Raw genomic sequence first — 288,358 nt, forward strand, 5'->3', positions numbered from 1 at the left:
AGGAAAGAATATTTGTGATTGCACATACCAATGACTAGAGTTTGGGAAGTGATGTATGCATTTGCAATAGTGGAAATAAGGGTATAGATGAAGAAGAGATGATGGTGGAGGTAACAGAGAAGCAAAATAAGCTCTGGTAGGTATTTTCAGGGAGTTAAAGGTTTGGAGTGCAGCTATCATCCAAGGTATTTTCTGCATTATTTCCCAAGATGCTCTTGGGCTGCACATTAATAGAAAATATTAAAGTCTTAAGCAGCACAATGAATTTATTATTTTATAAGTCAAGAAACCCTGAGAGAGGATGGCTCCCAGATTCATGGTCAGTGATTCATTAGTATCACCAACCTCTCAGCTTCCAATAGCTTTCCAGATACAGCATAGCGAACAGGCTTTCTCTTCATGGATTCCAGCTTCCTGATGTGAATTGAGAAATTCCATCATGGGACACAGTATTTCTAGTGTGACAAGAAGCATAAAAGATGAAGAAATGCTTCCCCAGAGGTGTTAGCACAGAAAGGGTTTCCTTCAGGATTAATTGGTGACACGTATGCCCTGTATTCATTTACAAACCAGTTAATGCAATGGGAAATACCATTATCCCAGACAAATCTATATTAATTGGGACTTATTCTGTGAGCCAGAGATAGATCCTGTGTCTGAAGAATGGAATTCTCAGAAGAATAGGGGCTCCATTGACAGATATGGCTAAACACCTACTGATCTTTTACAATTACTGTGGAGCGCTGCAGTTTTTCATCTACAACTTGGGCTTTCAACAGTCTTCAATTCATCTCTGCACATAGCTGAGGAGTTCTTGAGGCTCATGATTCTCCATTTGTAGAAATCTTACTTAGCTCTTCTCTCCATGTGCTGAGTTAAGGCGGAGCGAAACACTTCAAATGCAAAGTCCACTTCCAGCTTAGTGATGCACATCGGAGGCGCGATGCGGAACGTCTGAGGAGACAGAGGGAAACGGAGCTCAGATCATCAGAGTCAAATGGGGCTTCCAGAAATGGACTAAATGAAGAATCCAAAACCTTATTTATTTATTTATATCCTATTTCTGACATTTCTCTCACTAGGTTGACTTACTCCTCTTCCCTCCTGGTCTCTTTCACCTTCAAGTCTTTACACAAATCCTTATATCTTCTTGCTTTGAGTTTTATCTTCTTGCCATTTGTGTACCTGCTTGTCCTTCTACTGCCTTCCCTGAGATCTTGGCCACCTCCCCCATGCTCACTTGCTGCCGCCACAAAACATGTTTTCCCAATTCATCTCCACTGTTCTGTATCTACTCATTGTTCAAGGTCAATGGCTGAATAAGCCAATTGTGGATTCCCATCGTGCCCACCATTTTCATAAGAGTTTGGGGCTCCTCATTCCTTCATTGTTTTCTGACCCATCACTCCACTCAGGTCTCTTCCTTCTGTTGTCTCACAGTTGGCAGAACAAAGGCAACCAAACTACCCTCTCTCTCTCTTGCCCCTCATTTTGCACACATTTCCAGGCTGACATTGCTTTGCTCATGTGGCCAAGTCTCAGTGCTGATTAATTCTGTAAATGAACTGCTTTGTTCCTATGTATATGGCTGAGAAATATATGAATATCACACAGGGGACCTGAGTGACACTACCAGATATTTGCAGTCTCCAAATTCTGCTGGTTCCTGAGAATATTCTCTTCCTCTACCGGCTTCCTTTCACTTCTTTTTAAACCCGTAGTTTTCTTCTGAGCTTCTTTTTACCAACTTCTATGCGTTCCACTCTTATTTCATAAGCAATCAAGTTCCTATTTCTTTGAAGGAAATTGAACTTCCCAGACAAAGTCTTTCTCTCCCAGGCAAAGTCTTTCTTTAAACTAGTTTGTTCCCACATGCATTCTTTTATCTTTCCCAAAGACTCAGGGAATGGTGTGTCTTTACTCTTCAGTTCTAAATGGTCCACCTCAGCTCTGGACCCTGGATCATTCTGGGAAACATCCCCGTGTTCTCTCAAATCTTTGACTTCCCTTCAACTTGTGTTCAGCCAGTATCAGTAAGATGCTTAAATCGTTCATAATCCAATTCAGACCACACTGAGCAAATATCTGAGTTGACATGCAGTGTAATAACCACACTTTCTTCCTGCTTTTACTCAATCTTTTTTGTTTGTTTGTTTTTCAAGACAAGGTTTCTCTTTATTAGAGCCTTGACTGTGCTGAAACTCACTTTGTAGACCATGCTGGCCTTGAACTCATAGAAATTTGCCGGCCTCTGCCTCCTGAGCTCTGTGATTAAAGGCATGGGCCACCATGTCCAGCTACTTTTACTCTTATTTAAAAGACTTGCTGATACTCTTCACTCCATTTTTTTTCCCAACACACTGCAGCATGGTTTCTGTCCTATTAGTTTTCCGATACTACTGTAAAGGTTACTTGCAAGGCATGAGATCCACTGGGCATTTCCCAACCATGCCCTTCCTGATTATCTCTCTTGTGCGTCATATTTGGGCATCCCTTTCCCTGATTCATCTTGTCTTCTTCTTCTATAATCCACACTCCTGTAAACTCTGGGCACACCATTGACCCCATCCTGTCTCCATTTTCCTCCCCTTCCCTTCTGTCTACTGAAGGGAGTTCTCCCCTAAGTTTCTGTCCCAACCTCATCAAGCTTCTCACTGGGACACTATACTTCCCCAGTTTTCTCCATCTTACCATTAGTGTGCTGATGACCCCAAACTATAATCTTTACCTCAATGTTTTCCACTTAACCACATGCTCAATTACCAAACCAGGTGCCCACAAATGCCTTAAATGAAGCATGTTCAAGGAGGAATGCATTCATGCCCACTAAGCCAAATCGAACATGAGGCTTTCATTTTTCTCTCTTGCTTATTTTTCAGACCCAAACCATGTGCAGTTCACTCCCCGAATACCATCAGAATGTACCTTTTATTTCTTCAGCCACTGCTGAAGCATCCTCAGTTTCTGCCAGACTCCCTGCCTCCAAACTTGTCTCAGAGACCCAGACTCAAAAATGCACTTTACTACTTACACGATCTGGGCAACTGGCTTAACTTCTAAGTACCTCTAAAGTAAGGGTGATCATAGGACTGATTTCTTTGGTTTGTTGAGAGAGCATTATATGAGTCAGCACGTACAACATGTGAAGAAGAGTGGCTGACAAGGTAACAGGACTTCTAGCTGTCCCCCGTCATCACATTAAGCTGATGCTCCAGCCACACTAGTGTGTGGACAGTTCTTTGAACTCTGCTATTCTTTTCCTTATGCTTTGGTTTTTTGTATAGTGAGTTAAGGCTCCGCTAGTCCAGAAGAGCTGGCCTCAGCATCTATTCTCTCTCCTTCCACAGCATCACATCTTATATCTGCAGAAGAGATTAATATATTGTATGGCAGTTTTGTGTTGGTATGGTTTTTTTCTCCCATAAGCTCAATGAAGATTGTAATCAGAACACATTTATCATTGTAGCTTTGGTTCCCAGCATATCACTGGCTGCTTAACATGAATTTGAAGGAAAAACTAAACAAGTAGACAATTACTTCATATCTTTATAACTGAAGATTTAGATAATTAAGCCACACTATTTGATATAAACAGAAAATCATTCCTAGTGTTTATTTAGGCATCTTGTCTGATAGTTTCAATGTCCTCTGTCAAGCATGAGGCAAGAAGATGTTTCAGTATCCATTGTGTTAGCCAGGAAAGGGGTAGGACAATGGGACAAATGAGGAGTCTTTAAAGTAGGTAGAAATATTAAACTGCATTTAGAAGAAAGAAGTCTGGTGATCTTCTGCATGCTGGACTGACTAAAGGTAGCAACAATGCACTGTATATTTCTAAAGTCCCTGGGGTGGTTTGAATAGCTAAGGCTCCCATAGACTCATGTGTTTGAATGCTTGGCCCATAGGGAGTGGGACTAGTAGAAGGTGTGGTCTTGTCAGAGTAGGTGTGGCCTTGCTAGAGGAAGTGTGTCTCAGTCTGCTGCCTGTGGATCAGGATGTAGAATTCTCAGCTCCTTCTCCAGCAACATGTCTGCCTGCATGCCACCTGCCATGATGAAATAGACTAAACCTCTGAACTGTAAGCCAGCCCCAATAAAATGTTTTTTTTTTATATGAGTTGCCATGGTCACAGTGTCTCTTCACAGCAATAAAACCTCAACTAAGAAGGTCAAGAAGAAAGAATTTTGAATATTTTCATCACAAAGAAATGATATGTGAGAAGACAGATAAGCATTACCTCTTGACCATTGTAACATTATTCATAAATCCAAACATCATGATGTACTCCCTAAATATGGGCAATGATCATGTTTCATGAAAGAAAATGTTTTGAAATGGGCAAAATTAAAGAGGGAAAAAAGAATATTCATGGGAACAGAAGTCACTCTCATTCTTGAATCTCTACCATGGGAGCCCATCCTGGTAAGGGACCTGATGCTGTAGGGATTTAGAGCATATTGTGCATCATCATAATCATCATCATCATCATCATCATCATCACCATCATCACCATCTCATTCTTGTAGCACAGGGTCAGACCAGGGTTTAACTTCCAGGAAGGGGGTTGGGTGAGTCTGTCTTGGAATAGTTCAGCTGAAGGTGAAGGATGCTGAATGGCTGTTCTTGAGTTCTGCATCAGGGATCAAGTTTAGGATGGCCTCTAATCTCTCTTTCTGGGATCATAGATGGCCACTAAAGCTGAGCAGATTCACAAAGTCAGACTTCAGGGTGGAGTTAAGAATGACTATGATTGTTTTCTCAGGGGTTAGAACTAACTAATACACAATACAATGCATATGTATATGTAAGTTGCATGAGTGTTATGATTCTATTATCACCCATGCTGTGAATTGTCTGGTTTGTGTGGCCTTTCTAATGTCTCTCCTTTGCCTACAAAAAAATGGATAACTGAATCCCTTTACCACATCACCCTCTAGTGGCAGAAGCTGTCTCTTGTCCATGTCTTCTGATTATACCTGAGAATTATCCTAACACGGAGGAAGTACAGCTGGGTGCCCTAGCACAGTGACACCCCAGGGAGCCCCTACCTGACAGGCAGCCCTTCTCTTACCTGAGAAAAAATGCCACCTCTGCCCAATAGGAGCCCCATGTCTTTGCAGTCCTCATGGATTTGATTTACTTCTGTTTTGGGAAGAGGCTGGCGGCTCATCTGTGAATACATTTAAAAAAAAAGGGGGGGGGTTTCTATTTGGTGTTTGAATGGTTAGAAAAATTATTTCGCCAGGTATGGGGCCCAAGAAAAACCACAACAAAACAAAACTCAAGCAATTAATGTCTCCCTAATTAAATAAAGCTGTTAATTACTGAACCAGAGTTGGTTTTGGGGGTGGGTGGGTATTAAAAGTATTGGCTTTTACTCTACTTTATCCAAAAAATTCCCAAAGACAAAGTGAAATTCCACGTAGGCAGTAAACGAATCCTGGCTCTCCTAAAGGATACCCTGGGGGTTTGGTCCTTTAATAGCTGATTTGGGATCTGTTTTGTTTGTGTTGAAATCATCTTCGACTCATTAGGGTGCTCTGCCTAGCTAAAGACTTCATTCCACAGTCCAGGAAGTGGCTTAGAAGTTGCATAAGGGCACATGCAGCTAAATGTTTCCCAGGCCACGGCATGGCCATGAAGCTGGTGTGGAGCTAAGTGTTTTCCACGTTTCCCCAAGACTCCAACTGTTAGGGTTAGGGAAAGCAAGTACTTAGGAGCCAAGAGGCCATGGCAGATCTCTAGGCACTGAAGTTGGTTTCTTACCACGCTACTTCAACTTTGGTGACATTGGGCTGGAGTTTGCATCATTTCTGTGTGTTCCTGCATCCTCAGTCTTTGAACACAAATACTTCCCCCTAGTTTATCTATCTCAAGCCTAAGTGCACCTGCATTCCCTGGGGCCTTTCACACTACAAATATACGGGCCTTGTGGTAGGACAAATTGGTATATCTGGAAAGGCTTAGCATCTGTATTTCTAACATGATCCTTAGATAGCTGTCTTGGGAACCCTTCCAGTCCTCCTTGATAAGTCTTGGGTGCCTTTGCTGCCCAGTTTTCTCCCATTTCCTTCACAGATCAGTCATGGGGATCATCATCACTATGTCTAGCTTCCAAGATTTAGATGTGTAAGCCACGATCCTGCTCATGAGTCAGCCTCTAAGGTAGAGGAGGGTTCCCTTTAGTGCACTCAGCTTGCTGTTCCCTCAGGGCTTCCTACCCACCTTTCCCATGGGCCTTGATGGTGTATTACATATAGTAACCAACAGCTTCATAGTTTGAGTAATATGTATGCATTTGGCCCTATTAGCTTCCACAATTACCTGCTGCTGGCCCCAGACAGCCACCTAAACAGCTGCAGATCATTACCTTGTCTTGAACCATCTCTATCCCTATCATGAGACCTTTGCCTCGGACATCCCCAACAATGTCGAATTCATCCCACAGCTCAGCAAACTTCAGTAACATGTAGGTACCCACTTCTTGACTGTTTTCCTGTAGATTGTCTTCTTTGATGACCTGTTGAGAGACATCCCTAAATAATCTTCAGGGCAAAGGTTGGAGGATTGCCTGAGAAGCACAGAAAGGTAAGTGACCAGGGTCCTCCTTACAGCAACAAACAAGACCTGGAACAGAGCCAGATGTGGACAGACCATGGACCACATGAAAATCTGCTGTAAGAAATGAAACAATCTTGGTAAAGGGGGTTTTCCTGAACCCGCCCACCTGTAGAGGCAAGCAAGAATTTAAAAAATGTTAGGGTTATATATTTCATAATGTGGAGTTCATTTTTCCAGGTTTTGCTGAGCACTGGCACACAGTGGTGAAAGCAATAAATGAATGAACTGGGGAAAGAAACCGCACAGGTGCTTGTCTCATGGGACACAGTGACCTCCCTAGGCCAGACAGGTTTTCTTAGTCCAAACACGCCAGTGTGGGGTGCTGCTTCCCTTAGCTGAGCCTCCTGTGCATCTGCAGCTAAGGAACCTGAGGTATCGAACATTTTTTCGGCTAACTTCCACTTACAGTGGCCATCTGTGATGGGTTTAAAAAATTTTAATTGTGTTTTTCTTTGTTCTGTGTTAAGTGCATTGGGGCACATGTGGAGGGTAGAGGAGAGCTGTCGGGAGTCAGTTCTCTCTTTCCACAGTGTGGCCACTGGGGACCCAACTGAGCTGGTCAGGTCTGAGAGCTGACGTCTTTGCTTGGTGAACCATCGCACTCAGCCTACAGCAGCTATGATTCTTGACGAGACACACGAACACTACCTCTGTACTTAGCTAAGAATAATTGCACGATTTCAGGCTGATCTTGATGTTTTGAAGATCAATTGGTTCACCCGAACCCTCTTTCTCGCCTGGGTTGGTTGGGATGGCATAACATTGGGAAAAGAGGTTGGACTCTGGCCAGAGAAGCAGGCTCCTTTCGCCCCTCCAAATGCAATCCCCCAGTCTCATCCCCAGATCTGTAGCAGACCACTCGAGGCAGCCTCCTCTCCCTCCCTGCTTGATCACACAGATCTTCCCCTCCAACCTCCCTTCCCCCCAACTTACTGCTTCATCCCAGCCCCCAACTCCAGCCAGCATTCCCTGGGAACCCCATAGCCAAGCCTGCCAGGGAAACAGGTAGGCCCATGAAGTAGGTAGGCTAACTGTAAATCTTCACTCACCCCCCACTCCTCCAAATCCAACATCCTGGTCTCATTTCCAGCTCTGTAGCAGAATACCTACCATGGCCTCTCCTCACTCTAGCCCATTCCCAGTGGACTAAGCAAATCCTAGTAGGAAGTCTTGCTTTCATCTCTCCTGTGGAGCCCCCATTTCCTGTCCTAGCCCAGCCCCATCCCTAAAGTGGTTAAATACATCCAAGAAAACACAAGGACTAAATAATCCCAGACCAGGACACACACACACACACACACACACACACACACACACACACACACCACACCACACCAACAAAATATCAGGAATCAACCAATACTGCTCACTGATATCTCCCAACATCAATCATCAATGGTCTCAATTCCCTAATAAAAAGACACAGACTAACAGAATGAATACAAAAACAGGATCCATCCTTCTACTGCATCTAAAAACACATCTTATCATCAAGGATAGAGACATCACCTCAGGGTAAAAGAATGGAAAAAGATATCCCAAGCAAATGGACTTTAAAAACCAAGCTGGTATGGCCATTTTAATATCTAATAAAATAGGTTTCAAACCGAAACTAATCAGAAGAGGTAGGGAAAGACACTACATACTTATCAAAGGAAAATCCAACAAGAGGACACTGGAGTTCTTAACATCTATGCACCCAACACAAGGGCACCCACATTCATAAAAGAAATCCTAATACAGGTTAAATCACATGTTGGCCCTCACACACTGATAGTGGTAGATGTCAATACCCAAATCTCACCAAAAACAGGTCATCCAGACAAAAACTAAACAGAGAAATGTTCGAGTTAACTGACATTGTAAATCAAATTGACTTAACAGATATTTACAGAGCAGTTCACCCAAACATAAAAGAATATATCTTCTTTTCAGAATCTCATAGAACTGTGGTGATGTATTATGTCCCCTAATATACTGTGTCCCCCAGTAAAATTTATCTGAGGATCAGAGGAAAAAGCCAGCCACTCTAAGTAAGCATGGAAGTCAGGCAATGGTAGCACACACCTTTAATTCTATCTCTTGAATGGCAGGGATCTGTCTGGATCTCTGTGAGTTCAAGGTCACACTGGGGAACAGAGCCAAACATGGTGACACATGCCTTTAATCACAACACTAACCATAGAGGTCTGGAGGTCTGTATAAACAGACAGGAAGTGAAAGATCTGGGAAGGAAGAGGAAGTGATGTAGCTGGGCTGAGAGAGCAAATGAGGGAGCAGAACAGAAAGGCATATAGGCGTGGGTATATAGGAAGTAAGGCCCTCTCTTTGGAGACTGAAGTGTTGGTGAGATGAAGTTAGCTTGTGGATTTTCCTATTTCCCTGCTCTCTCAGGTTTTCACCCCTATATCTGGCTCCATGTTTTTTTATTTAATAAGACCAAGTATCAGTTCGACTACATGGAACATTCTCCAAAATTGACCACATACTCGTTCATAAAATGAATCTCAACAGATATATGAAAACTGAAATAACACCCTGTATCTTATTTGACCCTCATAGATTAAAAGAAAACAACAGAAACAACAGAAAGTTTACAAACTCATGGAATTGAACCACTCTTTACTGAATGAAAAATGGGTCAAGATAGAAATAAAGAAAGAAATGAAAGACTTTCTAGAATTCAATGAAAATGAATACACAGCATACCCCAACTTACAGGGGACAATGAAGGTTCATAGCACTAAGATCCTACATAAAAAAAAATTGAAGCCAGGCAGTGGTGGCACATGCCTTTAATCCCAGCACTTGGGAGGCAGAGCCAGGCGGATCTCTGTGAGTTCGAGGCCAGCCTGGGCTACCAAGTGAGTTTCAGGAAAGGCGCAAAGCTACACAGAGAAACCCTGTCTCGAAAAACAAACAAACAAAGAAACAAACAAACAAAACAAAAAAAATTGAAGCGATCTCATACTGGTAACTTAACAGCACACTTAAAACTCTACAATAAAAGGAAGAAATTACACTCAAAAGGAGTAGACAGCAAAACATAATCAATGGCCACAAATAATATAAAATACCTTGGGGTAACTCTAACTAAACAAGTCAAAGACTTGTATGATAAAAACTTACAGTCTTTGAAGAAAGAAATTGGAGAAGATATTAGAAGATGGAAAGATCCCCCAGGCTCATGATCAATAGGATTAACATAGTAAAGATGGCCGTCCTACCAAAAGCAATTTATGGATTCAATGCAATCTCCATCAAAATTCTAACACAATTCTTTACAGACCTTGAAAGGACAATTCTCAGACTCTTATGGAAACAACACACACACACACACACACACACACACACACACACACACACACCCAGTATAGTCAAAACAATCCTGAACAATAAAATACGATCTCACTTGAGTTAGGCAGCATGCACAGGGCGTGCATGGGTCTGCACCAGACGGGGGTCTTAGAGCTGAAAGGAGAAGTGGACACATGCCCCATGCCTAACCAAGGCACAATCTCCAACTGGTAACCACTCTCGTAAATGAAAATTTAGTTTTCTCCAAGGGAGGCTCACTGGGGAAACAGACTACTCTTAAGGGTGGGCTCCATGCCCAGCAGTAGATGGCTAACAGAAAATGAACTCAAGGGCATCTTTGGAGGTTCTCTGTCTCATGTTGTGTCAGGCAGGGTTTTCTTTCCTTCCTTCCTCTTTTTAGGCTTATTTTATTATACATGCACATATATATATGTACATGCATAAACATATATGTATATATATGTATATACACACATATATTTATGTAAAATTTATATATATATATATTTTACATTACTGGTCCTTCATATATATATATTATGGCTTTTAGTTTAATGTTTTTTTGGGATTCCTGAATGTGCAAATGAGTGGGTCTCTGTGTCTATATCTATTCCTCGTGCCTTTTCTTGGGCTCTCTTCCTTCTGTTTGTTTTGTCTTATTCTGATATGTTAATTTTTATTTTATCATATTACATTTTATTTTTAGTATTATCCCTTAGAAGCCTTTGTGTGTGTGTGTTTTTTAATGAGAGCCAGAAATGGGGTGGAATGAGCTGGGACGGGAGATAGGGAGGAAGCAGGAGGAGTAGAGGTTGGAGAAACTGTAATCAGGATGTATTATGTGAGAAAAGATATTTTCAATAAAAGGGAAAAAGTTGCCAATGCCAACAAAGAGAAATGAATGTCACATTTCTACCCACTCGTTCACATCTCAGGACTTCATCATTTCTTAAAGTATTTAATTAGCAATAATAGCTTTACTTCTATCTGAAGCACTTTTACATTTCTTGAGTAGGTGAGTCATATTCGTAGTTCAAAATAAGAAACATGAAAGTGAAAATAGCAGAATGATTTGTACTGACCTCTGACCCTAGCCAAGTTTCACTTCATATAAACTGAATTAAAAAAACAAACCGAAACAAAACCAAAATCAAATTCTTTGGATGTTCTTTCAGAAACACGTTGTACTTATTTAAGCAAAAGACATTATACATTTGGTAAGGACGTTTTTTTCAACAAAATAATAGGATAATAAAAATAAGAATGTGGGACACTTTATTACTAAGTCAATTTAGCAAAATAATAGTCACTAGTTCTCTCTTAGGAACCACGAAAGATTGTCTCCTCACTCTCACCAGAGAAACATCTTTTTGTTGTGTATGGCAATCATTACCTACCATTGGTCAACACATCGAGAATAAGAGGCTGTGGAGTGCTCGGTTCTCAATGGGACATGTGTATCACATTCATTTCCTTGAAGGTTCAGGGATCATTGTGGAACTGGGGGTGAAAAGACTGTAAGGGCCAGAGGGCACACACGTCGGCAGTGGAACAGTATTTGCTTGCCACGGCAGCACAAGTGCACACAGGGACTCACACTGACTGAGACTGGATGCAGGAGACTTGCACATGGTGAAGCCAGTGAACATCCAGAATGGATGGAGGAGGAGCTCAAGAAATCCCACTCCTATTGGAGGCTGCTTGGGGAGGGAGAGTCAGTTTTCTTCAGAAAAGTGGGCCCTGAGAGGCTACCCATGGTCCAGTACACAGTCCCGTAAGCAAGTACATAGGGGCATCACTAAATAGATTCAGTGAGTTAAAAAAAAATGGCACATGAAGTTAGGAGGAAAAAGTGGTGGGTGGCTATAGGGAAGTAATTTAAAGGGAGAGAAAAGGGGGTGGATTTGATTAAAACACATTATATGTGTCTATAAAATTCTCAAACAGTAATATTATTATAAAACTGGCTAATATTAAGCTAGATGAATGTGATAGGAGTTTTTTCCCAGAGTAGCTGAATTACCCTGATATAGTCAGCTAAAACCTATAGTTTCTCTATAGTTCTTTCATTTATCACAACAAAAAGGATGAAAACATCCATAGTATATGGCAAAAGTCACGTTAAAAGGGTGACTAGCTGTTAAAACCTACACAACAAATACTACCTAGTAAACAAGCAAAATTCAGGGTTATCGCCTGGATAGGGCAATTCCTAGATTTCCCATGCATGTGAAGTTGATTATGTATTATTATTCAACTCCCTAATCTTCAGACAACAGTTGGCAAGCCAATCCCACAAGGTAAACTCTGTACAAAACAGAGAGGCGACACAGAGAATAGTCTCGAGACAAAATAATGCAGACAAAATTTAAATTGGTGAATTATTGATTACATTTCTCTTTTACCATTGAAATGTGTCAGAGTCCCTCTAGAGGGTTGGTTTAAAAATAGTTATTTAGTGCATGCCATCAAGGGAGTCGGTGTGAGGGACAGTACAGACCTCAAGCACGGCAGATCCAATGGCACAGGCCAGGGGGCTTCCTCCAAATGTGTTGAAGTGATGTAAGCAATTAGCCAAAGATTTAGCAATTTCTAAGGGTTGGAAAACAGAAGAGGTTAGAGCGACACATTCTCACCCATTATGTCTCGTCGTGACATTGGGGTCACATTCACTTCCATCTTGTAAAGGACATCCATTTGTTTCCTCCTCTACTCATCTGACAGTGATGGAATGAACTGTGTCCCCTTAAAACTCTAGGTTAAAAAGATAGGACCACATATGACCATATTTGGAGGTGGAGTCTTTAAATCGGTCATTAGGATTAATTTGGATCGCAAAGCTGGGGCCCAAATCCCACGGGACGATGTCTTTATAACAATGAGAGCTTCTAGAGTGCTCATCATCTCTCTTCTGTGGGCGTAGATAAGGTCATTTAGAGAAATGATGAGGAGGTGGCCATCTGCAAGGCTAGAAGAGAATCTAGGCAACTCAGCCCTGCTGCACTTTGGTCTTAACAGACTTCTCTTCTGTGGGAAGATAAATTTCTGTTGTTCCAGCCACTTGATCCATGGTGTCTTGGTTAGTCAGCCTGAGCTGACTAATATGTAGATAAGCAAAACAGCTTATTTACTTAACGAGATGACAGCACAATCTTTAATGTGTCACACAAATTAGAAAGCATCTTAAAACTTGACATTGCAGGACTTTGTATAAACTCTTCAGTCAACCAAATCTTTTATTTCTACTCTTGAGACTAAGAAGGAAGTATTGAGAAAATGATCTTATATGATGAATTCAGCAGCATAATTCTGTCAAGGGTAGTTCATTACATTTCGCTTTCTGCGATCATACATTTTTGGTCTTAAATTAATGTAATGATTATACAAAGTAATGGATTTATCCATTCTTACATTTCCATGTATAACTATGTTTCTTTTACTTTTGCTTAGTCTATGAAAACAGATTCTATAAGATTTTAGTTATTTAATGGCCCAGAAATGTGCTGACTATTGGGAAGAAATATATATATATATATAGTATTTTTTTGACAATCAATGGTTAACAAGAAACAATATCTGTCAAAGTCTCACTACAATAGAAAATCAAATTTTAACCTTTATTTCATAGAGCAGTGTCTTGACCTTCCTAATGCTGTGACCCTTTAATAGAGTTCATGTTGTGGTGGCCCCAACCATAAAATTATTTCATTGCTATTTCATAACTGTAATTTGCTACTGCTATGAAACTAATGTAAATATCTGACATACAGGATATCTGATGTATGACCCCAAAAGGGTTGCGACCCAAAGGTTGAGAACCACTGTCATAGCATGTTCTGGATAAATGAGATTTTATTGTATTTGGCTGATAGGACAGTGACAGAGAAATCTGGACTTTGAATGGGAAGACCAAGGGACCATGGAAAGAGTCTCTTTCAAGAAAAGATTCTTTTGGAAGCTTCAGTGTTTTGTTTTGTAACCTGATTTCCTAACCCTCTTCAGTATGGTAGAATCCTGACTTTAACCACTGTGATGTGGAGAGAGAGAGAGAGGTTGTCTTCTCTCCAGCAAGGGAGAAATGGCTGGCTCTCTTCCAACTGCCCGATGGCCTGGCACCTTTCTCTTTCATTTGCTTGGACAACATATCATGTGGTTCCCTCCCATCACCGCCTCTAGCCTCCACATGTTGCAACCCAGGCTTTATACTATTGCCAGGGCAGGAGGCCCAGGAGCAAGCATGGACATGCTGGACACTGTACCTGGAGTGGTCACAACTGCAGCCATTGGGAAGCCATTCCCAATTCCTTTGGCCATGGTGACAATGTCAGGCAGTACATCGTGGGTTTGGAAGCCCCAGAAATGAGAGCCCAGCCTTCCAAATCCTGTCTGCACCTGGAAATAGATTAAAAACCATCAGAAACCTTTCGGGCTTTGTTCTATCTATTCCCTTCCCTTTACCTCCTTCTTGTCTCTCCTTAGCCTTTCTCTATCCTTGCAGTCTTTTTTTTTTTAAGTTTACATTTATTTAATTAGTGGCAGGCAGGATGCCATGACTACATGTGGATGTCTGAAGGCAACTTATTCTTGCAGTCTTATGGACAAAGCCCTCCATCCATGTCTGAGGTCGGGGGTACAAAAAGCCATTTCCTAGCTTGGAAATTCCTTGGCAATATTCTTTATGTCTTTTGAATCTGTTACTTAACAAGGAGAAATAATCAGCACAGCACAGCACAGGGCTGCTTGAGAGTTATATGAATAACACATGCAAAAGGCGTCAGGATGATTAACCGTCCTTAATAAGTCTCTCCTGTGCACAAGACAACCAGAGAGAGAAAAGTGGAGAAACCGGCTGCCCTGGAGGAAGCAAGAGTAACTGTCTATCCAGAAGGGCTGGATGCTTACCACCCAATGAGAGTCTGCTGTCTTCCCATCTTCCTGCATTATGAGGAGAACTCAGCTGAGCCCATGAGTTCAAAGTATAACTGCTTTAATCTAGAGCCAGCCATACACTGAACGTTGACCACAGCTTTTGTTCACACTGTCCCTACTCTCAATGACTTATGTTTCAAAATCCGCCTTCACCATCCTAAATCCCAGTAGGCTCTATTCAAAGCATTCTGGGCATGTGACCACCAGAATCTCTTCAATGGATTCTTATTACCATTGCATGCATCATGAGAGCCCTGCCTGAGTTAGATTCCTAGTGTTTGTAGAAGGAAAGACATCATGACAGAAAGATGTCATGAACATCGCCAGATCAGAGCCTTTCTTGATCTCTTGTCTCTTTTCTCCTGTTTCTCTTTCCACATGCATGCTTGGCAAGGTGGGATGGACACCCAGTCTCAAATGCATCAAAGACCAAGGTTTTTTCCTCCCCAAAGCCTTCCTTCCTTCTCATTTACCCTTATTATAGGTTGCTGCAGCTAGATTCTTGGTTATTCTTAGGTGGCAGTGACCAGTATAGGAGAGGAGCTGATTCCAAGAGTTATTCTTCAGTGACATTGACCAATACAGGAGAAGATCTGAGATGTGGGAGTCTGACTGACCTGGCCTTGAATGCCAAGTTTTCACTTCCTAGCAACAGGCCACAGGACAAGCTGATTAAGTGGCCCAAATAATCATGTAGGATTTCCATGGAGTTTGTCTTTTGGCCTATGTTCCTTCTTGTCTCCATCTATCTTAAGCACCATAAAAATGGCACAAATGGCGAAGAAACAGATGATGGTTTGGAAAACACATAAACCATGCACAATATGGCATGGCCAGTCACTTGAGATGAAGAGTTTCACAGGGCAGGATGATCATTTTTACGTGCACAAATCCTAGTGTCTCCAGGGATGGGTCATCCACAGTAGGGAGTAGGAGACCTGAGGCTGTGGAGGTAGGGGGCTGGGACAGTGTATTCTTGCCCCTTCTCTGTTATTATCCTGTTACTAGTTAACATCCCAGTCTCTCTGAAATTTGCCTCATGTTATGTTCTTGAAAGTCATGAAATGTGGGGGGCGGCGGCGCGGTGGGAGAAAAACAAGAGAACATCATGAAACCACATCTCTTGGAAATTCTGAAGTTCCAGTTTTCTTTGAATCCGGCCTACCTTCCTTCTAATTAGTGTGATTGTAAAAGCTTTGCTCTGTGCGGATTCTAAGGCCAACGTTTATCCTCTTCCTGAGACAGCTAATTTCAAGCTGATTGAATGTGATTTCCTTTTTTTTCCCCCTGTTAATAACCAGTTACCTCCCTTTCAATGGGACCTTGATGAGTCCACTAGTACAAGAAGGGAGGGGGAACAGAGCAGGAAGACCTTGCTGAAGCTGCTACTGTACAGCGCTGGCTTTGGTTCACTCTGAGCTTGACAGGGACCCGACCACACAAGTGGTGCTGACAATTGCAAGATTTCTGTCAAGGGGGCAGCCCAGCATGAACTGTGAGGAAATTTTAGCCGAGGAAAACAATCGGTAAAGGCAAGTGAGATCTGTACACATAGGAGACACACACGTTTCCCATGTGTCCTTGGTGGGTCAAGCCACCTGTTTGTGCAATTATGCTGGGCTCCAGCGGTGAAGTGGGAGGACCTCTGTGGCCTGGGTGCCATCCTCTGGTCTTAAGAAAAAAAATCTCTAGAGCTATCCTAAGCAGATAAAATGCTGCCTTATCTGATATACTGCAATCTAAGGTATAATTCTAAGTATATGAACTGGAGCCCACAATGCTGGTGAGTATTTGTTCCTTCAAAATATCTCCCCCGGGGCTACCATGTACTTATTTCAGCTGGGCTGCCTCCACTCTGACACTTTACAAGTTGTGCGATCTAAGTCTGAATGTCTGAAGGTGGTAGCAACCTTCTAATTTAGAGGCTGAATTATCGCTTATTCTTTAAAAATAATCTAGCTGATACCACCTTGGCATAAATTAAGATGAACACTAGACTACGAGATTAAATGTCTTTTACAGACATTTGTCATAGGTCTGGCAACAGTTCTTAGAGCAAGGAATAATAATAACGGCAGGAATAAAAGCACATTGTGTAACGGTAGCATCACCCGTGCCCACAGGCAACTTTTAAAATAGAAACCAGTTCGGATGCTTAAGTTCCGTTATATTTATTACTCTAATTAACTTTCTAAGAAACCGGCAGAGGCTTCTTTAGTTTATGGCCACACTTCAGAGTTCATGCACTTGCTTCTTTTTGCCTGAGATGTCAAAGAGGTTTTGAAGAGGTCTCTTTCTACATCTGGCTTGTTCCTACTGCACCAAGTCATTCCCTGACGTGGCTACTCACTTCATCCGCAATGCACACACCTCCCCTCTCTCGAACCAATGCAAAGGCTTCCTTCAGAAACTCCTTCGGGTACTGGACAATACCATTCACACCCTGCAAAAGATTAAATCAGGAAGACTTGAGTGTCAGCAGGGGCCCTCACTCAGCACCAGCCATGAGGATAGATCGTTTATCCTCATCACCATGACATAATGCCATCAGCTGAATGAGCAGCGTGTAGGACTGTTCCAAGCGGAACTTTCATACCGTGACTTCAGGAGAAATGATGTGACTCTGTTCTTTCCTGAGGTTAGAAACAAGGAGGCTGGATGAGTTAAAGATAGGTGAACAGTGTGTGTTACGTAGTTAAAGATAGGTTCCCCTAGAACAGTGTGTGTTACACAGTTAAAGGTAGGCTCCTGAACAGTGTGTGTTAATAGTTAAACATCAAAGGGGTTTTCTTTTCCTGAGGACTTTAGGGTTTCAATGGCTTCAACTATTTATCTGTCCGTCTGTTCTGTGTGGGAATGAAGATGTTGTATTCTTTTGGAGGTCTACTGAAAACTAGTTTGTTTGTTTGTTTTGCCCTGTGTTCTTAAAAGGGGACCAAAAGAATGAATTGCACTTGGGGAAGAACACAGAAACAGGTACTTAGTTAATCTGGAGTCAAAACTGTGATAATGGAAAATTCAGAGAGAGACTAGGTTTGTATACCCACTTGAATTGGCTCTGCAAAAAATCCAGCGATTGACTTGGCCACAGAAGTGTTCAGGGTTTCTTTGAATTGTTCGATGTACTGTTCTTTAGCTTGGCAGCAGTCTGCAGCAAACACACACACACAAATACATAGCATGTGATGTGAGAATGGCATCCAGAAAACACAAAGAAGCATAAACAGTCAACTAACTGGAGGTCCCTAGACTGTGGAGAGCTGGGGTCCACAGGTATTTATCTCTCAAAGGGAGGGGGCATTCTGCAGGAATGACTTTATGAAGACAATCATAAAGGCATGAACAGATCACTTCAATAATTTTAGTTGTGGAAGGAATACACCAAAGTATCAAGTCCAGTATGGACAGCCATTTCATATAATGAGCATCCTTTTTAAATGGGTAGATCTGACTCAAGTGTTATTGGGGTGACTTAATTTGTTTACATGCAACTCTACTGTTGATTGTCACTTATTCTGATCCACGCTTTTAAACTGCAAAGTGCTTTTGCATTCAGTCAGTAAATATGCTTATATAACCATCAGAATTCAGTTTAAAGAAGGATGTGTTAGAGCCATAGAAGTTTTCTCCATGGTAGGTCCTGACTCTAGGTTCTGTGTTTCTTATTTATAGGTCTTTCTTCGTCAACGGAGGGCACATTCATTTTTGGAATCTGTAAATATGTCAAGTGTCTGATATACCATAGATGCTCATCAAGTTTCTAAAGAATCAGAGGGAAATAAATAGTGGAAATTGTGATAGGTTTATGATATACTGAGCAATTTTACTTGAAATTCTTCTCTGGATAGGTCAACTGTTGTCTAGGGAATGCCTTTAGTATATTAACCCCTCGTTGTCCAGGTTGAACTGATAATAAACCCACTCCCTCAGTTTTAAATGTCAATGACTATTTATTAATAGAAGACATACTTGTTTCTAAAAACTCCTTTGTTGTTTTGTAGAGTTTCTTAAGTACTAGACATATTTCCAAATTTGTACTCACCTTTTAATTTTCTTTAAATTTAATGAACATGTACATTCCATTTTCTGATAATTCCATTACCTGGAGTTTTGTGGTCTTTTTCTAGAATGTGGAGTTTTGTTTCCTTGTGTATTAGTTTTGGCCATGGATGGCTTATTTTCCTTAGTATTTGTGAATGTTCTTTGAAGCCTAGAATGAGGTAGGCTCATCAGAGTACCTCTCCATTTGCAGCTTCCAGGAGCACAGGGCATTCCTGCCTCCAAATCAGCCAGGGGTAGTAGAATTCAGAATACAAAGCCTCAGGGTGGGCAGCCTGTAGTTGAGATTTTTCAGTTATGATTCCTACTGAGTCTCCTCTACTTCCATTCAGTGGAAGAATCCTTGCAGAGCTTGGCGCCTTGATACACTGCTGGTACCTTGATTTCCAGTAGACCCTTGGATGTTGTGTGTCCTCTTACCAGCTCTGTGACTGGGGAGGCTTTCATGTTGGGTCTCCTCTTGTGGATGTGCCCTATCTTGTCATTTCTCCCCTGCCCTCTGTGGAACCTTAAAACTGAAGCTCAAGTTGCCCCTGTTTTCCAAGAACCCTCAGGACAAAGCTTACTATTTTTATTTCTAAGAAAGCCCGCCCTATTTTTCATTTTTAAGGAAGCCATAATTTAAACATTTAAAACATCTGTAAAGATTTTAGAAGTTGTGGTATTGGTAAGAAAAACTGAAATCTGTCATTTCAATTTAGTAGTTCAATGTGTACAGGAGAAGCAGATTAGGATTTTGTACACCTCCTATCTATTTCTCTATCTCTATCTGTCTATCTATCTATCTATCTATCTATCTATCTATCTATCTATCTATCATCTATCTATCCATTGGTTTTTTGAGACAGGATTTCTCTATATAATAGCCCTGGCTGTCCTGAAACTTGCTTTATAGATCATGCTGGCCTCGAACTCATAGAGAATCACCTGCCTCTGCCTCCCAAGTGCTAGGATTAAAGGCGTGTAACACCATGTCCAACTAGAAGTAATTTTTTTTAAGATTTATTTTATTATGTATACAGTGTTCTGCCTACATGTATGCCTGCGGGTCAGAAGAGGGCGCCAGATCTCATTACAGATGGTTGTGAGCCACCATGTGGTTGCTGGGAATTGAACTCAGGACCTCTGGAAGAACAACCAGTGTTCTTAACCTTTGACCATCTCTCCAGCCCGTAATTTTTTACTATTTTTAAATAGTTTATTATTTATACAAGTGTTTTGCCTGCATGTATGTGCACCACATTGGCAACTGGTAACCACAGAGGTCAGACGATGGCATCAGATGGAAATTACAGATAGTTGTAAGCCACCATGTGGGAGCTGGAAGTTGAACCCAAGTCCTCTGGAAGAGCAGCTCTTAACCCCTGAGCAATCTTCCCATCCCCTAAAATCCCCTTTTAAAAAATGTATCTTAAAGCAAATTGTGACTTGTAGGGTACTTTTGCCTAATAGTATGTATGGAAAGTGTTATTCAAGTGGCAACATTTATTCTTTATGATTTATGTTTCACTAATTTTCTTGGTTAAAAATTTTCATAGAGAAGATAAACAAGGTCTCTGAACATAGAGTTTTCCTTTCTGCACATAGAATTTGAACTTGGTATCCATGTGTTCTGGGTTTCTTTCTTTGCCAAAAATGTAGGAAGGAATAATTTGAGTTTCCTATGTTTCTTAGTCACACTTTCTATTAGTTTAATTCTAGGTGTACCTTGGTTAGTAGAACATTCTTTCTGGGTTCATGTTTAGAAACATTTAAAAGTGACATTCTTGAGTTTAATAGTATGACATTTAATTTTTCTACAAACACAAACTTTGACTATTGTAGTTAAGTTTGGAAAAGTATTTGAAAACTTTTACCAGTATTAATCAACTATTACAAGACTTTCAGGGTTTCTTATTCTCTTGTATTGCTATTTGTTCAATAAGGGTGTGTTTCACATTTTATGCATGAGTTTTAGTTATTTTCAGATGGAAGTAACCTGGTCTATCTGTTTTGTTAAGCCTGACAGCAGTTGTCCATCCATTCCAGATGTCTCAGAAGTTACAGATTTGTATTCTCATCCTGCTTCAAGATGTTGAAAATATCCCTGGTGGTGGTTATAGATGCATCCCTAGATGTAAGCCTTAATACACAGAGAAGCAAGCATAAACTCTTATGAGTAGGAGAGAACACAAAGAGACAGAACATCGATCAGCAAGTTTACTGAAGCTCCAGGAGCCACCATCTATGTGTTCCACCTTTGGATATGGAAAATGCTCCAGGAGGAAGGTCAGCAAGATGAGCAGTATCTACACATGACTGAACTTTAAGAATGTTTATCTACATTCATGCTTTAGTTCTCAACAGTACCATAGCATCTCTGAACGTAAACCGCAAATCTATGCCCACAGAAGGGATTGAGGGGAAGATGTGGATGGGGTGGGAGGCCTCAGCACTTCTCATTATAAAAGAAAACTAAACCCAAATGTATTTATATTCCAGCTCCACTAAAGAGTAAAAAAAAATCATGTTCCAAGAATGCATATGACATTTAGGAAAGCTTTATTGACAAAGCTTTATTGATACCTTTGTAGTCAAATTGTCTATTTTTATTAGGAAAAGAAGAGACAAGAAACTTAGATGACTCTAGCAGATATATCAAACACACACACACAAAAAGACCTGGCTTCTGGGTTTAGCAGGCTCTTTTATAACTAAGAAAATCAGAACAGAGTAAATCAGCCTTAATGCTTAAGTCAGGGTAAAATCATATCAAAAATATTTTGCTTGAGTTTATCCTACACATTTCATATTTTGCCAGCACCTATCAATGTGTTTGGTGAGAAGTAAGACCATCTATTGTGTTTTCTCCATTTAGGGTGTGTTGCATTGGCCCATTCCTGTAACTTCAGGTCAGGCTTCCTATGGAGAGAGATAGGGTGCATTGATGTCTCCATGGCAACACCAGGAGACTGTGGATGCTCTGTTGGATATCATAACAGAGCTATTACTTTAGAGTCTGTTTCAGTTGGCATTACAGAAAGAGGTAAGCAGAGTGAGACACCAAGGGAGAACGATATTGTTAAGGAAAAGGAAGAGTTCCTTTCAAAAAGGAAAGAATGGCACAATCAGTGCCAGTTTGGGACACTGTAAGGGCAGTGGTTAACAAGAGGTAAATTCCATCATGGGGTATGCCTGGAAATCTGGGCTTAGATTTGAATGAACCTCTGGAGAATAAACAATCCAGGAGGTAGATAGATGATTATGACATCTACCATATAAAAATAATAAACTGGCCTCTATTTAAGATGGGATCTGATGATATAATTATGAAATGAAAATATCCATACTATGGTTGTATGCATCCAGTGAGAAAACTCTAGAAGCAACCGAAAACTTGAACCATCTACATTAAAATTACTTGACATGGTGACTGAGTACAACAATGGAACAGAAAGACACCACTGGAGTCTGCAGTCCGCAGTCCACTTTTGTGTCTTATTTAAAAATGTGGTGTCCCAGATCTCAGTGGGTGGTCTCCATCAAATCCCTCCCTTCAGAGTTCAGGGAACCCCTCAGAAGAGGAGGCACAAAGAGTGTAAGAGCCAAAAGGGATGGAGGACACCAGGAGAACAAGGCCCCCTAAATCAACTGACCTAACCTCGTATGAATTCACAGAGACTGAAGCAGGAAGCACAGGGCCTGCATGAGGCTGCACCAGATCCTCTGGACACACACACACACACACACACAACACACACACACACACACACACACACTAGCTTTCAGTTCAGTATTTTTACAGGGCTCTTGAGTGTGTGAACGAGTGGGTCTCTGAATCATGTGCCCTCTCTTGGGCTTGTTTCCTTGTGTTGGTGTGCCCTGTCCAACTTCGATGTGATGGTTTTTGTTTTATCTTATATTTTATTTTGCCATGTTTTGTTGCCATCTCTCAGAAACCTGCTCTTTTCTAATGAGAGACAGAGGAGGGTGGATCTGGATGGGAGGGGAGGTGGGGAGGGACTGGGAAGAGTAGAGGGAGGGGAAACTGTAACCAGGATATGTTATATGAGAAAAGAATCTATTTTTCAATAAAAGGGGAAGATAAAAATGTGGTATCATCTTGTATCTATAAGGTAACAGTCAAGAAAACAGGAGCTTAGATACACAAAGGGCAGCGTGTATCTTCCACAACCATGTATCCTCTAGATGACACTTAAGAGAGATGATCATGCTATTCTTATGTTTTTGAGATGGTCTAGGGTGGTGGTTCTCAGCCTTCCTCATGCTGCGACCCTATAGTACAGTTCCTCATGTTGAAGTGACTCCTAACCATAAACTTACTTTGTTGCTACTTTGTAACTGTAATTTTGCTACTGTTATGAATTGCAATATAAATAAATGATATGCAGGATATCTAATATGTAACCCCCAAAGGGGTTTCGACCCACAGGTTGAGAACCACTGGTCCAGAGGAAGGCCTCTAAGAGAAAGAATACAGAAAAGATGGACAGAGGGAAGGATTCAGAATAAGGAGGGAAGGAAGTGAGCAGCATTGAAGTGCTCCAATCTTCTAGACTTTGCTGGTGGCTCTGTGGAGGGCCTGAGAACTCTGAGATGTACCTGGCTGACTTTAGTTCTTGGTGTCATACATATGTGCTATACATATATATTCCCAAGGAAATGGAAACTATTATTAAATGCTTTCCTCTAAAAAGGTTTGTGTGTTCCTGATCTCATGATGTGACGTGATGGGAACGAGGCACAGTCTTTGCTACCCCTAGGTATTATTATTATTATTAATTTTTATAAATGAGAAAGCTGAAGCCCAAGATGGAGTAGAGTCTAGATCTCCTGACTCCACACATGTCCTCAATCATGGAAAAGAAGAAGGAAAGGAATTATTTTTCAGCTTGGGTTCACCTTGCTGGCATACATGTCTGAATGAGGGTGGTCACAGGGATTGAGAACTCTAGATTTCTGAAGCCAGGGTCTGAAGACGTGAGGTCAATCCTAGTTTTCCTACTTCCTGAATGTAAACTTCAGCTTCTCTTCCTTAAGACTGAGTTTGAGTTGTAGCCAGACCCTTCAGTGTGGTTTTAGATTCTGTGACCATGACATTTGTCTGTTCCAATGCTCAGCCTTTCGTTCTCCATTTTGTTATTATCTTGTATGAATTTTAAGGTGACTGATTTATTTTCTATTAAAAGCTGAGTTTTTGAGGTTTCCGTCTTTCATTCTTCCTCTCAACCTAGTGACTCATCCTACTCCATTAAACATCTTTTGGCTGGGGCACTTGTTCCTTCCTCTAGAACTGGCGAGGAGCAGCTGTTCAAATAGTTCTGTACTATGATGACAGATCTGACTAGAAAAGAGCCGGCCATGTTTCCATTCCCCTTCTCTTTCATGTCATGAATTCAAATAAAAAAATGTGATTGATAAATAGAACTTCTCCTGGCAAGAAGGACCAACTCTTGTGCAAGAGACATCAGTGTCAATGGCATCCACACACAGCCCCGTGGCCGACAGATGTTGTTTGGATGGCATTAAGGGTCCCTAGGGGAATTTCTTGACTGGTGTTTTGAGATTTGTAGATGTATCCTTTTCCCTCGTCTCCTCTCCCATTGGGAATTGATGAATGATCGCACTCATTTCATAGACCTACTTAATCGTCAGCTGACATGCTGCTTATAGGCTTAAGTTCGAGAGCATGGGAAGCTTTCCCCACATGGCCAGATGGCAGCTGAGACAGTTAAACAAGAGTGGGTATGTGAAGCATTGAGTCCATGAGGGCTCACTTAGCATTTTCTCATTATTTTGGGGGGAGGGCTTTTCCCTTCCCCAACTTCCCAAATTTGATTGTTTTACCCTTCTCCAAATTCATCACCCCACCCAATCTTCCCCTCTACCCTTCTTCCCTGCCCATTTGGACCTGGAGCACAGCTGCATTTCCTAACTGTTTGTACTGGAGAATCTCGACAGTAGCTTCCTCCCCAGGGGCCACGGAAAACATCTGGGCACATTGTCTGCAAATGAAAAAAGAATTTTGGCAGAACACTGATACAAAATAGCAAAATTGGGGATGCATGTGGGGACAACTGCGGGAAGTGGGCTTCTCAATTTGATACTGAGACTCCTTCATTCCTTTTTCATTAATGGTAAAAATGTAGTCTTTTTTGAAGAGATATTTTTCTAAGAAATTACTTATGTGACCACTCTTCAAAGAAAATTAATTTTGATGTTAGCCCAGAAGCAACTTTCTCAAAGATTTATCAGATGAGGGCATCATAAAGAATAAGGATAATTAGGTATCTGGTTCTGATGCTGAAAAAGATGAGCACAGCCTGTGAGAACAGAAAGTGAGGACAGGGATGACTTGATAGAAACTTTGTGTATTCAAGTTTCTAAGATCCTTGAGTCTCTTAGATTGTATGTATGGGCAAAATAAAATTTAGAACTCTATCATTAACTATATTAACTCAGACTCTATGGGTATTTCTAAGAAACATTTTCTTCAACTGGTCTTCGGTTTTTTAAGTCAAATTGAGGTCTTGGCTAATGGCATGCTTTATATTAATTTCCAATTCCAATATCAGAAAATTTGATTAATTATCCTGTAATTCCAGCAGACTGTATTGAAACAAGATGAAAGTCTCAGAACTCACTGATCGGCAGCCCATCCCGCTGGGGAGTTTCACCTTGAAGGTCCCTACATTTGTCAAGCCAAGTGTATAAGGACTGCATCCATGATAGGCTCCTCTGTGGGGAAAAAACATGGGAGGATGAGGTCAAGTTTATTTCTCTTTGATAGTTCACTTGCTTCAGTAAAAAAAAAAAAAAAAAAAAAAAAAAAAAAAAAAAAAAAAAAAAGACACAGGATGGATAGAACAACATAAACATTCAAATCTGACATCTTTTAAGAATCCATCTAAACTTATGTTATGTGAATGTATTCACTGATATTTTCCACTGGTCTTATAAATCTGAAACTGTGAAAATAATTTTGAAGACTGGTTGACCAAGGACTCTTAATTTTGAACCTGTCACTCTAAAATTATGAGACTGATTTTTTTTTTTAGCAGCATTCCAGAGATCACATGGTCAACCCATGCTAATCTTCAAAGCAGTCATCTTAGGAAGACAAATATTTGTTCCTGTGATGAAACTGTTGCTCAATGTCACTGGAGAGTACTGTTCTCTTCTTGTGACTGATGTGACTTTATTTAGCATATAAGAAACAGTTTTGATTTCCTTTGAACCTGAAACAGTCATTCTTAGTATAAATCATCCTAATCAATTCAGAAAATTTCTAAATCAAAATCATCCTTCAATGAGCTCCAAATTTTATTTTCAAAAATGATTATGAAAAAAGGAGACAGAGTATACACATCAAATTCTGCTTCAAACAGATCAATATTTGTTTTGGAATGTGTGTTCTAAAAGATTATTTTGGTAAAACACAATCACAATGTGTTATTGCCATATTTATTTGTTAGCAAATAGTTTTTAGGCTTATAAAAATACATGTGTGCTTCATATGGAATCTGTAGTGTTGTGCTATGACACAAATCTTTGAATTTAGACAGAAATCATCCTGAGATGGATTTAACACAGGACTAACTTCACTCCATCATTTTTTTTTAAACTTTGTTACTCGTGTCTTTTATGTAAATCTTATAAGACTATGTAAATGTGCTTAGGCTGCAAACCAAAACATACTTTTCTGTTATTTTAAATGCTAATGCATTCATCTAGAATTTATAAGGCCAATTTAGATGGGGTTATCTAGTCATCAGATTCACTGGCTTGATCCTGCCCTCAAGCTGGACTTTGGAAAAATACTGAGAAAACAGTCTTTTTCTGTGCTATTATTTAAAGATGCATATTTAGTGTTGAGATAAGTCAATGTTGCTAAGCTGAATGTTATAAAATGTGGTTACCTGAAAGAAATGATGTCTGTGTGATTTGAGTATGCTCTGGCCATCATCATGGCCAGGTCATTGGCTTCTGATCCACTGTTCACCAAGAAAATGACCTGATGGGGCAAGAAAGACACATGACTTAATACTTTTAGATCCCTATTCTCAGTTCATGAAATATTGCTAAATGCTATGTATTCCAGCTTCTACTAAAGAGAATTCCCTTCAGGTCAGCTTCTGCTTCTGATCACTTCTCCCTTTTAACTACTAAATAAATTCTGTATCCCTCCCTTGAACAGCTGTTGAGTGCTAACAAAACTGACTAAGAGGTTGACTCATTTGCAAAAATCTGAGCTTTTAGTAGACTTAATTGATGAGCTACAAAATGTGAAGACAGGAAGACTTTCTGAGAGGTTCACAGTGGTCAGTAGCAGAGAATATCATGAATGAGGTCTTTTGGTTCCCACACCTAATCCATTCCACTTAATTCTGAAGGCATGGAATGAGGCAGGGCCCCAGCCTAGCAACCTCAAGGGGTTATCCCGGTTGGATGTTGCTGTACAACTGTGGAAACAAAATGCATCTCAGTCTGAACAAAACAAAGAGAAGAACTGAAGAGGTCCAACTCCTCCAGGCAGGAACAAGGAGGCATGCATTAATGGTTTAGTCCAATTACTCCATTTCTACTCTGCCATGAGATCTGGATCTGAACACAGAGATGGCCATTCCAAATTTCTTTTTTTTAAAATTCTGTATAACATAGTAAATGGAATATTGAGATGATAGAGTAAAATAATAACTAAAACCACATATTGAGCACTAATCTGGGACACACACACACTTATATACTCATTTAATGCCTGCATCTAAATCTTGGCAAACATCTTTAGATGTCAGTTCAGTGGGATGTCAGTTCAGTGTTAACTTTAATTCATTTCAGATGCAGAAAATATCTCAATCAGTTAAAACATCTAAGCGCATTTTAGACAAATGTTATTTATAAGGAAAGGCCTCACTCTTTATAAGAGAAGAAATGAAAATAACTTTTCAGAAACAATGTTGAACAAAGAGAAGGAAATTTCTTGAAAATGCCAAGGAGCATCTGTAGGACTGGGATTCCTAAGAGAGATTTCTGTAAAGATATAAAGAGGTGACCAAGGAGAGGGGACTCAGCAGGGACACTTGTGAACATTGGATTGTTTAATCAGCAGCTTAGAGATTCTTTTCTTCAGCTTGAGCACTTTTAGGTATCGCTATCTGCTCATCACGGCAGACTACCAATGTCCAGACCAAATACCTTGAGCCCACAGGTCACTGTCCTTGTGAGCTGGGAGCACTGAGCACTCTACCTTAAGAGGCTCAGGAAGAAGAGCTGAAAGTTTCTCTGCGTATTCGTGCATTTGAGGGTGGAAGAAGACAGAGCTTGTATGCCACAGGCGGTCCATCTGTGTTTGTGCCACAGCAGTTACCTTCCTGGAGAAACACAAAATTAGTCAAGCGCACACCATCAGCAGGTATGTTCTCTCCCCTGGGTCACTGAAACTGGACCTTTGTCTACTTCTTCAACAGTGTCAGGAGGCAGGTTTCATATGTGGACTCCACTACTCTCATTGGAGCAGTGATCAGTGGTGATGAATATTTTGTAACACTGAAGTGTCATTCTTTAAGAATCAGTTTAACCTTTCAGATGAGAAGGCGCATAATGAAGGCAGGTGGCAACTAAAGGCAGTTAAACATGTGGGGCCCAAATAGGAAGGTCTTGAGAAGATGGAGAAAGGTGATTGAACTTGATCTATAAATGGCAGCAGTGCCTTAAGTTTGATTCACACCAATTCTGCTTGCTATTAATATCAAATACATCTAAAAATTAGTTCAATGGTTGAATAATTTTGAAATTTATCAGGCTAAACAAATTTTTCTATGTGGGACTTGCTAGTGCCTTTGCTTGGCATACTGCTGCTCTCTAAGAAGGCGGGAGGAGCAGTTCATAGTGTGTCATATTCTTATCTTTTCCTGGAACTCTTTCCATGGAACAACTCCTGTGGTTATCACTTCCACAAAGCTTACTTAAGAAAATTGTAAAATGTCATTGACTTTTTGAAGAGACAAGATCCTTGACAGCATTGCTGATAGAAGTAAATCTAAGAGCCACATGACATGTAGAATGGAGGGGGCATGGATTACTGGTAATGTGGTGGCCAGCTAGGTGGGCAAGGTTGTCTTCCTCTGGAGAGCAGAAGAGCTCTGAAAACACTTGTGTAAATGAGAATTGTGGGAAGAGTTGCCCTGAGGACGAGGGAGTTTTGGTGGAGGCCTTAGATCTATGGCATCAGGTTGGCTGTAGGAAATGAAAAGGAGGAAAACCTCAAAGACAACTTTGACTTTCTTGCCTTGAATGCTGGGCAAATTCCAGGAATAACTGAGGGACAGTCAGGTTTCCAGCAGATGGATCACATGTGTGTGTGTTTCTTGAATAAGTGATTATGTGAATAAAATAGTTTTGTGGAGAAGATGGATTTAGTCTTAGAATATGTTGGGATGGGAGATATCCTGCATGGTATTGAGGAATGTGGGACATCATGATGCCCTCTCTGAGTATATGCAACTTAGTATTGAGTCTTGGTGAGGGGCCAAGGCTGAAGATACCAAATTGGATAAAGCTGTTGAAAATGTAACTAAATAAACAGGTCAGGAGGGTGGCAGTAAAGGAATGTGGTGCAATGGTGAGAGGAAAAAAGCAGAAAGAAGAAGAAGAGAGAAGAGATGAAGATAGAACTAGAATCCTCAGAGTCAGGGTCATTAGATGCTGTACAAAGGTCAAGAGAGTGAGTAAGAACTGTCTACTGCTAGGAACATAGTCAGTGCCTGGAGGATTCTGCTCATGATGCTTTCTGCTGTCAGGAACATTTGTACTTCACTTTAAGGGGCTTCTGAAATTTAGCTTGGATGCTCATTAGGACTTGCACCTCCCAAAAACAGAAGGGGAAAGAATAGGAAGTAGAAAAGGAGAAGGCTGAGTGTGGGTGCCTGAGTCATATCTCTTCTCCTTTTAGCAGGTGCAGGAGAGTTCTCTCGGCCCTTGCTTTGAAAGGAAGGCCTCAGACCATTCAAATTATTTTGTCTATCCTGCTTTCCACACTATTCTATATATGAAATATATATATAAAATTATATATACATATATAAATGTTAAGTTCATCTCCACATTCTTTTTAAAAAATTTTTATTTAAAATTTATTGTCATGGGGTCCATCACCAAATTCTTAAGGGCCAGAGAGAACAGACCATCGACAGTTCAGGAAGCGCTACAAAAGAAGAGGCAGAAAGATAGTAAGAGTCAGAAATCCAGAAGTCAGCTGTGAAACAGCCTATCCTAGAAATGGCTGCAAAATCACGGGCAGAACAATGGCAACATCACTGACCTTGTTAACATGGATGGGGGAAATTTCCCTGGGTCCCACCCCTAGAAAAAGGACTACAGGCAGCCTGGGAGCTGCTGGGAGAAGGAGAATTAGCCTCTACCAGGGATGAGCCCCCTTACTGGTTGCCCAATGCTGAGTGATCAGCTCTGAAACTGTATACACGTAAACAACACAATGAAATAAGCAGATTGTGTTCATATACATGTGTGCACATCCATTTCTACCTAACAAATATAATAATAATAAAAAAGAGGCTATCAACTTGAGAGTGGGCAGAGTGTGGGAAAGGTCTGAAGAGAGGGTGGTTGGGAGGGGTTGGGGTGGAAAGGGAAGGGAAAGTGATGTAGTCCTCTTTCAGTTAAGAACACTTGAAAAAGCATCATATCTATTAATAAAATAGCATATTATATAATAAAAGTTAAAAAAAAATGTAATGGCCACATAGAAACCCAGAGGATTAGGGAGGAATGTACTGAAAGCGTGTATGTGTGGGAGAGCTGGTCAAGGCTTTAGACAGTCTCAACTTTATTTCACACATTTCTAACTAGGGTTGCATCTCTCTGTTGCAAGTGCATTCCTCATCCACCTCTCAGAGTCCGCAAACATGATCCATCATGGATTTAGCAGTTACTTCTCATGGCTCATACTTCATGCCCTGCACCTCTCTCTGTGTTTGCCTGACAGCCGTCTGCCGCCCGTTCCTTTCCTCAGTGTGTGGATCACTGTCTTGGCAAAGTTTTTTCCATCACGAAACACACAGAGAGACACTGAATCACGTGGTGCCTGCCATGCTGTGTGTGCGCAAGAGGAATGATCAAAGCTCCCATCAGCAAGGAAAAAAGGACAGAATCAAGTTTTTTTTTTTTTTTTAAGTTTTTTTTTTTCCTTACAGAGGAAGGCACGTAGGTCCACGTCAGCACAGACTGTAGCATACATAATTTAAAGTCAGAATATATAAATCAAGGATTCTAAGTGACACGAATAATCATTTTCCTTGTTCTTCTGGAGTGCAACCGCCCCCCTTCCTCCCGTGGATTTTAAGGTTACTCACGGGTGGCAGTGACCAACACTAACAGTTACAATCCCAGAGAAGAAGTCCAGGTATCTGTTTCCCTCTGAGTCAAAGAGCCACTCCATGTGTCCCTGATGGAGCAGCAAAGGCTTCTGGAAATACGCTGTTTCCACAGGAGAAAGGTGCTTCTTATGAATCTCCAGGGCACGGCTGTAGGGAAGGGACTACAGATAGACAGATTAAAATTTGCTTTCTTATTTCTGGTCCTACAGGATGAAGAGCAGACCAGTATACCAGGGCTTCACCCCTTAGGGGCCCAAACACATGACTGACTGCTGGGCAGGCTTACAAATAGGCACATTACCCAATGTGTTCTGAAAAATTGAAGTCCTTTCTGTTTAGCAGGTAACATTTCTTATTATGTTCCATTTTATTTATGATTTTTTCCCTAGCATGTTCTTGAAGAAAGGGGTTGGAATTCCCATCTCTCCATGGAGAAAACTTAGAAATAAGTGGTTAAATTAATGCCATTTTTGCCCCTATAGGTTTATGAAAATAAAAAAAAAAAAAACCAAACGTAAATAAATGGCTGGCCGTGGCGGTACACACTTCTAATTCTAGCACTTGGGGCCAGAGGCAGGTGGGTCTCTGTGAGTTCCAGGACAGCCAGGGCTACATAGAGAGAGCCTGCCTCAAATAAAAACAAAATAAACAAAAACTAAATCAATGAAGTGAGTATGATGTTGGCCATTGAATTCAGGGCTTTGTGCATGCTAGGTCAGGGCTTGACCACTGAGCTTCAGACCAAAGTTTTCTTTCTCTGAATATATTTATCTCTCTCTCTCTCTCTCTCTCTCTCTCTCTCTCTCTCTCTCTCTCTCTCTCTGTGTCCAGATGCACAGGCATGTGCAGTGTGTGCACAGGTTGTGTATGTGCGTGGAGGCCAATGGTCAATGTTGAGTATCTTCTTCAATTGTTCTTCACCTTCATTTCTGGAGACAGGACCTCCCACTGAACCTGGATCTCACTGATTCTGCTAAGAGGGCTAGCTGGCAGGCCCTAGCAGTCCCCAGTCTCTGTTTTCCCAGTGCCACTGGGATTACAAACATCTGCTGCCGTGCCCAGAATTTTATGTGGTGGCTGGGGATCTGAATTCAGGCCCTATACTTCCTAGTCAAAACTTGATTCACTGAGCTGAATAACCCACCATGGTTTAGATAATAAAACTGCTCCCAACATCTTCAAGTTTTTTTTCCCATTGCTGTAATAAAAAAATGGCAAACGTGTCATAAGACTGGGCATGAGGAGTTCACAGCTTTAATCCTAGCACTTAGAAGGCAGAGATAGGAGGATCTCTGTGAGTCTAAGTTCAGCCTGGTCCACAAAGGGAGTTCCAGGATAGCCAGGACTACATAAAGAGACACTATCTCAAAAACCAAAACCCAGAAAAACAAAAACAAAAGAGCACAAACAAAAGCAACGTAAAGAGAGTTTCTTTTGGGTCACAGTTCAGGTTCAGTCTGTCATGCTGGAAAGCTGTAGTGGTAGAAAATTGACAGAGCTGGTCACGTGGTACCCGCAACCATGAAACAGAACAACGAGTGCATATGCTCAGTCAGCTTTCTACTCTTTATTCAGTCCAGTACCCCAAGCTCAGGGAATGTTCCCACTCACAATTAAGATGGGAATTTTTCCACAACAGTTAATGGTATCAAGATAATTCCCCATGGGCATGCAAGAGGGCTGTTTTGCAGGTGATTTTAGATTCTACCAAGGTGACAACACTAACCATCACACCTATGTCTTCCTTTTGTAGAGAGCTCCTGATTATTGACTTTAATATATGGGTCCAACAATTACGATATAGAACAAAAGGATTGTTGTGTGTGTGAGAGAGGAGGAGGAAAAGAGACATAAAGAGGAGAAATCATTATTAATCTAACAACAGGAAAGTATGCTTTTTGATGGGGAGAACTAAGGAAGATCATGTGATGCTTTGATATTTATAAATTAAGATAACAACATTTTAAAAAAGAAAATAAGTGATTTCACACTCTTGACCTGAGTGACCCGAGTGTATCCCTGCCATGCGCGCGCGCGTGTGTGTGTGTGTGTGTGTGTGTGTGTGTGTGTGTGTGTGTGTGTGTGATCTTGTAGTAGTCCTTTCTTGTGCTTTCTGTCTCTCAGTCTCCCATATGCTTAACAGTTGATATGTAACTAGTAAATAGTGTAAGAAGGCTTCACATACTCCCTAACACCTAAAGAATAGGATATCTAGGACAAAACTGTTGACTTACAAAGCAGGGTTATTTGTGGGTCCTTTTAGGGGAACAACTTTGGAAGTCTTGAGGTCTCCCAAGGGAGACCTTTTTTCTTTTCTGAAAGCCCGAGTCTTACCTGGTATTTCTCAGGTGAGAAGTCACATGATGGCATGCTGGGCTTTGTATGAAGAGTGAGCCTGGATACAGATATCCAGGAAGCACCTACTGAAATGAAGTGAGTTAGGATCTTCAACTAAAGACGACTTAGATCTCGTTGTGTCAATCACTTATAGTTACCTGAATCAATTAGGCAATTTTGTTTCTTAGTTTAATAAAATCACATTAGTTTGATTTTAACACTGGGATATCTCAATAATGCATTTTCTGGAGGAAAGATGCTTGAATCTAGTACAAAAAGATAAGGAGGGTAAGGAAGTAGCAATCTTTCCCCCACACAGCCCCTCTCACAAGCTTAGAGACTTCAGTTCAAGCTAACCCTACTTTTCTTTTTCTTTTCTTCAGAGCTGAGGACTGAACCCAGGGCCTTGTGCTTGCTAGGCAAGCGCTCTACCATTGAGCAGAATCCCCAACCCCCAACCCCACTTTTCATTGACTAAATATTTATCATCAGAAGGCAATGCAGCCTGCAGTGGATGTCCATCCACTTTGTTAATAAATGTGTTTTCTAAGCTCTGAGTTGCTTAGTTACTGAACTCCATTGTGTGGTCCAGTGCCTGATACCTGGGTGACTCTCCATACATGAAATTCATTGCCATTGGCTGTTCTAGTAGGGAACAAGTAGAAATGGGTGTTAGGTGATGGGCTGTATTAATACCTGCAAACAGGTCTGTAGGGTACCACCCTCTCCTTAGGAAAGGGCCACCAAGCTAAGACTGCTGACAAGGGAGAAAGATTGGGAAGGAAGAATCATTAAATTCTTAAGAGTTAGCAGAGACTTTTAGGCTGGGAAGTGGTATTGAAATTCTTATGTGTAAGCCAAAGGTGTTATAGTCACCCTGGTGTTCAAGTTCACCATGCTTGTTAGAAGAACAAGAATGAAACTGCAAGCTGTTGACTCCCAGCCTCGGATTCTTTTTCTGCTCACCTTTTCTTGACAGCATAGACTTTGACCTCTCCTATAAGTGGGAAGGTACAATGCAGTTAGAGACTATCAGAGCAGGTATCTAGAGTCTTTATGAGTACTCGTGGAAGAGAATGCTTCCAATTTTGAAGATTTGAAGTCAATTTTAAGGTAATTTCATAGTTGGAAAGAACTGAGGAAGTGATACCTCTGAAACAGCATGAAGCTTTGATGGTATGAAGGACAGCTGATGTTGTGTGACTGTGAAGTCACAGTCTCGAGAAACTCAATGAGCAATGTGTTTCTAAATGAATCACAGATGTAATAACTGTGCATGTATTTTCTTTCAAAATCCCATTCATTTTCTTTTTCTGCTCCAAATAATCACTGATGTCATGAATTTGCTCTTACTTTAAAAGTAAGTGGCTTTTGGTTATCTATGCACAAGAATGACAGGAAAAAAAGATAGCTTAAGTTTTCTGAGAATTTCATCTTCTGAAAGCTTTTTATTGTGTACCTCTGTGCTAGTCACTCTCCCGAAATGGAGAAAAAAGGGTGTTTCTGAGAATTCAAAATCCCTTTATTCTGCCAGTCTTATGTTCTTATCTGTAAAATTGGAGTTGCCCAATGAAGAGGTTGTAAGTTCATTGATTATATGGCTGTAAGAGTTAAGGAAAGAGAAAAAGGGAAGAGAGTTGGTGGAAAAGACTTGGCAAAGAAAAGCTGCAATTTTAAATAGTCAAGGCAGACTCACTCACTCACTCACTCATTCAACAAAGGATGAAGCAAGGGTTCTAAGTGAAATCCATAAATGCATTAAAGAGAAAAGGAAAAATGGATAAAAGGAAGATAAGAAGTAAAGAAGGAAGAAAGAGGAATAAGCAAATAAAAAGAAAAAAAGAAGTATTCCATAAGTAAATTGCATCTATATAATACTTGGAAAATCTTTCTTGACATACTTCCCTTCTCAATAAACAAACTTTACAAGTCATAATGAAAATCAATAAATAAAAATAAATTAAAACCCTTATTTGTTAGAAAAATGAAAATCAACATGTCTCCAGAAGTAATTGCATTTGTTGGGTAAAACAGCCTGTGTTTTGAGTATGCTGTGACAGTTGGGCATTGATAAAGTTTCTCATTGGTTCTAGTATATGTGCACATATATATAAACATGTAGGTGTGCACAAGGAGTGTGTGGGGGAGGGGGTTGGGTTAAAGATGCTAAATTACAAGTCCTCTGTGAACTGGTGTTTTTATGAATATGTACTTTTATGTATCTGTTTTGTTGTGTTTACTTATCTGAAATCGTCTTTTTAGACTGAACACAGATGGTAGCGCTGATTTTCACCACTTCATCTCACACAGACAACTCCAGACATTACCATGGAATTGAATTTGGAGAACAATACCAATCATATAATAAATACCAAGTAGGCAATTGGATTTAACTCCCCAGCTTTCTCATTTTTAGAGTTCCACAGCTTAAACTTTGTTTTCTTTCCTCAAAATCACAGTATTAAAAAGGGAAAATCTAGAGGGCAAGGTAGTAAGAGAACTAAATCTTTTACAGGCATTTGGGAATTCTCAGGGAATCCTTTTTTCCTGAAGTGATTTTTCAGCTAAGGAGGAATATTTATCTATAGTCTTTACCCTTGACATTAAAAAAAGTGTTACAAGAGCTTGGCAACACACAATGCACTCCATGTGGTGTGACATCTCCAAGTATGATTTATGGCTTATTTCTGCAGGGCATCTTTTGGGTAACTTTAAATACACACATCCTATTTTCTACCTGATCTGATAGTTAGGATAGACAATGAGTTGGGAAATCATCTATCCGCTGTCACTGAGGCAGTGAAAGACTGACATGCTGTCTGCCAAGGAAGCCTGCTGATGCTACATCGGGATATGGAGGTGCAAGGGACAAGTCTCTCTCTCTCTCTCTCTCTCTCTCTCTCTCTCTCTCTCTCTCTCTCTCTCTCTCTCATTTGCTCTCTCTGCACTGGGGTGCTGGTTATCAGACTGAAGAGTGGTCTCCTTGTCCTGCCACTGTTCTGCAGCAGGAAGACAATGTTGTTGCTTGTTCTCTACTACCCACTCCTCCGCGAGACCACCACACCTGTTTCTCTGCCCTATGCTGAGTGAAAGGATAACCAAGCTAGATGTGCACCTCTCACCAGCAAAGCCACTGTGAGAAGGTTCCTTCTAGAATTCATGGCTCCTCCTGGCTCACCTTCTTTGACTTCTGTTCATGCTCAATTCTGTGTATTACCTTTATTGTTTCAGACCCCCTTCCTTCCTCCGTGGCCTTTTAAGCCTTTTGCTGGAGTAAAACAGAAGCAGTTGCTGTTGGTTGTGCACATGCAAAAACTCTAGCTGATTTGGCAGCTGGGAGGTGTTCCTTACAGTCCTTTTGGGATCAGCTTTCTCTGAGATCAGCCTAGGATGTTAGTGAGGGGCCTGATAATCAGGATAACTCTATTTACTTGTTTTCTTTGAGAAGTTTTTCCAGAAGTTGTGTGTTGGGGGAGTTCGTCAGTGGGTAATGGACATCATCCATGTAGTCTCCTGTGTGCCCTTCCTTTGGGTGAGAGGAAAGGTGTCAAAACAGCACATTGGAGCATAATCTCCACCTCCCTGAAAATGCTATGAAGTCTGGAACTTTAGCTAGTAGAAAAGATGCAGCTTTAAGGTGTTTTCTGCTCTTGCTGTGGTGACCGGCCTGAGATAAAGCCAGTCAAACTTCCAGCACAATTGAGGGAGGAGCTCCAAAGCTCTGCCTCAGTCGGAGGAGATATTGGCAGTTGATGGCTGTTGAGGAAGAGAGAATCACTCTTGGGTTCAGTCTTTGATTTGTGGCCTTTGAGGAAATGGACTCTAGTAAGGTTCTCATGACCCAGTGGATGGCCACATTCCTATGTACGTATGGATAGTACTAACTGGATTCAATATTATTAAAAACAACAAAAAATAAAAAAAATGGCTATGGGAGGAGATGATGTTGGGGGGGGCACTTGGGGGAGTGGGATGTAAGTAATGGTGGATGAATGTGATTAATATACATTGAATAAATGGAGGGAAATTTCAAAGAACAAAAATATTTAAAAATGTATTTCCACTCTGTGTTGAAAATGAATTATTTCCATAACTATATATGCATCTTTAGACCAGAATGACTATATGAATCAAGGCAGGTAAGGCTAAATAATTTACATGTTCCAATACCACACAGTAAATACACAGGCTTCAGAGGAGGATTGTGACTTACTTTATGGTTTTACACATCAAAACGCTTAAAGCATATGACCTCTTTATTTACCCTAGATGCCTCACTTTACTTTTCTATCTCCCTTTCCTTCATTTCTTCCTTTTATATTTGACTTGTTTTTTCTGTTCATTCTTGTCTCACCTGTGGAATATGCAAGAATGGACTTTGCTTGCTCATTGTGACTATGTCTGTAATACTAAGACACACTTAGTAGATGCCTAAGTATTTTGAATATTTTGCACATACCATGCATACATGAAGAGTGTTCAATGTGTGTGCTTGGATGAACAAACATAAGCATACACATATATGTACAAGGTAAGCAAGTAGGCATAGGGCTTTCAAGAGTCTTTGGAGGGCTAGGGAAAGAACAGGGATTAAAATCTATGTGGCATGAGTGTGTAAGATTATCTTCATAGGGGGCTGGAGACACGGCTCAGCAGTTAAGAGCACCGACTGCTCTTCCAGAGGACCCGGGTTCAATTCCCAGCACCCACATGGCAGCTCACAACTGTTTATGACTCCAAAATCTGACACCCTCACACAGACATATATGCAGGCAAAACCACCAATGCACATCAAATAAAAATAAATAAATTGTTTAAAAAAGATTGTCTTAGCTGGGCGGAGGTGGCACACACCTTTAATCCCAGCACTTGGGAGGCAGAGCCAGGCGGATCTCTGTCAGTTTGAGGCCAGCCTGGTCTACAGAGTGAGTTCTAGGACAGGCTCCAAAGCTACACAGAGAAACACTGTCTCAAAAAACAAAAACAAAACAAAAAATAAACAAACAAACAAACAAAAAAAGATTGTCTTCATAGTTTTCTTGATAGAATGTAGGGTCTCCAATAAATTGATTACGACTTCCAAAAAGCAACTGGAGACGACTATAAAGTATCACCTCTCTTAAGTCAGAATGGCTTATATCAAAAAGGCAAGCTAAGCAAAACAACAAACAAATATTGTTGAGGCTGTAGAGAAAGGACATTCTTACGTGCCATTATTTGGAATGTAAATTAGGATAGCTGTTATAGGAAACAGCATGGAGATTTCTCAAAAACTTAAAGATGGATCTAACACCTGATTCAGCTGTCTCATTTCTTGTTTTATACCCAAAGGAAAAGAAACCAATATATTCCATGCTTATGTTTATTGTGGCACTATTCACTATAGATAAGATATGGAATCAAAGAAGTGCCTATCTGGATGAAGAAATAGAAAGATTGAGCAAAGATAATGTGGTGAATATGCATAATAACATATTATTCAGCCATGAAAAGAATCAAGTCCTGTCATTTGCAGAAAAATGATTGGACCTGGGGGACATTATGTTAAGCAAAACATGTTAATCAAAGCAAAAAGAAGGACTTCATGTTCTTTATATATGAAAGCTAAAATAGTTTATGTCAAAGAAGAAGAGTGTAGAAGAGTGATTACTAGAGTCTGGAAGGATATAAGGAGCAATAACTAAATGAGTCATGTAACATTCTAGTGTTTGAGTCACATAACATCCTAGGACTGATTCTAGTGTTCTGTGGCACAGTAGATTTTTGGGTTACAGTAACATGTTGTATGTGTTACAAAAAACTAGAAGAGAGGAGGTGTCTTAGCTACTATTCTATTGCTACAAAGAAACACCATGACCAAGATAATCCTTTAAAAAAAGCATTTAATTGGGGGCTTGCTTTCAGTTTCAGAGGGTTAGCCCATGATCAATCATGGCAGGAAGCAGACAGGCATGGTGCTGGGGTAATAGCTGAGAGCTTTATATTCTGATCCACAGGAGCAGGCAGAGAGAATGACACTGGGCCTAGCATGTGCTTTTAAAACCTTTCAAAGCCCACTCCCAGTGATGCAACTTCTCCAATAAGGTCACACCTCCTAGTCCTTCCTAAACAATTCCACTCCCTGGTGACTAAGTATTCAAATATATGAGCCAATGGGGGCCATCCTCATTCAAACCACCACAGGAGGCCAGAAGCTCCAAACACAAAAACTCGTCAGGAGATGGGAATGCTAATCATCCTGACTTGATCATGACACATTAGTTACATGTATCACATTACCACAATATACTCAATAAGCATGCACAATTACTGTGTCAAATAAAAACAGAAAGATTAGAAGTTAAAAAAGGGAAGCCGGGCGGTGGTGGCGCACGCCTTTAATCCCAGCACTCGGGAGGCAGAGCCAGGGGGATCTCTGTGAGTTCGAGGCCAGCCTGGGCTACCAAGTGAGCTCCAGGAAAGGCGCAAAGCTACACAGAGAAACCCTGTCTCGAAAAAACAAAAAAACAAAACAAAACAAAAGTTAAAAAAGGGAACCAATAGAGCAAAAGCTTTGTAGGCACCATGCCTCATCTGCTACCACCATTAAGCCAGCTCCACCATCCTAGAGTTTCAGTTGCAGAAAAGGGAACTTGAAGGCATTTTCTCTCACTTTGTCTGTAGCTAGTAATTCCAGTGTAGTTTGCCCCATACTTACTTCATGTACAATTTATCTCTGTCTGAGAAATGGAGTTAACAGATTGGAAAGGGCGACAGAGTATGGTGTATCTTCTGAGTTTGGAGTTGGACACATCTTTAAATGAAGTTGGCTTTGATATGTTTGTGCCTTTGATCATATTTCTTTTTCATTTTATTATAATATTTAGGATTGCTAATTTTATGTGTATTTTTTTCTACACGTATGCATGTGCCCCGTGTGCATGCCTGGTACAGAGATCACCAGAAATGATTGAATCTTTTGGAACCTGAGTTACAGATGGTTGTGAGCAGCCATGTGGATGCTGGGAACTGAACCCTGGTCTTTTACAAAAAAAAAAAAAAAGATCAAGTGCTCCTATCTACTGAGCAATCTCTTCCACCCCTGACTACATTTCTTAATTATTATTTTTTTTTTTTTTGTCATTTGTCTTCTCATGTGTGGGACAATATAATAGGACTCAGTTGCAGGTTGAACTGAAGATGAAAGAAAATACTGTTTGAAGCATTAGGCTTGGATCAGGCTGGGGAGATATCAAAGTGGAGATAGCCAGTTTTAAAATCTAGTTTGTGTATTACCAGATTTTGTTATTCATTCGTTTCAGGGCAAATGGGGGTCATTATAAAATATTGACTTAAATGGAAACACTGCACCAGAAAGGCTCAGAACTATTGGCTGTTGCAAGTTTATCTCTAAAATCCCGAGTCCTCACCCAGCTCTAATAATCTCAATCCTAGGCAACAGGCTCCAGAGTTCAGGCTTCCTCCCCTCTGTGGACCTTCTGCTCGCCCATGTCCCCTGGTTTCCACTCACGGCTTGAGGATGGACACATCTGGGGGATTCTGAGAGAGGTCTCCAGGGAGAAAGCTTTCTGCAGATTTCTCCAGGCTAGCGCCATCTCTTTCCAGAAAGGAAGCAAACTCCACAATCCTGTGGAAGCAGCGGGTCAGCGGGAGGAAGGGCTGCAAACGCTCACTGACCGGCTGGACTTTGATGTTAGAAGAGGGAGGAGGCTTTAGAAAGGGAGCTGCAGACTGCCGACTCCAAGTGCACTTAGGCAAACGCCCAGAGCCTGACACTGTTAGGAGCGGTGCCTTAAATCGTGAGAAAAATGAAGGGGAGAGGCAGAGAAAGGAAGGGTGGCAAAGGAAATTGGGAGTGAAGGGACGGGGAAGGAGGATAAAGGAGAGAGGGCGATTGAAAAAGAAGACAAACTAAGTTCTCCTGGGCTCATTTTGTAAGCCTGTATTCCACCCCAGGTTCACCAGAGTGAACTGCTCTGTAGAAGGGCACTCACAGAGTTAGTCTGGATATAGAGTGTTTATATCCAAAATTGGATTGAATAGAAAATGATCCTCACGTGTCCATGCGTCTGAACACTTGACCCCAGTCCCTGGTGGCACTGCTATGGGAAGTTATGGGACCTCTGGGACATGCAAGGTAGTTAGCAGACATTGGACCACTGGAGCAGAGCTTGTGAGTATTTGGCAGACTATCCTTCCTGGTCAGTGACATGTAAGAAACACCTATGCCCCTTGTTACCACTGCCACGGACCAAGCTGGTCCAGCCTCCATGCCATCCATATCCCCATCACGATGGACTGTCCTCTCTCACACCATGAGTCCAAGGAAGTCCTTCCTGCCTTAACTTGCTTTTGTCATGTTTTCAGTCAGAGTGACAAGAGAAGCGACTCGTAGAGAAGTGGGGGAGGATGGTCACTGCTGTAATCAGCTTGACCATGTGGTCTGTAGGCCTTTAGAGTTGCATTGTGGGAGGAATGTGGAAGAGTTTGGAGTTGTGAACTGGAGCAGCCTGAGAATGGGCCGTTATGGCAGGAGTTCAGAATGGGAATAGGAATGTGGGCAGTAAAGACTACTCATGAAATTTTGGAGGAAAACAAGGATGAAATTGGAAATTGGGACAGAGTTTGTTTATGCTATGCTTTCGCAAATAATCTGGCTTTGTTCTACTCATGTCTGGAGATCTGAACGATGCTGAATTAAAAGTTACTGGAATGATTTTTTGGGAGAGACAAAAATTGTGGGAGAGCATAGTACTCAGGCTGTGGTACAGTTATTGCTGACTATTTTAGCCAGATTTGCAGTGATGAATTTGAGAAGAAAGTGGGAACAGAAAGATGTGGAAGATGTGCAGGTTGGAGATGAAAGAAATATAACTATAACTCTATAGTTGTAGAAAAAATGGCTGTGGACAGAGTGATGTTAAAGAGCTTAGTGCAATGAAAGAGAATCTGCCTGAGGTAGCAGAAGTGGTAGCTGTAAGTTAAGACCTCACTCTAGGGCATCCTGCTCTAACATGACTGGGTAGGTAAATGTTCTTACTGATATAGGGAAGCAAGCACCCTGAGACCACAGCAGTCAAGCTCCAGGGGCGAATAGACTGCATATAAATCTGGCTGCAGAGTGTACTGCCGTTTATGTGGTGTGCATGTAAAATGAGTGACAGGGTCATGGAAGCTCGTGAGACAGTTCCAGAGGAAACGCTAATGAGGTGTGGAAATGTGCGGCCTCTCATCTTCCCTGCCAGGAAGGAGGCCATGTTAGGCCATTGCATGAAGTTGTGAAGGTGAAACACAAGATGCTGTGGAGATGCCAGGATGTTCAAGGTATCAGGAACACATGGACACCAAGGAAACATGCAGGCACTCTAGTGAAGCTAGCACAGAGAGAGCTCACATTTGCCCCAGGTGGCATGGGTCTAGCCAAGTCAATTGTAATCCAGATGCTAGACATGGAACTTTAGGATTTGGTGTTTTCCTTGCTGGATTTCTGGGTTGCTTTGGTCTAGTCTTTTCTTGCTATGTCTCAATATTTCCCCTTTGGAACAGGAATGGGTTACTATATGCCACTGCATATTAGAAGTCTAACTTTTTTTCTTTTGCATCAAAAGTGTGTATTGTTAAGAGATTGCCCCACAGAAGAAATTGGTGGCTTTTGAATAGTGTTAGAAGTGGGGACTTTTGAAGTTTGACTAGATTGATTTTGCACTATGAAACAGCTATGGCAAAAAGGGACCAAAGGTGGCAGGTTATGATTTCAATGTGAAACACCTCCCTAACAGGCTCAGGACTTTGAATGCTTGGTCCCTAGCTGGTGGCACTGTTTTGGGAGATTGTAGAACTTTTATTGGTGGAGCCTATATTGTAGACTTACGACCAAGATGGTGAAGGTTCATTCTGCTTCCCACCCAAACTCTCTTGTTCCCTGGTTTGTGGCACTTAATAACCAGTCATCATCCCATACTCTGGTACAGACAAAGCTGGTCCAACCTCCATGCATGCTTTCCCCACCACAATGGACTGTACTCTCTTAGACCACGAGTCTAAACAAATCCTTTCCATGTTAAGTGACTTTCTGTCAGGTATTCTATCATAATGTTGAGAAAGTAACAAAGTATGGAGGAAGAACCAGGAAGCGGCCAAGGGTTGAGAAACTAGGGGTGTCCATAAGAAAGAAAGGAGGAGGATCAGCATAAAGAAGTGGAGAAATTGTTTTAGCTGGGTGTAATGTTCATACCTGTAATCCTACCAGCCTGGGAGGTTAAATTGGCTGTATAGTGAGTTCAGGGCTAGTTTGGCAACTTGGTGAGGTCTTGTTTCATTAAAAAAATAATAAAAGAGGGTGGGGATGTAGCTAGATGGTAGAGTGCTTGTCTGGCATATTCATGGACCTGGATCAATCCCAACATTACAAAAAAAATGGAGTGGTAGAGAAAAGATATGAACAGTAGGGAGAGAGACATTCATTGTGAAGAAGTGGGTATTGAATAGCTACATAAAGCTGTGGGTATGCTTAGATCCTTTCAGTTGCTTAAATGGAGCAAAGAGTTGACAGTTGTGGAGTTAGTGTGATTTATTTTATTAAATAAATTAATTATTAAAATTAATATTTTTAATTTCTTCAATTCTTATTCATCAGTTCTACTACCTCTAACTCTAATCCCCACAGACAACTATTTAATATATTTATAGATTTTTTTTGTGGGCATGTACACTATTTGAGATGAATGCATTTTCATGTGATATATATTTTTAATAGTAATAACATTATTGTTGCTATTTGTTGAACGGAGGGTCAAACTCAGGGCCTTGGAGCAGGCTATACAAAAGCCCTACCACTGAGCTATGGCAGTTCAGCCCAAATGCATTTTTGATTTATGTACATGTATGAAATTGCAATATTTGTCTTTATTTTATTCCCATGCAGAACTATATTTTTATGATGCAACCAGCTGGTTATGAGACTATCTCTTCCAGGTTTATGCCATTTAAAAGTGTGTATCAATGAGGTTTTTATAGCAGTACCTACAGGAGAGAGAGAGGGTGACAATTAAATTAAATTAGAGAGGGCAAAGAGGTAGGTGGATGGAATTGGTGTTGCAGAAAGTGCTGTGGCAAGTTTCCTCTGTTAGTGTACTCTTGGTGAGCATTCAGGGAGAAATACGTACACAGAGAAAGCACACTGTGGTCAGCAAGCACATCTTTATTAAAAGAGAAGGTGTCCTCACCAAAGCATGAGAGGACCAGCCTGGAAGAGAGAAGGGACTAGCCAAGTGCTTTATCTGCCTTAACCTTTCTACTTCATGTCACCTCTCCTCTAATTGGCAGGTTTAGAATGGTTTCTATTCTCCAAATGTTTTCTCAGAATTGGTTTGAACTAGACATTATTGATTCCACCTTGAGTTTTCTTCAAGTTCTTGTCTGTTATATCACCCTACAAGCCCAAGGTAAAGACATCCTACTATTTTGGAGGGTATGTTCATTTTTCTTTTGAAAATGTTGGTTATCTTTATTTTTGATAAAATACATGTTTGAGAGAGTGCCAAGCATGTGAAAGTTCCTGTGGAGGTCAGAAGAGGGTGCTGGATCCCTTGAAGCTGGAATTATGGGCAATTGTAAGTTGTCTTATGTGGGTGCTGAGAACTGAACTCTGGTCTTCTGGAAGAACAGGAAACATTTTTAATCCCTGAGGGTATCTTATCATGGGAGATTGTGCCAGAGTCTCTTATCAAGATGCAGAGGCAGGCCAACTGCCATCTGTGAGAACTGTCTTGTATATCTCTCCTTGACCTCTTCCCTCAGCTTCCACACCTTCCCCTCAGCTCTATTTCTTTTGTCTAACTTGCTCCCAACAAAAAAGGCAATTGATTTAGACATACCTTTCAATAACACCCAAGAAATGACCTTTTACCCCAAATGCCTGCTGGAAGCAATGGTACAAGGTAAGGACAGAATTGCTATGAGTTCAATATAAATTGTGATCTCTTGCTGGGATCCCATCCTCCAGCCCATGTGTTCTGAGGGCTGTAGGGAGCAGCTGTGTGGTGTGGCTGATGGAGTGTGGCAGGATGATACATCAGTGAGGGCAGTGGACACACAGCCTTTTCCTTGGGCTCAGACTCTGTCGCACTGTTGGACTGTGGGTATTAGGTGTTGATTTCCCCAAAGTCTGCCTTATGCTCTTCAGTTCTTCTGCACTGTCGGTTTTACCTTTGGGAACACTATAAGCTACGGTTTTCATGACTGGAATTTTATTTTTTTTTGTGGGGGAGGTGTTATATGATTTGAAGTTTTGGTGAGGTACCTAAGATGAGGAGCTTTCAGAGTGGGAAGCAAAATAATACATTTTGAATAACTCTTGGAGAAGTGAGTGATTGACTTTTTTTTTATTTAAAGGAATGATTATTCTGATAATCATAAAATGTGTTTTCTTAAGCAGACAGAGACTCAAAGATACACTCAAGCCCAGAAAATCATGAAGGGAGTGGGAGGGAGATAATCTCCCACTAGTAACCCCCAGTGATTGCTTGCATCTCTGGGGCATAGAGCAGGATGGCTGACAGCATTTACCAGGTACTCTTTGAGATGACTGACAGCAGGAAAGCAGTGGTGTTTCAGTAGCGACCAAAGAGAAGGTTAAAAGAGAAAATTTCTAGGCAGAAAAGATAGGGAGAAAGACAGCCTCCGTGGGTGGGACACTTGAGCCGCTGCAGAGATGCTCCAGAGAGCAGAGGCTGAGGACAGAGACAGCCGAAGCTTTGGAAAACATAAAGTATAGTTACAGTTGTGAGCAGGCAGAGCCCTATAAGAGGAAAATAACCCAGGTGTGTGTGTGTGTGTGTGTGTGTGTGTGTGTGTGTGTGAGAGAGAGAGAGAGAGAGAGAGAGAGAGAGAGAGAGAGAGAGAGAGAGAGAGAGAGAGAGAGAGAGACACGGAGGGGCAGAGATATCACCATGCAAAACTGGGAGAAGCAGGATGTAGAAGGCAGAGACTGAGCTAAAAGAAAGCAAACGAGCTGCTCAGAAAACACAATTAACACTGATCTCGTCACTGAACAAATTTGTAGTCTAGCCAGGCAGGGGTCCTGGAGACCGTACAGATAGATTATCGGCACTGGGAAAATTCTGTCTTGTTCTCAGCATTTAGTCCGATGGTGGTAGAACCCATTTTGAGAGGCTCCCACTTGAGTCTGCAGCTTCAGGAGTCAAGTGTCCCTGCATTGTCCAGTTTATGGAATCGTCCAGGAAGGGCCAGGCGCTGATCCACCTTGTGTTTGCTTGGAGAGCCAGTCTAATTATAGGAGAGAGACCAAGTCAGAACCATAGGGGGCTCCTTTCAGTGGGAAGTCAGTAGGAGTCACAGGGCAGACTGTTTTTCATTGGGTGCCATCAATTGGTGATGTTAACTACCATAGCTCCACAAAGGGGAATGAATGACAGTAAATGATTATCTATGGGAGCTGAGTTAACCAAAAGTCAGAGACCCAAAGATGGAATATGGTCACGTTCTGTTGGCATTGGTTACTGTATCTGTACTATGGCTTCCCTGCCCCAAGAGCAGATAGATGTGATGGAAACTAGGAATAATTGGCTGGAAGCTTGTAGTTCACCCCATCTTGTTCTGTGAAACTGAATATCAGAGTAACTGTAGCTGCTTCTGCCTCCACAAACCACATCTAGATATACAAATTTCAATGCAGAAATACAAGAAATATGAAAAACAAGGCAATATGACTCCTTGAAAGAGTGAAAAATTCATTCCACAATAACTAATTTTAATGATAGCAAAGTGGGCAAAATTTGAGCCCAAATGGAAAAGAATGATGATAAGAACCATCAACAAATCCAAAGAAGATACAAATTAACCCCCAAATGAATTAAGAGAATATGAGTAAACTGCTGAGTAAAATAAGGAGGACAATCATGCACATGAAATAATTCAGTGAAGAGCTAGAAAGTAAAAACAGACAAATGTACATTTCAAAAGTGAAAAAAAACCCAAAAAAACCTCAGTTGAATCTTCACCAGTGGAAGGTGAAGTGGATCAACGGGAAGGTAGAATGTCAGAGCTTGAAGACAGACAAATACAAATATTCAGATGATAATAAAGAAAATTAAGAAAGTAAAAACAGATACTGCAAGACTTCTGAGCCACCATTAAAAGGCCAAATTAAGAGAAAGAGAAGAAGGAGAAGAGGAGAGTAGGTACAAACTAAAAAAACAGAAAACATTTTAAGTAAAATAATAGAAAAGAGTTCCCCAAATCTTGGAAAAAAGCTGCACATCTAGATACAAGAGGATACAAGAACCTTAGACACATGGATTTATATGTAACAGGGTGCTTTCTCGAAGCTTTCCATAGTCTTTCCTCTTCCTGTGTGTTGAGTGTTTTAACAATAATACAACATGGCTCTTCTCCCTTTCCTGCCCATATTACTTGTGCTTCTCAATGTCTTTTACAACCATGAGAATATGGGAAAGACAGAATCTCATTAGAAGAGTAGATAAGCCAAGCAAGATAGGAAAGAGTCAAATATCACACAAAAAAAATCAGCAAATGGAAAGTATTAGTACATATCTTCCAGTTATAACTCTGGTGTTAATGCTATCAAATATCCAATAAAAGACCAGACTAAGCTGGGCAGTGGTGGCGCACGCCTTTAATCCTAGCACGTGGGAGGCAGGGGCAGGCAGAGCTTTGTGAGCTCAAGGCCATCCTGGGCTACAGAGTGACCTTTGGGAAAGGTGCCAAAGCTACACAGAGAAAACCTGTCTTGAAAAAACAAAACAAAACAACAACAACAACAAATGAACAAACAAAAAGACTCAGATTAGTGTATCTAAGACCTACCCCCAAACACAACCAACAAAATGACTTGATTGTTGCTTTTTAGATGTGTACCTAATTGGTCAAGAAAATACAGCCTAAAAGTAAAAATATAGAAAAGATATCCCAGTCAATAGAATCCAAAAGAAAGCAGGAGAATCTATACTCACTTATATCTAACAATATAGACTTTAAAATAGTATTAGTGAGAAGTGATAAGGAAGGTCACATAATTTACGTGGATAATGGAACAAATCTATCAAGGGTATATAATGATTATAAACATGTACACACCAATATTCAGCACACCTAGTTTTATGAAACAGTGCTATTAGTTTATAAAAGTACTATCAGACAATTTAAAATAAGCATAGTTGACACATTAGTAATTGCGTGACTTAACACCTTATTCTCATCAGCAGATCTGTCATCCAGAGGAAAAAAAATGAATAGAGAAACATCAGAGTAAATGAAATTGTAGATCATGTAGAATTAACAGCTAGCTAGAGAATATGACACCCAAAGATTCTTTTTCTGCATCCTACAGAAATTTATCCAAAACAGGTATTTTAGGGCATAGAGAGAATTTTCTTAAACACAGGATTACATATTTGTGTTCACACTCGTGCAATTTCGTAAACTACCCACAACACAGTTTTTTCACACAAAAGGAAGATCTGAGCCTTTTTTTCAGACTCTTTAATAATATTCCATTATGTGTTTTATTTGATTCTGGAAAGTTCTTTGCACTGCCTTAGCCCATGTAGGCTGAGGTGAAAGAGACTAAGTAATTTATGGAACAGAAATATATTTCTCACTGTTCTGGAGACTATGGAGTCCAAGAGATGGTGTCGTCAGGCTTTTGTACACATTAAGGTCACGGTCCTCATGTGGTTGTTTTCATGTATCCTTACACAGAAGCAGAGCAAACAGGCTCCTTAGGATGTCTCCCCTAAAGGCACTAATCTCAGGAGAACGCCATTCTCATAATGTAATCACCTCGCCAGTCATCCACAGACTATCACTTAGGGAATGAAGATTTCAATATACAAATTTCAAGGGAGATAAGACAACTCAGACCATGGCAGCCTCCATTATTTCAGATACTCTTCTCTGTTCCGTCCGCACCTACTGATATTTTAATCACAGTGTGTTACACCTTTTAAAATAGTTGCATGGTTCTTTGAAGATTTTATGTTCTTCCCCTCTTTTTTTCTACTTGCATTTTAGTTTGGGGAATTTCTATGTGCTTGCGTGCACTAATTCCTTCCTCAGTTGAATGCCGTCTTCCAGAGACTGTTAAAGGCACTGCTCATTTCTATCATGGTATTTTTGACTTTTAGCACTTCTTTCATACTCTTTTAGAGTTTCTTTCTCTCATTACAGTACTCTTATAACATTATATGTATCTTTTCTTTATTAGAGTCTTTAACATATTAGGCGTCATTATTGAAAATTGTCTGATAATGATAATAATTATTCTGGTTCTTATGTTTGCTTTGTCTCCTCAGATATTACTTTTCATCTTAACACTTTAGCATCTTTTGTGATTTTTTTTTTAAAATGAAACATGCTGTGCGATGTAGAATAAGATGATTTATGGTAAGATCTGAGGTAAAGAGACTTTTAGTATGAGATTTCATGTTAGCCTAGTTAGATGTGGGCTCTATTTAATGTTTTCCATAGTGTAAGAACTGGACAATAATATTTCTTAGGTATGCTTTGATTTGATTTGTCTTTGAAGGTGACCTTAAATTCAGGATCCTTTTTCCCCAGCTTCCCCTGATGGACAATATATTTTCCTTTGTATTCCCTGATGTCATTGACTTACCCTCAGAATCTTTTTTTTTTTTTTAAACTAGAATTAGGGGTAGTAGGTATTTTTTATTATCATTTGTTATCTATTTTGTGTGTGTGTGTGTGTGTGTGTGTGTATGTGTGTGTGTGTGTGTATGTGGTCATATGCATATATGCATATTCTTCATGTGGAGACCAGAGGACAACTTTCAGGAGTCAGATCTCTTCCTTTCAGGGGATCAAACTCAGGCCGTCAGGCTTGGTGGCAAGTGCCCCCGTTGAGCCATCCCTACAGTCTGGCAGCTCATTTAACTGTAGAGCTATAGATGCACATTGCTGTCCTAGAATCCTAAGAGTAGACTTCAGTCTTCCGTGCGTGCATGGCTCTGGAGTGGGACTTCACAGTTCCTTCTCTGACAGAGTAACTTAAGAAACGAAAACAAAGCAATACAGGCAAAGCACCGCTGCCTGTTCCTTTGCCAGATTCAGCCTAGTTTTTGAAGCTCTTTTTTTGTTACTGTTTTTTTTTTTGTTGTTGTTATTTTATCCCTAATTGTGACAGAAAAGTATGGGGTGCTAGAGAGTATCCTTCCCCATATAGGGCTTTGGCAAAGTCATTCTCCCTGAGGAACAGATTCCTGGTAAACGGAAGGAAGGTGCTAAGTGTATTTCTGCCTTTTTTTTTTTTTTTTTTTTTTTTTTTTTTTTTTTTTTTTTTTTTTAACAGCCACAGGAATAAGGTGATCTAAATCTCGGCATGTTCTTATAAACAAAACAAATAAAGGTTGAGGAATCATCCTAGTGATGGCTGCCAGAGGCTTTCTCTTTTCATGTTAGTGAATACCTAAGTTCTACTAGTTTGCCAACATCACTATTTAAATGTTCCTGATAGTTATAGAACCAGTGGTGTCAGCTCCAGGTAAGAGCTCGTTTGCACCTGTTAGGATTCACCTGTCTCTAAGTTTCAGAATGACAATTCACTTTGCAACTTTACTTCTCTACCAGATTCAAGGAAGAGAATTAATTTCAGTCTGTTCAGCTTCTTCCTGCAGGGATAAGAGCGACAGCTCCCGAGCTTGACTACAAGACACAGCTTGTTTAATATCTCCTTCTTCACCATTTTTTTGTGCACAGAATTGTGTGTACTTAATTTTCCCCCCTTTGAACAAATTCTTTGAAGAAGGTTCCCAGTTTAACACATAGGTACATCTTAAGCATATACCAATAAGAGAGCATCGATTTATAGTTTAACTAATGTTTCATAAAGCCATTTTTTTCAAGATGTTTTTCATTTGACTTCTGTAAAGTTAATATCCAACTGAGTCTGAAAACTGGGAGGGTGAGGAGAGAGATTCCATCTAGAAAAACTTCTCCTTCACCCTAAGAGTTCTTTGGAATATCCATCCAAATCTTGCCCAAGGTTCCTTCCAGGATACCAGTTCAATAGATGTTGCCTCTGAGTTACAAGAAATTTAGGAGAGACCATTTTTAATTGCTCTCTTTTCACTCCTTTTTGGGCAGATGAGGCATACTCTTCCTAATTATACACCAGAATCAGAAACTTCTCTGTCAAGACAGCTAGTAAACGGGGTGTGTGTGTGTGTGGGGGGGGGGGAGATAGAAGATCTGAGTTTCACCTCCACCTGAAGCTATTTCCAAGATAATGAATTCCCCCAAATGAAGAGTGTATTTTAGCAGATTGGGAAATATGAGAATTTCTCCTTGAACATGAAAGCTGGCAGACTTCATCGGTATAAGGGGAGATGGCAATCAGGTTTACCACTTAATGATTAGTTAAGTTCTGAGTGCAAATGAACTTTGCCTTTGCCTCCAAGGCCTTTTGCCAATATCAGATCAAGGTCCAGTAACAGTTGTGAAGGGTAAATGCCAACATTCCCAAAGCTATCCTCTACATCTCCAGCTCTCAGGGCCTGTGGAACAGAAGGAGAATGCTTTTTGGGAAAGTTTTTGGTGGGGTAAAAGTCATATAAAACTTCATGTTGCAGGTGTTCCATTTCAGGATTAATGGACTGTGAAGAATGGTGTGTACGGGATGGCTAGACCACACATAGAAAGCACAAGGAACAGCACCTAAGTGGAGGTGTGGTTCAGAACCAGGTTCACGCAATACTGATGCTCTTGAAAAGTGGCACCAAGTACAGACACATTCAGGCATGTCCTAGCAGAATGACTGGACTCACTCCTTCTTAAAAGGCCACGTTCTGCAGAGACCTGGGACATAGATTGCCTTGGTTTGTCTACTGAACCCCAATAGCCAAGAGCCCGCAGAGTGCACCCATATTGCTTAGCCGTGCTAGCATAGTGTCTGACACACAATGCTCATTCAAGAAATTCCTTCTCATCATTATTTTTAGTTGTTACAAAGAATGATAGGCTTCATTCTGACATATATATCACTGTACTTTGCTCATGTTTGTTCGTTTGCATCCTCTCTTCCTCCCCACTTCTGCTTTCCCGTCTAGATTCCTATGGGAGAGAAACCACACACTCCTTGTTAAAGTGTTACTCATTAATGGATGTGGCAGAGTGAATGATGGACAATCCTCCTGAAGAAGGTTTGCATTTACAAGGACATCTTATTTCTTTTTTGGTAAACTGCATGGTAGGAACTTTTTGTAGAATCGACCCTTCTCTTAGCAGGATTAGTTTTCGAGTTGCTCTTTCTTTTGAACTTCCCAATCAAGGCAAATTATACCTTTCAATCACAGCAGAATGAGGTTTCTAAGAATTTACCCACTCATTCCTGTTGTTCCTGTGTGTGTGTGTGGAACTGTCTTTAAGCTTGGAGGCGTCATATATAGTGAGCCCTCTGTCAAGGACCTTCAATTAATACCTGTTCCTTTAATGATTATTACAGAATTAGACTGATTCATATAATTCAGATGCAAAAAACAAAGGAAAAAGTGCTTTAAATGAAGAAAAGAAAACTGATCTTATAAAAGGCAAACACACACACACACACACACACACACACACACACACACACACACACACACCACCCAAGAATCTCCACTGGGAATGGTAAATGGTAGCTGCACATTTCAGAAGACACACCTGAAATAAGGTGACAGAACAATTTAAAGTGATGGCAAGAGCTTCACTACCCAAAAGAGAATAAGAACATGAGTGTCAGAAAAAAAAATAGATGTCATGATAAAGGAATCACTGGAGATCAAAGAGATAAAAATTAACATCGAAAGGGCTAAACTTACCAGAACAGCAGTTCTCAACCCATGGGTCACGACCCCCACGTGGTCAGATAGCAGATAGACTGCATTTCAGATATTTACATTACAATTCATAACAGTTACAAAATTATAGTTATTAAGTAGCAATGAAATGATTTTATGGTGGGGGGTCACCACAACAGGAGGAACTGTATTAAAGGGTTGCAGCATTAGGAAGGTTGAGAACCACTGTACTAGAAGGGTTGAAAATTTAAGCCAATATACACCTAATAATATAGCTTACAGCTATGTAAAGTAAAAGTAATAGAAGTACAACAAGAAGAAACTTTTAAACCATGATTTTAACTTATCTTTGATTACTTCAGAAAATTCTGTCTGAAGCAGCAAAATGATGAGTCTCAGTGTAAAAGCCTTAATGTTTAAAAGCAAATTAGAACTAATGAAATTGATAAAAACCATGAAAAGTGATGTTTTCTTAACAATTCAATGGCAAATTAGCCCAAAGATGTTTCTCCAAACAATTTTACTATAATAATTTATTCATTAACTAATGGAGAAAAGTCACATGCTCATACTAATTACCAAAGGAGGGACATAAAGGGATTTTTTTTTTAGCATAACTAAGGGTATATATAAATGCTACATGGTGTAGTACACCTAAGGGCAAACGTTTAGTCACACGCTTTTTGAAAGTCAGGAGGCATGAAGAAGGCCTTCTCCATCTGCTTACATTTACCACAAATTGGAAACTCTATGCCAAGTAATAGATTGTGAAAGAGAAATGAGGAGTGTAAGTATCGGAAAGAACTGAAGTTATTTTCTGAGGATATAATTTAAAAAATAGAAAATCTGCAAAAATCTAAGAACCAATAGAATTCACTTAAGTTGCAACATACAAGATAAATATGAAAAAGAGAGTGCATTTTTTTTGTTTTTGAAAAGGCAATAGCAACAAAACATACCAGCTGCATAGAAATGAGTGTCATAGAACAAGCACAAATGCTATGAAGAATAATATAAATCTTTGCTGAAGGCAAAGCAATGGGTCATCCTCACAAGCAAGGAATGATGTTTAAACTTGCAACTTCTCTTGAAACTAATATGCAACTTTAATACATAACTGTCTACTTCCCAGGACAAGAGTTTAGGAGATATGATAGGATCATCTCAAAATTTAGATGATGAATAAACTGAATGAACAGAATGTTTTGTGGAAGGGGTATATTGATGTAGGAATTGATTTGCTGGACAGTCAGATTTTTGTATGAGACATAGGGATAATATTAGAGTACCAGGGTAGTAGACAGAAGCACAAGATGTATTAAGTGCAAGATATGGCAAAAGAAATATATAAAATAAGCAGATAACGAATGAGTTGTTCAGATATAAGATGGATTTACCGGAGAAAAGAACATTAAAGTAATAACAATATTTCATTTTGTACTTATCAATTTGCCAAAAAAGAAAATATATATGACAATACTATGTAGTTGTTTTTTTTTTTTTTTTTTACTCTTTGGGGGCCCACCACCCAGCTCCCAAATAAACACAGAGAGACTTATCCTTACTTATAATGCCCAGTACTATCTTGGATTGTTTCTAGCCAGCTTAGCTTTTCTAACTTAAATTATACCATTTTTCTTTAACTACATTTTGCCTCTGGGCTTTCTACCTTTCTTTATTCTATATATTTTTCTTTCCTTTTTACTCTGTGGTTGGCTGTGTGTCTGAGTGGCTGCCCCCTGGCATCCTCCTCTCCTCCTTTTCTCACTTCCTGCTCTTCTCTCTAGCCTAGATTTCTCCTATTTATTCTCTCTGCCTGGCAGCCTCGCCTATTTCTCTCCTGTCTAGTTATTGATCATTCAGCTCTGTATTAGACCAATCAGATATTTTAGGTGGGCAAAGTAACACAGCTTTAGAGTTAAACAAGTACAACATAGAAGAATGAAACACATCTTTGCATCATTAAACAAATATTCCACAGCATAAACAGTTGTAACACATCTTAAACTATATTCTACAGCAATACTAGGTGATTATAAAAATGGACTGGAATGGAGGCTCCTACATGGATGGGACAGGTATATTGGTGCAACTGCCTTGGAGTGAGGAGTTTGTCAGTATCTAGGGAATGCAAAAGGCATGCTTTTTATATCACTCCCCCAATATTTATATCATGGAGAAACACTTCACACCCTTTACAGTTGCATCCAGCAGATAGAACCAGTAGGTGGAAGCTACTTACACCTTAAAAATCTCAATGATAAACAAAAAAATCAAAGTACATAGTGATATATGCTTATAGCCACCTCAGAAAATTCTATTTTAAGTGGCAAGGAGATGAACCTTATAAATATAAAAATCCATAAAATTTGAATGATTGCACACATCACTTGCTGAAATGTGGATATGAGGCAAATTTAGTTTGTTAAAAGAAAAGAAGTATATATAACAACTGCAAGACTTTGGATAAAGAATTTAGTTTTGAATAATATGTATGATAGCATCTATGATGTTTCATTGGTTAAAAAAATATGAAACATGTAAGGGGAAATGTTGATACTGAGGAAATTTGATGTTCATAAATAGGTGTTTGTTTTTTTTTTCTATGTAATTTCTAGGCACTTATGAAGTACTTTATTCAATAAAATACAATCAAATCATAACTGAAAATTTAAGTGAAGAGGTACGATAATTCTAGGTTGGAAGAAGTTAACACGAGAAAATGTCAATCCTGTCACTAAGACTTTGTAGTTTCACAATCTGATTGCATCTCAGATTTGGAAATTCTCCTAATGATTGTTCTTGGTGGTTGTCAGGAGAAGATCCAAGGAACTTCTGGGAGCTTCCAGTCATGTTTGCGTTTTCAAAACTTGAATTTGGCAAATGAGAAAAGACAAGGAACACGAGGGCAGCAGAAGGAAACAGAACTCAGCCTATTGGGAAGCATGACACAGATTTGATTTAGAATTAGAAGGAAAATAAGAGAAGGTGTTGAAAGCTGAGAACAAATTTTTTTCTTTGGAAAAACATGCTGTAGATGAGTGAACTACGATAAAAGATTTTTTCATGTGCCTCAATATTTTTGTTCCAGAGAGGCTACAGAATACCATTTTCCTCTTTCTTCAAACCAAAGCAAACCAAAACCAAATCAAACCAAGTCAAATTAAAAAAAAAAAGTTCTAATAAAGATTGTTAAAGAAAGAGTTACTTCAAGTTCCATTTTTCATATAATATGTGGTATAAGTATATACCAAGAAACAACTTATTAAGATGAATTTAAATTAAACACTGTTACCATTGCAAAAACATTGACTCTGAAAAAGGACTGAAAAATGTACCATGAATTTATTCAATTCAGCAATACTACCAGTATTGCTCATGTAAAATAAAACTACTAGACATATCACTTAAGATGACCTCCTAAGTTTTATAAGAAGCAAACACTACTCTAAATATGCCCTGGTGGCATTTGCAACCTTTTCTAAACACATTTTAAAAATTCCCATTTTTTTCTTCCACCCCTGTTCAAGAACCAACATCCAACTGGTGTTTGGGTTATCTTCTATACTTAAAGATATTTTATAAAACTCATAAAACGATATGAGCTTTAAGTCAGGTTGTAAAGAATACACTTTAGTATGAATCTACCTGGTCATAAAGAAAGAAGAATGTTTAATGTTTCCAGGGATGGCTGGATTTGTATAGCATGGTGTGGGAGGAGTTTACCATAAAAGAATCAAAATTTTAGATGTTAAGAATTCTGAATTTCACAATAGCAGAAATTGGTTGAATTTCTCCCACACATTTGAGAGGGGCTATCAAATCCAGTAGGAGATTTTCTTCCTGTATTCTGTAATGTCATGGGGGGGAGGGTTGTTTAATGACCTTATTTCCTGTCTCCTACACACCAACATGTAAGTTACATCTTCCAGCCTCTAAATAGCAGGATGAGGATTTAGACTACATAGTTGGAAGAAGACTAAATGGGTTGAGATTTTAGACCTGATTCTAGCAAGTTGTGGCAATGTGAGTTCCTGATTTCTCTCAGAAAAGCACACACAATACATTCAGAAAACATGTTACCTAGTTTATATCCTCAGGTCACCATTTATTGTATGGTACTTATTTTTGGTGACAGACACTCTAAAGGTTGCAAAATTAAGAATACACACGAGCCTTAGAATGAAAGGCAGATGGTTCCAATAGAAACAGAGACAAGTCAGTACTGCTTTGCCCAAAACCAAGCTTTAGAGACTGATAGTCACCAGGAGAAAGAGAATGTCCATTCTCTAATAAGGCAGAGTACTAGAGGATTAACAGGGGCAGAAAAGAGGTCTTAAACCATCCTAAGCACACCTTGCACAATTCTGTAACATAGCACGAGCAGTGGGATGATTCTAGATCAGAATTTCTTGAATGGTAAAGATTATCCATTCATGCTCAGTCAAATGGATTTGTCAGAAGAAAATGTTAATAATAGTTAGTGATGAATCACACTGTTCATAGGGATTCCATATACCTTTGATGGGCTGGTCTTTCCTTTATTTTACAACATTTAAATGAGTTCCCCTGATTTGATCCCCATAAACCCAACTTTATCTTACTTTATTTCTATCAGCTTCTCAAATGACACACAGGAGACCAAGGAGAGGGATTTTTGCCTTGTTATTGGGATGGGTAAACATGCAAGGGAAAATCTGTTTTGTTCAATTTTATGAACAATTTCTTGATTATAGATCATTAAGTGGTTTAAAAGTCTTCAACAAAATTGCTTTAGCCATATGCATGATATTCTGCTCATTCTCCCCCACCCCCAATTTTTCCAAATTAAAAAAATAGCAGAAGGACAAGCAAGGGAAACAAATATTTATTGAGCCAGGCACTGGGCTGGGTATTTTCAATAATGACACAAATAGAAATATAATGACCATATTATTCTGGGATCTCTAAGATTCTGTTTGGCAAGCATTATTTTCGGCATGCAGTAAAAGTGATGTGAGAAATTGGCATGATTTTCATATTATTGACAAGATTTAACTGTCCACGTTCTCCCTACAAAGTGGATGGAGACAAATGGATCAGTCCGTGAAAATCAGGAAGCTTAATGTGCAATAACCCAAGATTCACAGAGTGAAAAATGTAAGAGGACAAATCATATGAACTTAGCATTGTATAATCCTTTAATACTAAAAGAAAAAAAAGTAGACATCACAATAGGGATACATAGAAATGAGTCTCTAAGATCAAAACAAGATTATTTCTGATAAATGGCTGACTCTTCCCACGCCATAATATATTTGATGGCTAAAATCAAATCAAGAGGGTATTTATTTTTTGGGAGTTTGGGGAAATTAAATTATAAATTCATGATTACAGATCTTCTAGCAGCAAAAATTCTTCAAGAAAATCACTTTATCTACATCCATGTAATTCTGTTCATTTGCATTTCAAACAACAACAACAACAAACAAGGAGAACTAGGGGAGGCAAAGGAAATAATCGTATGAGCCAGGCACTGAGTTGGGTATTTCAAATATAATAACTTAAGTTCTAATGGCTTTAGCCAACCACCTTGAGGTGACTCACTGATGGGGAAAATACCTGAAATCTATGATTTTTTTTTAAAAAAAACCTGATGACTTACAGTATAGTCTTTCTGCACTTTACTCATCAGCCAATGTCTACAAAATATCAAAATGTAGAAATGGTTATCTATAAAACCTAGCATCTGCAAAGTAGTGAGTTAGAAGGTTTGTTATCAGGTTAAAAATGACAACATTAGCAATCACTTCTAATTTCCCACTTAAAGGTTGAATTTTGCTTGGCATTTTATAGGGAAAGAGCAGGAGAGAGGTAGTGGCAGCTTTGGAAATAGGGAGCCTTATGCTATAGCGGAGTCTTTGCTTCAATATGGCTTTACACAGGACATGATCACTCAATGGGCTGCATTGCTTTGGTTTATACAAGAGACTCTTACATTGTTTACAATTAATTAATGATAGAGCATAGAAGCAAGTCTCAAGGTGCGAAGAACATTCAGCGATCACATGAAGCAAAGCCAAAGGGTTGACATTTCAATAATTGGTGGATTGTACTTTACATACATTAAAACCCCAGGTCAGCTATACAATGACATACAATATCTTGTAGACAAAGATTAAGGAAAAAATCAGTACATTCACAGTTTCAACAGAAATACATGATTACATATATGATTACATATTTTTAATTTTGCTTTACAGACATAGACATAACTATATTGAAATTAGATATGATTAGATCATAAGTCATTAAATAATGATTTTCATTTGTATTACATGATAAATTTACAACATGAGGATTATATAGTTCAATATGGCATATACCAGTTTTGAACCACAAAAAGCAATATAGAGTAAAATAACAGATACTTTAGAGTTAGGAGTGTCACATGAGAAATATATCAAATATTCCATCAACACCAGTCCAAACATAAATGTGGTATTTTTCATTTCTAACTATAAGCAGCTTTGAAGGAAGGTCATTAGGATGTGGAAGGGAGGTAGTTTTAAAAATTCAAAATATTTTTCTCAGGAACTATTTTCAGAAGTATTTTTCCCATATAGTTTTTTTTTCCATTTTAGATAATGTGGTAAAAAGACTGTCTCCCCAATTTTCAAAATGTGTACAGACAAACTAAGCCTGTATTTTGAAGGTTTCCAGGGGTCATAATTTGACCATAACTTTTAAAGTTTGTGTTTGATAGTACTGCTTCACTCACAAAGGCTTTTAGAATTTTTTTCTTCTCTGTTTAAATGGCAAGTAGGTAAATATTAATGAATATACCAAAATGATCTGTGAGCCCCTTTACTCATTGACTAGACCATACAGATGGATGTCTTCTGCTCTGAGTGTCTCAAGGCTTTCTAATTTGAAATGAATGGAATTGGTTTGAACAGAACAGCTGTTAGCTCATGAGTTACATATGCTTCTTAGCAATTAACTCATAACTGCATGTAGATTTACCATTTTCAGTTAGACTTGATTTAATGAATACTCTCCATTTTATGGGGTTCTGATACATCTCATACTTTGGAACATCTCATTTTCTACCCTTTCCCACCATTGGAAACTGATACCATGCAGAGCTCAAACCCAAAGTTACCTTTTAGGAAAATAAAAGACTGAGGAGAAGATTCCCATGTGATTCATGGATGACATGACCATTAACCATAGGAAAGGATTGTAATTATAAGAAGATTATAAGTAGATTTTCTCATTAGATCATAAACTCTGAAGCAAATAGTCAATATTTTAAAGTTTCTCCTTAAGACGGTCAATAACTATTGATCAAGATAGCTTAGATTTGTTAGATAATGAGTTACCAGCTTGAATCTTTAAGCAAGTACATATCTAAATGGAGTCTTACTTATGACCTCAATTTGGGTTTGTGTCTGTGAGGAGATTCAACAAATTGGTCCATCTTATACAGAGCCAAAATCATTGTTTGTAGGTAATTTTGTTCCTGTAGAACTCAAGTTTACTACTCCACATAATTAATCTTTAGGGAGAACAACAGGTCCTGGGAAGAGGGGCTGAAAAAGCTCTCAGTATACAGAACTGGAAGGAAGCAGAGACACAAGGGTTCTGGTCTACCTAACTTGGAAAAGTGGATCTCAGTTTTCTGTTAAGTATACACAGTCTCAGACATTTACTGCCTAGGTCAATGGCATGTCAGCAGTGGAGTCTGGGCTTTTCACCTGCAGTCTTAGATTTTATTTAACTCATGAGAATTAATTCAAAGACAGACCTATAAGAAGTCTTAGAAACATTTTTTGAGGGCACAAATCTACTTATTTAAAGAGAGGAAACCCATGGCCTGAATTAAAAGAGATGACCAGGATCATACAGCCTATTTAGTAACAGTGATGTGATCTAGAACTGGACATGGAGGGCTCAGTGACTCTCCTAGGAGCATCAATATTGTGCTTGAGCCAAAGAGTCAGAAAAGAAATCTTGTTCAATGAAGTATACATGAGGTTGTCATCCATAGCAAGTCGGGAGTGGGGGCAGGGGGATAGAATTCAAGGTCATTACTACTTTTTCATCTGTGCGCAGACCTTCAAAGTGTACATATTGTCCTCTTCAGGGCCTGGCATACAATTCAATGTCACTCAAGAATGCATCAGCATTTTGTTTCAGAATGGAAAGTCTTGAGTCATGGGCTGGCGGGTTTATCTCCAGTCACACTCAGACTCAGGCAAAGAAATTGATGCTATTCATTTCAGTTCTGTGAGGATTCAATTAAACTATACACAAAAATCTCTGCATATTTTGCTGGTTAGTCTTTAGTTCATTTTGTCATCCCCTTTCGGGCTTCTTTTTTGTTCATATCTCCATTTTTTAAAAAGAATTCCATTTAAGGTAAAATTTACTTTCCAATCAATGCACTTTTCTTCCAAACTGAACCCTTTTTTTTTAAAAGTAAGGAAAGGCACTTTGTTAAATGTATACATCTGTTTCTTTCTTGTCTATACTAGACTGAAGTTCCTAACGGCAAGCCGAGCTTTTTTTTTTTTTTTTTTTTTTTCTTCTTCAAATTATGGACAGCAGAAGGAAGCTGAATAAAAAAAAAATTAAAAAGAAAAGGAGCTAGGTTTCTGTTTGGACAATCTTTACCCTGGAGCTCAGGTCCTTTGCTTGTTCATTAACTGAAGATTCACCAGTTCTCTCAGATTATGCCAAGTAAAGAGTCTCCTCCCAGCTTTGATTTTACACATGCAACAGAAGCTTGGCTGCTTCTCACCAAACTAGTTTACAGTGAATCATTAGCCTATAACTAATTACCAGAATTGGTCTCAGGCACTTAGGAGAATGTATCATCTATTAAAAGTCAGTGACAGAGCTGATGGTAAGTTGTGCTCATATTAAAGTTTCTTCTATGCATCTGTTAAACCTATCAGAGAATGCTTTGCCATTTGTGCCCTAAAGTTTCATCCATCCACCAGATATATTCAGTTTCCATGTACTTCAGAACCTGAATTCTTAGTTGCTTACAAAGTATACATTTTTGTGATTCAGAGCAAAAGGTTCTTTAATTTACATATGCAATGGTTATTCGTGAACTATGATGATAGGAAAACAGTCAACAACCAAATATAAGAAGAGAGACTTGAGGCTGTTGGCTCCACACAGGAATAAGCATGGCTTGATGCATCAAAGAAAGTTTTTCTAAAGACCAGTGTCTCATTTCCTGTGTCTTTCTTAGCTGTACGTCCTATCTCTGCACACATATTTGCCCATGATCTTAGAGTCTGAATTAAAGTCTCAACATCCTGTTTGTCTTCATATGTGCAGACTAATGGTATGTTGAGCCTTTAAGAAGTGAAGTAGAGATGAGTACATTGGTGAAGGTGACTCTGCATTTCTACAACTGTTTGGCAACTTAAGATGTCAGGAATTGGTTCAAGTTACTCAGTGAGTCATAGAATCAAGGATACCAAATTTCAATAGGGCTTTCAGATTATCCATCCAACATAGTCAGAGAAAACTGAAATCCAAAGTAGGTAATTGGCCTTTCCAAGGCAAAGCAGGACTAGAACCCAGATATCTTGACTCCTAATATTCATTCTTTCACTCAAACAGCTGTCTTTCAACAGAAAATATTTGACCATAAGAATTCTAATAAACAAATTGAACTATGGATTTTATTTTATTTTATTTTTTAATTTCATGAATGTTAACTGATTTTTGTGGGATGTACCTTGCCTTTAGACAGCCATATTTTTCACATCTGTGAAACTATATATCAGATGCAGATTTTTAAGTTTCAAACTATGAGTACTATATGTACTATCAATTCTATAGTGGTCATGATTTGTAAATAAATGCATATATTTATCTCCTGGAGAAGAATAGAATATGTGGGAAAGGTTTAGTTTACACTGGCTTTGATATTTATTTTGTCAGTAGTTTTCAAGGTAAACGAGATTCATTGGCTCTCTTGGAAGATGTGTGTATTTTGCATGTCATTCTCTCATGTGACTTCATATAAACTTCATCATTATGTGAATCTTAAATCACTAATAGTTTTGTTTTTGCTTTTTCTTTACATACAGTGTTGCTTATTTCAAGTTTAATAGACTTGCTCCATACTTTCCAAGAGAGGGAAAAAATAACCTTTTGTGGAAATGGTCATAGAAAACAATGCTTCTCCAGCTTGAGTGTACATGTGAGTTATCTGGGCATTTAGTAAAATGCGGACTCCAATTCTGTATGTCTTCGATGAGGCTTGAGATGCTGCAAACAGAATTTCCAAGTAGCACCCATGTGATGCAATGCAGTTGGTCCTCAGGCATTTAGTATGGAGGATCCAGGGCATTGAATGATCCTGGACAACTTTCCCAAATGCTTCTGTTGTTCACAAGATGTTTATGTACTGGGAAATATGCTTCAGGTGTTTGCACTTGCAGTTCTGAAAATGTTGGCTCTATGTCTACTTTTGGTCTTCAAGGAATCTCTGAATCCAGCATCTACCAACATGTGCTTGTTGGGTGACATATTTAACTCACAAGAGGTGAGTTCAGAGTCTCTATATCCAGTTAATGAATGGACAGACAACTGATTTGCCTATAGGTGATATGAAGAGCAGAGGGAAGCAGAGTGCAGAACATGAGTCATGGATACTCCTATTAATATGGGGACACAAGGCTTTGAGCCTCCTCAGGAAGCCTACCCTTGAAGCTGTCTTACAGATTCTCCCATCCCCTTATCTTTGAAGCTGTTCTCATCACTGGACAGTTGCTTGCTTTCCTAGAACTTTTATCTGGATATTCTTGATGTGAGCACAGCTTCTGCCAAGAGTTTGCAAATACATTTATTCCAAAGAGACACTGACTTTTAGTTTTGCTTAAAATTCTTTTGTGTTCGGGATTGCTCAGAAAAAAATTAAATAACACAAAGCCAATTTTCTGTTTTGGAAACTCTGCTAGCAGTCACTACTCTCCACTTTCATGATGGTTCATAAGATACACCCATAGGTGAGCAGAGCCCTAAGTTCATGGGAGAAATATTTTAGGTCTAGAGAGTCCTAAAACCTTAAGTCAATGATGGCTGGCTATATTCCAGATATTTAAAGTATCTGGAAGAAAAAATAATCAGATAGACTATACTCTATTCTACTTAATTGAATTTTTCGTCTGCTTCACATTCCTCAGTGGGCAATGGGTTGGCCTGGCACTTCACTCTTACAGGTTCTGCATATACTATATATGCACATATATACTACATATACTATGTACTTTGAATACTCATTATAACCTTGCAGCAGAAATTACTGTCCCCATTTGAAGACGTAAACAGCAGTACTGGGAAGTTAGAAAATAGTCTTTACTTTACCTAAGCAATAGAAAAATAGTCTTCAAAAATACAGTGCTAAACTTACGGGTTTGTATTAAATCAGAATTGTATATACAGTAAGGCAACACTTCTATTAGCATCCTGCAATGATTACCGTTTAGATTAAAATTAGTCTTTGGGAATTTTTTTTCCCAATAAGAAAATACTAGGGTCTATAACAAATCATCTGTCTTGCTGAAATGAAGCAAGGAACACATTTGAAAATGGTTCACCACGTGGAATTCATTGATCTTATTTTGTAAGAAAAATTTATCCTGCCAAACTATACACTCTAGGGGCCTTAGAAAGAAATAAAGCTTAGGCAGAATAACCCATGCTTAACATACTCAAACTACTTTAAGAAAAAATTGGGGCATGATTTCATTTGCATACAGGCAAAGGATCAGTAAGGTATAGGGACTGTTGTAAACAATTTGGCTGGTGTCCCGGAATGTATTCCTTCAAAAAAGTGCTATGCTTGGACCATCCTAATAGAATGAAAGAGGAGTGTAAAGGCTTAGCAATCAGTTTTAAAAGCAGTTTTCATGGCATTTTCAGCATATCTGTCATCTTCTTCTGCTAAGTCCTTTTGAGTGTTTCATATCTTCTATCACATGCCAAATCTATTGCAGTGGCTATACCTGCTGGCACCATCCCTCAAGAATGGTAAGCAATGTGCTTTTATTTCATTGAACACATATAATATATATATATATGTATATATATATATGCATATATACACACATATATAGAGAGTAATAGCAAAGAGAAAGTCTACAAATCACAGGAAACAAGATCGATTTGTTCTGGACATCAGCTGTTGAAAAGAGGCAAGTGCTGAACACGACATGAAAAGGAGTGAAGTAGTGTTATTTTACCCACATCCTGTAACATTCGCTAGCAGACCATATTATTCCATGACTCTGTAGTGTTACCTGAAGAAAGAAAATCACATTTTAGCCGATCGTTCCATAAGTCTAGCTATCAGTGAAAGGAGTGCATGAAGCATGTAGGATCCAGATAATCCAGCCTGCCCAGTTGGAGTCTGCAGTTGCTTGAGGTTGCAGCAAAGCTGGCCAGATCTTTCTCAGGTTGATTCTGTTCAAGTGATGGTAGAGCCTTCTTGGCTGGTTCCCCAAACAAAACTGTGTTCTGAGCTCGTGAATCTGGCACTAACACCAAGAGGTTGTCATCCACAACCCCAGACACCTTGGCATACTCCTTACTGGCTTCAGGAACCCCGGGCTTCTCCGCCTGGTTGTTTTCTTTCTGTTTGGGGAACAAGGATAGTACTCCATCTTTGTTGACTTTGTGAATCTCCACATAATCTGGGGGTTTAGCATAGACAATGGGAGCTTTCTCCTGGAGCAGGGGCCATGATGTGTTCTGTTTAGTCTCAGAATGGAAGCTTTTCATCTCCTCTTGCTCAGCCACCTCTTTTTCCTCTCCAGTCTTGAGGGTTTTAGAAAATTTTAGAAGATTTTTTCCTGCTTTGTCTAGGAAAGAGGCAAGTGTATCTACAGGACCTCCAGCTAGCTTGCACACATCCACAATGCTGTGATAAGGAGATCTGGTCATGTGTTGGCCAGGCAGTAAAGGCCATGTTGAAGATTTGGACACCTCTGCATGAAAATAGGGGACGCTGCTTTGGGGGTCCTGGGTGGGAGGAGCATTTGCTTCATGATTCTCTGGCTTCTCAATGATCTCAGGAATGTGGAAAGCAGGGGGGTAGGCCTGGGGCTCCTCATACTTTTCAGACAAAAGAGAATGGCTGTCATAGCTTCCATGGCCCGAGTCATTGTCAGGATCTAGGTGTGTGGGTTTCACACCTTGACCTGGGTACTCTTTGGAATGGGATGGCATTAGCTGCACGTCCTCACTGTCATTCACTTCTAAAAACTCCACCAGCAAGTCCTCAGAGTCAGAAGTGGGGGGGAAGTCTTGGCATCCTAAGGCACTCAGGAGTTCTTCAGACTTGCCCTTCTATTGAAACACAGACACAAGGAGAGATGGCTGTTAGCTCCAGCACGTGCCACTCTTGGCATCACAGCTGAGTGGGGTGTCTGAGAAGAGCAAAGGGGCCTTGTTTCTGGGGCAGCAGCCATGCTGTATCTTGCTTAGTCTTGGAATGGAAGCTTTCCACCTCCTCCTGCTCAGCAGAAGGCTTCTGTGAGCACTCTCACAGTATCCAACCACTGCTCCTCCCCACCCCACCCCACCCCGCCCCCAGACTGCAGACTGTGTGTATCAGGCCATCTATAAGCATCTTTTGAGTATTATTCACCAAATACTTTTCTTTATGTCTTTCATAATGTTTCTTTGTCTCTAATAGTGGTTTTGAACTTCATGGGCAAGTCCTGCACTACTCAATGTATGATAAACATGTCACTATGGAATGAAAATGTCTTGTGAAACTTTTGAAGTCGTCATGTTTGTGTAGACACCTGACACTGGTTGTCGCTGCTGAGTAGCTCCGAGATGTAATGGCTGGCTGCCTGTCCTCTTGCACCGCTTTCTGGGATGTGGTGACAGTGGAGTGAGTGTCCTTGTCTCTGGCTTCTCCTACCACCCCTCCTTCTCATATTCCTCCCTTTACTAATTTCCACTCCTCCTTTCCTTTCCCTTCTGTCCTCTTTTTCTACTCTTTCTCTATGTCTTTCATCTCCTTCCTCCTTCTCTCTCTTCCTCCTATTCCACATTATCTCTCTCTACTCCTATTCCTCTCTTTCCTCTTCTGGTCTCTTTTCTCTTCCCCTCTTCTCCCCAGTCCTCTGACTTAGGTCATATGGCTAAGTCTTGGCTTTTACCCCTTATCAGGTAGATATGACTTGGGATAGGTTGCTCTCCTTTCTGGACGATAGCTTCTCCAATTTTATAATGGGAGTAATGCCATTTATCTGCAAGGGTTCTTTTGAAGATTAGAGATAATTTAAGAAAAGAATATAAAAAAGTGTAACCCTAAAGTAGCCATTTATCATTAGGTCTCTGTGGCTAGTAGGTTGAGCTATGAGGCAGATACTAGGTAATTTGCTTAGCTGAGACATTCCTGTTGGTTTTAAAAAGGTCGATACTAGCCTGAATAGTGGGTAAGACCACTGGCACAGAAGTCCAAACTCCTCAGCTCAGTCCTTGCTGTAATAGTTACAATCAAAATGATTTTGAGAGACAAATCAAATTTACTTCTTACATTCTGATAAGCTTAAATTTGTGGCACTTGCATTGACTGGCATTTACTTTTATATACAGGTGATGGCTTTTTTATACACCATTGTTAAGGTAGGTTAAACTATACATTTCAACCCAGAGAGAAATGTTTTAACTCTGTCTCAAATCAATCTAGTGTGCTTGGAAAATACCAGCCCATAGAGTACTGATCTACTGACTACTCAAATGGAGCATGGGAACAATGGAAAATTCTGTCACAGTGGCTTCTATAAAGAACACTCAAGTCGAAGCTTGGACTCATGTATAAGGGAGATGGTGGTAATGAGCTAGTTAAAAATATCTGCTCTCTTTCTAAACTCATTGTTTGAACAAAATGGTCATCTCCACTTTTTGGGAGCAGCCCAAAATGGGCAATGTAACAAGCCTCACCATGAGTTTGAGTGTTTCTTGGCTTTCTCTCTTTGATCTCTGACTTTTAGCATGTGATGATTAACACACACACATCCCAAACACTTTCTTCTGTTAGCCTATGTGCTGACGAGGAGAGGCAACTGGAAAGAGATGACCAAGAGGGCCAGGATGGATTGATGAGGATTGAGTGTGCATGTATAAACTTAATTATCACCAAGCGGTGAGTCACATCACATTCTCTGCTTCTGTCACTTACCTCCAGCAGATGAGTATCAAATCCTTTTATTTTTGGCCCGGGAACTGGTGGAAAGATGCAGGTCATCATGCTATAAAATAATTTGTGAGAGTGGATAAATGACTCATATTTTCTTTATAAATTTGAAAGAGATACCCCCACCCCAATTCCCAAATAGCTGATGCATGGGCTATAAGAGGTTGAATTCTATGACTGTATTAAAGTAGGAGTAAAAGAGAGAGGTAATTGTAGAGACATACACTATACCTTCACTGGCTAATTTTTGAATGCTAATTTCAAGCTACTGGATTATTTGTTCCATTTGGTTTTTTCAATGTTAGCTGCTTGAGCCAAATTTCCACAATTTTATAGCTCTAAGTCCCTATTTTATGGAAAGAGCACTGGATTCAATAAGCACATTTTAATACTTAAACAAACCACTGATAAAAGATTTCTTTTTTTTTGTATGAGAAAAAGTACTGGCACTAATGGATAAATAATATGCTTAGGCTGCCTGTTGGTTTCCATCATCTTTATATCAGTGTTTGGTTCTTTTGTCATTATTCCCAATAACAATGACTGAAAGAAGAAAGAGACAGTATAGTACCTATAGCCCTTCAAAGCTACTGCCCAGACCATAATCAAACAGATGACAGCAGAGAGAATGGCCACAATGATCCATACGGTTGTATCTTTCAAGGTGAAATCTAAAAAAAAAAAAACAACCAGAGAGCTTTGATCATACACAATATCATCATTAAAAACCAATTACCAAATATAACACATGAAACTCTTGGACTCAAGATTTTTTCTTTCTACTTATATTTCTTGACTTGAAAAGCAACCCATCAATAGTAGGTAGGCGTAAGACAAATAGGGAGGTCAGAATGAATGACCAACGAGTCCTTGGAGGACATTCTAGACTTATTCCTGTAACCTTACTCTAGAAACTGGTGTGTTTACCAACTATAATTCAGGCAAGAATACAACTTTTCCAAATGTCTTTTTGTTAGATTAAGAGTTGATAATCATATCTCTGCCTACTTTTCTAAATAAGGCTAAAAATAGTTTCTATATTAATAGCTATTACATGAAATTTTATTGCTAATAATACTTATAAATATAGGGAAAAACACAGTCAAAACACTCACCATTGGGTATTTCAATGGAATTCTCTTGGCCCCATCTACTCCAGTATCCATGGTCTGGCTTGCAGCGAGTCTGGACAAAGTATTTTTGTCCTGGATATAAGTCAAAAACCTTAAAATGTGTTTGCTGCCCCGTAAAATGGGTCTAAGGAACAACAAGAAAAATGGAAGTCACCTCTGACTCTTGTTATGAGGAATGATATTTTTCTTTTATATCTTAAGTTATTAGGGAGTTATGTAGACATGACTGTGCTTAGAGGATGCCCTGTTTTCCTTACCCTATTCCATCCTTTTCTTCCTCTTAAAAATGTCTCACAATGGGGAGAGTGGAGGGATTGGAGGAGAGAAAAGTGGGATCTTTGATTGGTATGTAAAATGAATAAAATTTTTTTCTTAAAAAATTGTCTCACAAAAGTTTAAAAGGTTTTCTATGTCTTCATTTGGAACTCTATTTCAGAAAGACAATTCCACCCCCTTCCCACTTTACTTAGTGAAAGACAGGATTCTTGTTAACAAGTTAGCACATACACATAAGAGACAATAAAATTATTAGTTTACAAATTCCAATAAATTGATTGACTTAAAGGATTACTAGTTGATGTAAAAAGTACTAGGTAGAAGAAAACCAAGTCTTCATGTATGTTGAAGTGATTGTACACAAATAAAATATTATTTAGCAAAGGAGATATCAGGTTTCTACCTCCCGAACCTAGACCTCAAATTTAGTATCATTTATATTAGGTCAACCAGATGGCTCATGCCTCCTGATGATGATGATAATGATATTGTTGTTGTTGTTGATGATGAATATAGTATGAAGTTCATACTAATTACTTATAGAGTATGTTGAGTTACATGTGATTCAACCTGAATCTAATCAAGTCCTCAAATCTAAAGTCTGGTTGCAGACAGTACAGGGGCATAGATATTAGCTAAGTGATTGCACAAAGAACTAATAAAAAGGGAAGATTGTGGGACATCCTTATAAACAAGTAGCCTCTTCTTACTACATTAAAACTGTCTTGAAGTAGACTTTGGTTTGGACAAACCAACTGTTAAAGGTATTTTCGAAGAAACTGAGCCAGGGAGGATTAAAATATAGACTAACCACTATATTTTATTTGGATATTTTAGTTACCTTTTAAAATGTGTGATCATATTATTTTGACTATGTTTGCAAATGTCCCATTTCCAAAAGAGACAGAGGGTAAAATACCATAATGCCTATAATAGTGGCACTATCATTTTACACTGAAGTATTACAAAGCATTTCTTTAAAAACATTGACCACGGACATATTAAACTGACTCTCTTGCCTCCAGCCTCAGTATAGTTTATGTTCTTCCAGTATATGTTGTCTGTGATATACTTAGGAAGGTAAACTGGGAACCTAAGGGAGAACCTGTCCGGTACAAGCAACTGTCTTTGTGAGATTTGTGAATATGAACATCCTTCAATCTCAGTAGAAGGGAGATGGCATTTCTTCATCTAGCAGTGCTATGTCTGCAAGGGGATGCCCACATGGTGGGCAAGTAATTGGGGAAATTATCTACTCAGTTGTGAGATGTTTATCCTTACCAAAAGGACATGGCTTCTCCAATACACGTCTGTTTGACTCACCTCCCACTCATCTGCTTCTTCAGACTTTAATCGAATTTCGTATTCCATCGTAAACCAACCAGTTTTCACATCAGTTATGGTGGGTGGGGACCATTTTACCCATAGGTACGGTTTTTTGTCTTTTAGCTGTCTCACTTCTAAAGTCAGGTTCCGAGGAGGCTCTGGCTCAACTGTAGATACAAAAGAAATTTTAGTTTCTCTCATAGCTTGGATCTTTTTTTGACCCTACTGTTTCCTACCATGGCTTGCATTTTCTATCAACCCACTTTCCCCACTGGATTATAAGCTCCTAGAGAACATGATAAATACCTTCTTACTCTTAATATGTGATCAATCATGTTTGTACTTGAAGATGGGGTTTGAATAGTAACAAAAATAAGTGACTGAGATTTTGCTTTGGCTGTCTGCTCCACTTTCTACCAGTCAGGTTCATATACATATTCGAATTTTTTCCCTTAATGGCAATGACCATGTGCTAATAACTGGGATGGGAGTTTCAAGTCAAAGTTGGTATAGGAGATTATTGGAAAAGGAATTGGAAATAGTTTCTTTTCCTTAGTTGGGAGTGACCATCTCCTTGAAAGTCTGCATATCTTTTTGAGCATCACTCATTCATTTTTATAACTTTGCAGGTAACAAGTTTACATATTTTTGCCTTTAGTTCATCAGCTATATTCTACACTCAAAATATACATCACTCCTGTGGAAAACAGTGTAGATGTAACAGTCTTATTAAATAAGAAACACAGAGCCAAATGCAGAGTTAAAAGCCTAAGAGGTCAGAGTAGTAGCTAAGAGTTGATACTAAAAACCCTCTCTTACCCTTCGATGCCACTGTCATCCTTCTCCTCTAAAAAGAGACCTACTTCCTGTGTATCATTCTTTTTATTGATTTTCTGTTCTGCCTTCTCATTGGTTGTAAACACAACCACATGATCTCCTCATCACTGCCTTTCTATACAGATCTCCATGTCTTTTATGGTTGGTATTGAGATTAAAGGCGTGTGTCTCCAGTCAACAAGACAAAGTGACAGCCTACAGAATGCAAAAGATCTTCACCAACCCCACATCTGACAGAGGGCTGATATCCAGAATATATAAAGAACGCAAGAAATTAGACATCAAAATGCCCAACAGTCCAATTAAGAAATGGGCTCTAGAGCTAAACAGAGAATTCTCAACAGAGGAAGCTCAAATGGCTGAAAGACATTTAAGGAATTGCTCAGCATCCCTTATCATCAGGGAAATGCAAATCAAAACAACTCTGAGATACCACCTTACACCTGTCAGAATGGCTAAGATCAAAAACACTGAAGACACCTTATGCTGGAAAGGATGTGGAACAAGGGGAATGCTCTCCACTGTTGGTGGGAATGCAAGCTTGTAAACCACTTTGGAAATCAATATGGAGCTTGAATCAATATGGGAATCAATTTTCCCCCAGATCCAGCTATACCACTCTTGGGCATATACCCAAGGAATGCTCAATAATACCACAAGGGTACTTGCTCAGCTATGTTCATAGCAGCATTGTTTGTAATAACCAAAACCTGGAAACAACCTAGATACCCTTCAACTGAAGAATGGATAAATAAAATGTGGTACATATACACAATGGAGTACTACTCAACAGAGAAAAATAATGACATCATGAGGTTTGCAGGCAAATGGATGGATCTAGAAAAAATCATCCTGAGTGAGGTAACCCAGACTCAGAAAGACAAACATGGTATGTACTCACTCATAGGAGGATACTAGATGTAAAACAAAGGATGACTAGACTGCTACTCACAACTCCAGGGAGGCTACCTAGAAAACAGGACCCAAAGAAAGACACAGGGATCACCCAATGACAGAGAAATGGATGAGATCTACATGAACAACATGGACATGAGTGGGGGTAATGAAGGGCAAGGGTTGAGGGAAAGAGAGCTTAGGGGAGCGGGAGATCTCAGATGGATCAAGAATAGAGAGGGAGAATAAGGAAAAAGAGACCATGATAAATGAAGACCCCATGGGAATAGGAAGAAGCAAAGTGCTAGAGAGGATTACCATTACCAAATGTTCATTGAATTCCCACTAGTAAAATCCTGACATTTCTTGAATGCACACCATATGCCCTGAATTAAATTAATATTCTAACAATGAATCACCATTTAACCCCTCCCCCAATGTCATGCACCTGTATTACTGTGCCCCTTTGGTAGAAGAGAAACCAAAAGAGGGACAGTTACTGGTCTAATGTCACACATTCCGTCATGATTGTTGTTTGAAACCCAGAAGCAGCTTTTATTTATTTATTTATTTATTTATTTATTTATTTATTATTTTATTTTACATACCAACCACAGTTTCCCCTCCCTCCTCTCCTCCAGTCCCTCCTCCACTTTCTTTCTACCCACCCCATCCACTCCTCAGAAAGGGTAAAGCCTCCCATGGGAGTCAATGATGCATGTCATATCAAGTTGAGACAGGACCAAGCCCCTTCCCCCTGCATCAAGGCTGAGCAAGGAGTCCCACCATAGGGAATGGGCTACAAAAAGCCAGCTCATGCACCAGGATTAGATCCTGGTCCCACTGCCAGGATCCCCTCAAACAGACCAAGCTACACAACTGTCTCCCATATGAAGAGGGCCTAGTCCAGTTCCATGCAGGTTCCACAGCTGTTGGTCTAGAGTTCATGAGTTCCCACAAGCTTGGTTCAGTTATCTCTGTATATTTCCCCATCATGATCTTGACCCCCCTTGCTCATATAATCACTCTTCCCTCTCTTCAACTGGACTCCCAGAGCTTACTTTTTCTGAGGAGGGAATGAGGGTTGGGTTGGGGGAGGAAGGAGAAGGCTGGGGGTGAGTGAGAGGAGGAATGAGAGAGGGATATGTGGTTGGTATGTAAAATGAACAAAAAAATTTTCTTTCTTTCTTTTCCCCCCGCCCCGAGACAGGGTTTCTCTGTGTAGCTTTGCTCCTTTCCTGGAACTCGCTTTGTAGACCAGGCTAGCTTCGAACTCACAGAGATCTGCCTGCCTCTGCCTCCCGAGTGCTGGGATTAAAGGCGTGTGCCACAACTGCCCGGCTAAAAAAATTTCTTAAAAAACAAAAACAAAAATGAGGACACGAAGTTGGGAGGGAGATATGTGATGACTGTAGGGCTCAGCCTGCTTTCTGTTGTTGGGTGGTCTTACTTAGATTGGGAAGGCTTGAGTAATTTCAAACCTTATTAGCTACTTCATAAATTATTATCTAAGATAAATAAGAACCTCATTCTCCTCATCCTACCTATTCTCCTAGGAGCCTATTTACTGTCTGGATTAACCATAAAGGTCGTTGCAGCTGTGTCCAATTGCCCTGCTACATAATGCTCATCATGCAAAGCGAGGAACTCTCAGATCTACTGCTCTGCTTTATGAATGCTTTTTTTTTTATAAACAATATATAAGTGACCGTAATGTTTGACCACTTACTACCTACTTCCTATTATTACTACTACTACTACTATTATTATTATATTTTGGGAATATTTGAACCTAGGGTTTTTTTTTAATTTATACTAGGCAGCATTAAACTATAGCCCCATTACCTCCACCAGTCTTTGTCTAATAATATCTCATAATGAAGTAGATATGATATTGTGGTGAGCTGAATTTCAGACAAGGTATTTGGAATGATTCCTGTGAATTCAGAACCTGAAGATGTTTTTAAAGACCTTCATTTCTGAAGAGTATCTCTGTCTTCCACAAGGAGAAAGACAAGACGTTTGGAGCTGTTGGTATAGCTCCGTGGGGGAATGCTTGCCTTCATGTCCATCTCTAGGTTTCATCTCCAGCACACCCCCACCAAAAAGAAAAGAAATTTGAGTTGCCTGGGAAAGAAGGCGACAGGGTTGCAGGGAGAGGGCTGAGGGAACTATTAATAAAGGAAGCATGCAGAACACATACACTGGATTTAAGACACTAAGATTAGAGTTGAGGGAAAACATGAGAACTCAAAGATCCCAAGGCCTAACCTTGCTTGTCAAGAATCAATGCTGTTGATTCAAAATGCTTGCCCAACAGAGATACTGTGAGTTCTCTCACCTTTCTTATCTAGGATCAATACATAAACCAGGAAGACCCAAACTGAGTTAGACTTTTGCTAACTATATATAACATAACAGTAACAAATTCCTCACCCACTTCCCTTCCCCTTACCTATGTAAGTCACATCCACATAAAGTGGATCCGATGCACTGCTTCCCATTTCGTTAGTGGCATTTACTGTGATGGTGTATATTTTCCATATGGAAGTGTACTGCTTGCTAAAGAAACAGGAGTTGGGGCCACTGGTTTTGTAGTCTGGACATTCATGGGTGTCTTTCTCTCTGCAACAAGTAACACATTAAGAGTGGATAAGAAAACAAGAGTCTCATTTTTGCTATTAATAGATTAATATTATTGGACTTGGGGGATAAGGTGTTCAAAGTACAAGAACAAAAGCAGAAAAATGGATCCCAGTGGCTCGGTGCTCTATCTATACCAGCTGGGAGCGAGGGAAATAATTGTGTTGGAAGAATGGGTGGAGAGATTAGTTTAGCATCTCAGTTCTCCGCTGCTCACTAACCCTTTTTTCTGAAGGTGTCTCTATGAACCTTGTGGTTTGTCCCGAGTTACCTGAGTTACCAGTGGCCAAGGCACACTCAGACCAATGGTATCACCATTGGATCACCTCAGGCAATTGGGACCTTTGTTAGCACACATTCATATTATGGGATCATCCATAATGCAGTGTTGGTCATGCAAACATGTTGACATACATTTAAACAAAAGGATTTAGGAGGAGACACACTGATGTCAGTACACTTCAGATGGTCAAGTGAGCAACAGAGTGAAGTGGCCTTGAAATGAGATATTTCAGCCCCATGTGGCTCATTAAGTTGCTCATATTTTAACAGCTTCAACTCCACTCACACCACACAGGTGTTAGAGGATGTTATAATTCTGGGTCCTTAAATATTTGTGTCATGCCTCTTTGGATCCCATATGGAAGGACAGCGTTGTATACAAGCAGTCCTTGGAAAGTGGCATGATTGTCTCTGTCAGTAATATATACTTTATTTTTAGGTCCAAGATATGGAAGGGTACTTTTTGCTTGACTAACATTCCTATAGCTCATTTAAGATTTCTAGGAGAGTCTCATTATGATTTTATCAAAATTATCATCTAGAGATGATCTTACTTTTGCCCTCTTGGCAATGTTACATTTAACTCTGGCCTTCAGGAGATCTTGATTTTATTTTCTTGTTGTGTTTGAAATAAGGGTTCTCTATGTAGCTCAGGCTGGCTTTGAACTTGTGATCTTCTTGCCTCTGCCTACAGAATGCTAGGATTACAGATGTGTTCTCCCATGACTTGTATCCTTCAGTTCAGCAATTTGCTTAAAAAAATCCTCAAGTTCTTTTCCTTAAATGTTATTTTTTTCCCTTGGGCATGAAACACATTCGAAAAACCTAATGTACCATGGCTGCCACAAATCACACAGTTTATATAATTGTTATGTTGTAAAAGTAGTGTATTAACTAAGAAAAAAACCCTACAAATGTCATGTGGTTATGGCTGAGCAGCTAAGATTAGGCAACCCATAGGAAATGGTGACTTGGGCTGTAATCTAAATTTGTGACAGACATTTGGAAAGTTGACTAGTTTTATAATGATACTGGTCAATGTGCATTTTTGAAGACTGAGTTTGTAAAATGCTTTTACAGAACAAGATGGGCTAGAGACATCAGATCCCTATCCTTGTGGTATGAGCCTTATTGATATATATCCAGGAAAGTGTGGAATTTATAATAAGAACTAATGTAACTTGGGCCTGGAGCATGTGAGCACTATGGTGGGGTTGGATAGGATGGAAGAGAGCTTTTTACCCTTCTTTGCTGTAAGTCAGTGAGTAATTGGTAGGAAGTCCTCCATCTGTCCCGGGATTCCACCAGCAGGTGAACGTTTCCTTGTCAGGAGAACGGCATTTGTGGATCTCAGGTTTTCCAGGTGGTGATTGTCCTAAAACAAAATAGCCATAAGCCATTAGAATTGATATTGAGGTCCATTCAAGTGCTTAACTGAGCTGCTGGTAACAGAGGCAGATGATTGGCACCCGGGCCAGTGACGAGGCCTTGGCCCATTGTTCAGAAAGGCCACTGCATCAGCATCCAACTACATTCCTCTGTGCTGTTCTCGAGCTAGCAGGGCACTTAGATGATGGTGGGTTGTGGTGTATGCTTGCATTTTGAGATGGAAATAACAAAAACTTTTATGAGTTACTGTAACAAAAATTTCAATGAAGAGTGAGTGCAAGGGGAGAGAGACGGATGCATATGGAGACTATGTAGCTAGCTCTTCTTCCCACAGAGTCTAGATAGCATTAGTGTTACCATCTGAAGCATTCTTCCCCATTGACAAGTGACCTGTGTATACAGTTAGTGCATTGCTTTGTGGCATGTCTCCTCTCTGATCATACTTTTCTGGCATTCCCACAGTATTAACTCTACCCCTGTCTTTATCTGCATCACTTATGGCCCTTTATCTGGGTATCCCCGGTCACTTCCTCCCTCCTTTGCCTTCTCCTTTTTTTTTTTTTTTTGCTTTCCTCTTTACCTTGACTCTGTACAGCCTTGGCCGAGTGATTCAGTTTTTAAAAAATATATTTTTATTAATTCTTTGGAACCTCTATGCATGCATACAATGTGTTTTGAATATATTCATTTCCCCACTTCCCTCCCTAACTCTTCCTAGATCTAACTGTGGCCTTTATCCTTACAAACTCTCTCTTTCTCTAACAGACATACACACACATACACACACACAGAGCAAGCAAGTGAGACACATACACACACACACACACACACACACACACACAGAGAGAGAGAGAGAGAGAGAGAGAGAGAGAGAGAGAGAGAGAGAGAAGAGAGAGAGAGAGTCTGATGTATTTTTATAAACCTCTAAGTGTAAGGCTAGTTATCCACTGGAGTCTTGTTGACACACAGGGGCTATACACTTAGATTGACGCTGAAGATCCCCTAGAAGTTGTCAGATGTCAATAGTACTTCAGTTAGGGATGGAGACTCAGGAGCCCTTCCATGTTGGACTGTTGACTGGCTTTATCTTGTGCCATCTGCACACAACCTCAGCTACTGTGAAATTATGAGTCTAGTGGTCCTGCCATGTGCAGAGGTCACTGTTTCATTCCAGTCTTCCTTGACTTCTGGCTTTCACAGTCCTTCCATCCCCTCTCCCAAAATGGCTCCTAAGTCGTGTGTGTGTGTGTGTGTGTGTGTGTGTGTGTGTGTGTGTTTGTGTGTGTAATATAGATGTCCTACCTGTGGCTGAGAACTCTACAGATTTATAGTCTAGTTTCACTATCCCCTAATTCTTCCTTTTGCTATTTTCTGAATCTTAGTTTTTAGTTTACTTTTGTATTTACTACCCATCCCCTTTTACTTTTTTCTTCCCCCTCCCTTTGGTTCTTTTTTTGAGTAGGTGACTCAAACCTTCCCTGTAGTTCTGTGGATCTTCACAAAGCAGGCAGTATGGTAAGAGGTAGGATGGGGGTAGTTTCACTCTGAGCTACCATGGTTAGATAAGGGATGTTCCCACTGTCAGCACAAAAAGTGAGAAAGTCTGCAGGAGGTGATGTGGCCAAGGGGATGAGATTTTTCACTAGCTTAATCTTCAAAGCTCTTGGTAAGCTGATTTCCAATTCTCTTGCTTGAAAGCGGAACATAATAACCTTGTGACTTTGTCATGATGCTGTTAGTTTGGGAGGCCAACCATAACTGACAGTATATCTCATTTTCCTATTTTTTTTTGGTCCCACTTGAGGATCCAATGCTAAATTCAGGAGTAGAAAGAGTTTTCTTTCAGAAATTGGTGTTAGCATCTCAGGGGGCTTTTTACATCTTTCCCCACATTTATTCAACCTTTTATGTTGGCTCTCAGGATGAAACTTTAGTCCAGGAGAACATGCCATGAAAAATCATGGCAAGGGATCATGGATTAGAAAAGGGGGTCGGTATACAATCTATCCAGGAAGAAGAATTTAATGGATGGTGCACCAAATGGGGCCATGGAAAGAAGGCTGGCCAGTCAGTGATAACAGAGTGTCACAGGAACTCACAGAAAAGAATCTGTGTGTACCTTGTGTGTATCTACCAATGTTTGGAGAATTGCTCATCCTCCAGGGAAGGTTTTGTCAGGATAGTGATGTTGCAAAAGACTCATTGCAAAAATACAAGGTTTCTTTTTTCTTGTTTGTTTCTGTTATGGGTGAGGAGAAACATGTGATGTAGAGAGAAACATTCGTTAAAAAACTTCCAAACTAGCAGGACATGGTGGCGCATGTCCTTAATCCCAGCACTAGGAATCAGAAGCAGGTGGATCTCTGAGTTTGAGGCCAGCCTGCTCTAGAGTGAGTTCTAGGATAGCCAGGGATACACAGAGAAATCCTGTCTTGATAAAAACCAACCAACCAACCAACCAACCAACCAACCATCCAACCAACCAAAGAGCAAGCAAGCAAACAAACAAACAAAACCTAAGATCCAAACCATTATTACTGCCAACTGTAGCTGAAGTTTTTCTGTGTCCCACCCGGTCCACAGCCACTCAGACTCAAGTAAACATACGGAGGCTTATATTAATTAAAACTGCTTGGCCTTTAGCTCAGGCCTACCACTGATTAGCTCTTGCACTTAAACTTAGCCCATTTCTGTTAATCTATATGTTGCCACCATGTGTTCTGTGGCTTTACCTGTGTGCCATTTCATGCTGCTCCCTGGATGCAGGCTTGTGTCTCCTCACTCAGCCTTCCTCTTCCCAGAATTCTCCTTGTCTGCTTATACTGCCTATACTTCCTGCTTGGCTACTGGCCAATCAGCATTTTATTTATCAACCAATCAGAGCAACACATATTCACAGCATACAGAACATCCTACAGCACCGCCCCTTTTCTGTCTAATCAAAAAGGAAGGTTTTAACTTTAGCATAGTAAAATTACATATAATAGAACAGTTATCAAGCAAGAATTATAATTATAATATCTAGTCTATTTGTATTTGGCAAAATTATAGAAAATATTCTATCTATCCTATATTTGTGAGTCTGAAGTTTCATATCTAATTTATCTTTTATCATAACCAAGGAAAATTGTAACTATCTAGTCTTCAACTACATCAAACACCTCAGAAGGATATAATATTACCTAAGTAAATAGGAAGAGCACTGTGAGCAACTTCCAAAAAACCCAAGCATATTGTTAAAAGGAAAATGCAAAAATCTCTGTATCATGTATGAAGAAAGAGCCATCTGATATGGGACAGAAGAAAATCAAAGAATTAAGGGACTATTCCATTGCCACTAATCTCAATTCTTTGGTTCTATTTTGATTCTTTAAACTTTTCTTAAGGTATGAATTTTATATCAAAATTTATAAGATTAATATATACGTATTTTAAACTTTCATTATTATATTAATGGTCATATAGAGTACTAATTAATTCTAGAAAATAGGCTTCATTTAGCTGCCTATACATGTTTTTTTGTGTGTGTTGGAGTCTCTATCAGTTTTTGGCAGGGAATCAAGACCAGGCCTGACAGCAAATTTGAAGTCTCCAGAAAGATGATGGGACCCCACAATGATGATTCCATGTGGACAATAGTAATTCCACTAAGCTGACAGACACCACCAAAAGATCAGCTTTGGACTACAAACTGCTCAGGACAATTTTGAAATGGCTAGCTGAGATGATCCAGCCTCATAGACTATTCGAGATGACTTGAGATAAGCCCTGCACTTTGACATTATGTAGAAGCTGGACAACAAATGATACAGCTACTACTCTGGAACTTGACAATTAACCCCAAATTTTTCTTTTCAGGATCTCCTAAAGATGCCTTCACTCCCAAACAGTAGGAAGTAATTTTAAGAACATGACGCCCATATTCCCAAGAGGTGGGGTGGGTGGTTTTTGGTCTTTCAGTGGGTTTTGGGTTTGGGATAATTGTCATTGTTTAGGATGGTTGGTTACAAGTTGTTGATGTTAATGGTCAAAGAAAGGGCTAAACAAAGGAGATTAGATTTAAGGTTCTTGTTTGAAGAAAAAAAAGAAAAGAAAAAAGAGGATATAGATAAGAGCTAGATTATTGAATCTACTCTGAAAGAAAAGATATATAGAAATGATAGAATAAAGGGTAGATTATTGAATCTACTTTGAAAAGAAAAAAGAGAGGATATAGATATGATATAGATAAAAAGGTAGATTTAAAAGACAACTGCTAGTTTTAAATACTTTACATTGAATTGGATTTTTACATATTATATATAAATTATATATACATATTGAGATTGATATTGTTAGAAAATGCTGTACATATATTTTTAATCTTGTTCAAAATATTGTACCTATACAGTTCATTTAACAATGTAATGCAATTTGCTAATCTTTGAATGTTATTATTACCAACTCTTAGGATATAAAGAAATGAAAGTTAGTAGTTAGACATTATAATCAAATTTGTAGTCATATTAGGTATGTTTTCAAGGTCAAGCAGAGATGTGCTTTAGATAGACAGGTCATCTTCAAACTCTTCAGAGATCTATAGAATATGGCATTTAAATGTTTTAATAACATAAGATTTTTTTTTTTAATGACTATGAGACATGTCGGCTCCTGGCAGCACCAATATACTTCAGAGAAGATAGAGGCTTTGATGAAAATGCATGTGGAGTTAACTTTGATTGTGGCAAAAGTTAGCCACTGGGCAACAAAGTGCCCTTGCATCAACTGCTGACAGCATGCTATCCAAAATGGACAGACAGGACACAAAACAAAGGACTACTGATCCTTGCTAAGGTAAATGTGGTTGCAGCTTTGGCAACAGGTGTCCTCTGAGGCTAGGACAATATGGCACCATCCCTGAAGTGACTCTGCAGTCTTGAAAAGGCACAGTGCCTCTTTCTTCAAAGGCAGCTGAACAGGCAGTGGACTGATGACTTCTAGTGTGCATTGAAACAGTAGCTGAAACAGTTATTCTTGAAGGAGTAGCTAACAGAGTCCAGCCTTTCAATGGTAGACTGGCAATTAATAAAGGAGATGAAGCCACCCACAAGCCAAGAAGAATGGGATGCTGAGATGAAGCCAACCACAAGCCAAGAAGAAAGGGTGGCTGAATTCCAAAAACACCAGAAATTTCTAGAATTTAAAATCCTGAATCATGACAGGACACTGGTGGAATTCAAGTTTATCTGGTACATGAAATATTCTCACTGGATGTGAAGTTGAGCTGTAGGCCTTGTGTACATCCTACTTCACAAATGAGTCTGTCAGATACATTAAGCCTATAGGCGGAAGATGATGCCCCAATGTGCAGAGAAAAGTCAGATGACTGTCCAGGCAGCTGACTGTTTCTGTCAACTCACATTTTTTTTTTTGGAGTTGCTTGTTTGCACTTCATGTTTTACTAGGTAATATTTCCTTCTTGGGTCTCTGAGGGAGTTGAAGAATAGATAGTTATAGTTACAGTTTTCCTTGTTAAGAAATTCAGAAAGGAAACTCACTAACAGGTGTTGTGTATAAGTTTGAAAGACATCATAAGATAGTTTTCTGTTGGTAATATAAGTTAGGATAGAAAGTGAATTAGGTACATTTTGACTCACCAAAATAGAATAGATAATTGAATAATTTCTTTGAATTTGTCAAATAGACTAGACATTGTTGATGTATTTATTGCTTGTATATATTATATATAGTTATTGTATTTATTGTATTTAGTTTTTCATATATTAGTTATAACTTTTTAAAATTTATTTTTAATTTTTATTAGACAAAAAAGGGAAAATGTGTTGATATTTAATTTGTGCTTTAATAAAGCTTGCCTGGAGATCAGGGAAAAGGCCAGCCACTTTAAGTAAATAAAAAGTCAGGCAGCACACGCCCTTAATCCGATCATCAGGCAGGGTCTCTGTGTGTTCAGGGCTATACTAGGGAACAGAGTCAAGCGTGGTGACACACACCTTTGATCCCAGTACCAACCATAGAGACCTGGAGATCTGTACAGACAGACAGTGACAAGGAAGTGAGGTAACTGGGCTAAGAAAGCCAATGAGAGGGCAGAACAGCAAGGCAATAAAGGCATGGGTAAGACAGGAAGAAGCTTGCATTTGGAAGCTGCAGAGTTGGTGAGGTAAGGTTGGCTGGTGGCTTTTCCTATTTCCCTGATCTAAGGCTTTCACCCCTATATTTGGCTCCATGTTTTTTATTTAAAAAGACCATTTAGAAATTTGTCTACAGCCAACCTTCAAACTCTGTAGCTCAATAGTGAGGCTACTTGAAGCTGGACAGGGCCGTTGTTGATTACGTGAGTACTTGAGAGTTTCTTTCATGGGTTATCATGATTTTTGTTTCTCTTCTCTTCTTTCTCCTTCTCCCTCTCTTTCCCCTCCCTCTGAACTTATCTCTTCTACATTTTTACTGGTTATTAATAGCACTTTTAGGAAACTCAAGGGAAAAAGGTCAGGTTGTGAGATTACAACCAGTCGAATGTTATTTTCATGCCTCTTGAGGAAACTAACTTTATGGACTGTCTCAGTGAACAGACACAAGGGATATTATACAGGTCCAAGAAATGCAGACACTTGCCTACACAGATTCCACATCAGAAGTAAGTAAATACATAATACATTACACTCATGTAAAATATATCCAGAGAGAAAATACACACAAAGGCATAATGATGGCAATATATAGTGCTACACATACACACAACAATATACACATATGTAAATACACAGAGGTTACTCATTGGTATCCACACACACATATACATATACAGACACAGAAACATTTACAATCAGGTACCATAAGCAGTTGGTGTGTACATGGCTGCATTCATAAGTACACACCCCCAGAAGTACATAGAAATAGATGTGGAAACCTATGTAGACAATCACATGCCTTTTAATTTAGCTGTGGCTTTGTTTCTCTTATTAGCACCCACACTGAAAGTGGTTACACCTGTTTTCCACCTTGTAATGGCAATCACTTACATTCCTTAATAGTTTTTCAAAGGTATGTTCACAAACATTATTTCATCTGAAGTTTGTGAGATATCACCATCCTCCCTTGGAGAAATTAAAAACAGTGAGATAGACAAGGGGTTCAAATCACACAGCTTGTGACTACAACCTGGATGGGAACTCAGGTCCTGGCATCCCCAGTGCCCTTTCAATCTACTCTCAAAACGGGGGCGGAAGAGAGGGAACACAGTGATAAGATTTGGCATTAATTTTAATGCAGAAATGTGGCAAATAATTTAGTAGCAGCAAATGACACGAACGTTTTCATTTCTCACAACTGCATTGCAACAGACTGAGATAGCCTCTACCCCCCAATAATCACCTGAGGCAAGGAGAGTAAGAAGAGGGTCTCTTACCATTCAGAAGACCGATGTTGAGAAAAAGTAGGATGAAAGCAAGGGCAGATGGCATGTTTTCCTTCATGTTGGCTCCTGTTTCTTGCTACAGGCAATGTATCAGAGGCTCCCTGGAAGAGAAAACACCAGGTAACATCTGCTCCGTTACAGCCGGCCAGGCACATGCACCACTTTATTCTGGATAAATAACCTGCTTGCAACTGATTCTTGTTCCTGCTTAACGTGACCAACAAAACAGCGGGGAAGAGAATGTAGGAAAATGTAGCATGGGATGGCTTGGTTTAGAAGCACTGATTCACACATGCTGGCAAAGATTTCACCACAAGAGGGCGTCAAACAACAACGTACGGACGCGAGAGTTCAAGGGAAGTCAAGGCGGTTGGCTTTTCACTTGTCTGGGGTTTGTTTTCTGCACTCACCAAAGTTGTTCTATTTCCACGGCATTGTTTAGGTGTCTAAGAGCACGGCACCCACTTATGTAACATAGAGTGTGAGCCCTGCAAGAGAACTATTCACGGAGGGCTCTGGCTCCAGCGTTCTGAGCCAGCTCAACTTACTGATAGGGCCAGACTGAGAGTGGAAGTTCAGGCTGAGACAGTTCTGGAAGTCTCCAGGGATATAGCCATGGCTATGAAGCAAACCTCATAACGAATTTTAGTGACCCTCCATGTGGCCTCTTTCTCTTTTCTGTAAAGCCCCATAACAAGAGACAATGAACTCCAGTAATAATTCAAATCTCTTGGGGTCAGAGTAATAAGTCAATTTTGAACCTGCAGGGCTAGAGAGTTTTGAGCAATTTATTATTAATATTATTATTTTTACTCTTGGAACAGCTTTCAAAGCCTTACATGTTCCTTAAAAAAAAAAAAAGATTTTAAAAAACTTTTTTAAAAAAATTCTCATTAGTCTTATTAGACTTCAAACATTGCCCAGAAAACAATAGATTTGATGAACTATGTGTAAATTTCCAGAAACACATGGTTTTAATCTCCCTTTAAATTTTATTTGTAAATCAAGGGAAAAATATCTAGGAGGCAAAGTTGCCCATCTTAGGCCACGTGAAGAGTTGCCTGATGAGCCCCTAAAGGACCAGAATTTGTCCATTCCTCCTGATCAGGGAACGCCTTCTATCTGTCAAACACATATTACTCAATGGACAATTTTTTAAAGGTGTGTTAAATCTGCCACTACTGTTTGTGAAATCACACAGAAATAGACATTTTAATGACATTGGAAGCTTGGGGTATGTATGTCGGCACCAATAAGCAGTGTCCTTGCATTGAGGATTCAGGTTCAGAACTTTGCTGACCCACTCACGGGCCCATCGAAGTGCTGGAGATCTTTCACTTGCTTTCCCTGGATTCCTTATTCCCACTCTCCCCCCCCCCCAGGTAGCATATTCTCAATCTAATCTACTTCTTTTAAACTCTCGAGGGGGGGGCATTTTCTTTCAACCAAGTGGTCAGAGACTTCAAATGGGTTTTAAATGATTCACTTATAGTCCAGGCCCTGGGCTGAGTCATCACTTGAATTTCATTCTATTCTTTCTGTGGTCCCAGTAGATACTGGTTACCACCACCCGCTCCATTGTACCAGGTATGGAAACTGAATGTAGAGAAACAGTTTAATAGGCTGTCAACCACATGCTAACGGGAGAGTGCAATCTGGCAAGTCCCAGAGCATCTGCGAAATCATGATATCTGTGGGATATCTGTGATATAGAAAAATTGTCTCCTTCTATAGGGGAGATACATGAGGCAAGGCCTGTGAGGAGAAGTCCGCCAAGACCTGGGTGAACTGGGGCCTGAAAGCTAGGACAGGTAGAGGTTATCTCAGCTGTCACTCTACTTGTGCTTAAGGGTCTCCAATAGTGTTGATCTGTCTAAGCTTCGTGTGCATCTTCATCCTGGCCATCTTTAAAGCTCAGCCTGGCTTGGAAGTGGGATTCTGCTCCCTGGCTGAAGATGTTCTATAATATCTCTTTATTGAGATTTCCTTACTCCTTTGTGCATCACAAAAACAACACCTGAGATCACCATGCTATAAATCACCCCTCCTGGGTGAGGTCAGAAAGCTCTGCCAGACAGGGCTGGGCCTGTTTGGCAAATGCAATACTAGGATAGGAATCAAGGTAAGCAGAGGCAGGAGTGGATTTAGTTATTTGTTTTTATTTTCTCTTCTGCTAGGGCAGGATCAAAGAAACTTCTCATTTAAGTTTCTCCTTTTAAAAATGCTATCAGAAACCGCTCTATGCATGTGTAAGACAACAACTTTCTCCTATGACTTCCTGAGACACACCCTGGAATCTGGTCACACCCAGGCATTTTCCAATGCCCCAGCCTCCTGTGCCAAGGAATTAGACATGTTCCTAATGTGTTTTTAACAATGGCTTCCCAACTCATTCCTCATCTTACACTCTCTGGCAAGGTAACCATGGTGTGGTAAGCAAACTTTCAGAGGGAAACAGAACAGCAACTGTTCTTCTTCAGTGGAGCTATGCTAAATGTTATCTCTGGTCAATGGGATGCTGTACCTTTGTCCTACCATTAAGCATACCTCTTGCTGATTCACAGACCAGTTTTTGTGGTAGCAGATGCTAGCCCAGGGATAGATTTGGGTTTTATGTCTCTGTCTGAATCAGTTCTCCACTGCAAGCAGATCCTGATCAAAAACAGGCATGGTCCCCCTTACTGGCCACTTCAGCTGGGGCTGGGATACCAAGGAAGGTCCACAACTTTGCATGATGTTGTAGTGCAAATATTTTAATATTTGGAATCCAGTTAGCAAAAAGTGACCCTTGCATACTCAGCCAAAGGGCAGTCATCTCAGGATCCACATATTACCAACTCTCTAAGTATGACTGTGTTTGAAAAGTGAAGTCTCTATCTATGAGCAGGTTTATGGTGAGCTCCCAACTTTCATCTCCTTTGACCAGAACTGCCTGATTTGGCTTCTTTACTTCTGAATCCTCAGACTTGCCCATCTCCATGCCCCTTTCCATGACCTTATTCAGACTCCTACCATGCTCCACTCTGCTGTGGCACAAATGCCAAGCGAACTCCTTAGCCCTCTTCTCCCCGAGGATGCTTTCTGTATCAGCAGTGGTCCTATTTAGACCTACTCTTTCCAAAAGCTCCTCTTCATTACCGTCTCCCTTTCAGCCAGCCCTCTTCCACAGAGGCCAACAGCTGAGGTTGCAGTCTGTGGTCTGGCAGCTCATTCTTTTGGGGAACTAGAGTGACTCTTCCCTAGATGGAAAACCAGTTGGGGGACCCATGGCCTTAGTTAGAGCCCCCCACCCCATTGTGGAGGCATACTATAGGGGAGGAGGCAGTATGCCCATCAAATGTTAGATAGGACAGACCTGAACTCTCAACAAATCACTGCCTGGTGTTAGCCCCTCGTCCTTTCTGCTGAGACTCTCTCTGTATGTTTCGGCCCACCTAGTCCTTGAGATAATCAATTACAAAAGCCTGAAGCCTCAGCTCTCCCATGGTATGGGATTTGCTTCCACCCACTGATACTAGGAGCTTCCTGTCGTCTCTGCTCCATCCTGCTTTTCTGTCACTGTGGTCTCAGTTTCCTTAACCAGAGAAATGGACCCAATAAGCAAGGAGATTGTGAGGATCTTCTTAGCTCTTAGAAGCCCAATCCTTGATGGACAAGCCAATTCAAGACTTAAAGAGTCAACCTTAAGCATTCCGCAATAAGTTATTACCAAGTGAATAGATCTATGCTACCATCCAAGTTGCAAAAGAATAAAAAAAAGTATACCAGAAATAGAACTGGTGGCTCCTCCTGATCTCTACCTATCCCAACAGTCCTTTCCTGACTTCTAGCACAAGATTCGTCTGCGTACTTTATATCATATGATCACACAACAAGCATTGTAGGAATCCGTGTCTGGCTTCTGCCATTCTACATTGTTGTATGATGCATTCTGGCTATTGTATGCAAATTTACAAAATTTATTTTCATTTCATTTCATTTATATTTCATTGAATGAAATACTATAATTTCTTCATTAATTCTAATATTTTAGATGTTTGGGTTGTTTCTGGTTTTCGGCAAACTTTAAAAAATTGTTTGAGAATTTCATACATGCATATAATACATTTTGATCAAATATGCCTCCCTTTGTCCCCCTCCAATTTATCATCTATCCCCAACACCACTATTCCCTTTGAACTCCATGTGCTTTTTTTTCTTTTAATCCACTGAATTCACTTAGCGCTGCCTGTATGTGCATGGTTGTAGGACAATCTGCAGGAGCACCATCAGTTTTTTTCAGGGGTCACATCCCTCCCCCAGCAGGCAAAACCTTTATTATAAGGAAGCCCTGCAGACATCACAATGCTCACCCACATTGGTTCTTTACTGTAAGTGGTCAGTATGCTACCTGCCATACCTTCTGCTCATTAACCTAATTACATTTCAAACCTCTTTCTTGTTCCCACCCCCCAAATGCAAGAACATCTTCATGTTTTGCACACTAATTTCAAGTGCATTCATTTACTGAGGTATTATGCAATGTTAGGTGCTTCCTTTGAGCTCCCCTGCTCACTGGATCACCTCACCTGCCCTAGGTACTAAATGGTCAGAGGCCAAAATAACTGGGAAAGAATCCCATGTATGCCCTTTGATTCTCAGTTTGACTTTTCTTTCCAATACAGAATGCTGCTAGCATTTAATTTGGAAAACAAAAGGCATAATCTGCTCAGGGTGGGGAGAAGAACAGAAAGGATTAGCCGGTTCACACCATGCTGAAGATTAAGATGGTTGTATGCTGGATTTCGGAGCAATAACTCCAGCTAGGAATAAGCACTCAGCATTTGTTTTATTAAAATGAATCCAGTGCAAAGACGCACACATCACAGTGTGGTAATTTATCTGCAATTAAATTTCCCAGATGACCTGTCTCCCTGTGTAATGCCAACCTGAGTTAGCTCCCATTTGGATAACTGTTTGGTAGTTTAGCTAGAGCCTCATGGTTGTGTGAAAGCTACTAGAAATGGATGTGGAGACATTCTAAAACACCCACTTCTGACTCCCTATATCCCACCTTTCCCCTGTTTCAAAAACCCAAGAGGGGCCTGAGAGGGTGGTGTGCTGTGTGCATGCATGTGTTATGCAAGCAGAGAGTTGCATTCTCTAAGAAGCATTCAGTTAGCAGAGAGCATGGTCCAAATGGGAGCTGGTTCAGGCTGGTACTGCATAAAGGGTAGTTTCATGGAAAGATCTACCTTCAAAGCTAGCTGTGGCAAATTACAGTTCAGTGCTGTATTCACCTCTGCCCTGGAGTCACTTTGACACACCAGGTGCTTACCCATAGCTGGAGGCATCGCTTCCAACTCCAATTACACCAACTCTCCAATTACACTCACTCACCATAGTCCCAGCAACATCTTTCCCCTGACAGAGGCTTGGTTTTTCTCAGCCTTTTTTTTTGGCTTAAAGGAAGGAGAGGAGCAGGGTGAGTGTCAATTCTCCCTGGCCAGGTCACAGTTTGGACAGATGTTGGAAAATCCATGTTGGCCTGGTTTTCAGAGGAACCAGCCTCTCATGGGATCATCTGTCAATAAGTAACTGCAAAAGCATCATGTACTGGATATGATGTTTTGCGGCTAGCTCACTAAGCCACTCCACAGACTCCAGTGGATTTCAAGCCAAGATTCACACTACCAGCATGGGAGAGCTCCCATTCCTACACTGTGTCCCTAGACATTCTGAAGGTGGTTGGGCACTCCTAGTCCACAGCTTCTGCATTTGTAGCCTCACCAAACTCAGACTGAAAGCATTTGGAGAACATTTGCATTGTTTTCGAATATGATATTTTGCCATTCCCTAAACAGGACAGAATAATTGAATGTACCATTTATACTATATCAGGTATTACAAGTAATCTAAGGATGATTTAAAATATATAGAAGGATGTGCATAGGTTACGTCTACATAGTATGACATTTTATACAAGAGATGTGAATATCCACTCATTGGTATCTGCAGGGGTCTGAACCCAGACAGATGATTCCACTGACAGATGATTCTCTTCCTCTTCCTCTTTTTTTCTTCTGCTCTTCCATTTCCTCTTCCCTTCTCATCCTCTTCTCGTCCTTCTCCCCCTCCTCCTGGTAGCAATTTTTAAACCTAAACCTAAGGCCTCACATATGCTAGGAAGAACTTCATCACTGAGGTGTAGCTCCTCTTCACTTCTCAATTTTGTTGCAGGGGGCGGGGGGGGAGGAACACAGTCTTCCTAAGTTGACTGTGTTGGCAGGCTGTGGGAACACAGTCTTCCTAAGTTGACTGTGTTGGCCTTGAACTCACTCTGTATCCAAGGCAAGCCTTGAACTTGTAATCTTTGTGCATTATAATGCTTCCTCAATAGCTAAGATTTAAGGGTTTTAGCATCAAGCCCATATCTCCCTGGATACCAATGGATGATGGATACTAATTGGTTTTGAGTTGGGCCTACTGGGATGCATGACCACAAAAGAAAAAAAAAAAAAGCTCTGTACATTATCGGAAGATGTAGAGAGAGCTAAGGACCACTGATGGGTCCTTAACACATGATGCTGCCTAATACATACAGATAAGCCTCCACTACTAGATCCCACTGAGAGAAGAGGAAACTGAGGTTGAGAGAGGTTACTGGTTGATCATCATTACATGGGCAGGCAGCACCACAGAAACAATGAATCTAGTCTTTGGACTCTGAGTCAACATCAAAGGTAAAATGCTCAGCCTTTTATTGCACTGTAGGCTGGCGTATATAGCACTCCCACATCATCATACCTTATTCTTACAATAGACCTCTGCAGAATCAGAGCAGCAATTACTATCATTTTTATTACTATGCCCAGCCTATCATTCTCATGCCAAAGATGAGGACACTGATATTCAAAAGGGTAAGGGGCGTACACAACAATGACCTTATCTCACAAATTCCAGGTTTCTCACAACTGTGGTGATGAAATATGAGAGCCTTGTATTGGATACACTGCACACCAGGAACTGCTTTGTCCATTTGCTTAGCTCTTATGACAGTCTTGAAGTATAGGTACTATTATTATTTGCATCTCACCAATGAAACCCAGAGATGTTCTGTAAATTGTCCAAAATCACACAGCTAGTGGGTAAAGAGGGTTGTATTTGAACTCCAGAGCCTGTGTTACTTATCACACACTTTCCACTTTAAGTATCTACAGAGGACCAGCTGTCCTACCTTTAGGGAGCCCCATCCCAGAAGCACAAAATGTCACCTGGGCATGAGAGCTGGGAACAGATAAGATGACCTTGGTACCATAGGCTCTAAATTCTCCAAGGCTGTTATCCATCTTTCTTGTTTGTTTGTTTGTTTTTGGCTTTTTTTGGTGGGGGGAGCGGGGGAAACAGGGTTTCTCTGTGTAACAGCCCTGGCTATCCTGGAGCTCACTTTGTAGAACAGTCTGGTTTTGAACTCATTGATATCCTCTTGCCTCTGCCTCCCCATGCTGGGATCAAAGGCATGTGCCACAACCACCCAGTTGTCGTCTCTTTTTTTGATAGGGGTCTCAGTACGCAAATGCACTATCCAAAGGTGGCTCCAAGGTTGGGTGCTGTGGAAGTTCTATAGTAGTAGATATTCGGAGAGTATTATCTTTAGAGACTGTTCTAGATACACTATCTTTTTTTTTTTTTTTAATGTAATATGTGTCCGGATGTGGCGCCCAGGAAGAGGCATTTCAAACATGCAGTTCTATGACTGTCATTCAAGCTGAAACTTGAGAGCTCCAATCAGAGGTAAAAGAAGGAAAAGGGAGATATTGTGAAGGAAGTAGAGGGGCTGTCTCTCTGTGAGAAATGCCACATTTGAGGCTTTGATGGAGGCCACGTGGTGGTGGGCTGATTTGATTATAGTCCCTAAATGTTTTCTTATTCCCAGTCATGGAGAGACATTTATCATTACAAGACATACTCAGGCATTATGTTAGAAAGGGACACACCCCAATGCCACTACTTTAGGTTCATCCATTTGGAAGGCAGTAGCTAATGAGATGTGAATAATTGTGACTACTTTGGCTGCATCTGTCCATCAAGAAACAGTTGTAGGATGTGGCTTAGATTTTCTTTGTCTAAGTTGCAGGGTTACAGTATTGTATCTGATAGTGACTACATCCTTACTCTGGGTTCCAACATAAGAAGGCAAATGGAATTCTACAGCACCCAGCAGAGCCCAGCCAATCCCAGAAGCACCATGGCCAGCCTGCTGCCTGTTGTCAAGTGAGTAAACAATGAATGTTGCTTCAAGTCACAGAAATCTCACTGCTGTTTATTACTATGACAAACCCAACTACCAAGGGCCATATAATAGTAGGAGGACATATGTTTTACCAGATTGTTTAAAAAAGGTTCTTCTTTATGGTATGTGTGTGTGCCTGTGTGTATGCATGCATGCTATTTAATTAAACACAAAACAAGTTTAGATTTCATTAAAAATCATCCCCCTGCACAAATAAATCATTGCTAGTAACAACCTTATCTATTTATATACGTTTCTTAATTTCTAGAAACAAGCTTGGAAGTGAAGGGGAAATTTAAAACAAAAATAAAAAGGTTAATTACTGTTTTCCTGCTTCTTTGGCTGCCTGCTTAAGATTTTTGGAGTTTTGAATCATGGCATTTTGGATCTGAAAGGAAATGCAAGACTTGAAAGGACCTGGTCCAGTTCCACCTCTGCACATGAGGAGAGGGAGGTCAAGTTCTCCCTCCTCAGAGTGACTATGTGGTCTTGAGTAACCCATGAAGCCCCATTGAGCCTCAGTGGCCTCATCTGTAAGATGCAATGATCATAGTACCTCTACCTCAGCCTTGCTGTGTGTGTGTGGGAAGCTGACTAATAAAGCAGGATCTGGCATGAAGTGTCAAGTGTCTCTTGGGAAAATGGCCAAGTGTCTGATGGGAAAATCTTCAGAGCATTGAGGATGGGTTGTATCCACATTTGAGAAAGCTGGTTAATCCCAATGAGAAATTCTCAAGAACGTGTCAAAAATCTTTCTTCTTTCTATATCCACATTTGAGAAAGCTGGTTAAGCCCAATGAGACATTCTCAAGAACGTGTCAAAAACTTTCTTCTTTCTAATTCCTGCTCTTCTTTACCACTTCAGTCAGCTTGCTGAGAGTACATCACAGACGAAGGAAAAAGGTCCAGCACTCATCACAACTGGGGTCTCCTTTCCTTTTGCTCTACAGTTTAGGTTCTCTTTATTACTCATCCTGTAGTTAGATGGGGTCAGAGGATTGTGGTCTCTGAAACTGGGGAGAAAGCTACACTTCTAGTCTAGTCTTAATCTTTAAAGCTTTCCCCATATATATTCTCCTCGGACCCCACCATCTCTGTCTCTGTGTTCCTTTCTCTTCCTGGCCTGCAGGAAATGAAGCTGAAGATTTTGTGGTGGTTCTAAGAGCTCATTCAGTAGATTGGAGGCTCTTGATTTCCACTCTAAACCCACTGAACTTCCCAGGGATGAGAAGTAATGATGTAGTTATCATTGAGCTTTGAAACTAGGGCCTGAGTATTGAAAATGCCTGGTTTTGCTTAGCCTAACTAAACTATGGGTAATCTAGAGATGGCTGTCATGGACAACTTTGGATGGTAACTATTTTATTTAATTGAACAGAAGAACTATGAGTAAATGAAAACCTCTGATGCCTGATCTGCTGATATAGAGCCATCTTGAACACTATTATCAAAGTCATTTTGTTCATCTTCTATATCATCCATCCTGTCATGTTGCACACATTCACACTTGCTGATTGAATGATTGATTGATTGCTTTTAATTTCTTTCTTCCTTAGTGGTGTTTTGGATTGAACCTAGAGTTTCAGGAATTTGAGGTGTGTGGTGATAATTCATCTGTGTCCCCCAATAAAATTTATCTGAGGATCAGAGGATAAAGGTCAGCCACTATTAGTAAAAACAGAAGTGCAATGTTAGCATACACCTTTAATCCTATCACTTAGCAGGCAGGGTCTCTGTGTGTTCAAGGCCACACTAGGGAACAGAGCCAAGCCTGGTGACACACGCCTTTATTCCCAGTACCAACCATAGAGACCTGGAGGTCTGCACAGACAGGCAATAGCAAGGAAGTGAGGTAGCTGGGCTAAGATAGCCAATGAGAGGGCAGAACAGCAAGACAATAAAGGTGCAGGGTAGACAGGGAGTAGCTCGCACTTTGGAAGCTGCCACGTGGTGAGGTAAGGTTAGCTAGTGGCTGTTCCAATTCCTCTGATCTCTGTCACATTTTCACCCCTATTTCCTGCTTCATGTTTTTTAATTTAATAAGACCACTTAGAAATTTGTCTACATTTGGGTTTGCTTTTATTAATAAGAACTTTTAAGATTCATGCTACAAAGGTGAGCAGTCCACCACTGAGTTACAAACTCAGCCTGACTCACTAACAAAAACCATATAAAACATAATATTTTCACACTTTGCTCACACTCTCAGATCCATAGGAAGGAAAATAACATGTGCCCTTGAACCAGGGACTTCTTTCTTCCTATCAAGATGCACTTCAAATTACTAAGGAATGTGTTCTGAGACCTTGGTGATTCCTCCAATACCATTTCATGTGCATTAACTTATACTCAGGGATAGATGTACTAAAATGTATAAGATTTGGCTACAAGGAAGTTGGCTAGTAGCCAAAATACATAAACATTTTAGTTATTGGAAATTGAGGAAATATGAAGGCTCTCAAAAATAGACAAAACTTTGATTGTATAATTTTCAAATAAAATAATGACCCTTATCCAAGTCCTTTCAAATTTTGTTCATTCTTTTTTTCAATGAAAACACATTCAAGGGTAGCACATATACCTAATTTTCTAAAACATGTCCCCCCAATAAAAATTTTATTTTAACCAATTGTATACACATATAAAAATTATTCACTTCTATAGCTTCTTAATTGAGGTCACTGGTGAACTTATCAGTTGTAGTGAGCTGCTGTGTATAGATACAGGATACTATATAGAAAATAAATATAGACCAAAGAAGTTTTGCTTAAATCAAATACCTGGGACTCAGTGCCTAGACATCTTCTTGTTAGCTTTCTTTTCTCCTTCTCCTCATCTTTCCATCCTTCACTGTTTTTGCTCCCTTAAAGCTTTAATTTAATGTGCAGTGGCTGTGTTTTTGCTACTTCACTCCCTCTAGCAAGTATGACAGCCCCTTCTACTCCAGCGTTGCCTGTGTCCTGTAAAGTCAGAAACCGAACATGAAAAATGCAAATCTGGAAAGTGGAAGCAACTTAAAGGATGGCAAGCAGCTGCGAGGGAGGACTGAAGGAATTTCCCACCAGTCCTGTAGATGAACAGGTTTGGTTACATCTATTGTGTCCAGATATCTATTCGGTTTTGCTTTCTGGATCCCACGTGCATTCCAGACAGTTGAGCTGCTTATCTGAGCTTTAAATAGTGGTACAAGGTAAAAGCAAGAAAACAGGCCCCATGCCCAGGAGGAGCCAGACAAGACAAGACAAACTGGACTCCTTGTTTTTCTTTTTGGGGGGGGGGGGAGTAGAGGAGAAATGGGTAGGGAGGTTGGGGGGATATCTGAGAGGAATTAGGAGAGGGGAATAAATATAAATAAATATCTTGATCAAGATATATGAAAATTTTCAAGAATAAATAAAATATTTTAAAAATAAAACATCAGTTTGAGAAATTGAGCATGCTAAAAGCTTAAAATTCAAGGGTGGCTTTCACTTATAGAAGGATACTTCTCTGCATCTTTGTGTTTCTTAAGTCCTCCATGACACTGCTGTTTATCAAGCCAACTGAAGCCCCAGCTTCCACTTTACTAGTAGTCGTCCCTGGCCTATGAAATACACCAGGTCTATGCAAACATTTGCACACTTTTCTATGACAACAATGACTAGGCAAATCCCAGCAAATCATTCTTACTCTTTGGTTTAAAAGAATAAAATGATTGCTTGTTTGCATAGCATTTAACCGATGCTGTGCCTTATGACCACTACTCTCTGAACCCAGGAAAGGGATAATAGTTTGGGAAGTCAATACTGAAGGGTCAGTCCAATTCTCCTTCTCTCTACAAACACTTCTTGGGCATTTATCCATGATGATTTCCATCTGTGACCTGGCAGGCACCTATTGTAGTGCCATACTTGTCAGCCCAGTTTTAGAAACAGAAATTGATTTTAATATTATGAAACCAATGGGATGTGGGGGAAATGGCTGCTTTGATGATATTCTTAGTTCTGTCAACAGCCAATTTATTTGAAAGCCAAAATATAATATCTTGGGATGCTTTTCCTAGGTGTAATTAAGTGGCAGGGCTTACTCATACCTGGGTGTTTGGAACAGACTGCTGAACGCCTTTTATGGTCTAAAGGATGACATTATAATCTCCACTTTTTATCTGAAACTGTAGGTTCATGTACCAGGCACATGGAACCTCAGGGGCCCAGCAAATAAATATGGGAAGAGAAGTAGGCTATGGTCACTCTGTATCCTGCACAACTCAGGTGAAGGATTTCCAGCCTTAGCACCACTGTTCTGAGTCTATGGTAGTGCTTAAATATGAAAAAATGAAGGATGAGTATTACTCCCCACCCATCTGGAGACTATACTCAGCCTTTTGTTATTCCAAGTATTAATAAGAGCAAAGATTTTGTGGTTTACCAGGCTGAGGGGTTCCCTAACCACTATATGTCAGCTACTTGGCCAAATTTCTTATTAAACATCTGTCTTTCTCCTCCAACATTTGCTATGTTTGTTCCCTTTATTTTCCCTCACACCTCCTTAAGTCCTTGCCTCCTGTTATGGTTCCAAACAGTTGCGCAATCAGCCTCTGCATTCATAGCGAATTCACCAAATAGCCACACTGATTTCTAGAGAAATGGTAGCCAGCACATACCACATACTATTTCTATCATGTAGTGTGTTAAAATAAACAAAGATGTTTCTTTTTCTACCCAGGACTCCAGCTACTAGAAAGCGTGACATCTCCATGATACTTTAGAAGCAGTGAAGGTGGGTTCATGGTCACCCAATAGAAAGACCAGGTATCTCCTCATTCCCTGTTTCAGTCCTCATTCAGGCAGACACTCTGGGTCTCATAAAGCTGGTGTACATAGTAATGCTAATGAATTTGACTTATCTTTCTGCAGTTCCCTATCCCTATAACCCTTCAGGCTAGACTAGAAACTCATTGATTCAGTGTGTGTGCGTGTGCGTGTGTGCGTGTGTGTGTGTGTGTGTGTGTGTGTGTGTGTGTGAGTCCTCATATTTAATTCAAAGCTGTATATATTGGTACTCAATAAATGGCTCAGAAGAAATGAACTGTTTTGAGTGTTTGCTGAATGTAGAGAGGGAAGATGGCAAGGATTTAGGGCTTTTAAAGAGCTACTAATATTACAATATTTGGCCAAGGAAGGTATATTCTATTTGGGTGGTTCAAAAATAGATAGTAATGGTATTGCTTGTTTTAATGGAATTACTAGTTTTCAACATTTTTCATATAAAATATTTTATTTCGTTGCTTTTTCCAACCCTTGGGGATTTCAGAATGTTATCACTGAGTGTATAAATGCATTTGGATTAGTACCTTGTCTTTTGATTGTAAATTGGTTTAACTTTTCTCATAATAGGTTAAAAGTCGCAAGAATATTACATACACAATGAGTCAGAAAATACCCTTCAGAAAGTTATCCTGAGTGAATCTAGATACACAAAACATTTCTTGAATAAAGAGATTGATTTTCCCCAGTGTTATTTATAAAAACAAATTGTTAGAAAACAATTTTAACATCAGACCCTAAAGGACTGCTTAACTAGATCATAGCATAGACAATGGTGGAATATTACTTAACCCTTGACATAATGTGATTAAAATTTCAGTGATTTCCTAAGGTGAAGTGTAGCAATAACTGGGCACATGAAATAGACATGCCTGATCTTAATTCTGACATATGCTTCTGCATAGGTGCATAGACACCAGCCATGAAACACACTCATGCCAACACAGTAGCAGTGATTCCCCCGGGGAGGGAGTGATTACTCTAAAATAGGTAACGATTACTTTTATAATGTAACAAAATGAGAAGTGACTGCTTTTGCAATGGAGGAGATGCATTTCAACAGCATCAATCACTTAACAACAAGAAAAGCCTCACTAATGAAAACCTGACATTTCGTGGTGTGAACAGAAGCTACCATATAGGAATGAGTCCTGTGTCTCCAGCAGTACATCCAGCAGTGGCTGGTAGCCAACCTTCACGCATCAGCTTTGTAGCTGAGCATGTGCCTGTCTCTTGGGCTATAGTGAAGATTTCAACAGCTCTCTCACCCACTGGCTGCTCAGTTGCTTTTAAGATTCACTCCCACTTTCCCTAATTCCTTTACTGTGTCTGAGTACATTTAAAACACCCAGGGGAAATCAGCTATTGTTTGCCATTCAGCTCTGACAAGTAGGTGAAAGGCAACTTCACAGAAAACATCTTCTTCAGGCCCCCGAGAAGGGCCAGGCCATCTTATACAAGGAAATCCAGTAAGTTCGGTGGGACTCTTGGTCTGAGATTCTGTGTGCAAATTTTTCTCCGACTCCTCAGCTTCTGTCAGTGATTGTAATGCAAAGCAACAGGGACTGGAAGTCTAAAGGACACTAAAAGGAAGAGCACAGACAAGGCCAAGAATGTAGAAAGTCTGCATGTTTCTCCCACCTCATAATGCTCAGGACCAGTCCCAAAGTCAACCCTCCTCCCTGTGCTCCCCTAAGGAGCACACCCTGTCTCTACCTCATTGAGTTACCCTTTGTCACTCATGAACAAGATGTTCCTTCAGACCTACTTCTGCACTCAAACATCTGGGCTACTCATCTGTCAGGATAATTGCCTATTTCTCTTGCTGGCTTTTCCCTTCTCCCCTTTCCATTTTATTCAGTTTCTTTTAGAAGCTCTCTCTTAGCAGAAAAGGTATCAACCCAACCAGAGAGTTAGCAGCCCAACCTGAGGCTAGCTCTAGGAGTAGAGCAAAAAACAAACAAACAAACAAAAAACAAAAAAACAAAAAACAAAGCAAAAAAAACTCTTCCATTTCAAAGTACTTCCAAGATAATTTTATTGAGTGGAATGGAAAGAAGTGAATAAAGATTCAGCTGTGTGTGTGGGTAGGCAGATTAGAGAACAGGTAGATTGACCCATTTTAGTGGTTGTAATGTCCAGCTATCCATCTATCCATTTATCCATCCATTCATCCATCCATCCACCCACCCACCCACCATCTATCTACCATTGATCCATCCATCTACCCACATACCATCCATCATCTATCTACCCACCTACCATCCATCCATCCATCCATCCATCCATCCATCCATCCATCCATCCATCTTTTTATCCAGGCACCTATACTTAGATGTAAGAACCAGATGCAGAAATACAATCTTGTGCAGAAAGAATTCTTCTAGTATATATGTACAGTCTCTCAAAGAGAGAGAATCCAGTAAAATACACACACACACAAATGACAGGAGAAGGAAGAACAAAGCTCTGCAGGTGCCATGACAATAGCAGGAAGATCTGACCTGGTCAAGGAGATAAGGTTGCTTCCCTGTGGAGGGTGCCGCTCAGCAGAGAACAAGCTTTCTCGTCTTGTCTATGACACAGCCCTGTCCACAAAATGAGTCCAGCAGATATTGCTGTTTTTTTTCTCTCTAGCACCCACTTCTCCCTTTGTTTTTATGCAGAGTCCAGTCAGGCATCAGGTGTCCAGCCCCAGGGGATGAGGAAGTAGCAAGACAAGCTAATCAAGGTCATTGTATTCATTTTTTTTTTTTTTTGTCCAAAGATTATATTAGGAATGGCCATCCCACTCAGTTCTGGTCATTGAGGCATAGCAGAAAATTTCCTCTCTGCTGAAAAAAAGAGAGGGGAGTGGAGTCCCCTCCCTAACCCTCACCCTGATTCTGGGTCCTTGGAGTTATCATGACCTGCTAAATCAAACCTAAAACTGATTTTCCCAGAGCTTCTTAGGAGAGTGCTACGTGCCCAGTGTTTAATCCACCTTTAGCCAGGCATGCTATGGCTTGCAGGACAAAGTATCCTCCCTGGGGCCATGGCACAAAAAGATGCGAAAGAGGCTTAGAGTCTGCACTCACTCAGCCCTAGGAGAGTGTGGATTGTCCGGAGCATGGCCCGCTTGCTTTGGGCATACAGCAAAACTTGGCATAGGCAGCTCAGTAGTCTCATCATTAAATGTTGTGGCTTAGATGTAGAGAAAGCTTCTTCCTGATAGAGAAACACTGGGGTTCTTCTGCAATGGAAGGAAAGGGGTGCATTGCTAGGTGTGGAGTGCCACAGAGGCGTTTAGTGAGTGTATAAAGAGTGGATGAAGTCCTGAGTGAATGTGTATTGTTTGACAGGGCCATGTCAAAGACCAATTCCTCAGATCCATAGGAATGGCAGATTCCACCCCTAGGATGAGGCTCCAAGGGATGCAAAAGTTTTCCTCTGGTCCGAATGCAAATGCTGCCAGTGCGTACAAGTAGGCCAGTTGATTAATGTGGACAAGAAACAGCAACATGACTCCCTCCTCCTGGATGTTTACATCCCGAGATTGCTTGCCTATAGAGACTTCTTACTAAGACTAGCTACATTCCTCCCTGTGCTGTACATATAAACAGGCTGAGGTTCCAGGTTCCTGTGTGGAGTTGGCGCCATTCTGTCAGTGTGCAGAGCCCAGCTGACCCCAGCGTTTCTGTATGTGTGTTATGCTTGTCCTCTTATCATTTTCTTGTTGCACCCCTATTCAAGTTCCCAGGCCAAAGCCATGATGGATGTGGAAGCTAGAGGCCTGACTTATTGGGAATGATCACATTTAAAGTGACCATTTTATTTTTGCCAGCGTCTTCAATATTACGTTATCTAAATAGCTTTAGAATTTCTTTCCTATTTAGTCTTGTGGTCAGTGGTGGATTTAGTGTTAGAGGTCATTAGACATAAAGGCCGTAGTTACTCTGTATATCTTTGTGTGCTAGAGGAAAATATAGAATCCAGTCTTCCATGTAGCCAATTATGCGAATGACTACTATGCATCATGAGTTATAGTGCATTCAAATGTGAGACTACGCTGTATTTGGCCACAGGATGTTGAAAGTCATGTGAATGGAAACACTCAAACTCAGTTTCCTAGAAAAATAAATCTGCCACGACTAAGGGTATCTCAAGGCAGACAGAAAAGCAGCGTTTCCCTCCTCTCTTTCACCAAGAAGACAGACAGTAGACCTAGTGTGCACACTGACAAACATTGGTTTCCTTCTGCAATTACTGAGTGTGAGTGTTCGCTTGCAAGAAGGGATCTTCTGGGAAGAGCAGCTCCAGCTTTAGTGGAGCTTCATGGCTTTTGTCTCCTCTTGCAGCAGTTTGAGTAAACAAGGCAGAGTCAGTGAGCTTTGGGAGACTCTATGCAGGGATGGAGCTAGATATGTAGGTTGAGTTTGCATCCATGGGGAGGTCCTAGGCTTGGGGATGACTTGACATAGGGAACTGAATGGATGCTAAGTGACATGTATCAACTGAGAGAGGGGTTATGGACTGCAGACAGGTTAGCTGGGTGTTTTCTATGGTTGGTCCTGATATTCACCAGCCATGCTAATTATGGCTTGTTCCTTTCTCTTCCTGGGCTTCCATTTTTTTTTTTTAAATAAAGTGCAGAGGGCCATATCTCCTCTACTTCCCTCAGTGAATGACTGAGGCTGAGACTGAGATGAGTGACTTTTGTGAAAGTACTCTACTTGTCTATAAAGTGTTATGTAAGGATGAACCACTGTTTCCATTAGTGGGCAATGACCACTCCTCCACTGCTATGACTAAGGGACAAAAATTGCCCTGGATACTGACTGTGTTCCTTGGACTCTCCCTAAAAGCATAAATCGCAATGGAGATGATTCTTTTTCCTTGCATTGCTTTTTTGATTTGAATAATCCCAGCTCTATGTGGACTCTTGAGTATGGTCTCAGGATCTGATGCCACCAGAGTGCTCATTTCTCTTTGTCTGGGAACTCACTGACTCCTAGGTGTGAGCACTGCTTAGGCTCCCACTTGCCTCAGTATTCAGAAGCCAGTCTCTTGTTTCACCATGAGTCCACAGAATCCATAGACAGCCAGGGAGAAAATGGGTCTCCAAGGCAGCCCTGGTCACTCCTTCATTTCCTGGAGCTTTGTGGTAGAGACTGAATGTTTCTTCATGGCTGGGCACAAGTTGACATAATGGCTGAGGTATTTGAAGCATTCTGATCTCCCTTTCGCTTTCTTTTAGGATCCTATTCTGTCACCCCTCCCTCGCTGCAGAGCCTGAACTGTCTCACTTTCCCAGAACTCCTCAGTGGGATGACCAGCTTGTTCCAGTATAAACCTCTGTGATGATGGAAGTATTCTAGATGTTCCCTGTCCAATAAAATGACCACTAAGCACATGTAGCTACTTAACATTTGAAACAGATTACATATAACTGATGAGCTGAATCTTTAATATTTAATTTCAATGGACTTACATGTAAATCGGCATATGTGGCTAGTGGCATGGGATTTGATGGCCTGTGTACTCAGTTTCTCTACTATGACCATAATTAGTCTCCTCTAGGTTCCAATCCCTAGCCTTCTCAGAGAAGCACAAGAAAGTCCATCTCATAAACCAAGTGCTAGGCAGAAATTAAGGTCCTAATCCTTGTAGGCAACTGTGTAGCTCTTTTTCCTTTCTCTTGTCTTGTGGATTGAACCCAGTGCCTCACACAGACTAAGCAAGAGCTCTACCAGTGAGCTACATGTCTATATGCCAAGACTAGCACACAGGTTTTGAACAACACCATGCTTTAGTCAAAGTAGAAGCCCAAGTGGCAAGAATTGGGGAAGGTAGCAGAAATTATGATATGTAAAGAGATGATGGGTAAAGAATTTTACATGCACATTAAAGCATGCCCAATAGATGGCATACCCCTTCCCCCCAGTGCTCTGGGATGCTTCTAAGCTCTTTTGTCTCTCACAAATCTGGCAAGATTTTAGGTCACAAGTATATGAGCAGGAGCTAGGAAAGAATTGGAATGGGCAGATCCTGGAGGATGCCAGAGTTCTTGCAAAAGGATGTAAGGTGCCAAGTAGGTTGGTGCTTTGTTCTGCCTTGCTATGGAATGATCACAACCATTGGGACATAACTGAAAAGCTGGAGATGAGAAAGTAGCTTACAGAGCTCACAATGGACCACGGTATTTTTGTTAGGATGTTGAACAAGAGTTGAAGCCCAGCTCTTAATCTGAGTCCCAGCCTTTCAGGGGAGTGTTCATGAATGTTGGTTCCTGGATGTTCTTTTCATATTGAAACTGGACTGTGTTGCTGTGTGTCTTGGCTTGTCTTAAAATTGCCTTCAAGTTCCTGCCTGTGTTTTCACTGGTACACACTGGCATCAGGATAATTTTGGCATGTCAATTCCAGGTTGGGTAAAGGGTGGAGAACATGGGGTTAGGATTGATGCTACAGAAGGTCAACCAAAAGTATAAAAGGGTCCTGGGGGACACTTGGAGATGAGAAAGCAGAGATCATATCAATGTTTGTGTTTTGGGATTTGCTCTTAGGGACTCAGTCTCCTGTTCTAACCATAGACACATCTGCTACCAACACCCCACCTGTTCTGTACTGTTTGGAGTGGAAAAGATGAATTTTAATTAAGCCACTGTTTAGACTCTATGTTTTCCTGCTTAAAAAATTTATAAAGTCAGTAAGAGACATTTTTTTTTTACACAATAAGTAAGTATACATAAAGTTAAAAAAGGAATTAGCAGAGAAATCTCTGTGTGTTTGCAGTACAGTTCAGATTCCAGTTTTCTGTACTTGTCTTCTTGGGGAAAGATTTTTACAGTGTTTAGTATAACCTTGTTGTCTCCCAATTTGTCTATCTTTTGAGTATTACAGACCATGTGAAATCAAGGGACAGAGCTCAGAATGGAGGAAGGAGTGCATAGAAGTTTAGCTGGATTGATCCATTAGTCCTTATGCCCATGGACCATCCAGGGAAGTACGTCCATGTCACAGGAATCTCTTGTACCCAAAGTGTCTGGATGACTTATGGTATCCTTTCTGTAGACATTTCCTAATGTCCACTCTGCACACTATGAATTTCAGTCCATTTAAATGAAAAGACAGAAGGTCCTGCCAGGGCTGAGGTAACTTAGAGAAGTTGTTTTTGATAAAAGGATTTTGTTCCACTTAGGAGACATCTGGCAATGTCTGAACACATTACTGTTACTACCCAGGGTGGGTGATTTTGTCCTTCCCAGGACTTTAAGCAATGTTTTGACACTGTCAAAGCAATGAAGCTGGGGTGGGAGTGGTGTTACACTCTGATGTTGCTAAGTTTACTACCGTACAGAGAGCTGTCTCTGTGGCAAACAATGTATTCTTTGACTCAGAAGGTCTTGACAATGTTTGAGAAACCTTGGTCCAAGAGACAGGCAAGACTTCACTGGAGTGAGGGATGGCTCACAAAGGGACACCACCATGTCACTGTTGGAAGAGTTGTAAACCCCGAGAGTTGGCTCAAAGAAATTTCAGAAACTTTTCACTTAGAACTTTTTTCAGGCGTTAACTTAGTCAATTTCCTATCCTAATGATATTTTTTGCTTTCCCTGGAAGAGAAGGAAAGAAAGGCGTCAGATTTACACAAGCAACCCTCTATTTTCTTAAGTAGTCTAGATCTTTGACTGTAGCATATGCAGAGGCAATCTGTGCAGATGATTTCTCCATGGCCTGTTTGCTGACAGGTCCTGGCTGCCAGGACTTCCTTGCTGTTAGTAGATGGAGAAGATTCAGAGATTGCCATGTATGAGTATTGTCATATAGGCTGGGATGGAGCAGGTCCAAGGAGTGACAATATGAAAGAGGCCAAGACAAGGCTCAGAAAGTGGTGATAGAATTTGTACTGAACCGGTTGGAAAAATAAAAGCAGAGGCAGTATTTCTCTTTCTGATTATAGAAGTAACACAGACATTGTAAAAAAAAAAATCTCCCAAGTACAGAAAATTGTAAAGAGGAAATAAAAATCTCCTAATTGCACTCCTAGGGGATATCAACCATGAAAAGCGTTTGAGAAAAACAAGGAAAAGAGATGAACATCAGGTTTTCTGAGACAATGAGCTAGGGAGATTGGAGATGTTTTTTGAGGATAGCAGAGTGCCCTGTATGAGTGAACATCAATGGGTTGAGATGATGTTCTTTGAGAATCAAGATAGCTGGGTCCCTGTCCTTGCCAGGATGAGATGGACAATGGAAGGCAATCAGCTGTGCACTAGATCAAGCCCTTCTTACCTTCAGGGCTCATGTGCAAAGCATCTGTGGTGCTCACCTTCACAGACAGAAGTGTCCTTTAGCTGAAAGAGAAGATGACTCATGTTAGTTCAAATGCGATGAAGCAGGATATTTGTCATTTCCAGCTTCCTGTGCCACATAGCATGGCTAAACACTCTCACTTATAATAGCTCTCATTTTCTGGACTTAGTTTTTTGGCAACTTCATTATGAAGTAATACCAATCTTAGACAAAAGTTGCAAAAATAAATTTCATCTATTGCACCCAGATATCCAAATTATTAATGTTATTCATCATCCTGTGTCTTTTATGTATAAAAATTACTTTTCCCCCAAATCTAAGACTGGAGAGCAAGTCATAGTAATGATGCCTCCTTTGTCCTAGTTATATTGAGTTATTGAGAATAGGACATTCTTTTTTTTTATAAACAATGTGATTAAGTCAGAAAATGACCATTGATTCAGTATTGCTATCTAATCTATAGCTCATAGTTCATCTAGCCCAATGGGGTTAAGTTATAAGGAGTTTGATACTGGAGGTCCTAGATGGTATTTACTGATGAATCCTGACATGGCCTTGGTCGAGTTAAATTTGTCCACTTTTACTTGAAGCTTAGGTTGGATTCTCCCTTGGAGAGTCAAAAATGTTTGGCAAGAGAAGGCTGCCAAATGGTAAGAAGTGGGTTGTTCACTGAAATGCAGGGTGAAGCCTTTCATCTCTTGCGATGCACCCTCTAGGAGTCACAGCCCCAACTTTATCCAGCTAGTCTTCCTGACTCTAGGCTTCTGTATGAAATCCTAGACTCTTTTTTTCTGATTGGCCAAGGTTTAAGGGACACAAGGTAGCTAACTGCTGGAAATGCAGATCTCAGATAGGAAGAAACTCGTTCAACATTTCAATACAAAACAGGTCTGTATATGACAGAAGGTACTTTTTCAACCTGGCTTTTAGGGCTGGGAAGATTGCTCAGCAGGAAAAGGACCTGCCATGTGATTATAAGACTGGATTTCAAACCTACAGCACTCACATACAGGCTGGGGAGGTATGGTGGTCTATCTATGATCCCAGCAAACATGGAAGGTGCAGACAGGATCCCTGTAGCAAGCCGCCTGCCTAGATCAGCCAAATCTAGTTAGATTAGGTTGATTCACTTGAATTCTGGGTTCAAGTGAATGACCCTGCCTTAATATATAAGGTGTAGAGAGCAGGAGGAAGACACTAGACATCAACCTCTGGTATCCACATGTGTATGTACTTGCATATATACAAGTATCCCCCCAAACACACACACACACACACACACACATACACACACACACACACACACACACACACACACACACACACACGGATCACATACACATGTAAAAAATAACCAACCCCCTCCCCCAAACTGATTTATATTTATGGACATAAATTCAAAATTATTGTCCAATTTAGTCTCACAATCTCATGGGAAAGCCAACTGGCTAGTGGAAACAGAAAAAAAAAAAGGCTTTCAAATAATTTCTAAGCATTCAAATGCCAGAATTCTAGGAATCATCCCTTGAGGAAGCTAGTGCTGAACATTCTTCATGCCTCTTCAACTAACAGAGGAGGAAGCAACCAGCAGGAGACCCACGGTGGCCACCAGTGTCTTCATAACTCTGAAACCCTTACTGCACAGTCAAGGCTTCGTCAACACTGCTGCTGTGATTAGGCAGCTGATTTGTGTTTGCAATCAAAGCCCGTGATATGATGAAAGCTATTTGAGCAAAAGACATTCATCCACAAGGCATTTGGTAACAAGGCGTCTGGTGAACCCACAGCTCATGACACAGATGCCAGGGGGCAGGTTTCCTAGAAGTAAGTCACCAAATTTTCTCCATAAGGTACAGCGACACCACATTTTCATTTCAAACACTCTTAAATATTCTAGAGTGCATTTTATGTTCTGGGAATTATTTTAGCTCTCTTCGATAATGTCCTAGCTCCGTTCAGAACAGCCCCTGCTCCTCTCTGTTCCCACCCAAATTAAATCTATACTCTATGTATAGTCTTGTTGGAAACCCCGAGGGGTTAGCTGAGCCTGGAGAAGGGCAAAGAGGCAGCAGGACACAGACCAGAGGCTGCATTCAGATGGACCAATTGAAATACTATGTAGTAGTAATGAGGGCTTTAGAGCACAAGGGCATCAAGGGAACTGTAGTTTCAGCAGCGTCCAAAAGTGTTTATTGAATGGTGGGTCTTGGGCTTTCATCATTTGCTCTTCTATTATTCATTAGCATGCATCAAATGACTGGCTGTCACTTAACTCTGGCCAGTCTCTGTCCTTGCTCCCACATTTATTCTAATCCTGTTCTGGGCTTGATGGTTCTGCCTGCTGGGCTCCCATGCCTTCATCTTCAGGGAGAGTTCAACTGCATCAGGCAGAGGATGGGAAATGGGCATGTCAGGATGCTCTTTCCTTCCACATCTACCTTTCCTGTGACTCAGTTGTAGTGGTGATGTGTCTCTCTAGCCACATTATTCAGTTGAGTAGCTTTTCTACTATGACCTTGTCTATCACTGAGCCCCACAAAATCATTCTTGCTCATTTCTTTGTGTGTAGAAGAGTGATGAGTTTTCCTTATTCTCTCAGCTTTACCCACAAGAACACTACATAGTCTCATTGCTCTCTCTTAAAAGCCTGGCTTATCTGTTACTGTATGACCCTGATAGAAATAAAGTTCAGAAAGTTCCCTTCCATTTCTATTTCATGGAATAATTTGAGGAGTATTGGTGTTGGTTCTTCGTTGAAGGCCTGGTAGAATTCTGCACTGAGTCCATCTGGCCTTGGGCTTTTTTTCAGTTGGGAGATTTTTAATTACTGTTTCTCTTCCACTAGGGATACGTATATAGGGAGGGTTAGTGTCTAGAATATATGAAGAACTAAAAATTTCAACATCAATAAAACAAATAACCCAATAAAAACATGGGATACAGAAATAAACAGAGAGTCCTCAAAAGATGAAATACAAAGGACTGAGAAACTACTTTGAAATTTCATCTTAGGCCAGTCAAGATGGCCAAGATAAATAAAACAAATGGCGTCAGATGCTGTATGGAGATAGGACAATACTTATTCATTGCTGGTAGGAATGGAAACTTGTACAGCCACTATGGGAATCAGCATGGAGGCTCCTCAAAAAGATGAAAATTGATCTACCTCAAGATCCAGCTATGCCACTCTTGGGCATAAACATAAAAGATTCTACATTTTACTAGAGATACTTGCTCATCTATGTTCATTGCTGCTCTATTCATAATAGCCAGAAATAGGAAACAGCCTAGAAGTCCACCAGCTGGTAGATAGACAATATAAACGTAGTACATTTATACAACGAAATATTATTCAGCTGTTAAGAAAAATGAAATTATGAAATTTGCAGGTAAATGGATGGACTAGAAACAATCATCCTGAGTGATGTAACTGAGACTCAGAAAGACAAATATTGCATGTTTTCTCTTATATGTGGATGTTAGCTTATAAGTTTCAGATATATGTGTTTCAATCAGAATAACCACCAAAGTTAAATAGCTAGCAAGGGACTAGGGTGGAGGATGAGGTAATCTTCCAAGTACCAAGGATAGGGGAAAATGCGTTGTTATAAAGTGATGAAGGGGAAATTAGAATAGGAAGATTAAATGGGGAGGGAGATAGGTGGGCAGGGTAGAGGAAGGAATATGGGAAGAGATAATTGACACTAAAAGTCATTTGAAAAGCCACACAAAACCTACTGCTGTGAAGCTCCCTAAAATATACACATATATAAATGGAATTTAAATGGAGTTACCATATAATGGGGGAGACAATGTCCCAAACAGACATCATATGCTACCAAATAAAACCCATAACCAGGAATCGGTTATATCTTTTTGAGTCATTGGCCAAAGCAGCCCCACAGACCACTCCCAAACATGATAAGCTATTGTCAGTGATATTGGTTACCCTCCCCAACCTGATTGTAATACAGTATTTCTAAAGACACGACATACTTACAGCATCAACCATGGAGAAATCAAGCTGGTGCGCAGCTAGAACTTTTACCTCTCTTGACTGACATTTGTAGAGCTGGAAGGTATTATAGATGCTACCAGAGGAGAAAAGAAACCATCAATCTCACCCAGCTCTGATCCCTGAGAGCCGTAACAGCAATCTGTCTGCAAGGTACACCCACTGGTACATCAGTAGCATGAATGTTGCTGGAGTAACCAACTACCTTTTCATAAGATGTAAGGCCTGCGTTATGAGATGGAACCCATGCCTGGCACTGTTAATGAGGTCAAGAACCTGAGACCAGATAGATCATAGGCCTAGGGGGAAGCCTAAATGAACATAGCAATAAAATGACTCCCAGTAGCATGTTATTATGTCCATAGATCAGTGCATCATGGAACCCTCGTCAGAGAACTCCTTTCATTAGATGGTAATTAAGTCAGAGACCCACAACTGGACAGTGTGTATAAAGTGAGAGACATCAAATCACTCAGCCCTGAATGGAATGTCTATAGAATACCACCCCTCTCAAGGATCAGGGTTGATGTGCAAGAGGAGGCAGAATTTAAATGCCATAGGTGGTGGATGAGTTCAAGGAAACAGCATTTTCCAGATATAACAAGATTGATGTACATGTGAACTCACAGAGGTCATGACAGTATGCACAAGACTGAACACATGCAAACAGAACAAAATCAAAGTATGGAGAAAGAAAAATGGTCACAAAGTCTCACCCCCAGCAAAAAGATATTTGTAATTGATAGTTATTGGGAAAGGGAAAATCACTTCTTTTCATGCAGTGACACTGGGCATATCCACCGCACTCTAGGGCATGCCTCATGCTCAGGAATAGTTGGACAACACTAAATAGGCTCCATGTTCTCTTTATTATTTTGTTGTGTGTGCTTTTGTTATTAAAGCAAGAGAAAGAAGATGAAGCAGAGTAGACAGAAAAGGGGAGTACAGGGAGGAGTTGGGGAAATAATATGACAAAAGTACACTGAATAAATTTTAAAAATCCAACCATCTGTTATCTCCAGGAAACAATGAATGCAGCACACACACTCTCTTCCTATCTCCGTTTGAGTACTATGTGTTGAAGACCAGTCTGGCCACAGCATTAGAAGTAGGGCACGAAGCAGAGAGAGGTGACAGTGTGAAGTTGGTAGTGCTTTCATTAGGTCTTGTGTTCAATCATTTTGCTTCTCAATATAAGAAGAGACACAGTGCCTGCAAAGGAGAGTCTGCCATGAAGCAAGCAAGTCAAGACTCACCATTTTGGTCTTTATGTAACCAACAGATGATGTTGTGCATGGAAATCTCCCACAAGTCAGAGGTTAAAAAGACATCAAGTATTTCTTGTCTACCCAGAGCTGCTGATGTCATTGTAGCTGATGAATCCACCAAAGCCGTGCCTTATCTATTGACATCAGCTCAAGTTAAGGCTTCAGTTGATAAATTTTCAACTATACTCAGAAAATAAGAGAGGCTTCAAGCATTCTGGCAACAGATCCAGTCACTCATACCAATCTGTAAACATAAGGTCTTGAGGGAAGAAAATGCAAGTCCATCCAAGAAATGATTTGGGGTCCACACTCTTAGTGAGTACCTGGGTCTGCGCTCCACAGACTGAAACAGAGGCAAGAGATGGGAAGGGAGAAGTGGGGCCGTCAGCCCCACACAGAATTAACACAGAGATAAAACAAGAAAATCCGATGCTTGGTGAAACTCCTTTTTTCTGTTCTTAAGATACATAATCATGAAGAGCGTCAGTTTTATCTCCCAGTTTTGAGTAATAAATCTCAATATTAATGACAACTACAGATCGAAAATTTTGACCCGTATGTGGCAGAGACAAACAAACAAACAAAAAACCTTGGTTAAGGGAATGGGCCTTGTTGGAACCAAAGAAAAATTCCAAAATCTTCACTGGGCTGATTGAGAGAGAGAGGGAGAAAGAGTCAAATAAGGTAAAGTTACTTCAGATGTCAGGTCCAACAGGCAACAGGCAAGTGCTGACTAGGAATGGAAGACTTGGCCCAAAGGTCAGGGGCTAACTAAACAGTCCAGAGGAGGAAGTAAAAGAATCCAGGATCTTGTTTGTGTTTTACTGATGCCAGTTCCAAGGGGTTGGTGCAGGTGTGGGTGGCCCAGTTAAAGGCACAGAGTGAGAACTGATTGCAACTCCAGACCTCTTTTCATTAGTGGATAACAAAATGATTTTCAGATTAGTGAGCCTGAGGGCATCAGCATAATCCTATTTTTTAAAAAATGACTAGAAAGCAGAAAGAAAATAATTAGTTAGCATTAATTGACTGCCAGACACTATTTCTAACCACTTGAAGCATGATTTTGTCTAATCTTCATAAGTACATTTGGAGAACCAAGCTTCTTTATAGAGAACTAATTTTAAAAAATGATTAAAACGTAAGTGACATTTTGGAGAGAACCTTTAAAAATTATTCTTGGAACATAAGCCATAGTCAGTTGTTCATTTGTTCAATACATATTTATTCAGCCAATACTTATTGATTATCTGAAAAATGTTGGGTAATATCTGAGGATCCTCAGATAAGAAAATTGTCTTCTCTGTTTACTGTCCTCTACTCAACGATCCAACTCTATACTGGCACATCTACAATATAACCTTTACACCTAAGGCTTAAATGTTGCAAAAGATAGGCTGGAAAGATTTTAGGAGCCAGAGGATCAGAATGCCTGTTGCTAGAGAGTATCTTCTAGACATGGAAGGAATGCTCCTCCTGTGAAATATCAACCGTGTGGTTGCCTAAAGAAGGCCTATGTAATGACAAGATCAGTCTACATGCCAATGTGGGAAGGAGAAATTTCACAAGGCTCCACTCTAGATGAAAAGCTTCATGGCAGCAGTCAATGGCTGTTTAGAGAAAATCAGACTTCTCTAGGGAGGTGCCCTTGATAGGTTATTCAATTGGTCAGCCCTAAATATATGTCCATAAAAGCAACACTAAACAAGCTCAGGATGGTGTGTACAAACACATATGCATATATGTGTAACAATAATTATAGAAGAAGAGGTCATGGACCTTAGAGGGGGTAGGGGTGTGGGAAGAATTGAAGAAGGAAAAGAGAGGAGGAAATGATATAAATACATTACTATTGTATGCATTTTTCAAATAATTTTTTAAATTAAAACATTATGTTTAGAAGAATTATATGAGCTGGATGCAATTTATCAGAGGAAAAGGATAGAAGACTAGAAGTAGCTTACGGTGGGAAGGTAATATGTTCTTCTCACGAATTTTGTGTGTTGTCCTGAGGTCATTCAAAATGGTTATCACCACTAGGAGAATATATTCAAAGGCATGAGAAGATAGAGTGCACTCTCTGCCTTATTTTTTACAGTTCTAGAGACTGGGAAGTCCAGGCCAGACACTCTTTCCCCCAGCCAGTGAAAGTCCTATGGCTGTATCATCCAATGGGGGAAGGAGAGAGTCAAGACAGTGCGTGTCAAAGAACATGAGAAAGAAGAGAGGGTACATGCTAGAGAGTGAACAAGAAAGGCACATAACTTGTTTTCTATAAGCAAGCTTTGGTGAGGGATGACCTAATTGCTCCTTAGGCTCTATTCTCTGCCTCGTAACACAGATATACCGAGGATTAATTACCCAACATTTGAGCTTTTGGGGACACATCCAATTCACTGTGCCCTCAAACCAGTGAAAATTACATGGAGGCAGATCTGGGTCCAAAAAACTTTAATGCAGTGTTTCGCTGGACATCCAACTTGTCTGCTACTGGGCAGAACTAAAATAACTTCTTAACTGGGCAGAATAACATTTTCATCATTATGGTGATTCAGGAAGATAAGGACCACTCTGAGACCTTGTCGATGTAGATGTGTATGGAGAGTTGCATGGATTCTTACAGAGGGCTTGGACTTTATAAACAGAAGTCATAAGTAGATGTTCAGCTCTTGGAATGCTCTGCTTCTAGGGTACTGGAGAGACTTATGATTTAATCTGCACTTAGAACTTTTACTCCAAAATTTAGGTATTTTTGCAATAATACTGCTGGAGAAAATTCATGGTTCTTTCCAGCTACTCACATTTAGTCCAAATTCTTAAATTCCTTTCATTCCAAGAAATTCTTTGTGTGGATTCCTGACAAAGTACCTACCTATCCTACCTCCTGTTTTGAGCACTTGTCATGTCTTCCTGCCATTTTTTTTAATAGTAAAAAAAAAATTGCACCAGGTGGTGGTGGTGTACATCTTTAACTCCAGCACTTGGGAGGCAGAGGCAGGCAGATCTCTGAGTTTGAGGCCAGTTGAGTCTATATGGAGAGTTCCAGGACAGCTAGAGCTACACAGAGAGATCCTATCTAGAAAAACAAAACTAAACATTTTTTTTTGCAATTATAAGATAATTGCATCATTTCCCCTTCCTTTGCCTTCCTCCCACCCCTCCATGTAAACCCCATCGCTTTTCAAATTCATGGCCTCTTTTTCTTTAATTGTTGCTACACATCCTACTCTTGATAAACATTAAGATGGGAATTTCTTTGGAAACCAGGTTTGAAAATAAAGTTGGAACGTCACACTGTAACTCAAATAAGTCTTCCCAGCCTGCACATTGTCAGAGGTACAGTGGCATATTTGAGCGAAGCTTTCCACATGCTGGCTTTACCAGGAGCATCTAGACAAATTGATATTCTCTAAAGCTAGTGACTTTAATGAGAGAAGGGATGTTGGAAGTGTTTTGAAACAGGGAAATACCAAAAGGGTCATACATTTTCTTATTGTTATAACCTGCCCAGACAGCAGAACTGGTTATTATGGAGTCATATAGGAAGCAGATTGCTTTAAATCCCTTTGAGGATGAATGTAAAGTAAATAAGGAGTAATGCTGATGATATTTAGAAAGAACCAAAGTCCGGGTAGCCTTGAAGGACCAACAGGGAATGTCATAAGCTACAGCTGGAGTTTATAAACAAGAGAGTAGCTAAACAACTTAAAACTCAGGAGGGTTGTTCTGGTCCAGTGAATAAGTGCAGCATGAATGTGGTTCTTTGGAAACTGGCCAGTGGTCATCTTAACCAGGGTGGCCATGGGTTGGGCATGGTAATGAGGTGACCACTAGCAGTGGACCTGAACAGAATGGCTTTCTGTTTATGTTAGCTGAGAGGCCCTCAGTGTCAGTCCAGTTCTCGGATGAAGGGAGGAGCATTTACAAGCTAGGGCTGCGCGACTAATGTGGAGACAGCAGAAAAACCAGCACGAAGAAAACAGCCTCTCAGTGACAAACCCGTGTTTTTCTAGAAAGCTCAAGGAATCGGTTTACAAACTTTGGAGGACGGAGGCTGCAACTCACTGGTCCAGCGCGTGCTTAGTGTGTGTGTGAGGTACTGGATCCCATCTCCAGATGTAGGAAATCTTAACCTCGAAGAAAATTAATTCCCCATTGATTGCAATATTAAAACTGTTCTCAAGTGTTACTTTGTCCTGTTCTTTAAATCCCCATGAGGCTTATAAAAAGTTACCTTTTTAAAAGTTGGAAGTCACGAAATACCATACTCGAGGAAAGAACATACTCTTATAATTAATTACAGAGAATTGTTATGGCCATGGTGAGCTGAACTGAGAACATCCCATCTTTACCTGGAAATACAAGAGAGTAAATATTTCCCAGTCTTAGTATCCAAGATTTAGGATTATTTAGGATTAGTAGCCAAAAAGTTTTCATCTTTTATGCTGTATAATAGGGGAGCCTATTTAGGAGGGACTGCTGGTGGGGAGATCTGCTTTCACTTCCTTACTACTTTTGTCCCATTTAGGGACCATCTAACTGTTATTTCTTGAGGGCCCTTGAAAGGATTTATGTCTCTTGGGGCAACAGTTAAGGATCAACTTGGAGCAGTCAATGAGTAGCTTGCGTCAAGGTTGACTTCCCTTTCTCAGTCTAGCTGTTTATTTCACTGATTGATGTTGCCTTTCGAAGGGGTTAGCTGAACTTACAGCATGATGGCTGTTCTTTGGTTTGCTCTTTTATATTCCAGGTTAATTCGAAAGTGCTACTGATGGGTGAGAGCGACAGTGGTGACTTTCTTATACCACCAAGTCAAGACCTGAAATAACAGGGGCACAACACCAACTCCTCAGCTGATAGACATGAAGCAGTGTACTCAGGGTGCTGGGATTTTTTCCTTTTTGCCTGTGAGTGCTGTGTAGAGTTAATAAAAGTCCTTATAAACCAGGGGTCCCGTTCCTCCATGCTGGAGAGATAGAGACCAGCGAATTTGCTTCGGTTTGAGGTGTTTTCAGTCTCAAGCCTGTTTCAACAACTTCATTCCAGGTTCTTATTTCTTATTTTTCCTCAGGGGTTTTTGTGGCATCGTTTCCTAAAGTGGTGCAACTGAACCAACCGTTTTATTAAAAAAGAAAGAAACCCAAAGGTTTCATTTTCTTTGAGCATGTTGTAGTTGTATTCCAGTTATGGAATGCTGGCTAGCCTGATGTGTCAAATGCAGTCAGCATGGTCCAGTAGATGTGTACAGGGTATGACTCCATCTGAAAGTTGTATGACTATATAACCTGTACCACTTTACAGCCACGTGACCTTGAGTAAGGCAGTAGTTCCTTAATCTTTAAAGTAGGAATGCACATAACCATCTTTTTGTATTGTTGTGAGATTTGTTGCACAATCCACAAGAAACTGAAGTAATGAATACACATCAATGATCTTATTCATAATCACTGATAGCACATTTATCAAGCACCAGGAATTATAGATGCTAGGAAGTAAGAACTAAGTGATGTTCATTTGATGATGAGAACAAGAGAACAACAGGTTAAGTACTATTTAATACTCTAAAGACAACAAACAGCCATACTAGTTTTCTAGGACTTTCAGCTGGTCACTGTTGTCCACATACAAATGATAGACATGAAGGGTTTTGTCATTGTAAGAAAGAACATCTTGAATAGGGATTCTGGGAGAATCCTAAGACCTTTAAAAACATCTTTCTCCACGTATCTCTTCTTTTCTGTGTCACCTCATTTATAATCAGCCTGTGAGAAGATGAAGCCAAAATTACAGACAGCATTATATAGTCAGTAGATCCTGATAGATAACTGTGGAGCCTGGCAGAACACCCAGCCACAGGCATTTCAGCTGGGCACACACAGGCAGCTTCTGGATCCCACATACCTGCCAGTTAAACAAAACCAAACCAAAGTCTCTCTGTATATTGTAAAAATATTTCAAGGAAAAGAGAAGAGTCATCTAAGACTCCTCAATTAAGATAGCTGAAAATCACAGATATAACTATCAAAATCTTATTCATGCTATTATTAGGTAAACCCTTATAAACACTCACTCTTCATAAACATAAAAAGAAATTATTTTTGCTAGTGTCAGCGTGGCACAGAAGGAAACAATCATATAGACCAGTAGAATTAAGGATCCGAAATAAACCCACGTAGCTACAGTTGTCTAATTATTGACAAAGTTGTTAATAGAGAGAGCCAGCCTCTGTAGCAAATGGTGCTGGTGAAATGATATTCACATGGAGAGGAAGGAAAGTAGATATGTATTTTCCATTATGCATAAAAATCAATTCAAAATGGATCAAGACTTTAATAAATAACTTGAATATTGAATTTATTGTAGAAAATATAGGGGAAATATTTCAAGATCTGGGCAGAGGAAGAAACTTATGGGGGAAAAAAGGAAAGTGGTTTAGTGATTGTCACAGACTGGGCATTGTATACTAATGAAAATGGGGAAATAGGGGAATGAATTGTGGCTTCTAATATACAAATTTTGACTTGGCAAATATGTCCTGAAATTACATTGCAATGACAGCTGTGTAAGTCTGTATATACATAAAACCCATAGAAGTATATATTTTGAACATGAACTTTAAGACACGTACATTGTATCACAATGAAGCTGTTAGAAAAGTCTTCATTAGGTAATACAATAGGGATCAGGAAAAAAAACTGGGGTGTGTAGGAGAGAGGAGTGGAGGTGATTGTGATCAAGATAGTTGATGCACAAATATGAAAATATCACAAATCCATGGTTTCGCAACAATAAAAAGTAAAAAGCGAAGGCAATGTGAAAACTAGCCTGTCATTCCACTGCTTATTCGCAAATACGGTAACAATTGTCATCCATGTTTAACAGATCTGTTTTGAATAGACAACAATAAATAAGAAGATATTTTGTATAATCACCCTGACCCTGAGACTTCATATTAATCTGGTCCTCACTTTCTTATCTTTTAATCTGCCCATCAAGCATTTTCTGTTTGAGACATTGGCATCCAAGAGATAAATGGCTCTCTTCTAAGTCCACTTCTTAAGCCAAGTCAAACCTGCCTCCGTTTTTGGTTAGTATCAGTTATGGTAGTTTGAACGTAATTGGCCTCCATATGCTCATAGGGAGTGGCACTGTTAGGAGGTGTAGCTTTGTTGGAGTAGGTATGGCCTTGTTGGAGGAAGTGTGTCATTGTGGAGGCAGGCTTTGAGGTCTCATATATGCTTAAGCCATGCCCAGTGTCTTAGACCATTTCCTGTCACATGCGGATCAAGGTATAGCTTCTTCTCAACTCTTAGCTCCTTCTCCAGCATAATGTCTGCCTGCATGCTGCCACATCCACCATGATGATAATAGACTAAACTTCTTAACTGTAAGCGAGCCACCCCAGTTAAATGTTTTTCTTTATAAGAGTTGCTGTGGTCATGGTGTCTCTTCACAGCAATAGAAACCCTAATGAAGACAGAAGTATTGTCTTGTTCTCTTTCCTTTACTAGGCAAGAACCCAGGGAGACAAATCAGAGCTGAGTTGACTCAGAGAATGACCTTTTAACTCTGTGACTCCTGATGACAAATGGTCTCAGGGTCACTTGTTAATGAATAAAAAAGCAGAAACTGTCAAGGAAGTAAAGAGGCAGGGTCATGAGTTATCCTTTCTGGATGCTGGTGGTAGGAATTTAGGTAGCAGAAGAATACTATTCCTTTCTTTCTGTTACTGATTTGCTCATTTTGAAAAATAAACTAGAGTGATGGCAAACTGCATTCTTGGGGTTGAGATGCCTCGCTATGGTCTTCCTGTGCATTTGTCCCATCAGAATTCATGCTCTCCAAAGCACATGTTAGTGGTATTTGGAGGTTGGACCTTTGGAGGTGATACAGATTCAATGAGGCTGTGAGAGTGATGTCTGCATAGTGGCGGAGTAGATTTGTAATGTGAGGAAGAGACACATAAGTCAGCATGATTGTTCTAGCTTGTGCTGCCCTCTGCTGCCTTGGAGGTTTGGGGCATCTCAGAGCATCTCTACCAGTGAGATGATTCTCACCACATGGTACCTTTCAGCTTTGGATTTCCCAACCTCCAGACTTGTAAGAAGTGAACTATTTTACTTCATAAAGTGCCCATACTGTGGCATTCAGGCATAGCAATAGAACATGAACTAAAGCATTAATCCCATTTGTAAATATATGTAAATTGATGGTTCCATTCATTCTCTGCTCAGCTTTCCACATCCATACATTAGGTTTTAAGAGAAGGGTCACCAAACAATCATGTGACTCTGATACCCCCCCCCCTTTTTTTTTCTTGTTTGGCCCAACACAGAGCATTTATATAAATATCAAGATATCAAGCTAGAAGTAAACGTGGGAATGGGCTCAAGCAGCTTCAAGAAAGGAGAGAGCTCTGAAGTCTGAAAAGATTCCAGCTGCTGATCAAATCCACACACTTGATTATTAAGGGGCATGATCATATCTTATAATGGTAGCTCTTAATCATTTTAATTCATGTTGATGACTCTTTTTTACCCCAGTCTTTTGATACCTACTTTTTCTCCTTCCATCTTATCCCCATTTCTTTCTCAACTTGCTCTCTGCTAACGACAGAGTAATCTGAGCCTCAGTTTCTTTTCACTTACCCTAGAAAGCATGTAGAGTGTAAAGCATCAGGTGGGGATTGGAATATTAAAACATGCTTTCCCTGCTATTACTGCAGAGGACCTGGGCCTCATCCAGAAACAACGAATGTACTTTTTTGGCAGAAGGAAGTCAATACAGAAGCTTAAAAACACCAGCGACTTACCCAAGGTATGTCACAAGCCAGTTCAGGAAGTAGAAGGTAGAGGCAAAGGCCATGAAGGCAAAGGCCTTGCTGGTTTGCCTAGGATGCCTGCTGGGATTTGGCCCTAGCTCTGAACATCCGCCAGTGAGTACTGACCTACTAGCTGATTATCCATTGGTTAACTGACCCTATAGGCAGATTAATATTTGCCTAGAGATACACATGGTCCTTACTATCGCTCCCTCATTGTGGAAAAACTCAAATAAGAAAAAAACGCCTACAATCTCCAACATAATAATTGTATAAAAGGCATTTGGTTGAGTTTGTTAGTTTGGTCTGATTTGGTTTGCAGTTTACTTTCCTGCTGTACCACCAACACAGTTAGATTTAAAGCAACTGGGCTTTCAGTGAATCTCAGAATGAGTCAGATGGAGGGGAGGGGAGAGCATGCCTGTACCGAGTGCAAGCTACAGGGACATGATTAATTCTTTTCAATGGAAGCTCGGGTCTGCTGTCTCTATCTTGATGGCAGAATCTTCTCACTTGGGTTCTGTAGAAGGTGCCATATAGAACAGGATGTATGTTTGTAAAGAGCCTTAATATTGTCCTGGAACTTGGGATATTCTCTGAATCTTTCTTGTCAAAAATTACTTCCCAGGTGTTGGAAGATTTTTGCTGACTGGTAGAGGTTGCGGTTTCCTGATGGCCTGACAGCTTATCTCAACATCTTGGCAATGTGGGGCTCCCTCCCTCTAGCAGAAATTCCTGCCTCGACCTGCCTTTCTCTGGAGAATGTCCCTGGACCTGGAGGACTGACCTTATCTGAAAGCTGTCTCTAAACCAGGTGCCTGTCTCAAAAACCAGATGCCTGGCTTATCTTTAGCTTGAACTCTGACACAAATTCCTGCTAGAAGCCTTCCTGCACATACTGGGAGCCTTATGATAGGAGCGAGCCTCTTAATGCAAATTAGGTGATGCCCCTGCTCCTGTCTCCGGGCTCTATATTCCCTTTTCTTCCTGGAGTAAAATGGAGTTGTAACACAACCTTCTCCCCAGAGAGCTGGCGCGTGCTCACTGTCATTTTTGGCTTCTTCCACCCTCGCGGTCCGCCGTCGCGGTCCGCCGTCGTGGTCCGCCGTCGCGGTCTGCCTGCACGGACGGTCTGCCCCTCGCAGTCTGCCCTCGCGGTCCGCCCCGCACGGACGGTTTGCCCGCACGGACGGTCTGCCCGCACGGACGGTCTGCCGCACGGAAGAAGCGTGGAGTAAACTGCACCCATGCAGGGCAAGAAGTAAAGTTTAGCTCTTTATTATTTTGTAAAATCATGAACTCTAGCTATGGTGAAAGATGCAAATGGAATCCATCTCACAGTGTCATTTCTTTGGACGGACTTGTGGTTGGAGTTGCTTCTTCCAAAAAGAGATCGTGAAGTCCTCCTGTGTTTCAGAATGCAGCCTTGTTTAGAAAGAGTGTCACTGCAGATGGAATTGGTGGAGATGAAGTCATACAGAAATAGGGTGGGCCCTTAAGCTCACTGTTGTCCTTATAAGACACGGGACGGTCCTTATAAGATTACAATGTGATGATGGATATTGGGGGATGCAGCTGAGAGCCAAGAAATGCCAAGGGCTGCTGACTCTCACAAGAAGTCGAGAAGAAATAAGAAAGGATTCTACCTGGTGTTTCAACTGGAAACACAGTACCACAGAAACATAGACTTTAGGATGTTAGCTTCCAGACACCTGGCAAAAGGAGCTTCTGTTGTTTTAAGCCACCTAGTTGGGGTATTTTGCTATATCACCTTTAGGAAGCTGACAGATTATTCATATCAGAGTGGGATGTATGCTTATAAACACTTTTTCTATAGACAATTCAGACTTATTGCATCAACCAATTAAATTTTAATAATGTTTTCAATCAGTATTGAAAGTTTAATGTAAGCATAGCACATATCAGATTCTAGGACGGCAGGTATTTTCCCTCCATTGGAGAAGCTGTAAAGTTCTGGAAAAGGCCAGTGGTAGTGAGCATATAAGACAAGGGAAGTTGGGGAAGATAAAGCAAGAAAAAGTAATAGAGAGTGTGAACATGAGAAAGAACAATATATCTACAGATACGCTCAAATAAAACCTACAGATCTATGTAATTAACATACATTAGCTCATACACAAATAATTCAGGAATTACTAGACAGGCACAAAAATCTGTGGGACAAATGGAGCCATAAAGATACTCAAAACTTTGGGACTTCCACAGTAGCAGTGGAAAGATGAGGCCAGAGGGTAGCTATAATACCTGATCCTCATTTTTTACTTAGGCTCCAGTGCATTTGGAGATGCATTCCCAGTGAAGAGATCTAAATCTCTCAGAGCTTCTATCTGCGGCAGGAAATTGATTTCACTTTACTAATACATATACCACAGAGGGAGAAAAGGCAAATATATAAATTGAAACTCCACCTGCCAGATCTTCAGGGAAAGTTTTGGGTTCCCTCAAAGGCATCTACCATCTTGGCATCATGCCCAGAACACTCAAGGTCACCCATGTCTGCTTCCTCTAGGTCCCAACTCCTTTCGGAATGCAATTTTAATGAAAAAAGTTGCTAGTCCAAATGGCATTTTATGAGATTTGCACATATTTTATTTTGTTTTTTTTTTAATTGAATCACAGACATGCTATTTTACCCCATCTAGTTCAATTTGCATTTCTAGCAATTATGATCATATTCTGAAAAAAAAAAAAACTATAGCATTTTCATACCAAACAGAATTACTAATTCCTTGGTAAAATCTAATAGAGGTCTGGTTGTAATTTTTGCAATTCAAAATAGAAAGTAAATTGGTAAATTAATCTATAAATTGTGGTTGAAGCCATGTCTAATGAACAGCTTCTGGTGATGCTTAAACTGGTCAAGGCAGAAGGTTAAATACATTGTTTTTTAATATCATAGAGCACTAATATATAATTGAGGACCTGAGTATAATTCAGCTCAGCCTTTCTTCTATGGATGGGGACACTGAGACTTTATGTTGACAAATTTTATATGGCCTAATCCCCTTGATTAGGCTAAGAAGTACTTTGATAAGATGCCTTTTCTGGTGAGTCTCTAGTTATTATTGGAAGAGAACAGAGTTTGATGCAATAGGTAGGAGAATGGTTTTCCTCTGTTTTAGATGGGTGCCTTCCAATCCTTTAAGGGGCAAAATAGAAAAACTAAAGAACAAATATGGAGGAAGGCCAAATTATCTTCCCTAGATCTGAGACTTCACTTTGTCCTGACCTTGGACATGAGAGCTCTTGGTTTGCAAGTCATTAGACTCCCCAGGATTATACCACCTCCTACTCTGCACTTTAGGTCTTGACGTCTGAGTAGAAGTTATATCATCATGCACGTCCCACTTCAGACTTAGAATATGTTACATCATTACTATTTCTTTGGCCTCCAGCTTCAATATAAACATCCTGGACTCTAGCATCACCTTAGTCTGTTACCATAAAAGTTCTCCTTTCATGCACATATATATGTAATATGTAATATATTATATATATTGTATATATACATTGAATAACCTGTTGGTTATATTTCTCTGGAGAACTTTAATATAGGCCCTGAAAAGCCATGTGACATGTACAGTCACATGGAAAGCTGAAGGCCAAGGCAGGTTTATAACTCACCCATTTCTCCGAGTTTCACTGTCCAGCAGCCTGTCTCTTTAGGATTGGAGATGACACAGGCCTCTTTAGTATCCAAATATATTATGCAATTCTGAATTTACTGTCTCTGGCTCTCTGCACTCTCAATTAACTTCACTTTAAGATCATTTCCTCCATGGAAATAGATATCAAATAGCCTGGATACTCTATGAATTGGCCATGCTTTTGGAAACCACCAGGCTTTTCTTATAAAATTGGGGCAGCTTTGGATACAATCCCTAACTTAAAGGCTGTAGACCAACAAGTGATAAATCTACAAACTACCCAAAGACAGAGTTGCTTGGAGCAAAAAGGCCATTCTTTCATTTTTTGCCAAGTAGCCATGAGACTATGCCAGCAAACTGGATATTACTCAGAAATAGTCTCTGCTGGGCTATGCCTGGTCTTCTCAACCATTTTTATTAAAACATAAACAGCTGGGCTCTTCATACATGAGGATGAAAAATAAACCAAGAAACTGAGATGGGAATGGGTGAACTTTTAAAAGAGTTATTGAGTGAGTGGGTGAGTGCTTAAGGGGTGTGAAGGCCACTTTATTCTTGGGTCTCTATGAAAAGGTTTAAGACTCTGGAGACCATGTCTCTCTCCACTCACTCTTGGTCCAAAGTTGTATGTGGATAATTTAGAATGCTAAGGAGAAAAGTGGAAGATTAAACTTAACAACCAGTATTTATTATTTTGGCTATGGGAAAGCAGAAGGCTTGCTTGATGGAAATAAATCACCACCTACTTGTTCTGAATTCTGACATTTGAAACACAATGAACTGATATTTCATTCAATTAACCAAAAAAAGTGGTTTTGGTTGAAATCTGCTTGTGGGTGAAAAGTTGAGTGGCAAGATATCAAGTCAGCAGTTGGAATTTTTAAAAACCAACCTGTTTTTGTTGCCCAAACCTTTTGTACCTCATAATCATTTGGGAAACTTTCCAAGTAAGTTTGGCTAGGAATCCAACTTATTCAAAGGGGGTCTGATGACATCTGTAGTGGTTTGAATAAGAATGGTCCCCACAGACTCATATAATTGAATACTTAGGGTGTGTCATTAGGAGGTGTGGCCTTGTTGGAATAGGTGTGGCCTTGTTGGAGGAAGTGTGTCACTGGGGGCGGGCTTTGGGGTTCTAAAAGCCCAAGTCAGGCCCAGTATTTTTCTCTCTCTTCCTTCCACCTGTGAATCCAGATCTAGAACTCTTAGCCACCTCTCCAGCACCATGTCTGTCTGTGTGCCTTCATGCTTTTTGCCATGATGATATTGGACTAGACCTCTGAAACTGTAAGCCAGTCCCAATTAAATACTTCCTTTTATAAGAGTTGAGGTAGTCATGGTATCTCATCACAGCAACAGAACACTAAGACACCATCTATGTATTGCAGTTTTTTTTCAAGAAGTATGCTGGGGATTATTACAATGATGTGATTGTATTTAACATTGCTTAACCAAGCACTTAAGATGACTAAGATAGAAAGATAGTAAATTTCATGCTATCTGTATATTACCACAATGAACGGCACAGCAAAGACTGTTATTTTCATTGAGTCAACAGGCAGTCAGGAAGTTTCTTATTTGTGCAAATGTTTGCTGTGTTGTGAGGAAGGAACAGTGAGAAAGGATTGGGAATGTATGGGGAAGAGGACAGGATTAAGAAACGGACATATAAGCTGGGCAGTGGTGGCGCACGCCTTTCATCCCAGCACTCAGGAGGCAGAGGCAGGCGGATCTCTGTGAGTTCAAAGCCAGGCTGGGCTACAAAGTGAGTTCCAGGAAAGGCACAAAGCTACACAGAGTAATCCTGTCTTTAAAAAACAAAAACAAAAACAAAAACCAAAAAACAACAACAACAAAAGAAGCAGACATACGTTTTGGTTTCTTTGGTCGTATGGAAGGTACAAGTCAGTAAGATTCATGGCTGAGAAGTGTTGCGTGTGGAGAGTTGAGAGGAAGGGGGGGCGCCTGCATTGTACCATGTCTTAGTTCCCATTTCAAGCTTCTTTATGCTTAACATGTAAGAGGGTGACATTTAGAGACCATAATATATCTCAGAGCAATTTTGCACTGTCAGCTGCAAATTCTTCAAAGAGTGACAGCATGGTTGTAGATATGCTTATTTCAATGTATCTACGAAGCCATGGGCTGCTTTATGTGTTGGTGAGATTTATGTCAATTTGACATAAGCTAAAGTCATTTGGAAATATGGACTCTCAATTGAGAAAATGTCTCCATGAGATTGGCTTATAGGCAAGTTTATGTAGTGCATTTTCTTGATGATTGATTGATGTGGGAGGGCCCAGCCCATGTGGGTAGTATCACTCTTGGGCAGATGGTCCAAGGTTTATATGAAAGCAGGCAGAATAAGTCACGGAAAGTGAGTCAATAAACATCACTCCTCCATTGCTTCTGCATCAGCTCCTTCCTCCAGGTTCCTGCCCTGTTTGAGTTCCTGTCCTAACTTTCCTCAGGGACAGACAGTAATATGTGGAAATGTAAGCTGCCTTTTCCTCCCAAGTTGCTTTTGGCCATACTGTTTTTAATTATAGCACTAGAAATCCTAACTAAGACACTTTGTTAATTTTCACTGCTAAGGAAAACATCTTCTAAGTAAGTTATAATATGCCAAAAGTTATATGATGATGTGCTACAAATCCAAAGATAACATTCTTACCAGAAGCAAAAGGCCAATAAAGTAAAAGCCACGCATGTGTGCATGTGCACATGCATGTGTGCATGTGCATGAGTAGCATGCACAGCACACACACACACACACACACACACACACACACACATACACACATACACAGGGGGTGGAGATGAGGAAGGAGAAAGCACAGCTCTTCTGAATTGACTGTGATGCAGGTTATATTTTTCATGCAGTTTAAAGATCCCATAGGAAGTTTATTTAGAAGGGTGCTGATGTACTCATATTTACCCAAGCCTATGTAATGTCAAGAAGTGCCAGTAATTAAATGAGTTCTGCTTGAGAAGCATTTAAAATCAGAAAAAAATCTCATCTAGGAATGTAATACGTTCAGAAGAAAGAAAGCAATCCATTATACTATATAAACAAAGAAAGCCAGATCATGATATCCACATGGCTTTCCTAGGCCACTAAAGATTTGTCTGTATTTCCAATATGAAAAGGAGACAAAGCAAAAGGTAATGATTAAGTAAAGAAAAAAGGTACCCATTATATTCTGACTTTCATATTCCATAGGATAATTTCAGTTCAAGAGACACTTTAGTGAAAATAATGACTCAAGTGTAAGCTAATCTGAATATTGAATATTACATGTATAGTTTTTCTTGGTAATCCATTATCAATTATTTAAATAACCAAGGATGTAATTACATAGCATTTAAACAAATATATAAAAATGCTATTTTGAAAATTAAATTGAAAAAAGAAACTATGAGCTTTAAAAATATAACTTTTCCCTCCTAAATAGGAATAATTTGCCTATGAGTTTTTTTGACGAACCTCTAGTTCCCAGTCTCTGAACATAATGGCTCCTGGACATCTAGCTAGGTAGAAGGAAATAATGCACTATTATATGTATTACAGTCAGGAGCAAAAGATGTGACTCATTAAGGAATTAACTTTATTTGATTCTTTGTAGAGATGGTGGCTTCTTATTAGCTCTGTTCAACTTCATAAATGAAGATAAAAGGCTTGTGACCCTTTATTATGCTTGAAGCATTCTACTCCAGGCAAACCTCCTTAGTCTCTTTCTTTTCTTAAGTCTCTGAGTGGTCTTAAGAGTTGTGAAAAATATTCAGAGTCCATCTCCATCTGCCAGTTTTATAATCAATTGTTCTGTGGCACTTTGAATGATGTAGCCACAGGAGCTGTTCATTCCAGAGAAAATAGAATATGGAGTAACTGCAGTGTCTTTTTGCCTGCTGTCTTCTCACTGGACTCCAAATGAATAATTCGAGGATTCATCCTCTTTAACAAAAGCAAGCCCTTACTTGATATACATATCACTTTCCAGAAAACAAAAAGAATATATGTAAAATGCAGTCTTGTTCTGGAAAGACATTTGTGTCATGCAAAGCTGAAAACCCCATGGCAGCCATCCAGCTGGTGTCTAGGACTATCATTTGCTGCTGAGTATCTCTTCCCATGGCCAGTAACCCTACCAGACTTGTTTATTTTGAATATTACATGTGACCATGATACCACCTGCCTATCCAATATCCCTTCCTCTATCTTTTCATCACCAACAGAAGCCTCATTCTTTCACTTAGTGTATCAGTCAGTGCACCCAACTAAATAAATAACTACATGGATGATAGCCATATGACATCTTATTATCAATACAATTGACAAATGCAAGGGAATGTTTTGGTAGAGCTCTTTTGCTGGCCTTGGCTTTCTGTTGGTCTTGCTGTTTGCTTTCCTCCCCAGAGCACAGACTTGAAGCTGAATGTGGAGAAGTTATCTCAGGATCCAGGATGCTGACAACGGAACACTAAAGAAGCTGATTCTCTGATACCCTCACTTGCTCCTTCATCAATCAGATATTGTCAGCTTCATATTCCTTAATGCCTGAAAAAAAAAAAAGATAGCTTCTAATTGGCTTAAGTCCCTGGCTAATGAGACTTGGTGTGACACCTACCAGGATATAAGTCTATCAGCAGCATCAAGGTGATACCCAAAGACAGGAGCTATCATATAAAGCTGTAAACAAGAGAGTGTTATTAAATGGGCAGGGTGGAACTACAAAATCACTCTGACAATAAAATTATCAAGATGAAAAGGTTGAGACTGAGGAAAGTTAATTATCTGTCCAAAAAATTATATTTGTTTACTACTGGGAATATGAGGTTGATTTCTTGTTCTCACTCCATGAAAAATTAAGAATTTGGACATTTGAATGGATCCTTATATATATTTGCCATATTTAAAATGTATAGAGAAAAGACTAATTAAACAAATTTAGATGCAGAAGCCTGGTGTTATTCTTGACTCTGATTTCCAATTCTCCCCTTTCTTTCGCTCCAAATTTGATCTGATTTCTTAAGTCTATCCTTTAGGGATCATACTCAAGTCCTACTTAGGTGCCATGGCTCTGGGCCATTGTATTATCCTGTGTTTATTATGAGCACCGGAGGCATTACCTGTTAATTCACATTTCACATAGCACAGGAAGACTGTGAAATGCCCAGTGCAGCTGTGGAGATTGTGAAATTGTTTCGGAATGGAGAGGATTCTACAAGATCCCTTCCATGAGGGCAAGGGTCGTGTACATTTGTGTCATCAGACATGCTTAGCATGCTGTACCTACCTTACTCTATGACCCACATTTAGTTCAGAGAGGGAAAAAAATGCAATTCTCAAATTATTTTTTTCAATTCACTGCACACCTAAAGAAAAGCAACTTTTGGAATCTTACTAAAAAATCAAGAGTCTGGCCAAGACATTTGAAAACCAGAGACCTTTCACAGATATTACACTTAAGTGTTAAGGAGAGGGCTTGCTAGGTACTTAGATTGAACAGAACATCCAGAATTGGCATTGTCAGACAAATTTGCCAAGCAAATCTGGGAATTTAGTGGCAATCATCAAACAGTCCTGTGTTGGTATACTAAAGGTGTATGGAGACTTAGGAAATGCAGGGAAGGGGGATGACTGTGTTTGTTCTAAAGGCATAGATCCACAATAAAAGAGGGGCTGGAGAATTATCTAGTATATCTCATAGTGAGCATTTTCAGATAGTTAAAGGAGCAACTTAGTTTGCCAGAGTAAGTAGTGGGAGTCCTTTTCTTCCTCCTTCCCCTTTCTCTTTCCCTCCCTTCCTTTCCCCCTTCCTTTCTTCCTTCTAAGATCTGATTTTGTCTGGGTGTGGCTACTCACTGGAAATCTCAGTCTCCCAAGTGCTGGGATTACAGGTATCCAACACAGTGATGCCAACAAGCATTCTTAAAAGTACTAATTACTGTATTCAGTGTCCCTAAATGAAGCCTGACCAGGCATCACCTGCAGCTCTCCTTCACATTTTAAATGCTTTGTAAGGAATAGTGGTAAAATTTACTTCAAAGCTGCCTCTGAATGTTTTAGCACAAGCTAAAGTTGCTTGTGGAAACTAGAGACAGGGAGTTTTAAGTAGGGGGTGGGGTTTATGATGCTGGTGGGCCTGCAGAGTAGTAAACCATGAAGACAAACAAGAGTAGTGTTTATGACCAGGCTGTTTGGTTTTATACCTTAACGGCACTTACTTGCATTATGACATTAAGTGAGTTACTTAATCTCTGTGTTCTCAGTTTTCTCATCTATAAAATGGGATGATAACAGCACCCCTGACACTTGCCATCTCTGAGCATTAAATGCCAGGCAATTCATATAAAGTAATAAAAAGAGCACTTAGTACATTATTTTAATCACTATCAGCATCATTACCAGGTACCCTTTAGCAGAGTTTCTAGAAACTGCTGGTGTGAATTCATAGAGCTATATAAAAAAAAAGAAGAATAAATATAAGACAGAGCCATGAGCCAGATTACTCTGGAGGCTATTAGAGTCACTGAAACCCAGAAGTTCAGGTAAGACCTCAGCTAGAAAGAGTAAAGAAGATAATAAAATGATTCTATAAATGGCCAGCCAGACTATCAAATTTTCCGATCTCTGGGCCATAGGTCTTGACTACAGCTGTGAAACTCCTTTGTTGTGGCATGGGATAAGCCATGGGACTATGGAAAAGAGCAGGTTCCCAGGACATCTGAGTTATAAAAGCAGGTGTCGGAGTGTAGAAACAGATTGTAGGTGGGTCTGCTGGCTGTAGTGGGCTTACCCTGATCTAGATGTATATTGCTATTGTCCAAGCAGAAGTATCTTTTGCAAGTATCAGTTAATTATTTTGTTTTCTGTCTAAAATTTGTCCCCTTCCCCAATCTGCATGGTCAGATGGTCCTGCTAATGACATATAAAGTATTTACAGACCGACATCTTCCCTTCCACTTATCTCCTCTGCAGCATATAACGCAATGCCTCTTGATTTGACACATTGATTCACTGATTTACTTTCATTGTCCTCTCGCCTGAACACAAATTCCAGAAGGACCTACCTTTAATTACCTTTGCTTTCCGCAAAGATTGATCTAAAAGAGTAGGTCAATTAAAATTTGAAGTATAAAAATGAAGAAATTGCTGATCGTAAATGACATATATTCTGATAATTCAAGCTACATAAGTCAAGGCTACTCATAGTAAAACAATTTGTTTTTACTTATTTCTCAGAAAACTGTCCTACACATCTGTCTTCATATTCCCTTCTCAAAAACCAGCTCCTTCAGGTCCAGTCTATACAAGTGGCTCCTCTGGGTCCATAGGTATGGTCATGTTTTGGTTTTAGCTTATCAGTGTATGTCTGTTAATTAGACTCATATGCTTTGGCAAACACTCATTCTCTCAGCGCCTCATTCATTATTCATTTATTTCGGTTTACGGCATCCACCTCACATCCTTTTCTGTCTTACTATGATGTCATCGGTTTTAGAATAGCTTGAAAAACAAGAATGGGCCGGGGCCAGAGGTTTCCATGCTCCCTTATTGTTTTGAACATTTCGTGCAGTGCCTAGTTCACAGTGGGTATTTAATATGTGTTTGTTAATGATGGCTTCTATTTTAGAAGGTTCTACATTGCAATTGTAGAGTGATTCTAGAAGTGTCTACAATACGATTGTAAGCAGAAGGGGTGACGCTATCTAAAAATACATGTCAAAACAGAAATATATCTTGTGTGGGGGCACCAGAAAGTGAGAATAGAAGGAATCTAAAATCGAATTTTGAGATAATTTTGCCTTTGATTTTTTGCAGCATTTACAAAGACAGCCATAGTTCCAGGAATAAAAAAAGAGCAATGGGAACACTATGTCTCTCAAATTACCATATGTATATTATTTACCAGTACGAAGAGGCAAGTAATGAATATATTAGGGGAATATGCTCATCTTCTTTGTATTCATGATAAAATACCAGTCCTGTCAAATCACCCCAGAATGGGCTGAGGAAAGCGAGCTCGCACATCAGCCTGATCCAGCAGGCTCTGAAAATTGATTGCGTGGATGCTTTATGCTGCTAACAAAGCAGAAGCGCTTTCTGATAGCACAGAAATGCCTGCTTTTCCCGACACCTATTTCCGCAACACTCAGTTGTCCTGAGGGTGATTCAATGGCAGGAGCACACAATAGAGAACAGAAGCACTGTCCTTTCCTACCTGCTCTGAGAAGACAGAGCAGGAAGCAGCGGCCAGTGACACTCTCCTGTCAACTGCAAAGCAACTCCGTCCTGGACAGGGAGTAGGAGCCTGCTGCAGGAAGCTCTGAGATTTTGGGGTTCTTGGAATCTTTGGCAGGTACCCATTCCTATCAAACACATCCTTCAAGCTCCTCCACGTTGCACAAGACAAGGTCTTTCAACTCTTCCTGGGGATTTTCAGTGCTTTCTCTGAGCCTCTACTCTACTATACACACAGTATTGCTGCATAGTCCACAACTTGGAAGAGCACACTTGCTGGCAATGCACCATAAGGGCAAATGCCTTAATTCAAATTTGCATTTTCCAGGCTGCCTTTTCTGGTGCCTGGCTCATGACAAGGTCTCCAAAAGGTTTACAGACTGAATGAGAGTATACATAAAAGCACAGTACTTTGGAACATCTGGATTTTAGTCAGATACTTCTTTATAAACTATATAAAAAAGGACTCACCTATCTATCTATCTGTCTGTTTGTCTGTCTGTCTCTCTGTCTGTCTTTCTTTCTATCTAAATATCCTTATCTCCATCTATCTATCTATCTATCTATCTATCTATCTATCTATCTATCTATCTATCTATCTATCTATATCTATCCATCTATCTAATCTATCATCTATCTATTTATATATCTATGTATCTTTCTCTATCATCTATGTATCTATTTATGTATTTATATCTATCTATCTATCTATCCTTCTATCTATATATATGTGACTCAGGAAATTAATATTGAGATTCAAAAATAAATAGTTAAGCCTTCACCATAGCACACTTAATATTTACACACAATTTTGTGTGCCAAAATTCATGTCAGGTCCATAAAATCTTTATGCAATGAAAGTATGGTAATGGTAGTTTAGCTTTCAACCACTTATTGCCTTTCCTGTGCCATAGTTAGCACACTAAATTATTTTATTTAATTTTTATTTTAGTGGTTTAAGTTTTATCAGTCTCTGATTCATTTACCTAAGAGAAAAAGTAATAGTGAGCATTAGTTTTATTGTCTCCTAGTTTTAATGTTGTTTCAGTTTGAGAGCTAGCTTGGTCATACTCGGAGCCTAGCATCAACTAATGGGAAGGGACGACATCAGCTACTAGAGTGTGTGATATAACAAGGAACACATGTAGGTGAAACACCATGTGATGCTTGCTAGGTCTTAGCAAGCTTACAGTGAACTAGAAACAGTGCATACAAATGTATGTGTTCCTGTGTGTGCATCGTTATTACAGATCCCAAGAGCATGAAATCAGGAAATGGGGAACATAGCCTTCAGTGGTTTAGAAATGTGGACTCTTAATGACTCTCAGTATGGGGCCTTCAGAGTATGTAGACTTTAGAACCACAGAGGAGAACTAGGGGTTTTGTGAAGCCAGGACCCCCACAAGAGTGAGAGTGATGAACTAGGGTTACAAGCTGGTTTCAGAAAACCTACTTTATGTCCTTATAGAGTCTTTCTCTAAGCCTGTCTGAAGCAAGATTGTTCTGTCTTTGTGAAGGGAATGAGACGGAAAAGAGCAAAGGAAGAGGGAGGGAGAGACACATGGCTGGCCGGGGAACAGGAAGGAGAGCCCCCCCCCCCATCACATCCACCAAACCATTACTTCTCCCATTAAACTTTTGGAGTCCAGTGTGAGGACAGATGCTGATAGGGGGAACATTAGGATACTGAAGCAAGCTAGAACTTACATTTCTAATATTGTACAATCTCTCAAGCTCTTAAAAATCTCTTTTATCTCACCACAGGTCATCAATATTGCATATAGTTTTTCATTTCACAACTTATATTGACTCAGTGGAAAGGATAGTAGAGATTTGGGGCAGCAGTACTGGGGGAGAATCATCCCAGACTGGGAAGAGGATGACTCTGTTCCCAGAAGACAAGGTTCTCTGAGGCCAGTTACCTCACTAGTTTCCTTTGAGAGCAATTTCCAGGTTGCATGAGGAGTACTGCTTTCAGCTCTGCCCGTGTGACGTCACTACTTCACCTTTCCACCTTTGACACAGTTTTTTTTCTCAGGATCACAGGGAAGTTTGGGCATGATTATTCTCATTTAAGAATCATAAACACACACTCTCCTAAAGCAGATTTCTTCCCTGTATGGAAATGAATGGCAGAGAATGTTCATTATTTTTTCACTCAAAGTAGAAGTTGACAAGAAGAGAATTTATGTGCTGAGAGGTAAAGCCTGGAGGAAGAATGTTAAAAAAAAAAAAGACTTAAGATAGCCGAAAACTGTGATTATTGGATGTATTCAGATTCAGCTGAGAAAAATGTTTTGTAAAATCCAGAGCACTAAAATAAACGATAAATCCCCAACCAATGGAGACAAACTCAAAACAATCACGCTTTAAAGGGACTGGGTTGTAAATGGGATTCCAATACCTCTGACTTCCAGAGAAAGAATTCTTGGTTTGGACTTGGGCAAATACATTCTGGTATTCTAAAAGCAAACATCAGGAGAGTAGGAAAAAGAGAAAGAAAAACCCAAAGCATGCGGTACTTTATATGGAAGCAGCTGGCCAAGGGTTAGGAGACGTTTGTTTAAGGAACTATGTTCCTGGAGGTTGGCTTTGAGGTTTCCAAAGCTGATGCTAGGCTCAGTTGCTCTCAACCTACTTCTCCAGCACCAAGCCTACCATGCCTGCTGCCATGCTCCCCACCATGATGATAATGGACTAAACTTATAAAATTGTAAGCAACCCCCAATTAAATGATTCCTTTTATAAGAGTTTCCTTGATCATCTTGTCTCTTCACTGCAATAGAACAGTGACTAAGACAGCCTTCAAAGGTCTACAATATTAGAATTACAGCAGTAGGTGTTGAGTTACTTTGGACTACAAATCACTAAGTAAATGAAGTCAATAATCATTGTCTACCATGATGTAGGTAACAGTTTTGCAAGACAAAATTCTGAGTTTCTCAGTAACTTTCTCTGCTAGTATAATCAGTTCCTAGTCTGTTTTTACATCTGTCTGACCTTAAAAGACCTGACATTTCATTATCATGGTCAGTGAAGTCATTGTTAGAATGTTTATTGCCAACAATGCGTGTGGTTTTGATAGAATCTATGCTTATTTCTTCTGACTCAGTCATAGATGAGATTTCAAACCTGAGCAGTAACTGGTTGACCCTGTTAGATAGATCTAGGAAAGTGGTACAATTTCAGAAAATTAATCCTCTGATCATAATCCTACACATTCAGTTTTTATTCAGCATAGAAGGACTGTGCTGGGACAGAGAACGAAACAAGTCAATTGTCTTATGTAACTTTTGAGATGGGTTTTCTTGCTATATTGAATACACTTTCAAAGGTAGGAGTCTTTGATAAAGAGGCTAAGCCATGCTGCTGTACATTTGTGCCAACTACATGTTTATTTAAGCACATCTTAAAGATATTACTGTATTCCTAGTATATGCTTCCAATGGATTCTATTGTTTATATTTCTTTTTAGATGCCTTTAAATAGGAAATTAAGTAAATTATTTAAATGAATTGCCTTGCTTTTTTACCAAGTTATCCATAATTTAGAGATTCTTCATTGGAATATTCTGCAGCACAATTTAGTGCCTGTGTTAAATAAACATGGCAGCGATTTTCTACAGAGCCAGAGTTAACCATGAAGAAATCTCCTAAGGGCTAGGAAATGTCTCAGTGTGCAAAGCCCTTGGTTTGAAACTCTGACAACCTGAGTTCAGATCCCAGGACCCATGAAGGTCATATACAGAAGCATATACATCTATACTCTTAGTCTATAATCCTAACACTCTTACAATGAGATGAAATGCAGGGACAGGAGAATTCCCAGAAACTCCCAGGCTAGCTAATCTGGTGTATGCCGTGTTAAACAATACAAGATGCTACTTGGAGCAAGGTGGAAGTGGGGAGGATTGACATCTAAAGTTGTTACCTCTGGGGTGACTGAGGTGGGTCAGCACATGCACATATGCACATGCACGCACGCGCACATACACACACACACACACACACACACACACACACAAACACACAAAAATGAAATAAAGCTCCAATGCATCCTGTCAGTTCTGCTGTCTGTCCCAAAGCCTGCTTCTTCTCCATTGTTTCTCACAGGGCATGAGGATTGTTCCATGATTTTCTATTACAATTTTCTCATTATAGACCAAAATATAAACGGGCTCCCAGCAGAAATAACACTGGTTTTAGTTCTTTCTATTGATAAAATGTAGCTTATAGGCTTTGCTTTTGGAAAATAAACTGCCTTATTAATGGATTTATCCACTACCTGTGCTCTTAAGATCTATATATCTTGTGTGTGTGTGTGTGTGTGTGTGTGTGTGTGTGTGTGTGTGTGTGTGTTTGAGACAGAGTTTCTCCATGTAGTTTTGGTGCTTGTCCTGGACCTCCCTCTGTAGACCAGGCTGGCCTTGAACTCACAGAGATCCGCCTGCCTCTGCCTCCCAAGTGCTGGGATTACAGGTGTGTGCCACTGCCACCAGGCCAGATCTATATATCATTTTAAATCAATGAAAATAAAAACAGTGCTATCCGAATATGATACAGGATAACTATTGAAATGATTTAATTATTAATAAAATTAATTGGGACAGTGCTCAATTAATAGTAGCCACCTGAAATTACATATTAATTGTAGCTACACATTCTATGCCGTATTACAAATTACAAAAGGGAACCTATATGATGACTATGGAAACAGGATTTCCCCTAACAGTAGGGTGTGCAAACCACAGTAAGTGACTTCAGGAGTTAAGGTCGCAGATACATGTGAAGGCCATCAAAATTTCAAGTGATTTCTTGTCTTTCAGGGGAGGCTGTCCACACTCCTGGATCTAGCTTCTCGTCTTACATGCAGTCGTCATCAAGCATGTTAGCTGGATGGTGACAGGCATGTGTAAACTGATTCAAATAATTACAAAAAATCAGCTCCACATTTGAAAGGAACCTCCACATTTTGCCACCCAGGCAATATTTTCAAGTTACCATAGACATCACCATTCATCAACATTTCTAGCTCTCCTTCCTTTCCTTCTGGGTATACAGCGAGACCACACTTGCTTGCTGAATCTAGGCGTGGCTCCAGGAGCCATAAAACGTAGGCAGAAGGGATATAAGTCTTTTCTGAGAGGTGCTGTTGAAGTTACTGTGCTGTCCTACACACTGCCTTTGCCCCTGCAGCAGTGGTAGTGAGGTCCTGAGGAGGACAGAAGCAGGAACCTGAAATACTAAGCAGCCACTGGCTGCTTTGAGAATTGCCTGGCTCTACAGCAGCTGTCGTGGAACAAGCGATTGCTGCGAGTCAATTTGAATAATGCCGTTCTGTTAACATATCCTTGCTCTTCTCCCATTAGGAAGTAAGCCAGGCTCCTCCACCAGTCAGGTGAGATGCTGAGAGAATGCCAAAACTAGACGCGAGAAGGCCTGCATGCTGCTTCTGAAGCATCTGCCGTCTAAGGCCTCATACTGTCTGTGTGCTCCTCCTCAGAATCCAGCTGTTATAGAGCCCAGCCCCGTAGACAGTCGACATGGAACTGCTCTTGTCAAGAAGCCCAGCTTCTTGGAATCATCCCTGACAGGCATCAAAAATGATTCCAGGCCCCAAGTCTTTGACCGTTCACAGCCGAGATCATAGACATTACACAACAGATGGAGGAGTCACCGCTGGGTTGTGTCTGATTTCCTGACCTACATAAGAAAATGATCGTTGCTTTATACCATGAAGTCTGGTGTGGTTTGTTATAAAGCAGCCGGTGACAGGGACACACTGGTGCAAGGAGTTTGCTCTCAAAGGTGACTTAGTTCATCCTAATAGGAAGATGTTTTGCAGGGATACACAAAGCACAAACAAGGTAAGGTGGAAAATACTGTTTGCGGTTTTCCGGTGTGAACGCCGTATATGGCACCACCATGCTGGAGGAGTCAAACAGTTTGCTTCATCTGAACGGCCTCTTCTCCTTACCTATCCATCACGCCCACACTATCGCATTCCTCACACGAGCTTTTATAAACTGGATTCACTCCGGGTGCAGCAACCTCTCATGTTTAATTATTTCACCCTGGCAAGATTTATTATGAAAATAATTGCATAGTTCTGAGCCTCAAGAAAACATATGGTACGTTAAGATCTAGTTACACATGACCAAGTACACTAAGGGACATTGGGAGACTCATGGTGGAGTAAAAGGAAAACTGGGGGCTCTGTCTTGCCAGATAACAGACTGATGTTTTGCAAACAGCTGGCACTTATGACAGACTGTGCTATATTGACACATCAATCATACCATGTGAATTAGGGGACTTAGTACACGTTTCCTCCACCTAGATTATTATCATAAATGTAAACAAAAAACAAGCACAATCACCTAAGACTTCATATCCTTATAAATTTAAAAACAAGGACGCTAGGAACAGGCGAACACAAGCAAACTGCCAATGTTGCACATGACAATACAATGAATTAATTAGTTTAATTTCGAGGTGATGCGGCTTCAGGGACAAATGAATACAGAAGTCCACTATAATGCACATGAGTCCAAATGTTGTTTGGAAAATTGTCTAGATCACTACTTATTAATTAAGCCTGTGGGCTGGCTGTGAGTGTTTATAGTGTGTGGGAGATAATGTAACATGTAGTTGTTTAGTTTGCAAGTTGCTAAACATTATTGTATGTTGTTACTATCTCACTCGTAGGATGTTATGGGCACACTGTAGAGAAGCCAGTTAGGGTCTACATGCTCACACAATGTGTACTTTTGCTAGCAGAGGCAAGCCAGGGTATTGGAGAAGGCATGGGAGCTGCTACTGGAAAAACACAGAGTTAAGTTGCACCTCTTTCATAAAGTTGCTGTTTGACTTTTAGGAAATAACCTTTTGGATTTAGTTTCCTTCATTTGACTATGGAGATAATGATATCCATTCTTTAAAGTTGAGGAGAGAAGATTGTGTATGTAAAGTAACTGACTTTCACTGAGCATGTAATAAAGAGAGGCTATCGTGACTGTATTTTGATAGAAAAGGCAATTAGCAGGGATTCCACCAATTCAAAACTACACAGATTAAGTGATTCTTGGATTATAAATCTAGCAACTCATTAAATAACTGGTAGATTATAAAATCCATCATGTCATTCACTTCTTGATCATTTTCCAGGGGAGTTATTAATTTGGATTATAGGTAGAGTCTTCAGAAGTCCCGTTGTCTTTTCATCTCCTTTGAGGAAAATTCATTCAAAAAGGTTTGTAACAATTGGTCCTGAAACCACCCATCTGGGCTGTGGACCTGAGATTTTTCTCCCTCATCTGCGAAGCCTGAGTTTACATAAAAGCTGTGTGCAAAACTGGCCAGTAATTGTAATCGCCTTCCTGGCTTTTATCAGCGACACTGGAATGATTGCTATTACATAACAGTGGGTGGGTGGGGGGAAGTGTTAACAGAGAAAACTTATCTTCTAAGAGTCTTTGATTTGTTCAGATTAGGATGCTTCCTTTGTGATTGTCCGACTCTGGTCTGCTTCTTGCCTGTGTCTCTGTCAGCACATCCTGAGCACTGTACACATCACACTCGCCACCATGCACGCGTTCTTCCGGCTGCCAGAAGTCAGCGGTCCCGTCCCACTGCCACGCTCCAGATCCAAGGATGATGGTCAGATCTGAAGCAGCATTCAGGCCCTTTGCTGGTACTGCAGCAAAGTCTGTTGACATAGGGGTTTCTGCTCAAAGTCAGTCATATACAATGAATGACTGCTTTAATTGGTTTTAAAAATAATTTTCTCAGCTTCTGAGAGGGTGTATGGCTATTTTCAGACAGCTATAGCTCACCAAAATTGGACAGCAAAGTTTAAGGTAAAACATGTAAATATATTCTCTCCATTAGTGGAAGCAACAGTTTCCAGGTAAATACTCATGGTATTATTGAGCTCTTAAGTGAAAATGCCTTTTAGAAATACATGTGTCCAATGTTTTCATCTAAGGAAAGAAAGATTCCAACATCTTGTACCACAAGCCTAAATAATTTAAAGTATAGAATCATACCAGTGTCTAGAGTTTATAGTTACCTAATCTCACACTGTCATCCTATTTCTTAGTTGTTTATATATATTTATTTATTTATTGCCATCATCATACAGGACCTCATATAGATAGATCATGGAGGCACATGCCTATAATCTTAGCAACTGGGAGTTGGAGGTAGGTGGATTAAGATCACTCTTGGCTACATAATGAGTTATAGGCTAACCTGGGCTACATGATATCCTGTCGCAAAAGAAAACAACAACAATAAATGAATAATCTGAGGTTATACACTTCAAATATGAAGAAAACTTTAGCCAGGCAGTGGTGGCGCACACCTTAAATCCCAGCACTTGGGAGGCAGAGGAAGGCGGATCTCTGCGAGTTCCAGGCCAGCCTGGGCTACAGAGTGAGTTTCAGGAAAGGCGCAAAGCTACACAAAGAAACCCTGTCTTGAAAAACCCAAATTTAAAAAAAAAATGAAGGAAACTTTGTTGGGTGGTATTTTTAATAAACCATTTTCTCAGGAGCAATGATGGACTTACTGTGTCATGCCTGAGTTATAATGCACTTTTTTTTCCTGCTCATTTGTGATGCTCAGGTGATTGTGTGCCCAGGAAACAGAGTAAAGCTAATTTGTAGACACATGTAACAGGATTTCCTTGTTAATTTCACAATTTAACAAATTGAGATAACTGGTTTTAACTTTTGCTCAAAAGGAGCATAGCTAATAAAGTCCTCAACCATTTGTAGCAAGGAAGAACATGAGCAAGTGTATGAATTAGAATACAACTGGGACCAAATATTTGCTTAATTAAACGGCTTCTGGTGGCAGCCATTGGTTCTCAAGGACACCTTGAGTGCAGATACTGTCTCAGAATCTGTGACATGGGCTTCTGTTACCTTCTTTTATGAGATGTGGGAACTGAGGTCCAAAACAACTAAAGGAAATGCTGGAGAGTCTAACTGTAAGAGGGACCACTTTTATACCCTGACTGCAGTACCACGGCCCATCCCACTACAACATCAAGATTTTAGGTGTTGGTCTTTTGAATTTGATTTAAAAAATACATTAGTTACATTAATATAACCAATACAGTGACTAACAGGTATGATTCTAATTCATTCATAAATAGAAAAGAATTCATGATTTTGCAAATAGTTTCTAGGTATATATATATATATATTAGTATTCTAAAAAACACATGTGCATGCATTTTTGCACATTGCTTGCATAGGCAGAACAATGACAGTTCCTGGCTTTAATTTAATAATGTTTTAAGCCATACTTCAGAATACCCACATGTTTATTTTAACTGTCACAGAAATATAGTTCACTCTTATGTGAGCAAATGGCAAAGTAAAATAAAAAATGTTTATTTTTACTCCAGTTTCTCAGAACAAAATGCTTTGATGTTATCCTTGACTTTTCCCCTTTCTTTTCTTCCACCTTTTTGGCTAAAACTGGTGAAATCCTGGTTTCTTTTCTGATGAACAAATCCTCTCACTTTCATCCATAGAACCAGCCTGGTCTAAGGGATGGTCATTTCTCTGGAGACCACACAGGTCTCCTGCATGCTTGCCTGCCTCTCGCCTTGCATCTGCTGGCTGTATATTTTCAACCGAGCAGTTGGTGCGATGCTTTTCAAACCAGCACTGGGTCTTAGCAAATCTCTTCCAAATGCCAGCGGACAAAGAAAGGGTAGACAAATAGGATTGCTTTAAAATGAAAAAAGCACAAACAATAATGAGGAAACAAATCTAAAGAATGGGAAAATTATACATCAGATGAGGGTTTAATGTTCAAAATACACAAGGAACAAAGCAACCTAGTAACAAAGAAACATCTCAAAATGGATAAATTTTTTGAATACACATTTCCCCAAAGACAATATACTAATGGCTAGTATGTGTGTCAAAAAATGTTCAACTTCATAATTATTGAGGAGCTGCAAGTCAAAATTCCAATGGGATACAACCTTACTTGCTAGAACAGCTCTTATGAAAAGACATAATATGCAAGTGCTGCCGAGGGTACAGGGGAAGGGGAACCCTTGCACATCACTGGTAGAAATGTAAATTAGTACAGCCACTGTGAAAAATAATAGAAAGCTCCCCCAAACACTTAAAAGGAGACAATTTACCTAGTCCAGGTATCCATAGCCAGTATACATTAAAAGTAAATAGAGTCAGCATTGCAAAGAGATAGTAGTAACTAAAGTGTAGCCCAGTGGTCCACTGTGGATACATGGATAATAAAAATGGGGTATGCAGACCCAGTGGAAACTATTCAGTCACAGAAAGAAGAAAATCCTTTCACATGGATAACATGAATGAACCCAGAGGACATTGTGTTAAGTAAAGTAAGACAGACACTGAAAGCAATAAGATGATCTCATTCCTATGGAGAATGTAAAGCTACTGAGCTCATGGCGGGAGAGGAGTGAGATTGTGCTTACCAGGCCCTGGGGTTGGTATAAAGATGCTGATCACAGGGCACAAGATTTTAGTTATAAGAGGGAATACATTCAGGAAACATGGTATAACCATGGTGGCGATTAGTGAAAAATATTCTCACCATAAAACTGAGGTGATACACAGTAGAGCTAGTCATTCTACAATGTGTACGTGCTTCAAAACAACATGTGCACTCAACAAATGCAAACAGTTGTATGTGCCAATTTAAAGTCAGACTGGTCAATTAACAGGCAGACATGGCAGTGTATGCCAACAGCACTGGCCCTTTGAAAGCAGAAGCAAGAGGACTGTAAGTTCCAGGCTAGCTTAAACTCCATAGTGGAACTCTGTGTCCAGCAAAAGCATCAAAGGAGGAAGAAGAAGAGGAGATGGAGGAAGGGGAGGAGGAGGGGGGAAGGAAGGGGAGAGGAAGAAGTGACAGCAAACCCTTAGAACTCTTCCCTCCCTGCAGTGGCTACTCATCTCTTCTAAATTAAAAGCCTCAGGCTTCAGAGTGAGTGCTGGGATTATAGGTGTCTAATGTTGTACTTGGCTCTGTCCTCACCGTGGCATAAGGCTCTCTGTTAGCTTCCTGTTTTTGAGTATTCAGAGGACCCGAGGGTTGTGCTGAAAGCGATGGTCCTTTTGTCTGAGGGAAGGCAGCCTTCTGTGAAACAGTGACAACTGGTGCTGGCATCAAGGACTTTGTGTTTTGAATCCTTCTAAGAGCAGAGGAAGATACACACACTTATCCCTGTCATCTAGTGGAAGAGACTTGCCAGCACCCTGTGCAGGTAGCTCAGTAACCTCAGTCTATGTAGTACTCTCTTTACAGAATACTTAGGACTGAGAAATTTCTAAAGAATGCTTTCTTCTTTTTACAGTTTTGGATGCTGTGAAGTACATAGTCAAGGGACCCTCAAGTAACAAAGGCCTCCTTGCTGTGATATTCCAGGTGGAAACAAAAGGCAGAGTTATAGTAAGCAAAAGTCAAACTGAATTTTATTTTAAAACAAACTCTCATAATAACATCAATCTACTCATTTTTATTTATATTATTACTTCAGTGCTTCACCAGGGAAGACAGAAGGCCCCAGAATGAAGGCATAAAGAAGTGGCCAGATGTATCTGATGATTCACGGGGTGGGTTCTGTTTTCAAAAGCCACATTCCATTAAATACAGGGACTGGCTGGTGTGTGTACCACTTTTAGCTGTGTACCTGTCCCTCTTTTTTTCACATCCACAACTTCCCCTTTCCCCTTGGTTATTTCACGTCACCCACTTCCAAAATGGTGGACATGAGATCCTGATGTCATCCAGTGTTCTGTCCTTTGTCATCCATTGGTGGATCTGAAAATGAACAATGATTGAAGCAGGGGCAGAGAATCCTGTCCACTGGGATAGATGCTGAGATAAAATCTTTTTTTCTGCCTTTTGAGACTGTGAGCTATAAAGATCCTATGAGCCTAGGAAGGCTAGAGCCTGTCTGTCTGTCTTTCCACAGGAAGATGCCAACTCAAAGAAAAGCAGAGAGGGAAGCGAAGGGGAAGTGCTGGCATGCGTACACTACATGAGATTGTATTTGAAGAAGAACTTATGGTTGTTTCTGAATTTAGGGGTAATGTGGTCGTTTCCTTATGTGTCTCTTTGATTTTGCTTTTGGTTTCTGCCACTTGCAACTCAAAGTCTTGGTAACTATATCTAATAGGCCCTACACTACATTACTATCAAGAATTTTGAAGAGATGTCATGTTCTATGGAATTGTGTGAACAATAGCAGTTGATTTTGGAGACATCTTATATAGGAAGAGGTCTGGATTAGGGCTCCAGTAATCCTCTTATGGTTCTGCTGTAGCAGCTCTAAGCCAAAGTCATTGTTGTGGCTTTCTTCTGGCTTCCAGAGAAACCATCTCTTTTTGTCTGAGGGTATGCCAGTCAAGGAACCAAAACAAAGCAAAAATACAACAATAAAATCCAACCCAAAATATGTCTTAGTTATTTTATCTACTACTATAAAAACCTGGAAAACAGTGGGAACTTTTTGTTTGTCTAATGGCTATGGGGTGTGACAAATGTTGTGTCATCTGGTGTAGAAGGGCAGGTAACCTTATGCGACAGAGAGAGGATAGGTGTTGTGGGACATTTGTACACTGTAGAAGATAAATTGCTGTGATTGGTGTAATAAAGAGCTAAATGGCCAATAGCTAGGTAGGAGGTATAGGTGGGACTTCTGGGCAGAGAGAGGAAGTAGGAGAAGATAATCGAGGTGCAGGGGGAGATGCCAATGAGGCATGAAGGGAGTTGGACATACAGAATGAAAGAAAGTTAAAAAGCCACATGGTAAAGCATAGATTAAAATAGAAATGGGTTAATTTAAGTTATAAAAGCTAGCTAGAAACAAGCCTAAGCTATAGGCTGAGCTTTTATAATTAATAATAAGTCTCTGTGTCATTATTTGGGAGCTGGCTGGTGGGACAGAGAAAGACTCTCGGAGTTAGAGCAAGGGTGTAGAGAGAGACTTTTTTTTTTTTTTTTTTTTTTTTTTTTTTTTTTTTTTTTTTTTTTTTTTTTTTTTTTTTTTTTTTTTTTTTTTTTTTCCCTTTCTTATCAAAGTTCTTTCCATGCTGAGTAACCCATTCCCCACAATACAGACATTCATGAAGCAAAAGATCTGGTGACCTAATTCATCACCACTTAAGGGCCACCTAACAACACTATTACAGAGGAAATAAAATTTCAACAAGATTTGTAGAGGGAACACTCAAAGCACAGGCTAGGGAAAAGTGTTTCTGCCTTAGCTTACACTTACCCTCACCGCCTGTATTCAAGATAGAATAAAACAATGACCTTCATCTGCTTCTTCTCACCCAGAGTGCCTTTCACCCTACTGACACACATACACAGGGCCAGTAGGAAAGAAAGCTTGGCTGTTAGTAGGCTAAATAAATCCAGGCTTCTGCAGAGCTGCAGCTGACTCAAGGAATGTAGCAAATCCCTTGCAACAGTTGTTTACAGGCAAATGGAAATGTTTCCTTTTACTGCAGCCACAGAGTCACAGAGTCATGTTCAGAGCAAGATTTGCTCATCAGTCCTCACTATGACATTTACAATCAAATCCACCTTTCTCGGAAGAGCCATGCTCTGAAGGGGCCTCATCATTCTATTGACTTCTAGGGTAAGTTCTTAAGACATAAAGCATGTTTGAGATGAGAGGCACAGGAACTAAGTTCACAGTGTAAGGTGACAGAGCCCCCCGAAAAGGAAATGTGAAGTTGTTGAGTCAGCTACAGAGGCAGAGAGGTTGAGCAGAGGATAGGGTATACAACTTATTCTCTCCTGGGCTGGATGTGTTACTCGACACCAGGCAAACTATTGCCCTAGGCAAAATCCAGTCCACCAAGAGCCAGGAATGGTTTTAATGGTGTTGAAATGTTGAAAAAAAAAACCACCTCAAAATATAATACTATTTCATAGCACATGAAAGCTGCACAAAATTCACATTTCTGTTTTTATTAATGGTTTTATTGGAGCACAGCCATTCCCATTCATGTGAGTTTTAGATGTTTTCATGCTACAATGACGGGTGTGTTGTGATAGAGACTATATAACTAGCAACCAAAAATATTACTTTTTCCTTTGTTTCTGTATCTCTGTCTCTGTCTGTCTGTCTGTCTGTCTGTCTGTCTCTCTCTCTCTCTCACACACACACACACACACACACACACACACACACACACGCGCGCGCGCGCGCGCGCGCGCATGCACGCACATACCTGATGAATCCAAGATCTCTCTTTGGAGGCTATGGGTTGTGAGGTTTTCTTGTGTCATACATCAGAGGAGAATTTTGATATGTTGCCAGAACAGCCAACATTCTAAGCTTGTTCGCACACCCAGCTACCTGTAGAATCCTCAGAAGTAATATTACTCCTACAGGGTATACTTTCCCCTTACTCCTAATTGTGAAAATGGCAACTTCATTCCAACTTTGATGTTGTCTGATCTCAGTGTGGCCTGCTTGCAAAGAGATGGGCTCTATGGCTGAGTGCCCGTTCACATGGCCACTGATTAATGCTATGGAAGAGACCTCTCTGTGGAGCCATCATTCTATAAAAGGACACAATCAATGCTAATCTCTTAAGGCATATTCAAAAAGCTACCGACATAACTTTATTTTTCAATGATGGTTGTAACCACAGAAGCAAAGCGAAGAAAGAAAGCAAGGGAATGGCTAGATGGAGTTATCAAAGGTTTTCTCGTGACATAACTGGCTGCAGCGTCAGTCATGATAGATGTAGTAACACCCTGTAGTCAGTGAGGCCCCTTGCTCTACCAGGCAAACTCATCTTGGTTTTTCTGAGTGGGTGGGGTTGGCTCCGCTCATCTGGATAGATGCCTTGACCATCCCCTGACTTGGCTAATGAAGAACTAGGCAGAGCCAGCATTCTTGGCAGTCTGGATCCATGCTGGAGAACCAAACTTGCACAGAAGAGAGTTTTGCAAGAAACAGACTCTTTGCCTTGTGAGACTTAAAAAAAAAAAAAATCACTGTTGACCCTAATCCTAAATTCCAAAACTCTTGTGAGAAAGAGAAACATGGGGTGTGCCAGGCGGTTGTTTCTGAAGCCAATTTTCCAAGGTTCCAAAGCTTGAGCTGCTGTGGATTTAGCACCTAATCTTATTTTTCTGTGGATGGGGTAGATGGCCACAACAAAAAGCTCAGTGAATTGTGCATATGAGAAAATTCCTAGGCATGTGTTTCTAACATTTTTCAAAAGGTTTGACAACATATTCTCCTTCTCATAACAAGAAGCTTGTCCATGATTGAGGTGGGAGAAGTTCTGGCTCTGCTATTATTATGATGTAACAAAATCCATATACCTTAGTATCACGACTTTATAAGCTTCCATCTCAGCTCACTTTTCCATCAGAGCATATAGTATCTTAACTTCTGGACACACTCCAAAAAATAACTACAGTTTGAGTAGCCCAAATTCATAGAAATCAAACCTATCACTAATCAAAGAAGCTATCTGGACTCTTGGATATCTTTTAAAATTCTTTCCTCCATATATTGAGTATATATGTATGTATATGTATTTTTTTCCATTTAAAATAATCAGAAATACAAAAGCAGAATACAAATGAATTTTACCATATTTCTTTCTGATTAAAGTGTTTAAGAGTGTCAAGCACATAATTGCAAGCATAACCTTTGAGATTGCTGGTTCTGTACTATAGCCTTGGAATGTGATGCTTCTCAAATATAAGAGGATGGGGAGCTGAGCAGTGTCCAAAATGCATGGGTCCAGGCCTTCCATGTCCCTGGGGAAAAATGGGAGACTACAGAGGGGTAGAGTCTGCCTGTGTGAGCAGCCTACTGGCAGTAAGATGGGATTCAGAAGCCACCTCTCTACATGCTAAGTCCCTATGTCTAATGAGCAGTTTCTTCTACCCTAGTTCCATGACAACACTTGGCTGGCAAACAATAAACTGTTTTAAGAGGCACTGCCACTCAAGCGGTAGGGGAGTGCACAGGACAGCGGTAGTCACAGGCACCGGGAACGCATTGACATGCCTGTACTTCCTGCCAGGTCTTATGGAACCGGTTTCCTCGGCAACTGGGGCTCCCTGGGAGCAATTTTGCCTTTTTGTCAGCCTCCTTGAGCTTTTGGAAAGGTCACCAATATGATGTGGGTATTAATTTTTCTGAAGAGTAGAAATCAGAGGACCCAGATGCTACCATTCCTAGAGGAGCAGGCGGGGTGTGGCACAGAGATGGGATGCAGTGTCCTTCACTGTCATCACTGGCTTACACTGAACATGAGAGGAAAAAGGGAGGACTATGTCTTCTTAGTTCTGTTTGTGGCATCACTAGAGTGGAATTCGCAAGGCAAAGTGCAAGAGATACGGTAACGGCCACCTGGAGGTATATTTGACTACAAAATCTGTGTGTTCTACACGTCAATTGATTTCTATTAAAATATCAAAGAAAGTTTATAGCTATTCCTCAAGTTACACACTTTCCTAGCTTTTTAAATTTCAAGTTTCTATGGTTCTATACAGATGAGAAGTCCATTCATGCAAGTGTAAATTGAATATTTATGAATTGCTTACTAGTAGAAAATTTGGAACCAAATTCTTGGGGGAGCTTCCTGTTTGCAAGTGGTGTAGTAAAGAAATCATTGATATGACTTCTTTATGGTATGGTTAAGGGTAAGGTTTTTATTGTGAATAAGAGAGAGTAGAGAGAAAAGGAAGCAGACAGGACATGGCCAGGGCTGTTCAATGAGACAAGGGAGAATAGCAGATGGGGAGAGCAGTGAGGATAAAGTGAGATAGCGTGAGAGTGTAGTGAGACTAGCTGGGGCAGGGGGAAATCCTTGCTGGTATAAAGAGAACAAATAGATATGGCGAGGACGGAAGCCTGGGGAGACTGGTGTGGACTTTGTAATGTGTAACAAGTACATTTCAGTAGGGGCTGAAGGAGCGTGAAGAATGGCCTGGGCTTTCATACCCAACCACAAGTATATATCAATGGAACCATCTGTTCCTTCTGCCAGAGGTAAGGAAATTGATTCCTTTAGGCAGATGGGAACCAGTTTCACAGTTCCTGAGGAGCCCTGGCTTTATCTAACTGCTAGAAACCCTGAGTTTCTCTAAGTGTCTCTGACACTTAGCCTCTATATATTTTGCCGTAAGACTTAGACTTTTCTGCAAACTTTGTAGTTATACCAACATGAGACCTTCAATTGTGAGACACTTAGACACTTAGAGACACAGCTGAGGCTCATGTCTGGATGTTTGGACTGCCTATGAGACCTAACAGCTCCCAGTTTAGAAACAGTATTAGGTTTTGAGGCAGTGGGACTGGTAAAATGGAGGAGTTTGTTATACATTTCAAATAAAAAGCAGTAAGATTTGCTAATGGACTGGATGTAATGAGTGGGGAAGAAAGAGTAATTATAGATGATTTATAAATTTCCAACTTAACCCTCTGATTTAGAGCAGTGAATTCATTAGGCAAAGGGAAATAAGAGTCTTTTGTGTTTTGAAATGTCAGTTAATGGACTGTTTACATAACTTTACTAAATGCTTCATAAACTAGTTTCTAATGATTTCTACAGCGTGAAGACTTAGAACCCCATGAGAATTCTACTATCAACTTCTAGGGAGACACGGGCGTCCTTATGTGTACTTCCCTTCCTCCAGCCTTCAGCTTGCCCCTGCCCAAATCATTCCAGCACCCTGCTCTAGCAATGAGAAGCTCAGGAACTCATCTGGGATAAAATACTGACTATGCACTCCTGACCTCACATAGCTGCATAGTCTAGACTCTCTCTAAAGTCATTCTTGACCATCCAAATGGCTCACCTTTTCACAAGTTCTATGCATTATACCGACAGTACTAGATGAGAGACCAAGTTGCTGTACCCAGAAGCTTTTCTTTTCTGGCAAAAATTATTCCTCCTTTAACAACCATCTTCTTTATGAGTTGTGGATTGGAAATATGTATTGCAACTCAGATCTGTTGCAAAGGTTTAAGACTACTTCATTTACTTCATCCCTAGGGGATCATACCCTGTGCTGACAAAAGTATGATTGCCTGGTTAGCTTTGATCCTTGGAAACACACCATGATTCAAGCTCAGCGACGGTATTGAAAGTCTCATGTTGGTATAACTACAGAGTTTGCAGAAAAGTCTAAGTCTTACGGCAAAATATATAGAGGCTAAGTGTCAGAGAGTATGTAGAACAGAGCTATTTTGTCTTGATAGTATTTATGTAAATATGATAAGAACAGACAAGACAAAACAGGACAAGGCTGCCCTGTAATGAACTCAGAAGTGAAATCATGCTCTCTAAGAAGAGAACCCTGTAACTTGGTATAGTCAGTCTCCTTAGATAAATTCTGTTAGAAAATCTTTCAAGCGTTTGCTTGATAACACTGCTTTCTTTACACACTGGAGTGTTTGATGGTCCACAGTTAAAAATGACACCCTTTCACATTTATGTAGCTGTTGTAAATAAAAATTTAGAGCTCTGTTTACCAAGGCTAAGATAGGAGATGGAAGAAAATATGCTTTAGGACACTAGGATGGGACCTCCCACATCCATTTCTTTTGTTTGTTTTGCCTCGGTCTAGTTTCTCTAAATAAATATGAATTGTTGTCTAAGGCTTTATAATCCTGCCTCACAGAATTTAATTCCACATTGTTTTGTATGTGTTTTAGACTTGTAAAGTCTTTACAATATTTACAAAATTCCCAGCTACAGTCAGCTCTGCTTTGGATAGACTGGCCTGTGTATTGGGTCTGGGTTATAAGAGGACAATGTTAATAAAAGAAACTCTTGGGAAAGATAATTCATGATGGTAACTATGGAACCTATTACTTTCTCAATAGTCTTATCTCAGTTTTTATCAACTCTTTTCCTTTCCCACATCCATTTAGATTTAAGAGGCCAGAGTTAAGCAAGTGATTCAAATTGCCTGGGTAAGTGAGCCTTTAGGTTGATTTTCCTCAAATCCCATAGCTTCAGATGTTCAGTGTATTACTGTTCAATGTTCTCATTTTAATCGTGAAGAAAAATATTAGATAAAGTTTCAGAATTTCATATGAGCAGACATAGACAGATATAGACTCCTTCCCCCCCTCTCCCTACATTCCTACATCCCTCCATACCTCCCTCCCTCCCTCCCTCCGTCCCTCCCTTCCTTCCTTCCTTCCTTCTACTTTGTACTGAGGTTGAGCCTAAGGTCTCAACCATGCTAGGCAAGCATTAGATCATGGAGCTACATACCCACACCTCTCTTTTATTTTTTATTTGAGACAAGGAATCACTTAGTTGCTTTGATTGGCCTCGAGCTCATTGCATATCCTGGGAAATCTTGACCTTCCATTTCTCCAGCTTCAACCTCCCAGGTACCTGTCATTACAGGCTTGCAATCCTAGCCCTGCCTTATTTTTTAAAATTCTTAAATTAAACCTGTAATGAATACAAATTGTGAGACATAAAATAATGGCTGCATGGTAGAGCTTTCATAATTGAGGGTTATGTATTGACTAGCAAGCAGTCATTGGCATCTCAGTACTATCATTCTAGAAGTTTGTGATCAAACATGGTGCCTAATACTCGCTATTAAATGAATAATAAAGAGTGGTTTTGTCTTCTGTTTACACTGAGTATTGGCTGTCTGCATTGCATAACATTCAAGGATGTTTTATGATAATAAATTCAATGCTATAAATCATTTTGTATGGAAAGACAAATTCTACTTCTAAGCCAAGATAGAGTTGCTTGTTTCATATTCACATCATCACTGCTACTACCAACTACTATCATTTGTCTGTCTATGTAACTATCATCTATCTATCATCTATCTATCTATCTATCTATCTATCTATCTATCTATCTATCTACCTATCTATCATCTATATATCTATCTATCTATCTATCTATCTATCTATCTATCATTTCTATCTTTTTAAAAGCTCTAGAATTGTTCTGAGCAGTCAAGATTCTAGAGGAAGAAGGAATGAAGTGAGATGATTTTGATAATGGCCTCTGTTCTTTTGCTTTTGGGAAATTTGTTTTGGAGCAGGGACAGATACAGAGTGAAATAAATGCTCTGGGATTTCAGGACATCCAATTGTGCTGGCCTGCCAAAGTGACTGAATCTTAAATGGCAATAACACAAGTTTCATATTCCCACAGAGGAGTACCTGTACTTAAACTCAGAAAACACAGCTCTGAATGAAAGAAAAATGCAATAAGAGTCCTGTAAGTAGGAGAATGTGGTCAAAGAAGGATGAAAGATGATAGCATCAGAAGAAATAAAAATAATCAGAAATAGTAAATGTTTGGTAAATTTTAATATACATTGGTGATTTAATACAACAATATCTTGTGGCTTTAGCAATATATATATATATGAAGTTATAATGTTTATAGAAAGCCTAGAAATATTTGTAATGACATTAGGTTATTGCAAGCTAGCTACATTATTCATTATAACTTAACAGGCTAGGGTTGTAGCTTGGTGGTAGCCTGTACCCTAGCATAAACTAGTTCCTGGGAGGAGTTCCCAGGGCAGATACAAAATAAAACAAAAGAGAAATTTAAAGTAAATTGTAACAAGTTAAAGAGGCAAAGTATAATTCTCAGAGAATTACAGTAGAGACCTAATTAACAAGGCAGTAAATTGAACAAAGAGAATAATAAAACATGGGCATTGATTAACATTTTAAAAAAAGCAAAAAGATTAAAAAGAACAGAAGTGGCAGAAGTAAAAGCAATTGTGAGAGGCAGATGTAAAATTTAAAAATCCAGTAATTACATTAACTGTAAGTGGATTAAATAGTCCGAAAGAAAGTAGGAGACTGAAAATAAAGTAATAGAAAAAGATCACATCATCAAAACATTAGCCAAAAGAAAGCTGACAGAGTTATATCTAATATCAGATAAGTTAAAAAATGCAGGAAGTATTGTCAGTTATAAACAGCAAGTTTTACTAATAATAAAAGGTTAATTAATCATGAGAATAAAAATCTACATTCATCTAATAGTATCAAAATACAAATAACTTCCAAACAACAAATTGCCAAAACTTAAAGGACAAAGATTAAAATGCAAATCACTATGGATGTTAACCTACTATTTTCACATCTGATGAAACATGCAAACAAAAAACTTAGGAAAGGTAAACCCAAGAATCAAGGAACAAAACAGTCCCCCATGGACTTAGTGTGTAAGAAAGAAAGAGAGTGCGTTAAACGCAAGTCCTTGAACAGGACAACAGTTCAATTCACTTCAAACTGAAAATGCTGGCACATCCCAAGAAATCCAAAGATTCAGTATCTGAGACAGGGAGTTTCAGTGAAATCACTTAGGCTTCTCTTTGAAAGTCAGAGAATTATTGGAATGGAGAAAGATGTTATTAAAGTTTATCAGGAAGATATGGGGGGTTCATACGATATTTTAGATATTCTTTTTTTTTTTTCCTTTTCCTCAATCCTTTTAAAATACAGTTTTTGTTCATGTGGTGTTTAAAAGGAGAATTGGACGCTGGTACTCTGTCTCTTTAAAACATCTACTAATTTGAATTCTCATGTTAAATACTCACTATTGGTTTTTTTTATTGTGCTGACTTTTGGTGATCGGCGCTCAGGCCCCTTCATATTGCCCTCTTCTTTTCCAAACTTTTGTATGTGCATGAACAGTCCACATTTTTTGGGACTGCATTTTCAGGTGTGTGATGATGGACAACAGCCAGTGAAGATGTTCATATGACCTTTCAGTTGGTCCTGAAATTTCAGAGCCTGGCTGCTTTACTCCTGGACTGTCCATTTCAGTGAGATGGAAGTTTTTTGTTTTTTTTTTTTTTTTAAAATGACCTTTCCTTAGCTTGAAGCTACTTTTAAAATCTGAGGATCTGGACCCAAAGAGGACGAAGATTAAGTTTGGAGTCAAGACGAAAACAGATATGGTGAGAGTAACCACTAACTCCAAGATGGTTTCTGTTGGGAGAAAGCATAATGAAATGACCTTGTCAAAAGATCTCAGGAGAGCTGTGACTATTCATGTAGAAGTGTAGGCCCGGGACACTGCTCCTTTGGATTCTATTTGTACCTTTTGGCCTGGGACATCAGTTTTTAATGGACACATTTTTTTTTTTTTTGGTACTGGTTTAATTAAAATAAAGAACTAAAAAATTAGGAAGGACATAATAACCCAACTAACAAACTATACTCTATTGAAGTTTTCAGACTACAATAGCTAATAGTGCACTTGTGATATGCGCTCAGACAGAACACAACTTGTGCCTTGGTTTAAATTTTTTGTTGCTGTGATAAAACATCCCGACAAAAAAGCAGCTTACAGGAGGAGAGAGTTGAATCTCTTACAGTTCCATTGTTGAGGGGAAGCCAAAGCAGGAACACAAGGCAGCTTGTCACATGACATCCATAGACAAAGCAGAGAGGCACAAACACCCCTGTGGCCTGCCTCCACGCTGTCACCTCATTTTCTCTCTACAGCTTAGGGTCCCCTGACTAATGAATGGTACTGCTTACAGTGACTTCCTGAGCCCCAATTAGCAATCAAGACAGTCTCTCATAAGACTTGACCACAGGCCAGTCTGATTCAGACAATTCTTTCAATCAAAATTCTTTTTTCAGTTGATTCTAGGTTGCGATAAGCTGACACTGAAAACGGCGTCACACCTAGAGACTATATTTCAGAAAATGTCAATGAGTTGAAATACAATATGCTATAACCAAAGTCAAATTAAATTAGGAGTCAATATCACAAAGCCTACCAAAAAAATCCCAAATGTTTGTAAGTCAGTCAATATATTTAAAATCACTATTATTTTTTTGTGTCTATGTATGATGTCGATGTGTGTATGATGTCATGGACACATGTAGAAGTCAGAGGACAACTCTCAGAGCCAGTTTTTTTCCTTTCACTGTGGGTTTCAGGAATCAAACTCAGGTCTTCAGACTTGGGCAGAAATCAGTGTCTTCCAGTGAACTACCTTTCTAGTCTGGCAACATACTTTCAAATAAGCGAATAAACACAAGAAGAAATGGTTTGGAGGAGAAACATGGATGGACATCATGAAGGAATGATAGATGCAGATATAGAAATATCACATTGGATTATATTAATTTGAAAGTATGTGCTAATAATTATAAATAAAAACTGAACCGATAAAAACCCCTAAAATTATTATGGAAGAAAATTTCAGTGGAAAAATAGAAAACATTTTGAGCTGAGTAACAGCAGTTCATTCCAAGAGGAGAATTTTAAGTGAAAAGGTTAAGCAATCTTTCTTCTTTGCAAAAGAAAAACATAGCCAGAATTAAGCAGTCCTGGGCATGTATCCACATTCACACACATGGGTACATACACCACCCATACATGTGCACCAACAAAAACACATACATACAAAGAAATAAATAGGAACTGCTAACTACATGCCATGCATTCTTGTGGCACTAGCAATAAATCACTGGACAAACAGCCACAGTGTTCTTGTGAAAACTTAAAATGTAGTAGGTAGCAGGGAAGGCTTGCCTAAGCACTGGAGAGTAGATCTAATGCCAGTTTTCCCAGCTTGCTTATGTCTGCTTGTCCTGAATCTAGGTGGTACCTCATTTTAACCCCAGAATGTGTTGAATGATGGAACTTAAAGAGGAGCAATAAGTCTTCAAGTGGAGCTAAAGTCACCCTGGAGAAATCCTGCAGAATTTACGACAGCAGAATACTCCAATATCTTAGACATGGCAGTAAAAATGACACATCAGGGAATCAAAGAATAAACAAATAATAACGAGAACAACTCTAGCTTACAGAGTAACACAAAAGCCACTGTGTCTGTCTGCAGAGAGACAGTCAGATTTATTCTGGAACATTTGACAGGTACTCCCTTTGGGTAGCCCTTGGATAGAGAAGTGTCATCAAGCATATTGAAAGCTCTAAATATGTCTGGGCAACAGTTTGCAAGGTGAGCATGTCCAAAACAAGGTGAGAGACGTCGCCCAAGTAAATCCCGCAGAGGTGATGTTTAAATGCTTGAACAACTGGTGTTCTGGGCACTAACTCCTAATAGACACGGGTGAGTAAGACAGCAGCAAGCTGATCCCTTTTTCACCCCTAAAGGCTCAGGCAACCAGGGTATTTGGGAAGAAGGAGCTAAGTCAGCCATGGGGTCAGATTTAGGAGTGTGAGCCAAAGGAATGTTTGCCACCTGGAACAGAAAGAATTTCATCACATTTAAGGTTTGATGCCAAGTCTCAGCTAGGGTTATATGGGGCATAGAGTAATCAACTATCTTCAGATGTCTTTCTTAGAGAAAAATTGTATTTTCTTTAAAAAAATTCAATAAAACTGGGTTACATAAGGTCATTTTCATGTAAGTATGTCATGGTTTTGAGCATGAGTGTTGCAGTACCAGGGCTTCTTAAACTAGAACAAGACTTTACTGTTCACTAAGCTATGGCAATACTACAAGCAAACTGCTCAGCCTTTGTTGTGTGTGTTGATTTCCAGGCACCCCAATCAGATTGCTTTGTATGAGGGTTGTCAGTGGCTCAGAGAGTGAGCTTTCAAGCCCGCGAGGAAGGAAAATACAAACCACATGATTTAGCATGCGTACATGCTCTGTGGGACTCTGGAGAGCCTCTCTATCTCGGAGACACGCTAAAAGCTCAGAGCAGGATGTGGCAACCATTCATCTACCCACAACGACTGCAGTTGCAACCAGGCTGCCAGTGGGCAGACTTCTGTGCCGTCTCCTCCCTCGGCCTCTCCTCCCTGCATGCTTCCTGTTTCCTGTTCTGAACTATAAGGTCTGCACTTGAGTTCCATTGCCTTCTGATTTCTACTGTGAACTAAAGGTCTAAGGGAGACTTCGCAGGCACGGGCGCTGGGGAGGGGTGGGGAGAGGTGAGCCTGGTTTGTATCCCTCCTTGTGCTGCCTTGCTGGAGGCTTCCCTGGGGCTGATGGAAGTTTACAGAGACAGCCCATTCTACAGAACACCCCCTCCAGGGGCTCTGTTGATTCTCCCTATCCTATGCCCAGTCAGGCATAAGCTGGTCCTAGAACTTGCCAGTTGCTCAGAGGTTAATGAAGTCTGTCATTTTGATACTTCACCCAAATCATTCTTGAATTGTCCTGTCTCTGTCCTATGGGACACCTCTGCCTTTTCAGCATGGGGGCAACATGAGCTCCCTCTCCTGGATCTTGCTATCTTTGGTGGAGAATGGAGACTTGAGATCTATTTATTTTTTATTGCTGGCCACTAATTTCACTGCAAGGGTAATAGATAAGACTTTTTGTTTTGAGGGAAGTGTTAATATTTTTATTTAAGGCAAAATGAATTCTGGTTCAGGAAATGATTCCTAAAAACATAAATTCATTTTAGCTTTTTCATAACTTTTATCATGTGGATAGGAAGATGGCATCTAAATGCATGCACTCCTCGGTTTAAAATTAAAAACAAGCTTTGGGTTTTTTCTTCAAGACGTTTTCAGAAATGATAGCCTTGAAAAAATTTTCTGGTCAGAGAAGCACATTTTATTCCCATCCTTTGCCTTGGTAACCCCCACTCACCTTGCTATTCTACCGCTCCCCATCCCTCTGCTTCTTTTTCCATATCCCGTCTGTGAGATGACTTCTCAAGGTCTTATTTTCCAGGGACATCGTCGGAGTGTTGGCTAACGAAACCCGACACCCCCGCAAGTGCGCTTCATTTTTATGAGAGCCGCTGATAGTCTGGAAGCTTCACGGTGATTGGCAGGCTGAGGAAACTGAGTTACTGGTTTGGGCATAGGATTCATCTTGTCGTTCCCGTGCTCGTCCCAGATCTTGTCCTCTGGGAAGCAAGGCAGTTTCAGCTCAGCTCAAGGCTTGCAGAATCACTCCTGGGGCAAGTCTGTGGTGCTTTTTTAAGGGAAACATTGGGTAAGAAAATACCCAGACCGCACGGTCTCCTGCATGGACAACCTTCCAGACTGGGCTATGTTCTCCCTGGTTCTCTTTAATATTTGGCAGCAGAAACTTTTCTGCCTCTTAGCTCTTCAAAAGGGCATGTTACACCCCACTGCAAACCACCCAGACTCATGCTTTCACAAAAAAAAAAAAAATTGTGAAATAAACATGCAAGAAAGAGTTGTTAACATGCAGTTCTTAAAGGATCATTTCTGAAACCTTCCATTCCTATGTTACATAAAATAAATGATGTTTTTTATTTCCTACTGAAAATTTTATTATTGGAAAAAAATGATTAAGTTTTTCATACCCCTTGGGGAACAACAAAGTATTTTCTTTGCTTGCCTTTTCAAACAACTGTGATGGGAACATTCCTTAGTCATGTCAGACACCAATACACACATTGCTGTCTTGTAACACTCCACATCATCCTCTCACATAGTTCTTTAGTGAGTTCCTCCTGTCTGCCCCACAAGCCTCTTTCTCTGGACTCCTGTTGCAGGATCTTGTTCGGTGACTTGTTCTGACACCTACTCACTTGACTTTGTCCTTGTAAACCCTCCCAGGATGGGACTCTTGTCTCCATCCTTTAGTTTTAGATGGGAAGTTATGGGGAAGACATATACCCTGGGTACCACCAGAGCCTCTGGGACTTGCCTAGTCTGAAACAGATTTTTATTTTGTCCCAGGCTTGATTGTATCATACTCTCCGAGAAGTGAGGCTAGATCTGATGTTGTCAGTCCATGTTACCCTGTCAGGTCAGACTCATGGGGTATAATTCAAAGTCTATTTTAAAGTTAGTTGCATAGTGCAGTAATACAAGCTATTTTTCCAAGTCCTAAACATAAGAAGCTCCAAAAACTGCCCTAATTTTTTCTGGTCTAACTGTAGACCTTCTTAGGCTCCCTTCCATAATCTTCTTGCTCACCAGTTAAATAATATTTATTGACTGAGAATCCAAATGAAATAAGGAATTTAAATCAGCAGAAATGTTACTAAGTGAAGACAATGCTTTAATATATGATGTTATAGTCTTTAAGAATCAGTTCTGTCTACCTCTGTAAGATCTGTGTGCACATATATGGGAGTAAGAAAGAAACTAGTTGGGAAGAAAAAGGGGGTGATTAGAAGTGGGGTTGAGAGGATAATGAGGGTGAATGTGACCACAACACTTTTTCTTCTTTGTTTTTGGTGTTTTGAGACAGGGTTTCTTTGTGTAGCCCTGGCTGTCCTGGAACTCACACTGTGGACCAGGCTGGCCTTGAACTCAAAGATTTACCCAACTCTGTCTCCTGAGTGCTGGGATTAAAGGTATGTGCCACCACTGCCCAAGGCAGATCACAACACAGTTTATAAGGGCCTGAAGAAGTCAGAACTTAAAAGGAAATTTCATAAAATGAAAAAAAATTACAACATGATGGTGAATGTTCTTTGTATATTTCATGTATAACAGTGTACATGTCATGAACACATACATGTGGCCCCATCTGTATTTACCTATGTTTTAAGGAGCCTTAATCTAGTCTCTATTGTATTTTGTTAACACACAATTGTCTCTCAATTTTATGACTCATCCAAATTTTTCTTCCAGTTTCTTCCTGTTATATTCTTAATGTTTTTCCCCAAATCAAGGACTTATTTATGAATTTGCTCCAAAATGCTCACACTTTTCTTCTAACATTCAAACTTTTTAAATAGTACATTTTCTTTTGAAATTGAGAGAACTCATATAACATTTGCCTTTTTAAAATTTAAAATTTAGTGTTTTTGTTTTATTCATCAGGTTTATATCCATTGTCAAAACATTTTTATCACAACCAGAAGGAGGAGAAGACTTATTATCCATATATAATCAGTTTTGTCCTCTCTTTAGCTCTTGGCAAGCACTAACCTACTCCTTCTCTCTTTGGACTTTCCCATTCATGACTTATTATGTGACCAAGAAACAAGAGACTTTTTAACTTAGCGTAAAAGTTTTGAATCTCATCTGGGTTCTAGACTGCATCATTACTTCATCTAGTTCATTCTTTTTTATAGTTGAATACTATTCCATTATGTAACTTAGCAATTTTGTTTTCCTATTCATTGAAATAAATACATTTGGATACTTTAAAACATTTCCATAGTGTTAGAGTAGTGTTCTAGATACTTTTTAAAATGTATTTGTTACCAGTGTAGAGAAATACATAGTTAATAGTTTTGGTCACAGGACAACTTTATGCCTAAGGTTTCTTAGTGATATCAAACTGTTTTATGAAGTGGCTACTGCATTTTACATGCCTACCACCAGAGAGAGATAGGTCAACCTTCTTTACCTCCTTGCAGACGGCAATTATTGTCCTTTTGCTACTATTGTCTGTCTTTTGTATTATAAACATGTGTATTGATTCTCTTGTTACTGTTGCCAAATATCTGACAAAAAGCAACTTAAGAAAAGAGGATTTATTTTGGTTCAAGTTTCAGGAGAGATAGTCCACCATGGTCAGAAGGCATGGAGGCAGAACCAACTCCCCTGTGGTCACAGGAAACTTGCTTGTTCCCATCTTGGTGGATCAGAAAGCAGAGGAAGGAAATGGCAGGACTCAGCAGCTCTCTCCCCAGCTCCGCACCCCCCCCACCCTTTTATTTAATGTTGCCCATATTCAGGGAGTGACTCCCCTCCATAGCTAATCTTTCTGAAAAAAATTCATACAGACACATCCAAAGGTGTGCTTCACCAATGACCGCTGTGTTTCTTAACCTAATAAAGTTAACAATTGAAATTAACCATCATAATAAACATCCTTGTAAATAAGTGATGACTCATTGTGGTTTCATTCAGATTACCCTAGTGAGTTTCAATGTTGAGCATTTTTTCTCTTGCTTATTGGCAACTTTTATACAATTTTTGGAGAAATTCTTATTTTAATCCTTTAGTCACTTAAATATTAGTATTTCTATCAGTCACTGGATGAAGGCTCTATGATGACAGTTAGGGCATTCACTGATCTAATCACTGGGGTTGGCCAGCTCAGGCACCCCCTCCACCACTGCTAGTAGTCTAAGCTGGGTCATCCTGTAGATTCCTGGGAACTTCCCTTGGACCAGGTTTCTCCCTATCCCCATGATGTCTGTCTCCTTCTATCAAGATAGCTCTGTCAATGTTGTCCCGCTATGTCCCTGTTCTAGTTCCACCAGATGCAGAGAGCCACGGCTAAGCACCAGGCTGAGCTCTGAAAGTCCAGTCGAAAAGATGGAAGAGGGATTCTATGAGCAAGGGCATCAAGACCATGATGGGGAAACCTACAGATACGACTGAACCAAGCTAGTGCAAACTCAAGAATGTTGGGTCAACAGCTGTAGAGACTGTGTGGGATTGGATTGGGCCCTCTGCATGGGCGAGGCAGTTGTGTAGCTTGGTTTGTTTGAGGGCCCCCTGACAGTGGGAATAGGATCCATCCCTGGTACATGAACTGGTTTTTTGGAGCCCATTGCCTACGGTGGACACCTTGCACAGCCTTGATGCAGTGGGAAGGGCTTGGACCTGCCTTAGCTGAATGTGCTTGGCTTTTCTGACTCCCACGGGAGGCCATACCTTTTTGGGGGAGGGGATGGAGGGTGGGCTATGGGGAAAGACGGGAAGAGGGATGAAGGAGGGATCTGTAGTTGGAATGTGGAATGAATAAAAAAATTCTTAATAAATAAAAATTACTATTTCCACAGTCAGTGGTGATAGAGAACATCAAGGAAACTGTTTTCTGTACATGAACAGAACTCACAGTGATTGCGTCAACATGCGCGAGAAGTGTGTAAGCTCAAGCCAGATACAATCCCAGCAAGGCTGGCAGGCTTTAGCATGACATCCCTCACTAGCTGAGGAGATACTGTCTTTGGTGGCTTTTGGGAGAAGGAAAGTCAGATTTCTTCAATGATGTGACCTCTCCTAAGTCAACCACTCTGCACGACCAGCCCCACACCCAAGACTAGTTGATAACACAAACTGGGCTCCATGGAAGAATGAAAAATAAAACTTAAAGTTGGTTGGGAAGGGATGATGGGAAGGTAAAGAGGATAATTGCAGGAGAAGTTTGGGGAGGGGAGGTGAAGAGTTTCAAAACATGGCATATGAAATACTCAAAGGATTAATAAAGATAATAAAAGAGTCCCCTGATGGGTTATTTAATACTAAGTGGTCAGCTTTGAAGTCATATACATACAATAGTATACAGAGATTGTATTTATATATTTAGGTATATATGCATATGAATATTTATATGTAAATGTAAGTAGAGAAAAGTGGGGCAGAGGGAGAGAGAGAGAGAGAGAGAGAGAGAGAGAGAGAGAGAGAGAACGAGAACACACAGAGAGATATATTACATGAGGAGGGCTGGAAGGAGGAAAGGAAAAGGAATAATGATTTAGTTATATTTTAATCTCAAAAAATTTTCCAAGGCTAATGTTTGAAGCCAAAGTTTTGCCATTCAGTTGCACACTGGGCATCTAGCAAATGTGATAGAAACCCTTGGAACTGAGTACATTTGGCTTTTTACATGTCGTAAACACTAACACTTCAAATCAAGAGGTGGCTACGTCTACTTTGCCTGGTAGTTTATGGGGAGTAAAGATAGGCATTGAGCCTACGGAGAAACTAGATTGTAACGAGAGTACACATTCACAGAATCTGGTTGGATACCAAGAAAACAAAAGGTTCTCTGTATGCTCCATAAAATCCTTTAGGGAAAATATGGTTGAGATCACAGTGCTAATTATCACATTGACTGGACTGGTAAGAATGTAATGGTGTAGCTTAATATTAAAGAAGTTTGCTCTGTGAAGAATTTTGTACGAGGAAGCTATGCCACTGAATTATAAAATGAGGTAATAATCTGCTAGGAAATAGTTTCGTCTATAAGTATATCAAAACCAATTTCTTAAAATGTAACAAGTCAGTTGTGTAGCTTGGTTCACTTGTAGCTTGTGGGACTCCTAACAATGGGAACAGGGACTGTCTCTGACTCTTTTACAGGCCTTTGGAACCTGCTCCTTATACTGGGTCACTTTGCCCACTCTTAATACATGAGGCGGTGCTTAGTCTTACTGCAACTTAATATGTCATATTTTGTTGATATTCATGGGAGACCTGCTCTTTCCTACACAGAAATGGAGGAGGAGTGGATTGGAGGTTAAGAAGAGAGGGGAGTCACGGGAAGGGACTGGGAAGAGAGGAAGGAGGGGAAACTGCCTCTGGGATATAGTAAAAAAATAAAAGAAAAAAAAATGTAACAAGTTCTTTTAGAAGCACAATATTTAGAGAACGTAGCATACTTATGGAAAATAACAAAGCACTCTTATTAGTATTCATATACTAATTAACTAAAAATTAAAGAATAGAGGTGTGCAAATATGATCCATTCTGACTGTGTGAACATATAGCCAACTATCCCTGAGTTTTTGAAGTAGCATTTATTAGTGTGTGTCACCTGGTTAAACTTTTTATCACTAATGGATCAGCTCCTAGTCATGATTTCGTTAGAACTCCCGAGATTGACTCAGTGACCTTTCAACTTGCCCTAACTTAAATTCTTTTGCTTCTTTTGGAAGCGTTCAGAGTGAAAGTCTTTGCTTTCTTCATGCCGACTGAACCCAGTCCCTCACAGTTCCCTAATTTTGACAACTCTTCTCCTAACTCCATCTAGGACATCTGGGTTGCTCTCCAAATCTCTAGTTAAAATAACAATCCATCACAGAAACACAGTTTCTTCATCCCTGAACACACAGTCCCTGAAGTGTCTAGAACATGCTGAGGGATCTACAAGTGTTTTCTGTTATAGTTTGGATATTGGTTGAGTGTACCCCTTAAAGGTCATATGATGGCTAGAAATTTGTTTCCCAATGTTGTGGTGTTAGAAGGAGGTAAATTCTTTAAGTGACAGAGTCTAGTGGAATGTCACTGGGGGCACTTCTCTTACAAAGGATTAATATAGTTCTCATGGAACTCTGGTTAGATTCTATAAGAACAGAACAACTTCCTGTTTCACTATATGATAACTTTCATTAACACATTTCCATCACGATACTATGTGCCATGCTGGGATGTGACCAGAAGGCTGCCACCAGAGATCAAATCAATGGGACTGTCCAATCTAGATCCTCTTTATAAGAGGCTCAGTACCAGATGCTTTGTTATAACAACATAAAAATTTGACCAAGATGTTGACTGAATAAAGGAAATGATATATTTGTTAGTTCAATCTCACTTCCTGTCTTGGTATAGCTGTTCATCCTTCTATTAAATGGTCTTTCAGCACTCACTTTTCTATTACATTGCCTCACCTGAGCTATACTCTCTTACTGATTGATAGTTACAGGCCAAGTGATCAAAACAGATGGGGTAGTAAATGAAATACAAGCTTTGTCCAAATTAAGCTGCTAGATCAGTGTCTTGAAACAATAGTAAACAACTAAACAGATATACTACTATCTGACCATCATCACAGACGCTTAGGGAACCCAACTGTAGCTTTAGAGAGGGTCACACAGTGACTTCACACACCCACAATTCTCATGAGTGTGTCATGTGTCATTTATCTCATTTTTGGGAGCAATGTTTCTCCCATTTCTTCATTTCAAGATTTAGTTTTGGAGAGTAGTTGCCTAGATGTTCATCATCAGATGAATAGAAAATGTGGTGCATACACAAAATAGAATTTATTCAACAATAAAGAAAAATGATATTACAAAACTTACAGGAAAGTGGGAAAACAGGAAAGCATAAAACATTACATTGATTGAAGTAATCCAGGCTCAGAAAAAAACACCATATCCCCATATCCTTTCTCAGATACCATCTTAGCCTTTAACTATTAAATATGTGTCTCTAGGTGGAAGTAAATTTGGGTAAAGCCTAGGTAATTAGAAAAGGGTCCATATGAGAAGTAAAGATTTTAAAGATGGGCAGTGGGGAATACAATAAAGCAAAGAAGTTGGAATACTCTCAGGAGCACAGCTGGGCAAGGAGAGACATGGGGATGGAAGGGGATTAGTGAGAGAGGGAGATAAGTAACCAAAATGAAGTATGTACAAAATTCCCACGAGGAAACCTGCTATGCTGTAAGCCATTAACACACACACACACACACACACACACACACACAAGAGAGAGAGAGAGAGAGAGAGAGAGAGAGAGAGAGAGAGAGAGATAGGAGATAGGAGATAGGAGATAGGAGAAAGAGTGAGTTCATATGTTTTTGTAAAAAATAATGAATAACACGTATTTAAGTAAGTCACAAAATGTCTAATTTCTTGACGTTCTGCAGGAATGAAGAACTTCTAGAGCTTATCTTTGTATGTGATTGGATACATAGTGACAGACTAGCCTCTATTAACGAAGTTTGCATTGAAACTCATTTGCCAATCTATTTAACCAGGAGTGATCTCATTAGGAACTAAAACATGTCAAAGTCACACCCAAAACTGTAGCATTGTTTTGTACTAATTAGGTGTTAGAAGTCAGCTATGATTTTGTCTAAGAGAACAGTGAGCCACATCTTCTAGCAGACAAAGGAAATATAAGAGAATCGTTCGACACCCCTAATTTTAGTAGGATTGAAAGGAGCACTCTGTGTGCTTGTATTCATTTCAGGTCATTTAATGCATAATAAAGTTCAGAGACATTTCTAGGGAGATGCTGTCATCCAGACTGTTACATTTCTAAGTCCTTCACAAACCCCTAATATATTTAATGGCACCAGGTTTAACACACCCAGTTCTCCAAGTCTCAGAACTCATTTATGGATTAGGAGTAAATCTTTGTAAAGAAGGAAGAAAGAAAAGGCAAGAAAAAAAGAGGCTGAAATAATTTTGATCCCATAATTCTTTTCTAAATGATGAATGGGACTAGATTCCAAAGCTCCTTTCCACAGAAAAAGACTTAGGAGAGACGGTTGAGGCAGTCATACAGACTCCATGTGTTGAAACAGTTCCCTGCATGTTGCTCCTTGTTTTGTCCATACAAAAATGTTTCCGAAGGTTCTTCTGAAAGATCAGTAGTCCTAGGAGATAGTTGAGGTCTTCAGACTGTTTTAGGCAGAACTGAGAAACAATCACACATGGTCCAGGATATTCCACTACATTAGGCTGTAGTAGCACATCACTATCATTCACTGAATGTTTGGACACTGTACCTTCTATCAGAGGGAGATTGAACTGTGAGTCCATGAGCTTATGTCAAGGGCTTTTGTGGGAACTCTAGATATATTAGTGTACAAAATATTTCAGACAAGTGAATCTTTTGTGAAGATATTTTTTTTCTGATCACAACTACTGTAACTGTAGGTAGATGCTAGATCAGATAAAGAACAGCTTAGAGCTGTTGATCTAGAGAAAGTGAGGTCAGGGATAACTGGCCTTTTCAAGCCAAGTCTTACTCTCAACAGAAAAAGTCTCTTTCTCTGCACATAGACTTCTATTCAGATAGGTTTTATTACTAATATCATAAGCAATAAAAGAAGAAAAGAACACAGACAAGAAGAAAGAGCAAGGGAACTCCTCCAGCTCACATTTGTAGATTGTAGCCCATATTGTCTCTCTGCCCAAAATTTGAAGATTGGACTCAATATGCCACACAGATGAGTCTTAGGTTATAGGTGTATTCTGTGTTCTAAGTGCAGCTTTGGGTTTGACCTGACTGAGCAGTGAGGGAATGAAGAAAGAACACAGCCACATGTACAGAAGAACTGAGGTCCATTGGCCTCTGCTCGTTTTGATGGAGGGCACCAGTTAAGGAAACAGTGCTGAATCTAAGCCTGTTTGTTATGTACAATGTGAGGGGGAGGGGTTAGCTAGTCTCCATAGGAAGTGGCTATCTCAGGCTGTAAACATCTGGGAGGAGGAAGCTGCAGTTGCTAGTCTTTGCACACACTGATAAATCGTTAGTGAACACTGTACTTGCACACACTGGCAACAACTGTCCTCTGACCAGAGGAAGGCTTTGCCAGTTCTGACCTGTATGGGGAAGGCTTTGCCAATTTCCCATGGGTCTGAGGCATTGGTCATTGACATGGCTGTACCTTTGTCAACAATACCCATTCACTCAGGGCATCATCCACTCTTTACACATTCACTCAAGACCTCCTCAGGTCTGTGTGGGTGATTAGCATGTATTTCCCCGCATGTTGAACCCTGCCCTGGAACATGCCAACGAAGCGTATCATTCTTAGCACTTAAAAACCACTGTTGGTTTTATAAACAATCCAGAACGAAGAAAATCAACTCAACTGCTCAATCTTGGCATCATTCTGTTTCTGGAGAGACAAACTGGACTTGTCTGCTGTGTCAGCGTACGAAATGAGGATGTGAAACATCAGCTTGTTCTGCCACACACAGTTCCGTTACGCCACAGGAATAGCTGTCGTTCACTACACCAACAGGGCTTATCACTGTTGAAATGGAGGCTGAGTGATGGGATGAGCTGCCGTACATGTTTCTGGTGTCACTCTTAGGAGTGGCAAACGCTTTGCCTGGCAGTAGGAGGTGGCTGCTGTTCTCCCTGTGATCCAACTCATATGGATAAAGGAACAGGAAGGCTCCCAGGAGCCACAGAGTGTGCCTGGAGAGAACAGCGCTGTTCTTTCCGGCTCTCCTCTCATTAGCTGCCAGCTGTGCAGAATCCAGAGCTGGAGTAAAATCCAAAGAATCAAAGCAAGGATAAATGGCTCAGCATCAACAAGCCGCAGCCAAGAAGAGATGCTTAGTCCTGTTTCTATCTTTTCCTCTACCTTCTTTTCCTCCTGGTCACATAGGCATGTCTTGTGATGTGACAAAAACAACAACAACATATCAACAACAACAACAACTTAGGATGAGGCTAATAAAATCATCAAACAGCTGTCACGGCACTGTGAACACTGGGGCGTCAGGACCTCTGCATAAGGCCTTGGTATTTGTTTCTCTTGGGGAAGAAGCCGTGACAGCCACATCGAGCAGTGGGAATTCCAGAGATTTTACTCTCTGAGCTTCGTGGTCAAAAACTGTTCCACGAGCTGGATTTAGTTTTCCATTACGCCATAGGAATAGCTGTCATTCACTAGACCAACAGGGCTTATCACTGTTGAACTGTATCCTAATTATAACAAAAATTTTCCTTTTCGCTAGATATCAACACAAATGAAACATATTCTCTGCATTGCAAGCTGGTGTCTTTTAAATTCTCTCTTTGGTGTAAGAAATAATAGCTGCTTTTCCTTCTGTAAGAGCTATCTCCAGAACTTACTAATGTTCGCTGTGTGCCAGGAATAGTTGCAGGTATGCTATCTGATTAGAAACTGGTGATAACAGCAGCGGCATACATTATCATTTCTATCACCACACAAAAGCAACATCATAAGTAAATTATGTAACTGCTCCACATTCTCAGAACCTGACAAGAGAAGATGTGGGCTTGCACCTTATGACCTTAGCCTCCACAGCCTGTGCTCTCAGCCTCATCATGGTTCTGCCTATTGTGACCCACTGGCTTAGCAACAAGTACACTTACAACATATTTTCCTAATGTGCTTATTGCTGAAAACACCATGCACTTCAGATGCAGGGTCCAGAGGCTCCTGAGATGGAACTGAATGATGATTGCTTCCCTCTTGAGGACTAGATTTCATGGTATCAGAAGGCACTGCACAAGCTTCCAAAGGAGGGAAGCAGCCAACAGGCCTGTAGCTATGAGGCCCATGATCTATAACAACAACCGGATGGTATGGTAATCCAAAATGTGCAGTTGTGGCATGCATACCTTGGTGGTAACCAACAACTCTCTAATTGGACGTAAGACCCACTCAACAAGAGAGAAATCATGCCTGGTATTTGAAACCTAGCCATCTACCCAAGGCTAGTGAAATCATGGATCTTAGAGGAGAACCTACAAACACCACTTTGCTAAACCATAATTCCCAACTACAGTCCTTGCACTCACAGGTAAATGTAGTGCTTCTCCATCACTGAGGAAACTTCACCACCACAGACCAGAAGACCCTTAGGGCAAACCACAACCAATCAAAATGTACTGAGGAACCCAGTCCCGATACACAAAACAACTCCTGCCCCTAAGGCTCAGGGATCATTGTGGAAGAGGGGGCAGAGGGATCATAAGAATCAGAGGACCAAGGAGTTTGCTGTGAGATTGTGTCCTAGGATTGTCAGAAGCTGTACACCTAAGATCTCACCAGCATGACTGAACACGAGCTGAACAAGGATAACAAGAGACGTGCTGAAGTGAATGGGGCAAAGTCCCCAGGGTCGAAGTCATTGTAACTCTTATTTTTAATATGCGAGGTGGCTGAGGTAGGAAATTACAGTTTGCAGAACACCACGACCATAAACCCCCGTTGTTGGCATTCCCTTAGCATCACTCTAACAGGTTCTTTAGTCCCTCATCACCTCCCTGGCTGGTGTCCCCTGTTCCTCATCATGTGCCAAGGCAGCACTGTAGAGAGCAGGCACCTTTAAGGGACCCAGGATTTCCCTGCTGTAATCTTTTTCACTGCTTCTGCTTAAATGATTTTCTTTACAACTATTTGTTGATTTGTTCATTCATTCGTGTGTGTGGTGTGTGTTGTGTTGTGTTGTATGCATGCATGATGCACGCAGAAGTAAAAGAGTAACTTGCAGCACTCAGTTCTTTTCTTCCACCCTATGGGTCCCAGGGAAATAACACAGGCTTGTTCCTGTATCTACTGAGTCACCTCCATGGCCTTCCTCCTACTTTTGTTATTTGGGACAAAGAAGACTCTGGTCCATAGAACTGACCTTGAAAGAATAGATAGGCATCCAATGTCTCTGGGGAAACATTTTAATTCTCACAGTCTTTAGGCTTCCCAATCTGCTTCCTTGCAGTCCTCCACTGGACACAAGCTGAGTGGCCCCATGTGCCTTGTTAGAGGTACAGCACAGACCCCAGTGACAGGCTCTTAACAGGCTCTAATCTAAAGCTTTAGGTCCTCTACTCAAGCTTACTGGCCCACAGTATGCCTCCTAGGACCAGAGGGTGTCCCGATTCCAGGCCCAGGTCTCCCTCTGAAGGATTTCATCACATTTTCTTCACTTAATTTAACCGAGTACAAGGAACTTTGGGACATAGAAAACAGGGTCTCCAGGATCCAGGTGTGCTTCCTGCTCCCTCTTAGTTCTACTGGAGGAAAATCCACAGAGAATAAGTGAATTAGTTTGCCTGGGGTTGGCCACAGATGCACGTATTCGCACACAACGTTGCTTTAGGTTCACAGCTCTGTACTGAACGGAGTGTTGCAGCCGCAGGGTTATGGAATGACTAGCGTTTACAAACGGCGAGAAACATGGGTTTTGAAGAACTTCACTAGCTTCTTTCATTGTGTACCACACTCTGGACTGAAGAACTTTCAAAATATCTTTCCCAACTGAAAGATGGCACTCTCCACATGACCTGAATTCAGTATTATTTGGAACAGAAAAGTAACTCTAGAATGTTTAAGTCTAGATGTCAAATGACCATCTGTATATATGTACTGAGTCCTGAGGCATCAGAAACTTGGCCTTTGTATGTGTATGTGCCCTCGCTTATGAGACTTTGGTCTTTTTAATGCCGGTGATGATATAGAATTCCTGATCATGGCTAGCTTATCAGTCAATTAAGTTTTTCCTCCAGAAGAACATTTGCTTTAAGTTAGAAGATAAAACCAAACAACGCTGGCGACTAAAATGGTCAGATTTGGCGCCATCCTGGTACTCATCACATTCCATAAACACTGCCGGGAAGAACAACCCTGTCTGGACCTCACTGTGTTCAAGCCATGATGCTACCTGACCAAAGGCAGGACTCACCCATGCTGTCCTCCACTGGACAGATGGAGATGGTGTAATAGAGGTCTTTGCTTACACAATCTTCCTAATAAGGCCAGAGCCTCCACTCCTCAGGGGAGTCCTATGATTTTGCATTTGTGGAAATGGAGTAGCTGTTGAGTTTGACAGGGACACACAGAGAGTAAAAACTCAGCAAATGAAAGTGCTTCTAGTTTAGAATGGTGATATTTTGATGTGGCTTACGCCAAAGTCACATTACATCATTAGGAAAAGTTTAGTTTCACACAAACAAAATTTCCAGGAACTCTCAGAGAGGCTTTAAAAGTGAGCTTTGGGCATCCAGCTTTCCCGGGTAGGGAGCAATCAGAGCTGCTGGTTTTTCTCTCTAGACTCAACCCTTCTCCCTACTTCAAAGGCTTCACGTATATATTCTGGAATAGGACAAAATTCTCATATCCCCTCCCCTCTAAAATCCAGGATGTTTGAATTGAATTGAACTCCTTTGGGTCTATGTGACAAGTAAAACAAGTCTCTGAAAAGCTTGCCCCTCCATTACAGCTGCTGTGTGCGACGGGGTGAAATTATCTTTAAATATGTCAGGGTCATGGTAGGCTACTTGTTTCCTCCTGGGTAGGATGATTTTATTCTCCCCAAATACATGTCTGGTTGAGGGTCAAATAGGAATACTCATTTCCCTTTAAAAAAAAAAAAGCTTCCAAATTGGTTCTCCAGGATCTATAGCTTGGAGTTCATTTAATAAAAATACTGTCCCCATTGCTTGTATGTATACTGTCTGGACTCAGAGGAGGGACCCAGTGGAACAAAGTCCTCTCGGACATGTTCTTCTAATAGCCTTCCCGTAACGCCTCACCATGGTGCACTGGGGATTTGTTTGTTAATAATTAATGCTGGAACTCAACCTTCAGAAGGCAGGCGTCTTACATGTCCACTGCTGAAAACTAGAGTTGGAGGAATGTCAAGGGTCCCAGAATCTGTCTGGGACCAGCCCATTGACAGTTCTGGAGAGGGATGGGTGGCAGGACAATGACCTCTGTTTTGCTGGTCATTTCCGTTCAGAATCCTTGAAACAGAATGACTGTTTCCAACCACGTCACTGCTCTCAGGCACATCAAACATCTGGGTTGAAAGGCACCTTAGATATGACAGAACTCAAAGCACATATGCCTCTAACAGCGTGCTGTCTGATGGCAGCGACTCTTTTGAACATATGTGTTATTGAAGCATGTTTGGTGACTATCCTGGATTTCAAAGGCTTAGTGTGAGAAAGGGAATGGTAAACACCACATTCATAACTATACTATTACATAGCTAATTGATACTTGGAGGAGATTTGAATGAAAAAAAAAAAAACAGTTAAAAGCTGGGAGGTAGCTCAGTCCAGTGCCTGCTGCACAAGCATTAGGATTTGGGTTCAGAGCGGCAGCATCCATCTCTAAACCTAGGCTAGGGCAAGCGCATTTGATGCCATGACTGGGGAACTGGGGAGGATGCCTGGGGCGTGTTGACTAGGTAGTCGGGCTGAATTGGTCCGTTTGGCGAGAGACCTTGTCTCAAGAACACAATCAGACAAAACAAGGACCAATAAGTTATCCTCAAACGAAACAATAATATGCTACTGACACCAAGCCATCTAACTGGAATGGAAAACCCAGACCAATCCTGAAAGGGGTAATTCAGTTATGCACAGGAGGCACCAATACCTTGCTGAGGCCTCAGTTTACCCAGAGGAAGCAACTTTTCTATCAGATTCCAAGACGTGCTGATGTTGCTCAGGGTTCCTGTGCTTTGATGCACTTGGCTCTCTAAGCCAAAGATAAGACAAGGACAGAAGGAGAAGGATGGCAGAACCAGGAGAAGTATGTATGGCTGCAGAGCATCTAGCTAGTTACCACCCAGTGTGTGCTGGGGCATCCCTGCGTTCTGTTCCACCTTCAGTTAAACCATTTCTGGCATCAGATCATAAAACACTCTTGCTTAACAATCTCTTTCATTCATCTTGGAAGAGTTTCCCCTGGGAACTGAACATTGCTTGGAGTAAGTATTCTTGCCTGTCTGTACCTCTGATGAACCTGCCGCTCTCAAGAATGAGATCCTTGCTTCTACCTGGGTTGGTGCCAGCTTGAAAGAGGGAACCTATGGAGGCATGTGGCCAGGACTGCATGAGGGCAGATGGAGGTAGCAGAAAATGTGCCAGACGTGTAAGGCTCTTGCTTTTTACTCAGCAGCTGGAGGCTGTGGGGGACACCAGCCTGCATGTATCTGAAACAGGCATAAGAATGCACTTCACAGGACGTTAGGAGGAACAAATGTAGGGTTCTGACACCAAGGGCCTTTGCAGAATGGGTTCTGGGTGAGAATGAAGATATGAGAGATGGTGACTGTTCTTCTAGAGGATCCAGGTTCAATTCCCAGCACTCACATGGCAACTCACAAGCATCTGTAACTCCAAGATCTGATACATTCATACAAACATACATGCAGGCAGAATACCAATGCAAATAAAAATTAAAAAAAAGATATTCAACTTTTAGGTGACTTGTGCTTGATTAGTTTCCTGACTATGACCAAATCTCTCAATCCAGCATTAGTTTCTTCATCCACAAAACCAGGCTGTGTTTCTAAGAATCATTGTAACCAGAAGAGCCCATGAATCTCAGAACTCCAAGCCTCGCAGACAATGAAGAAATAGGAAATTGAGAAAAGTTTAGCTACTTGTCTAAGGTCAACCTGCTTTGGGACAACAGAATGAGAGCATTCTTGCCTCCCAGACCAGGATCTTCCAGCCTAAATCAGAAGTCTCTCTGAGCATCAATGAAAGGGGTTAGGGGAATTCCGGAGGAAGGAAACTCCATACCTTGAGGGGCCTTGGAGGTCAGAGAGTGCAGACTTCTGAAATGAGCAGTCAATGACTAGTCAGCTCCATGAGAATTCCTTTCTGGAAGATGACTCTTCTGTTTCCCCAGAATTCAGCTCAGCTTGACTTTGACCTCTTGTGTCAACTTCCACCATTTGACAGGCAAGTGTGTTTTCTTGGCACTGCAGTCTCTTGGAGCAGCCACAAATACCTGCCAGGGGCTGTGCCACAAAATTGCCCTGGTGCAGGCTCTTGCTATCTTCAACAACTTGTCCCCTGATATCCCTTATTCCTAGAACTCATTTTGTCCCACATGATTTGTTTAACCATCTGCACAAAAAATCAACACACCTTATTTATTTTTACGAAGGCTGATTCTGATGTGATCTGGGGTGAGTAAATACTTTCATTCACGTCAGCTACTCCCCTAGGCAGCCTGGGTTCATCCTGTCCAGGACACACTTTAATGACCTTCTATTGGAGACTCAGTACGGTGCCCCTAGCCTGGCTTGTATGGACAGGGAAATGTTGAGAAGCTTTCTTTTCTGGGTGCCTCAGGAGGACACAGTTCCCTTCTAAAGAAATGGTGGTTGTTTTCCCCTCCCTGGGGCTAATTGTAGAACACATACTTGGAGAAAAGGGAAGAGAAGGCAGATCTCATTACATTATCCCCATCTTGCCCTCCACCATTTAGCTGGGAGTATCATTTAAACACTCCTCATATCACAGAGACCCTGACCCAGTTCACTCAGACCACAAACTCTAAGTGACTGCTGGGGGATGTCTTTCTGTACTCTGTGGATATGTGTTGTTCCCATTGGTTAATACATAAGATGCTTTGACCTATGGCAAGGCAGCTTAGAGGCAGGTGGAAAATCCAAGGAGAGAGACAGGAAAGAGAAAGACTGAGTCTGGAGAGAGAGAGACACCAGCCCGCCACCCAAGGACCAACATGCCAGCAGACCAGAAAGCCACAGAACATGTGGCAAAACATAGATTAATAGAAATGAGTTAATGTAAGATATAAGAGCTACCTAGCAAGAGGTCTGCTATAGACCATATAGTTTGTAAATAATATTAAGCCTCCAAGTGAGCAGCCAAGGGACTGTGGGGCTGGGCAGGATCAGAGGAATGTGGGACCGTGGGGCCAGACAAGACCTGGGAAAACTTTTCACAACAAGTGACAGCTGAAAACTGGCTGTATCTCAACATATTCTCCTATCCTGGGAGCTTTTTGATTAAGCCTGTTACAGTCTAACACATAGTGAAACCTAAATGTGAGACACTGTTTTAAGTTCCTTACAGAAAATAACTTACTTAACTTTGAAATTCATATTAGCTGGTATTTGGATTGAATTGTATCTATCAATGTACAACGAATTCCTGTGTTGAAATCTGAACACCTGACATCTCAGAATTGGACCTTATTTGGAAACAAAGTCACTATAGACAGAATCAGCCAAGAGACAGCCATTGTGATAGGCTTTACTCCAGTTTAATTATTAAAATGGCATAGCTAGATCCAGATATATGGGTTCTTTCAGACACAGATGCACACACACACCACACAGGAGAGAGAGAGAGACAGAGACAGAGAGAGAGAGACAGAGAGAGACAGAGACAGAGAGACAGAGAGAGACAGAGACAGAGAGACAGAGACAGAGACAGAGACAGAGAGACAGAGACAGGGCCAGAGAGCCAGAGACCGAGAGTGAGGAGAGCCACTTAAGCATGAAGAAAGAGGCAAGAGTGATTCTTCTACAGGCCAAGGAATGCCACAGGTCACCACTAGATGTGAAGAGAAACACTGGAACAGATGTTTCCTCACAGGCCCCAGAAGAGAACCAACCCTTTTGCCTTTTGGAACCAACCCTTAGTTTCTGTTTTCTGGCTTCCCAACTGTAGTACAGTTCTGTAATCTGATCCTTCAGCTTGTTAAGCTTTGCTCTTGCAGCCCCTAGAACTAGTAGAGATGATCCTATTTTGAATGTGGAGATGATATCACAGCAATGGAGTACTTCCTTGACGTCACACACTAACAAGTGTCACGGAATTTTCTCTAAAATAGTCCTTCTTAAGGACAGCATTTAAACCAATTCTATTTGGCCTCTACAATCAAATGCTTTTACTTTGAAAGGAGACTTAATTGACAAAACTGGTGTAAAAGATAAGTACACAAATTCCCTTGTGGTTGATGAGATTTCCTTGGTAGTTATTCTCATCTCTTGTGCTAGAACAAGCATCAAGGCAATTGTGTGTCTACTCATAATCAGAGAGAAATTTTTCTTAGCAGAGGCCTCGAGGAAATGTCAGGTAGCTGAGTCCCTGAGCCTAGTGATGGAGAGATGCTGAGAGAGGTTGTCCCTTATCTGGAAGGAATATTTATATGGTAATGATATAACATAAAGGTCACTGTAAAACAAAGCCATGGTAGTTACTGATACCACAAAAGGGATATGATTAATGAATGAGCTCTTTCAAGGAAGTCTTTCTCTCCCTTCATCAGGAACCCTGAGGGGACAGGTGTAGGTAGAGGTTTCTTCCTAGGAACACTGTTTCCAAGTCATTTCATTCTAACAGCCTCCCACGTGATTTCCCACATGGCTACTGTTGTGTCCCTTTTGAACTATTCTCCACATTCCAGCCAGGTCTTTCCTTCTGCAAATACAAATCTCCCCACACCTCTCTTCTATCTGCGATACTCTGATGGTTTTCCTCAGTCTACATCCTCCTGCATGGCCTATACTTATCCAGAGGGCTGGCCATGCCTTTCTGCCCAGGCTCCTCTTCTCCCCAGGCTGAACATCACAGGTCCCATTACTTGACCTGCAGTCTTCCTGCTCCCCCATTTCTTCCATGCTTCTGTTCTCTGTTCTCTGGGGCTTCTCTTGCCATGATCATGTGGCCCAAAGACGCCCTCCTCTCAGCTTCATCTTTCAGTTTGGTCCTGACGAGCTCTACCGTTTATCTGTTTGGTCTCGGGGCCTCATGACACTATATTGTGATGTGGTCCCAGACCATCACACTTTTTGCCACCATTATTGGCTCACGGGCCAATCTCACCCTCTAGCTTTTTGGGGACAAGGGCTATTTCATCCACTTTTGTGATTCCAAGGCCTATCCTGTTATATAATTGGGGTTTGATTAATGTACGTGGAGAGAACATATGGATAATCAAATGGCCTGGAGTTTAACTTCATAAACAATAAAGGCATTATACTGTTTTCTGAGTGCCTGTTCCTTGAGGCTCCTAACAATGAAGGGCTCCTATGGGAGAGATGATGTCCATCTCTCGCCATTCTCTGCCTTGTCCGCTCCTCTCCTCATCCTCTCCGCACTCTACAGGGGACCTTGAGCCCTACACTGGAGTTTTCCTCTCATTATGGAGAGACACATAAACGTGTTCCAGTGTCTGTGGGGCTGAGTGATAACAAGTGGCCTGGAAAGAAGGGTACAGAACAGGACCAAAGGAGCTAAGTCCAGGAAAGGTTCTGGAAAGTCCTAAAGATAGTGTAGACAGGAAGACTAGGGAGAGGACTTGTCTGGTGAATAAGTTATGTTCCCACGATTACCAAATGCTGGACTTGGCCCTACGTTTTCAGGACTAGCCCTTTCTAGGCATAAAAGTAAATGCAAATGAGCAAGAAAATAAGATGAATATTCTGTTTCAGTGATGGATATTCCGAAAAACAGTATCTTGTGATACAGATGCATCATTTCTCACAGAAATTTTTGGAGTAAATTGCCTTGAACCCATGCTCAGTGGGCCACATAGTAAAAGAAGACATAAAGTTGGGAGACTAGTTGAGAAGAATTCTGGCAGAAGAAGGTAGAGATAAGAGAGGAATGTTTGCTAATGTGAGAATGACTAAAATTCATTATAGAAAAAGTATGAAACCATCAAAAAATTAAAAGTAATTGGGGATATAGACCTCCCCCACATTCTGGAGATGAGCTCAGTGCTTTGCCCATGCGTGATAAGTGTCTTATCACTGAGCTACAGCCCAGTCTAAGGACTGCAAACTTAAGGGGAGGAGCCCTGCCCCTGGCTCAGGGATCCTGCATGCAGGAGATGCTCTAGAGACCAGCCAGTCACAGCAGAAGTGGCTGGAGGCTGATACGTTAGGAGAGGCCGCTGTTCCCAAGCTGATGCTGTGTTGCGATCCGAGTCTGATTCTCCTCTGCCCATTTCTGGTTACATGGAAGTTGTTTGGTCTGCTTCTCCTGCTCTGTGGCTGGAAGATCTCTGGGTCAGCAGGTGGGCACACAGAATCAGTCTAGGCTCCCCTTCCCACAGACATGTCCTCCTCCTCCATGGATTCCCATCCAGGAGTTCTGAGTGGGATAGATAGCCATTCCTTGCTTACTTTGATGCTAAGTCCACCATGCATTATTCACCCTTCTGCAGTAGTAATCAAGCCCTCTTGTTATAGAAGCATACATGGAGATAAGGAACCAGTTGTAAGTTCGTGGGTGAGTTCCACTCTACAGAACAGCCTTGGGTAATGAAACTCCCAGATTCGATTTCTTGGGTAGAAAATCCTCAAGTGTTCTCTAGCCTATGCCAACTGTGTAAGTCAAGTGATCAGAGGACATGGACAGTCCCAAAGCAAAATGTCCTAACTTCTTACTTGGCCCATTCACCATTTCTATCACACAGTAAGAAGGGAATGTAAATCTCAAGGAATACTAATGCTATGCTTTGGCAGAGAATCTAACTTTAAGCAGTCAATGGTTTTTAACCAACACACTGCTCTGGGTGATAAGCTCTTTTACATTGTAGCAGCCCTGAGTCAGCAAATTGTTACTTGCAGGTGTCTATGGGTCCTGCAAGTCCCAGCTGACTCATCCATTTCCCTGGAGAGCTACCCACTCCTAACCCATATTGTAAGCTGTAACCCCTCAGACTGGAGTGCAGTCCTACATCATGGCATGTGGGCTACTGTTGTATGTGGGCTACATTATATATCTAGATGGTCTCTCTTCTAGAATGCAGTGAATACTTGAAACATACAGCTGGCTCATCCTCCTCTCAGCCATTTCCTTTCTAGTACCATGGCAGTTGTTTGGGGGGTATTTCTGCTGCCTTGGGATTAGGCTGAAACATTCATTCTTTGGTTATATTTACTCATTTTATAAGCCAAGGTCAAAGGTTAGCAAGAGAGTATTTTCTTATCCCATGGCATGCGAAGGCTCATTTGACCAAGCAGCTACATCTTGCCTGAGATGGCTTGCTTATGGCTTCTGAGCCACTGAGCTGGTATCTGGGGAATCTTCATTTTAGACAAAGTCTCAGGGGGTTAGTTGGTTCAACAAATATTATGGGGTGCCCACAATGTGTTGGGCTCTCGGGTTGAAGGTAATGTGGCTCCTTTTCTGTAAGATTAGACAAGGGTTGGCAGAGATCATTGAGGAACTGGCTCCACCCCATGATCATTAGCTGCTAGAACCAGAGTCCTCCTGTATTCCAGCTTAGATACCAGTGCTCATCTCTCTAGTTAGGTTTTCTACTTTCCAAAAGTCTCTGTTTTTCTTGCTTCGGTTATGTCTATATTCTTGCTATTTTCTCTCTAGTTCACCCTTTTTTGTTGTTTTAACGTTTTACCATGCTAAAACATTTGCCCAAATGGATAAATCTGATATAGTCTATCCACACAATGGTATGTTACTCAGTGTTCAAGAGGGATGCACTATTAGCCACAGAAAAACTCAAAGGAGACTTAAAAGTGTGTTACTAAGTCAAAGAAGCCAGTCTGAGAAGGCCACATTCCACTGAATTCCAACTATGTGACATTTAAAAAAAGGTAAAGCTGTGGAGTCAGGACAAATGATCAGTGGTTGTTAGGGGTTTGGGAGGAGGACTGGGAAAGGGGACCAGGTAGGAGATGGGATTTTTGGGGCCCTGAAACTATTTTGTAGAAGAAAATGATGTGCCATTATGTATTTGTTAAAACCCATAAGATATCCAAAGCAAATGATCAGTATCAATATAAATAAAGTAAGAGCTTCAGTTAGCAGCAGTATGTGAATGTTGGTTCATCATCATAACCATGTCACATAATGCCAGATGCTAATAATATCTGGAAAATTATGGAGAAAAGAGAGTGGGTTTGTGGAAGCTTTCTAAAAAAAGATAAAAATTTTAAACAAACTATTGCAAAAAACCCAAAGTCTGTCAAAAAGAAAGGAAGGAAGGAAAGGAAGGAAAGAAGACATATAACTCACCCAGACCTCCCTTTGGCAGTTTGTAGTAGCTCTTTTAGAATTTAACATCTAACCTCTCTTCCCTTTGAGTAAAATGTCGAGATGTTCCCAAGTCCACACTAATTCATCTTTATCCTCCCTAAGGACTGGCCTGTCATGTGACCAGTGTGCCGGTGCACTGATCTTTGCTCCTGTGCCTGGCAAACAGCAAAGATCTCTCAGTCTTGAAGGAGTTAGATGCATCTTGGCTTGTTGATGCCGTCAGTTAACAAGTGGTTACAACACCCATCTCTTGTTAAAACACAGATCCATCCATAGACCCCCTTCCCTACCATTGATACTGCAATCATACCTTGCCCCTACTCATACCCAGCCCCTCTCCTGATTGGAAAGGCGAGAAGAAAGAATCAGAATGGATAGAGATACAGAAAATGAGCCCTCCCCCATTCCTTACCTGTGATCCTCTTCTGATCTGTCACCTCCCCTACATATATGACTGCTATCTGTTGTCTGCTACATATTGGCCATGAGGCTTACAGACAAGGGACACTCTCCTCTGCACTTCCTACACCAAGAAAGGAGATCTGTAGCTCTAGTGTTCCATTCTTTCTAACCCAGTGTAAAGTACAGCCCATTGTTAATGATTGACTTGCATATGAAGGTATGGAGGATTGTTATCAGCACTCACTTATGGGGACAGGGAACACAAAACCATCCATTGATGGAAAACACGAGGAAACATTTTGTTTCAGAGAGTTCCCTGGACTGAGCTTGTGGTCCAGCAAGAGCTTGCTCACATGTGTCTGCTGCGTTTGGTACTAGAGGAGGGAGGAAAGGTCTTAGTTTTTTTTTGTTTTGTTTTTTTTAAACAAGCTTTAAGCAAAAAAATGAAAGTGAATCTTGAGGGGAAGTGTTGATTTTCAGGATCTTCAGGCCAAAAACCCTTACCAATTACAAATCGTTATACATCCAGAATATATAAAGAATTCAAAAATTTTAACAACCTCCTTCAAATTACTCAATCAATGAATGGACAAATGAAGTACAAAGAAAGTTCTCAAACGAAGTAAAATAGCCAATGAATACATAACAAAACTGTTCAACATCCTTAGCCATGAGGAAAATGTAAATTTAAACTATACTGGGGCTGGAGAGATGGCTTTCTGCCATGAGCAGACATGCTGTTACAGAAGAGTCAGGTTTAATTTTCAGCATCCACATGGTGGTTCCCAGCCATCTGTAACTCCAGTTCCAGGAGACCTGACACCCTCTGACCTGTGCAAGTGTCAGGCACATGGGTGGCACAAGTATGTACATACATCTAGGCAAACACTCACACACACAAAACCAAATTAATCTTAAAAAACTCCAAAAAGCTGCATGGAAGCCAGATAGGCTGGCATACACATGTGATCGCCACAATCAGGAACAAGCAGAAAAGTCAGTGAGAGTGTGAAGCCAGCCTGGTCTATAGTCTACACATTGAGAACTCAGCCATCTGGGCTACAGAATAAGATCCTGTCTCAAAACAACAGACCAACCAACCGAACAACAACAAACAGAATTGAGATTCCATCCCACCCCATACACAATGGCTGAAAACAAACCCAAAACAACAATAAACGCTGGAGCAGATGTGTGAGGAAAGAGATGTTTATGCTCTACTGATGGAAATGTATACAAGTGTAGCCATATAGAAGTCAGCATGGAGGTTCATCAAAACAAACAAACAAAAAAATAGAATGGCCATATGATTCAACTGTGCCATTCCTAGGTATATGCCTAAGGAACCTGAAGGTAGCACATCAGACAGGAAACTTGCACACCCATGCTCATTGTAGCACTGTTTACAGTAGGAAAGATACAGGGCCAGCATGGGTGTCTATCAGCAGATGACTGGATAAAGCAAATGTGGTCCCTAGACATAGCAGAGTTGTAGTCAAGTGTAAAGGATGAAGTGTCACTTTCAGGAAAGCAGATGGAACTAGAAAGATAAATGAACCAAATAAGCCAGATCTACAAAGAGAAATGCTTTTTTTTTTTTCTTATACACAGAATCAAGAAAAAAAAAAAAGAGTAGGGCTGGTGAGATGGCTCAGTGGGTAGAGGCCCTTGGCATAGGCTTGATGACCTGGGTTTGATTCCTGGATCCCACAAGGTGGCAGGAGAGACCTAACTCTGGAGAATGGGCATCTGAACTTCACATGCACACGCTGGTGCATGCGTGTCTCCTTTCCCCCAATAAATAAAGAACACTTGGCATGAGAGTAAAAGGGGTCTGTGTCCGAAAAATACTGAGTTGTCTGTCATGTGCAATCTAGATTTATACATGTGTGTTGTGTGTGTGTATGTGTGTGTGTGTGTGTGTGTGTATGTGTGTGTGTACGTGTGTACATATGTACAACATGGAAACAGAAGGAGAATTGCTTGTGAGGAGGAAGATTAGCAGGAAGACTGAAGGGGGACAAGAGAGACTAATGGGGTCAATTTAAGCAAAGTAAAATGACCATATGTATAGATACGAGAGGTCATTCTGCCATATTTTGCAGGCTAACTGAAAAAATAAAATAAAAAGTTTCTCGGAAAAGTAATCCACTAGGTCCTATGAATCATAGGCTCCGATAAATAAAGACCAAGAGAGCACGTCATTCCACTACCATATTCAGCAGGCCTACCATGAACCCGGACTCCATGGAAACACAAGCTGAGAAGTTTTGTTCAATCCTGTCAGCAAGGAGGAGTGACTAGGTTTTCCAGGTATAGAAGTGGCAGTGATATGGAAAGAAAAGGAAAGAAGCCAAAGGGAAACAGAACATGAAAAGGATTAAAAAAACAAAACAAAACAAAACAAAAAAACAGACCTGTTTTCCTGTTGGATCTTATGCAGGTGCGATCTGCCTGCCCAGACACACACAGAGGACGAGGGTTCTGTAAGAGTCACGTTCTGTGATCTTTCCGGCCAGTTTGGATTCCAGAAGCAAGTCTCCAAAGCCTAGCTAGCTTCCTTGGGCAGAAGCAATTCCACGCACCCCCAACTTCTCACATAGCACTTCTTTCTTGCATCAGAGAAGTCAGCAAGGGAAGTCGTGTCCCTTCCTTTCCCCGCTGCCTCAGGAGACTAAGCAGGACCGACGGACACCTTCATCTTCCCTGAGCAGACAACCCTCACTGGTGGAGGTCCTCTAGGCTCACCGGTCTCCAGGCTTTGAACAGCTGTCCTGTTCTTTGTCTTTCCAGCACCCGGTGTAAGGCTTGGCTTTGGTAGGCGCTGAATAAGCACCGAGAGTGAACAGCTGCACATCACAATAACCGCCCTCAAGCTGCTTGGGACAAACTCTTTCCCTGGAGGTCACTAGCCCCTCCTTTTCCTCTAGTCACCTTGAGGGTTATCACGATGGAGCCAGGCTGAGTGTAGAGATGGCAGTGTGAAGGACAGAAGCTTTGCTTCTACCACTTCTTCCATGAGAGGATGTCAAGGCATGCTCAAGCTTCACAATTCTGAGGTAGACAGGTAGGTTTTGAGTGTCTAAACAACCCCACTGGGTTCTTGAGAGAAACACAAGAAAGAACTCATGTGAGTTTTGCTAACCAAAATATAAATGCTCAATATGTTTTGACTGGTTCTGGCCATCCAAAAGGTGCTATTTTCAGCAGTATTTGAGAGAAATCTTGTTCTTTCTTTTTTTTTTTTTTTTTTTTGGTGTCTCTCATGGCTTACCCTAATTGAAAGCTATTATAAAATTGCATTGAAATGTGAAACTGGTTTGACCATGGCATGTTTTGCCTGGTGACAGAGTAGTCACACACGGGAGAAAACATTTGTTTCTACCTGAGGATGAGAAGGCAAGCAAATATAGGGCAGGGAGTAGGCTGGTTTCAGCGAGCTAATGTAGGGCCTGAACCATTTCTAGCAGAAGCAATCCCTGGGGTTCTCTGCTAGGTTGCCATCTATTGGCTTTTTGTGTCCTTTGGAGGCAGAGAAAAAAGAAGTTTCTAGACCCCTTTTATGAGGACATTAGTCCCACTCTCAAAAAAATCACTTATATCACTTAATCAGTCTTCTATATCATGACATGATATCATGACTTAAGATTTTAACATAAAGTAGGGAGACACATGTCCATTTAAAGGATGCAGAGGTGTAGGTCTTGGAAACCACTTGCCTCTGACCTTGATGTCTTGTTTTATTTTATTTTAATCCAATGTGAGTCACTTGTCTAAGGATGGACACCACGATGAGCAGTCAAAAGTCACAAGTAGGTGAGGAAGTGAGGCTGGTCCTGCCTGGGTACCTGAGATGTGCAGGCTCATTGGAAGCATTTGAAATTATAATCTTTGGTTTTTTGAGTTTTTGTTTGTTTGTTTTCTTTTTCTATCACTAAATTTTAATGACATGGTCAAGTCATCTCTTTGGAGCCGCTTTCCAGATTGGCCCAATTGCTTTTATCTGGAAATGAGCCTTTAATTAGGTGAATAACTGACTCAGCTAAATGTCCCTCTCACTTCTTCAATCATTCAGTCCAGTCTCCTGTCCCCACCTGCTTAGCCCTGGAGAGAAGCACCTAAGGGTCCAATCTGGGAGAGAGCTGAAGATTAGCCAGTCAGCCAACTTGGCATACCTGTATGGGAGGCCTGAGGCTGAGGCTCGTTCTCTTGGGGAAGCTTGCCCCGAGCCCAGTCACCTAGAGCACATGACTTAGTAAGTCTTCGGACTGGAGCACAGCTCCAACAGAGCAAGGGGTTCCTTCCCACTTAGGTTTGCCACTTTGGACCTGGGGCACTGGTTGAGGGCATTCCTAGGACAAACAATGGCTTGAGCAGCAAACCCGGGAAGCTTAAGGGGCATCAGTCATGTTGCTTAGAGGGAAAGCCTGCTCCTACTATATGCCCATACTGTAGAAGCCAATGGGGCTGCTTCTCTATTTAGCCCACTTTCCAGCCCCTTTACGATGGATGCCCTTTGACCTCTCTTCTGATGTACTAATGATGGAACAGTAGCCTTGTTTTCTGTTAGCCAGTTGTTATTGTTGCTGCTGAAGCCAGATCTCTTGAAGAGCTTCATTCCTTGAATGAAGGACTGAGCAGAAAGAGATACAGTGCCCCCTCTAAACCTCCCCGCCCCAGGAAGATTCTCTTTTCTGACTCTAAGAGAGCTGACCTTGGGCCTTTTTAGATATCATTTAGTAAAGTCATCTTGTGCTTGCCAAAGTAAACAAACAGGATGCTGTGTTATATGGTGCCCTTGACGCCACGGAACACTGCCCCTGTTCCAAGTTCCTCTGTGTAGCTGACAGCCATGATGGTTTTCCTTGGCTTGGACAAGAGGTGGACATCTGCAACAGCTTTCGGCTTAGAAGACTCTTCTTCCAGAATCGTCTCTCTTTCTTCAGATGTGAGACCATAAATTTATGGTCCTATTCACCTTATCACTGCTATTTAGTCAACGGACCACTTAATAGATTTATTGTTATGTGTGGTTGAGGAGATATCAGACCTCCAAACAGAAAATATTTTGTCTGCTGAAAGGAGTATCTTTTGGTTTCCTGTTTTGTTTCCATTAAATTCCATTCCACTTGATCCTTATTCCCCTTTCCCTCCCTTCCTTGACCTTTTTTTGGACCACCACAGTCTAGAAGCCTCCCTGGTTTATATCATAAACTAGGTCTTCTGAGATACATTTGCTGCACTGTGTGTCTCAGGTGCCTGTCTCAAGACATCCTCTAGGCATGCTTTATGAAGTCCAGTGATCTGCAGATGACAAGAAACTTGAGACTTTCCCACAGCCAGCTGATCATCTGTACGGGCCAGATACTCCTCCCTGACAACACACCGGTAACTGCTAAGTTCAGGGGAGCTGAACGGTGGCCTTCTGCCCCCGTCACTGATTCTCCTGACAGGCCAGGCTTCAGCCCCTCCAGAGACAGCCACAGGGACAGCTCAGTAGGCAGTTCTTGCTCTGAGAAAGAGAAAGGCAATGGGAAATACATAGAAATGGGGCTCTAAGCTGCTCATCCACCACTGTAAGAGGTTAGGTGAGGCTTATCTAAACCCCAAGGCAATGGCCTTCCTTGAGCATAAGGAAATGCTAGAGAATAAAATAGCAGCTGCCTGAAGGTGGAGTGTGTGTTGACTGTCCCTTGCCCCATCCAGGCGGTGTAAAATTGGTGGCCATTTTCAGTTTCAGATAAGTGTGCGAAAGTGGTTATGATTGTGAAATAGATAAAACATTTGGTTGAAAGTCAATTGTTGTTTCTTGAGAGGAACAGCTGTGATGTTCTACTTTGTGGTGCCAACCATCCGGGAATAAGAATGACCCTCATTATCTCCTGTGATTAGGATAGAAACATTTTCAAGGTACCACTTGATAGCCACAAATTAACCTTATAAAAGAGGATATTTAGGGGAAATAAAAGTGTTTTTTAATAAAACTTGCCTTCAAAAGCAAGGAAATATACTCTCTTGTTTTGTGTTTCACTCTTTATAGTTTTCTAAAATATAGTTAGTATGTGATAACACAATAAACATATCACCTATCTTGAAATCTCCAAATAGAGCAATTACAAATGCACTAAAGAGACTAAAAATTAATATTTTGTGTTTTTCAATCCCAACAGCACGTTGCTGTTCCTCCAATCCCAATAGATCACAAATTCACACCCCAAAGCCTCAAAGTTAACAGAAAAGTGGTGACTATTGTTATAAACAGAGACATACACAAGAATAAATAAATACCAAAGGAACAATGGCTTTAAAATTTGTAGAGAAAATGAGCATTGGGGTTGTCACATTTTAGCCAAACATATGTGTGAATTTTAGAAAACAAGATTTTTTTTTTTTTTTTTTTTTTTTGGACAGTCAAGGTCTGCCAAGCCATGGCAGACAAGATAAAGCTGGCTCTGGACAAGGGGTTGCACCTCGAACTGGCTTGTGTAGGCAACAAGGATGGATGATGGAGCAACAGGAAGGCCAGTGGGACCCTACTTGCCCCGAGGCCTAGGCATGTCTACCAGAGCACCATGCTCTGTTCTTGTAAAGCAGGGATTAAAAATGTCTCATAGGACCATCGTAGGGCTTTTCAAGAACGTCTTTAACACCATTGTACAATATATCTAATAACAAGGAGGCACGTGACAAGTAGAGCGTTCCACGATGTTCATGACCACAGATTCCTTCCTTCCTTTCTTCCTTCCTTCCTTCCTTCCTTCCTTCCTTCCTTCCTTCCTTCCTTCCTTCCTTCCTTCCTTTTTCTCCTTTTCTTTTTCAGGAGAGAATGTTTCTGTATAACCCGTGGTGGCCTCAAACTTGTGATCTCTCTGCCTCCACCTGAAATTATAGGCATGCACCATCATTGTTGGCTTACTTATGAGGTATTTACTTTTATCTATGTGTATGGGTGATGTCTTAGTTACTGTTCTATCGCTCTGATGAAACACCATGGCCAAGGCAACTTATAAGAAGAAAAATGTAGTTGGGGGCTTGCTTCCAGTTTCAGAGGGTTAGTCCAGCCAAGAGCACCATGATGGGAAGATTGGTAGCAGGCAGGGAGGGGAGCACAGTGCTGGAGCAGTAGTGAGAGGGATCCTCAGACAGGAGTCAGAAAGACTGAGAATGGGCCCAGCACAGGCTTTTAAAATCTCAAAACCACAGTGACACACATCCTCCAACATGGCCACACCTCCTCCAATAAGGCCGCATCACTTAATCTTCCCTAAACAGTTCCACTAACAGGGACAAAGCATTCAAACATGTGAGCCTATGGGGGCCATTCTCATTAAAACCAGTACGTGTGAGCATAGGTGTCTGTACCTGTCATGTCCATGTGGGTACTCAGCAAGGCTAGAAAAAGAGCACAGGATACCCTGAAGGTGGAATTAAAGAGGTTGTGAACCACCTGATGTGGGTGGTGAGAAATGAACCTGGGTCCTCTGGGTCCTCTGAAAGAGCAGCAAGTCTTCTTAAATGCCAAGCAAACTTTTCAGTCGCCCCCCCCCCGCCGAAATTAGTTTTTATACTACAAGGAAATTATACCATATTAGAGATGTTTTCTCTGATAATAAAGCTTTTCTTAAGTACACTGGGCTGGTAGCTGGGGACACTGTATGAGACGCAGAGTTTTGGGGCATAGATTCCAGGTTGTTAGAACACTAGGAAAGCAGTTTTAGTATTAATGCTAACAATAGCACCATGCTTCTGTAGCATGCTTCTGAATTTAGAGAGATCCTAGGCATAGCCAGTCTGACTGGGCTAGCCCCTGTAAGATATCAGGCCAAAAAGAACAGAAACAGTTTTATAAGAAGCCAGTAGCAAGAAAGCTGAAGAGAGTGTCCCAGGACCGTGCACGTAAATTTAAAACAGATTTATGCAGATTTTCATTCTTGCATAGGACTTCATTCATAAAGGTTTACTCCCTCAACCCCAGTTTTAACTGCATGGCCCTAACAAAATTCTATGGATTTACACTCAGATTTGCATATGAATTACCAAGTCATTGTTGTAGCATGAATCTTAAAAGTTCTTATTAATAAAATCAAACCTGAGGCCAGTTATTGGGGTGAACACTGGAAGATCAGAGAGCCAGAACAAGTCACAGCTACCTCACCTCGCCAGATCCTCAGCTGGTCTTGTTTCCTCAGACTGGAGGCCTCTGAGTCCTCATCCAGAATGGGTCTCAGCTGAATTACTGCTCAAAAGCCTGAATGCTTAATGAGGCCAAATGCTTCTAGTTTCTGGTCTCCACGCCTTATATATAGTTCTGCTTTCTGCCTCACTCTCTGGGATTAAAGGCTTGTTTTCTGGAATTAAAGGCGTGAGTCACCATGCTTGGCTGTATCCTTGAACACATGGATTTCTGCCTCTGCAATGCTAGGATTAAAGGCATGTGCTACCACTGCCTATCCTCTATGTTTAATATTGTGGCTGTTCTGTCTCTGACCCCAGATAAGTTTATTAGGGTGCACAATATTTCGGGGAACACAATACCACCACACATTATACTCTTTCAAGCTGTATAATTTGTAGCATCACTTAGGTGCACTGATTACTATTTTTTCCTTTAAATGGGCATAATAAAAACAACATTCAAATTAATGATAATGCATAGAAAGCTATTAGAAAAGATGGTATCTAGGATATAGAAAATTTCAAGAACTTAGTAAGTAACACTGCTTTTACCTCAGTTGGAATTCCCTTGCAGACTTGAGCTCCTCCCTTCATGGAACTGGTAAGCCAATGGTTAGGGGGGCACCGACCATGGCATCTCTTGGAATGCCAGAACCAAGCTCCAGTTTTTCCACTGTGCAGCCATGTGACATTGCCCACATCACTTCATTGTTTTACTTCAAATGCCTCATTTGGAAAAATGAAGCTCATAGTAGCATTTACCTCCCAGAGTTACCATGAGAATGGAATAAATGAAGACACCCCTAGAATTTATCCCAAAGAGGCTGTGTGTGTATAGGTGTAAGCAAAATAAATAAATAAATAAATAAATAAATAAATAAATAAAATTTAAAAAAATAAAAATCTCACACTGGAAGCCTTTACTTCTGTGCTTTGACAAGGAGATGTTTTGCTACAGAGATTTCCATCTTACAAGTATGGCTGAAGCTTTCCATCCATGTTTTATGTTTCAGCAAAGCTGCATAAAGTACAGAAAGCTATGAGCTCAACTCTTCATTTCCGTGATACTATCTGGGCTGAACAAGCATTCTAATGACCCTAAGGGAATGAAATGAACCTGTTGGGGAGTGATAATTAGCTGGGCAAGAAAAAATGTTGGGATTATTATTTTATTATTATTATTAGTTTGAGACAAGGTCTTTTTATACAGTCCAGATTGGCTATGATCTTGTGACATTCCTTCCTCAGCTTCCTGAACACAAGAATTATGGGTGTGCACCATCATCCTTGGAAAGAGATGGAATTCATATCAAGATGGCATAGGCAATTCTATTGAGGCATCTTGGTATTGAAAGGAAAAGGGAACAGTAGGAATAGATGTGCTTCTGTCTAAGTCAAAAGAAAGACTGATGAGTACCACAAATGAGGTTTTATGCAAAGCAATAAGGCCCTGGCTTGATTTGCAGAACAGACAGGTCCCAGTGAATGGGTTTATTTGATTTAGTGTGTACCAAGATGGCTTGGGAACATTTGTAATCCTAAGAAGACAGTTCTTTGGGAAATTGTTGACATAGGAGGACATGCTCAAGTCTCTCACAAAGTCACTCAACTGAGAAATAATGTAATTGTCCCTTGAGTCAAATATACAAGGAAAGCCAAAGATCAGAAAGATATGAATTTCTCAGTTACAACTAGTCAAGTAGGGAGCTCAGATTCTTCTTTAGGGCATTCTAACAGTGTCTAGGAGAGCTATAATCTTGCTTCCTGACATTGCAGTAAGAACCAAACATCTCTCCATACAGTTTAGCAGTTACCACACATTATAGAGCTGCCCCCCTTGGGCAACAAGATCAAGACTCATTTTGCAAATGTTTTGGAGAGATTGTCATTTGACTCAAGACAGGAATTGATGTGTGGAGTGAAGGCATTCCTCATCATCCACCTGTATTTATCTTGTTACTTCTATCATGTTAGTGTTGGTGGCATCACATTATCTGGAGCTTGTCCTGCTGTTGGGACACTTTACCAGTAGTTGCCTCATCAAATATAAGCTGTACAGAGCTTTAGTTTGCTGTGACCTAAGAGACTTGGAACTTCCTCATATAACTACTTGCTTTAACATGCTTCTTGACTATGAACTATATGTGAGGGAAGAGGTTCTTGGAATAAGAGGAATGCATTTTAGAGCAACAAAACAAGGGATGGAATTTTCCTGTAGAAGGTTATATATTGCATGATGGCCTGCTTAATACTGGCTTTTTATTTTAATTAAAATGGAACCAAATGTTCATATATGGAAAGGAAGACCTTCAGAAGGGCCATAGCCAGCCAGTACCAGGGACAGGAAATATGTGGAGAAACCCTGGACCCCATTTTTTTTTTTACATAGAACATGATCATAGAGATTTTTCATTTGTATATTGGAAATCCTATTCTACTTTGTAAACAGGGTGGGATGGATGACATGCTGTTAATCTTGTTTGCCCTATCGTTCCTCATATATTCAATATGTATCAAAACTCTGAAGACACAAAACTGAACGCGAAGATGACAATTACTTCCTCAGAGTGAACTGAACATCCCTCTCCCTATAGAATGAGTGAGTGAGTGAATAGGAAATAATAACATCATTATGCTTCCCGGTGCCTGCCATGCTTTAGACCTGGAAGAAACTTCACAGCCATTCTGGAGCAGCCTCATATAGTCTAGTCTATTTTTAGCACCACACTCTCCTAACTGTTCCAAATTATTCTGCTTTAATGATTCTGGGAAAATGGAAGGCAATCACCTTGGATAGTAGTTATGGTTTATTAATTATTTTTGTAATGCTGCTAGATTTCTGTTGTTGTGCCAATCTCTGCTGTTCTGGTTCTCAACACTGGAGTCATTTCTCCCCATCCCAACAATTTTCAGTGTTAAACTTCTAACAAATTGTATTTATAATAAGCAGTTTGAATACTCTAGACATTGCAAATAGTAGGTAGCTTGAAAAACCACAATATTTGAATTAAGTTGTAAGAGTAAACTTAACATTTGCATGTCTAAGGGAAATGATACCCTAAACCTTTGGTTGCATAAACAAGAAGATATACCCAAGACTTATATAGAGTATCAATGAATATAATGAAGCATGTCCAGAACCTGTTTGAACTGATTTGATTTCATCTACAACCCAATATCTTTTCCATTTTATACATGATAATTTAAATAAAATTAAAACAATCAATACTTTTTAGGCATGTCACTTTTAGATTTATGGAATTTAACTTTTAATGTTTGGGAGCATAAATACAAATGCAGCCCCTGGAGCATCTCAGAGGTCTCTCTCAAATCTATGGATTTTCTTTGACAATCTTTTAAAAATATTTTACATACAGGCTGAAGCTATTTTATTTTAGCTGTTAGATATCAGATAGTTATGAATGAGGGTTGGGAAAACAACTCAGTGGCTAATAGTATTTGCTGTGCAAGCATGAAACCCCAAGTTCAAGTCCCCACACCTATGTAAAATCCAAGCATGGCTGAAGGTGCCTATAAGACCAACACTGAGAGACAGTCCAGGGAGTACACTAGTCAGCCAGCCTATCCAAGACCATGAGTTTCAGGTTCCCTGAGAGAATCTGTCTGTTGTGGAATATTCTTTTAAACTGTATGAAGATGTGTCACTGTGACTGGTTTAATAAAAAGCTAAATGGCCAATAGCTAGGCAGGAGGTATAGCAGGGACTTCTGGGAAGAAGGAAGGCAGAGTCACCAGCCAGTTGGAGAGGAAGCAGGATGGACAGTGCAGAGTAAAGGTAACTGAGCCATGTAAAAAAAATAGATTAAAAGATACGGGTTATCTTTTATAAAGCTATAAGAGCTAGTGGAACAAGCCTAAGCTATGGCCAAGCTCTCTTAATTAAGTCTCTGTGTCATTGTTTGTAAGCTGGCGGTTCCAACGAGAAAGTTTGTCTACACTTGTCTCAAGAGAATAAGGCAGAGAGCAAAACAGGAAGTTATTTGCTATTTTCCTCTAGCCTCTTTACTGAAATGCACATATGTACACATACACCACACACACACACACACACACACACACACACACACACACACACACACACACACACACCAAAGAAACAGACAAGCAAACAAAACAAAAATGTAAGAAACACAGTCACAAACAGGTAAAGAGCAAGACATTTGGATGTATGAATGGGATGAATTCTCTGTTTTTCTTGTTCTCACGACCTGAAGCTTGGCAATTTACTAGGCCTATTCCAGAAGGCAGGCTTTCTTCACACAGACACCTGTGTAAACACTTCTGGATCAAAGGTAAAGTCTGTAGGTAGAGGAGCAGCCTCCTGAAGTCTTATTGTATGGGGTCACCCAACTCAGTTCATAAGAGTGTCCGGATTGACATATCTTTGCTTTAGCTTTTTCACCTGTAAGATGGAGATCACACGAAAACCTACTGATTGCTTCTTGGAGGTAATTTATGCATTTTATTTCTACTGAGAGACCTCTGTTGGAAGCCAATGGCCTTCATTATATTTTAACAAATGAGAAAACTATGACTTTTGAATCAAGGGAACTAGGAGAAAGTTCTCTGCTGACTGACTTTGCTGAATCACAGACCCCAGAGTACTGACCACGGCCTTATGGACTCACTGCAACTGATTCTGAGCTACATTTTCTGCCATCCTTGATTTTCTATGTGCTCTGCCCACCAGGCTCTTTGCAACTAACTGCTCAAAATGTCAGGGACATGAGAAGCCCTGTAAGTTTGTGTGTTCTCTTCCCTCCCACTGAATTCCCTTCTTATCCTCTTCCAGTCTGATTATAACTGCATCTCTTCTGCTGATGGCTGCAACACACCTGCTTCCTCCACTAGACTGTGACATACTGAGGGTGGACAGTGGCCACTTTTTGTATGCTGGTGCCGAGTAGGGTGTCCAAAACAGAGTGGGCAGGTAACAGCTGTTTACAAATGATTGAGAAATCCAATGAGTTTATTTTCACTAGATCTTGTAAGAACACTGAGCACGTCTGCTTTATGCTTCAGAAAAAATACACATGAGCCTCCCTCTGAAGGTGAATCAATAATACCAAGTCACAGTGACACCCTCACTGAAGTCCTATATGCAGTAGATTCTTAGACCTAATTCCTACACTCCTTTGAAAGTCGAGAAAAAAATTCAAGTGGCAATTATTTTGTGTGTCCCTGAAAATGTCAATAGAAATTCCTCTGTTAATGGAGCATCTGCCTTCTGTCAATAAAATAGGACATCCTGCATAGTGACCCTATTGTTGGACTCATTTTGAAAACATGTTGTAACTCCATGGCAATTTCAGCTGTGTCCTAGGGAGATACCATTCCCAAAGGGCATCTGGGAGGAGAAGGGGTCTGAGCTGATCATTTCTTTCATCTAGCTTTGAATGGAACATTAGTGACAAGACTACTTTGTGGATATGGTGCCTCAAATTCTCCCTTGTGTAAGCATAACTCATTTAGACTACACTGTCTTTTTCTAGAGGCTATACAGAACTGGGTGGATTATCTCACATAAGAAAGTTTGAGAGCTTAGCAACATTCTGTAACAACAAATTTCTTAGGTAAAATTTAATATTGGATTATGCCAGAGGTGCAGTTGTCTTATTCATTAATACATATTCCTGAGTATGTAATTAACAAAACCCATTCAGATGGAAGAAAAGAGATGAGGAACTGAGATTACACAAGTTCTCTTTTATGGCCAGGAAAAGATAGGTTGAATCATCACCATGTGGTGTCTGATAACACTATACCGAGATAGATTCTGTTCTGTTGTGACAGCATTTTCGACCCAACATTCTTCTATCTATCTGTAGTGCGGAAAAGCATAGAATAGAAATCTATAAACTGAAAGGCCAGTGGTTAGAGGCTTTAATACAGACTTTATGTGCTAGCCTAACACATCTTTGCTAGTGTTTTATCAAACATTGATATGAAGAGAGAAAAGATTCCTGCAAACAAGCATGGTGCTTGTGGGACTAACTTTTATAGTATGGTTTCCTGATAATAATGCTCCTTATTTCTTTGTGGGGATTTTGAGCATTTATCAATAGCGCAACTTTACTATACTAAATTCTTTTGGAACATAGTTGAGCTTTTTCCTCTCAATTCTTTATCTTTGTTTGGTATCCTTGATGTTGCAAGTCAAGATTGAGAAATCAAATTGATTTCTTTTTTGAGGGTCATAGCCATCACCAAAGAGAACAACACTGTGCTAATATTTAGTAATAGTGATAAGGAAAAAAATCATCATGAGGGAAGCTTATATTCATTTCTTAGAAACTACTGCAATGTTCCAATGTTACCAAAGGGAATGTGTATTTGAAAGGCTGAGGGTGTGAAATCTATGCAACCCCCTCCAACACAAGATCATACTTTGACTTTGTTAACTGACTCACATGTATCCTGTACTATCCTGAACTATGAGTAATACACACTTAGGTGAGAGGACATGCATCTAACTATGTTTTAAATCTCATGATGATCTGGGTCCCTTTCCTGGGGAAGCAGGCTTTAGGAGTTCCTACAGGAATAGGGTTTACTTTCAGGGTGCTCTAAGAGATGTGCCAAAGACCCATCTTTAATACTTGGGCTATTTGGCAGTGCTCTTCAAAGACCCTCACAGTAATAATCTTATTACAATCATGAAAATGTGCAGTCAGAATAAAACCTTCCCTGGAAGACAGAAAGCACATAAGTTCAAGAGATGGAGAACAAAACACATATTCTAGTTTGCTTTCTATTGCTATATTAAACAATATGACCCAGAGTGACTTAAAGAAACCAGGGTTTATTTGACCTATACATCCTGATCACAGCCAATCATGAAGGGAAGTCAAGGCAGGGGGAGACTTGGGAACTTGGAAGTAGGAACTGAAGCAGAGGCTGAAGGAAAGCTGCTGACTGGCTTGCTCTTGTGGTTTTCTCAGTCTGCTTTATAAAACCCACGACCAATCCAGGGTTGGCACTGCCCACAAAGGGTTGGGTGCTACCATACCAACAACTAGTCAAGGAAATGCCCCACAGTACATCAAAATGATAAAACCTGAGAGGTCATTATGTATGTATTTGTGTATATGAAGTATCATGGTCATTGCTCATGCAAAAACTTAGACTTGTTTTAATGAGGAGTTTATCCAAGATTCATGGGAGAAATATGTGGAACAATAAAGACACTGAAACTGGGAAAGATCTAAGAAGACATTTATTAGGTTTCTGGAATAAAGTTCCTATTTTTGACTACCTTACAAGACACAGACTAGGGAGGAGGGAGAAGAAAAATTCCAGACCATACCCAAACTCCACAGTCAGTTCATAGCCAGAAACTTGATTCCTCCAAATCAAAGCATGGTGTCTAGCTATCCTGTTGATTAATAAGGCCCACTTCAAGCAGAGAATCCATCCTAGACCAACATAAAATGGTAACCTTTAGAAAATACTGCATCTGAATGTTAGGAGACTGGGTACTGGCACATTGAGCAGGCAGGCATCTAGCAAATTCAAACTATAAGGATTGGAGGTGGGGAAGGCAGAGCGAGAGCCTACACATCAGGAATCCCAAGGCAACGAATGTTTGAGTCCTCTATTTTGAGTACAGGAGAATAGGCAGTTGAGAAAGAGAAGATCATATCTCAATGTAGAAAACCACCTCATTGGCATTCCTCTTAGAAACTAATATTGAACTAGGACATGTCATTCTGCCCTCCAGCTGTGGGCTGGTAAACTTATGGCTTAGTACACACTGAGCAGGTTCAAGAACACACTGCACATGATAAATGCTCACAAATATTGGATCTAAGTAGATTGGTTTTTCATTCCTGGGTGAGTAAGCATGAAAAATAAATAGCATAGATGTGGAAAAAGTACAAATGAGAGAGCTGAGACATCATCTGACAATGTAGGAAAGTGTTTCTCATCTTCAAACAAAGTAGAAAATGCTGTGAGAAAGGACAGGTTAGGAGATAGAATAATGGCAGGGAAAGTATTCTTGGGGAGAAAGGGATATGTGAAAGGGTAGCTTAAAATGAAATTTGAAAATAATATGAAAAGTATGAAAAATAATAATCATTTTAGTATGTTCATGTAGGATAGTAAGAGGTAAAACTGATACTACAGGAAATGGAGTCAGACACTCACAAAAATAGTGTACCCTCTACAAGGAATAAATGAGATACAAAATAGAGGATACATAAATGGGTGACAGAAATAGCTTAGTGCTAATATATACTTACAAACAAGAGAATCAGTAATCCCAGGAGTCAGTATTGCATCCCTACTAAGACAGCTGAATGAAAGGATGAGAATACCAAATGTTGCCAAAGACAGTCTCAAACAGTGCTGGTAGGTGGGCAAAATGGCACAATCACTTTGAAACGTTTGGTTGCTACTTGAGAATTAAACATGCATCTTGTGACTTCAGAATTCTACCTGTTGCTGAATGACCATGTGAAATAGAAGATATGTATGCAACAAGCCTGCAAGAATAGTTAGTCAATCTTGTTAATAATAGTCCCCAAATAGGAATACTCGAGGCATCACAAACAAGAAATGAAGACTATAGAACATAGTGATGTGCAGGGGAAAGGGAAATAATGGAAGGGGGAGTGAGATAATGAAGGGAGTAGGGATAAGAGGCCAGGGTAGAGGAGAGGTGGAAGGAGGGACAGCTACCAATAAAGACCTTTTGAAAAAGTCCCATGGAAACCTACTACTTTAGAATCTTCCTAAATGTACACACACATATAAAGATGTTTAAATGGAGTTACCCTATAACCAGGCAACACTTCCCTATTAGATATCAGAGGCTGACAAGAAAGAATCTTGGTGTCAAGCAATAGGTTGGTTACTTCTGTTGTTGGCCAATGAAGTCCCATGGACCCTAAAACATTGCAGGCTATTGTCTAAGGTTTTAGTTACCCCTCTAGAACATGACGGTAAGACTATAGACACATATACTTGAGGTGTAGAACATGGAGGAGGTAGTGCCTTGGAAGCGTCAGCCTTCCTGGCTGGCTTTAATGATACTAGAAGGTGCTATGCACGCTACAGGAGGAGAAAGTAATAATCACTGTCACCTGTTTGTCACCACAGTTGTAAATCCTGACAGCAGTGACCTGCCTAGCAAGATGTGCCCACTTGTGAAATAACAAAATGGATATTATGGGAGTGATCAAACTCTGATTGTGTTTAACACCTGCTCCACGAGATGGAACCCATACCTGACCTTGTTTCTATCCAGGCCGCAAACCTGTAGCTAGACATGTCATAGGCCCTCAGAAAGAACATGCTACTATTATTCTGCTGAACGACGTAGTGTTAACCGACTCCTAATGACTTATTGCTACCATTATATATAGATTAGTGCATCTCTCAACCCTTATCAGAGATGTCTCTTTTTTTGCAATAGATGATGATTAACACAGAGAACCCCTCCACCCAAATGGGCAACATGTAGAGAATAAGAGACCAAGGAATGCTCTGCCCTAAATGGCACATTTATATCACACTCCCTCATCTCAAAGCTCAGGGTTCTTTGCAGAAGAAGGGGTGGAAAGATGCTAAGAGCTGGAGGTAGTAGATGGTTGCAAGGGAAGAGTAACTTGTGAACACAGTAGGGCAGGCACACATATGAACTCATAGTGGCATACACCAGTGACAGCATGCACATGACTTGACCAAGCTCAAACCAGACAAAGTCCCAGCATGGATAGTGGAAGTGGGCATGAAATCCCACCTCTAGCTGAGGAACTACTGGCAAATGATAGCGGCTGGAAATAGAGAGTTAGTTTTCTCCCCCGTCCCTAAAAAGGTACTACTTTGTTTTAGAGAAAGCATGTGGTACAACATGCTTTCAGACATGTTTCTATCACTTATTTTTCATCACAAACTCATAAGATCAGAGTTGTTTGTGAAATCTCCATTTTGAAAATATTTCATTTGTTCTTTTGAGAGTTTAATATAATTATACCATTTCTTTGATTATGATTAATAGCCCCGCTCAGTTTTCTTTAAGGGTGTCCTTAGGTAGGTTGACCAAGCTTCAGTGGGAGGCCCCACCCCCCATAAAACAGCAGCACAAATTGGAATTGATGAGCTTAGAACAAAAAAGTAGATACAAACTTAGGTAAGTAGGGAAGGGGTGGGGATCTGAGAGGATTGATCAAAATATGGTATATGAAGTTCTCAAAGAATAAAAAAGAAGAAATGTATTACAATACATTCATTGATTACTACCCAGCCCTAAGTGAGCTGGAGTAATATAAGCCACCCATGAAAAACTCTCAAAACATGGAAAAAGAAGTGAAAAGGAACATTAAGATCCTCACACACAGTGTATAATCAATCCCACTGATGGAATTGATAGAAGAGACAAAACTAATTGGAGGTGATAGGAATCAGGTCAGTGGGTGTTTGCAGCAGGGTGGTTGCTTGGGGTAGGGGTGAGGAAACTTTCTGGAATAATGGCAACAGCTAGGGATGTGGATCCTACAGGGAAGAGTATTTAACAAACCTGACTGGGCTGTGTATGCATAGCCTCTGTGTGCACATACATATCCACTGCAAGGTAACTGTCACTCTATAAAGGAGGGATTCAAATTTTAATGACACATTTTGAAAGGGGAAAATTTACAGAGGCAGTAGCCAATTAAAAATATTTAAAAATTAAAAAAATTAAAAGTAAATATAGCAGTATCATAATAATGGAAAATATGAGTCTGTGAAATGAATGATTCAGTAAGTGCCATGCAAAAATCAATAAAAATGAGCTTATATCCAGGTACATTGAGACAAACATCTTTGATTTATTGAAGCTCAGATAAAACGTAAGTATTCTGGATGTTGAGCAGGTCACTATGAAAACAGCACTATGGATGGTCTCAGTAACCCCCAAAAGAAAATGTGAAGTATATTTTAAATACTGAGAAAAGGGTTGAAAGTGGATTAAAATTTTCATCTTTGATGAAATGACTTAAGGGTACCAATTCATTCAGAAGTTGATTGGGTAATCAACTTTGAATCATCATTCACTTTGACAAGCATGGGATAGTTTGGAAACTTAGCAGCAGCTACTCATTGAAATCATAGAATTATAACCACCTTTTTAATTTTTGGAAAAACTGAAAACAAAACAAAAATGTAGTCCATATAGCAAAAGACAGATAAAAAGGAAAAGACTGGGAAACATAAACTTTCTTTTTCCAAAAATAAAGAAAAGTGAATCAAGTTTATGTAATTTTGAGTGCTGTAATTGATCTAGAAAGACAGGAAATGTGCCTCTGGTAAAATATATTCTAGAAACAGTGGGTTAATGCCAGTTGAGTTAGTTTTTTTTTTTTTTTTTATTTCAGAGCTCTGACTCATGACACACTAATATTCCCAGAACTGAAAATAGTCTACCAGAGGCATTCTCCTTGAAGTTGATATTAGAAATGATATTCACTAGCATCATTATTTAACATTATATTATTATTATTATTATTATTATTATTATTTAGTATTTAGACCAATGATCTGAGTATCAGATAAAAATTAGATGCAATCACTAGTGTGAGAAAAATCATCATTATTTACAGATATCACAAATTAATTTCTTAAGACAAGACATACTTAATAATCAGTGGTTAGCTAGATTGTAAATATATATAAATTAATATATATTCTACAGTCCAGTAGTACCAGAGAGAAGATTTGGGAAAAATCAATCTATAAGGAAACACTAGTATTAAAAACAACACATAAAATGTTCTAACAAGACTATGCAGGACCTAAGATTAAAATCTATAAAGCTTTCAAAAGGAATATAAAAAAAGATTCATGTAAACAGAAAGATGTTCACTATTTCTAACACACTCCCAATCAAGCAATCAATGCGAGATTTTATATCTCTGTATATGTATGATCATATATCTAGCTAAATATACACACAAACATAATAGTCAACATGCATACATGTGTATGCTTTTCTAAGTTTTCAAAATCATGTTAGAATGCACCTGCAGGAGCACATTGGCAAGAAAAGATAATCAATTTTTGGAAGCAATGATTTTTTTTTTAACAAGAAAGACAAACATTTCATCTTAAATTAATGGTACAATGAGTGATGCCAGTGTGTGTGTGTGTGTGTGTGTGTGTGTGTTGTGTGTGTGTGTGTGTGTAGATTTTACCTGTAATCCCAGGAAAAGAAGGCACATAATTTTAAGCCAATATAGAAATCCATTCTTCCAACTCTTCCCTAATTTCAGAGATTCACTTTGTCATATGTTGGAAAACTAGCATTTCTGTTTTTACATAAAATTACTGTCTTCCATCCCCTGAAAGTACCAAATAAAATCAAACTGTCTTGGGAAAGCAAAGGTTAAGGGTTCTTTTCTGAGGCAAATATGTAGGAAGCTGAAGCCAGAAACACAGTTTCAAAGATCAAAAGAGCACTCAGCACATGCTGTTCAGAATTGACTAGTCCTGGAGACACAGGGTCTTCAGATGCCTAGGATGGAATGCCTCATAAACATTAAGGAAGATCCTTTCTACCAATTTTCTAAAAGAAGTGAAATTAAGCCTCTTTTCTCCCTGTCCTCTGAAATAAGTGCCAGAGATACCAAAATATAAACAGTCTCCAAAGAGTCCAGTTATGCCATGTGGAACACCATTTATTTTCATACGGTCCCAAAGGGACCATCTCAACTGTGCAATGGTCCAAAGGGTTTGTATCACTTTCAAATATAATAATAATAATAATAATAATAATAATAATAATAATAATAATAAACATACTAGGTTTATCATTGCCATTCATCTTTCTTACTAATCTCCTTCTCCTAGTCACTCCATGGCCATCCAAGGTAGCCTCACAGAGTGTTATCTGGAGCAGCCTGAGGGGTCCTTCAGATATCTAGCAACAGGTTCATGTTATACCTGTATGTAATCCACCCCACAGGCTGCCTATCCTTCAGTGACCTGGCAGTGCTTTCTTTTCTAGTTTCTTCTCTTGCTGTTTTCAGCTTAGGTCAGCCACAGTTCCTTCCATCCCACATATATCCACGCTGTCTCCATTCTAGTGATACTGAAAGAAAGTGCTTTTCCTGTAGCTGAGAAAGTTCTTTCCTTTTTCTGAACTTAGGTCTGTCACCACTCTCTTAGGCTTGATCTCTGAGATAATAATGTGCTATTCCTTTGTTGTCCTAACTACACTTAACAATGCATTTGATTTGTAGGCGTGTGTGTGTGTGTGTGTGTGTGTGTGTGTGTGTGTGTGCGCGCGCACACGTGCGTGCACGCACGCGCAATCGTATTGTGTTCCACAAACTATTGTGCACTCTAATAAACTTCTGGGCTCAGAGAACAGAACAGCCACAATATTAAACATAGAGGTTAGGCAGTGATAGCACACGCCTTTAATCCTAGCATTTCAGAGGCAGAGATCCACCTGGCAAGGCCACACTGGAAACAGCCAGGTGTGGTAACAAGAGCCTTTAATCCTAAGGAGTGATGGCAGAAAGCAGAAAGATATATAAGGTGTGAAGACCAAAAACTAGACGCTTTTAGCTGGTTAAGCTTTCAGGCTTTGGAGCAGCAGTTCAGCTGAGATTCATTCTGGATGAGGACTCAGAGGTTTCCAGTCTGAGGAAACAGGATCAACTGAGGAACTGGCTAGATGAGGTAACTGTGGCTTGTTCTGCTTCTCTGATCATTCAGCGTTCACCCCAGTACCTTGCTCCAGGTTTGATTTTATTAATAAGGACCTTTAAGATTCCTGCTATTTGTGTGTGTGTGGGGGGGGGCTTGTACACTCTAGGCAAGTTCCTTATGACTGAGTTACATCCTTATCCAGGGAATCTATTTGATGGATGTCTGTTCCCTTGCTATTTCATAAACTCTGCACAGATAGAGACCCCTCAGGTCATTCATATTTCTCCAGCACCTGGGACAGTTTCTACAAGTGTGAGAAATGTTTTGACTTATGAATTTTATAGGATAGTTCCCAAAGAATGACTGTGATCAATTTTAATACGAAATTATTCACAAGACTTTTAATGAAAGTGTAATTCCTTCCACAACCCAGTTCAGTTAATGCAAATTAACTTTTCCCACTGGATCAGGAAGGAGGGCAGGGAAAAGAAACCAATGCAAAGTAAAATTTCCCAGATCTTGGTACCAGAGTTATTTAGCCCATTATGTTAAAATATGTCCCAGATTTCCTCATCCCACAGAAGGAATGTGGTTTGTGTAAATCTTGGCATGCAACCCAACAGAGACAGACTATTAGCAGAGATCTTTACTCTCTATTACCACATGATCATTACTAGACAAAGCAGGAGGGTAGTTTCATTCTTATTCTTTTCCACACTCTAGAAAGCTTAACTGGGGTCATAACTGAAATTTAAAGGAATTATGAACAGATTAGTAGTCAGCTCAAGGCATTTTATAAGAGACAATGTCTTCTTTTCATGTAGCCCATTTTGTCTCTTCTGTGCTTTCTCAATTTCTACCCTACTTTCACACTTCTGACTTTCTTTGTTGGTGTTTACTGGTCTCAAAAGACACAATTCTCCATTATTCGGAAGATTTGGTATGACCAACCTTGAATACAGTGTTCCAGTGTAGTTGTTACAATTTGAGGACTCACAAAGTCTAATGAGACTCAGCGATAGCAGCATAAAATGAAGGGGATGGGTGAGTAGGGTTATTTAAGGACAAATCATGGAGACAGAACTATTGTGTATCCAAGATACTGCTATCCTAACATGTGCCTGGCATGTCTATAGAAAAGATCTGTTCAAATAAGTCATTTCCCAATACTACAGTTATGTAAAACTCTTTAAACCAAATTTATGAAAATGAGAGAAGGTCTGCTATATAATTCAACAGAGAGTGAACTTAAAATACTTGCTGTCTTAAGGTGTCTTTGTTATTGATTCCAAAAGTGATAAGGTAAACAAAAGCTTCTAAAAATCCATACGTGACAAGCAAGTCATGCTCTGTTAATGTTCATTAAATGCAACTCGATTAAGTACATGTTTAGATAAAGCCTTTCATGATAGAAAACTGTTCAATGAATATGTACTAAATAATAGTATATTAGACTTAATTTAGGATAAATAAGTCAAGCTATGACTTCAGATAGATTCTTGGGATTCTGAGAATCTTGAACAGCCTACAGGTCAACTGGTTTTGCTTGTTGTTTTTGATAATAAAGTTTTATAAGAACAGAGCCACTCTCGTTCACTTATACGTTGTTCATGGTTGTTTTTACATGAAAAGGGCAGAGTTGAGTAATCATGATAGAGGCCATATGGCCTACAAAGTCTAAAATACAATTATTTCTTACAGAAAATGTAATGACTTCAATCTGGGGCAGATAAGGAGTATCCTTAATCTTTGGGATTCCTGCTAAGCAGGATTAAAAAAAATTCTCTAGATATCACCTGTTGGTAGATACAGATTGTTGGCCAGAGGAGAAATTTTGGATAATCATATGAAGATAATCACATTTACTGGTCATGTCATCCTATATTCGCAGGTTTTTTTTTCTTCTTTGCAGATTTGGTAGTAAAGTTAATGATGCTTTGTGAAGTTTGGGAAGACAGTGAGTCAGCAAGTATTTTGGCTAGTTTTTGCTCTTTCCAATTCTAGACTTCCCATCTACTCTGAATCGTTGAATTATTGGTGAATGAAACTCAGAAGTACTAAGGAGCATCATAAAGTTAGATGGAATCAGAAGACAGGGCTTCAGGGGTCTAGATCAATACACTAGTCTTTCTGGTATGTCAAATACTTGCTCACAAAGAAATGAAAACATTTCATAGTGACACCCTCCTGTACGTCTGAGTTTTTTTCATAGGAAAGCTCACTGACATGGAATTATTAATTAATTAATGTAGGCATGTATTACCATACAGTTACATTGCCCAAACAGCTACGTAGGAAAGGGATTAAGGAAACTACTCTACTACTGTGCCATTCTGGTTCCCCATATGCATAATGGAGCATGTATTCCCAAAGAACATTAACTCGTGGATGAATTCCCATAATCTTTGTCTAATAGTACTGCTCATAATATAGAGGCCATTGTTATAGGAGAAGGGAGAAACTGCTTCCTAATCCTATCAGGTTTATCCTTCACAGATAGATATCAACTAGAAGGAAGGAAGCTGTGCTTTTGAGGGTGAAACTACTAGAATATTTTCATGTTTACTGAAATATCAAATTCTCTAGAAAGATTTCAATTTCCTGATAGAACTGATGGGACAAAAGCCACAACAGTGTATAGGGGTGAAAAGTCTGGATTAGAGTCTTTGTCTACCATGCATAATGTCTTCTTGGGTTTGATCCCCGGGTATTGAAAAAGAGAAAAAAAAAAAAAAAAAAGGAATAAAATCCACAGCAATAAATGGTGTTAATTCTTAAGACTTAAAAATGTAAATACCATGATTAAACTCTTCATGAATGGAGCTGAGACTCAGTGACCAATATCAAGTATGAGATTCAGTTGGGATTTAATCTTTAATTGCCTCCAGTAATAGCCGGTGTCATCCTTCTGTTCCCAGTGAATGCTTGCTATTTATTGGACACATTCACTTGCAGAAAGTCTCAGAATCAGTTGCCTACTTATTCAGAGGCAAGATTCTTAGAGAAGCTTAGTGCTTGACAATAGAATAATGTCTTTTCCACTTGCATAGTCAGAGCTATCTCACACTATACAATAATCACAGCCCATCAGAAATTCTCTGCTTCTAAAGGAAGAGGAGTTGAAAAGGGTTCGGTCAAGGCCATTTTGCAGATGAGATTTCCATGGAATTCTACTGTGAAGGGAAGCTGTTTTACATCTGAACATGCATTTACTACAGCCTTACATAGTCCATCTATGTGGTGAGAATGTGTAGGTCTACTTTATGTTTCAACTGATGACTAGCCTAGTCCATGTGTAAACACTACTCTAAAGGAAATTCCCAACATTTGAAGTCATTACTCTGGTTATGCCTTAGATTCCAAAGCCTTCGCTGTGGTTATTGATGTCCACCCTAACAGTGCAACGCAGGATACATGGCTCATGTTACTAATGTTACTCTCCGTATTTTATTTTCTTCTAACTTTTTGCTATCGGATTCTTGTCACATACTTTATTTTCACAAATGAAAGGTTTTATGTCAACCATCATAAAATGTTCAAGGAATTAGACAGACATGAATAGAACCAAAGATAAACCACAAAGACAAGCACCTAAACTTGTGCTTTGTGTGTGTGTGTGTGTGTGTGTGTGTGTGTGTGTGTGTGTGTGTGTGTGTGACCACCCTCAACTAGTGGCATACACCATGCAAATCTCAGGGCCCCTCCATGCAGCCAGTGAAATCCAAATGTCTCCCTTCACAATTGTTTGGCTTTCTAGATCGTTTAGTGAGTCACAAAGCCCAAATCATTCGCTCACAAATGGAAACAGATCTGCTTTGTTAGGCTAGTTTTCAGTCCTCAGTGCCCCAGGCTTGGTTTCTATGAGCCCAGTCTTGCCTCTGGCCAGGCAGGCCTTTGCCCAGTCTAACAGGCTCTCCCACTCCAGTGGCCAGCTTTGCTTTTGCCAGCAGTGAGCTTTCCCCAACCTTCTCAACTGTACCTGTTGCCAGTGGCTCTGCTGGATTTCTGAGATTTTACATTTGCCTTGGCTTTACCAGTGGGAGAACAGGTGCTTCTGCCTTCAAGTTTCTGGGAATTGTTCAACGCCTAACCAGCTTTGATTTGCCTGCTGGCATCAAATGTAGGGCAAATAGAGACGTTGTATTGAGGTAATCTTTTAGCCCATCTCTCTTGAGGAGCTTTCCTGCATAGTTATCAGATTTGGACTCCAAAGACTCATAATATAGCTCTCCAGATAAATATTTAGCAAGAACAATGGCCTTGAAAGTGTGCTATCTGTGGCTGAGTGGATGAAACACCAAACCAACAAACTATGGGTCATCATTCCAGGGTCCTTCTTCCATGTGCAGCATACAGCTAAAACCACAGGGGTTGGGGGTGGACTCATGAAGAGCCAATGACAGATAAGTAGAATCAGAGATTACTCCACCCTCAAAACTGTCCTGGTATACAAGCATTGGCTTGTTCATTTTTTACAAACGATGAGCCCAAGGTTCGAAAGAAATTTAGAAACTTTTCTATGGGTCACTAAACTGTTCCATAACTTCATCCCTTGTAGTTTAGTGCTGAGATATGAGCTATCTGCCTGATTTTAGTAAATGGCTTCTATTGCAAGATGTGCAAAATATTCTCTCGTCCACAGCTAGTTCTGAGTCTTTGGAAGAGCCTAGTTCTTTGGTATGCAGAATTAGAAATAAGGGCTCTGATATTGAGGGTTTATTCTTAACTCAGCTAGATATTAAGGAGGCTTCACCACAACTATATTTATGAAAGTACCAGAGAAACTACTTCAAAGGATGATGGGAGTTTTCACTGACTTTAACATGTTTCTCCTTATGGCTGCTAGGAAAGCTTCCTCCAACTCTACATTAGATAGTTTCACTGCCATGTACATGAAAATGCCAAGAGCATTTCCTTCTTGTCTTGCATGCTTTATAAGGTTTTTTGGCACATTCTTAGGAACATTCAGTTCACAAGAAGAAGGCGTTTTAAAGAGGAAAGCAGACAATAAATGGGAAGAAAACCAAACAAAAAGGAATTAGGAGCTTCTATAGAGCCATCACAATGGGGGGGGGAATAAAACAGAATTTCTTTTTAGAATAGAGAATGATAGTGGAGATAGGTTGAGATAAGCAGGTAAATTTATTCCCCAGGCCTCATATAAAACCCTAAGTAGTTCTTAGAGAAGATATGTATATAGCCAACTGGTTATTAATGTGTGACAGTCACATACAACTTGGGAAGGAGGTCAATTAGAATTGCTTATTAAATATTCTCAGGTTTAAGGTGGAAACTTGAGCCATTGGGCACCATTTGTTGCTGGAGGGCTTCTCTCCAGGTTCCACCAAGCCCCGCAGTCCCACAGTCCAAGTATAAAATAATCACTCAGACGCTTATATTACTTATAAACTGTATGGCCGTGGCAGGCTTCTTGCTAACTGTTCTTATATCTTAAATTAACCTATTTCTATAAATCTATACCTTGCCACGTCGCTTGTGGCTTACCGGCATCTTTACATGTTGCTTGTCCTGGCGGTGGCTGCAGTGTCTCCCTCTCCTTCTTCATGTTTCCCTAATTCTCCTCTCTCCTTGTCCTGCCTATACTTCCTGTCTGTTCACTGGCCATCAGTGTTTTATTTATATAGAGCGATATCCACAACAGTTTTCTGTTTTAGTGTCTTGAACCTACACCTCTACTTAGTCACTTTTCATCTCTTCCAGTCTCATGGACAGCGATTTGCTTTTTAATTGTCTGTGACTTATGGTGGTTTGAAGTGTTTATTAAGTTTTACCCTTAATGAGTATCGAGATTCTAAGAAAACAGTCGACTCTGGGGCAGTATATAAAGCAGAAACCATGATGATCCTGCTCTTGGGTGTGTCAATATGTAGTGGTGTCAGCCAAGGAGCATATGATTGACATAAGGGTAGATAAAGGTAATGAGGCTGAACGATGGGTGTAAGTAATACATTTTAAGATTTTCCTCCAGGGCAGCATTTGCCCTCTCTCATCCTTCTTCCATATCTTAACAAGTAGTTAACTCCATTGACTGATATTTCAATCCTACCCAGCATTCTGAATATACATTCCATAAGGTACTTTTCCACTAAGGGATCTCCAAAATCTCTGATGATCCGAAGCTCACAATGAAAGGGAAATCTACCGCTAGCCCCCTGAAAGTGGGTACACATACCAGCTTTGAAACCAAAAGTAAATATAAATAATAACAATCTCAAGTCCCTGAATAAGGTTGAGTCTTAGCAGGCTTATATCCCAGGATTCACCCTGGATGCTGAACAAATTCTACCTAAATTATTTATAAACCTACTGTTGATAGAACATGCCTACCAATATGGAGATGGACTTCCTACTTCCTACTCAATTTCATCTCTTCCTCTGTACTTCTCTGGAAATGCATCAGTTTATCCTCAAATAACCACACTGAATAATGATACATTTGAGTTTAGAAAGAGAACGCCAGAGTGAGGAAGACTCCGAACTCGTAGTAGTTAGTGTCAACAGTGGGCAGTAGTCTTTGGCTTCATGGAGTCATAAAATTCCAGAAGATGGAAGACTTAGTAAGAGGATCTGATCCATATCCTCACATGTGGATTTTTGAAATTTTTGAAAAGGCTGGAGAGTCTTCATGCATATTTTTCCCTTTTAGTCTTAACTATGAGCAAAAACAAAAATTTAAAAGTCACAGATACAAACACTAGTATGATGTCTATGAAGTCATCTGAAAAATCAATCAGGAAGTTCTGAGAGATATAGCGCATCAAGTCTAATTCTGAATAAAGTGATGGAGTTAACTCCATGATCATCTAACTGCCATCATGCTCCTCTGACCCCCGAACAACTGAGTGTTATCTGAGGGCATAGCCACACTTGATATATTTAATACAAGTATCTGACACCAAACAGCTGAGTGTTATCTGAGGGCATAGCCACACTTGATATATTTAATACAAGGTTTTCAATAAAGAAAGAACTTACATTAATGACTTCAAGTTGAATTTTTAAATAATTAAGCCTTTTATAATATTCTGAGTTATTTGGAGAATATTCAAATATTTGAAATGGCTTTTAACTTTTAATTAATTGATGCTGCCAGGGAAACCTTCAAAACTTAATGAAGAGCATAGTTTCCTTTTTCTTTTGCAGTTTTGAATCTGGAACTTAATTCAATTATGAGAAATATGTGATGTGTGTTGTATAACATTTTAATAACACTTTTACTGAAAAATCAAACAAACATATGAATGAACAGATTGATGATTTGATTAAAATTAACAATACCAATAATGCATGTCAGTCTCTATTGAAAATTACCCTGTGGCAGTTGCAGTAAAAGAAAAGATTATATCATTTTTTTAATTAAAATCTTTATCAAGTTTAAACTTACAGCCTGGAAGATGAGTCATCATAATTACTACCTCACGGTCATTGCTGAAGCATTTATTATGTAGATTGAAGGAATCTTAATTGATTTCTTTGTATAAACCTCAATTCTGCAAATCCATTCTTATTGTTATCAGGAAGAGGGTAAGGGTCTGCCACTTCCAGGCTATTTATTGGGAAGTCAAGTCACTTGAGAGAAGAATTCTCTAGCAGCGGATGCACAGTGGAATGTCAAGTATACAGAATGAAACAGCTGTGGTCCCTGAGCTTCCTTTATCTCTCCTAATACAACTTTGGAGAAAAATCTTCAACATTTTTAAAGTAAATATTTTGATGACAAAAATAATTAATGACTTCTTTGTTGTTGTTTTTCAAAGTTTCACGGGCCCTAGGGAGTAACTAGAACAATGTTGCATGGCTTGTTCAGTAATTTTTGTTTCTTCAAACCAAAGAAACATGCAGGTAGGTATAATGCAGGAACTACGAATTATGGGCAGAGAGAGCACACACAGCAACAGGCCTCTGGGATTGGCAATTGTGTCCAGACCTGGATGAAGGATTGTGCTTCTGTCTTGGTAGATGGCAAGTGGGTGAGATGGGAGGCCTTCCGGGGAGGAGCTGTCCCATCCAATCTCTGCAGACTCTGCCAGGTGAACTGCTGCTTGCAGGAAGAAGTCACGTAATGGTGACAGCTGCACTTGTAATGGAAGGAATAAAAGAGAATTGGATGCAAAAGGCCCAGCACAGTGGCTGAGACCCAGAGCTTTGCAGCCAGGCTCAGTTCGCATTCTGGCTTTGTCACCTGGCAACTATGTGATCTTGGGCAAATGAATAAAGTTCTTTTACTATGTCCTATTTCCTCATCTGTAAAACCACAACAAGAATATTCAGTTATTCATATAATTGGCTATAATAAATATCCAGTTATCGTAAGGATGTCTGAGGCGATTGAGTTAATTAAAACATGAAATTCTCAGGGCATTCTTTCAGATAGTAAGGGCTCATTAAGTACTTGTCATCAAGGTGTTACATTTATATGGAGAAACTGACCAATGGCATAAAGCAATAAAGTCAGGAAGGAATTGGTAAATATAGTTAATAAAAAAAATTCTCAGGAAAGATAAACTAACAGCCTGGCTGTGACTAGTTCAGCACTTACCAGGAACACGGTAATCAAAAACACAAACCTCATGAGATTGGTTTGGATACAGGATGGAATTTTTGCAGTCAGAAGGTAACAGGCAGCAAACAGAAACTTCTCCTTGGAAGTTAGCTAGTTAGTTAGTTAGTCAGTCAGTCAGTCTGTTTTTATTTATTAATTATTTGAAACCCCAAATAACTAATATTTCTCGGTAGTACTATAGGCTACTGGATGTTTAGTCAAATCTAATGACAGTACTTGGGCAGGGGCCGTTGTGTTAGACAGGGTTAGGTTTGTTAGCACAGCCTGGCCATCTAGAAACTATGCTGTTCCTACTTCTGAATTCTACACTCAACCCAATACCCTTCTACTCTGTCACTGTCACCTTACACAATCCTTTCTTTCTCTTGCTTGTACATCTATATGTTCAGCACCTCATGGCCCATTTGCTTCTGGTTCCTAGGCTATCACCACATTGATGTTAAAACTTTATTTCAAAATCCGATCCTCCCCTGCTTGAAACCTCCCAATAATTCCTTCAGAGCACTTGAAATCCTAACTCTGTTCCATGATCTCGGGGTTTCTCGTCCTTTCCATCCCTGTCTCAGCCCCTCTGAAGTCTACTCACACTGGCCTCTTTTCCGTTTCTCATACACGCCAGACTCTTGCTATTTTCTCTTGCTGGAGCCATCTTCTCAGATTTTTGTATGGTTTTCTTCTTGGCATTGATCAGGTAATTAGAATGCATATTCTGAGAGAGGGTAAACCATGCAGGCCCATTTAAAGTGGCACTCATAAGCTCTTGTTCCTGTGTTTCGCCTTGTTATTCTTGGCATTAACTTTCTATTTGATTTTTAAATGTGGATATAGGTTATTTTATCACTGGTATACAAATTCCTCCCAAATACCATTACCCATCTCTAGCTGTCATCATGGGCCCCTGTAGAACCTCTACAAATGGAAAGTGAGTGACTAAAACTGTCAATTTCCCACTGCTTCTTAAGCAACAGAGCTCTGTCTGTCTGTCTGTCTCCATGAAAATTCTTCAGCAGTGTCTGTGTTTACTACCAATCTTCAAAACTCAGAAACCTAGAGAAATAAGAAAAGCTCATCATTTTTTTCATCTTATCACTTCCCTGTCATGTAAAAGCATGGTTTCCTTTTTATATTAATACAACTTCTTGAGAAGGATTGGAGTCCCAGACTCAGCTAGGTTGTGGGAAATCAGTTTTAGGATTGTTTTCCACATCCCAAGTTCTTCCATATGTAGAATGACTTGAAAGTGATTATTTCCAAACAAATCTTCATTATTATTCTTGTCTAGTCTGTTGCAGGTAGTTTTTGCATTCCAAGTGATTTTTTTCAAGGTGTGAGATGTCATTACACAACCTAGTTAGTTCTTGGTAAAAATCTATCCATGACAGTCCTTGGAAACTATCACTGTTATAACACTTTTAATAAGGGTATGACTGTGCTAAGACTGGAACTAATTGACCTGATAATGACTGAGACATGAAAGCAAGACTTGGTCAACTAAAGATCAACACAGCAATTGAGAAATTTAATACATGGGTAGCAGGCAAGCTCAACCTTTATATTTCCATCTCATAATTATTAACCTTGTGGCAATCTGGCTTTCAAATTATATATAAGGGCTTTTAATCATAAGGCAATATGGGGTGACTTTGAGGTTGGAATCTGCTTAGAGAAGGAGAAAAAAATCATACTCTAATCATCTGAAAAATAATCACACAAGTGTAAGTGTAGAATAATGAAATTGCCACAGAAGAAAAGCATGGTTTGGATTTCTGGATCATGTGACATAAAACAAGCAATAAAAGAAATAGATACAAGCAATTAAGATTTGGGTTATTGCTGAGAAGCAATTCCTAGGAATGTACGTCATCCTCACGTGGAGAACTATAAATAAATACAGACTCTCAGGCCCCATTCTCAGAACCTGAGTCAATGGGCCTATGGGTAATTTTTAAGGCTCCCAAGATGATCTTCCTGTGCAATCAGTGTTGAGAAGCATTGGTTTAGAGCTTGTTTTTTGCTATAGCTAAAGCTTTCGGCAATTGTTCATACATTAGTAATGGATTTGGAGACAGAGAAAAAGAAAACTATTTGAGAGTGATGTGAATTGACCTACCTTCTTGCCCTAAAGAGCCTGCCATCCCTCCTGTGACAAGCTGACTGTTTTCTACTATCCTTTAGAAGGAATACTAGTTTCACCATTGGCAAAGACCCAACTTATAGAAGGAATTCTTTAAAAAGTGCAGCTTGAAGAGTAAACAGCTAGCCTAGGGAGTGAGAGAGAAACTTTGCCAGGAGCCTAATATCCATAATTTAAACATAACTGCAAAATTAAACGTCATATATACACAAAATAAACAAACAACCCCCAGAAACAACTTGCCAGACAATAAGTAGGCTAAGAAAATGAGCACATCATTCTCAAAAGAAGAAATACAAATGGCTAGTACATATTTTTAAAAAGTGTTTGATATCCTTAGCCATTATGGAAATGTAGAATAAAATTACTTTGAGTTGGGCTGGTGGGACACCCCAGCACTCAGAAAGCAGGAGCAAGCAGGTCTCTGTGAGTTCAAGGACAGCCAAGATTACATAGTCAAGACTCTGTCTCAAACAGACAAAATCACTTTGAGATATCACCCACCACCTATCTTACGTCAGAATGTCTACCATCTAGAAATTTGACAACAAATATTGTTGAGAGTGCAGGGGAAAAACTTTATTTACCCACCCCCGCCCTGTGGGTGTGCAAATTGGTTTGGAGATTTCTCAGAAAATTACAAATGTAATTACCATGTGACCCAGCTAAACTACCCCTGGACAGACATATAACCACAGGTCTCCACATTCTTCACAGAGAGAGTTGCAGATCCATACTTGTTATTGCTATACTCACAACAGCAAGGAATTAGAACCAGCCTAGATACTCATTAGTGGAAGAACGGATAAAGAAATTGTGGTTCAGATATACAGTGGAATTTTATTCAGCTGAAAAGAAAAGTGAAATCATGAAATTTGTGAGAAATTGGTTGGGTATGGAAAGTAGTGTATTAAACAATGTGAACCAAACTCACAAAGAAAAGAAAAACCTACACATTCTCACTCATACGTGGATCCTACTTTGTAATGCATTCATCTGTCTATCTATCTTAGGTTTTATAAATAAGTATAAATATGTATAAAGCCTGAGACTAGAAAGAAGACCAAGAAAGAATAAAAGCTGGTGCTGAGGAGGGGTTGGGGGAAGGGCAATAGGACACACAGGACATGCAAGTAGAACAGGAAGATTCGGGGCAAGGTTCCAAGGAGAGGAAGAGGGAGGTAGGCGGGGGAGGGGGAGAGAATATACCAAAACAGAACTGGTTTGAAAGTGCCAATAATCACATCGAATACACTGCATGACAATTTTAAAGATAAAAGTTGGGGCTGAGCAAATGGTTCATTTGATAAGGTCACTTGCTGCTTTTATAGAGGATACTGGTTCAGTTCCTACCTTCCATATGGTGGCTCGTACGAATCCTTAACTCCAGTTCCAGGGGATTCCATGCCCTCTCCTAATCTCTTTGGGCACCAGGTAAGTGTGTGGTGCATCTACACACACACAGACAAAATACTCATGCACATAAAATGAAATAAGTAAATCTCAAAAAATGCAAGAATAAATAAAATAAAAAATTAAAGGCACAGCTATAAAAACATGGTCTCCTCTCTCTCTCTCTCTCTCTCTCTCTCTCTCTCTCTCTCTCTCTCTCTCTCTCTCCTCTCATAATAAGGAACCAATATCCTTTCAGAGAGCACCAGGAAAGATCATAAAGGTTGTCAGGCATCAGGATCAGCATGAATACAGCCAGAACCCCAACTTTCCACAGCAAGAGTTTTGAATTTGAATTATAATAAGTGGCTATGACCAAGTGTCACTTGAGTGACAACCTAAGTCTCATGGGACTCGTGTCAGACTGCCTTCTGGCAACTGATACCCAGGGTATCCCACGGCTGCCAGCTAAAGGCGGTTTGTAATCTTTACTTAGCGACGTGTAACGCAAATCCACTCATGTAAGAAATGACAGTGCTGGAAACAAAGACTCCTGTCACTAACAGGAGGCTGGGCAGACTCACTTTGGAAACTTAATAGAATTTAGAGAATTCCACAGCTGAGGACTCTAATCACTGTCACCTCTGTCCCAGCCAGCACCATAGCCCAGGGCAAGTCATTAACATCCATTTCCCAGTTTGTAAAATTGGAAAGGTGAAAGGAGCTACTGATATAGAGTAGCTACTGTGGACGCTAGTGAGCATGGTCAAAAAGCTCTTTGAAGTGACTGCAAATCCTCGTGGCTAAAAAGAGCTTTGACCTACCAATTGCCCACACTTGTTAGGATTGACTATGGGTCACCCTCAAGTGCACAGAGAATGGAAAGGGTCAGTCAAAAGGAGGCTTTAGAGGCATCATGGGAAGATGAGATCATAGCTGACAATTATTTGGAAGTCTATGTGTAAATACATGTGTAGATAAAAAATTTCTACCAAGTGAAGGCCACATTCCTTGTTTGTCTATTTTATGCCATTTAGAATAATTTCCTTTATTTTTTTATGATGATGCTATTCAAATTCTGGCTTTACATTAGAACACTCTTGGGGGAATTCAAACAAAATCAAAATAAACCAACACTGGTTATTGATAGCTAGATTCCAATCTTGGGTCGACTAGATGGAGGCTGTAGACACAGGGATGAAGCATTAGAAGTTTTTCAGCTTTCTAGAGAGTTCTCAGACCATGCTCTACTATGAGAGTCACTGAATTAGGCCTATTTTTCCTTACCACATCAGCAAACACCTCATGCATGCTTCTGTTGTCACAGGTTTCCATGTGTTTCTTTCTACGATGGCCTCTCTCTTCCCCTTCTGCCTTGGTCTAATTTCATCCTCAATGCCAGGTTCTTAGCAATGAACTATAGAATTTTTATGTATCCTGCCCTCTGGAATCCCCAAAGTCTTATTGCTTGTATCATCTATGTCACGCCCCAGGAATGTTCTCTTATGGTGCTACTGGACAATTATGCTCATGTACCTTTTCTCTATTACAGAATATATGGTTCCACTGAAGTTCATTCAAGTCAGCTTCTTTTTTTTTAAACTATTTTCCCCAGATTTAGATTTCCAATGGAAATGAACAGATGTGAACCAACATTATTTACATGCACCAAAGAGCATTCAGTATAGTGTTCTGCTGTATCTACATAAAGAAAATACCTCCTTGCTGGTAAGATGATACAGAGTCCAGACCATCAGTGATATAACCAGGATGATTTTTGTTTAGAGCACATTTCTCCATCAGCATTTTTTGTGCCACTATCATATCAACTCTAAACTTACACCAGTATTATTGGAAGAAATATTGGAAGTCGGCATAATACACAAACTAGAAGAAGAGACAAACTTAGACTCTGCATGCATGATCTTCCAAGTCAGAGGCTTCTTCCCTTTCCAGATTCTGACTGCTCTTCCCTTTGCAGTAAACGAAACTGCAAGAACAAATTATATCTTATTTCGGTGACATATCTAAGTGCCATTTTAGCCAGTGAACAAAGAAGCCAAAGGTGGCCTTTTGTGACACTCTTGAAGTAGTCCTTCTGGAGATCTGGGCTGCTTCTTGTTCAAGCTGTTTTCATCAAGAGGACAGTAAGGGAAACACACTCTTATCACCACAGGAGATGACATAAGGAGCTTTGCACACATATGTGAAATCCTACCTCTCTTCTCCCTGGCTTTCCAAAGTGTTAAGAGATGCAAATGTATTGTCTTAGCAAGCAATTTAAAGTTAACATTTTTTTTTTAACGTGCCTTTGGTCATTGGGTTTTGTGGGAAAGCTTCTTGAGATTTGCCTACATGAGGAACTATATCCTTGATGACAAATATAACCAACAGAGTTAATTTCATCAAATCCAATACCAACATGTTAGAATTGGCTTTAACTACATCATCTGTATATCATCAGCATGGGGGGGGGCAGGGAAGAGAGTCTTTTTAACTCTCGAATTCATCAAATAACTGAATTTGTAGTAGACATGAGAAGAATATTAGCCAAGCATAGAGAAAAAGTATATATTCAGGTGAAAGTGGGGAGGAGGAAATTCCTATTATATCTCTGTCAACTTATCAGTCTTAAGTAGTGCTATTCCATGCAAATGTAATGTAAGCCATTAGGTATTGTCATTTAAAATTGCTACTAAGGCACATATTAAACAAATTAAAAGCTAGTAGGTAAAATTGATTAATTTTTACCTAAACCAGTTTATCTAAACTGTTATCATTTTAATATACAAAATAAAATTAGGAGTGAATTTGCTTTTTGTATATGTGGTATCAGGTGTTTAAAATCTAGGGTGTTTTACAAATTGAGCACCTTTCTCTATGGGTTAGTTTCATTTCAAGTACTCCAGAACCCAACATGGCTCTATAACCTCTGTATTTTCTTCTTAAAACTTATAAATATCTGGAATGGTCTTTAAAATAGATTATTATTTGTGTACATGTATCATGTATGCATAACAGGTATGTGTACCATAGTATTTATGTGGAAGTCAGGGGACAATTTTGTGGAGCTGGTTCTTTCCTCTACATTTCATGGGTTTCATGGATAGAACTCAGGTTTCCAGGCTTTCACAAGTGACAAGTGTCTTTACCCATGGGGCCATCTTAGCAGACCTTGAATGATCTCTATGTGTTTGTTCAACTACCTGCTAACTACCACTGGTCCTTAACACAGAAGCACCACAAAAGCTAGCTGGATATCTGCCTTTTCCTCCATCGTCCAATCAACTACTCAACACACAGCAGAGCGCAGATGAATTAATGACAGGATGGACCCTTAACACAGGAAGTACATGTAAGTAGTGTCTTGATGCAAAAACTAGCAGAAAATAAAAAGCCTAGAGTTCTTTGAACTTGAAAGGATTGCCCAGGACAGCCAATCAGCCCCAGCTTCATCTGCTGATACTGAGTACCACCTTTCTGAAATTTACCAGCTGGGCCTGGTGAGGGTCAGAAAAACTACTATTCGCAAGTGGTTTGCTGTTGCTACCAGTTAATAGGCACCACAAGTAAAGTATTTGTTCACCTCACTTAAAACCATCCACCGCATGTGGTCTTCCCTGCCCTTGAGAACAATCCAAGTCCAGTTGGCATGATGCAATGTTCTGATATCGGGAAACTGGGTGATGGAAAAAGAATGGACGACAAAGTCAGACAGACCTGGGCTTCTGCCCCAAACTGTGGGGGCTGGGCAAATTAGGTAAATGCTTCTAGCCCTCATTTGCCTTGTCTGGAAAACTTTACAGGATAATCCATACCTTCAGCTTCTCTGTGAGAACTAGTTGAGGTACTGTATGCGAGTATTCACTACACTACCCTTCACTGGAAAGTTTCAGTGAAGGGTATCAATATTACCATCTTTGCATGCAAGTACTCTAAAGAACACTCTGATCATCAGTGTTTCCTACTTTGGGAGTATATAGTTTCCTTCTCCTTAAGGTTTGATATTTTTCTTCTACTTGAACCCGAGAGGTCAGGTTGAGTTGAAATCTTAAAACTTGTACCACGCAATGACAGATAGCAATGGGGACATTTGTCTCTATGTAGACAATTTATAGTGTATTTGGAGATAGATCTGGGGACTTTCCTGGTTTCATACTCAACTGCTACAATACAGATTTTGTATTCAAAATTATAGGCCAGAAAAGATCAGAGAGCAAGTCTGAGAATCTATGCCAATCTGGAAGTATTTTATTTGTTGCCAATACACAGAGTTCTGCTTGACATAGCACGGTTGAGACAGTAAACTTGACCCTGAATTCTGAACCTCTCTCTCATCTTAGAGACTAATGAGCTGGTTTCACTCTTCTGGTCACATAAGCCTCATAGGAGAGAGAGTGAGCTGCTCTGAAACACATAGACTAGTGGGCACTTGTAACATAACGTCAAAATTAACGAGAACAGTTGACCACTGAACATGGGTCAGGCATGATACAAATAGTATTTCCATTTCCTCAACAACCACACAAGAAAAGCAGAATTATTCCCCATCTTGCAGCCAGGGAAAGCGAGGCTCAGAGAAATCCAGTGACTTGCTGAAGCGTAGCTATAATTTGAAGTGCAGGCTCACACTGAAGTTCTCAGGCTTCAATGCCACGTGCTTTCTGCTCTACAGCCCCTGTGCTGTTGGTGGAAGACTCGTTTCTACGAGGCATGAGACCCTCTAGACTTTTAAAGAAAAAGTATATATGCCCAAAGAAATATTTACCCCTTAGCCACACAGTGTTTGGGGGAGCCAATCAAGCAAAGCCTTGGTCCGTTCTCTGAGAGCCAGCTAGTTGGCCTGAAGGACATTGGTTCATGTGGACACCAAATAGTCCTTTCCCAGGGGTCGCATATATTCACATGACAATTCACAACAGTAGCAAAATTACAGTTCTGAAGTAGCAGCGAAAATAATTTTTATGGCTGGAGGGTCACCACCTCATGAGGAACTGTATTAAAGGGTCGCAGGGTTAGGAAGGTTCAGAAGCACTGCTCTAGAGTATGGCATTAAGAGAGTTGAGAGGAGGGGCCCTACGGAAGCACGGAGATTGATGAAGCCATTGAGGACACAGTCTGAGCCCCATAAGAAAGAGGACTGTCTTTGCGAGCGGCGCATCAGACTCTCCCATCACTACCAATGATTTCCATAGCCAGCACAGCCACCAGCAAAAGCTTGGCTGGATGGGTCCTGAAGCAGCATCCTTAAAAGACAAGCGATTTTCAGGCATGGACAGCAAAGGGGTGTGCTCGTGTACAGTTCTTCCTGTTTCTTAAGCATAGTTTCCACCCTGGGGAAATGATTCAATCGATTCTCAAAAAGACCCTTAGTTTAAAAAAAGCCACTGAAATAAAAACAACAACAACAACAAAACAACCCAACAACAACACCACCTAAAATGTTTCTGTTTTCTGCACTGTTCAGCACCTCTATCCACTAAGAACTTACATAAAGAATTACCAGTTTCCCTAAATTTTGCAGAGTAAACTGAGGAAACAGAAGGTAAACACTCAAGGATGTAGTATAGTCTAACGGAGGCAGAGATAGGATTGGTCAAGACATTCAGGTGGGAAAGCTTTCCCTGCCAATTCCATGAATGGAAATTAAAGGACGTTCCCACCCTCAGGAGATTAATAACAGGTTGCAAACATTTTCAGGCTCAATTACAGAAAACCTCAAGTTCCTGGTTATTAGGAGAACATGGGTTGCTTCCCTACCACACAGGTAGAGGTCACTAACAGGATATTTTTCCACTCACAACGCCACAACTACAACCCTTGCCTTCCCCTACCTCAGCAGTCCCGGTCTGGGTTCCCAGACTCTAGCCCCCTTCTCTGCTCCCTGGTCCCAGTTCTCTGCTCCAGCGGTGCGTCCTTGCTTCTACCCCAGGACTTGAATTCCTAGCGCCTGGGCAGTAGGTTAAGACCGGGAGATGCTTCCCTGTCACTACTCAGCTGCCTTTGGGAGTGGTGTGTGCGCGCGCGCGCCAGCGCGCAAGTGCGGGGAGGGGGCGGGGGCGCAGGTAACTCAGTGTCGTCCCCCCCTTCAACCCGGCACCCAGCTGTGCTACCTACAGGAGACTGCCCAAGTTAGCTTCCATCACGACCCTCTCTGATCTTTTCCACCTCCCTGCTCTCTCCCTAGCTTTTCATTTGGACGCAAACCACCTGCAACCCCAGAATCCCACAATCGCGCCGCACTCGTTCTCAAGGGCGCGCTTGAAGGTATATTTCAAAATACGCCGAGCGCCGTTGTAAAAGCTGGGGTGCGTGGTCAAGCACCTCGGCATATATTTAGCTTCTCTGAAGAGGGACATCAAGGTTTGGCTTTAAGCATGGTCACAGCACGGGATGGGATTTCCTCGCGCGCCCGCGGGCTCTTGCTGCTGCCTGGCATTTCCCCAAGCTGTCCCTTCCTGCAGCCAACAGCTCCCCTCCCACACGCGGCCTCGAACCCGCGGCCCTAGAGAGCGTCCGCCCGCGCCTAGCCTGGCTGCGCGCAGCCCGGTCTGCCCTGGGTACTCACTTTTGCTGGGGAGAAAAGTCTTCCATAGCAGGCGGTGAGCACTTCCTGCAAAGGACGGGAGCTTTATCACTGTAGGTAAAGCTGTTTCCTGAGCCCTGGGTAAAATCCAGAAGCAGGAGAAGGCGAATAAGACAGAACGGCACGGCGGGGAAAGCCCAGCCCAGAAGACCCGGCTGGGGATTTTAGCCACTGCTCCGCAGTCGCCAGCCGCGTGTCTCTGCGAAGAAGCTCAACTCGGTGCACTTGTTCACTCTTTCTTCACTAGAGGAGGAGTCAGTGTTGCAACATGCATGTTCCTAGCTGGAGGCAAAACAGTGATTTTTCTCCAGCATGCAAAAGGTCCAGAGTCTGCCAATTTTACAAGGTGACGGAGGTAGTTGGGGGAGTCGGAATGCTGAGAAGAGGTGGACAAGAAAATTTCTGATTTCCCCCGGATCCGTTTTGCATGATCAAGGAAGGGACCGTCTTCCACAAAGACCTGACCAAACAATAATAGAAATGCCCTTTAAGTCGAGTGACCTCGGAGATGATATTTCTCTCAGTAGCCAAGATGAGGCTTGGTGTCAAATTTCTTTCCTTGTTTCCCAGCGAGCAACACTGGGGAGCAGCTTGACAATACTTGAGGGGGCTCTGGGGATTTGAATCGCACCTTTCCTGAGAAGGAGGAGGAGTCAGAGAAAAGTGGTCGACAGAGAAGAAGCAGTGACCCAGGGAAGCTTTGCTTTCTTTTTTTAACACAGCAAAACTTCCAGGGCTCTGCTTGGTGCCCAGCCACGTCACAATAGTACAGAAACGCCCGCAGCCTCTCAGGAACCCACGATGAATGCAGAATATATTTCCTCAAATAGGTTGCAGGATCTGGATGTTATTTTGTTCTGTTTTGGATGTTCAACAAGCCATAGCTTTTTCTCTTGTACCCCTCCCCAAATTCTCTTGAAAACAAAATGTTAAAAACAAATGCTCACAGCTACTTGACTCAAACAGTTATCTTATCTCCCAACAGGTAAGTAGGCAGTGTGTGATGTCACTGATTAATATTGCATCCTGTTGTGATATATACTCAGAGGGCACTGTGGGTTATTTTGAACAAGCTATTGAGTTTTTTTTTTTTTCTTTTAAACCATTGAAACACTGTGCTTTCTTCCGTGAATTGATTGACACCTTGCAATAACCAGCAAATCACATTCAGCGGTCTCCTTCTGCCACAGTTCAGTAAACCTCTGAAAGTCCCATGATGTTTGGGTGATCCTCTTGCATTACAAGCGGCACACATATGGACACAATGTTTGCTACTCAACAACTCATCCTGTACAAGGTAAACCACGACCTACATCTGGTTTTCAGAATAAGTGGGATGTGCATGTGCCATGCACACGGTGTGCAGGTTTCTGGTGACTGAGGTGCACTTTTGCTCACAAGTACAAAGAGTGTATAATACCTATTTATTTTCAAAACTAATGAGTGTTATCTCCAATGGCAGAACACAGACATGCTTACCAGCCAAGTTAGGTCCCAATTAACCCATTGATGTTGGAGATATTTTAAGTAAAAAAGAAAACAGAATTGAATAGAGACACCTGCTGAACATCATGGCCTAGCCTTGTCTTGCCTATCAAACCTGCTCAGAACACGAATATTTGCCTGAATTTGGGGAAAATCATCTAACACATAGCTTAACTCAACAGGATGCTTATATAGGTACATCATCACATCACTAAAATGTCAAAAACATCTTGGACTGTCATAAGTTGGTGATTATATTTCTGTGTGACTTTTGAAAAGTCAAGGGATTACTCAGTTAACTGTAGTTTTCCTGATCATTCTATTTTCACAGATAATGGAAAGAGAATCACCTTTGGCTACTCAAAACTGTTAGCTTTCATTGTGGTTCCACACATCTGTGCTCCTGCTCTGCTGCAGAGGTGGGTTACCGCACAGGTTAAATGACTAATACATGTATTATTTAGAGAGAAGGTCAGCTTCTCTGCTTTGCTGTCCCTAAGCCACAGGCATTCACAGTCAGTGAATTTCCTTGTACTCTACCATGTGTTCCTGAGATGATGAAGAAGTCCTGTGTAAGGCAGGTTTTTCTCTCTCCTCTACAGCTATATATATATATTCTACACACTGACAAGATTTACTATTTTCTTGTGTTCTCTTTTTGCTTAGATCTGTATCTGCCTCAGTGTATGGATGCCTCCTTTTTGTCTAGCTGATACATCCAGCTGTGTCTTGGACTCTATATCTACTCATCGCCTCTAAGACCTTGTTCCACAGTTCAAGGTAAGGCAAGAATACAGGAAGTGGCATTGGTTTGGATATTGCTATTCATTTGGCTTCTGTGAGCTTCACCTATTGTAAGTCAGACTCAGTAGCATATGCCTCAAAAACCCAATAAGGGGAAGATAATGCCAATAGAATGTGTAACATACCATTCAGGCTAATAAAAACCTTACAGTAGTAAGTTTTTGCTTTTTGTCTTGTTTTTGCCTACCTGTGTCCTAACCATCTTCCTTGCATATTTTTTTCCTGTCCCATTGGTTTTATTCCACACCTTGCTCACATCTTTCCTGGCCCAACTGCACTTTGGATAAGCTTACAACCTAATTCACTCTTTTCTTCATTTTCAAATTTAGAAAAGCAATGCACAGTCCTCAGCTTTCTTGACTTCCTTTCCTTTAACTTGATGATTCTTATCCCTGACTGGAGACCAGCAACACTCAAGGAGCATTGCCTTAGGGTTTCTGGAGCTCCAACACAACACCTCGACCAAAAGCAATGGGGAGGAAACGGTTTACTTGGCTTACACTTACATGTTGCTGCTCATCACTGAAGGAAGTCAGAGCAGGAACTCAAAAAGGGCAGGAACCTGGAGGCAGGAGCTGATGCAGAGGTCATGGAGGGGTGCGGCTTACTGGCTCCCTGTGGCTTTCTCAACTAGCTTTCTTATAGAACCCGGGACCACCAGCCTAGGGATAGCACCACCCACCATGGGCTGCCCGCCCCCCCCATTGATCACTAATGGAGAAAAGGCCTTACAGCTGGGTCTCATAGAGGCATGTCCTCAACTGAGGCTCCCTTGTCTCTGATGACTCCAGCTTGTGTTAAGTTGACACAGGAAACCAGCCGGTACAAGTGTCCAAATCTCAGTGTCAGAGACCCTTGAAAAACTAATACAAGAGGTTTAGAGTGATTTTTCTATTCCTACCAAAAATATCAAGTGTACTGTTGAGTTCATTATTTTGTTCCTTGTCTTCTGCCATGAATACCCATCAGCAGCTCCCTGACCGGGGTTATCTTAGCCTTTCCCTAGCTCTCTGGGTCCTGCACCCCTCCTCTGTGGACTCTCCTCCATTTCCTCGCAGGACCCTGCATTCCTCCTTCGCCCCCTCTCTGCTAACTTGTGTTGGTTTCCGCTGTGACACCCCTTCTTCCTCCTCTTCCTGACTGGGGACGCTCTTGTCTCTAGTCCTTCATTTCTTCCCTTTAAGGATCACCTTCCTTTCTTGAACACAACAAAAAAAATGCTAGAACTACCGCAAGAATGAAAAGAAAAATCACATACAATTCTGGTGCTGTTAACAAAACAGAATAAAATTACAACTATATTTGTAAAGTTTAAAAAAATAAGATCTTTCCAAATCACATGCCCTCTTTGCTTTTCCTAGTCCCATCTCCAAAGGAACCCATCACTGACATATGAACACATATTTGTCCTTTTTCAAATGTACATAGTTATTCATTTATTCATCTATAGGTATTTGCATATATTTTTAAACTAAAAATGAATTTATTTTCATGGCTTGTCTTTTTTTTTGTTCAACAATATAAGAAAACAATAATTTTTCTGTCCCCTTTTCTGCAATGTCCCCTGAGTCTCAGGTATGGGAGTTGTTTTGTAGTTGTGTTCATGTAGACTGGACACCACAGCTCTGCATTTTGATTGATGATGGTCTACTGTAATGGTCTCTGTTTGCTGCAAAGAGAAGTTTCCTTGGCAAGGACAAGGGCAACAGCAGAAAGCCCATGGGGCCTTAGTACTACACAAAGAACTACAGGGAGCTTACTGGGAGATTTTCTCTTCTAATAATGTCAGAAGCTACATCCATAAAGTCTCACCACCATGACTGCCTCAATATGAGCTGAACAAGAGGAACAATAGAAATGTTAACATAGACAGAGTTGGATGAGGGGACCCCCACACAAGACCTGAGCCCTACATGAAGAGCTACAGGCAGCTAAAAAATGCTAAGAGTGGGAGAAATAGTCTTCCTCAAGGAAGAGTACACCACTTGGTTACCCAATACCATATGATCAGCCCTGAAAACATATACAACACATAACATTTTACATATGGAGCAGGTTGTATTTACGTATTTAGGAACATATATGTATGTATATAACAATAATTAATGAAAAAAGAGGCTATGAACATGTCAGAGAGCAAGGAAGGTATATGGGAGGGTTTGGAAGGAGGAACAGGAAGGGGGAAATAAAGTCATTACAATCTCAAAATGAAATATAGTTAATAAAAACCTTATACTCCTGGGGATTGAACTAAGGGCACATACATGCGAGGCAAATACTCTACCACTGAGCTGCATCCTCAGCTGCTATCTTGTCTTTCAAAGCTCAACACAATTACCTAGTTGAAGCTGCTGTCTAGAGACTTAATCCAGTGTTTTCTTTTTTAGAGTTAACTTGCAAGCCTCTAAGCTTTCTTTCTTTTCACTTTATGTATAGGAGTGTTTTGCCTACATGTGTAAATGTGTACCATGTGTGTGCTTGGTACCAGAGAAGGCCAGGAGAGGGTGTTGGATCCTTTGGAACTGGAGTTACAGATAGCTGTGAGAGCTGCCATGTGGGTTCTGTGGACAGAACCCAGGTCCTCTGTAAGAGCAACATGTGCTCTTAACCACTGAGCCATCTCTCCAGCCCTCACTTCAGTGATTTTAGTGGCTATCTAGGTTTTAATTTATTTCTTTCATTCTTCTCTTGCTACACTTTTGGTAATTAAAACATTTTTTTATTGTCAAAACTGCTGCCATGATTATCTTTGTATAGGGCAGACACTTAGAAATGTCAGAATTTGGACAAAGAGAATGGCTATTAAAATCAGAAAGGCTACCAAATTTCCCTTACAGAATGTTATAGGCAAATGTTTTAAACATGAAATTATTGAATCAGAGTCAGAGCACTTAAAAAATAATGTATTTGTTAATTATTTAATTTCATACAAATGCACAATGTATTTTGATCATATTCCCCGCCCCACCCATCTCCCCCCAAGCTCCCCCTAGATCCACCCCCACCTCACAAGTTCGTGTCTTTCTTTGTTCTTCAATAGCCCGCCAAGTCCACTTTGTGCTGTCCATACAGTTACGGTTATGGGACTACTCAATGGATCACGATCCTCCTTCCAGGAGACACAGCCTTAAAGAAAAGAAGTCAGGGCTTTTTTTTTTTTTTTTTTTTGGTTTTTCGAGACAGGGTTTCTCTGTGTAGCTTTGTGCCTTTCCTGGGACTCACTTGGTAGCCCAGGCTGGCCTCGAACTCACAGAGATCCACCTGGCTCTGCCTCCCGAGAGTGCCGGGATTAAAGGCGTGTGCCACCACCGCCAGCTAGAAGTCAGGGCTTTTTAAATTGTTGCTTATGCTTTCAAATCCCATCACCAAAGGTTGATTCATCTGCTCTTATCAAGCTTCCTTCCTCACATATTTTCGAACACGGGGCCTTATTGATGTAATTATGTCAGATCTAATCTGATAAGCAAGATAGCCTGTTCTAAGTTGCAATGTCCTGATGAGACAGGAGACCTTCTCACCATGGCTGTCAAAACTTTATACTTAGTTTTCTTTCAAGATGTTTGCTTTTAAAAATCAATTTAATGTACCTCCCCATGGGAGGCCTTACCTTCTTGTAGTGGGGAATGGGAGGTGGGTTGGGAGTGGGGAGGCTAGAAGGGCGGGAGGAAAGAAGAGGGGGATCTTTGATTGGTATGTAAAATGAATAAAAAAATTTCTTAATAAAAAAGAAAAAAAATAAAAATCAATTTCAGTATCTCTTGTTAAGTATATTAACACTTTACCAACTATATGGCAAACAATTTCCCCCCTCTGTTATATTTCCCTTGATTTTGGTTACAGACTGATGGACTGCACAAAAATTTTTCATTTTCATATTGTTGAATCCACGGATTCTGTCTGATAAGGTCTCTGAGTTCTCTGTCTTACTTCTTTATATAGAACTGATGAAAATGTTTACTCTTTCCAAAATAAATTTTAATTACCTGGAGATTTATTTTTTAAATGTAATTGAGATAAAAAGTTTAATTTTCTTTTGGATGCATGGTTAATGACTCAGTCACTCCTTATTTTTAAAATGTGTATTTTTTCCACTGATTTTTGTAGTCACATTATGCATAAGTTCCTATGTGCTAATATCTGCTCTAGACACTACTCTGTTATTTCAAGATGCCTATTTATTTGTCCTGAATGCAGTACACATTAGTATAACTACAATGCTAATATGTTTTAGTGGTCTGTATTGTGAGGATTCTATCAATCTTTTTACAAATTTCCCTGATATGCTTACTATGATGATTTGAATAAGAATACTTGGCCCCCAATAGGCTCATATATTTGAATGCCTAGTCACCAGGGAGTGGACCTGTTTGAAAGGATTAGAAGGATTAGGAGGTGTGGCCTTGTTGAAAGAAGTATGTCCCTTGTGGGCAGGCTTGAATTGCAAAAGCCTATGCCAGGCCTAGTCTCTCTCTCTCTCTCTCTCTCTCTCTCTCTCTCTCTCTCTCTCTCTCTCTCTGCCTAAGGATCAGGATGTTACTCTTAGCCACTGCTTCAGCATCAAGCTCTACACTATGATGATAATGGACTAAGCCTCTGAAACTGTAAGCGAGGCCCCCAACTGAATGTTTTCTTTTATAAGAGGGGAATAGGGCTTGTAAATATGTTTCCTCCTTTTCATGTTATCATCTCAGTTTTTGCTTTCATCATTTTCACTGTTCCCTTTAAAAGATCCTCAAATGTACTTCCTTTCATCAGCCTTGCACATGTCAAACTCAAAGGCACCCATGTTGAATACGATATCAGTCCCTGCCTGCCTCAAGATTTGTTTTTCCTTACTGTATCTACTTCCCACAGAATTAAATGAGGGAATCTTTGCTCTTGGTGATCTTATTAGGCTTCAGAGACACAGCTATAAATATCTACAGTATGTTTTAATCTACCAGCACTTATCTGCTCTAAACTCTTCAGGAGGTCCCCAGTTTCAGACTCTTCAATGCCTGTTTCTTCCTGATCTCCCTGGCTCTAAATGTCCTCACTTACTTCTGCTGTTCTGTGCTTGTAAATGGGTTTACAGTCCAACTGCTCTGTTCTCCTTCCAAGGATCACCATGGGCTGATATGAGTTGACCTGTGTGAATGTATCTGGTAAATTATAAACCATGTGTAAACACAAGGCACACTATTATTAGACGGCCTTTCTTTCTTTCTAAGGAATTGCTGGATAAGCAAGGAGGCTAACTACAGCCTGGCTTTAGGAGCATGGAAAGGGGAATGCTTTGCTCCATGGGAACATTCAGTAGGACAGTGCTAAGAGAGCTACCTGCTGACTGATAAAGAGTCATGTCTCCTAAGCCCAAGGAGGGAGAACAGAGTATGGCTGCTATTCAGTGACCACTATGCCACATTTTTGGGTAATTGTACTGTGAGCTTTTTAATCCAAAGTGTAGTTCTCAGACCAGTTTCAATATCATCATGGGAAAGCTCATTAGAAATACCGAACCAACCCACTCTCAGATTCTCAAACAGACTTTCTGTATGTTAAGATCCCCAGGTATTTTATATGTACAGTGATCTCCAAAGATTTTGTTCATTGTTTCAGTAGTAAATTTATTTTTGAGCACATATTCTGAAATACAGGACACACACACACACACACACACACACACATACACACACACTGTATTAAAATTAATGAAAGTAGGAATTTGTAGTTGTATGTTTTCTCTGGTCCCACCTGGCTCCTGTGGCCCTGCGGTCCTGCAGCCACTTTTAAAATAATCATTCAGAGACTTATATTATTTTCAAACTATATGGCCTAATGGCTCAGGGTTCTCATTAGCTAGCCCTTACACCTTAAATGAACCCATTTCTATAAATCTATACTTTGCCACATGGCTTGTGGCTTACTGGTACTTTACATCTTGCTTCTCATGGTGGCAGTTTGCAGTATCTCCTCAGCTCTCCTTTTTTCTTCCTCTCTCTCCAGTTGGAATGTCCCGCCTCACCTTATTCTGCCTCACCATTGGCCAAAACAGCTTTATCAGCTAATCAGAGCAACGTATATTCACAGCATACAGAATGATATCCCACAGCAGGAATTTGAAAAGGAAGAAATAAAATTTTAAAATTAGAACAGTTTTATGTCTTGATGACATAAAACCATTGGGTTCTCAGAAAACATAATTTTTTTTTATGTATTAATTAATTTTTTTTCTATTGTGGGGGTAAAACAGCATGGTCAAGGCAACTTATAAAAGAAAGCTTTCTGTCTTTTTTAAGATTTTAATTTAAAAAAATTATGTGAATGTGTATCTATAGTTGCCCACAAAGGCCAGAAGAGTGTATCAGATCCCCTGGAGCTGGAGTCCCAAGCAGGTATGGATTGTCCAACGTAGGCTCTGGGATTTGAACTCTGGTCCTATGGAAAGGTAACGAGGGCTCTTAATCACTGAGCCATCTCCCCAGCCTACAAAGTTGCTTTCCCTTAAGGGTATCCTCTGATAAGTCAACCATGTTCTAATGGATGACCTCACACCCGGGAGTATATGCACAGCATAATGCAGACTAAGCAGGTTATAAAAATAAAGGAAAGAGAACACATGGATTTGAGAGGGGGTTAAGAGGGTGGGGACTGGATCTGTAAAGTACTAGGGAGAAGAGTGGGAAATGAATATGATCATATATATGTATGAAATTATCAAAAAATTAATAACATATTACATTTTTAAAAGATTCAAATTTGGGAAAAATGTATTCTTGTGAAAAGAAACAACCAACTCATTTAAATTCAGCAGCCTTCATTGCTTTTCTGTGAAAGAAATAGGAAACTTCTACATAGTTGCGAACATTCTATACTTACTTGATTACAACATGTCAGTAATGTTCATATTTTAAAGGCCTTGCTTTATAAAACAAGCTGCTAGAAACATAAGCGGCAAGCCAACAGGTAGAGATACTCTGGCACCCCCTGTAGTCACTGAACTCCCCTGTGTTTTGTTACAGCCTTTATGACTTGTGGTAAACTAATTTGAGAACAGACATAATTCCATTTCTTTCCTTAGAGAGGAAAAATCCATTATATTATTTTCTTTCTTCCTTATATCATACTGGACAGATAGGTGTCTGCATCCTTCTTGGAAGGCTCTGCTTTATTGTCATGATTATTATAAGCACACACTGAGATCACACAAGAGGCTGCTAAAATGTAGCTTCCTGGTCCCACAGCAGAGCTGCTCTAGCTCTGAGAAATTGCTCTTTTTTTTTTTCTTTATAGGAGAGATTTATCTGAGGAAACATTACAGCATATAAAAACTGCATTAGCTTAATTTATGCTTCACAGTGATAGATTTGATATAATGCATATAGGAATTGCATTTAATTAGTTGCCACAGAAAATGCTGACACAAGAAGCCAGGCACTTGATAGACGTGTGCATTGAAGATGCAGTGGTCCACTTTCTTGTCACTCCACGTTTGTTCTGGAAATACCAATATCACTTGAGAGTTTTTAGAAATGAGAAAGTTGCAGCTCTCTCCAGAACTGGTTCAGAATCTGATTTTGACAAGAGTCCTGGGTGTTTCACATATACATAAAAGTTTGGGGAACGCTGCCTCACTAGGGATCCTAACCCCAGATGATTGTAAAGTGTGTGTTCTTTCTAAAGTCCCTACTGGCACCCACACAGAAACATATTTGTATTATTTACTATTATGGGTGGGATGTTTTTGCTGCTTCTACTTTTGAGATTATAAAATTGCAATCATCAAATGAATGGGAACATACTGTCAGGTAAATTTCTAATGAGCTTGTATTGCATTAGTGGTTATGTATTATATATGTGCACATACACATTAAATAAACATTATTTTGTATAAATACACATCATCTACTTTAACACATAGATTATAAAAAAATCAATATCACTTGAAATAGTCTTGTATGCACATTTAATTGTGATAAAAAGCACCCTAACATAGGGTCCACCCTCTTTACAAAACTTTTAATACATTATTCAGTACGTAAATAGAGCACAGCACTATATAGCATGTCTCTAGAATGTATTCATCTCATGTAACTGAGCCTTCATATCAGTTGAATGAAATTACCCTTTATTTCCTTCCCTCATCCTCTGGAAATAAAAATCTAAAGAATAGTGAATCAAATCACACTGTTAGGTGATTTTCATTTCTTTGATAACTGATCATGATTCTGATTTATCTGTTGGGGACTGGATATCTTCTTCTTAAAAACAACTGTTTATTTTAGCCCTTTGATTATTATATTATTGTGTATATTTTTTTAAGGAAGTGTCTTTCTAGATGACTCAGACTGACCTTGAATTCATAACCCTTTGTCTCAACCTCCTGAGTGCTTGGGTTACACGCGTGTGGCATCACACCTGGTTTTCCTTAACTATTTTTGGCCTGCAATTACAAGTTATGGGACTTGCACATGCATTTTGGACATTAACTCATTTTAGATATGTGACTTTTAATTATCTTACTCCATAGGCTACTTTATCATGCTACCAAAGTATCCCACTTCTGCATCACCCTGTAACATCTTTTTGTTTCAATTCTTTTTAAAGATTTAACTGTTTCAACTCTTTTTGCTACTCTGCTTAGTGAGTATGCTATCTTTAAATTACCTATTGTACTTCCCAATTTAATAGATTATTACTCACATTAATGAACATGAAGGTGATTTTTTTTTTTTTCAAAAAAGAGACAGCCAGGGTGTAAGAGGAAGGACTAGGGAGGCACTGAAAGATGTGGGAAAGTGCTTCCTGCACACCTGTGTCTGGCCCTCAGTTTATCAACTTTAAAATAGCAGGGCCAGGATGTACTTGTGATAAGCCTTTCAGAGCTGTAAACACCTTTGAAAGACAGGAGTAAAACACTGGACTCTTCCACAGGATCCTTTGCGTATGCACTTACACAGAGAATTTGGAATAGAATCCTAAAGAATTCACAGACATCTCAGAGACCTTTGTTGTGCTTAGGTTTAGCATGCATGTGCTGAGGGGGCTCACAGAGACTGAAGCAATGATTATGGAGCCTGCATGGGTCGGCGCTATGTCCTTTGCATGTATGTTATGTTTGTGTGGCTTGGTGTTCTTATGGGACTCCTAATAGTGGGAGTGGGGGATGTCTCTGACTCTTTTGCCTGCTCTTGAGACCCTTTCCTGCCTGCTGGGTTGCCTTGCCTAGTCTTTATATGAAGGTTTGTGCCTAATCTTAGTGTTACTTGTTATGCATTGTTCTCTTGATATCCCCGAGAGTTCTGCTATTTTCTGAAGGGAAATGGAGGAGCAGTGGATGTGGGGAGAGGGGAGGTTCAAGGAGTGGAGGGAGGGGAACTGCAGTTGGGATATATTATGTGAGAGAAAACTTAAAAAGAAGAAGGTATATGCTGAATATCATGACAGCTACCTTTTAGTTCTAGTATTTTCAAATTGTAAGGGGAGTGGAGTGGCTGCTGACAACTAGCATGTTTGGAAGATGAGATGCATTTCATAAAATCCTATTGAGAACCTTTGTGTCACGTCAGCTTCGAGTTTAATAGTGGAGACAATGCCCTAGTATGTTAGAGGCTCCCTAAGCTCTGCAAACATGAAAGTAGAGTGCTGAAAATGTGGATTTAGGAGCTGTCCAGGAAATTTTTGCTCAGTCTTTGCTAGCTTTTGGACCTGTATATGGTTGAACTTCTTAGTTTAGTTTAATTTTTTGATACCACAGTCACATGAAGCAACATTTTCAAAGCGTGAAGTGGTGCTCTTTAAAGCTTTTACAATATTTTACACCCACACTTCACTAAAGTTCAGCATGTACCCACTAAATAATCAGCATCTCACCTCCTAACCTTCACTTCGATGGCTTTACGCCTAGTTATTTCATATAAAATACATTATGCAGATATGACTTTCTGTTCTTGGTTTCTTTCATGTAGCATGTTGTTTCCAAGGGTGATAAATGTAGCAGCATGCACCATAACCTGTTCTTTTTTTATGGCTTACTAATACTTCCTTGCGTGGATAAAACACATTTTATTTTTCCATTTGGGTCATTTCCACCTTTTGACTATTGTGAATAAATTGCTTAACCTTTTGCTTCCAGGGATGAAGACTGGAACTTATTAACAAAGGTCGTGTGCCTGAAAATAAATAGAAGCTACTAGAATCTTTTGTTTTTTGGAAACCAGAGATATGGGCATTAAATTAGGTAAGGCCTTAGGAGTATAGTCATTTTGCAATGTTCCTGTCTTTGAAACCGTCTCATGTCTGAGTTCTTATTAATTCGCCTCTCCTGTCTTTCCACGTTTAGATTGAACCCTCCTTTTCCAGGTTTCCATATTGGTTAAGATTATTCATTGTGATATTCTTTACTCACCTGCTTCCCCACCCCCTTCCTAGGATGATTCATTCTTTTATTTTGCTTTCTTCCATTCACCAATGAAAGCCAGACTTAGTTCTGTCACTAGGCAACCACAGGAAAACAATAAACTCAGTATGTGATCTACTCCATGATTTATGTTCCAGAGAAAGAAAATCATGCCACAAACAAACAGATTATCAATGATATGTGCTTAGAAATAAAACAAAGCAGACGAAGACTCTAAGATAAAATCCAGACTGAATCATGAGGCCAAGATGGGCCTCTACCATCATAGCCCTTGTTCAGGATCCCAATTGAGGCATATAACTACAGAGGCCCTTCTCAGTTGGAATTCTGAACAAGTGCTATTATGGCATCTGACTTTCCACTACTTTGACTAAATATGTGAGGTAATTACAGGAGGACACATTTATTTTGGCTACAGCATCTGAGGTTTTAATTCCTGGTTACTGGCCCTGTTGCTTTGGGCTTATGGTAGCACAGGTTATCATGTCAGAAATGCCTGTCAGAGGGACTTATTTACTTGATGGAATCTAGAAAAAAAATGAGAAAGGAAGGAACTGGGATCCCCATATCCCTTCAAGGGCACACCCTTGAAGCTGACTTCATTTCACTAGGCTTTACTGTCTAAAGTCCCGACCTGTCTGGTGTCACTATGAGCCTTGCCGTATGTTCAATATCCACACTGGAAAAACTGCGCAGCCTTTTTTGCTAGAAGAGAATGTTGATCAGAGTGATACAAGCTTATTTTTCCTTCAAATGGATCATCGTGGCTCTGTCATTGAAAACTACTACTGATAATCATTCCCTCTGTCTCCTTCCTCAGTTCCTTTCTCTGAGATGTATTTGCCTCATGAAGTCTTCCTGAAAGCTCACTTTCTTGATGAGATCTTTCAGGGTGTGGACTGGGGCCATCCTCTTCTCTTTCCCCCAGCCTCCAGTTCCTTGAGGGAGACGGAAAACACTCCACAAAGGAAGCTTTCATCATAGAATCTTCGCCAACCTCAACAGCCTCAGGTGACAGGGACCATGACTGGAGGCTGCTGCTTTCTTCCTTTTTGAAGATGAAGACTTGCTGAGTTTTGTCTCCACTGATGGATAAAATATGAGAACTAGGTCAAGTTTCAGTCCTCCGAGCAAGGCTGCCCTTATGCCAGTGTTCTCGTCCTGTCTGAACTCTGCCAACTAGCAGCATTGGAAGAGCAGAATGCTGGGGAGATGTTAGCCACATTGTGTGGCTTGCCTTTACTTCTTACGAGTTGTGTGTGATGGGAAAATTTGTCACCAGTGAGTTTCATTGTATCTTCAAATAGAATGGAGGAACAATAAATGTGCTTATCTCTTAGAACTGCTATGATTATTTAGTGAGGCATTGATGTAGATTCAGTCAAAATAATACCAGGTATGTAAAAACTTACTGACATGTGTCACTGTGCCCTATATCTGATTGCTGGAAATCTCATCTCCATGGAATAGCCCAAAGTCCTGATGGTGTTTTGGCTCAGAGAATGCTGTGGTCAAATAAATTTAATGACCTCTAACTTGTATTGAGAGAGAGAGAGAGAGAGAGAGAGAGAGAGAGAGAGAGAGAGAGAGAAGGAAGATTACAAACCATTAAAAATAGTAATAGTAACTGTTACTTTAACTTTCAAACTTTAATTATTTAATATATATTATAATTATTAAAAATATATAAACTATTCTTATACTGTATCCTGAAATATCATGCATTTTAGTGTAAGTCATAATACTTGACAATCTCTCATGAATTTGCTTACTTTATAGACCAGATCAAAGTCTAGAGGAGGGAAAGCTGTAGTGGACCTCAGAAAGGGTCACCCCATGAATCACAGTCAGGATTAAGTCAGGAGCTGCCAGACAGACATTGGCAGTTGCACTGAAAAGACAGGGACTGCCATCTAGTCTCCGTTGGAGACAAAAGAAGCCAATGTACACATCTAAGAAGTCAAGCTTCAGTTTTTCGAGGCCATGGGGTCCTGTGGGAGGCAGAGATGCTGGTCTGCCTATGAAAAGGTTCACCAGTGACATCTAATTGCCAGCTCACTGGGTCCTGTTCTAGGGGTCAAGGCTCCTCTTGCTTTGCCATCTCCATGTCAGCATGAAACACAACCCCTAAACACAACTTTCCTGGCCTGTGATATCCTCAACACAGCCCTAAGCTTCAGAAAAAGGATAATTAACACCAGGGAATCCTGTTCAAAGAAAATTTAAAATTATCTTCATTGTTTATTATTTTCTTCTATTTGTAAGCAAGAACTCGATCAGAGGCTACCTCCTTTTTTGTTAGTCATTTATGCTCTTCTTGATTTCTTACATGGGAGAAGCACATGTAGGATGTTTTCTTAGATTCTGGGTTCTAGGCACATGGTTCTAATCTGACTATTGCCATCTAGAATAGTGCTTCTCAACCTGTGGGTCACAACCCCATGGGGGTGTGGTGGGGTTTGGATGACCCTTTCATAGGGGTCACCTAAGACCATCGGAAAACACAGATATTTACATTACAAGTCATAACAGTAGCAAAATTACAGTTAAGAAGTAACAATGAGAATAATTTTATGGTTAGGGTCACCACAACATGAAGAATTAAATTAAGAAGTATTAAAGGGTTGCAATGTTAGGAAGGTTGAGAACCACTGATCTAGAAGGTGCTGTACATGTTCCCTTTATAACCCTTAAAAAATCCAAACTTTTGTTTCCATACACACTCACTGTCTTATACCACATAGCATTTGCTGGGCTTTTGTGAAACACATTTGTGTCCAAGATCAGCAAAGGAGAATGCAAGCAGGTGAAATGTGGCTGTGGCTGGGGAAAGGTAAAGCCTCAGAGACTCCAGGGAATTTCAGTTAGTAGGTATCAGAAAGGTCTGAATGAGCCATGTAAAAAGTAAAAATACCCTCCACACACACACACACACTGTGTTCACAATGTATTCTAAATTCATTGGTCTTTAAGATTCAAGATTAGGTCAAAGAAGAGCAGAAAAAGGGGGAAAGGGATAGGAGAGGGGAGGAAAAGTGGAGGAACACAGAAATTTATTCTTAATTTTCTGGTTTGTTGGCCTTCAAGCTGGTAACACAGATCGACTGCCTCATACAAGAACTTTTTGTCCTGATCATTATCTACATCAATGCCAGCATGCGTCCTATGGTTTCCTCTACCTGGAGGTTTGGGAGGCAGAAGAGGGGAGGGAGGAGAAGTTCTCTCAGAGACTCTCATACTCCAAATAAAACATCAGCACCACAGGCAATTTAGGAATGGAAATAACACCGACAAGAGCCACACAATTACTATTTCCTCTGCTGCTCATTTTGTTTAAAGGAAGAATGTTTTAATTCCGTTTTTAAAACAGAATGTTAATGGGAATGTAACTTCATCTTAACTAACAGAGGGTGCACCCAATACGTTGCTTCCTAGAGGGGCAAGAGAAGCCGTGGAGAGTGGGCAAAAAGGAGCTGAGAGACAAGGCAGGCTGGGAAAGACACCTCTTCTTGCCAAAGCTCCCTGGCCGATGGCTTGAGGAATTTTTCCTAGAGCTCTCTCACCTCCATGCACTCCGCTGATTGGCTGACATTAACCCTTGCTTCCTATCACTGGACCAGCGTGAGTATTGTCTCATTCTCTTCTATATCTCTAGTGAGAGAGAGAGAGATCATCTGGTTGGGTGAAAGAGTGGCTTCCCCCTTGGCCTTCTTACCTCCTTAGTTTCCTCTTACTGACAATAATGCAAGCACAGATCAGCCAGTTCACAGAAACTGGTGTGCCGAGCTTCATGAGTGGAGAAAGCATGAGTGCCAAGGGAAACACAATGTGCTCCATTTGGACTGAAAGACCAACAAGGTTGCTCATTGTGTATGTGACAAAACAGACCTTAGCACCGTCCAGAGAGTCTCAGGAGACTCATCTAGAATTATAGTTGAGACAAAGTGATTTGTTTTTCTGTCCTACTACAACCTGCCTTCTATCCTGCAACACCAAAACTGGCTTAAGCCTCTACTGCTAGGAGGCAAAGACATTATTTCTTCATGGGACTCGGTTGGCTTGTCCTCCTTAGCTCAAAAAGCCAAGGTTGATTGACCATCACGGGATTTTTAAAAACAATTATTTTGAGACAATATCTCATGTAGTCCAAGCTGACCCCAAACTCACTGCACAGCTGAGGCTGGTCTTGAACTCCTGATTCTTCATCATCTATCTCCTAAGGACTAAGATTACAGCATCCACCTTTGTGATCAGCATTTGAATCATGGGATTTTATGTTGCTGTTGTGAAGTTGAGCTGTTCTCACAGTTTTTCTTGGCTTTGCCCTTCTTGTGAACCCTTTCTTGAGTGCAGATCTTCCTAACATCAAATATCTAACACTTCTGTTGTAATATAGGTCAGTCATATGGTTTAGATGTCAGGGTCTCATGCAATGTACCTTCATTATGCATAAACAGAGGTCATTCAAATGATGTCTTTAGCATTGTGAAATAAAATTCCTTGACTATTATTGTTTGGGTCCAAGAAATTTTGGAGCAAAAATTTAAAATTAGCAAGTTTCATCATAAAACCCGTATCTCAGAAAACACTCTCTGTTTGCTCTGTTCAGGCTGATCTACCCAAATAACCTAGAATGGGTAAATTATAAACAATGTAAGTTTATTCCTCATTGTTGTAGAGGGTAGGGGGTCCAAGGTCAAGGAGCCCATGGATTTGTCCCATGGAAAGGGTCAGCTATCTTGGATGACACTGTTGGACACATGGCAGATGGACAAAGAAACTCCTTGACCCTTTGCTATAAGTCCACTAACCTGGGAGTTAGTGTAATAAACTCCCAGAGGCTCCTCCTCTTAAACCATCATGGCAAGTAATAGGTCTCAACACATGCATTTCTGGGAGAGGATGGCTCCTGACCACTGACACATAAGTCACCCTTCCATCCTGATGACAATCTTCCTGCTGTGTGCTGCTTGTCCTTTCCAGTTCACCCCAGGCTCCTAATTTTTTTTTCTGACCCCAAGGCACATGACACTAGCTATCAGTTCAGTTGCACTGCTGGTTTCTTTTAACCTAGAAAATACCTTTTTGTTTTCTGTGCCTAAGTTACTAATGAAAGCGCCCTACTTGCCTGCTCTTGGGACCCTTTTCCTCCTATTGGGTTGCCTCATCCAGTCATGATATGAGGGTTTGTGCCTAGTCTTATTGCAACTTGTTATGCTGTGTTCCGTTGACATCCCCGGGAAGACTGCTTTTCTGAAGGGGAATGGAGGAGTATTGGATCTGGGGGAGAGGGCAGGGGTGGAGTGGAGGGAGGGGAAACTGTGGTAGGAGTATAATGTATAAGACAAGAATAAATTAAAAATGACAAAATTAAAGTTAAAAGGGTTGAGCCCCTGGTATAGCAGTGCACGTGGAACAATTCTGATTGTTGGAAAGAAGTCAGCTAGAATCTTCTTCTTATAGCAGCAGCAGCAGCAGCAGCAGTAGTAGTAGTAGTAATATTTGTCCCCCTCCTTTGTGTTGCTACTGTGAGACCATTGTCTGTCCAGTTCTAGAACCCTCTTCATACACCTTGAAAGCCACCTCTTGCCAGAGCTCATTATTTACTTTACCTCCAGTCTTCTCTCAATTTCTTTTATGGTATCAAAATGAAAATCCGGGAGTAGCTGAATGAAGAACAGAACATGATCATCAATAAAAGACAAAAATAGAATTGAGATATTATGGCTTGGATCTGGAACATCCATCCCACAAATGCTCATGTGTTGGAAACTTGGTCCCTAATGCAGCAATGTTCAGAGGTGGTTTCTAGCATCCTTATCTCACTTCTATGACTGTGATAAAACACTCTGATGAAAAGAAACTTAGGAAGGAAAGCGTTTATTTAGCTTACATTTTTAGGTCACTGTTTAACTGTGTTGCATTTGTTTATGCTGCAGAATGTTACTTTGTGTAAAGGTGTGTTGTGTTTGTTTCTGCTGCCTTTGTTAACCTTGTAAATAGGTGTCACATTAGCTTTTGCTGCATTTATTTAATCATGAAAAGATGTGTCCTTGCCTGCCTAGGACACCTGATTGGTCTAATAAAAAGCTGAATGGCTAATAGCTAGGCAGAAGAGGCATAGGTGGGGATGGTGGATAGAAAGAATAAACAGAAGGAGAACAAGAGAAGAAGAAGAGAGGAGAGAATGAGGGAGATACCTGGAGCCAGCCAGGCAGCCACCCACCAGCAGACACAGAGTAGGACATACAGAAAGAAAAGGTAAAAATCCCTGAGGCAAAATGTAGATGAAGAGAAACAGATTAAAATAAGAGCTAAGATAAGACCAAACATTTATAACTAATAAGAAGTCTCCATATCATGATTTCGGAGTTGTCTGGTGGCCACAAAAAGAAAGCCTGGTACAGGTCAGCCAATCATTGAAGGAAGTAAGGGCAGGAACTTAAGCAGAAACCATGGAGGAATAATCTTGCTGGCTTATCCATTGGAGACTCATGCTTTGCTGGGTTTCTTAGACAATACAGGTAAGACCATCTTCCTAGAGAATGATGCAACCCACAGAAGGCTGGTCCTTTCATCAATTAACATTCAAGACGAGCCCCACAGACGTGTTTAGAGGCCAATCTAATCTGGTGAATTTTTCACTTGAGATTCTTTTCTCATGTGACTTTGGGGAGTGTTAAGTTGACAATGAAGCAGAAGTAGGAAATTGGGAAAGTGACTGGAATATGAGACCTCTGATCTCATCAATTATTTATTCCATTAATGGCTTTATAGTCAATGTGTTATTTGGAGGTGATAGAAAATTAAAGATGGGTGGAGTGGAAATAAGGAGGCCCACAGGGCAATACCCTTAGACTATTGTATCTTGTACCATCCCTTCCTACTTCCTTCCACATGTTTTCTGGTCCATATGAGGTGGGAAGCTTTCCTGTACCACACCTTTTCTGCCATAGTGTCTACTCTCATCACAGGCCTAGAAGCAGGGGCAACAAGAGGACATGGGCAGACACCTCTGAAACTGTGAGCAGAAATCTATCTTCTCTCAGGTTTACTTCCTCAATCATTTTCTCACGGAGACAGAAAACTGAACAACAAAATAGAAATATACGCTTTTGGCTCACTGTTGACTAGTTACAGAAGTAAATTGTGTGGTGAAAAGTCATACATAGGACGTACTTTATCTTTCCTACCCAGGCTGTAATTCCCAGTTGGCATTATTTTTCCACACAATAACCTTAAAGCTTGCAAGGTATCCAAGGTGGTGACTCTGAGTGCCTTTTATATGAATATAAACATTTTATAAGGAACTTTGGGGAACTTCTCATGAACAGAGCTGGGACAGGGTACATAAGATTTAAAAGTTACCTTTTTTTTTCTGTTAATAATAAACCAACAGGAAATGAGAGACTAGTGTCCAGATATAAAGTTACCAAAGGTAGGATTTGCAGTAAATGTCTCTTAGATATTAGAGGTCTAAGAGAGCTCCATGAGTCCCAGGGTACTGAATACAGTACCTGAATGCAGTGAGCCCCTGGGGAATTCTAAGCCCTCGTTGCCACCCACACCAGTGAATGGGAATAAGGCACCTCAGTGGGCCAAGACAGCCACATTGGAAGCCCTTTTCTGTATCAGAACTGGGTGATTCATCCAGAATGAGCCACAAGAGAACCACACTGTTGGAGGGGTTTTATGAGATAAGCTGTAAGAAAATTAATCATGGAGGTAGGAGGTTAGGAAAATAGTTTTCTTGGAATCTCAAGGTAGAAATTAGTGTATTTAGGATTTAAAAAGAGAGTCGTTTTTCAACAAATTACACTCAAGTTTAGCATGTGAGACAAATATGGACCCCAGAAAAATTGAGAAGTAGGTGTGAGGATTCTGCCGTACTCCAGCTGCATGATCACACATGCACAGTTTAGGAGCTTGACAAGGGGTCTTGTGTCTTAGGTCATCAGTGTGCACTGGTGATTATGTATGCATGGCATGGTCATACAATTTGCACATGCGTGGCAAAGCTCTGTAAGCCCACCTGCTCCTTAAAGAGCTGTAACTCAGACCCCCACCCTCTCTCTCTGTTCTGTTCCCTCTGTTCCCCTATCTCTATCTCTCTCCCCCAGGCCTGGTTCTTCTGCTCCCCTTCTTCCTAATAAAGCTCTGATACTGATACTGGGGTAGTTGTGGTCATGACCTTCCTGTGCTGTAACCAGTGCTGGTAACCAGTGCTGCTTATCATTCTTACAGTATATAAACATTTTATAAGGAACTTATATTTAAGAGTGAATTGTTTTCTGTGTTGAATAAGGGAAAGAAGTCCTCTCAAATGAACAAGTACACATGTGCATGCATCAATTATTTAACATATGCCACACTGGCTTCATCTCTTACTCTGTGGATTTATTCCGAATCATTTGATAAAGTGGTGCGAAAATTACAAGATTAAATCCCCAAATGCATTTCCACTCAGCATCTAAGTCCTTAGGCCCCAGTCTATATAACCTCAGTAGCATGGTGATACTCAGGAAATTTCAAGCCCAGAAAAGGGTATTGCTTAACACACAGTAGTATTAGTTATTTTCTCATGCCTATGACACAATAGTTGGAGAAATTTCTTAGAGAAAAGAGTTATTATGGTTCATAGTTTGAGGATACAGTTCGTCATGGCGGGGAAGACATGGTAGTCCACGTGGCTTGCACCTGTGGCAGTGGGACCTTGCTTATGTCTGGGTGGAATGAAAGAGAGGGAAGGCTCAGCTGGATTACCCCTTTTATTCATCCCAGAACTCCAGCTCACGTTGTACTGCCTCCATTCATAGAATATCATCCTTCTTTAGTTAAACATGACTGGAAACTCTTGAAGACACACTCAGAAGTGTCTCTCCTAGGTGATTACAATGCCAAAGAGGTTGGTGATATTGACCAACCATCACAGCATCACATAGCAAAAATTTCCCAACAGACTCAAAAGTAGCTGTAGTGCTGTGTGCATATGTGTTTTAACCCTGATCATGATTGAGATAGAAATCGGTTTTGCATTGGAATGTCATATCACTTTAATTTTTCTACTAGATTTGATTTTTAAAGATTTAGAATATAATGCCCTAAGTGCCATTGGAAAAAATCTTCCTGACCTTCATGACACTAATATTTTTGTTGAGTTTCTGTCAGTGGTCTCATATATTATTTTTTAACCTCTATATGTGTCCTCTCCTAGTGCTAATAGGAAGACTCCCTAAGAACACAGGTTCTGAAACCAGGTGGTTTGGGGTTGAATCCCAGGTCTACTGACTAGCTTCAGGAACTTGGTATGTTGTTTAAACTTTCTGCATCTCTGTTTCATCCAAGCAATAGAACTAATGGTTTCACAAATGTTAAGAATGGTATCCAGCACACAGAAATTATTGGTTTTCCATTATTAGTAGTAGAAAATATACTCCAATTTATTGGAGCAGGCAAAGCAATTTTAAATGATTTCTGTTACTCCAGTGATAAAATGATGAGGATATAATTCTCAATTTAAAATAATTATAATCATTAAAGTATCATATACTGACTGCTTCTCAAGATACAATGATGTAGTCTTTAATTTCTGTATATAGTGCTTAATGTTTTAGCTATTCCAACATTATAATGGCAAGATCATAAGCTAGTGAATTGCTCTGCTTAAGTGTAATGCCAGCTAATAGTAAAAGTAGAAGTTATGTTTTTGTAGACTTGGTAATAAAAATATCTTGAGTTACCACCCACATTGACACTTACAAGCAATTCTGAGCATATCACGTGACTCTGAGCTGTAATTTTCTTACATGTTAAATGGGGATAATAATCACCATATTAGAGATGTGTTTCTAGGATCCTTTTCCTTTTCTGATACCCAGTGAGCCCTTTAAGTATGCTCTCTAGGATAACAAGCATTCAATCATTAACTTGCCTTCATCATAAGCTACTGGCCATTTAGTTATATTACTGAAATTTATTGAGTGCTCATAATTTTCCTTGTGTTAAGCCTAGTACAATTACTTAATCATGCAACACAAGTCAGATCACTCTGTCATTATTCTGTGTTTCCATGGGATATATACTCTCTTTAGATGATATATACATATGTACTTCAAAGGATAATCTATTTATTTGGAATCTAGCAAAAGTAGCTACCACAGTTATAGTTAATCTTTCATTCTATTGGGCATGATAAATTTAATTCAATAGTTATATACATTTTGATTGGCTTTGAAAATTATAAATTTATAAACTTAAGTTCCATTTGCTTTTGGGATACCATCTTACAAGGCCTCCAATTTGCAGTAAGGCTTGTTAAGGAAGGGAATGGCTCAATTGCTTTTAGCCTACTGGCTATGGGTAGGTTAGGACCTTTGTTGGTCTTTTCTGTGTCGAACACACAGATTGCAAGCCCAGTGCCACTTTGAGATCTTTGGCAGCAGTTAACTCTGCAGCTTACACACGATTGAGCCTGTATGATAATGAGTATTCAGAGATGGGTAATTCCTGGGGGGCGCTCACCAACCTAAGACAGAGTGCCTATGTGGCCTGGGCAGTCGTCTCCATGATGGGTAAGGTAACCTGCTGACATCCCACGCAACCTAAGTCAGAAGCTCATTTTTTAGTAAAAGGGGACCTGTAGGGCCATGGCTCCCATTTTGGGTAACTGTTGCCTTGCTTGCTGACCTTGACCTTGATATCCTCCCTATGCTAATTCCCTGCTGGGTTCCTCTCTCCTGAATGCTTAAGGAAAAATCCTTGTCTGTGTATCCTGCATAATAGGAATTAACAGCTTAGATGCAAGATTGTAAAACATCAGTAGCGAACTTCTGCCCTCTGGGGTTCTCCCATTGTGCTGTAAGTCTGTATTTAAGACCTCCTCACTCCTTCAGTAAATGGCATTCGGCAAAAATAAAAAATAAATAAAAATTGTACTGTTTCAATCTGATAATAGAAAAATAAATAATAAATAAAAATGAAAAAAGTAAAAAAAGAATTTGGAATCTTTACCTTTATGTATGGAAGTTCTTTTTTAGTCTATCATTATTGTCCATTAGAAGTTGGCAAACATTTTGAGAAGGGGCAACATGCCACTGTGAAGTGAGCACATGTTATGGAGTGAAATAACTTGGCTTCGGCTGTTACAGAATTACGGCATTGAGAAAACCATCTGACATTTGTACATCCTAATTTTCCCTTTTTGTGAGAAATGAAACAACACTGCCTGAAAAGTGAGTTCTCAGTAAAGCTTCTGTGCTATTTCCTCTCTTCCTTCCCCACATTTCCTTCCCTTCATCTTCCAAGTCCTCCTTCACCCCCATCTCTCATTCCTCCTTCTTGAGTCCTGAGTCAGTGTTTGGTATGTGAGTTAAGATCAGGTCCAATGAAATACTTTTAGAGAGGTTTTTGGTAAAGAAGATTCCATCAACTCGTTTTAATGACCTGGGAAATACTACATCCATGTTCAACACATTATCCCTGCACCTGGCAAGGGCTTTATATGGACCTGGAAATATCTACCTTTCTATATAATAATGACACATCTCTAGAAAATTGTCCTTACTCCAGAAATAGCTGCAGTTTGAATTCTTTTATAAGAAAAAAAAATCATCTTTTGTTCCATGGTGGGGCAAAGGGTGAACATTGCCAACCCTGTGGTTATGGGGAAACTATGAAGTAGACACTGCTGCTTTTAACAGAGGTCAGGTATCAGATGCCTGAGTGGCTGAGGAATTACACATAAGAAGTGAGCTGAGGTGACCTCTCTTCATCACCATGACCCATAAAAAGCACAAATCCACTTTGCTACTAGCATAGTTTTATTGAGAGCCACCTTGTCAGATATGTTTGAGAACCAAAGCACGCATCTTTCAATTTTGATCTCCTGGTATTTGCTAAGAGCATTTAGTTTTGTTTCTTTCTCAATCTAGCATATGTTAAAGAGACACCCACAACCTAATTCCCTGAAGTAGCTACTCAAAACTGATGTAATATTTTCATTCCTACAGTAAACTCAAGTGAAATATAATTTAGTTGGATGCTTAACTAAACAGATAGCAATTTACCAAGTATTTCAAAATTATAGAGTGGCCCACACAGAGCTGTGGGAGGTAAGAAAACATACACTGAGGAGACTCAAGTGTATATGTGAGCCTAGGAAGCCAGCACTAACATGGGCTACTAGATTAGCAGGTACTCTTTGAAACAACCTGTGCAAAAACACATTGATGGGACAGGTTGGAGAGGTAAGAATGAACAATGAGAAAGGCAGGATTCAAGAAAGATGGTGTCTTTGAATCTTGCAGATCTTTAAGCCTTAGAAAGAGGAAGAAGGATGACCAGCCATTTGGTGATGATTGACAATTATTCTTAGTCTGAAAGTGGCTAGAATTTTGTTCTCTATACTTTATAAAATCTTTTGAGATTAATTTTTCTTTAAAATTTGTAGGCATTGTAGTACATGCCTATAAATCTTAGTACTTGGGAGGCAGAGACAGGGAGATTGCAAGTTTGAAGCCAATCTGGGATACACAATGAATTTCAGGCCAGTGTGGACTACATAGTAAGGTTTTGCATAAAAATTAGTAAACGAATAAAATCTCAGAAAACAGCTCCAAAGTCCATGTCCTGGCCCCCTGCTTCCCTTGCCGGGAATTATTTAAATGAAAAGGATTTTGTGATCAGATAGACTCAAAGCTTACTCTTCATTTGAAGAAACATTTCCCATAGTAGTATTGAGTCTTTAAAAATTCAGTGTTGGACCCCAACAAATGAATGTAGAGAGAAAGGATTCTAGCGAGGGGTGTGATTGGAAGAAGTTATCCTTAGACATCCTAGAAGCCATCTATGTCTACCATAAATTCTTTCTGATCCCCTTTGCCTTGGGACATTGGTTTCTAGGAGCTCGACAGAAAATGAAACCACCCCACCCAAGGCTTTAACTGAGTCACAGATGTGCAAGCACCTGTAGAGTGCTTGGCAGGGGAGATGCTATCTAACTGCAATGAAATTGTCCAAAGGGCAGAGTTGGAGTTGGAAAGCAAGAAAAGAAAAATCTGCCCAGGATGATTTAGGGGCACAGCCTTGTCAGAGATCACTTGTTAAGATCTGTGTGAGTCTCATTCAAGAAAAGGCAATCCAAGTTCTTTTGGACTCTGTATCTTCCCTGCTTCATATATGCCCATGCTGGTAGTGTTAATCATATTTCCCAGATGGGCAGAAATGCTGAGGGCAGGCATTTCCTCCTCCACAGTCACTGTCTGTATGTCAGGAGCAGCTTAAGGAAGAATGTGGCTGGTTCTTTCTTACACAAATCTGTGATTCTCTTAACACTTTCTACCAGTATGACTGATCTCCTTTAGGTTTTATTTGTAATAATGTGTATACGTGTATGTGTCTGAGTGTGGCTTTGTGCACATAAGTGCAGTGCCTATGGAGGTCAGAAGAAGACATTGCCTCCCCAGGACTAGTGTTATAGGTAGTTGTGAACTGCCTAATATTCATGGTGGAACTAAACTCGGGTTCTCTGTAGCCATATGCTCAGTCACTTCACCAGCCTCCATGACAAGCCTCTTTTAAATTAAGCTAAAATGTACTGTGAACCTTCTGTCTGCAAAGCACAGTGTGTGCTAGACCCAGCAGATAACTAACTTCAAGAAGCATGAGCTCCTTCTCCCGTTTCTTGGGAGCTCCAGTTTGGAGAAGGGGTACAAGTAATTGTGAAAAGAATTCTAATGCAAAGCAAATCCTAGTAAGTATTATAACACTAGTGAAGAATCAGCATTTTATATAAGAAATGCATATGTTCACCAATTGTTTACATGCACTAAGTGACTGTGTGTACAATAAAGCAAGATTTCTTAGTTTATATCAGGTGTGTCCAGTACTGTTTATCACAGTTTATCTACTTCTACTACTGGAGAAGTAGACATTCTAGAAAATCCATTCTTCTTGGGAGAAAATGAGAATACACTTATGGGATTTAGATATTTTTCAAAGACTTTAGAAATATTTTAAAACCCTGGAAAGAAAAAAATTACTGCATAATATATTATGATAAAATATTATTTTCCAAATCCAGATCTGAACATTCATTGTCCATTCTGATGAAATAAATGCAGGGTGTAAGTGGTATTAAAGAATGTGATACATTTCACAAAGCACAGTGGATACGAAGTAGGAATTAGTCAGTCAGTCTGAAGGTAGAAGCAAGGTGAACAGGAGAGACACTTGGGACAGTTTTTCAGATGTTTCGATTTTGGCAATAGCAGTGGAATAACCCAGCACTCACTGAAGACCTCCCTTTGGAGAGTGCTATTCTGGCAATACGATGACCACAGGATGCAATGGCATTTGCTGCCCAGGGCGACCAAATAAATTTGGGAAATGGGCCAAGATGTGCCAAAGAACATCTGTAGGACATGAACAAAAGTTATGGGAGTCGTCTAACTTGAGAGGTCTCCCAAAGCTGAGAGGCTGGAGGAACACAGCGGCTCTGAGGTTTCCAGGGAGGAAATGAGGCTTTAGTGGTGCTTTCTGGACCAGATGGGAATGAGACATGGGGAAAGGCAAGATTGAGAAATACCATATTGTTGCTCACATGCCCGAAGTACTGCATTTTGTGTCCAACTTCAAGGGAAGTTATCAACCTCTTATAGTCTGTGGAAGCCCACAGGTCAAGGTTAAGATGCCCTGTTCCAGCACTTGTAAAATTGCAGTATTGAAAGCTTGTTGAGCCAAACAAGATTCGTTTTTGTTCCCCAACAGAGTAGGAAGCAACACACAATACTGGGTGGCTATAAAACTCTTCTGCCTCTCCAATTACTTAATTATATGAACTAATTACCCAGCTATAAACACCACTGTGATAAGTCCCATTCCCATTCACCATTCTTTCCTTCTGAATGTTTAGTTTTGTAGTTCTATTTAGATTAATATGATGGGAAATGATGATTGTGGGTCTTATTGAAACAGATGATTACTTTGCCACAATTTTTAAATTACTAGTGTATAATGTATTTGTTTCTTTTTATTTTGTAATAAATGAAACTTAAAGTACCAAATAATTAAGTTTCAGAGCTCTAGAAACAAAATATGGTTACGAATATTCTATAATATTATATAAAGTTACAGTGCTTTAAGTTCTTCAACTTAATATTCATTGGCTACTCATGAAAGAATGAAGTAGGCAGAGACTGCAATTAAGATTTTTACAGATTAATGGAGTAGATTAAGTATCTATATTCTATTCCTATCAAACTTTATATGTTAATAAAAGAACTATGTGGTTTTGGCATAACAGTCTACTCTTGCTCAAGGGTATTGGTTCTGGAAAAACATGTCCAGTTTACTCTCAGGAACTAGAACTCACTGAGAACATGACATTTCTTCAATATTTGGCCCCAGGTTACTGCAGTGTCAGTAAACTTAGATGCTTTGAGACATAGCCCACAATGTTATACAACATTACAGCTTGTAGATTTGGTATTTACTGGTGCAGTAGTATTTCCACAGTGGGATCCCTGTCTTCTTGAAGCAGAACCCATATTTGAGACTCAGGAATGTTAGGCATTAGTATTTTAAAGACAAATAGTGTCTTAGACCAACTGCTACCATGGTGACTCACAAGCTAGAAAATGGCTTCTAATGGGAACATACTGTTTAGGGGAAAACAATCTGGTGTGGTAAGAACTAAACCATCCCATTCTCTCCTGCTTTATCTGAGCATTGTATTCAGAATAGACAATCTTCCAGCCATCAAATAATTCTTCCCAAATCAACAGGGAAGAGGCCGAGCATACACCAGGCTAGGTCTTTAATCTCCAGGTCCAGTGTAAAAGGACAGTGCCAAGCCTCTTGTTGAAAACTTAGAATTTGAAGAAGGAAAGAGCAAGGCATTAAACCAAGTACAAGATCCTTCTCAAAGCAGGGGCTTGCGGGACTACTGTGGCTTTGTCTGCAAAATGGGGTAATTGAACACACCAGTCTCTTAGCAATCTTCTAAATTCAACTTTCTGTCATTTGTACTGGAGCTTCTTTTGTAATCTAGTATTGTACAGCTGTAAGATAAAAAGTTTATTTTCTCTAATACTGTTTTGTCTACCTTTCCCAGTGTTCCTGTCAATCACGAGCATCAGCATTCTACTCCTTCCTCAAAGCCATTTTACCTTTTATTTTTTCCTTACTCCCTTGTACACCAATCACCAAGATTTATCCCTTTTAATATTTTGTGTTTATTCCCCTTTTACCACTGTCACTCCTAAGGTCACATTCCAGAATCTGGGCTAAGACAGCTTTTAGATGATGGCATCAACATCTAATGCATTGTAACAAAGCAGCCCACACTGGATGATCCTCACAGAAATTCAGAAGTGGGTTAACTCAGGTTTGAGCTAAGGTCTGTTTCCTAAGGCAGAGTCAAGGTATCTCCAGGGACAAAATCAGGCTGGAGGTTCTGCTGTCTAGGTGACACCTTCATGTGGTTGGTTAGGGAGTCTCAATTTGCCCCGGAGATAGACCTCAGTGTGAATCTGTCTAATTGTCTACACAGTCTAAGGACTGTCTTTCTAACCAAGTGGAGGACTGAAGGGCAGCAGCCAGATGGAAGCCACTCCAGGAACTACTGAGCTTCAGAGGTCACACCCAATCTCTTCTTCCACATTCTATTTGTTAGAAGTGAGTGTTCACAGAAGGAGAATTAGACTTCATCTTTCCACAGAAGGAGTATCAAAATATTTTTGAATCTGCTTAAAAACCACCACATCATTCTTTTGTTTACCTCCTGTAAGCTACCTTTATTTCCTTTCCAAATTCTGCATCTTCTATAAGGCTTTAGTTCATCAATTTCCTGCTCAGAGCATGTAAGTGTGATGGTTTGAAAGAAAATAGCCACCAGAGGGAGCGGCACTATTAGGAGGTGTGGCCTTGTTGGAGGAAGTGTGTCACTGTGGGGGCGGGCTTTGAGGTCTCTTTTGCTCAAGCTTCCAGTCGATTTCCTGTTGCCTACCAGGTATAGGACTCTCAGCTACTCCAGCAACATGTCTGCCTGTGTGACACCATGCTCCCCGCCATGATAATAATAGACTGAACCTCTGAAACTGGAAGTGAGCCCCCTCAAATGAAATGTTTTACTTATAAGAGTTGCCATGGTCATGGTGTCTCTTTACAGCAAGTGAATACAAAATCTAAAAGAATGAGTGAGAGTGTCCCTTGTAATTCTCGTGGGCACATCTATAAATCATCTCCTGCCCGGACCTTGCTATTATCTCACCAGTCCCAACCACAACTGTCTCTTTCTCATATGAAGATATTGTGCCTTGGTCCTGTTTCTCCCAGCCTGAATGTCCTCTTCCTCAGTACTTTTCATGTCCAGAATGAAATCCATTCAGTTACTTCTCAGATATTCTGTATTGTTTTTCATAGTGCAACAATCCTGTTTTCCATCTATTTTCAATTTTTAGCTTCTATCTAGAAGTACAATCGATCACTTAACCTTATAAGACTAGGCAATGCACTGAGACAAAGCTTTAAAGCTGAAATTTTTAAAAGTTTAACAAATCTTTATGCAATGTTCATAGGCTATCCTTTAAAAATGTCCCCTTGTGAGACCTTTTAGGCATCTCTACTGTTTCTATCTCAATCCTAGGCATGTGTTGACTGTTACAGACAAATATTTGGTAGACAAAAGAAACATTGGGGATTATAAAAACAATACGAGATGGAAGTTCTCTACTACGAATTACTTTTTTGTTCTCTTAAGTGAGAGCCACTTTGTAGCACTTGAGAGAGTTAAACTTGTTTTGTCTTAATCTGAGACTACAATGATTACAAAAGCAAAGAAGGAAATCACTTCAAACTAGGAACAATATTTGTTTCCTTGGTCAGATCACCTTCTAATTGTGTAGTAGCTTACCATACTGTTACCCAAATTTGACCTGTCTTTGTTATTTCAACCATCCCCTTGCCAATTCTGAATTGGTATAGACTATGAAAAACATTACAAAGAAAATTTGCATCTCTGAAAGCTTTATGTGACCCTGTATGGGCCCTAGATGGACATCCATGGAACTGGCTTCCAAATGTCTTGTTTTCATTTCCAGAGCTCCTTAAAGGGGCAAGGGAGCAAGTTTTCACAGTGAAACACTGCAGCTGGTCCTGCTTCCATAAATGTGCTCTAAAAACTCATGAACTGGTCACGAGAATGACCCCAGGAAAGCCTTTGGCCATGGGTGTCTGAATCACTCTTCTCTAAAGAAACCATAGAGCCATAGTCAAAACCATCTGGTGCAGAGTTTATGAACCACAGGGGATTTTCTGTTAGATAGGCTCAACATTTATTTATCCAAATCAGTACCTGAAAGTAGAACCAATAAATAGTGTAAGCTAATATTATTTGACATAAAGAAAAAAATATAGCTAATATTAGGTCTGAAAATTTCGGTTTCCTGAATAGAGAGGACCTTGCTTGCATTAAGCATTAGACTGGGCTCTGCAAGATTAGGCAGCTGTGACTTCTGACCTTGGGCTCCAAGTATGGCTTCTTTATCTCTACAGAGAAGTTCATCCAGAGACAATATAGTCTTTGGAGAGACACAAAATAAAAATTCCCCAACTTGTCTTTTTATGAGGAAATTCTTCTAACAGATGAAAGGGAAGTTATCCACAGGGTGGTATGCATGGAATTTTATGGGACTAATTTTATTTGTGTGCATGTGCATGTATGTGTATGTGTATATGTGCCAGAAGTCAATGGGGGTATCTTTTTTAGTCATTTTTTTCCTTTTTGGTTTGAGTCAGGGTCTCTCAAAACTTGGATGGAACTAATATGGCAAGATTAGCTGGCCAGAAAGCCATAAGGACCCTCTTGTCTCTGCCCCCCCATGCTTACAGAGATCTAGATTTATAAAATCAGACATGAAAGGGAGACAATCCTTGAGACACCAAGGAAATGCAGAAAATCACAAGGACATAATTTAAAAATCTGTATTTCATCAAACTTAAAAACCTGGAAGTGAATATATTTCTTGACATATATGACCTACCAGCATTAAATAAAAATGAAATAAACAATCTAATAACACCTTAATTTCCAGTAAAATAGAAGCAATAATTAAAAATTTCCAGTCAACAGAAACACCTAGGGCATGATAGATTCAGCACCGAATTCAACCAGGAACTTCAAAGAAAAATTAATTCCAATAGTCTTCAAATTATTCTGCTGAAAGATTATTTCCTAGTTACTTTTATGAAGCCACTATAACTACAATACCTAAACCACACAGGGACCTCCCCAGCCAAAAAGTTATATACAAATATCTGTTATGAACACATATGTAAAAATTCTTAATATAATATCAACAAATTGAAATTCACATAAAAAAGATTATACACCATGTTCTATATGGATAAACTCCAGAGCTGCAAGAATGATTTAACCTACACAAATAAGTAAACATAATCAGAGTAAAATACAACAACATACAGTCATCTCATTAGATGAAGAAAGTTGTTTGGCAAAGTCCAACACCCCTTCATGATAAAAATACTGGAAAGATTAGGGATACAAGGGGTATACTTCAACATAACAAAGGCAATATACAGCAAACCCACAGATAATATCATCCTAAACAAAGAGAAATCAAACCATTTCCACTAAGATCAGCTGTGGGAGCCCACAAAGATTCCAATTTGTGGTTTGTTTCTATTTTGACTTAAGGTTAGAGATTCAGAGGTTTTTTTGTTTTTTTTTTTTTTGTTTTTTTTCGAGACAGGGTTTCTCTGTGTAGCTTTGCGCCTTTTCCTGGAACTTACTTGGTAGTCCAGGCTGGCCTCGAACTCACAAAGATCTGCCTGCCTCTGCCTCCCGAGTGCTGGGATTAAAGGCATGCGCCACCACCGCCCTGCGAGAGTCAGAGTTTATGTCCCTCTCCGAGGCTTCATAATAGGATGTTTTGACCAAAGGCATGATTACTAGGTGTCTTATGCTTCAAGGCCTAATTACAAGATGCTTTGACATAAGGCTACCATGGTTACCAGGTGTTTAGACAATTAAGAAAGAGTTTACACTTGTTTGTACTTTGTGCTTTGATCTTGAAATGGGGAGGTCTCTTGCCTCTCTCCTTGCTAGTGTATAAAAAGCTCATTAGGAATACACTCAAGGCAACTGGGTATGGACCCAGGACCCTCCCGAAGCTATTCTATGTCTCTGTCTTTTTCTTCATCTACATCTATATTTTTTTCCTATCTAGCATTTTTCAATTCTTCACTCCCTCCTTCAAGGACCCTTCGACAGGTTAGGGCTGGACCCCGCCAATCACCAATGAGATAAGGATGCCCACTCTGTCCATACCTATTCAATATAGGACTTGAAGTCTTAGCGATATCATTAGGACAATTGAAGGAGATCAACAGGGTATAAATAGGAAAGGAAGAAGTATCCTTATTTACAGATGATATGATTCTATACATAATAGATCCAAAAGAATCTACCAGAAAAGCTGATTAACACTTTCAACAGGATGTAAGTAGCAAGATATAAGATCAACACACAAAAATCAGTAGTTTCCTATATACAAACAACAAACATATCGAGAAAGAAATCAGAGAATAAGTATCATTCACAATAGCTTCAAAAATATCTTAGGATGACTCTAACCTAAGTGAAAGACTTGTGTAATAAAACTCAAAGTCACTGAAGAAATAAATGGAAGAAGATATCAGAAAATATAAAAACCTGCCATGGTCAAGGACTGGTAGGATTAATATTGTTAAAACTGCCATTCTATCAAAAACAATTTATAGATTCAGTGCAATTACTACCAAAATTTTAACACAATTCTTCACAAAAATTGGGAAAAAATATTCAACTTCATATGTAGAAACTAAAAAAAGACCTCATAGCTAAAATAATCCTGATTTTAAACAAACAAACAAACAAACAAACAAACAAAGACCAAAAATTTCTGAAGGTATCAACATCTCAGATTTCAAGTTGTACTACACATCAGTATAGGCATAAAACAGACATGTTGATCAGTACAATATAATTTAAGAGCCAGACATAATTCCACATACCAAAAGATGCCTTGTTTTTGACAACGAATCCAAAAGTACGCACTGAAGAATAAACAACATATTTAACAAATGATGGATATGTGAAAATAGAAGAATCAAAGAAATCCTTATTTATCACCCTGCACAAAACTCAAATACAAATGGATCAGGGTCTTCAACCTAAGACCAGATACCATGAATCTGATAAAAAAGAAAGTGTGGAAGAGCTTTGAACTCACTGGCAGAGAAAGGACTTTCTGAACAGACCACCAATAGCACAGGCACTAAGACCACCAATTAATAAATGGGACCTCATGAAACTGGAAAGTTCTAAAAGGCATAGTACACCATCATTCAAGCAAAGTAGCTGGGTACAGAATGGGAAAACATCTTCACCAATTCTCCATCTGACAGAGAATTGGTATCTAATATATATATTGCTATCTAATATATATATATATATATTGCTATCTAATATATATATAGCTATCATATATATATCATATATATATCATATATATATCATATAATTTATAATTATAGGGTCCATTCAAGACTTTGGTCTCAGTTGCATTCACAGCTACAATCCAGCTCACATTTGACTTGGGATTTTCTTTTAAGTTACATAGTCACAAACTAGGTAGGAATGGGAACTTGGAAGGACAGAAAGAAAGAAATTTTTGTTTACTCCTCTGCTTGAAAGAGACAAGCGCTTGTAGAAAGTAAAAGTGTTAGCATTTTGGTGTACATTAGTTAACTACAACATATTTCCTATTATAATACAGAGATATCCACAAGGATTTTAAGTATTGTCATCTTAAATTTAAATTTTTAAGAACTTTATACATGCAAATAAATCATTTTGATCCCATTCACTCCCCATTCTTCCCACATCCTCCCCTCCTCCCTCATAAGTTCCTCCTCCCCACGTTAATGCCACACCAAGTCCACTTTGCCCATGTACTCATGTGTATGGGGCTATGCCCCAAAGAATGTTTGACTTCCCAGAGACAAACCACATAAATAAAGCTGACTCTCTATTCATAGCAGTCATCAATTGTCAATAGCTCCACAGCAAAGGGTGGGTACTTTGGAGCCCTCCCGGTTCCCCGTTAGAATGGGAATTGACTTGACCTTGTGCAGGCAACAGCAGCTGCTGTCAGTCTGCTCATAAGTGTGGTGGTCTTGTCATGTCCAAAAGACAGTTTCTCACCCTAGTCCTCCTTGATCTCTGGCTCTTAGACCTCCGGCCCACTCTTCCACCATGGCCCCTACACCTTGAGGAGAGATAATGTGAAATAGATATCCCATGTATATCTGAACACTCCAAAGGCATTTATTCTCTGCCCTTTGACCATGGTGAGTTTCTGTGTTAACCACTGACCACTACACAAAGAAATTTCTCTGAGAGCTGCATTGATCTACGGTCGAGGAGATACAAATTAAGTTTGATATTGTCCATTTAGCTAAATAATAGTAGTAGGTTATCTACTGGGGTCTATAAGCTTCCTGTCCAAGGTTGTTTTTTTTTGTCAGATTTATAGTACTAGGCATGTGAACCTTAGATCCAATACCCCTATAATGTTCATGTCACTATGGTACTCTCGGACTATGCATTCTGTGAACTAAAATGCATCGAAGACATGGTGAGTTATGACCATGTTTGAAGAGTACAAAATTTATATTTATATTGTGACTGTGCTTCAGCTATTACTAAAATATCTCTCACAACTTCCTCATTCATGCCACCAGGTTCTGCCTTTATCTCCAACTCTAAAGTACGAACTAACTCTGCTGCCTTGTTTGTTCCTACCTATAAATAGGACTTATGATTTCAAGAGGAGTACATGAAGAGTCATCACAGTTAAGAAGTAAGGATGGATGAAAATCATTGGAGGCACAAAGAGACAGGTTAATTAATGCATAGCTATTTTTTCCCGTTCATTGTGTCACAAATTTTTGTGTATTGAAATATACTTTACAATGAGCTATGGAGAACATACAAATAAATCTGTTTAGATAGGTAACATATAAGTAATACAATGCTATGTAATATAACACAATAAATTCAGTTAAGTACTTATTTATAAGCTTGTACTGAATTCATCCTCTGAGGCATTTAAGGGGTAGTACTATGAATTGATTAAAGAAATTGCTAACTTTCTACAATAAAAAAAAATCAATGCATACAACATGCATTGGAATCATAGGAAGAATAAAGAATGTAAAATAAATCAGAAAATGCAATCTTATTTTAAGCAAATTACATGGTGATGGGAAAGATTGTGTGTGTGTTAGTATGTGTATAAATGTGTGTGTGTGTGTGTTGTGTGTGTGTGCGAATGTGTGTGCACATGTGTGCACTTAGAACATGTTTATGAGTGTTGTTGCTTTTAGTCTTTCACTCATTTCCTTGATAGAGAAGAGGAAAAATTTAAAGAGGAAAATTAAAAAAGATGTCCAAGATTAGAACTATTAAAAACAAAGCAAGGACAAAAATTTTATGAAAAAATTCTCTTGGCTTCATTTGTTTTTCTGAACAGAATGTAGAAGCTTTTAAAAATTACTTGCTGGAAACTAGCTGTGAGTAGCATTTGCCTGAAGCTATCAAAACTAAGTAAGCAAAAACAATATCAAAAGTTCTTGTAAACTTAATTGAATCTCTGTGAGATCTGAATCATGTTAACAGATGGGCTCTCTGGTAGGAGAAACATGATTGCATACAACTAACATGACTGTGTCTCCCTCTTTTTAAAAACAACTAAGTACTTATTACTAGCTTAAGTGGTTAGACCTTGGTAAAGGTTTAGGGTTGTGGGAAATAGAAGTGATACCTGGGAAGAATCCTTGTTGAGAGGAGTTCTGGAAACTTCTCCCAAGCTTTCTACCAAACTCTCTCCAGAAGGGAAGAGGGAGCTCCATTGGACCCTACTGAGTCCCAGTCTCAGAACAATATCCTATTCTCATGCTATGTATGTTGGTTGAGACAAGAAAAATGTCTACTTTTGGATGATTGCTTTCTGACTGAATTCCTGTGTCTTCACTTCTGACCATCCAGGATCTATGACAAGAATCCAACAAGCCTGACCTTCCCTAGTAGCTTGGACCTCATACCTCTGTAATCATTTTTTCCTATCCAAATAGGGAACTGTGAGAGATTCAGCAGACCTCCTGGGACTTGCCATCTCACTGTGTGGACAATATATCTGTTGGCATCAGCAATGGAAAAGCTAATAATTTTTTTATTCAACTATGAAGCCAGAAAGAAACAACTATTTTTGACTATGTCAGTTACTACATCTTCGTATTAGAGAAAAAATATTTTAAATACTGATTTTTGTCTTAATGTCACAATCCAGGGATCCATGTTGTGGTGATTTGAATGAAAATGGTGCCCATAGGGCATTATTGGGAGGTGTGGCCTTGTTGGAGTAGGTATGGCCTTGTTGGAAGAAGTGTGTCACTGAGGGAGGGCTTGAGGTGTCAGAAGCTCAAGCCAGGCCCAGTGTCTAGCTTTCTTCCTTCTGCCTGTGGATCCAGATGTAGAGCCCTCAGCTACCTCTCCAGTACCATGTCTGCATGCATTCCACCATGCTTTCTGCCATGACAACAGTGGATTAATCTTCCAAACTGTAAGCCAGCCCCAGTAAAATGTTTCCTTTATAAGAGTTGTCATACTTATGTCACATGAACAAAACCCTAAGACACATGTCTTTCTCAAGGAAAAGATTTTGCAAGTTTGAGTGTATGTGTGTGTGTGTGTATGTGTGTACACACATGCCCACACTTAGATATGTTAGACTTATGAGCTTCATTGTTCTTAGTCTTGAGTTCTAAAGACCACAAGAATAAGAGTAACATGGAAATTATATTAATAGGAAAATATGAGCATATTTCTGATATGAGGTCCTGTTCCTTAAAAATTGGACTTTGAACCACGAAGAAGAAATCTTCCATTTCATATCAAATGCCTCTGCTCCTCAGGTTTGTGGCAGTTGGAACATAGAGCACACAGAAGGCAGCATTATAACCATTCATTGGAACATTTCAGTCATTAAGGCATCTGTGGGCTCATGTGTGGAAGAACCTTAGTTGATTCACAAATGTACATTGGGTGTAGTCATTGACACATATTTAAAATAAACAGTAAGGAAAATTCTATTTTTCTTACAATTAATGTTTTAAAGCAATTAGCAATGGGGGGGATGGAAGGTAGAGAGATAAAAGAAGGTGGAGGAATAATCAGTATATTTTACACATTTATGAAATTGTCAAACAACAAAATTAATCTTACCCCCCCCCCGTGTGTGTGTGTGTGTGTGTGTGTGTGTGTGTGTGTGTGTGTGTGTGGTGTATGTGAGTGTAATGAAGGCTTAAACATAGACCTTAATCACCTAATGCTGTCATTTCTTTATTTTCATCTTTCTTAGCTTTTTGAGAAATTTATACAATGCACTTTGCTTATTTTCCAGTCCCCATATTCCTCTCATGTCTACCCCTTTTCTTACCCACCCAGCTTTATGCCATCTTTTCATTTCTAAATCCATCAAGTACAGCTGATGCTGCCCATATATTCACGCATGTGTGGCCTTCTACTGTAGCTGGAGAGCTTCTCTCCAGGTCCCACCGAGCCCCCGCAGTTCCACAACCCACTTATAAAATAATCACTGAGACGCTTATATTACTTATAAACTGTTATCTACTTATAAACTTCATGTTATCTACTTCTTCTATCTTAAATTAACCATTTCTATTAGTCTATAAGTTGCCACGCGATATCCACAGCATTCTACTGCAAAGGGGTTGATGTCCCAGGGCCCACACCTTAGAAAAAATTGACTTTCCCTCTCTCAGAAGCTGTCAGTTGCAGATAGCTCCTTATATACGGATGGGACTTTATGCCCAGTTCCCTTTTTTGTGTTGGGATTTTATCTGGCTTGAGCTTGCACAGGCCTTGTGCATGAGATCTTGACTGCTGTGAGCTCATATGTGTAAATGCCTTGCCATGTCCAGAAAACATGTTTCCTTGTAGTCTTCCATTGTCTTTCATTCTTATAATCTTTCTGTTTTCTCTTTCCCAATGATCCCTGAGCCTTGGGAGGAAGTGATATGATGTAGATGGCCTATCTCACACTTAGCGTCCTACAGCATCTCATTCTCTGAACCTTGACTACTTGTGGGTATCTGTGTTAATCACCCTCTACTGAAACCAGAAGATTCTCTGTTGAAGGTCGGCAAAGGTACTAACCTATAAGTATAATGCTAACTCAGTAGAAGTCATTATTATGTCCATTTAGTATAGCAATAGTGGTAGGGTCTTCCCTAGGGTCTATGACCTGTATAGTCACAGCTTCCTGATAATGGTGCTATGTCTGGGTTTCATGTTAAGGAGTAGTCATTAAATCCAATCAGAAAATGACAGGTTACTCCCAGGACATTCATGCCACTATTGCACTGATGGAAATATCTTATCAGATCACTAGTTATTGTAGTTTGCAGGGTAAATAGCTGGATAAGGTTGGTGATTACTTTTCTCCTTCTGTAGCCCACATAACAATTTCTCCCACCATGAGAGCTAGCCAGAAGGGATGAATTTTACAGGTCAGTACCAGCTTGATTTTCTCCATGTTTTATGACTCAAATATGTGGTATCTTCAGCAATAAGGTCATATCCCAATGTTATGGAGGGTAACCAAACACTTTGGCCATAGCCTATAATTTTGAGAGGTTATGTGACCCTATTGGTCAACAACTCTAAATGAGGAAACCCATTCCTGGTATTGGGCTTTATATTTGTTTGTCTGTGGCACCTAGTAGGAACATTGTTGCCCTGTTATAAGGTAATACCACTTAAACTCTATTTTGTGCATTTTTATATTTTAGGAAATTTCTACAGCAGTTGATTTCCAGATAACTTTGTTGTAATGTCCTTAATGTTGCTTATCCACTCCCCCATTTCTCTTTCACTCTATTCTTCAAAACCTCACTATATGTAAAGTTAAAAACTGAAGAGTTGTTCAGAAAATGTATTATTATGGAACAGACCTCCTTGTCAAGGAGATTGTATTCTGAATTCACTTAAAGTAGATTCTATTTATGAACCCTGAATTATAAAAAATATAGAAAAGATGACATACTTTACAAAAGCTCAGGTCTGTTATTCTTTTAAATGTTATTCTTCTTTCATGTATCAAAGTATTCAATCTTTCAAAGAAACCTGCACTTTAAAGCTTGATTTACCCAAACATAAGTAATTAGGATTTTGTTTTTTTCTCCATATTCTGGATTTGTAACAAAGAGGTACATTACATGAAAAAATTACAGACTTCAGGATTTATTTGCTTATGCATTTCTTTATATTTACACACTTATTTATATAACAATGTAACTTATGTATTGCAAAGAAGTTCAGTCAATACCTAAATTTCTTCCTTCCTCTCTTCTTTTCTTCATCCCTAAGTTGGCTTCCCACTTCCTCTTCTGAGTACACACATAGTCACTGAATACTAATTGCACTTGGAGCTGGAGCATCATGTCAGAGATAAACAGAGGAACCAGGCAAGGCCGGTTCCAGGCCCTATAAAGGTTACAGTCTGCTGGAGGTATAAGGAAACAGGTAGGAGTTCTAATTCAGTTCAGTAACAAGGAAAGTGCCGAGTCCTTGGGGATCATGTAGAAGAGACGTTAGGTTCAGATGGTCATTAGGTCAATGATGTCTAAGCTGACCTCTGGAGGATCAGCTGCAGCTGCCAGTAAGGGAGGACAGAAGACCATTTCATCTGGAGGAAACTATGGATGCAGGTCCAGATGGAAGACCAGACACATAGCCTTTGAGGATTTAATATTTGGATGGCATTGACAGATAAATCTAGAGAGCTGGTAGGAGGCTGAAAATGAACTTACCAGAACTTCATTGCAGTTATCTGAATTTTATATTTTCATTTTTCAAAACTACATTTTCTGGGAAAATTTCATACCTGAGTGCTGTATTTACATAATTTCTATATCTCCATCTCCCCCCCAACTCTTTCTGTAACCACTTCTGCTTCTTATCAAATTCATGACCTCTATTTAGATTATTATTGTTATATATATACAGACATACACACAGGCATATATATAAATACATGCTGAGTCCATTTAGTGTTGCTCATATGTATATGGGATCACCATATGTATATCCACCAAGAGGCATCTATATTTTCTAACATTCAATCTGCGATTATTTGCCAAACATGAAGTAAGATTAATATAAGAGATCTAGAAACAATTGCAGTCCATATGGTTTCCAGTAAACAGGTTGTGAAGTGGCTGAAACTTAAGAATAGCTGCTTTGCCCTACAAATAGCCTCCCTTCTAAGTGCTCTTAAATAGCCAGCACTGGTTAGTGGGTTACTTAGAGCATAACGAGGTCATGCCATTAGGGTTCCATTCTGTATAAGTACCTGCTGGCAGTCCAGGGTTTGGAAAGCTTTCTGTCAGCTGTTGTCATATTTGAATTAAAAAGAAATACTCAAGTTGCTGTTCAAGGGGCTGGTTTTAAGCACCACTTCAGTAAAAAGTTAAAGCAGCTTGAAAATGAGTTCCATGCATATATAATTTATAGCCAGTATAACCTCAGCATTTGACTTGTATGGAAGGCAGCAGAGGGCACCTTCATTTCTAGCCTTTGCCTGATTTTTTTTTTTCACTTGGATAAGAAAATTACCCAGATTGCTTAATTTGAAGGTATGGCAGGTGGTAGAAAGGAGTTTATCCTTCCCTTGCAAAATTGGCATCACTAAGAGGGGTAATTTCACCTGCCTACAGGTGACCTGTTGGCAGCTTCTCACTGTGACTTTCACAGTTTTCTGTGTGTCTTTCAAAATTTCTACAATTTTGCATTGTTTTTATTAAAGCAGCATTACATTCCTGTGGTGTACATACACATAGTTTCGGGTGCCTGGCCATAAAGAGAGTGTGAATCATTTTAATGGTACAAAGAATTTTATTTTTTGGTGTTGGTGCCAAATCCTATAGAGGCTTTCCTAAGCAAAAGTAAATGGAAGTACATAAAACAATGGGCTGATTTTGATTCTCACGGGGGAGAGCTCCCCAGCTTCTACTGTGAAAGACAAAAATGGTCTCTGAAAACATTGTCACAAAATAATAAAACAGTAACAGCAAAGAGTGCTTGTGAAGTAAGCCTCACAGTATATCCACGATGGAGCTACTTGTTTTATTTTCATTTTTCATGTATGGAGACTGAGGTTACCAAGAGGCAAAGGAGGAAGGCAAAAGTGAAGCATGCCTAGAATTAACCCTGTGCACTTGCCTCCAGCTGTGCTGCTTACAATCCAGAGAAAGCTGTAGGAATGGCATAGGGTGCAGCACGAATTCTAATTGGTCTTAATAATAAAAACCCAGAGCCAGATACTGGGATAAATGCTGAAAGATCAGAGAGACAAAGGAGCAAGCCACAGCCACCTCTGACCTCAATAACTCCTCAGCTGAAAAGGGAGCTGAGCTCCTATCTCCACCTGCCTTAGATTCCTAACTCTGCCCAGCTCTACCACTTCCTGTTTCCTCCTCCCTAGTGCTGCGATTAAAGGTATGTACCTCCCAAATACTGAGATCAAAGGCCTGAGATCCCAAGTGCTGGGATTAAAGGTGTGTGCCATCATTCTCTGCCCTCTATGGTTAACAAGTGGCTAGCTCCATACTTTGATCTCCTGGGCAAGCTTTATTTGTTAGAGCACAAACAAAATATCACCACAATAGGAGGGCTCTCTTCTGGAAATACACACACTGTGCTGAGCCCTTCTTAAGAGCTTTGGCAATAATTAGCAATAATTCAATACCAATACTTCCTGTACATCTATTAAATCATCCCTTGGTAATTATGTGATTTGGGGAAAAAGTTGTTACCCCTGGGTGCTCATACACTGCTCATATGTCTTTGCCATAGATGAAAACATAGAACAAAGGATTGAGAGTTGTAAGATCTGGATTGGAGATCCAGTTCTTCTACTAATGAGCCACATACTTTTGGGAAAGCCATTCTGTGACTTTTGACCTTAGTTTCTGTTATTGTGTCTGTAAGATGGAACATAATGATTCATAATCACATTTTTGCTTGACATTGGAGATGAAATGAACTATCTTCCATTTCTAAAATCTCTAAGAATCTGAAAACATGAGAGTTTAGTTAGTTTAGCTTCTACGGTCATCCATAGAGCAAGCCGTTGGGTATACCTATGAGGTATTATCTAGATTCCATTAACCTCTGGATATGACCCTGAGGGGGTTCCTCTATTAAATTAATGGAAGTAAGAAAACCTACCCTGAATGTGGGCAGTATCTTCTGACATCATTCCAGGTCTAAGGCCTGAGGGAAGAGGTTTTTCCTTTTGCCTGCTTGTGTCATTCCTCAAAGGAGAGTCTACCTACTCCATCACTGCTGCCATCCAGCTTCTCAGGCTTCCAGTATTACATCAGAATCCAGCTTCTGTAGTCTTCCTATAGGAGGCGAAGGCCAGCAGCTCTGCACAAATCCTTCAGGCCTTTAGTACCAAATTGGGAAGGCTGAGGCGTCCAGCCTTGATGTGGGATTATGTGAAGACTATGAAACCACTGATTCTCAGGTTCTCCACTGTGGGACTATCCAGACTGTATTGTGTAAACCAATCAAACAAATCTCCTTTTATTATATATTAATTCCATTGCCATGCATCTCTAGAAAACTCGGACTAGCACAGCCTACAAGGAAAACAAAAATACGGAAAGAACCACAGTACGGGAGTGGGAGGCAGAAGTGCCATCGCTCAAAGAGGACTGGAAAATTCTGTTTGGCCAGTAGCCAGAGTACAGAGAGCCATCTTGAGACATCAGGGTACCAGGGTGTATCAAGGGAGTCCCGAGGAAGATATTGCCTTAATGGTGGAACAAATTAGTTCTACACTAAAAGTGTCTCAGCCTATCTATCAAAGTTAAAAGTGGTATTTGAAAGGATAAAACTCTGCCACATAATTGCTGCCAAGAAGAATGTAGCAACATCTCTTGAATGAGTGCATCTAAACTGCCCTAAAGTATGACTTATGGAAGAAATTACTCAGCATGCTAAGGAGCAGGAATGCATGACCCATAATCAGGAGGGAAGGGTAAATCAGTAAAAAAGTCTCAGAAGTGAGTCAGATGATATAACCAGTCAATGAGAGGGTTAAACAGGTATGGTAAGGGGATTGCTGTGTGAGAGAAGCTAAAAGAAGTATGTATATTGCAAGGGGTGAATTAATAAAAGCAAACAGTCAAAGCAAATGCGTGGCAGTGAATCCCACAGTGTATGAAACAATTATACCATGGAGCGTGAACTAGAAATTAGCTATTTCAAGAAAGCATCATTGAACTTGAAATGAAAGTGGTATAGTTGAATCATGGGGTAATTTATTTTTTAGATTTTGAGAAACCTCAGTCCTGATTTTATATAGTGGCTAGAATTTACAGTCCCCATCAGCAGTACATAAGGGTTTCATTTTTTATTGCATCCTTATCAACAATTGTTTTCCTTATGATAGCTACTCTAACTGGGGCAAGTTCATCATATGAAACAATATAATACAGATTCAGAAAAGCCAAAACCATATCTTTTCTGGCTCGTTTGTGGATCCTATGCTATATATGAGAGACATGAGCACAGAGAGGAGATTGGAAGGAGAAAAACTCTTGGAAGGGGAAGAGGAGGGTGTGATCAAGGCACATGATAAAATAGAAAGATAAATTGTCTATGAAGCTCAGCACTATGTAGAGTGAATATTTATAATTAAAATGTGGACATTTTCAGGCAGAAGGCATAGGGTACAATATGTCAGCAATATAGTTTATAATTATGGCTAAAGCTTCTTAAAATATTATTAATTGCTTAAAGCACAAGTATGCAGTGAGGTTTATTAAATATCTAGAAATAGAATACATGGTAATGTCAGCAAAACGCAGTGAGGAGCAGGTATACAGCTGTAAGGCTTGAATTAATGACAGAAGTTTCCACTTGATGTGACAATAGCTTGTGGTGAGTCAGAGACATGCAATGTAAAGCCTAAAGTAAGCACTAAAATCCCCTAGATGAGGTGTAGTTAGGAGGCTGGAGAGATGGCTTAGGAAGGAGTTAAAGGCACTGTTTGCTCCTCCAGAGGACCCAGGTTTGATTCCCAACACCCATCTGTCAGCTCACAAGAATATGTAAGTATACTTCCATGGGCTTCAACACTCATTTCTGATCTCTTTGGACACCAGGCACCCACATAATATACAGACATACATGCAGGCAAAATACCTATATATGCAATGCTTTTAAATTTTTAAAAAAAGGGTAGTTAGTTGTAGCTGGAGTTTTCCTGTGTTTACTCGGCTCCTGCAGCTGCTCAGACCCATGTAAACACACAGAGACTTATATTACGTATGAACTGTATGGCTGTGGCAGGCTTCTTGCTATTTAGTTCTTATACCTTAAATTAACCCATTTCTATAAATCTATACCTTGCCACATGGCTCATGGCTTACCAGTATCTTTACATCTTCTTACAGCTGGCAGCATCTCCTGCCCAGCCTTCCACTTCCCAGAATTCTCCTCTCTGCTTATCCTGCCTATACTATACTTCCTGCCTGGCTACTCGACAATCAGTGTTTTATTTATCAATCAATCAGAGCAACACATTCACAGCATACAGAATGACATCCCCAGCAGTTAGTATACCAACAAAGGAGATAAGATGACAGTAAAAAGATACTCAGTTCAACAGTAGGAAAAAAAGACGTAAGGAACTCTTGGGAAACTAAGCAAGATTACTTATCTGAAATCAGGCATTTATTCACATTAGTGAGAGTCCAAATACACTGATTAAAATATGCATGTAATCATATTGGGAAAATTGATAGACTGTCATCTAGACTGATTTGGAATAAAGACATAGATTAATAGGGAAATGGGGAGGGATGTATCCAAGAACTTAAAAATAAACTATTATTTTATCTAGCTATACCACTCCTGAAGTCCAAGGGACTCAAAGTTATCACACCGTATAGATAACTGCACATCCATGCTATTGCTGATCATTCACAGCACCTGAGATGGAATAAGGGTAGGTATCCATGGATGCATTCATAGATAAATAAAAGGCAATGCATGGACACAAGAGAGTATTATTTTGCCACAAAGAAAAACAAAATTGTCTGATTTTCAGGAGACTAGATGGAACCAGAGATCTTCATGTTCAATGACATATTCCAGACCAAGAAAGACAAATGTTTCATGCTTCTTTTGTGTGTGGAATATAGATTAAATAAAAACCATGAGAGCAGAAAAATAACTATTTAGGAAGAAGAGAGGGCCTAATAGAAGAGAGGTGTGAATATAATCAAAATACATCATGTATTTTAGTGAAAATATCATAAGGAAGTTGGTTATTTTGTACAGTTGCTAGACATATATTAATAAGTAAGATTCTATAGACGTCAAAAGGATGGCAAGTGATGGGTCTCTGTTTTCCCATGACTTCCCCTTCTGTCAGTTTTAAGGACATTTGTCTCTGGACTCAGATCCTTCCTGCATAGTTCAGGAGGAGGGTTCCATTTTTAGGTTTATACAATCAAGCCTATGTAGTAAGGCACAATCAGAGGCAACAAGGCATTTCTTTGTGGGAGACATTTGACCCAGTGCAGTTGTATGCATTATTGTTCCATTTGTGCAGAAATGTAAGTAAGGCACAGTGGTAGTGAGAGGTGACTCCAGGGCCCCGATGGTGGAGGCAGGGATTACTGACATGGGGACAAAGGCACATGTTGCACAAATCCTAAATGGTCTTATAATTCGGAGTCAGATAATTGGGGTAAATGCTGAAAGATCAGACAAAGGAACAAGCCATAGCCACTTCTCACCTCGCCAACTCCACGAATCCTTAGACCGAATGCCCCTGAGTCCTCAGCCGAAAGGGCCTAATTCCTGTCTCCTCCTGCCTTATATTCCTTTCTCTGCCCAGCCTTCTGTTTCAACCTTAGTGCTGGGATTAAAGGTGTGTGATCCCAAGTGCTGGAATTAAAGGTGTGTGCCACCATTGCCTGGCTGTTTCTCTTTTAGACTGGATTGATCTCATACAGTCCAGGGTGGCCTTGAATTCACAGAAATCCAGACGGATCTCTGCCTCTGCCTCCCGAGTGCTAGGATTAAAGGTGTGTGCCACCACTGCCTGACCTCTGTGGCTAACTCTGTGGTTGGCTCTGTCCTCTGATCTTCAGGCAAGCTTTAGTTCTTAGATTACAAATATATCACCACAGGCACATTGAGGGGAGATAGAAATGTTCTTTATCTTGATAAGTTTTTTTTTCCTGCTTGTTCCTTTTCTTACAGTTGCTAAACTCACCATAATAGACCTTCAAAATCAGTAATTTGTTTTAGGCCATCAGTTCTTTGTTTTAAATAACTGAAAATAAACAGATTTCAAATAAAATGTGGAAAGGAATGTTACCACTGCAATTAGATCAACAGGGCTGCATCCCTACTTCCTCTGACCACCAGGTATACAGGGAGACTCTGAAGTGTGGGAGATTAGGGGAGTGGGAAAGGAGCTTCATGATTAGTTAGGGAGCATTTTTTTTTGCTTTTTTTATTTAAAATATACTAAAAATATTTTTTATCACACTAATTTATTTACCTGCTTACTTATTTACTTACTCTCTCTGTGTGTTGATGTGTGCGGTTCTTCTCAAATTATGCTTTGAATGTAAGATACAATTTCTACTCTTTGAGTAAAATTTATTTAGAGAAATTGATGGACCTCAAACATGCAAACAGCATAGACACATGTTCACACATCCTTGCAAACCTGGGGAAGAGTCTTCATTTACAATTGTCAGGGTCAGGACAGTGTGTCTGCCTGGGAATTTTAGTGATGTGGGAAATGTGAAGGATGAGAAATATGTTTTAGCTAGTTATTTGTATTTTCTTTGTTGAAATGATTTTTATATAATTTCACATACCTATAGAATGCATTCTGCTTATTCTCACTCTCCTACTGTCTCTAATCCTCCTCCCATTTCTGTTTACCTTGAAGATCTTTCAAGAAACATTGTCATGTTTTGAATAGACTATTTAAAGTGTTTGAACTCATATCTGGAAACAAAAATTATGCACATTAGTGGAGTGGCATGTGAGGTTTGATCTATGTCCACAACTGTGTAAATCAGGTCACATATATGTTTCTTCAACTTTCTGCCAGTTCTTCATGGCAAAAGCATTTAAAATTCTTTCTTCTCATTTTTAGAGATGTATAGTGCATTACAGTCATTTGTAGGTATCCCACTGAAGTGTTCTCAATACCTTCTTGTTTCCATCTTCCTGAAGATTAGCTGATCAGCTTCTTTCCACGTCTTACCCCCTCTGTGCTCTCTGGACTCTGGTGAGTGCCAGTCTACTCTCAATTTCAATGAGAGCAATGTTTTTCCTTTATCAGTTTGATTCTGGGGATGAGTCTTCTTATGCTGCCCAAACTTGCAATCCTCTTGCCTCAGGCTCCAGAGTTGCTCGGATTATAGGTTTGTGCCACCACATCCAGCATAAATCAACTTCTAAGATGCACTGCGGATAAAATCATTTGGCACTCTGCACACGGGATATTTTACATCGTGTAATTATCTTCTACTTCCATCCACACTGTTGCAAGTTACACAAATTCAGGTTTGAGTAGATAAGTAGAAAATATATACAGCAATGGAATGTTGTATATATTACATATTCTTCATTTGTAAAGATAGATTTACACACACACACACACACACACACACACACACACATCTCTGTGTGTATCCCACATATGTATGAGTGCCTGCAGAGGCCAGAAGAGAATGTGAGGTCCCCTCTAGCTTTAGTTACAGGCAGTCATGAGTCACTTGATGTGGTTGCTGGAACAGAACTCAGATCCTCTGCAAGAACAGTGAGTCCTCTTTACTGCTGAACCATCTGTTTAGCCAAACAGATTATTTATCACTTACAGAATACATTGGTTGATTCTTTACCTTGGTAATTTTTAATATGTATACCATACCTTAATACAACTAATTAATAAAAATTGTAAATAAAATGTTTACTATCATAATCACCACTCAGAAGGTTAGACAGGAAGCGACTAGGGAGCAAAGTAAATGAGAAAAGTGGACTGGGAGAGTCAGGAAGCTTTGGGTAGTCAGAAATGTCAACATTTGTTGAAGGAAAAGTAGGTGAGAAAGAAAGAATCATAAGTTATGCTTATTACTGATAGCTGTGGCCCTCCAAGAGGCTGTACTGTCCTCTTTTCAGTGGACACATTGCTATCTATTTGTTTGGGCTGTGTCTTGGTAGAAACATCAGAGCACCGTGTTTGTGATGCCCCCCCCCCCCCGCTACCTGTACCAGAGGACATTGTAAGTACTGCCTCCTCTATCACCCCAGAATCCCAACCAAGAGTGACAGTGGTAGAGAGTAGAGCCCACCGTTATCCCAGGAGGGCCACATCCCAGGACTGAGAAATAAATCCAGGATACTGGCATTTTGAATTGCACCGATTTGCATATTTAACTTTGCAGTTCAAGATGATAGAGTGTGAGAGTAATCTAGGATTCATTCCAACAGGGGCAAGGAGGTTGGGAAGATTAAGCATTGAGTGTAGCATGAATTGTTAGGTCTTGTTAATAAAATCAGACCTGAGCCAGGTATTTGGGTGAATGCTGGAAGATCCGAGAAGTAGAACAAGCCACAGGTATCTCACCTTGCCACTTCCTCGGCTGGTCCTGTTTCCTCAGACTGGAAGCCTCTGAGTCCTCATCCAGAATGAATCTCAGCTGAACTGCTTCTAGAAGCCTGAAAGCTTAACCAGCCAAATGCTTCTAAATCCCAGTTTTCACACCTTATATACCTTTCTGCTTTCTGACATCACTTCCTGGGATTAAAGGCTTGCTTTCCGGGATTAAAGGCGTGAGTCACCATGCTTGGCTATATCCTTGAATTTCTGCCTCTGGAATGCTAGGATTAAAGGCATGTGCTACCACTGCCTATCCTCTATGTTTAATATTGTGGCTGTTCTGTCTCTGACCCCAGATAAGTTTATTAGAGTGGACAATATTTTGGGGAACACAATACCACTACAGTTGAGAAAGTTGATGGAATTGCAGCATAGATGCATGGTGCTGTGCAGCCTGGGAGCCAAGTGGAAGAGTGGGTGAATGCCAAGGCAAAGGCAGTAGGGAGCCACCCAAAACTGTAGTCAGAGGAGTAGAGTTGGAAAGAAAGCATCAATTAGTGATCTTGCTGAGAATAAATACAGGGAAGAGTGCTCAGGCACTTGGCTATCAAATTGAAGGATAAAATGTGTTTCTCTTCTTGCCCTAGCCTCCCAAGTAGCTGGGATTATAGGGCTCCTTGGATTACAGGCCTGCAGTAATAGGCTTAGTTCTGACACTTCTAATTATCAAAAAAAGAAAAAACAAAACAAAAAAACAAGGCCTAAGTTTTCTTACTATCAAGAAAAATCAGTTATCAATTGCAAGAAACGAAAATGATTATGAAAGGCAGATACATGATGTTTTATATAGTCATATATGTGCATGCATAGATGTACACAGACATGGTCTGGAATCCACTCACAGACCTTTCTGAGGGACTCAGCTCAGGTAACTTCTCGGAGATCACTAGTCTTTGAACCTAGTGATGCTGCCTCTGTCGCTGTAGCTGATGAGGCTGGAGCTGGACACATGGACCAAAAGCAGCAAGCCTAAGCTTGTAGCAGGAGCCTAAGCAGAGGGTGAGTGATAGCAATGGAGAAGATCTCTGATACTTCTCGATGTGCTAGTTTTCTCTTACTTACCTATGGCTTTTATGACCTCAGGGATAATGCTATGGAACAGATCTCAAGAATTTACCTAGCTAACTTGATACTCTGTGACCACCCATTAGTAACTCCCAATTTTGCCACTTTGCTCAAGGCCCTGCAGAGCATGACCATCCCTACACTGATTCTATGAACTTGGATCTTTCAAATTCTCATTCAGTCAACATCATACAGTCTTGCGTGTATGTGACTGGCTCATTTCTCTTAATGTGATCTTTTCAAGGCTAACCTACTTTTCTGTGTACAATAAGACTTCCCTTTTAAGGCTGAGTAATAGTACATTTTCTTTTCATGCCACAATTTCTTCATCCATTTAGCTATCAGTGAACATTAAGGGTTCTGTTTTAAATATTTTTTTAGAACGCAGTTGAATACCACATCCATTTAGCAAAATGGTTGTAGTATTAAGCCACTTAGCAGGTCTTCTACAGGGTTTATGACCCTTCCAGCCGTAGGTTCTTGGTTGGGATTACAGTACTAAGCCTGAGTCCCCTCTTGTTAGGTAGGCCTCAAGTCCAATCAGACTTGGTTGCCTCCAAGATAGCAATGCCAATACTGCATATCTTTCCAAGATGAGTCATTATTATAGATTACAGGACTTACAACAGGATAGAACTGTTGACAAATTGTCTTCCAAGCATGCTGCATAGTGTTGTTAGACTCTATGAGAGCTCTAGTCACCATGGAGGAGGCTTCAGTTCAGCAACAGCTTGATTCTTCCACAGCCTCAATTTTGAGAGTTTGAGAAGAACTGGTGGTATATTTTCTTCTAAAATTTTATGGAATTTACCCTAGATGCTATGTGGTCCTAAGTTTTTCTGTGTTGGAGTTGTTTGATTAATGATTCAATTTTCATATTAACTAAAGGAATGTCCTTATTCTTAATATCTTCACAATTGAGTTCTGGTTGAATTTCTATGCTCAGAATTTATCTATCTTTTCACATTTTCCAGTTTTTCTTGCATATTTTTTCATAACAGCAATGTGCACATATGTACATTTCTGCATGTCTATGTGTCCATTTCAGTGTGTTCTGCTGGATAGTAAACCCAGAGCCCCATACATGCTGAGCATGTGCATTAAGACTGAAATAAACTGTAGCCACACAGAAGTGTCATAGATCCTTTTTAGACTTCTAATAATGGTTTTAATTATCTCATATTTCACTTACGGCTTTATTTACTTCAGTTTTTTAGAATTTAATCTAGGATTTGGTCTGTGAATTTTCTTTTCAAAACAGCCAAGTTTTAGTTTTATTGACTCCCTTTTTTCCATCTAGTCAATTCTGTCCCAATATTTTTTCCTTTATTACTTTTGCTTACCATGGGATTGATTGAAGTTCTTTGCCTAGATTCCCTCAGTTGTATCTATGGGTCATCTGTGAAAATTCAAAATTCAGTGACTGTTCTAAGAGCTTATGAAGAGAATGGTGACTCTGACATCTATTATCTCGACTTTAAAATAGTATCCAAACTATGGAATAACTATTTCAACTTAAAAGCAGAATGCACTGTGGTTAATGGGGATTGGATGATTACACTAATCAGCTGATAATCAGTTATGAGCTACCATAATTTTTTGTTGCCTTCATTTTCATTTTTAAATATTTTGAGATATACCATATGAACAAGCAGAGGTATAAAGGACATCATAATATTAAGTCAACATGAGCACCTTGTGTGAAGGTTAAGAAATTTGACACTGTCATTTTTAAGATCCACCTGCTACCAGCAGGAGCACATCAGCTCTACTGGAAGACCCTGCTGTGCTAGGCTTTGTCAAAGTGATTCCTTTTCATTGAAAATATCTCAAACAATTTAGTACACATATATGTGTGTATATGTGTATATATATGTGTATGTGTATATGCCTGTGATATATATATCACATATATAAGTCACAGACATATACACATATATACATTTATAAGTTTATAGTCTTAAATATTATAAAATTAGCCTGTTTTTGCATGCTTTAGAAGTTGAACCAGACTTTGCATACTCTTTCATGATTTGACTTTTTCCCCCTTCTTTTGTATATGTTTTGAGATTCATCCTTGTTGAATTGACTTGTTTGCATGGTTATCCCTTTGTATAGATTGTTTATGAACTATTTATACTACTGTTGGATATTTAGGAACTCATTTTACTTATGAGAATTTCAGCGCCTGAATCTTAATGTATGTGTACAAGCATTTCCATAGACTGGGCATCTGGGAGTGGAGTGGCTGGGTCATAGGTCAGATATATACATCACCATAGGATCATCCAACACTGCTTTCCAAATCGATTAGGATAATTTTCCTCACAATGTGACTATCCTTTCTTACTCTGAAGAAAAGTTATATTTTCTAGAATTATATTTGACCATAATTTTTCTTTCATATTGAGTCTTAAACTCCCTTCAAATCAGTTTTATATGTTTTTCTTAACTATTCAGCACTCTTGTCAGTGATAATCATCCCTTTCTCATGAATCTATAAATGACAATTACATTTTTTCATAAATAGTTTCTGTTTTTACTTACACATGCTTCTATCCTTTCTGGTTCAGTCTACTCTATTCATAATCTACTAACCAATTATCTATAGCCATAGTTGCAGAATTTATGACATGGATGTAACTGGAGATAATTATATTAAGAGGATTAGGTCAGAGTCATAAAAGACAAAGACCACATTTTTTTTTCCCTCTTGTTTGTGGATCATAGAATATATATGTATATATGTAGGTATATATGACTTGTCCATAGATACAAAGCTCTCTCGGGGAATAAAAGGGACTAATGGCAGGGAGTAAGAAGGTTAGATAGAGAAACACACTAAAAGTGCCTCATGTCCTTGTATGAAAATGTCCTTATGAAATCCAGTGCCACGTAAAGGTGCTTGCTGCCAAGCCTGGAAGTTTAAGCTTCATATACAGGACTCATATAATGGAAGGAAAAAATAGACTACTTGTAAATTATCTTCTGGTTCTACACAAGTGTGCCTTGGGATCTGCATGCACACACACATGCAAATACACACAATAAATAAATATAATAAAAATCTTTAAAAATTAATCTAACAAAACATTGGGGCTGGAGAGATGGCTCAGTAGCTAAGAGCACTTACTCTTGCAGAGGACACAGGTTTTATTCCTGGCACCCACATGGCAGCTAACAACCATGTGTAACTCCAATTCCTGGGGATCTAATACACTTTTCTGGCCTCATGGGCACCAGGAACACAGGTGTATTCACATACATTCAGAAAACGCATCCATATACATAAAATAAACTTAAAAACCTTAAAATTAATCTAAAATAGAACATGTTTGTATTGTTGGAAGAAGAGTGTTGGCCTTTTTGAAGGTTCTCATTTCTTCCACATATATTTGGGGGCTTGGTAAGCTTCAAGAAATAGTATATTGGTATCAATTGTAATGGCTATGATTCAATTAAAGGTGTTTGCTGATTTCATGGTATTGTATTTTCTTTGCAATATCAAGGCCATGGTAGCTTTTAATTTGTCTACCATTTAAAAAAAAAAAGATGGCACAAGGTTGTATAGTTAGGGAGGTGGAGGTGAGCCTGGAGGAGTTGGTGGGGTTGAATATGATCAAAACACATTGTATAGAATTCTTAAAGAATTAGTATTTATATTAATAAGTATTTTTAAATCTTAAAATATTCTTTAAAATTACAAAATAAAGAATTTCTTTTAAGCATTTTCATTGCTGCTTCTGTTATGAATGTATCTGCTTACACTATGTTCACAATTTTATTATTTGTAACATAATTCATGCACCAATTTTGTACTTTTACTGTTTAGGTAGACAAAACAAAACTGAACATTTTAACTCCAGTAGTTTAAGCTACTTAGATTTTCCAGGAAGGAAGTCTTGTGATAGACAAAGTAATTTGTATTGTCCTTGATACTAACCTTAAATGTCATTTCAACTTCCTGGTTTAGTGCATTTCTAGACAGACCATGAAATAATGCTGGGCTTCCTGTTGCTATATATTCAAAACTATTAAGGATGACATTAAGAATTCTATTGAAATATATTCGTCATTTCTCTCTGCCCTGAAAAAAAAAATTTAGTTAAAACAACTTTAAGCAAAGTATTGTCTAGTGTATACTTTTGTTAGAGTTGTTCCTAATGACCTTGTGATACCATCATTGTGATGGTATCACACCTGCTTCCCAGGTAGGGGTACTGTTTTAGGGAACTCTGGATCCTGCAGGAGCTGTGTTTGAGCCAGAGGAAGCATGTTTCTAGGGATAGGTACTTGAAGGTTGTAACTAGGTTCCTACCTTTTTCTCTGCTTCTTAATCTTCATTGACATGATCATTCACCACTACAAGCTCCTCCGTCCAGGACACAAGCTGCTCAGCCATGTGCTTCCTGCCAGGATGAGCTGACTGTCTCAAGCTGTGAGCCAAAAGAAACGTTGTTTCTGCCAGGTGTTATTGTCAATGTGATGTCCATAACCAGCACAGAGCAGAAGATGCTAGAAGGTCTTTCCTTGACATGGATAATAAGAGAAACATTTTCCATTACTAGTTATTAACACATTGCTTATTGTACCTTTGTCTATAAATAGGTATCTTCTATTAGGTTTGTTCATATTAATTTTGCATAGTGCTTCTGTAATAAAACAACATGATCTGGATGCTAAAATGTTATCATTTATTTCCCTTCCATTCTGGAGGCTGAGAGTTAACTGGTAACATCTCAAAGGCTTTTCTGTGCACACATAAGCTGTAAGCTCTCCCAAGGTAGGTACTCACCCTGGATAAAGAGGCATCCTAAAGACTACATTTTAAGCTCATCAGTTCTTTGGAAACCTTATTTCCCATGTTGTTTACCCCATAGCATGGGTTAATAATACATCAGATGAGATTTTTGAGAATTATTGATTGAAGAGAGTAGAGTGGTATACAAGTGTGACCAGGGTTAGGCGAGGAACCCAATAAAATGTGTTTTCACTTCCCTAGACCTGCTATAACTGCACCGAGGGAGAGCAGGAACTGTGAGTTAGAGCTACCTGATAGAAGTTGTGTTCATATGCTCTGAGCTGTAACACCCTGCAGGGAGCAAACAGCCTGGTCGGTCTCTCCTCCAGCCCTGAGTTTCTTGTTCACACTGACCAAGTCCATCACGCAGCTATGGTAAGAGCCCTAAGCTTGACATCCAGAGCCCAGATCAAGGTAGAGACTGGCAGAAAGAAAAAGAAATAATGAGTTGCTTTCTGCCAGTTCCCAGTGTGCTGAAAGGCTGTAAGGGGATGGATTTCATTCTGTCCAGTGCTTTTCTGAATCTGTTGAAAAATAAGCATGTTTTGTACTTGGCAATGGATTACAAATAATTTTTTATAAGATAAATGGAGGCGTGAATTTTTACCTTTAATATTTACTATCCATTTCAGTGTACCATCTTTTTTATAAGTTTCCCATTTTTATTCATTAAATTAGACTTATAATTTTCTTTTGCTTACAACTCTTGATTAAGTGTGATGGTAACATTAGGTTTGCTTTATAACATGATTTTGTGAATTTTCTCTCTCTTGTTTGTCATTAGTAAAAATCTTGTATAAAGCCCAAAGTTATCCACCTTCGGGGTTAGGATTTGGCAGTGGAGATCAGTGGTCCTAGTAATTCTGAGAGAAGATTTTACCTACTGTTTCAATTTTTAAAGGTTATAAAGTTGTCTCTTTAAAAACAAAATGTAATATTCTTTAAAAATACCCATTCTGGGTAATTCAGACTTTTGGAAGACCCACCTTCTGATTTTGTTGATCTCATTGTATCCATCTCCCAAGGACTCCACTCCAATAACTAATTTCTCCCTTTACCCCTAGTTTTTTACTTTTTTCTTTTTTATCTTGGTTTTACAGCAGATAGAGACTGTTGAAAGATCTACATTTGTGGGTGCCAGAACCCAATGCTACATCTACAACACAGCTCCTACACCTAGGGTTCAGGGAATATCATGGAAACAGAAAGATTGTAAGAGCTAGAGGACCAGGTTGACTGCTGCGAGATAGTTTCTCCTTTTTTTTCTTTTATTTGCATTAAAATTATTAGTAAGATGTTTCTAGGTCATTAGAATGAGATTTCTTTTCTAACAGAAACTTACAAACCCATCTCTAAGTGCAGCTTGTATTTAATGAACACATTTTAATGTATGCGGTGTTTTGTTCCAGTATGCATTTACAATCTAATTTGTATCAATTGAATGGAATTATGTTTTACATTTTTTATTTTATTTGATTTTTATTTTTTATTTTTTGAGAATCCCATACACATGTTCAATGTATTTTTTTCTTATGTTTTCCAGTTCAAATGGTTCTGTGTTTCCTACCCTTTTTCTAATTTATGACCTCTTCTAGTATAATTTTTACAATATATATATATATATATATATATAATATATATATATTAACCTACTGAGTCCAATTAGTATTGCCTGTATGCACATGTGTTTAGAACTTACCACTTACTACTAGATGACTATGGAGTAGTGTTGTCCCTGGAGAAAACTCAATCTCCCTACCCCAGCAGTCTGCCTGATGGACTTCATCTAAGGGATGAAACTTGGGAAGTTTTCTCCCATCTACACTAGCATGTTGGCTGGTGTGGTCAATGTTCAGATCTTGAGATTATGATATAATTACATCATTTACTCCCTTCCCTTTGTTCTTTCATAACTCTCTCATATACGCCTCCCTGCCCCCTTTAAAATTCATGTCCTCTTTTTGATTAATTGTTGTTACATATTGAAGTTTTGTAGGATTGCTTTATGAGACTGTTAATATTGGTTTGGGATCATCCACATATTTAAGGTATAGTTGTATATTTGCCTATTCCTTCTTTTTGCAGTATAGAGTTTCATATGTTTAACGTAGTTTTAAATTTCCTCTCACTGTCTGTTGGCAAGGAATACTTTTGGTTTATGGCTGGGTCAAAATGCCTTTATTCTATCCCTCCCTAATTTAATAGTTAGATTTGTTGAGTGTCTATTTTTCATTTGACAAGCATTTTCTTACCAGTATATATGTGTGTATATATGTAATATGTATTACCTATGTAATTCCACATATCATATCACATATATTTCATGTATTTTGTCTTACTGTGATTGAAATCAAGCCAATCTATGGTTTTTTGAACCTATGGACTATCTTAGAATGCTTTCCTTGTGAACAGATGAGGCGAGGGTAGCTATAATTTATTATCATTGCATGCTTTGTGTTGTATATTTGCAATGTATAGAATTCTCAAGTCTGTTTCTGTAATAGTTGTTTCATCTTGACTTCAATCTTTGTGACTTTTTAAAAAATATTTTCTAAATTTTGCATGTGGATTATGCATGTTCTCAGAGTTTATCTATGCTTTTTTCTTTGAGTACTAGTGAATACCAATCTGTCAATGACCTGGGATGCATACTCCATGGTCAACTTAGATTAACAGTCCACAAATTTCTGTTGTAACAGCATGGGTTGATTTCCTATTCATGCAAGGTCTGTTGAATGTTCTGGGAACCTTCTGAGGTACTGTGATTTTCATCTAGAGTTTTTGAGTTTACATCCTGGAGCTACTTTATCAGGTGTATGTGTTTTCCTTGGTCCTGTGTCTTCAGCTCCAGGGTTATTCTGTTCAGTATTAGTTACATCACCCTGAACAATTCCAGAGGTACTTGGGAATATAAGAATTCTCTCAGAATATTGAATGAACACCAGTGTGTCTGTCATGATTAAATCCAGAAAATGTGTTTTCAAACTTTCAGATTTTAATTTGTAAATTCAAAATAATATTTATGAGTAAGCCATCTTAGAAAAATGAATACATACAGAAAAAAATTGACTTTTGGCACCTAGATAGAGACAAGCATTTCCTGTATTGGCTTCTTTTGCTTGTCAATGTTTATTTCTTTTTATAACTCCACACTGAAAGTGTTACTCTGCAAGGTTCCAGAATAATTCAGAACTCGCTTAGAAGCTCTGGAGAACTCCTATGTCTTGTACCCTGTAGTTTGTGGAGGTAACTAGGTTGAAATGGAAATGCAAGGTCTCCATGGCTTGACAGAGCCTCTCAGGACAAAGCTGTCTCTGTCTCATGCTCTCATTACCCAGGAGTTCTGTTTTACTTCCTTTTATGAGATCAACAGAACCCTTTACTTTTAGAATAACCTAGGAAGTTATTTAAAATCATGTTTTTACTTTTTCTTAGTATTTAGCTGTTTTATCAAGAAGTCAACTCAAGATATCTATACTGTCATATTTCTAAAGAAGCAGGATCTACTATAACATTAAAGAGTTTAGTATATACTTGGTCATAAATTATTTAATTTATAACTATAATGACCCATTAATTAAATCAAGAAGATGTAGGCACATCAAAGTTGAAATAAAACTTAGTAAGAAATATAAAAATAATCATAAGATTTACAATTTTATTCCAAGATGACTCTGAGTATATAACTGTATTAATTTAACTAACTAATATTTCAAAAACATCTGTGTTAATGAGAGAAAACATTATGACAAGTAAATATGATTTTAATTTTTATTCAGCAGTATGTAATCAGTCTGCATATCTTTAATGAGTAATTAAAAGAGAAATGGTTGAAAAGCTCTTAGTATTTTTTGGAATAAGCTGTTCAAGCTAATTTATATATTTTGTAAAACAAAGAAAAATAACTCAAGTTAATGGTAGACTTTTGTTCTCAACTTACTAGGGTAAAAGAATAAAATGGAAATCTACATTGTTATAATTGGTACTCAAGCTAAATATGTTATCTCCTTGAAAAAAAATTGTGAATAAACCATGTGTTTTTTCAAATGGATATAAAGCACAAAATGTCATATACATTTGCAGTTGTCAGTGACGATATCATTTTACTGCCCTATGTATTATAAAATAATCAATTAGTTAGGTTTCAGCTTTTAACTATGTAATATTTTTTAATTCATGATCAATAATTTCCATTGCAACAAGACAATGGATTACAGTATTTCTGATCAGCTGGTGGAGATCCTTTGGTTCTATCTGCGTTAGAACTGAGGACAGGTATGGAGAACTCTGCTGGTATTGTCAGCCCTAGCCCATTGTGTTCCCAAGGTGTATACAGTGGACTTGGAGAACCTGAGACTTGAGGACTCTTGCTTGTGACTCTGGGCACTTGTGCTGGTGTCATATTGCTTTGGGATTTAACCACCAGTGGCCCTGGAACTTGGGAAGCTTTTGTAATCTTTAACTTCTAGCAACACTGGGCAGCAACAGCAGAGAGTGAGCAGTGATGTGTGTGGGTTCTGGTGTTACAGCTTTCAACCAGGCTTCAATTCTGGAACCCTAGGCCATATAGATTCATGTATTGCCAGTATTAGACAGTATATTGTCTTGGGCCCGAAGTATCAGATTCAGCCTTTGATAGTGGCTAGTATTACAGTTCTGAGGGATAAAGTGTCTGAGACTTGGATCATAATGCTTGGCAGCTCACTGGATTTCATTCTGTTGCTGGACCCTACTATTCCTTTTCCTGACTCTTCACAACCTTTTCTATAGCCTAGACTCTCAACTCTGTCTTGATTATATCACTATCCTTGTCATTTGTTGTCTTTGTTCCCCATCATTTCTGCCATGGCTGCAATGATGTCACTTCTTAGACAATGGCTGTTGAGGCTCAGCTGTTATTGCCACCATAGCTGCTGTTATTCTGTCATTTCCTTTTCAAATAACCAACTCAATCTTCTGTACTAATGACAGATCCAAAGCAGGCAAGAACCAACTATTCAGGAGACATCTTTTATTTGGTCCAAAGTTTCAAAACTGAAGGCAATGTAGGTTGATATCTCCTGCTGACTGAAAAGGTGAGAGGTAAATTCCCTGCCTACACCAGTAATAGGTAGGGCAAAAGTCCTCTCCACCAATCACAGCATGCCTTTATGCAAATGAAAGATGCTGTTTGCATAGCACAGTCTAGTACAAATGAAAGTGCACTAATCACTCTTTTCTCTGGACCACCAGGAAAAGTGCTCCCTCTTGGGACTGGGTGAATATGGCTATAGATTTACTAAGAATTCATTGATTTTTGAAATTGAAAAAAAATCTGATACACTTTTATTTTGTTTTGTTTTGCTTTGAATCAGCTGTGGCTGCTACGGTGCCCCATGGAGCCAGAGTTATGCTTCAATAGTAAGCATTGGTGGTCTCAGTGTTATTTCTTTAAAATGTCCTTGGAGTGTTCAAAGCAACTGGGTTAGCATGCAGGAAGCCTGGCTTGCTTCTTGGCTTGTAGTTCTTCACTTACTGATTCCATAAAGGTTTAACATTTGTTAACTAGGGAGACAAATCACCTTGGACCCCCAGTGGCTTCCTTTACGTAAAAATATTAAAATGGAGATTTCAATAAAGATATACAATTAAGAAGAATTTAATAGTATTCAATAGTGCTCTGGCAGTGCTTAATTCCTATTGTGTTGCCACATAGAAAGTGGGTACCTCTAATCTCAATAACAACACAAACACCACCACAACAACACTAATAAGGTCCACAGAATTATATAAAAATAATGAGAGGGTTCTGAGAATGAAGCAGGATGGGAAAGCTATTCTACTTGACACCAAGGGCACCATGGCAGTGTTTGTTTAATGAGCATAAAATTGAGCAGCAGAGTAGAGATATGCTGTTGATCAGTGTAACAGGAGGGACAGGAAGAATAATTGAGCCTTCCCCATGGTGGGAAATGAAATTGTGTCCCAAGTGTCCTCTCCTACAGGGTCAATGACACAGCTCAGCAGCTGGAAGTGTGCAGCAGCTGTATGGTACACCTTGCTCTACTCTCCTGTCCCCTCTTTTAGATGAGGGTGAGATCTAGAGTCTAGTATACCTGTCTCCCTTATTTCTGCTCTGTGCAATAAAGTCCCGCAGCTTTAAGTTAGCTCCAATGTATTCTTCCCTTTGTCAGTAGAAAAGAGTAAAAAGCAGTCCAATTTTAAAACAATGCAATTTTCAGCCAGTGGTCAAACACGCCTTAATCCCAGCATTCAGGAGGCAGAGGCAAGTGGATCTCTGTGAGTTGGAGTCCAGCCTGGTCTACAGAGCAAGTTCCAGGACAGCCAGTGCTACACAGAGAAACCCTAACTCAAAGAACAAAACAAAACAAAACAAAAAAAAGAAAAGAATTTATGCAAAATATTTAATGTCCAGGAAAAAAAAAGAAAGAAAAAGCAGAAGGAAGCAGGCTTGTTTGAAGACTGCATTGTTTGCCATATTGAAGGTGTCATTTCGCAAAAAGTCAGGGCTTCCCATGGAAATGAAAGCTATTGTCTACTTGGATGGTGATTGTTTCCTTCTAATCCAGAGAGCTGCTTAGATGAGCTCCAAGGGGAGGAGAACAATGCAAACATGTTTTCTATCCAAGCAATGCCACACAGTAGTGGCTGTTTCCAGGCGTCTGAAAATGATACAGATTTACTGAAACTTAACTCTGTTAAGTGCATACAACCTTGTCAAGCTATGCATCTGAACTTCTGATTTAAATCTCTTCACATGTCCCCTACTAATTAAACAATGAGATGTTTTCCAATGCGAGGATGAGCCATGGTTCCTTAGGGGATCCTGATACATTTTTCAAAGATTCAGTTTGTCCTTTCAGGACAGAGCAAAGCAGGAAAAGCTAATTTCCCCCTTTTACAAAAAACTTACTATTTAATTTTATTCTGTGTTAGTTATCCTCCTGAATTAGGTAAGGATACATTGCACTCTATGCTAATGGCAGGTGAAGTTTCAGGACAGTTTTTAGTGAATGTTTCCTTAGCTCAGTGAGATGATAAAGCATCTCTTATGTGGATATAGCTCTTATGTGGTGAGAGACTTACCTGTGTTTAATCCCCTGTAACTAAAAAATGTCTCCCATTATGTTTTCAGCTACTTTAAATAGAACTTTAAAAGGTTAATAGTTTGAACTACACTTTAACAATTTCTCAATAATTCAGTCAGCAATGATCTCTATATGAGGCTCAGTACAGAGAATCTCAGTTTCAGTCTTATGTCTGTTTTCATTAGTCCAGGAGATATGAGCTCTTCAAGCCAGAAAAGGAAGGAATTGCCCAAGTTAAGTAGGTTGCATGCTACTCTCTCCTAGGAGAGGGCTCAGGTGTTGGGTGGTTAGAAATGTAATGTGAATTACATATTATTTTACATTTTATAAAATCCACATATAAAATAAAAATAATCTCAGTAATTTGAATAATATATTTTATATACCCCAAATATCATTTCATTTTGCAATTAATTCAAGCTACACTGAAAGAAATCACACTTTCAGTTTCTGTTTGCTCTAAGTCTTCAGACTCCACCTTCACCACATTCCAACTCTGACTAGCCACATTTTAAATGTTCAGTAGACACATGGGACAGTCTAAATGCTGATGTGAAGAGTCTCTCACAGTGGTTCCAGAGGCTCTTAATGATCTGATTTCCTTAATGCAATGTACTTTCCAATCTGCTTGAAGCATGCAACCTGCCTCTTCCATGTAGTTTTCTGCTCAAATGGCAGCAAAACATGTTACATTTAGGGAACCAGGGGCTACAGCATATTTCATAAGCCTGATGACTTTAGCATGAAAACTATCAAATAATCATAGTCAGTGGTCAGAGAGCATTTCTACAAGGTTCACTGCAGAACTGCAGTTTTTGCAAACATTGATAGGTTGCTGACCCCACATGCCTGGGCCAAGGGGTTAGACTTCCCACAGCAAGAACAAAGCAGCTCTTGCTCGCTCTCTTAGGACTCACTGCTTTTGTAGATCTATCAATTTGATCCGATTAATCTTGATTTCCTACTTTTGAGGTGGGGCTATTGGCTGTGTCTCTGGTCTCCTAACTTCAACTCTGATTCTTGGCTTCCTGAGTGAAATTTCTAGAACTTTGAGTTAGTCTCTGGTCAACTTCCATGCAGCCTATTTAGATCATGGTAAGTTATTTCTGTTTGGTATAATACAGAAGTCAAATAGAATGTTGAGTTTAACAGCCTGAAAGTCTTTAAGACAGACTGAAGGCAACTAAAACAAGTTGGACTTTTGTTTCTTTGCTGTGGGATACCAAAAAGTTGAAGGCTCGTCTGCTGAACAGGACTTTGTTTGCTACCCTATCATCCCCAAGGCACTGTCTCTTCCCACATGGCCTAGTAGTTTCTGTTTCATGTTCTATAGGGCTGTCTATAGATATAACATGTATAACTTTCAGTCATTACTAATCATCAGTCTTTTCATACAAATGGGAAAGTTCTTGAAGAGATATAAAATAGATATTAGAAGTGGTTTCTTATGGACCCTTCAATAAGAATGAGTGGGGCATGAAAAGACTATAATTAAATGGTAGAGACTTTAGTTTGACACAAGAAAGCTCTTGTTGACTATGAAACAGCACTGTATTGTCTTGAAATATTCTTTGTTTGTTTTATGACTCTGGACCACATTTGTCTTACAGCTTTGGTTTTCCTGAGTTAGACTACTTCACAATGTGAACAAATTATTTCATGTTGTTACACTCACATATTGCCATGAGTCTGGTGAGAGCAGAGGTGGGTTGTAAGGTGCAGGTTAGTCAACAAAGAGGGAGTGCCTGGGTGTGAGCCGTGTGAGCAGTTGATAGAAAACTGTCTGGGAAGACAGCTGCAGCAGCCTCTGCTGAATCAGTGGATTCACTTCCCCTTTTTTTATTATTGTGAGAAAATATCTGACAAGCAATTTATAGGAGGAAGGGTTCTTTTGGTCCACAGTTTAGCAGAGAAGACACGGAGGCAGGAGTGGAGGAGGGGCTGGTTACATACCTTCCTCAGTCAGGAATGAGAAAAAGAAGGATGCTGGTGCTCAGCTTGCTTTGTCCATTTCAGTCAGCCCCAGACCCCTGCCTGTGGGACAATGGTCTCCTCAATCAGAGCATATCTTCTCTCCTCAATTAATTCCCTCTGGAAACATCCTCATAGACAGAGCTACAAGTATGTTTCTGTGGTGAATCTAAATCCAGTCATCTTGACAGGGAAATTTGATCATCACAGATGGCTAATTTTTTGGGAAGAGGGGCGAGTGCTCCAATAGATCTTTTCTGAATGAATGTCCTATATTGTGTTACTTTCTTATTACAGCATCCTCTGATGCTCCATTTCTGACATCTCAGAGTGAAGTGTCATGGTGAGGGCAGGAATGAGTGTTGTTCTTCTGGATGAAAGGATTACATACGCACTCGTCTGCCTCATCTCGGATTGGGTCCTGTGTACTGAGTATCTCAGGAAGCTCCGTTTCCTCTCCTGCAGTAGCCTGCAGTTGCCATGACACTCCTGGGCTCTCTCCTGGACTGATTCTCCGGCAGTGTCAGAGGTAACAATGGACTTGGTGGCTGCTGCCCTGAAGCTGACCCTGAAAATCTGCTCTGCTTTCTTGATCTAATGAGTTGGAATGGTGCCCAAAGACATTTTCTCACAGAGTTTTTAAGTTTCTTCCTGAATCACTTTCAGTGAGCCTGGGTACTTTAGAATACTATTCTGCACTTCTGCTGATCATCTCGGTGCACACCCATGGGGCCTTCTGAAAACAAAATAGCCAAAAACAGCAGTTGTGAAGCAGGAACTTTTGTTGTTTGCTTGTACAGTGCATCAGATTGTAGAGTAAATGGAGCTTAGCGTAAAAAGGCTGTCTTCTTTACATTATTTAATCTCTTACTCAGAAAGCAGAAACTATTGCCACACTGTTCTGTCTCTGGGGTGAGATGCAGTCATGTAAATTAAAAAGGCTCAATGTTAACACACACACACACACACACACACACACACACACACACACACAAACTAAGTACGTAAGTTGTTCATCCACAGCACCATCATCAGTAGGGTGATGATGAGATCTTGTTTCATTTATATGGTGAAAATTTCATGAATTAAAAAACAGAAAGTCATTCTAAAAGGAAAGGTTTTCATCTCATTAAAACCCATAAGAATGGGTTTTATATTTTTTCAACATTTTTGTGATCATAAAGATCTCAAAAGAACACAACTCAGGTAAATGGCTGACTTACATACATGCCAGTTTACGAAAAGTTCAATTGTACTATTGAGATGTTTGATATTAGTGGATTAGATTCTAAGATGAGATTGCCAAAGATTGAATCTTTTTAAAATGTTTTTTTAATCTTTTTTTCCCTTTTCTTTTCTTGAACAGTTCTTCATATATAGTTCTGGCTGGGCAGGGATTGACATATAGCCCAAGCTAACCATAAGCTCACAGCAATCCTTTTGATTCAGCCAAGTGTTTGGATTATGAGCATGTATTATTGTACTCAGCTTTGAATCTTTATTTATTTTTTAACCTTTCTACCAATTTATTTAGTAGAAAGGAATGCTATAGATACAAATGATATAAAGCTATATTCCATGACTTATTACAGTTCCCTTTCAATGTTTTGACAGTACTTTTTTTCTTTCATTTTTCTTTATTAAGAAATTTTCTACTCACTCCACATACTATCCCAGATCCCTCCTCCTACCCCCAGCCCTCTTTCCCAAGCCACCCTACATCCCTACATCCCCCAAATTGAGGTCTCCTATGGGGAGTCAGCAGAGCCCAGCACACTGAGCCTAGGCAGGTCCAAGTCCCTTCCCACTGCACCAAGGCTATGCAAGGTGTCACACCACAGACACCAGGTTCCAGTAGCCTGCCCATAGACCAGGGACAGATCCAGATACCCCTGCCTGGGTGACCCCAAACAGTTCAAGCCAAACAACCATCTTCCATATCTAAAGGGCCTAGTCTAGTCCTATGGGGTCTCCACAGCCACCAGTCCACAGTTCATGGGCTTCCACTAGTGTGGCTGGTCATCTCTGAACATCCTCCCATCATGATCTCCACGTCCCTTGCCTGCAGTATCTCTCCTCTCTCTCATCAATTGGATTCCCAGAACTCAGCCTGGTGTCTGGCTGTGGATCTCTGTATCTGCCTCCATCAGTCACTGGATAAAGGCTCTATGATGACAGCTAGGTTATTTGTTAGGCTGGTCACCAGAGTAGACCAGTCCAGGCACTCTCTGGACCACTGCCAGCAGACAAAGGTAGGGTCAACCTTGTGGATTCCTGAGAGCCTCCCCAGCACCCTGCCTCTTCCTAGTTCCATGATGTTTTCATCTATCATAGTGTCTTTCTCCCTGCCCTCCCACTCTGTCCCTGTTCCAGCTTGACCCTCCCATTTACCTATGTTCTCATCCCCCACTCTTTGCCCTCTGTCACCCAACACCCAGTCCACTCATGTAGATCTCATCCACTTCTCCTTCACAGGGTCATCCATATGTCCCTCCTAGGGTCTTTCCCTGTTAGCTAGCCTCTCTGGAGTTGCAGTCTGGCCATCCCTTCCCTCACATTTAGTATCCACTTATGAGTGAGTATATACTATGTCTGTCCTTCTGAGTCTGGGTTACCTCACTCAAGATGATATTTTCTAGTTCCATCCACTTGCCTGCAAATTTCATCCTATCATTGTTTTTTACTGCTGAGTAGTACCCCATTGTGTATATGTGCCATATTTTATTTATCCATTCTTCAGGTGAGGGGCATC

At 40.0% G+C, this 288,358-nt stretch overlaps 2 protein-coding genes across 8 annotated transcripts; both read right to left on the reverse strand.

Moving 5' to 3' along the window:
- Positions 1–248: 248 nt before the first annotated feature.
- Agxt2 (alanine--glyoxylate aminotransferase 2) lies at positions 249–41,410 on the reverse strand. Of its 2 annotated transcripts, none has more exons than XM_037209388.1 (14): positions 41,170–41,410; positions 33,657–33,742; positions 31,299–31,483; positions 28,175–28,298; positions 26,847–26,941; positions 25,572–25,665; positions 24,839–24,932; positions 17,916–18,016; positions 17,219–17,311; positions 14,199–14,331; positions 12,440–12,531; positions 6,371–6,520; positions 5,072–5,170; positions 249–954 (listed from the first exon to the last, which is right to left on the reverse strand). In XM_037209388.1, exons 1-14 carry the CDS (start codon positions 41,252–41,254, stop codon positions 847–849), a joined length of 1,539 nt encoding a protein of 512 aa, XP_037065283.1. In that variant the 5' UTR covers positions 41,255–41,410; the 3' UTR covers positions 249–846. The 2 variants fall into 2 exon arrangements, with proteins under 2 accessions (XP_037065283.1, XP_028750913.1); XM_028895080.2 differs by having other exon boundaries at positions 33,657–33,745; positions 41,170–41,409.
- Positions 41,411–46,027: 4,617 nt separating this feature from the next.
- On the reverse strand, positions 46,028–221,616 carry Prlr (prolactin receptor). 6 transcript variants are annotated; one of them, XM_028895079.2, is made up of 10 exons: positions 173,962–174,254; positions 106,265–106,326; positions 84,906–85,015; positions 77,348–77,480; positions 75,636–75,805; positions 71,447–71,616; positions 69,830–69,971; positions 69,286–69,385; positions 68,700–68,769; positions 46,028–46,946 (listed from the first exon to the last, which is right to left on the reverse strand). In XM_028895079.2, exons 3-10 carry the CDS (start codon positions 84,970–84,972, stop codon positions 46,854–46,856), a joined length of 945 nt encoding a protein of 314 aa, XP_028750912.1. In that variant the 5' UTR covers positions 84,973–85,015; positions 106,265–106,326; positions 173,962–174,254; the 3' UTR covers positions 46,028–46,853. The 6 variants fall into 6 exon arrangements, with proteins under 6 accessions (XP_028750912.1, XP_037065284.1, XP_028750910.1 ...); XM_037209389.1 differs by lacking the exon at positions 46,028–46,946 and adding an exon at positions 58,337–66,850 and having other exon boundaries at positions 173,962–174,285; XM_028895077.2 differs by lacking the exons at positions 46,028–46,946; positions 173,962–174,254 and adding exons at positions 65,852–66,850; positions 221,122–221,616 and having other exon boundaries at positions 106,302–106,326.
- Between the last annotated feature and the right edge of the window lie 66,742 nt (positions 221,617–288,358).

The sequence above is a fragment of the Peromyscus leucopus genome, chromosome 11, assembly GCF_004664715.2.
Source record: "Peromyscus leucopus breed LL Stock chromosome 11, UCI_PerLeu_2.1, whole genome shotgun sequence".
In the NCBI taxonomy this organism is placed as follows: domain Eukaryota; kingdom Metazoa; phylum Chordata; class Mammalia; order Rodentia; family Cricetidae; genus Peromyscus; species Peromyscus leucopus.

Coding starts and splice junctions, on each gene's coding strand:
- Agxt2 (XM_028895080.2), bottom strand. CDS start 41,254: ATGGCGCTAGCCTGGAGAAATCTGCAGAAAGCTTTCTCCCTGGAGACC. Junction 12,532..14,198: donor TGCAGTTGTGACCACTCCAG/GTACAGTGTCCA, acceptor TCCAACCCTTAG/AAATTGCTAAATCTTTGGCT. Junction 6,521..12,439: donor TTGGATCTGCCGTGCTTGAG/GTCTGTACTGTC, acceptor GTCTCTCAACAG/GTCATCAAAGAAGACAATCT.
- Prlr (XM_037209389.1), bottom strand. CDS start 84,972: ATGAAGGAAAACATGCCATCTGCCCTTGCTTTCATCCTACTTTTTCTC. Junction 75,806..77,347: donor CTGACTTACAGCAAAGAAGG/GTAAAAAGCTCT, acceptor TACTTGTTGCAG/AGAGAAAGACACCCATGAAT. Junction 68,770..69,285: donor GTAGCTTTGAAGGGCTATAG/GTACTATACTGT, acceptor ATTATTTTATAG/CATGATGACCTGCATCTTTC.